A 260732-nucleotide genomic window follows, 5' to 3' on the forward strand; every position below is an offset into this window, starting at 1 on the left:
TTAAGGGAAAGAACACTGGATATGATACTAAAAAATTGGGTTCAAGTTCAAAGTCCCTCCATTTATTAGTGTGACCTTGCTAATATCTCTAAAACTTAGTTCCTTCATCTCAAAAGGGGAATTACACACTGTTTATGGCAAATTGGCTACTAAAGGAATCAATTTAGATCTTTGAAAACTGCAAAGGGTTCCTATATTAATTCTAATTATTTTAAAGGACAAAGGCCAAGTACTCATACTAGTTTGTCTTCAGAGCAGGGGAAAAGACACAAATCAACAGTGCCCAGCACATAACAAATGCTACTTGATAAGCTCTTTGATAGCATCATTTATATCTACCTAATTCTGCATTTTCTGAAGCTGGCCAGAATGCCTTGCAAGATGTAAAAAGTACTTAAAAGGTTCATGGAAAGTGGCAAATAACCATAGCCAATAAAACCAATTAAAAAATTGAGGAAATAGCTGGTAAATTTTTAATTTTTACAACAAAAATTAAAACTAATTATATATATTCTTACAGTAGACGACTGATTCCTTCCCCTCCCCCTTACTTTAAGTGTAAGAAATGTTAGAGTCACTTCAGTCAGTTTTCTGTTCAAAGTCCAGGACACTAATAACAGAAGGACTTCCCCCAAACTCAGCTAATAAAATGCTACACATTTTCTAATGAAAAAACAAACAAAACACAACCCTATATCACTGGCCACTTAAATAGATATCTAAATAAAAATTGGGGTTTCAAAACAAAATAAATGGGACCTTTTTTACATATCTGCTTTGTGAACAAAGCTGAATAATCATTGAACTAAAAATTCAAAACATTAGGGAAGGAAGAATTACACAGGCAAGACAGACATCCAAAATGGCTCAACATAATTTATTTTTTTATGTTAAAATGTACAGAGTTCTTTTGAAAGTACTTGCTAGAAAGGGAAAAAAAAGTGATATTACATACAAGGAGAGGAAGGGAGGCCAACTGGCCCAGGAGCGCATGACATGGAGAATTACAAAGGCATCTAGGCACCCCTTCCCCTTAGCTTACAAGTCACCATGAACAAAGTACAAAGAAGTTACAAAACAGGAAAAGCAAATATAAACAGACAGGAATAGACTTAGCTTCATTTGTACATGCGGCTTTTAGAGGCATCTGGAGCTCTATTCACACACTCTAGAGAATCTCTTTAAAGAGAATTTTATCTTTCTTAAAATAGTTTTTAATATTCTACAACAAAGATAAAAAATTTTAAAGATGGAATGAAATGAAAAAGCTCTTATTTTAAAAGGCATCAAAGTCACTAACAGTGAGTTTTTTTTAATTTCTTTTAGAAGATTACCCAAGTTATCTTGCTAAAAATACATTTTTTTTTTAAACAGAAGTGAAAAAATGACAGGTACCAATATTACTGTGTTGGATAATTTTTTATAATATAGAAAAGAACGTTTTTCTCTACAATAGTTCTACAGTCACAAAGAGGCATGTGGAAAAAGGGAGCTGCCCGATTGATTTTTTTTTTTTTTTTTAAAAGAAAGAAACCAAACCAAACACAACCGCAAACCAAAAGAAACTGAATTCACGGCCCTCATTTCAACAGCTTCTCCTTCTGCCTTGACCCACCCTCCTCCCAATATACCTTCCCCCCACCCCCCACCCCAACCCAACCAGGAAGCAATGACACAGCTGAAGATGTAGGAAGGAGGGGGCAGCACAGTGTACTTTCTACATAGATGATTGGGAATTGGAAGAGTATATACAGAGAAACTGGGTCCTACACAGCCTTGCACATGCTCAAAATTAATAGCAATAAGGTGTGGAATTCTGCCTTTTCTATCTAACACTTAATTGGGAAAGTCAATTTAAGTGCATCTGGAGAAAAACTCCCAATAATCTGTGCATTTGAAAATTTTTAATGCCTAATTAGTACTTTTAAAATTTTTATTTATATAAAATATACAAATAAAGGAGATAACATGCTTATGAATATTTCATTAAGCAATATTTTCCCCTTTTGGATATGTGACTGCATATACCAAGTAGTACAGCAGTTTCCATCTTTTCATTGATGGAAAATGTCTCTTTTTCTATCCCAGAAGAGAGTATCAGGAAAATATTAGAGAACTGATTGTACAAGGGAAAGGAGGATGGGGTTGGAATAATATACTAACGTACTGAAATCTTGCTGACTAGACTCTATGGAATTGTGCTGGTGGCCTGTCCTTCTAGTCAACCTCTCATAGGAAATGGGTAGATACACTCTGATTCACAGGGGACGAACTTAGGGGAAAAAAATCTCAAAGGACACTGGGGAACTGGAGGTATGTGCTATTTGAACAGTTATACAACTCATGTCATAAATTCCCTTAGGAAACACAGACATTTCTCATTATTCCTTTCAACATTAAATAAATAGTGACTAAGATTTTTTCACTTTTTTTTTTTTAATTCACTGAAATGTAGTTTGTCCACTGATGCTTAGTGAATAATGTAGTTTAAAAAGAGGCAAACCACTAGAGACTGCTATTTGAATTCAGTCAGATTTGCAGGCTCAAGAATCAAGACCCTTAGCATTTCAAAGTACATACTAAAAACAAGAATTTTGATGGACTATGAGATTTATGGCTGATTCACTAGGTGATTAAAAAATAAGAGGTCAATTTTGTCTTCTTGATGGCTAGGTGAACATTCTATATTCATATAAAGACTAGGATTTGGATTGCAAACATTACTCAGAGATACTGCTGTCAGATGAGACTTATAAGCATTTTTTGTGTCTCTGAGTGCTGGATGAAAATATTAGAAAATTACATTATACTTGGCTTAGGCGAAACAAACATTCCAATGAAATTCATCTACAAAGAAAAAGATTGTGGGAAAGGTTTCAAGAGGTGTGTGTATAGGGAGAGGAGGGGATTTAAAGAGGAGAAATATTTCCTGCCTCACTTTAATAATAATAATAATATTAATAATAATAATAATAAGTTTAAGGAGTTTGGGTTGTTCTCCATGTCCCCTTCCGAGCCTCCCATAAGTGCCTCCTGTTGGAATGAAGTAGGAAATGAAAGGTTGGGTTTGGAGGGAAGGGTCTGCTTAACCCTCGAGATGTATAGCTAACACTTAAAAATGACAACATTGGGAGCTGCACACAGTGAGGGGGGAACATACATTTTAAAATAAAATAAAGATAAATTCACTTTTACACAAATTCTGTCCATGTGGTATGTAAAGAAAGTAAGGCTCTTTTTAATTATGAAAAGATTTTGTGCATGGTTCCCCCCTCCCTAAATCCATTCTTAGACGAATTCTACTGTAAAATGTTTCAGGATTGTGAAGAAAAGCAAAACCCAGAACAAAATGAACCAAAAAAAAAAAAAAAAAAAAAAAAAAAATAAGACCAGGCTTTCTAAAAAATAAAATAAACCAAAGAAGAATCCCTCTAAATCTACAGCAATATTTTAACTGGAAAAAGGTCCATTTTCTCTGGTTTGTCAGTATAAAAGGTTCCTTTATTTATATATATTTAAGTTTTTAAATTGCAAGTTCATCTTGCTCATCTTCTCATGTAAGGTCCATTAAGAGACTGCTTGGGCACGCCAGCAGTATTCATGTAGCTGTGATGGGAGGGGCCAGTGTACATCATGTTCCCATGAGGGTTTGGCTGCATAGGCTGCTGGGTATAGGCCTGGCTCCCCATCATTCCCATCTGCATCTGCATAGGATACTGTGCTGTCTGGTTCATGTAGGCAGGGTTACTATGGTAACTGCTGTTCATCATGGGCTGTGTCATTCGGTAACTATTCATGGCATTCAAAGTGTTCATATTCATGGAATTGACATTATAAGGGGTCGTTGGCATTAAATTAACCCCCATGTTCATACCACGCTGAACAGCTAATGCACGAGGGCCAGCCTGCATGGCAACTGCTGGCGGGCTGCGACCATAAAGCTGCTGCTGGTGAGCAGCTGCCGAGGGCAGTGGTGCTGATTTAGAACGGATGGAAATGTGCCCCTTGACTGGCATTTGTCCTTGCAACCTCTGAGTGTGGGGAATGCCAATGTTGGTGGCAGACATGTTGCACTGGAGCAGAGGTGAGGTGAGGTTCATGGTAGTGGATGCCAAGTTTGGGGGTGGCGTCATGGTGGCTTGTGCTTGAGGGGCCCCAGCTAATGGATGGGATGGAGCTAGCTGAGCCAGTCCTGTGTTGGACAAAGAAACACTGGTTGCATAGGAAGTCACAGCAGGAGAATGGCTATAAGGCATGGCATGTGGGTCCATAATGGTGTTTGTCAGCTGCTGTAACTTAGCTAAACTGAAGGTGGCTGATGGTTGGGAATAGCTGCTGGCACCAAAATCCCCTGGAATCCTTTCATAAATACTTATGTTCCCAGTGCTTCCGGATTCTGGTATTTCCATGATCATCGGGGCTGGGGTGAAGCTGTTATTCATACTGCACTGTGACAGTGGAGGCTGCTGCTGGGGTGGCGGAGGGGGCTGAGGAGGCTGGGGCTGGGGCTGGGACTGGGGCTGGGGCTGCTGCTGGGGAGGTGGCGGTGCTGGCTGCTGCTGCTGCTGCTGCTGTTGCTGTTGCGGTGCGGGCGGCTGCTGCTGGTTACTCGGTGGTCTTTCCACCACACAACTCTGAGGTGACTTGATGTTACAGTTGGCAGCAGGTTGCACATTGTTCTGCTGCATCATGCTACAGCTACTGCCCATATTGGCCATCTGTTGAGTGACAACACAACTGTTCTGAGTGAGGCTACTGGAGGAAGACAATCCTCCATAAGAGCAACTGCTCTGTGAAGAGTTATTTCCACAAATGCTGCCGCCCATAGTGGAATCATAGCTGCTAGGGTTCTCATAATTTTCTGTGGTGCTCTCAATGCTGCCCAGGTCACTGAAGCCACTGTCCACCACCTGCTGAGAGTGGTCTGACACCGAAGGCACATCCATCATGGGGCTGGTCTCCATGTTCTGCATAGAGGGTGCGGACAGGGATCCTTGTTCAGGGCTGATCTGGGTATAACCACTCTCAAGAGCAGGCACGTTAGGACTGCTGACTGAACGGACCGATTGGCTAGGATGAGACTGAACAGAAGATATTGGGCTGTTGTGTTCTGACGCATGGCAGTCTTCGACCATTGATATCTGAGGGTCTTCATCAGCTTGGGTATAACTCTGCAAAGTTTGACAAGCTGCAAGTGTTTCTTCACAGTCCTGGTATGTTCCATCATGCTCATTGCTTTCTTCCTGGGTCAGTGATTGTACTGCTTGCACTGTTTCCAGATCCAATTCACTATGAGGAATCTCTTCTTCTTCTTTTAATTCAATTAATTCTCCTTTAGTGCTTGCTTCTTCTTCATGGTCATCCTCAGACCCTGGCATATGCTCTGATACAACTGATGTCTCATGGGAAGCCTGTTCTTCCTCAGAATCGGGGTCTGTTTCATTTTTGCTCTTTATTTCCTCTCGATTGCTCTGGGTATTTGTTTCTAAAAAAGATTCCTGACCCCCAGGCTCCTCTTTGACTCCTTCTCTAATTGTCTGTTCCTCTGATTCCTTTTTCTTTGTGGATTCTAAGTGACCATCATCTTCATCATCTGCGTCATGGTCCTCATTCTGGTTTGTTCCCAGAGCCACCTCATCCTCTTCCTCGTGTTCCTGCTCTTCCAGCTCTGCCTGCTCTTCCTCTGATTGCCTTTGCTCTTCTTCTGAAACCCGGGGTTTCTCCTCAACCTCTTCTTCTATCTCGGGTTCTTTAGATTCTGTCACTGGGCTACCACGACTGTCCACTGGGGAAGCTGCTCTCACCTCACTGCTAGTTGTATCCTCATCTTCTCCCTCTCCTGCCTCTTCTGTTTCTCCATGGATATCATTCTCCTTCCTTTCTTCAGCAAGGGGCAAGTCTTCTTTTGGTTCAGCAACCTCTTCTTTGTCTTGAATTTTAGGCTTACGTCCAGCTTTAGGAAGGGGTACCATGGGGTCAGGTCTACATTCTTGAGATACTGTTATCATTTCTCGGTTCAGCTTGAATCCTGGTTTTCGGCCAGGTCTTTTCTTCCAGTGGATTGGTTTGCGACTTTTGCCTTTGGGCCATCCCTTCTTCTTTTTCAAAGGTGTAGAAGTATCTGGCTCAAGTGGGGAATCCCTCACATCACATTTTCTCAACATGGACACTGGCTTCAGAATAGGAGTGCCTGTGGAGAAAACAAAAGAAAGTAGTCATTCTCTGAATTTTTTTTTTATCGTCTTTCTATGAGAAACTGAAAATACTTAACAGAGATGATTTTATATGTAATCACAAACTGGTTAGAAAGGAATAGTAGAGAGTAAATAAAATATTTTGACTGTATGGCTAAGAAAACTAAGTCACAGTGAAGTGTAATGATTGGGAATGAAATCCAGGTATCAAGTATGATGTCCTCTAACATTGTTTCTACCCAAAAATGTTCACTGGTTATCCTTCCTTCCTGCATTCCCCTTTTCAGATGGGTGAAAAGATTTAAGATCATTTGCAAATTACAGATCACAAAATTTTGAGATAGTCTTCTACTTTAAAAAATTGTTTTGGGCTATTGTTATTTGGGTTATTGTTATTATCATGAATGATAGAATAACTCCTTTGTGTAGCTCATTAATTCTATAACAAGTTTTAAACACAATCTTCCTAGGAATTTGGTGCACATACAAATTCCATAGCGTACCACTGGAGTAATAACTAAATGAACACAGGGTTACAAATTGAGGAAACCTGACACTCTTAGTCCTGTCACTAGCCTTAGTTTTCTCATTTGTAAAATGAGGGGGCTGGCAAGAAGATGTTTAAGGTTCTATCCAATGCCAGAATCCTATAGCTACTTCACAGAAAACAATATGAGTAATAATGAGTCATATGAAGTCATAATTATCATGTGAAGGTTCAACTAGAATGATGGAGATAAGTTTGGATTTCTGAGAAATGAGAGATGATAATTATCCTTACTACAAGTCACCCTTTTCAGTCAGTCAATAAGCATTTATTAATAAGCTCATTCTGGGTGCCAGTTAGCCAGTTTAATTTTTCTAAGCAACAGGGATACAAAAAGAAACAAGAAGCAATTCCTGTCCTCAAAGAACTCACAATCTGATGTAGGAAACAAAGGGAAGCACGAGAATTTAGGGAAATCAAGAAAAACTTCATGTAGAAAGTGGGATTTTAATTGGGACTTGAAAGAAGTCGAGAGTAGAAATGAGAAGGAAGAGCATTCCAGGAATGGAAGGAAGCCATAGAAAATGCCTAGAGTTGAAAGATGAAGTGTCATTGTCCATGGAAAAGCCAGGAGGCTAATGTCATTGAACTGAAGACTATCTGGTAAGAAGTAAGTATAAGAAGACTGGAAAAGTATGAAGGGACTAGGTCATGAAGTGTTTTAAATGCCAAATAGAAGATTTTGTAATTGATGGTAGAGGTGACAGTTAGTCACTGGAGTTTACTGAGCAAAAGAGTGACATAGCTGAATCTGTCATAAGCTTTAGAAAGACACAAAATAACCCGAGTTTTACTATTTTCAAGTTCTCTCTACCTTAAACTAAATCTGTAATTTAGGTAATGAATCAATCAAAGCTTCCCTTTTCTGTCTAAGATTTTGATTTTTTTTTTTTAACCTGCATGAATATCTTTAGCATCATAATCCTAATTACCTCATAGTTTGTTAACCTTACACCTTTCCAGAGATATCTTGGTATAAACTTTACTGAAACAAAATTGATAAAATACTCACAGTATGAAGTGTGTGTGTGTGTGTGCGCGTGCGTATGTGTGTGTGCGTGCGTACACATATACACATGTACCTTCTGTCTGCTAAATGGAGGAAGATGTGCTCAATGGACAATGAAAGATATGTTTAAAATATTACTGTTGTTAAATCATCTTTCAGTCATGCCTGACTCTCTGTGATCCTCATAAGGTGGGGGATTTTGGGCAGAAATACTGGAGTGGTTTGCTATTTCCTTCTCCAGACCACTTTACAGACAAGGAAGTTGAGGCCAACGAGGTTAAATGCTTTGCCTAGGTATCCCAAGCCAGTAAGTGTCTAAGGTCAGACTAGAATTCAGTAAGATGAGTCTTCCTGTCTCCAGGCCCAGCACTCTATACATCCTAGCTGTCCATTAAAGAAAAATGTACAAAGAGAGTACCTGTATTTTTAAGAGATTAGAGAATGTCTAAATAGAAACATCAGAGAGTCTCCAAAGTCTTACTTTTAAACTTAGTAACAAAGCCAGGATTATGGGGTTCCTTTAAAATTCTTTAAAGATGGTTATATATTCTGAATTGCAATAATGGACAATTAAAAAGTTCTATGACACATACCATCAGCATCATCTGATTCTTCCTCTATATCTTTAGACTTCCTCTTAGAAGAAGATCGATGCCTAAGGACCTCCTGGGAGGGTAAACAATTAAAGTATCCTCTGGAAAACAGTTCATTTTCATCCTCTTCTTCCTCCTCTTCATCAATTTCAAATGTAGGTTCTAATCTTGGCATTGGCCTCTCAGAGTCGGAATCCTCAAAGGGTTCATCTAACACTTCTGTGGTCTCAGAGATAGTTTCTGTGACCACACTGCTATTGTGGTGTTTTCGCTTTCGGACTCTCCTTCTCCGGTGAAGAATTGGTTTCTATTTTCAAAATAAAGAATTTTCTTTTAGTATCCTCAATAAAATGAAACTAATAGAACCAAAAGCGAGACAATTTTATAAACAGAGTATTTTCATTTTTCTACTGATTGCTGAAGTGTTTTCTCCCCCAATTTCACAGTAATCAGACATATGGGATTTAGGGGGAAGGGAGAGTAGCACATTACTACTGTCTACCACTAGATGTAGCTAATAGGTATGAAATTTTCCCTAAGTTAAACACTGTACATGTAATATTACTATGAACAGAAGTAAAAGGCAATTAAGATAGATTAAACTGGCACTTATAAATGAAATTTAAAGCAAAATTCTTTACATGTTATCTCATGTAATTTTCATAAAGATCAGATAAGATTCATTTACTTTTCTTCAGTCTATTTGAAGAAGGGAAGAATATCCTGGGAAATGGAAAAAGATCTTCAATACTAAAATAACTCTCTCTCCCTCGAAGTAATGTACAACTTTTTTCCATGTCTTAAGACAAAAAAATTTGCCTCATAGAACTTAAGAAGGTTAACAGGAAAAAGAAAAAAGAAAGAAAGAAAAAGGTTAATAGAACATCAGTATAAATCTTCTAGAGATTTTGTAACAAGAAAGCTGTGCTAAAAAAAAAAAAAGGGCAATATAGCACAGAAATACTAAATTTGAAATTTATACACTCAGTGATAATGAAGTTATTTGGAAATAAAAGCAATTTTGTTTTATTAAATGTGTCACAAAACATTAACATTAACTTAATTATCATTAAGAATGATTCTGATAGTACAGTGACAAGAAATTACTAATGTTCTAACTTATTTAATGTTGTTTTATTAAGACCCTCAAAATGCATTACACATTATTTTATTTATAAGGCCTTTTAATGAACTTCTGTAGGACAGAAACAATATAGATTATTTCTTCCAAGTTACAGAAAGTACAATAAGACATGAGAATTTAGAAATTTGTTTGTGATTATGTAGATAACCATCAAGCCAGAATCAGAACTTAATTTCTTTAATTTACATTTTAGTCCTCCTACTGGAAAACATAATTGTCAAATACTGTGAAAATTTTCATTACTAAAAAAATTAATCACATCACATGATTATGAAATGGAGAGACCTAAGATTGAATCTGGTATCCTAGTCTTGAACCAGACATCCAACTACAGACATGCCTGGCAACGTATGGTCACTAGAGGTGAAAAAACATTTTGGCTTACTCACATCAGGCTCTAGGTAATGCCTGCCTTTAACCTTTGACAATGTTGCTATCATTCAGAACTTCAAACTTCATACATCATTATTTAATAGATCTTTTTTCTGAACAAACTTGAACCAAAACATTTGAGTGAAGGGAAACAATAAAAAGAACTCTGGTGGGGGGAACGGGTCCCCCAGGAATAATGGCAGAGTCAGACTACTACCCTCTTGAGGATCCCTGGAGAAAAGCCCTATCCAAATTTCCTCTTAACTCAACACCTGGCTCCACTGTCTTATCATAAACACCTCTATACCATCTTTGCAAACTTAAGAAAACAAAAGTGTTTCAAATCTTCTGCAAACCATGGTTTAAATCTCAAACCAAAAATCTAAGCACATAATCCTTCAGCCAATTCTTGAAGGTTATGAGGAATATTTTCTTTATCCATCAGAGTGACCTACATATCAAATTTGTGTCTGAAGGATCCAGTCAATGGCTACATTAGATAAATGCATGTACTTTTAAAGACAAAAGCCACAAACATTATGTTTTAGCTCTTGCAGTATTACAGAACGAGGTAAACCCACAATTTAAGTTACAATTAGAAGACTGGAAATATAATGCACTATACCTTTCGTTTTAATGTGGGTTTAGTAAGCACAGGTGGTGAATTTGACCGAGGACTCTCGGGTTCTTCTTCCTCTTCACTACTCTCACTAAAGCCCCTCAAAATGGCTCTGTCTCCATCATTATACCGGTGAGGCAGTCGATCACTCCCTTCTGGTAATCTGCACTTGAGGGGCTCTGGGCTTTTCTTCAGTGGTCCTCGCCATATCTCTACATTTTCATTTAGTCGTCTTTTGGGGACTTCTGGTTTTTCATCTTTGCCAAACCGACCCTCTAAAGCTGTCGAATGCTCTTCACTCTCAGTGAACTGTTCCTGGGAGGCTTCAGATTTTTCCTCACATTCGCCATATCTTCCCCGAGGAACCAATGGTGTTTCTTCCAAGGGAAGTTTAGAATCTTTCTCACTAAAAGGCTCTCGGACTTTTTTGTTCTTACGTCCCCATCGGCCTCTCCGAGATGGTTGACTATTTGCTGGAAGACTATCTAGGGGAAGAACTTCCTTGTTTAGTCGTGCAGAATTAGCTGGTGCAATAATATCTGGTTTCTTTTCATTCTCAATTGAATAAGAATCTTCTTTTTTCTCCCAAGACACCGACTTTGACATCTGATTCCAAAAAAAAAAAAAAAATTTAGTTAGTGTTTTCAGTATCCTATTAGTTGTACCTATCTCTTCCAGCATTTTAGGCACTAAGACTAAGTTGTTAAGAAAAGAACACAAACTGTTAAACAAGCTGTTAAGGGAAAAAAAAAAAAAATGACAGCTATCTTTTTGAAATAGTTAAGATATTTAATACAATGTCCAGAAGTGACTAAAAATGCATCCATAATCACAGAGAACTGAAAAGATTTTCTGTATCATATATGATGTAATATTTAATGTTTAAAAATCCAGAAAATGAAACAATTTTTAACAGGAAAATATTTAAGACAATCATATGATCTACCTATTTGCGCGCGCGCACGCACACACACACACACTCATCAGTTTATTTTATAGTCACTTCAAGAGAAACTGATCCAATTTCATTATGCCTGATTTTCAGATTTATAATGTTTTCCTTTATTATCAAAGTGATCTCTATTGCTCAGAAATTAGGTGTTCACCTAAATTTTTAAATGAAATCTCTATAAGACATTATGTTCATACAGTAGCCAAGAATAACAAAATACGGATCTTAAGATCAAAGACTTAGAGCTGGAAGAAACCTTAAAAATCTTCCTTTTCAACCCTTTCTTTTTATAGATGAAGAAACAGAGACCCAGAGAGAGGAGGTGATTTGGCCAAATTCTCAGTAAGAGGCTGAGGCCAAGATTTGAAGTCAAGTTTTGCGATTTAAAATTCAGTGTTCTTTTTTTTCTTACTACACCAAACAAATCTTCCTAAATGTTCTGCTATTAAATCATTCTGATGTGCCTATCAGCTTTACTGAGAAGACAATGACAAAATAAATTATGAAATCTCATATCATACATCATCAACACTGATGACAACTCAAAACATATCACAGATTAGGAGCTGAAAGAAGCTATGGAGGCCATCTATTTTCCCTCTCTTGCATTTTACAGATGAGCAAATTGTGACAAATACAGCATTTGAACCCAGGTCCTCAAATTCCAAACGCAGTATGCTTTCCCATATAACATAATGCCTCTAAAGATGCTTTTGACCTTGAAGGGAAGAGAGGACAATGGAGGGGAAAGAAGGACCTTTACTTATACCCTTACACTGGAATCCAGTTCCTTTTCCTGGCACTGCTGCTCTTCATTTTCTCCTTCCTCTGCATCCTCTTCCTCTTCCTCTGAGACTACAGAATTGGAGACAATGACAGGAGTCCAACGCAAGCATTCAGGATCTACATCTACAGGTCTCAGATTCACTTGGAGTTTTGCCATATGATCCTGGATCAGTTTTTCCCGGCGGATAATTACAAATCTGTAATCAGAAAAAAGTCTATAGTAGTCAATGATGTGTGGGCTATACATAATGAAGACAGAGCTACAAATAATCTGACTACAAGTGTAGGTGGTGGTGATGATGATGATAATGATGAAGCTTCCATATATTCTACTGCGTAAAGAAAGGCACAGCCAGCCAAATGAGAAGTCCAAGAAGAGCCCTGGAAGAAGGTTCCTCCCCGTCCTCAAAAAGCCTTGCAAGTCTTGTTCACATTCTCTCAGCTTCCCTGTTTTACCTATCTACAACCTCCTCATCCTTCAAGACTCAGCCTCAAGTACTCTTGCTTCTACTTCTCAGAATACCCCAAGCAGAGTGATATCTCTATACTCAGTTCCTATAGCACTTAATGTTTTCACATTCACCATGATCTTTTCACATGACCTTGTGATTCATGTTACCTCCATTTGTAATGCTAACTTTTTATGTTTCTATTTTCTCTCCCCAAATTTCCAAAGAATGTAAGCACTTTGAGATACAAACCACATCTTACACTTCTCTTCATTTTCAGGAGAACTTAAAAGAGGTATCTTTCATAAAGCAGACAATCAATGTTGCCAGCTGAATAGAGATTATCATACTAAGTTTTTATTATAACAATTTAACCAAGACAAATAAAACAGTCTCTGTCCATGAAAAACTTGTAATCACATAAGTGATAAGACAGTACCTAAAGCAGAAAACTATAAACTGGTATGAGGGGTATAAAGATATGTTATAATAAAATTATAATGAGGTTTAATAAAATTTCCTATAACTGAGTAAACATTGATAAATTGACTACTACTACCTTAAATGATGGGAAGGCAGTTAGGACTCAGTTCATATACAAAAACCAGTCAATTCAAATCCTAACAAAGGTTTTAAGGTACAATAATTGCAATTCATCTCTTGTCAAAAATATTGAGGTTTGTATTTAGATGTGTTGGATTACTTCTATTGTCTATCTTCCCTACTACTACTAAGAATGTCCAACAAAGCCAAAGGAAGTCTTGCAATCATGCTAACTGGATACATTATAAATCCCAAGTTTTCCAACTTCACCCTCAATTCAGCATGATATTCTTATTACTGCTCCCTAATCGATTCCCTCTCTTACTTCAGACAGAAACTACCAAACCTGCCCTTCCCATCTCGTTTCCTACATCTCCTTTCCTTTCTCTAATTAAGATCATCTGATTTTGATATGAGTTTTCAAGAATACTCAAAAAGTCTTTCCCTCATTCTTCTGTCATCCCTTTAAGCTAAAATCCTATAGCTTCTCCCTTTCTCAGACAATTTTTCCCCCTATTGTTGTCTTCTAAGGAATGGCTTTTTTTTTTTAATGTAATTGTAAATGAGGAGCTCTTTAATCATGTATTGTTTTCAAAAAAGCAATAATATTAAGGCACTAATCAAAGGTTGGATCCTAAAGTTCTCCTTAGCTCTAACAAAAATCCTTGCAATTTAGATAGCAAAATTAAAGGAAGCTAATCTGTTCTTAAAACTTGCATTATTCTGCATCCATCTTTTTTTTAAATAATAATTTATTTTTCAAAATTCATGCAAAGATAGTTTTCAACATCTACTTTTGCAAAACCTTGTGTTCTATATTTTTCTCCCTCCCTCCCTACTTCCCCTCTCACCAAGACAAGTAATCCAATATAGATAGGTTAAACATATGCAATTCTTCTAACCATATTTCCACATTTATCATGCTGCACAAGAAAAATCAGATCAAAAGGGGAAAAAACGGGAAAGAAAAAACAAGCAAACAACAACAACAACAACAACAACAACAACAACAAATTGCTGAAAATACTATGTATGATTCACATTCAGTTCCCACCATTCTCCTTCTGGATGAAGATGGCTCTCTCCCCATCATAAGTCTATTGGAACTGGCCTGATTAACCTCACTGTTGAAAAGAGCTACGTCCATCGTAATTGATCATCATATAATCTAGTTGCTAGATACAATGTTCTTTTGGTTCTACTCACTTCGTCTAGCATCAGTTCCTGTAAGTCTCTCCAGGCCTCTCTGAAATCATCCTGCTGATCATTTCTTATAAAACAATAATATTCCATAACATTCATATATCAAAACTTATTCAGCCCTTCTCCAATTAACGGGTATCCAATAAGTTTCCAGTTCTTTGCTACTTCAAAAAGGGCCGCCACAAACATTTGTGCAGATGTATGTCCTTTTCCCTTTTTTATGATCTCTTTAGGATACAGGCCCAGTAGAGTCACTGCTGGATCAAAGAGTTTGCACAGTTTAATAGCCCTTTGGGCATAGTTCCAAATTGCTCTCCAGAATAGTTGGATCAGTTCATAACTCCACAATGTATTAGTGTCCCAAGTCTCTCACATCCCCTCCAACACTTTGCATTAATTATCCTTTCTTGTCATCTTAGTCAATCTAAGAGGTGTGAAGTTGGTACCTCAGAGTTCTCAGGCAATTTTAAAAACTTCTCTCTCTACTCTTTGTTCCCATTTTTTCTTCTTTCTCTTACTCAACTCTTAGCAATCTAGTTTTCCATCACATCATTTAAATGAAATTACTCTCTCTAAAGTTACCAATAATGTCTTAAATCACCAAATCTTCCAGTCTTTTTCAGTTCTCATCCTTCTCACTCTATCTGTTCTGTCAGAGGACAGTTAGAGGACACAGTGGATAGAATACCGGACCTCCAGTAAGGAAAGTCTGAGTTTTCAAACATTTACTAGCTATCTTATCTGAGGCAAGTGACATGGCCTTTATCTGCTTCAGCTTCCTCAATTTAAAAATGGGCATATTAACTGCACTTCCCATTCAGGGTGGTAGTGAAGATAAAATAAAAAATAAAAATAAAAAGTTACTTGCAAACAAGTACTATGTAGGTGTTAACTATTGTTATTTGACACTTTTGACCACCTTCTCCCTCCAACATACTCTCTATTCTATGGGATTTCATGATCTTATTTTCTCTTAGTCTTCTCTTTCTAAATCTCAAATGCTATGTGACTATTCTTTCTCAGTCTTCTTTTTCCTGGAGTCATTATAATCTTTTTTCTTTTTCTTCCTTTTTCTTCAGTCATTATAACCCTTAACTGAGAATTTCCCAAGGTTCTGTACTAAACCCTCTTCTCTTCTTTCCATTTTCTCTTGGTGACTTCATTACTTCCTAAGGATATAATCTTTATGTAGATGATTCTTACATCTCTATATCCAATCCTAGTCTCTTTCCTAAGAGTCAGTCCTGCCACCCCAATAGCTTGTTGAACATTTCACATCAGAGGTCCCAATATGTCCAAAAATTAATTATCTTTATGAATTACATGTAAAATGACTTGCAAATTTATGTTATTGCTATTCTTATTATTTTCCTCTAAAATCCTTTCCTTTCTCTTTTAAACATTCCTATTTCTGTTAAAGATGCGACTTGTCCAGGTTTGTACTCATTCTCCCTCATCATATATATAATCAGCTGCCAAATCTTGACATTTGTAGCTCTACTGACATCTCTAAAATTCAACTCTTTTTTTCTCCACTCATAAAACTACCCTATCACTTCTTACCAAGATAATGGCAAAAGCCTTTTACCTAGTTTTCCTGCCTCCAGTCTTTCCCTACTCCAGTCTATCCTAAGTAATGCTACCAAATGATTTTACTTAAACAAAGATCTGACTATATCAATCTCCTACTCAAATCCAGCTTCTCTCTACTGCCTCTAGGATAGTGGTTCTCAAAGTGTGGTCTGAGCAGCCCACTCAGGGAGTCCATGAAGTCAAAACTATTTTTATAATATAATTTAATTCATATAATTTTATAATATTAAAACATTATTTGCATCCTAATGCCCTCCCTCAGACATGTGTCTGAGGTCAGATTTTCTTCGTATGCTTCAACCAAAACAACATACCACCTGAATATAGAAGCAAATATGAAAATTCAACTATTAGGCTAAATTTCATTATGAAAATTTCAGCTATTAAAGAGATCAGCAAAAAATAAGAAAACCTTCCAATTTTTTTTTGAAAAATAAAAAAAAAAAGGGGGACACCTAGATGGCACAGTGGATAGAGTGCCAGCCCTGAAGTCAGGAGGACTTGAGTTCAAATTTGACCTCAGATATTTAACACTTCTTAGCTGTGTGACCCTGGGCAAGTCACTTAATCCCAATTGCCTTGCCGGGGGGGGGGGGTGCGGAAATTTTGTGTTAGTAAGTAATGGGCTATTTGTTCTTCAATGGATTAATATTTAAAAATCTATTCAGTTTTAAAATCTAATATAGCAAACACAAAAACAAAAGTCCTTTGGAATCCTCAATTATTTTTTAAGAGTATAAAAGGGTTCTCAATAATTTTTAAGATTATAAGAGGACTCTGAGACTAAAAAGTTTGAGAACTGCTGTTCTAACATATAATATAAACTTCTCGGATTCATTTTTAAGGCTCTTCACAAACTAGCCTCAACCTTTCTTTCCAGATGCATTTAGTCACTGCATCTTCTCCTTTACTCTGCAATCAAGTTAACTGGCCTACTCTAATTCTCATCTATTACACTACATATGTCCCATTTCTTTGTCTTTGCACTGGAATCATCTCTAGTCATTAGAATGCTTCTGCTCATCTACAACTCTGAGAACTCCTAATTTCTTTTAAGACATAACTAAAGTACTGTCTTATACATGAAGCCTTTCCTGAAGCCCCCAACTGCTAGCACTCTCCCTACCAAAATATGTTCTCTTTAACTACTTTTTATTTATTTGGGGGTGGGGGTGAGTTTTGTATTTGTCTTCCCTATTAAGAAATAAACTCCTTTTGAATGGGGATTATTTTAATCTTTGATCTAGTGCCCTCATCACCTAGTATGGTCTCTGCCAAATGGCAGACACTTAATAAATGTATGTGGATTGGCCGAACAAATATGGAAGACTCCTACTGAAGAAAAAATAAAATATTTAAAATACCAACATGAACCACCCTGGGCCTGAAAGAAGAAAAACAAGATGCATAGCTTTTATGAAACAAAATTATAGTTTTTATATATTTAATGGCAAAAACTGCCATGATTCAAGGGCACAAAAAAAGACATAATTATTAATAGGATATTTTTTTTAAAAAGACAACAGGGTAATAAGAAGTGCAGCAAAGCTATTCTACTCTTGAAGGGGGGGGGGGGGGGGAACGGCACTAGAAAATGTACTATATAGACTTCTGATAGATTGTGGGAAAAAAAGTCACTGTGAAAATCATTTTTTTCAGCCCAGGTCAACAAGGTCAGTTGGTAAATAAACATGTATTTAAATGCCTATTATGAGGATACAGATATAAAAAAAAGACAGTCCCTACCCTTATAATCTGATGGGGGAAAACAACACATAAAAGGAAGCTAAGAAGAGGTTTGAGAATAGGGACTTGATGGAAAAATACAAAAATACATAGTTGGATGGAAACTGTAGAGATAGATAGCCTTTAACAAGCCATATTAAATGGAGGGTTCTGGGGGAAAAGTGCTATACATACATTCCAATCACAGAGTTACCAAGTCAGAGGACCAGAATGAGATATAAGTCCCAGGGGCTATGTGATCTTGCAGGATAATGGGATTCTGGGGCATATTATGGGCAAGTCCAAAGGTATACAGTTGGGTGGGAAGTGAAGACCATAAGAAGACAGACTGAAAGGTCTGCAGATTGAGGGAAAAAGGACTGGCCAAAAGTCCCAGAGTATGCAGGGAGTACTCCAATACAAAAGGAGAAGCTGTATAGGGGCAAAAGGAGTTTCCAGACTTATACTGGAGTACTATATGTAGAATACAGTAACAGTTATCAACAGATAGTTTTGGCACCCACTACCCAGTTTTCAAGTCACAGATCTGGGATAAACTGAGAAGGGGATGTGTTCCCAAAAGATAGCATTCCTGAGTAAAAAAATTTGGGGTAATATACCAATAAATGAGTAAGTTCAGAAACTAGCAGTTGTGGTGTGGCTTAGACTTCAAAAGAAGAGAGGATTTCTGATCTAGAATCTTGTTCATTTTGAAGCCTACAGAATAATAATCAGGACAGGAATCCCAGAACAAAGGAAAGCTTGAAGTTTTGTCACTCAAGAACAACAACAAAAAAGCTGTCCTGTCAGCAGGAGTCTAATGAAACTCCAAATGAAGTATAAACTCATAGAACTGTTGCTCAGCTTTAAATCCAGGTAAGAAACTAGCAAAGTTCAGAACAGGGGGACAATGATCAGCTCCTTTTGGGTAAGAATCCTAAAAGCTTGTAGGTTCCAGCCCATACCTAGGATCATGGAATAATGCAACACTCATTACCCAAAACAAGATCTTCCCTCTAAAAATATGCAGAACCCAGTACTAAGTTGAAGTTCAAAGTGAGATAGCAGGCTGGAAGAATGAGCAAACAAACAAAAAGAATCCTACTCTAAAGAGTTATTATTATGGTGGCAGAGATACTCAAAACACAAACATGGAAGAAAAGAGTGACTCTAAAACATCTGGAACCAACATCTCAAAAGAAAAAAAATTGGGGAACAAGTTGAACAAGAATTCTTAGAAAAGTTGAAACAAAAATTTATAATTTTTTTTTTATAAATTAAACAAGAGTATTTGAGGGGAAAATGGAAAAGAAATAAGAGCTATGGAAGAAAGAACTGCAAAGGGAATTAACAGTTTGGCATAACATGTATAAAATCCTGCCCAGGCCAAGAAACTTTCTAAAAATTAGAATAAATCGACAGAAGTCAAATGCTCTTTAAAAAAAAAAAAAATGCAAGAAATATTAAAGCAAAGTCAAAAGATCAGGTAAAAATATAGAAGAAAATATAAGGAATTTCATAGTTTAACTCAAAGTAAAAACAATTGATCAAGAGATCATGGAGAAGAAATTAAAGAATTAATGTATTAGAAAAGATTCTGGCAAGATAGTGAAGTAGGTCAGAAAACTTCCAGCTCTCCAAATTTTCTCCACAAAAAAAGACAGAGCATTTCCTCAGAGAGAACATAGAACCGCAGAAATACACAAAAATTAGGGATAAGCAGTTGTTCTAAAACAACTTGAAAAGACTGCAGGAAAGACCCCACCTCCAGGGACAGAGGTTCAGCCTGACTGAAGTGCAAACATCTCCAGGGCTGGCCCTGCACAATCAACAAGCTCTGGAAAACAACTGGGTTTGGAAGTAACCACAGCTTTAGAAACTTTCATCTCACAGTGTGGGGTTTTTTATGGCTGAGTAGGGGAAAATTAAAAGATCTTTCACTGTCTAGGGACACCAAGCACAATTATGTTGGCTGTAGTAGCAGGGATGAGGGGGAGCTAGCACACTTTCAGTGAATGCAACAGCAGTAGCTGTTGGCTGTAGGCACTTACAGGAGGGCAGAGTCCCTGGGTTCTAGTCCCAGGGCAGAGAAGACAGCTGTAGTTTGCAGCCACCTGAGATACAGCAAGGAGTGTGATTATTTGCAAAAGCATGTGGCTGGGGGCCTTTGCCTTAGCTTAGGAGTATAAAAGAGAGTTCAAGGTTGAATTCCAAGACAGACCTCAGAAAATAACAGTAAGAAGAACCTGAAATTTAGAGCATCATTCCACATAACTCAGATCTAGAACTAGATTACATGAATAGCTGCTAAAAACAAAATTTTAAAAAATAAATAAAAATGAGTAAGCAAAGCAGAAAGAATACAACCATAGATAACATCTCATCAGAAAAAACAGCTGATCTGCAGAACAAGAGAGAAACAATATAAGCAGTCACATTAAAAAATTACAATTAGAAAAATAATTTTTATACAATATTAAAAGAAAGTATCAAGAAAAATTATCCTGGAGTTCTAGACAAGAAGGCAAAGCAGAAATAGAAAAAATTCACCGATCACCACCTGAAAGAGATCCCAGGTACAAGTTTTCAAATAAAATTTCAAAGCTCCTAGGTTAAGAAAAAACTTTTGGAAGCAACAACAACAACAACAACAAAAAAAAAACACAACATCATCTAATCAAATATAATGGAGCTATAATAAGGATTATACAAGACTTAGCAGCTACTATGTTGAAAGACCATAGGTCTTGGAACATTATATTTCATAGAGCAAAACAGCTGGGGTTACCACCAAGGGAAACTTAAACAATAAAGCTAACTATAATCCAAAATAAGAAAAAAGAACATTTAATGAAGTAAAAGTCTCTTTAACAAAAATAGTAAAACTTAAGGGAAAATTTGACATATAACATCCAGGAAAAATACAAACAATACAGACCAATTATAAAAGGTTCAATGAATCCAGTCATATTTCAAGAAATTTAAAAAAGAAACTGCCCAGACCTCTTAGAACCTAAGGGTAAAGTGGAAATAAAAAGAATAAACTGATCACTTCTTAAAAGAAACTCTAAAATGAGAAAAAAAAAATAACCTCTCTGAAACATCCTGGGAATTCAGAATCCAGGGTTTCCAAGTCAAAGAAAAATATTATAAGCAATCAGAAATATAAGAATTCAAATACCGAGGAATCATGATTTAGTATCTATCACTAAGAACTTGGTGATATTCTAAGGAGGCAAAGGATATGAGGCTTACAACCAAGAATAACTTCCCTAGTAAAACTGAGAATAGCTAGCTCTAGGGTGGAAAAGTTTTTAAAAAACAGAGGACTTCCAGGTATTCTTAATGAAAAGATCAGAGTTCTATAGAAACAAATTCAAACACAGGAATTGAAAGAAACATAAAAAGGTGAACCTAAATTAAGTCAAAAGAAACAAAACAATATAAACTGTTTACATTCAAATATGGAGAGATTACATGTATCCCCTTTTAAACCCTATATTCATCTGGATTCACATAGGGAGTCTAATTAGACAAGACTTGTGAGTAGTTCTTTTATGTTTTAAGGAGCTTAAGAGAAGAATGGAAAGAAGTCAAGAGGAACACTTAAGAAGGAAAAGAAAAAGAAAAGGTTAGGGGAAGTTGCTCAGGATAAGCAAACAGACATCTAACTAAATAAGGAAAAAGGGAAGAGCAACTGACACTTAAAATTCACTCTTATCTGAACTAATCAGAGAAGAGAATACATATATACAACACACAAGAGTTAAATACAAAAATACATTTGACTCAGAAGGAAATGGGAGAAAAAAGGGAGAAGATAGAAGGTATAATGTATTAGGAAAGTATATTAAAAGAGTAAAACAAATTCTAAAAATGTGCAAAAATACTTATAGCTCTTCTTGAGGAGGCCAAGAAGCTGCCCAAAAAGCTGGGGAAAGGCTGAACAAAGCCTTTTATTATTATTATGCTATAAAAAATAATGAAAGGGACAACTTCAGAGAAACCTAAAAGACTGGCATGAATTAATATAGAGCAAAGTGAACAGAATCAGAAGAACAACTAACACAATGACAGCAATATCATAAAGATAAATTAACTTTGAAAAACTTAGTAACTGATTATTGTAATGAGCAACCACAAGCTACCCCACATCCTAATAAAGCAATTAAGGATTCCAAGTGAAGATAATATACATTTTTTTAACATGGTCAGTGCAGAAATGTTTTTTGCTTGACTATACACATTTTTAATGTAGGCTTTATTTTTCTTTTGTTTTCTGGGGGATTTGAGGGGGAGAGTTGTAAAGAAGGCAAGTTTTTGCAAACTGGGGGAAAAAAAACATCAAAATATAATTTAAAAGAAAAAAAAGAAAAAGAGTGAAAAGGGTGGGAGTGGGAAGGGAAACAACTACTCAACTCAAACAATTTACATGGCACAAGGACTTTTCCCTAAGGTAGCCATTTCTGTATAATGTAAAAGTGTATGTATACTTTGCATTTTGTCACAAGGATAGTAAAAAAAAGATATTTTAAGAGTTGAGAGTTAAAAATCCAGAGCATTTATAATGTGATAGCAGAAAAGTTCTCATTTATATATTTAATATGAAAATAAAAGCCTATTGTAGCCGATCTTAACATTATTTGAGTGTTATCAATCCAACTAGTAACTGCTGTATTCCCATTAGATGTTAAGTGCTATAGAATGTATAAAGAATTAGAAACAATTTTTGCCCTCAAGAAATCATTATGGGAAATAAAGTAACATGGATTAAATGCCAAAATTAGTAGTAGAGATAATAACCTAAATTTGAGTAAGCAAGATAAACTAGAATAGAATTTTATCAAGAAAGTGAAATTTGAGCTGGGCCCTTCAAAATGGTTAACATTTATATACTGATAGAGAAGGGGATAGCCTTCTAAACAATATGAAATAATATGAAAATAGGTTGGGAGAAACAATATGAAACACCATGAACAAAGGTTGGAAAAATGAATTGAAAATGATATTTTGTGCAAGAGTGAAAAAACAGGTATTTGAAGAAAAAAGTTTATGCTGGGGATTAGTGGAAAATAAGTTTGGACAGGGCAGGGTTGGGATCATAACTGTAGAGCCCTGAATGCCAAACGAGATTTCTAAACTTTACCCTATTGGCCAGGAATTGGCAAACTACCACAAGCAACCCAAATCCTTATAATCTATTTTTATAAGGCTACATATTTTTACATTTTTTGTTTTATTTTATTTTAAAATGTAAAAACCATTTTTAACTCAGAGATACATAATAAAAGTTGCCACTGCAGTTTGCTCATGCTACAAGTAGTGCGAAATTACTGAAGGCTTCTGAGCAAGTGAGCCCTGCTTAATGACATAATGATAATAACATTTTGGATCACTAATCTGGTGTCATAGTGAAGGATAGAAGAGAAAGCAAAGAGAATGAAGGCAGAAAGATGACCAGGTATACTTTAATAACCTATGAGAGAAGTATTGGAAACTCACATAAAGATAAATGAAGATGAAAGAATGAAAGAAACATTTAAATGGAAGAAAAGACAGAACTTGATAACTAAACAAACACAAGAAATTTTTATGAAAGGAAAATTCAAGAATGTCACTGAATGTCATCCTTGAATGAGTAAAATATTGTTTCATTTGACAGAAATAGGGTACTAGAAGAAGAGCCAATTTGCCAAGGTTAGGGTGTGAGTTGTGATACGGGACTGTCGAACTGAATTTTCAGTATACTGAATCTAAATTAATAGCAACACATGAGTGGAAATGTCAATATGAATTTGGAGGAATAGGTTACATAAAATTAGAGCTAATAAATTCATATAATCATCCATATAGAAGTAATAATTGAAGTGTTTTAAATGGTTCTGTTGTCTGAAAATGTAAAGAGAAATGTAAAGAGAGAAGGGAACAACAACAACAAAGTTATACTTTGGGGAAAAAGCAAAGACCTAGCAATTTAGAGAAATATAAAATCTTAGTTTTAGAACTAGAAGGGACTCTACATGTTACCACCTCCCCTTACTCATTTTTACAGATGAAGAAACTGAGGGCCAAAGAGGTAAAGCAAATTATCCAAGGTTACAAAAGGAACAGATAGCAAAAACAAGATTCAACTCTAGGTCTTCTCTCTTCCAGACTTCTTTCCAATACTAAGAGCAAAACAAAGAAAACCCAGGGTTCAGAAGCCCAGAAAGACTTTTAAGGAAAACAAGGGCGATCAGCATCACGTTCCTTAAAAGTCAAGAACAGAGGTTGAGAAAAGCCACCAGGTTTTTGGTAAAGAGGTCATTAATGCCCTTCAAGAGCAAATTTTGGTAAAGTAGTTGAATGAATTTAGTAAGAGCACTGAACATATCATTAATGATGACCATAGCCCTAACTGAAGGAAAATAGTATACTCACTGGTCACTACGGAAGTCCAGCATTCGTAGGTGATGGAGTGTGGAAGTAATGTCTTGAGGGCAGATTCCAGTCAATTTGCTTAATTTTTTAATGCTAATTTGCTTGTCATTTTGGTGATAAAGGCACTCCAATATTACACTTTTCCAATAAGCCATATAGGAAAGACGCCCTAAATCAGATAATGGTTTCTCTGGAGATCCAGCTTGACCTTCACGCTTTGACAACAAATAACCTTTAAAAAAAAAAAAAATCAAATTTATGAGAATTAGTCCATCAGTTATTGAACCTATATTAATCACCAGGCACTATATTCAATAGTGTCCTAAAAGTGAGTCATTTTTTAATGTAAAGTAACTTGCTGTGAGCATTGTTTAAAATATTCTGTATTATTCTTAAGTAATCGTTTTTAGAAAATGGGACATTTTATTAAAAGACTGAATTAACAAGCTTTTTGGTATGTTTTTGAAGTTATACTAGAACCAAATGATTGTCAAGCTTCTATCCTGCTTTCAAATGCTATGAGGATGGCAAATAAGCCATTTAAATTTGCCTGTGTCATTGGGCAAAGTATACACTAGGACCACTAGATGGCAATAGTTGCTAGTTTTAAATTACAAAAGAAGAAAAAAATACTTTAAAAACTTTGCAATCTCTTTATCAAGATTACATTGTTCCTATGAATTAAGGAGATGATAAGTGTTATCTCCACTTTACACAGAGGGAAAGTGAAACAATTAATGACTCATCATCTTATATCCCTGCTAGCCAGGAAAGGACAGTACAACAGATTTTACCAGTGTGAACAGAGAGTGGAAGAGAAGTATTTAGAAGATTCAGAATCAGAGGATGATCATTTAGAACTAAAAAATCATCTGGTTCAATTACACTTGGGCTACTAACCACTTGAGTCTCCAAAGATAGTAAGAGAAGGTTTTTTGGGGGGGACAGTAAATCAGTGATTTCTGAGTTGTCTGGGGTTTGCTGATTTTGTTTTAATATAGTTTATCCAGTTTTCTCATCTACAAAATATAAGAATTAGACCAGATTATTGGCCAAGTCTAACATGAACTGAACAACTTCCAAAGAGATTTCTAAACTGCGTATCTTTTACTGTCAACCTCCTACATCTTAAAGCCCTGTTTACATTTACAGGTTATTTTTTATACCACTAAAGCTATATCACCTTAAGTCACTAAGTTTTTTACTAGTACATTTTCTTCATTGCTTTTTCCTATTTGCTTCTAGTCTTTACAAATTACATTTATTCACTACCTAATTATACTAGTTGTATCTTTTCATCATCATATGATTATACTACTATTATAACAAAAGGTTCGCATAAATGTATGAAGTGGTCTTTCAATTCAATAAATATTTATTGAATATATTCCATGTATGGGACACTGCCAACTTAGCCCATGAAGATAAATCACTCAGCTCTGGTTACTTTATTATTCTGACATAATCACTCAGGCCATATAAGTCAGAATACTACCAGTCTAGAATGACATTTTCTGAATATTTCTCCAAACTTAACATGCTTTCTTTTAAAATAAATATAAACCTCAAAGCAAACCTCTGTATACTTTTTAACTATTACAACAATTTCATGAAATTTTATTACTATATTTGAGCTAACATTATATCTTTATAAATAACATGGCTTCATAGCATTAATCTGCAGTTTTAGTTTCTTTGAATTAAAATTTAAAATTTCACAAATGATTAAGTTAGTATGTATTTTCCCCATGTGGCAGAACATTTTAACAACAATAACAACAATCCTAATAGGCATGCAACATTTCCCAAAGTACCATGGAACTTTGGTAAATGTAAAATCAGCAAGTCTTTGAGCCCTATAGTTCTGTTACTGGCACTACTTTTGGCACTCATGTGATGTAGTTTAAATATTTATTTTAGAAAGAAAAACTATGTGAAATTAAGTTCCATATGAACTCCATAATTCCTCATCCAAGTCATTTTTATAGGAGATACAATTGACATATGACATTATTATTTTAAAATACTTAATTTCTAACCAAAAAGAAAAATATTAGTGGTTCTGTGCAAAGGATTCAGAGCAGTAAAGTTCCACACGTGAATATGTCAAAAGGCATCGACAACAAATACAATTTTATGTTTCATAATTAACTTTAAAATAATAACCCCTCTGTAAAGAAATGATGGACATTTTGATATGTTCCTTACTGAAGTCAATGAGGAACCTGCCATAACCCTTGCGCTGGTACTGTGGAAGAATCATTATGCAGGAAACATTGTACTTCTGTTGGCAGTGCTTTTCCTGGTGGTCAAAAAAAAAGAGAGAGAGAGAAACAAAATTTAAAAACAACAGACTAGTAATACTGAACAGCAGGTTTAATTATCATGAAACAAAAGCTAACAGTAAAAGTCACAGCCTTCTGTGAATAGCAAAGAGAAATACCTCACGTGGAAAAACAGGACAATAACCATAAAGCATTAACTCTAAGAAAAAAAAAAATGGCAACACCTAAAACTTTCAACAACTCAGAAACTCTGTCACTGGCAAAGTTCAGTGTAGGAATTTTACCAATTTCATGGAAACACAATTGCTAAAAGACTATAAGCCTTTTTGGAAATGAAAGAATAAGCATGTAAAGTTCATAGGTCTGAGACTTCTCTTCTAATCCTACTCTAATGCTGTGTAGCTTAAAAGAAAAGGCAGACAAACCCATCTTCGTGTGTACCTAAGAAGCTGCAAATAGTCAAATTATATTTTAAATCATATTTGTATTAAGAATCTTTACAATTTATAAGAATCTTATGGTAAATTGTTCTGTAAAACTGATCATAACACCCTAAACAATCTGTCTTGTAAATCAGGATTTTCAATAAGGTCTGCTTCAAATAAAATTAAACAATGCTGCAGTTAGAATAGAAAGGCGAGGTAAAGTGAAAACTTTTGTGTAAATCTGGCTTCTTTACTGAAATAATCATGGTAAGCTAAGGTTCCATGAAGTACTTGCTAGATTAAAAGAACCAAAAATGCCTATCAGGAAGAGATGACGAAAACTAGAAATAAATTCACAGAACATGGTGGGTAATGATTGTGTTTACTTCACAAGAAGTTCTATCCATCACCACCCAAGAGAATAAAAAGTCGTTTAAAAACCTTTCCCCTTGAGTGGTAACTGTAGTTTAGGTCCCTAAGAGAATACATTCTGTTCAATGTTACTAAGCAGCTTCATGCTCTGAGTTTCTGAATTCTTTTTACATAAAATCTAGATTCTAAAACTCAGATGGTAGCCAGAGAATACCATAACCCTGATTTTCTACTGGAAAAAACTGGAAGTAAGTACACCTCCATGTCTCCCATGTGAATTTATATATTTTCAGTGCCCATAATACTTTCATTCTGAAGTACTTACCTTAGAGAAGTAGCCAACAAGATGGCAACCTTTGACATCATTCTGTGTTAACACATAGAAAAGAAATGGTTCCACATCATAATAGAGTGTCTTGTGGTCAAGAAACAGCTTTGCCAATAGGCACAAGTTTTGACAGTAAATTGTACTGACATTTCCATCAACCTAGAGAGAAAAACAAACAAACAAACAAACAAAAAAAGACAAATTAGGTTAACATGGTTCCTTAGAAACTTTTCCTACAGAAGTCACAGAATTAGGTATAAGTATTTTACAATTCAGCTACTGTTTAAGATTATAATAATGAAGATATTTCTAGAACCTAGAGTGATCCCCAAAATGCAAAAAAATTGAACTTAACAAAATAAAAGTTTGCTTCACAAATCAGCCAAACTTACAAAAGTATTCTTTGTATACAAAAGTATACAAAAGGGTATACCCACCATGTTCTTTGATTCACTGAATAAACTTCCTTAGTGCATTAAAAAGACTGACAAAAATTTAATTTATACATTTTTTTACACCTATCACAATACTTTTTAGAATGATGTATCCTAATAGCCAGGGATACTAAAATGCCCTCCATTGTTGATGGTTCCAATAACACTGTTACAGTTTTAAAAGGAGGAACGCTGAAGTCCCTGTTGCTGGGCTAAAGCACCCGAGAGAGCAATCAGCCAAGCAAGATCTCTCTTCGAACTAGAGTGATTAAGAGTAGAAGCAGAGGGTATCTTGTTGGTTTTCACATTTCCTTTTTCCTAATAGCTACTAAGATTTGATTTCTCTCAATACCTTGGCATATAGATATGAGAAATATTGGCTGTTACTCTTCAAAAGATAGGTATAAGCTGAGCTATGGGATCATTTAAAGAAAAGGATGGGTTGGCAAAATTTAAAACCAAAGTTATATGAATCTGTTTTTTCCCTTTAAAAGAGGGATTTCCATGTTTCTTCTAATGGACTTATTATGTGCAATCTCATTCATTTATTCAACATTTCTCACCTTGTAAAAGTGAGAAGCAATTACTTCTGAAAATTGATGAATAGGTAATTCTTTACAAGCAAATTCAATTTTCTATTAGTTGTCCAGCAAAAATGGACTGACTGGTTTAATCCTAATAAAAATATATTAGTAGAATTGTGTTTCTGCAATAGCACTTTCCTTTTAAAAAGAAAGCTATTCCTATTTCTTAATCAACATGCATATTAATACAAACTTCTTGTTGACATGGCTATATCTATTAGAGAAATTCTGTCCATTGCCTGAATTCATAAATCCCTATCTGTTTCATCAAAATATATTGTCCCGAGTAGTATTAGGGGGTATAAGAGATTAAGGAGTAATGAAAGGTGGATTTGTGTGTATTCCTCCAATGCACATTAACCTATCTATGAGTAATAATCTTAAAAGAGCTCCCTGGGAATACTGAGAAATTAAGTGATTTGCCCATGGTCATACATTCAGTATTAGAGGTAGGAATTAAACTAAGATGTTCCCAACTCAAAGATCAGCCTCCAAAGTATTAGGCCATGCTGCCTCACTTAACCACCTTTAAAAAAGGGGGGGAGGGAGGGAAACATTGTAAATAATTGATATTGAGATGTTGATGAGTTTTTAGAATTTAGTACTGTTCTGATATTTAATAAAGAGTAAGATCTAAGCTATAAGGGCCTCATCTTTGTGGAAAGCCATGTCAAAAGTTTGATACAATAAAATGAAATATTAATTAGTGGTTTTAGAGTTTTTAATCAGCTTTTGAATCAAATAAGATTAAAAGATAAATCTAGTCTTGAGAATAACTGCAAAATGCCCTTGATATTCAGAAAATAAACATGGATTTATAAAGAAGAAAGACCTAGTTTCAAGTCTACTTTCTAGCTATGCAAGTCTACTTATGTTACATTATTAAAAAATTCTGGGATCATCATTTGTGACAGCACTTTATAGTTGTTTCTAATTTCAAGGACTAATTTAAATTACTTTTTGCTTCACCATAATTAACCATCCAAAATCATTAGATACTAAGTTAATGTTTCCCTTAAGGAATTTATAATTTAATGCGAAGAGGTAGAAGGATAGATATGCAAATATTTAGGGGGTATGAATGAATGCAAAGGAATGGCCCAGGCAGTGGGAATGGTATGAAAAATCTGAAGGAGAGATGACTTTCATGAACAGGGTAGAGGGATAGGTTGAAGGGAGAGATCAGAGTTGTTGGGAAATTCTACTTATCTCTGCCTCAATTTCCTCATCAGTAAAATGGGATTAATAATATCTACCTACTACAGTTGTGATGACAAAATGAAATAATATCTGTAAAATGCTTTGTAAACCTTAAAAGGGTTATAGAAATGCTAATTATAATGATAATAACGAACAGTAATCTAAAACTAGAGAGGTTAAAATAAAAAGTATCTGATTACAAAGAGCCCTGAAATGCAGGATCATTTTAATATTTTACTCAGATTTTAATGATTTTAGTCATCTAGTTGTATTTTAATTGTAGTATCCAAGAATGAGTCACTAAAGCTTTTAGGGTAGAAGAGTGATTATCATAAATATACTATAAGCAGACTAGCAAGAGTACACAGGCAAATACTATAAAGAGTAGATTAGACTGAAAAGGAATTACCAGAAACCACACAAGGAGTTAAGAAGCTATTACAACAGTGCAGATTAAAAAAAAAAAAAAAAAAAAAAAAAGCCTGAATAAGGGTGTTATAGTGGAGTTGCTTGTAAGGAAAAATCTGAGATATTATATAGGTGGAATTAACAAAATTAAGCAATTGGATATTGAGATTACCAAAATAACTGCTAGACTACATGCCTAAATGACTAAGATGATGGTCAGATGTCATCAGACAGAAAGTTAGAGAGAGGAATAAGTTCTCTTTTGTATTCTTTACTTTTTGGGGGGAGGGGGAGGGGAGATGGGGTATAGCATAAGGAAATGATTCAGTTCTAGTTTTGATTAGTTTGAGATGTCATTAAAACAAATGTACAATGAGTACTTGAAGATATGAAACAGGAGATCTAGAAAGAGGCTGGGGAGTACAAATATAAAACTTAAGAGAATAGTCTGCACAGAGGTAATTACTAAAAGCATGAAAATGGCTAAGATCACTGAAGGAAAAAATATAGAAAGAGGAAAGTATGAAGGTTAGACTTCTGGGAAATATCCATGTTTAAGGAATGAAATGTTGGTGAGTTATCAGAAACAAAAGAGGAATAGTCAGAGAAGTAGGAAAACCAAGAAAAGACAGTACTTCAAAAGCCCAAAGAAGAGATAGTGAAACAGTGTTAAATGATGCAAAGGGAGGTAAGAAGAGAAGAGATCATTAGGGGCCTTAATAAAGACATTTTAATATAGTACTAAGGATGGAAGCCAGATCATAAGATGATAAGTGAAGTAGTAGTAAGGAAGTAAAGGTGGTATATGTAGTTTATTCTTCCTAAAAATCTGATAGTGAAGAAGAAAAAGAAGAAAGATAGTTTGAGGGTGTAGCAGAGCCAAGGAAAGGTTTTCTTAAGGACAGAAAGTTTAAATTAAGAGGCAGGATAAAATAATGTTGAGTCAACTTCAAAGCAGAGAAAATTTTGGTTCAAGACCTGCCTCTGACATACCTGCTGTGTGACATGGGAGCATTTAAACTCTTAGTACATTAGTGAAAGCTGAAGAGAAGTTGTCACCCTTTATTAGCAGAATTTCCTCATCCAGGAGTTCCCAATACTAAGAAAAGCATAGTTCTAGGCCCTTTTCTACAGACTAAACTAGGGTAGGTATATTTGTAAGCTGAAGGAAGAAGCAGACAGTAGAGAAACCGGAGGGAGACAAAGCCAGAGGAGAGGCAGGAAAAGAAAGCAGAAAGGAAGGTGAAGGGAAAGAGGGAAGAAGAAAGGGGAAAAGGGAGAGAGGGACAGAAAGAAAGAGAGGAAAAGGGAGGGAAAAAGGGAGAGAGAAGAGGGAAAATGAAAGGGAGATTATTTGATGAAATAAGGTCACAAAGGAAATCATGACAGTATATTTAGGGTATATCTTCAGCAAAAAGAAGAATCACCATTTCCTCCGAAACTATATTAGAGCACTGAGTAGTTAGGATGAATATACAAAAACTCAGATTTCAAGTCCAATGATGTCAATATTCTCAATAAAGTCAGAGGGACTGTAATGTCATTTGCTGAGAGTAAAGAAGAGAGTATATATTTGGGACTTAAGGAAAGGGATGGAGAAGTCAATGTTGCATATAATTAATAGAAGAGTATAAATTAAAATGAGTTAAAGGATTGCAGCAGCAAGGGCTAAGCTGATAATAGCATAACTTGTGGTAAACATCATTTTGGTGATATTCTTAGCAGCTTACAGCAGGTCAAAAATATGAGAAGGAAAGGTATATGGAAGAAACTACTGACTGGGATGGCAGAGTATCAGAAGATTCTGAAAGACAATGGTAGAGAAAGTATTAGGAGAGGATGAAAAGGAATAAGCATTTATATATAGCATGTGTAAAATACTGTGCTAATAAGCACTTTACAAATGTTATCTCATTAGATTACTAAATTGGCTGACTAGAAGGATCAAAACCAGTAGGAATGAAAGGCAGAATAGGGTTGATAGACTAGAAGATATAGGAAATTCAAAGACCAAAGGTCATAATGGAGGTCAAGAATAAGTGCAACAATAATAAAGAGAAAAGGGATGCTTAGAAAGACAAAGGACTATGGTCAAATAGAATCCCAAATTTTAGGACATAGAAGCTGAGTACTTTCAATTGACATTGGGATTGAAGGTATGCCCACTCAAGTTAGTGGTTGATATAAAGCTGAAGAAGAAATTAAGGAAGTTAAAAATTTCAAGAAAGTGTGAAAATAACATAGTCAATATGCAGTCTCAGGATGATGACAGGGAAGATGAGGTGATGGCATGAGCATAAAACTGGTCAATGAAAATGACAGAAAGGGAAGTAATAGTAAGATGGAATAAACTTCAAAAGAGATATGTTAAAATACAACAGTAAAGCAAAAGTACGAACAGGTAATGAGGGAGTAAAAGGTAACTTCTCCTAAGTCCTCTGAAATAAGAAGGGAAACAGCCAGCATTAAAGAAGCCAGCCAAAAAACGTGGCTCAGGGGAAAACCAGATTTCAGGCAGTGAAAGGAGAGAAGTTGGGAAATATGCTGACAACTTAAGAGTGGGGGAAAAAAAAGAAAGTATAAGGATGTAGCATAGCCAGAAACCAGCACCACACCAAGTACCTTGCCTAATCCTTATCAGAATTTTAACAGAGGGAAACAAGAGGAGAGAGACAAAAGAAGAAATGAATGGCATTTACTAAGCTTTCAGTGACTATGTCAAGTTTTACAGTCAATAGTTGGTCACTATTAGCTTTCTGGGGACTCCTGCTCAAAAAATTACAGAGTAAAGAATTGTCTTTTAACCCAGCAGTGATTCATGTACTGATGACATAGGATTCACTCGTGCAACAAAAATTTATTGTGCCTATTGCATACACAACAGTAAAAGATACTACACTGTTTTACTCCAGCTCAAATTAGCATTATTTCTTCTGACTTTAAATTTCTCTGGCACTTAAATGCACTGCTCAGTTGGGCTCTTAATATCTTACATTGTTAACTAGTTGTTTTATGTGTTTATTTATCTATATGGCTTATTTAAGGAGAGAGAACCTGTCTTCTATAGTACTTCATTTTTAGGCACAAGATAGAGACAGATGGACAATAGTATATCTTAAATTGAATAGAAAAGGGGCATACAGAAAGAAATATAATCATAATGTCATAGACACAATGCCTATCATAATAACAGCATGCACTCAGAAAAATCACAAGGCTAGTTAATTAAAAGCAATGAATGATGTCTCATTTTAAATAATACTATAGCCTAAGTCTATTCAGGATTGGTAGAATTATGTTCACTCTTCACACTACTGTCCTCTTTGATGTATGTATGTCACAATAAGATTAATCAAGTTTCTAAAGATCTAAAGAATGACCAGAATACAGAGTTGAATACTACAAAAAAAAAAAAAAAATCACTACAATTTAAAAATTAAACAGAGAACAACCACTAAAAATGTATACCTTACCTCAAAGACAGAGATATTATTCTTTCTGTAAATCTCATTAGCAGGAGGGTGGAACCAACCACATTTCTTCATGTGCTGTTGTAGAATAGTTCTACTTTTCATATACTTTAGACAAAATTCACAAAGGTACAACTTAGGCAGCCTGTAAATAAAGATGAAAAAATGGGGCTTTTGATTGATCTGGGCCACACTAAATAATAATAACAAGTACTACCACCTTATTTTTACAGGGTCTTTTAAAGCTTTCAAAAGCTTACCCCCACCCCCACATTGATTATCTCATCTGAGCCTCATAACTACCCTCATAAAGCAAGGACCAGTTTGTATCATCATCCCCATTTGAAAGATAAGGAAACTAAAGCCAAGAAAAATTAAATGGCTTGGCTACAATCACATACAGCTAATTAATTAGTGGCAGAAGCAGGATTAGAACCCAAGTTTCTTAGTTCTGTGCTCTTTCTACCAGACCATGCTGAATATACAACCTATTATCTAACAATAGAAAGGAATAGGTTAGAACCAGCATGGCACATTGGAAAACGGACTAGACTTGGGAGTCAGAAGACCTGGGTTTGAGTCCAAGGTCTGACAGTAAGCAGTTCTTTAACCTTAGGCAAGTCACTTAACCTTTCTGAAGCTCAGTTCCCTCCTCTTGAAAACATGGGAGTTGAATTAAATGATTCTTCAACTGTGTTTTAGTTTGGTTCTATGATGAAAGGATCAAAATATTTCATTGACATACTCCTAGCTATCATAAGATATATACAACTTTTTCTGGTAAAAATGTTCCTAACCATGTTTTACAAATCAAAGGATCCCAGAATTTATGTATCTGAGAGGGACTTTAAAAGAATCATTTAGTCTACTCCTCTAATTTTAAAGATGAGTAAACTGAGGCACAAAGAATGACTTGCCTAAGGCCACACTACTAGTTATCAATAAAGCCAGGACCAGAACCCAGTTTTTCTGACTAAGCCAAGGCCAAAAAAATATATCACCTGGTAGCCAACATTCTGGTAATAAGGCTCTCCAAACTTAGTCTGGTCTTCTGATGACAGATGTGCCATCCATTGTCAGACCCATAATCAAAGTCCTTTCAGGCATTGAACTCCAGTGGCATGGCTTTTGAGAACTTGGTGTGTCACCTTCATACAAGATGAAACACTGGAATAAGGCTTTAATGGAGTATAAAAAAAGAATAGACTCCACATATTTTGAATACAGAGTTAGTTTTTATTCTATCCTGGACTCTAAAACTCAGGGTTCATCATTTCTCTTCAAAAAAAGAAAATATAATCAATTATTCATTCTAAATTAAATTTATGAAATCATAATATAACAAGCTGATACATAATATAATCAAGATAAAATAGCATACAGCAAATTTTTTGGTTTTTAATTGCTAGCTCAAAAAACATTTTCACCATCTAAGAAAAAAAGGACCTGGTTACATACATTAGTAGTATGAAAATAATAATAAAAGGAATAGGGACAGGACTGGGCTTCTGATTTCACTAGCATAGGAAAATGCTGAATGAGGAAATCTATTGACATAGGTTAACACTTTCTCTGCAATTTTATACACTAAAAGAGTAAGTGGCCTACAGCATAAGAGGTAAGTGACTTTTCCAGGGTCAGAAAGCCAGGACTTGAACCCAGATCTTCCTAGTAGTAAACATGATGTAAAAATGTTAAGCATACACAATAAAAACTATAAATAAACTTCAAGTAGCACATTAGAAAAAGTTTTTGATTTAAAGAATGTGCTCATGTAGAAGACATCTGTTTTTTAATGTTAGGTTTTTTCTAAGGTTTTAATACTTTCTTTGTCCCCAATATTAATGAATGTTCTTTAAAATAATAAAATCATATCTTGTTACAAATACATTATTTGTAGTGATCTTTTAGATATTCATTTAAAAAAAAAAAAGATTCTTGGTCCAATCTAGACTCTTACTATCTTAAGTGATTGCTCCTGTTATCATTCTGCCTTATTATTATTTTCATTAATTACTGTTGAATGCCTTTTACACCTTTAAATAATTTCTATCTTTCTTCATTAAATTTACATCCAATTGTCTAAGATGTTCAACATTAAAATCTCTAAACTGGCATTATTATTATTTTACATTTCTTTTTCTGTGATGTTTGAGCTGTAGTCTTAATTTTTTTTTTAAACCAGGCATTCATTTTAAGTTTGAAAAGTTGCTATCATTTGGCATTTCTGAGTACAACATATGTTTTCTAAGTATTCCTCGTTTTAGACAAGTTAATATAGTTTCTAATATTTGCACAAATCTTATCAAAATAAAGCTTTAAAATAACCTTTTAATTAACATTGGTAAAACTATGTAGCAGACACCAAGTTTTTTCTAAGCTACTTTGTTCTATTTCCCTTGTATGCTACCTCAAAATTCACTGCTTGCTTTCTAAATAAGAACATAGAAAGATAAATAACTTATCTCTTCCTCACTACAAACTTTCCTAACCTAGCTGCTTAAAGAAATCATCCATAAATCTAGGCATTTAAAGTGGTCCAGTAGTTCCATTAATTGACTGATAAATATCTTATAACTGCCAATGAGCCTTGCTGGAGTTAGAAATAAGTTTTTCTCACTAGGAAAGGTGAAACCTACAAAGGGAATAATATCCTCATGATGACTATCAAAATGGATAAAACATACCTTTTATTTTTGTACTCTAGCTCAATTCACTATCAGTAAAACCTCAATGTACAATTTTAACTCATCTAACCGTGTTGAAGGCTCAGAAGTAATTCTCAAGAGATGATTTCACTTCTTCAGTATAAAATGTTGCAACTCGTAATAAGCAAATGTTTCACTTCAAAAAAATTTTTTTTCTTTTTACTGCATTGTGTTTGTGAAGGGAATAAAAATAATAAGTGAGTCAAATAAGTTGTCTAAATTTTAATAGCAACTAATTATTTTATTCTAACTACAAAGTTACAAAGTAATAATAATAATAATACTGACTTCCTAAGATATGTAATAGATTTTCTTTCTTTTAAAAGCTTCAGTGACAACGCAATCCAAAAATCAATTTGTTACTAACTGGTCCACAAAATTTTTACTATCAAAAGTATTTGGTTCTTAAAATTTATAAACTTAAAACAAAACAAAAAACCAAAACCTATAAAACACTTTCTCTCTTTTTCCTTTTACTCCTTTCTTTCTCAATGGTAGCTCCCATGAGCTGCCACAACAAAGCTTCAAAAAGCAACACAGTCCATGGTAAAAAATTTTGATACATTATTGGTCTACAGTATAATTTGCATTGGAAAATGCAGCATTTAAATTCAGGACCTCTTTCCAGTTCCTGGCTCACATATATGCTTATTATAACAAGTACTTTTTGATGGCTGTAAATTATTATTAAGTTACTGAACTAATCTGTATAAATTAAAAACACATAATCTTACAGATCCAAATGATGCAAAATTCCTAACACCAACTGAAAGAAAAGCAGAAAGATAAAAGACAGAAGAAGGGAAAGAGGAAGGAAGACTAAAAATATTATAAAATTTTTTTCTTCTCCTTTGAAAGATTACTAGCCCCTGGTCTAACCAAACTAAAAGATTTGCTATTATGTATAAAAAGTAGAGATAGTACTGTCACCTTATTTAATTCTATCCTGTTAGGTCCCATATTAAATACTCATTTTTTTTATAACCAATTCCAGGAATGGAAGCTGTTGATATAAAGAGAAATGTCTTATAAGGTTTAAATAAAAAGATTTCTTCTTCCAGTTGTAAAAACTCCAGTTTCTCCAGTAGTAGTAGTAGTTGTTCATAGAAATACTACCATACAAAAACATTAGGTAACATGTAGTACTAAAACTTCTGTTTCTGAAAAATCATTTCCCAACAGCTGCTATAAGTTGTGCAATAAGAGTTGTTTGAATATTTCCTGTCATTCTTAAAGATAAATGGATTACTAGAGCATTTTGCTGAACTCTTGGGATATGGTAGTCCCGAGGAGTCCTATGTGATACAGCCTTAGTTCAACCACTATGATGAATCCCTCCTATCCTAGGAAACAAGTATGAGCTTTCAGCTTTTAAGGACTGGAAGCAATGCTTCTCTTGATTCTAAAGTAGCTAATGAAATGCTTCTCAGGAAGGGTTCTCATCCTAGTACACAAAACAAGTATGTAGAATAGTAGTAATCTCTGCTCCAATATCACCTGAACTCCTATCCAGGAAAACTAATGGATTAATAGACATTTCCACTTGGATTTTACCTAAGCATCTCAAACTTACCAAGTCCAAAATGAAGCTTTTTGTCTTTGTTTCAAAACTTCTCCCTTATTTCTCCTGAGGACACTAAGTTGTACACCTCAACCTTTCCTTCCCTTCATTTCCCATATCCAAATAGTTGCCCAACTCTTATCAATTTCATCTCTGTAACATTCTTTACACACTCACCCCTTTTGTACATTGCCAAAGCTACCATTCTAATTCACAGCATAATCATTTCTCAATTAGTACTATTGCAATAGCCTCCTAACTGGACTCCAGGCTTTCAAGAGTCTTCTCCAAAGTATTCTTCCAATATGTAACTGCCAAATTGATATTCCTAAAGTACAAGACTAATCATGTCACTTCTTTGTTCAAGAATTTTCAGTAGCTGCCTTGGCCTTTAGAATAAAATGCACACTCCTGAGCTTAGCTAGTAAAGCCCTTTAATCTGGCAAGTGCAAACCCACTTTTCTAGACTTATTGCATATTATTCCCCTCATATAATTGCTGTTCCAGTCAAAATTATCCTAAACTTGAAACTCCATTGTCAGCTATCTATTTTCCCTTGGATGTACCCTCACTTCCATCTCTCAGAATCCTTAACAGCCTTCAAGATATATAGCTCATGTATCTCCTTCTATAGGAAGTCTTTCTAGATTCCCCTAATTGCTAGCACTCTTTCCTTTTTAAAATTATTTACTTATCTTTTTACCTGTTTGTACACTCTCTTAGAATATTAGCTCACAAAGCTTAATGGTAATGTAAATATAAAATAATAATGAATATAAAAAAATGTTAAGAGAATCACAGAACTTACTGGAAGAGGAGTTAGGAATTATCTAGTATAATCCAATCATTTTATAGATGTAGAAACTAAGGCTCATAGCTCAAAAACATTGTGATTTGGAGTCAAATAACTACGGGCAGATTTGAGACCCAAATCCAGGTCATTGGTCTAAGTTTAGTGTTCTTTCTTTTATACCAAGCTGTCTTTAACCTATTCATTTCTCCTACTAGAGATTAGATTGTATAAGCAACGTGACATGGCAGAAAAGAGCTGAAGGCTAACAAAGACACATTCTAATCGTGGCTATTCACTAATTATTTTAGTTGTTCCAGAGTAGAGGAAAAAATAACATATTCCTTTGAGAGTGAGACAGAGGGTTGCTTGTTGAAACACATTGATTTAATCTAATATGGATTCCCTGAAATGTAACCATCCTTTCCAACAGTAATTACTCTATGATTTTTTTTTTTTTTGGCTGAGGCAATTGGGATTAAATGACTTGTCCAGGGTCGCACAGCTAGGAAGTGTTAAGTCTCCGAGGCATGATTTGAACTCGGGTCCTCCTGACTTCAGGACTGATGCTCTATCCACTGCGTCACCCAGCTGCCCCCACTCTATGAATTTTTTAAAGAGTCCAATTCCTTTAATTTTTTACACATTATTGGGACTAGATTTTGTTTTAAAAGGCAAATAAATTTTAAAAAATTAACATCAAGGCCTTAACATTTGGTCAATAACTTGGAAAGAATTTAACTTAGAACAAGCAGAAAGATGATTGAGGCCTACTGAAATATGGGAGGCACTTTTATGCCATGAAAAGATTACTGGCCTGGGAGTCAAAGGGCCTGAATTCAAATCCTGACTCTTCTATTTACTATATAGTATGAACTTGGGCAAGTCATTCACCACTCTGCATCTACATCTCTCCCTAGACTAGGTGCTTCTGAAAGCACCTTCTAGCTCTGGATCTAATGAATGGAAAAGAATCACTAAACCCAGAGACTTTTTCTCAATCCTCATTGTCTTATTTCTTTGAAGCCTTTGACACTGCTGGTCACTCTCCTTCTTGAGACTCCCTTTTCTCCTGGTTTCCCTATCTCACCACTCCTCTTCTGTGACCTCTTTCACATCACATCCAGAGGTTCTGTCCTGAGATTTCTTCCCTTCTTCTTCTATACTACTTCATTTCGTGAACTCATCACCTCCTATGGATTTAATTACCTATATTTTCAAACTTCCCTATCCTACCTAAATTCTCTATTGACTCACATCTCTGACTGCATTTCAAATACCTCAAAATGGATGTCAGGTCGACATCTTAGTTTAAGATGTCCAAAACAGAATTCATTATCTTTTCCCCTAACCTTCCCCTGCTCATCTTCTCTATTATAGCAGAAGGCAGCATCGCACCTTCCAGTGTCTCCCCACTCCACAACCTAGAAGTCATCCTCCACTCCTCACTCTCTCTTTCCCTCCATAACCAATTTGTTACTACGATCTGTCCATTTAAGCTTTGTAAGATCTCTCAATTATGTCCCCTATTCTTTTCTGATACTGTCCCTATCCTGGTTTCAGACCCTTATCAACTCCTGCCTGGACACTCTGATAGCCCGCTGGTGGGTCTTTTCTCTGCCTCAAGTCTCTCCCCACTCCAATCCATCCTCTAGTCAGTCACCAAAGTGATTTTCTTCAAATGTAAATCCTACCCCATTACTCCCCTATTCAATAAACTTTAGTGGTTCTTTATCATCTCCTGGATAAAACATAAAATTCTTTGTCCAAAGACCTTAATAACCTGACCCCATCCTAGCTTTCCAGTCTTCTTATATCTTACTAACATATATACTCTTTGATCTAGTGACAGGGGTCTTCTGATCCATCAACCAGACATTCCATCTCTCAACTTAGCATGTTTTCACAGGCTGTTCTCCTCATGCCTGGAATGATCTTCCTCCTCACCCCTATCCACTGGCTTCCTTTAAGTCCCAGCTAACAACTCTTCTTCTAGAAAGGAAAGCCTTCCTGAACCTCTCATGACTCCAATGTCTTCCTTCTCTTAATTATTACCTATTTATCCTGTATACAGCTTGTTTGTACTTATTTGTTTACCTGATGTCTCCCTCGTTTGACTATGTTACTTGAAGGACAGGAAATGCCTTTGGTCTTTTTGTATCACCAGCACTTAGCACAATGTCCAACACATAGTAGCTTCTGGATAAATGTTTACTGGCTGACATGATTACTGGTTGATCATGAATGCTTTCTAAATTTTAGATGAGAGGTAAGTAAATTTGGCCCAAAGGTCAAATATGGTTTAGTCCATAGATCACTTTTAAACAAAATAAAAATGTAAAAAAACATTCACAGCTTAAGAGCTGTAGAAAAACAGATAGGAGGGCAAATATTTAGCCTGATGGCCACAGTTTACTAACCTGTTTTAATATAAAGAAGTCAGAGAGAGAGAAATTCTAAAATCTTAATTAAATAGGCATTACTAGAATTAGTAGGATGAATGAATGTAGATAAGTTGTTGCATTGTAAGTTATTTTATTCTGAGGTCTGTAGGTTTCACATAACAGAGAAAAGGATAAGAATTGCTGTCTGAAGGAGAATAAGACTGAGGTTTAAGCTAGAAAGGTAGGATAGAACTATATTACAGAAGAGCTTGAAAACCAGGCTTAGATGATTAAACTTTATCGGTAGACAACTGAGATATATTAAAGGACTGAACAGAGTAATGAAATGATTAGATCCATACAGAAAAATAATTAATCTGGCATGAGTACAAAAATATTAATATTGGCCGAGAATAGAAGTACAAAGACAAGTTATAAGTCTATTACAATAATCCAGGTGGGTAGTAATTAGGGTTTATATTAGTTCTAATAGAAACAGAAAAAAGACTGGTACCAGAGATATAGCTTCAGATTAAAAAGAACATGAAAGGGGAAAGAAAGAAAAGGGCCAAAGATCATATCCACAATTAAACATAGGAAATTTAACAAATAGTGGTCTACTAAGAGAAAGAATGAATTCAGAAGGAATAAGTTTTGAAGTAAAGATAAAGGGCTGGTTTTTAATAAGCTGAGTTTGTGACACCAGTGGAACTTAAGTAGGTTTTTTTTTTTTCCTATATTTAAGCACTTATCAAGAACCTGCTATGCGCCAGATACTACACTAGACACTGTAGAAAATGAAAGCCATAGTTTGGAAGTTTTCTATTCAATAGTAACCAGGTATGCAATGGATAGGTGAAGTTGAAATTAGAAGACTTGAGATCAAATTCTGCTTAAGAAACTTATTAGTTTAGTGACATTAGGAAGCTACTTAACCTTTCTCAGCCTCAATTTTCTCATCTGCAAAATGAGGATAATAATAGAATCTACCTCTCAGGGTTACTACAAGGATCAAAACAGCTAATTTGTGTACAATGCTCTGAAAACTTAAAAGCCCAATATAAATGCTAATTCTTAAGAAACAAGGTACCAGAAAGGCAGAATCCGTTTTGTTTTTGTCTTTGTATCCCTACTGCCTAGCACAATGTTTGCCACAAATTAATTCAGAATAAACATTTACTGAACAAACAAATGGATAAATGAATGAGATAGAAATCTGGGAGTCACCTCAATTAAGACAATAATTAAAATCATGAGAGAAAATGTGATTGCCAAGGGAGAAACCTAAGGAGAGAATATTAGAGAATATCCACTATAATTTTGAAAGAAAAAAAAAAAAAAGGAGGGGAAGATATAGGAGGATTGGGGGAAAGAGGAGAGGCAGATGGCTCAGAGAAGAATCATCAAAGAAGCAAAGAAAAGAAAAAATTAGGGAAGAAATACAAGGAGAGCACAGCGTGTCAAAAGCTAAAAGAAGAGACACTATCTAAAAACCAAGGGTGGGTTAATAACATCAAATAATGTGCTGTGACCATCACTCCCCTCTATCCCTTAATTTTTTTCCAGGCCATTATTTGGCACTGGCCTCCTTTCCCTACCTTGACCCCCATGATAAACCAGTTCAATTCTACACTATCCTCTCTAGTTGAGTCCTTTGCCTTCTTTTCCTAATGATGATCTTGCATCTTGGCAGACCAAGTTCAAGTCTTGAATTACTCCTACCCATGCTGTCTTGGCTCTTAAATCACATGCTGACGAATAAAGCTAGGAAAATAAAATTTAAAAAAAAAAAAAAATACAACTCTGCTGAACGCATTCATTACACATTTATACTACATAAATTCAACTAGGTACTCACTGCAGCAAGGCAATCCTTTCACAATTCACTAATCTATTCACTACAGTTGTTTTTCCAAACCTTCCATAACTTCCTCTGCCCCTAGCTTCTCAATTAAGAAACCTCTCATATCTTGCTAAAAAAACAAAACAAAACAAAACATTAAAGCCATTCATTAAAAAGTCCCTCTTGTCCCCTGCTTTTCATTTTGTATCATTCAGAGATGGCTTCTGTCACTATTCTCTCCTTCACTTGTCTCACATTAAGACATAGCCCCTCTCTCCTTGCACAAATGATCCTATTCCATCTTGTCTTCACTAGCAAATTACTTTCTCTATCATCTCTACACTTAATAATTTTCAAATTCTCCCTGTCTGCTGGTTCCTTGCTGCCTACAGATATACTCATGTTTTCCATCCTCAAAAACCTCTCATTTGATCTACCTACCTCTTAGTTATCACCCCATTTCTTTCAGCCATTTCACGGTTAAATTCCTTGAAAAGTCTCTATAATGGGTGTCTCAAAACTCTTTCCTCTCATTTTCATCTTAATTTTCTACAGCAATAGTCCTCAAAGTGTAGTCCAAAGAATTGTTGGGATCTCTGAAACCCTTTCAGAGGGTCTACAAATTCAAAATTATTTTTTATTTCTAATATAGTAAATAGCTATAAATATAACCCATGTGAACAAAAACTTTGAACAGCTCCTCGAAGTTTTTTTTTTTAACAACATGAAGATACTGAGAACAAAAGTTTGAGAACTGCTGTAATCTACAGTCTGGCTTTCAACAGTATCATTCCACTGAAACTGATCTCTCCAGAGTCACAATTGATCTCTTAATTCCTAATCTAATGGCTTTTTTTCAATCCCTATCTTTCTTGAGTTAACATATGTAAAATGTTTCAAAAATCTTAAGATGCTATTATTATTTTCAACGTTTTTGTATTCTTTGACTCTGTAGATTAGTCTCTTTTTTGAAACTCCCTGGGTTTTCAATGCACTGTTCTCTCCCTGCCCCACCCTTGCTCTTCTTTGCACAAAACATATCTTTCACTTCTTTATCCTGTGCATTTCCACCAGCTGCATTCCCACTTCTAGCATCTTCTTCATCCTCATCTATGCCTTTCATCTTCCCTGGTTTTCAAGTCTCAGCCAAGATTCCAACTTCTGAAAGAAGCCTTTTCTGGACCTCTTTTAACACTAGTTCCTTCCTTCTGAGTTTATTCTATACAAATCTTACTTATACAATTATTTGTATATGATCTCTGCTATTTAACTGTGAACCCCTTAAAAGCAGGGTTCCCCCCCACCTTGAGATTTTTGCCCTTTTTGTATTGCAGTGATTAGCACAGTTGTCCACAGTGTTATTTGTCCTTTGTCTTGAAGAGGACTAATGACATTAGGAAGATAATGTCTTGACTTGCAATTGAACTGGGTTTAAGTGAGACAGTTGTATGCGAAGTCATGGCAAGACATAGAGCAAGATGACTGGGGATGGCCCAGATGAGTCACTTCATAAACCTATGTTCACTTCATAAGGACTGAGAAAAAGCTATTGGGATTTTGTGATACAGGGAAATAGTTAATCTTTGAGAGGGTACTTTCAGCATAGTGGTGGGAGGAGAAGGAAAAAATACAAGAAGAAACAATGAAAAAGTAGAGTCATAATTATAGATGACTTTTTAAGAAGTCAAGGAGAGATAAAGGATGGTTTGGTAACCGATTTGGGCTGAAGGGTGAAAACTATTCTAGAATTAGAAAGACCAAACGACATGTGTAAATAGGTAAGAAAAAGTCAACAAAAGGGGTACGATAGAAGAGGTTTAAAATAGAAAGATGATTGCAGGAACAAGGTCCAATTTGTTGTAGAACAGAAATAAAGTGAACTAAAGTTCCTTTATTTTTTATATAACTAAAGTAAGTATTAGAGAGCTGAGCTCAGGTTAGGTGAAGGCTTCCAAAAAAAATTCTTTTTTCAAATTATATTTTATCTAGGAAATCAAAGCACTTTCCAAATAATTTATTAAGCTTCACAACAGCTTACTGAAAGGTGGTTAACAAAGCAAAGAAACTGAACCATTAACGGCTTATATAGTGTAATAAAAAGTCAGTAATTCTTCTACTTCAGATTTATTCCCTAAACTAGCTCCATTTTACACTGCCCCGAATGTCTACTCTAAAGTTTAATATAGGTCTAATAACTGTACAAATTAATTTTCAGTAAATGGAAAATGGGGATGGAACAAGAAAGAAGCTAGAAATCCCAAACAGCTATCTGGAAATCCAATTTATTCAAGTATAAGGTACAGTTTCTAAACTAATATTTTTCCTGTTTCAAAAGTGACTATTAATTTCTGAGAAACAAATTCAATTACAAAATGTAAGCTAGTCAAAATTTCATATTTTAACATAAAGTCACATCTGATTCAATCTTTCCATTTCTCTATAGCTAATTACAAATTAATACATTTCTATATTACTTAGCTTTAATGATGAAGAAAGGAGCTATTATATAAAGTTTTCTCAATTTGTTTTATTTGTGAAGTTTCAAATATTAAAAAAGTTTTTATATTGTGCATATAAAATTACTTAAAATCAAACATAATTAAGATTTTTTAAATAGTAACTGTGAATATCAATGTTACCACAAAGACCCTCTGAGCTCTGTTTCCTGAACCGTAGACTCCAACAATTTCAAGTATATTACTGTATGGAAAGTACTATACTACACAATGAGAAAGAAACAAAATTTTTATCATGCAGTCCCCTGCCCTCTTGGAAGTTTTATTAGTTCCAGGCAGGGGAAAGGGAGTGGGAGAAAAAGACATGATACCAAGTTAATTATAACACAAATTATATAATAAATATATGAGAGAGTTCTAAAACAAAGTATCATGAAGTCTGAGAAAGTCTCACCAATAGGGATATTAAGAAAGACCTCTTAGAGGAGTTAGCATATGAGCTGGGATTAAGAGAATAGGTAGGAATTTAACAGAAGAGGAAAATTTTCCATGCAGAGGAATAGGTATGAAATTTTAATGAGTGAGAAAAGGCACTGGAGGGGATGAGAAAATAGTATGTGTTTCAGGGGAAGAGAATGTCCAATTTGGCTACAGTATAGAATGTATTGGGGAAAATACTATAGGAGATAAAACTAGAATAGTGCCCGATTATGATAGGTTTGAATGCTTGGCAAAGAAGTCTGAACTCTATAGAAACTAGGATCTACTAAAGATTTCTGAAGAATGATATAGCTAATAGCTACATCACAACTATGTATAAGAAAATTTATTTTGGTAGCAATATGTAGAATAGTTTTTGGGGGGAAGGGGAAGAGGGAGATGACATGATATACAAGGAGTCTAACCGTAATAATTCAAGTAAAGAATAATAAAGGTCTAACACAAGACCTATAAAGAATAGAGGATTGATACAAGAGAATGTGAGGATGTGGAGTCTACTTCCAAATTTTATATTCTATCACTATAAAAATAAGACTTAATAGAGTCTCACAACATACCTTGAGTATTCTTGTGGATATGGGGAGGAGTACCAGGTATGAATTTCATATTTTCCAAACTCAATGACAGAGGGACAGCGGACTTGTGGATCAGGGGGACCAGTCACTCCAACTTTCTGTGCAATAAAGAAACACATTACAGAAATTAGCCAAATTAAGAACACTGAGATCAGTGTGAAAGAAAGATATGAGTTAAGTTATTACTTTGTTAGAATTCCAGCAATTGGTAAAAATAGTTTGTCAGGTTTTAGTAACTATATTACTCTTTACAATAGGTCTCTGGGATAAAATTCCTTAAAAACAATATGCTCTTGATATTATTTTCACTTTCTATTAAAAAAACCCATATATTTAAATACTTGGCCAAAATTTTCATCAAAGTATTGTGTTTACTTACTTTCTAGATGTACAAGAGATTAGATATTACAAAAGAAATGATTGATGTAGAAGATATTAATAAATACAATAAAAAGGCAAACAGACTTGCCAAGGCTGCATGTACATATGCATATTCAACACATAAAATGTAAAAGATTCTACACAGACAAAAAGATAACTAAGAGAAAGAAGAATGACTTTCTTTTTTTAGAGATGCCTGATATTTAAGAATATCATAAAACACAAATATAAAATCCAAATTCTTAGTCATTAGTTTTCTTAAATTTACACCTAAAGAAACTTCTCAACAGACTTGATCATTTTGTTCAATATTTGCTGTCCTATGACATACTTTTTATCCATTTTTCTTCCAAGGGATATGCCAAGTGACTTTTTTTATAATTATATGGCCTAATTAATCCACCCTTGGAGTATCCTATAAAGTTAGTTGTTCAAGGAAAAGCAATAAATTTAGCAATTTGTGTTAACTTTTTACTACAGTCTTCAATGGCTTAAAGGGGATATTGCATAGTCTACACAATTCAAACATAAGCCAATTTTTTAATACATGAAGACTAGATTGTAAATTTCTGAATACAAATTCTGTCTAGAATAGCACCTGCTACAGAAATATTGAAGAACTACTGAGGGAGGCAGACTCTGAACTTTTTCATACACAGAAATCTGAAATTCAACCCCTTCCCTAGAAGAGTTGCTGTGAAAACTTTACATTGTACAGATTAGGGTCATACTGAAAGTTCTTTGTTCTATGCTTCATCGCCAAAAAGTTTAAAAAAAAAAAAAAGTAATTACTATAAAAGAGTTAAGATTGTTTATTCAGTGATTTTATATTAATAAGTTCATCTGGAAGAAAAATGCCTCTTCACAACAGCTTATTTACCAAGGGATTTGTCTCAGGTTTCACGATTGGAAAACAGCCAAATTTTAAAAAAAGGTTTTTTTAAAGTAATTCTATCTTAGACACCTCTAAACAAAAGAACCTAACATTAACTGGGTTAAATTATTTAGCTATATAATTCAGTTTATGATATCTACACTAAGATCAAAAGTCATAATATATAAGACAATATTATAATATATAGGACAGTTTAAATGCATAAAAATTGTTAAATGCATAAATCATTTGACAAAAAGCTTTTTAAATAAAACAAATAATGCATTTTCCATACTGCAAAGTATTCTAATTCACAATGAATGTAATATCTTATACTGTATCCTCAAAACTTTAAATAACAAAAAATCGCTAGTTACACACACACACACACACACACACACACATCAGTACAACTGAAACCAGATATGACTTCCTAAAACAAGGTTCACTAAGTAATTCAAGAAGTGAAGATAGACCTGCGGTGATACTGCTTGTTCAATGAATGTTTTCCCATCAACTCCGCGTCTCTCTTCCAGGTGAATGCCTGCTGCAGATGTGGAGAGCCAACTCCAGTACAACTGTTTGCACATCACAACCACCACAAGTCTACACCAAAGACACACTTGCCAAGACTTCTACACTGTCTGCAGCTGCCCTGATTCTTCCTCATCTAGAAATGCTTTTTGCACATGCGTTTCTTTCCTCTCCTCCCAAGAGCTATTCTCCTGTTCTTCTACACCACCTACTTATAAATCCCCAATGCACTCCTCATAGCTTGCCTCACTCTATGTATTTCCTTTTATTCAGGAGGTTAACCAAGTTCCATCTGTTAACTCAGCAACAACTATATCTAAACTAAGTGTTAACTCAATCCTTGCCAAGAATATTAACCCATTATTTCAAAATGTTGGTCAGGTTATCTTTCCACTAAATATATTTTGTTATATTTTTCAAATTTCTAGCTCTAGTTGCCCTGCTTTAATATCAACATTAATTTTTACAGGCAGATTTTTTTTTAAATGTTAACGCTATCAATTATTTAGCTGATATTAATGACCTATTTCTAAATTAGAATGAAATAAATCAAGAGAGATTAAAAACTATATTAAATGCTCTATTTCTGGAACTAAAGTAAAAAAGCAAAATTTTTATATCTGCCAGATTCTGTAAATTTAGAATGCATTATTCTAAACCAGAATGCATTATTAATCTTGTGGGAAAATATAGTCCCCTAACAACTGGCAACTTACACAATGCCATTTTTCCTCTAGAGAGTTTCCTTTATTTGTGAAGATGTAAAACAAGGAACACTGCTACCTCTCTCGTTATTTTCTGATACTCTAGTTTCAAAATTTCCTTTAATGTTTAGCTACTACAAATTAGGGTATGAGTCTGATGGAATGCTATAAAAATAACAAATGAGGCATTCAAAGAAAATAAGGACTCACACATGATTTGAGAATGAAGCAAGCAGAATCAAAAGAACAATACATATAATGACTACATCATACTATTAAAAATAACACAAAATTGCAACTGAATTCAGGATACAAATCCAAGGACCAAAATTGAATGCAGCTGCCAAATGCTTTAGAAAGTCAAATGGACATCCCTGGACAGAAGCAACTGCTGAACCGGGAAGTTTTGCTTAACTATTTTTCTTCAGTTATAAGGGAGAAGAAAATGTAGGAAAACTATTGTAAGATAAAAATATAAACATCATTTAAAAAAATATATATCTAAAAACAGAAATTCCCAAAATATTAAACAAGGGCAGCTGGGTGGCACAGTGGATAGAGCACCAGGCCTGGAATCAGGAAAACTTTACCTCAGTTTCCTCATAAGATGGAGAAAGAAATGGCAAGCCACTCCACTATCTTTTCCCAAAAAAACAAACAAACCCAACCCATACATCTGATATACACAACAAATGATCAAACACAAACTTCACATGCCACATTAATTATTCTCTTGCTTTGCATTCCTTGGCATATGAAGCTACCAACTTAATTTGTAAATCAGTAATTGGAGTTATAAACATAGGTTTTCCACTGAAATCATATTATACATAGCAGTTAGGGAGTTTACTTATCCCATAAAATTCTAATCATCTATAAACTCCTAATATTCCTGAAAGACAAGTACTATAATAAACCTAATTCATCCTATATAATAATATTTCTTTAGGAAAATATATTCAGAGTTCTAAAACATTCATTCAACATTTACTAAGTAGAACAAGGTGACACAGCACATAGAATACTGTTCCAATCTCAGAAACTTACTAGCTGGATGGCCTCAAGCAAGTCACTTCATTTGTCTATGTCAGTTTCTTCACCTGTAAAATGGTGATAATAATACTACCTAGCTCCCAAGATTATTATCAGGATGAAATGAAATAATTTTTATTTATAGTATGCTTAGCACTACATAGTTAGTGCTATATAATTGGAGGCTATTTTCTTTTTTAATCAAGTGGTCCATTTCAGTTCTCATGCCAAGTAACACATGAAAAAAGATTTTTTAGCCCCCAGTATTAGTGACAGCTCTTATAGCTTTGGGAAGTGGGAAAGGAAATAGGGATGTATAAAGGGAATGGACAGGACTGGGTCTTCTTGATGGTATATTCAAATTATGTATTATATCTGCATCACATCTCTATCATGCAATTTAGCATTGTCTTTTCAAATGAACTATAAAACAGAAACTCTTATCTTTTACTATTTCTGTATCCCCTACATGAACAAGAATATTGCTAAGCAGATACTAACAACTGATTAATTTGAGGATAGCTAAAGTCACTTCTCGTAGAGTGAAACAAAATTTAAATGGCTAATAAATACTTGTTGAATGAACAACTAAGCTTCTCTGTCATATTTTATATGTTAATTTATAGCCTAGATTTAGTTTGCCTCATTTGTAGATATATTGTGTAAAAAAAAAAAAAATCTTTATATAAAATAAATCTTGTTTCACATCATTAAAATTTCAAAAACACTTCACAACTTTCTAGTGTCTCAACAAAATGCCATCATTCTGGATTGAGATTTATGAAAATTAATAAGTAAACAATTACAAACAAGGTAATAACATCCTATTTTGAAACCTGACTAGACCTTATTTAAAAGACATATACATCCATAGTAAAAACTCTGAATCCAACTATTCTTCTATGCACAATCAAGAAGCTTCATATGTATACAGTCCTTTTAAAATCACCATAACATCAGATGGCTAATGAAGTTCCAAAACATACACTTAGTTAAATGTTTCATATGTATTTTTATTTCCTTAGGACTAAATATATCCTATAGGAATAGGTGCACATAAAAAATAATAAAAATTCTTATAAATTGCTATTCCACTGGACCATACACAATGTCACTAACCATACATAATGATCCCGACAAGACAGATATATTGAATGTTAAAATGTTATGTTATCTATATTGTATTATATTTTTAATAACTTTGTTAAACAGTTGACAACTTCATTTTAACCTGGTTCAGACCCACTTGGGAATGTCACAAGCCACATATTTGACAATTCTGCTCCAGATAATATAAATTGGTCAATCATCACAGAACCCAGTATTTTCTTTATTTACAACATATAACACTAATTCCTACTATAGACAATAATATATCTATCATATTACATTTCTGGAGAATTACTAATTTTGAAAAAAATGAAAACGTCTGCAAACTACAAGTCAACCCTCACCAAGACTTTTTGTCCATTCCTTTTTGATACATTCTAAAGTTGCTAAATAGTTTCCCATTTTAGTAAACAGGAAGTAATAAGCATAATTTAATAATAACTAAGAATCACATTATGATTAATTACTATATTAAGATATAGCTAAAAATATGTGACACTAGCTTAAATATGCAATGTGGCCCCTATATTAATTTTGGAACTTGCTTTATTAAATCCTTGCTATTACTTCGACTAACTCTTGCCTTCTTATAAAATCAGTGTCCAAATATGCAAAACAATGGAAAGTCGCTGCTTTACTATAAGATACCAAAGTATATGCTGAAGAAATCTTTGTCCAAGTGGTCTTCAAACCATTAATAGTCAATTATAAAAATAAACAAAATTAATATTACCAAAGTCTATCACTTGTAGCAACATTCAAAACACTCTTATTTGAATATCAGTAACTGCTTTGATCTCCTAAAGCTTAATCCCACTTTAATTTTAGGTAACATTTTACAATTTGCAAAGTACTTTACACAAATTATTATCTTTTATGATCCTTCTACCATTGTGAAGTAGGTAGTATAGCTACTATTATTAATTCCTTTTTTTTTTTAAACTAATAAGGAAACTGAGGCTTAGAGAGATTTTCTTCTGATCACATAAGAAGATAGATGATGGGGAGAGTGGGGAATATGCAGCAGAGGAGCTTGGAAGTCATCCCTCCAAATACAGTATCTCTTTCCATTAAACCATACTGTCTCATTTTCACCATTTATACTAACTTCATGGAGAAACACTGCCATCTTGTGGATTTTAGGATCTAAACATTACTGACACTCAACATCAATGAAACTAATTGTGTTTCTACAACTTTAACTGGCTGTTTAATTTAATTAAAGAAATATTTACAGATAAGCATTGTTCAAGACAATGTAGACAGGTTAATTATGTATGAAGAACTATGCTGAATATTAATTCCAACTTTTACAATTGTCAGTGTTGAATATTTGAGTGCTGCAATTAAGGTTTTTATTTTTACACACACACACACACACACACACACACACACACACTCCTATAAGAAGTTATATGTGAAGACTGTGTATTGTTTTTGATTTTTTACCTCAAATCACAAATATAACATGGCCATTAGTGTAAAGAATCCTACCTGCTAATCAATGAAAAACCTTTTTTCTATCCCTGCAGCCTTACTACAGAAGAAAGGACTTAGGTCTTACTATAATCAACTTATAGAAAGGGGTTGAAGAAAAAACACCAGGGGAAAAAAAAGGTACAAAAATCAAATGATGAAAGATGTCATTGTCAGACCCTATCCCTAAACATCAAGTCTATGTGCTTTCTAAGATGCATATAATATAAGAAAAAAAGAGTTCTTCCATTACTGGAACATACACACAGACACAATACACACGCATACACACCCTGAAGTAGTTATCATGGAAATCTCTCAATAAAAACTAACGACATATATATAAGCAAATTGAAAATGATAGTTAAATAAATTGACTGTGATCCACGGTTCTAATTCCAATAAAATCATCTCTCTCTACCTCTCATGAAAAATTATATAATTTGTTAGCCTTAATGTTTAATTTTACCTGCAGTGCTTGTTCCTGGATATCTCGAAATAATTCCATATCTTTTTCAGTCATGTCTTCCTGACTTCCAAAAAGTCGCTCCTCATTTTCCTGTTTTCCATCCCAGCCATCCTGATTGTCTATAAATGAAAGGAAGAAGTTAAAGATTACAAAAATAACATGGAAGTTCTATACCTATCTCAATACTTTTAAGACAGTTGGCCTTAAAGTTAGAAATATATATATCTAAACATAATGTTTATATTGACTTAATGTTTCTTAATAAACATCACACATCTCATTTTAAATTTCATTATATTATGCTATGTACAGAGTAAAAAGGGACTTGAGAACACAAATTACTCGTATAAATTAACTTGATATAGTATAAAAATGATAGTTTTCTATCTCTACATTTGTCACACTGTCCAAAGCTTACATTTCTTATCCCCCATGTACTAGAGAATAGGAGCATGTGTTAATGCCCAATGCATTAGCCTCATTGGCAAGAAAAATGAAATAAAAAACTTGGATACTGGGTTCTTTTAATATTTTATTTATTGAGAACTTCACAAGAATACTATATTTTTATCCCAGCAGAGAGGTAGACTTCATAGAGGATATCTCAACCAGTTAAGATCTAATAAAGTACCTGACAGAGATATAATCAACAATTTCCATGTAAACCACATACTCTTAACGAAACATAAAAATCAACAAATTTGAGAATTGTATATCTGAATGCTCTAGATAGTACGAGAAAATAACAATAATAATAATAATGATAATCCACCAAGTGATATTTCTTTAATTGTGCAAAGAAACCTATAAATAGAGCACCTGAGATTTATGTAGATCATTAATCTTTTTTATCTGGAGTTGACATTGTTAATATTATCACTTCCTCTCTGGATGAATGTGACTGAAAAGAGCAATTTGTGAGAGACAACTCTTTTTACATGAATTCTATGTATAGGTATTCTGTTAGTCATTTAAAGCATAAAGAAAGGTACATTCTTGACAACAGCCCTAAAATGAAAGAAATAATTAAAATCTGAAGCTATTTCATGAATTTAATACCCCCCCCGCTGCATAATGCAGCTCTATGCAAGAACATTTTAATACCACAATAAAGAGAAGCAGACAAAAAAAAAAAACCTCATAGATCTTCTCAATCTCTACAACTCATGAGAAAATTATGAAGCTTATTAAATAAAATTTTCACACCTATTATTGGACTTCAATTATGAATCCATTCTATATCTTATATAAAAAAATTGTTTAAAAATACTCTTCATTATGATCTACTTCACACATTCTAGAGTTCTAACCCATACTAAGAATTATGGATGAGATCCATATGATCCAATGGAAAAATTGTAGAAAGAGAAGACAATAGAACTGAAACCTGAAGAATATCTTAAAGAACAAGTCTCTGGGAATCCAAGAATGAAGTCACTTATGCAGAAAGTAAAGTAGGCAGTAACAATATCATGAAAGTCTACAATGGAAAGATAACTTACTCAGTGTTAGGGACATCAAGGAAGGATAAGGACTAAAAAAAAAAAAAAAAAATTTAAAGAAAAAAAAAGCTATCAGATTTGGCAAGCAGAAGGTAAACTAGTGATCTCAGAGAGGTCCATTTCAGTAGCCCTGGCAGGGACAAAAGGCTATATGGACAAAACACATGGAGGGTCCTGAATAGGAGTTTGAGGAAGGAAAGTATATACAGTAAAAAATCCTGCTATGTATGACCTGTCCCCATAAAACCACACTTGTATTCAATTCTAATTGCCAAATATGAGGAAAGGCCATAGATAAGCTGTCACACTTTGAGAGGAGGGTAGTAACAAGGATGGTGAAGAATTAGAGAACCACTCCTGGAGAAATGATTGATTAGCCTGGAGAAGAGAAGACTTGGGAGAACTTGACAATTGTTTTTAAGTCTTTCAAGGCCCATGTGAAAACAGGATTAGACTCAAAGAGCTGAATTAGGAGTAACATATTTCAGAGAATCTAATATTGACTTCATGAAAAGAAAAATTCTGAACAAGGGCTATCACAAAGTAGAAATGATGTCTCAGGAATTTGTGGAGACTCTTCCCCCCACTGGATGTTTTCATGCAAAAGATGGGTGAGAAACAATTTGTGGAAGATAGTATGGAATTTCTGTCAGGTACAGATTGAACTAGTTAACTTCTAAAGTTTCTTTCAACTCATGATATTTAAGATTCTGCAACTGATCCCAATGAAGACTATATTCTAGCCGGGAAGAAAGTAAAGACACCACCAGAACTGTGTGTGTTCTTGAATGAATTTGATCTCTCACTCCCCTAAAAAGCTCACTAACAAGGTATAACCCACCTCATTTTATAAATGAAGATATCAAAAATTACAACAGTTGGGTCAGCTAGGTGGCTCAGTGGATAGAGCACCAGCCCTGAAGTCAGGAGGACCTGAGTTCAAATTTGGCTTCAAGAAACTTAACACTTCTGAGCTGTATGACCCTGGGCAGGTTACTTAACCCCAATTTCCTTGGGGTGGGGGTGAGGAAGAAGAGGAAGAGACTTACAAAGGTTAACAGATTATCCAAGATTATAATTAGTTAGGAAATTAGTTTGCTCAAATGGCAAAATCATAAAATAATCTAAGACACTTTTCTGTGATTTAAAGTAATCTACTTAGGGATAAAATAATATGACTGATATTTTCAACAAAAGATAAAATACTAAGAATTCCCTTCTGCACTTCAAAAAAATCAACTGTGGGATCAAAAAGGAATGAAGAGGCAGCCATTGCCCAATTTATATTTAATTAAGAGTGAGAAGACAAAGAAAAGAAATTTCCTAAGCTGTACATAAGAACATGCCTCTGTCATTCAACTTCCAAAGCATTTCAAGTCCTCTATTCTTTATCTTTTTCTCTATGCAACTTGTTCATATAGTGTAGGTCTCTAGAATTAAGGCAAAATGTAAACTGAAGGTGATTCTTAGGTTTATCTGAACAATTCATTTTTTAAAAAAATCTTTTCTTGCCTGACCTATCTGTTATATTGGTGTTTTCCCAGCCATAAGTTTATAGCATTACTAGTTTTCTGCTTTGAAAAGTGGAAGCTTAATTTGATAAACAATGCTTTTCATACTGTGGTCTTGCACCACTGAAAAGAAACAATGAAATTTTTTTAAAATTACAAGTAAATTTGTGAAGATGAACATCTACAACAGTATTCCATAAATGCAAAGCCTAATTTCACCTTTAATAGTCAACAGCATTTTAACCAACTCCATACTTTCAGGAACAATCCCACCATATGCTTTTTTCTCACAACAAAGATGAGTGATAACAATATTTATGTTCAAAATAATCAACAAGCAAACTTTCCATGAAAAACCATTCTTTCTCCAGCTTCCAGTCTTTTAGCCAACCTATTCCTAAAATTTATCTCTGGCTTTTTTCTGTATTTAAATCTGCATCTTTAACAATTTTTTTTCTTGTTGTCAAAAATGTTTCCTCTATGCATAGAAAAATAAAATATGAATAATTAATGATTCCAAATTACAGATTTTTAAGAACACTTTTGCTGACAAGTGAGCAAACCCTTACCTGTGGGCCACTCTGAAGTACTTGATTTCCTGTTGCCCTTTTTCCTGATCCTGTATTGCTCAGAGTAGTCCACCACTTCCCCACGAGCTTTCCGCCCATCAGGGGAAGGGGTGAAGAATTTGGTAAGGCCGTCAATGAGCCCTTTGGTTTTCTTATTGAATTTCAGGGGTGTACTACCATCTCTGCAGAAATCTAAGTCCATTTGCTCCAAATAGCCTTCTTCAGATGAAGATGCTGATTGGCTGGAGAGAGTGATTTTACGTTTCCGACCCCGACCAGGTCCAGTTCGAACTTTGCTGAAAGGGCCTTTTGATCTAAAAAATTGGTCAAGAGAAAAGAAAAATATCAAAATGCTGTCCTGGATGGTAAAAAGTTTTTCTGAGGTCTCTTCTTTGTCATCTGATTAGTTGATGCTTCTAAAAAATTTCCAGTTATCAATAAATAAGCATTTATTTAGTATCTTTAATATGTCCCAGGCATTGTGGGAACTTGTACAACTACAAAGAAGGAAACAAATTACATTGAAGTTTCTCCTATTTCATGGTAGGTTGTTAGATCAGATCAGGGCTTCTTAACTTTTTGGTATTATGGATCCCTTTAAGCAGTGTGGTGATGCCTATGGACTCTTCCTCAGAATAATGGTTTATTACCTACAATCATAATGTAAGAAGTGATAAAAAAAAAAAAAAAAATATGTCATCTTTTTCCCATGCAAGTACACAGGCTCCCTGAAATTTATTCATGGACTTCTAAGTCTATGGACCCTAGGTTAAGAACCCTTGTAACTAGATGATCCTTCTAAAATCCCAGACTCAATTCTAGCTTTATGGCAAAACATAGAAAGGAATCATAGGTACACACACTCTGCCCTAGAGAAATCTTGACTGCTATATTCATTCAGTGCTACATGGTGACTTTCAATGGCAAACAATTAAAATATGCTAGCCCAGAGATCCAAAGTTCAAAAATCTGTATTAGGGAAAGAAATGTTTTCCTATCAAAATACAAACTACAGTATTTGATGTATATATTCTTAGACCGCTAATGCTCACTCTATCTTTATGTAGTATTAAATTGTTTAAAAATGGCTGAAGTAAAAAGCCCTGCAGACCTAAAGATATTTAATCACATTTTCAAGACTAAAGCACAAGCCAAACTAAACAATTTCGTGTTCCCTGTTCTTGCCTTGCTAACGAATACTATCTCTTTGCCCTGGCTCACAATGGAATGCATACTAAAATGGACTCTTTCTTCATCTCCTGAAGCAAGCTTCATGAAAGAAAGAGGGAATCACAATGGTTTGCAGTCAAGAGGAAACCTGTGGTTCAAATCTTGGTTCTGCCATTTACTACCTGCAGGACTTTGGATAAGTCTTTCCCCTGACTAGGCCTTGTTTCTTAACCTATAAAATGAGGGAACTGGATTACTTGATCTCTAAGGTACTTTCTAAGGATATCATAGAATTCTATGATCTATATTAATAAATAATAATTGATAATATATAACAATATAATACAATAAAAAATAAAAAGCAAAAAGTAGAGATCAGTGGGCTACATTATAGATATGTTTATCAGATTTACCAAAAAAATTGGCAAAACCTCTCATGCTATTGCTGTGAAGAGATGCATACTAATGCTTGTACTGTTAAGTAGATGATCTCTTATAAAATAAATCTGAAGATGATTTTTGTTTATCTTTTTACTCTTCTCAAAGTGATTTTCTATCTCATTCACTACAGCTATTCCAAGCTTTTTATGCTATACCCCACACCCTACCCCCAAACCTCAGAACCTCATTTTTAACTGAGAAAATACAATTCACTTGCTGTGAACTACTTATTTTTCTCTTGTTTTCAATTCCTTTGACTAAAACTATTTCTTCCTTTCTTTCAATGTCTGATGAAGATGTGGCCCCTCTACTCCAGGGCCAATCTTTGCTCTACATGTTTTGATCCAGCCCTCTCTTGTCCTCCAGCAGATTACTTCCATTATTATCCCATCTCTCTAATCTTTCATGATTCCCTTTCCTGATGCCTGCAAAAAACTCAGGGCTCCTCTTTAATTAAAAAACAAACAAACCATCAAAAACTCCTTTACTAGAGATCCTGCCATCTTTGCTTGCTATCAATCTATAGCTTTCTTCTCTTTTTGAAGCAATTCCTTAAGTTGTCTATACTTATTGTTTTCTATTTCTTCCCTCTCTTCTAAAAATGTCTGCAAATCTGGCTTCCAATCTCATCATTCAACAGAAACAGATCTATCTAAAATTACCAATGATATAGGTGCAAAATCTAACGGTCCTTTCTCATTCTTCATCCTTTTGATCTTTCTACAGCATTTTACATAGTTCACCAACCTCACCTTATAAGAAATAACACTCTTCTTTGGGTTTTTGGTACACTACTCTCTTCTTATTTCTTCTATCTATCCAACTATTCCTTTTGCTATAAGTGAGACAATTGTGTCTCCTTCCACTGAATCTTTTCTGGTGGAGCAGCAGACATAGATGATCTCTAAATGTGGATGAAACTAAGGCTTAATCCCGAGTCCTTTTTTCAACTATTGTCTTTGTATTGTATTTACAATACAATGTTGTATTGACAACATCGTCAACTAATGTCATACATTATCTCCCCCTTCCTTTTTTCTTCCCTTCTTCTGTCTCTTCCTCTCTCTCTCTCTCTCTCTCTCACCCACCTCATCAATTTATATGAATTTAATTATGCTCACTACTCAGAATATTCCCAATGCTATGTAATCAGCCCCAGTCTCTCCTAAGTTCTAGTTTAATATTAAGAACTACCTAATAGACAATACAACAAATGCAACATTAGAAAAGAAAACATTATCTTTCTCCTAAAACCAACCTTTTCCCAAACATTCCTATTTCATCTTCAAGGACACTGTCATACTTTCAGCCACCCAGGTTTATAACTTTAGAGTCATTCACAACTACTCTTATTCATATCTCATATCCAGTCATTAAATTATCATTTTTACCTTTCACATCATTTCTCACATTTATCTCCTTTCCTCCACTCATATAACCACCATTCTAGTTCAGGCCCCTATCATCTCTCACCTGCATTATTGAAATAGTCTACTGAAAGCTATCTCTGCCTTTTATCTCTTCCCATTCCAATCCGACCTCCATATAGCTGCCAAGGTAATGTTTCTAAAAAACAAGTCCTACAATATCACCCTCTTAATAAATTCCAGTGGCTCTCTATATATCAATAGATAAAATATATATGTTTGTTAATTCCAGTGGTTCTCTATCTCGGTTAATGTAGATTAAATATTAAGTTTGTTTGGAATTTAAATTCCTTCACAATCTGGCCCTGAACTAATCTTATGACACATTACTTTTCTTCAACATATCGTATAGTTCAATCACACTGAATTTCTGTTCCTCAGAAGCAACAGTTTTAACTTCTTTTTGCCATACCATTACACTGGCCATTCTCCATGACTGGAACACTGACCCTCCTCAACACCACTTCTTAGAATCTCTGGGTTCTTTAAAAAACTCAATTTGGGAATCATTTTCTATATAAAGTCTTTCCTGAGGCCCATAGCTAGTACTTTCCCCTCCAAATTAGTAACTATCTAGTGTATGTTTTGTGTATACATTTATGTGCACTTTTTTTCTCCTCAGACTTAGATAAATATTAAGGTCCTTAAATATTAAGGTTCCCTTAAGGGACTTTTTTTTCTGTGTAATCCCCAATGCCACCACAGTACCTAGCAAAGAGATAGCTCATTAACATTTAACATAAAGATAGTAATGAAAGCCTTATCAAATTTACAAAGGTCATAAATCTAGAAGGATAAGTAACACAATAACTGAAAGCTCACAAGAAAATCTTAACTGATTAGACTACATCATTAAATTAAACAAGATGAATTTTAATATGGATAAGTTCTTACCCCTAAAGTCAATAAATCAACTTCACAGGCACAAAATGAGGGTATGGGGGAAAAAGAAGAGGGGAAAGAGGGAAAGAGGTGTGACAGGGGCATACCAACAGAAATCATTTTTCTTTCTTTCTCTCTTTTTTTTTTAATTTAATAGCCTTTTATTTACAGGTTATATGCATGGGTAATTTTACAGCATTAACAATTGCCAAACCTCTTGTTCCAATTTTTCACCTCTTACTCCCCACCCTCTCCCCCAGATGGCAGGATGACCAGTAGATGTTAAATATATTAAAATATAAATTAGATACACAATAAGTATACATGACCAAAACATTATTTTGCTGTACAAAAAGAATCAGACTCTGAAATATTGTACAATTAGCTTGTGAAGGAAATCAAAAATGCAGGTGGGCATAAATATAGGGATTGGGAATTCAATGTAATGGTTTTTAGTCATCTCCCAGAGTTCTTTCTCTGGGCGTAGCTGGTTCAGTTCATTACTGCTCCCTTGGAAATGATTTGGTTGATCTCGTTGCTGAGGATGGCCAGGTCCATCAGAACTGGTCATCATATAGTATTGTTGCTGAAGTATATAATGATCTCCTGGTCCTGCTCAAGAAATCATTTTTCTTGAAAAGATCTGGGAGTTTGGTGAACTGCAATGTCCAAGTAAGTCAACAGTGTGATATGGCAGTCCCAAAAGGCTACATTAAGAGAATATAATATGTGTATGTTGGGGGGAAGAAGAGGGAAAATATGATAACTGGAAGCATGTCATGGCATCATGGCCCAGATTCATCTGGAAGCTGGAAAAATTGGAGATTTTTATTTCAAAGAAGAAAAGACTAATGTAGTAGGGATATGGGACATGACAGCTGCCTTCAAATATCTGATAAGTAGTCATATGAAAGAAGGATTAAACTTATTCTGCTTGGCCTCGGAAGGGAAAACTTGCAGAGATGAAAATTTAGACTTGATGTAAGAAAAAACTTCCAAACAATTAAAAGTTAACTAAAAAGTAGAATGGGCTGTTGTAGGAGACAGTAGTTTCTCTTTTACTGACATTATCCAAATAAAGATACTCTTGGAATAAACAAGAAGTTCTCTGAAGCCTATTTGAAGTCTAAAATTTAGAGATGAATAACTCTTTCTACAACATCCCTGACAGATGGCCATCTAGACTTTGCTTTAAAAGTTTCATATTCACATTATATACTTCAACAACAATACCATATGATGATCAATTCTAATGGACCTGGCCATCTTCAGCAATGAGATGAACCAAATCAGTTTTCTAATGGAACAGTAATGAACTGAACCAGTCATACCCAGCGAAAGAACTCTGGGAGATGACTAAGAACCATTACATCAAATTCCCAATCCCTATATTTTTGCCTGCCTTCATTTTTTCTTTCCTTCACAGGCTCACTATACAATATTTCGGAGTCTGATTCTTTTTCTACAGCAAAATAATGGTTTGGACATGTATACTTATTTTGTATTTAATTTATACTCTAATATATTTAACATATATTGGTCATCCCGCCATCTAGGGGAGGGGGTTGGGGGGGAAGGAGGGGAAAAATTGGAACAAAAGGTTTGGCAATTGTCAATGCTGTAAAATTACCCATGCATATAACTTGTAAATAAAAAGCTATTAAAATCTAAAAAAAAAAAAAGTTTCATATTCGCTATGTATTATTGTCTTTGAAGGAAATATCAATGTGATCATTAAAATTTTACATAAGTGAGCAATGACATTTCTTATAAAAGTACAAATTAGTACTATGGAAATCAGTCATAAAATATAGACATTATCTTCTTAGAATGGGTCCTTTCTTCCCTTTTCCTTCTATCTGATTCTCCTATAAAAAGTACTTACACTGTATTTTGCTTCTTTAACCTGTTTTTGGGGCGTCCTATTGGATTGGCATAGCGCCGTTTTATCTGTGCTGCTTTTTTATGTAGAAGTTTTCTTCCTTTTTTCCGAGGTCGACAAATCTGACATATCCACATGCCTACAAAAAATTAAAATCTCATGTCAAGTAAGTACCGGTATAAATAGTCTCAATGACTTCAGAAACACTAAGCTGATGGAAAATTTTCATTTCAGACTTTCCTAAATTATGTAAAATGTGAGAGTCCTAAGAAGATCTAACTTCTACAGGACTGTTAGGATTTTTCAAAATCATTCATTATACAAGCAATATAAGCTTTCTGTTCCAACAAACAAACAAAACTTGGTAAAGATGGCAAGGAAGGGCAAGGATATTTTCCCTTCTATTATTATTCATTAAACTTCTCTGTCTCTCTCTCTCTCCCTCCATCTCTCTGTCTGTCTCTCCCTCCCTCCCTCCCATCCTTTCTCCTTCCCTCTCTCTCTGTCTCTCTCTCACCTTTTCTCCACAAGTATTTGCATAATGGGGAAGCATATAAGCCACTCCCACCTTTAAAACCAGAGGAACTCAGTATTTGACCTATGATAGGCTTTCTTTCACAATAAGCTAACAGCCTTGGATTAAATGCTACACATCACAGGAAGAGAGTTGAAGAAGGTTAAAAATAGAACCAAAAATTATCAAATTTTGACAATGAATCATCATAGCTTCCATAAACATCACTTGTGAAAATTATAGTCAAACAGTATTAAATTCATGCTACAGGAATTCTCACATGTATAAATAGAAAAACTACCTCAACTTCAGAGAAACAAATATCTTTCTACTTATAATATCAGTATTTTCAAACAAAGTTGTAGAGAATTCTCTTCTTTTTAAGAAATGAAGAAAGGTATCTTTAACCCACTTCCACAGTATTCCTTTTTTTTTTCCTAGTTAGATTTCAGAATGCATTACCTTTCGGCATCCTGGTGAGTGGCGGATCACAGCATTCCATGTGAAAACCTCGGTCACACGAATCACAGAAGAGCATGTTATCCTACAAAAAATGACAAGAAAAGGTAGTTTTACTTAATTTTTAACAAAACATACCTAACAAAATATACCTGACCCAAGTCTGTAAGAACTCTCAATAGAGTTGGGTTACATTCTTGAATAAACTAGATCAAATGAATGAAGAAACAAAAGCTCCTTAATTGGACTAAAAGAATGAGAGACTAATATGAATTAATGCAAAGGTATTTTATAGGATTTTTAAAAAAAACTATAATTTCATTACTTTCATCAAATATGAGATATATGAAACTAAGCTTTCAAAAAACAGGACAATATAAGTCCCTACAAAGATCTGCTTTAGATCACAACTAAGAATGATCTATAATTAGCATGCCAGTTAATGTAGTGGAAATAGATGCTTCTAACTTACCCAAGAGCCTCAAGAATATAGCATTTTTTTTTAAAAAAAGTGGTTTAGATATTCTCTCTAAATGCCAAATACCTCTTTATAAACAGAATATCTAATCAGGAAAGCAAAAGTACTCACTGCATTTTTGCCCTGGTCTCGACAAGAGCTGCACGTTTTACACTCAATACACTGCCACCGTAAGGCCTTTACTCGAACTGTTAACTCTGGAGAGAACTTTAAACAGGATGGATGACCTATCAAAAGAGGATATGACTGACACTGAAATAATCATCATGAATTCTATTAGTGTAATGAAATGGTAATATACAAAAAAAGAGAATTAATCATGGATACATTTTTTAAAATAGACATAAAAGTATACTTAAATATATATGGAACTTAATAATTGCATCCTATTCATCTTAATATTACAAGTGATTTCCATTGTATTTAGATTTCAAGATCAATGCTTTAAGCAATTTAGAAATTAAACAAACAACTTAAAAAAAATTACACTGGATTAAGCTTGGTAAAATCCAAAATTTTATATATCCCATCTCAGCATGTAAATTCTGAGTTCATAACATAAAATGGCCGAGTGAAATGAGCAGGACCAGAAGATCATTATATACTTCAACAAAAATATGATGATCAATTCTGATGGACGTGGCCCTTTTCAACAATGAGATGAACCAAATCAGTTCCAATAGAGCAGTAATGAACTGAACCAGCTACACCCAGAGAAAGAACTCTGGGAGATGACTATGAACCATTACATAGACTTCCCAATCCCTCTATTTTTGTCTGCCTGCATTTTTTATTTTCTTCACAGGTTAATTGTACACTATTTCAAAGTCCGATTCTTTTTGTACAGCAAAATAATTGTTTGGACATGTATACTTATATTGTATTTAATTTATACTTTAACATATTTAACATGTATTAGTCAACCTGCCATCTGGGGGAAGGGTTGGGGAGAAGGAGGGGAAAAGTTGGAACAAAAGGTTTTGCAATTGTCAATGCTGAAAAATTACCCATGCATATGTCTTGTAAATAAAAAGCTATAATAAAAAAAGAAAAAAAGATACTATAAAATGGCCTTCCCATTATTGCTAATTTACTTTGCATATTATAATGAAAAAATAACATTCAAAAAACACAACAGCGGCCGTATGTGTAAGTGCAAAACTGCCAACAACCAAACTTAAATAACTGAATTAAACTATAGTATATCAACAACAGAATGCAATTATCATTTAAAAATAAATAAATGAGGAATGCCAGGAAATTTTTAAAAGATTATTTGAAATAATGCCAAGGTAAAGACCACAATACACACTAATTACAATTACATAAGAAGTGGCAGTAAGATAAAGTGGACAATAAATGCTAATCTTGAAGGTAGGAAGATCATTCAAATCTTGACATGATATGTGAAAGAGGCAGTAATGCCTGGAGCATATACATCACAAAGTTTTAATTTTCCATGAAACAGTGAAAATGTCTTATAAATAGAAAAATACTATATAAACTTCAAGTATTTATTCGTTTTGTGATTTCATTGGTATAGGTATAGGAACTCTATCTAAAGACATAAATCAACAACTTATCTTTAATTTACAACTTATCTTTAATTTACACAATCAGAGTTGCCTGGGGCACTGAAGGTTTAAGTAATTTGTCCACAGTCACAAAGTCTATTTATATCCAACACAATACTTTAACCCAAGTCTTCCCATCTCCAAGGCCAGGCTCAAGCCATTATACATATATATCAATAAACTTCAAAGTTAGCAGGCAGGTCATCAAGAAAGGCCACAGCCTGACTCGAAGGGGGTGTGGATAAGATCAGTCAATCACAGGGCAAAAAAACAGGTCTCCTCCCATCTTCCCAAGACAGCTGATTGTGAGGCCTGATTTCAATACAACTATATGTAACATTCCTCTGGACATATATATTCATACCCCATCCTCCACTGAGCAAGTTCCAAATGAACTTTCTTCTGAGCTGAGTATGAGCCCACCCTGGTCTGATGGGAAAACTCATTCCTTTTCATTAAATATTCTCTCTTTTCCCTTTCCCCTCTCTCTCTCCCCCTCTCGCCTCTTCTGTCTCTCTGTATCTCTGTCTCTCTCTCTCTCCCCCCTTCCTTTTGTCTCTCTGTATCTGTCTCTAATGTTAACATTCATCACTTTATTTAGATTTGTTTGTTTCAAGTTAAATGCACAAAATTTTTTAAAGAAAACATTTTAAGGTGATTACAAACAAAATCTTTAGGAAAAAATATAATGTACTCATTTCTAAAATGGAACTTTCTCCTCTAAAATTGGATAATATACTCTTATTTGTTTGTTGTAGTAAAGGAGAGAAAATAGGGTCTTCCACCCACATTGTCTTCTTTTTTTTTTGTATAACATTAAAGACTATTCAAATTTATAAAGTCTAAAAAAAGTTGTATATCTCCAAAGTAAGCAGTTATATTATAAATCTCAAAAGGAATTAGAGAGACAATACAACATAATGGATAGAAAAGCTGGTCTAAAATCAGGAAGATCTTGGTTCAAGTCATACATTGAATACAAACTAGCTTTGAGACCCTGGCCATCTTACTTTAATTGCTATAAATACAGAGAAGTTACTGATTTGCAATATTACAGTTAAATAGAGTTGAATTGAGTTTTAGCAATTTTTCATTATCATACCTTTAATTTGTAAAGTACTTGGCACAAGCATAGTGCCTGGTATGTAATAGGTTCTTAATAAATACTCATGTATTATTCTCCTTTTATTTTATTTGGCATCCATTCATTTAAGTTTTCTCACATCACTCAATTCCTTTCTGTACACTATTCCTTATAACAAAATTATATCAATATGTAATAATTTATCCAGTCACTTCCAAATCAATGGTCATTCAAGTTTATTTTTAAATGCTCTAACTGCAAAAGGTACTATGAACATTTTGGTACATATGAGCCTTTTGCATTATTAAAGAGCTTTAATACTAATAATGCTGGGATCAAAGGTTATATTAAAAGTTTAGTGATTTTTTTTGTATAATTCCAAACTTTTCCAGAATTATCAGACTTATTCACATTTTTATCAATGTGATACTACTCTTCCCTTCCTACAACCACTCCAACACTGATTATTTCTGAATTCTATCACCTTTACCAGTATGGTGGATATAGAATCCTAAGTGAATAGATTTAAAATTGCAAAGTATCTCTAAGGTAATCGTATCCAAAACCCTCATTTTATATTCAGACTCAAGCTTAATAACTCCAAATTCAGTGTTCTTTTCAAAGATCCACACTGCAAGTTGCCTTCATTTACATTTTTCTTATAATTAGTGACAAAGTAATCTTTTAGACTAATGTTGATTATCTTCCAATTCTGCTACTGAAACTGTTCATAAGCTTTAACTAATTTACTGAGGAATATCCCTAGGTTGTATATATTTGTGTCAACTACCTAAGTATCTTGGGTATCATGTTTGTATAAGAGATATTTGATACAAAGTGGTTTTCCCCCTTCAATATTCCAGTTGCATTGATTATATTAATACAAAAAGCCTTTTAATTTTATGTAGTTGAAATTCTCTATTTCTAACCTTTGTTAAAAATTTTCCATAAGCTGTGTTTATAAGGGATATCATTTAATTCAAACATTATTTTAAGTGCCTACTGAGTACAATGCATAAATGCTCACAGGGAAACAAAAAGACATAGTTCCTTTTCTCAGTAAAGCTTATAATCAAATAGAGAGCATGAGACATGTACAAAGTACTATAAATGATTATATAATTAAATGGGACAAAGGAGGTAAGACCTATATAGCAACATAAGACAAATTATAAGATCTACAGTTAAGATTCTATAGAATTACCACAGAAAAGAGATGATATGGATGTTAAGTATAAAGTTCTGACAAACAATCTGAATGAAAAAAGTAGGAGCATCTAAGAGATTGATGTGGCTATATGGGAAACTCACAAGCAAACTTTTTATTAGTAATAATCACATATAATTTTGTGATAAATGCAAGTAAATCTCAATCAGAACATTCAAAACCTACAGGAAAAATTAGGTTTGGTTCAAGAGAAATGAACATGCAACTGGAACCTTATGGATAACATAATCTGAGTATCCCCAAAATGGCATAGTCCTGTTAAGAATATAGTCTATAACTATAAAGCCCAGAAATGAGCGAAGATTTATGAATTTTTTTAATTTTTTATGACAAGAAGGAAATTTTTAAATTAGTACATGGACAAGAGGGCAAAGGAAAAATACAAAGAACAGATAGGACCACTGTCTAAGTTAAAATGGATAAACACAACTACTCACACTCCTAATTCAGTTCTGTTTCCAAAACTGACATTTATTATTATGAAGTATAAAACAAAGAATGTTTGACAATCTTATATTATGTAATAGCTCCTTCTCTACTAACTACAAACATGCCCAGGTGTCCGTTATCCTTAAACTAAACCTTTACTCCTTCACCAAATACTAGATTTCTTCTATAGCTCTCTTCTATTTTCAGCCAAATTCCTTAAAAAGCTGTACAAATCTAGCACCTCCAATTCCTCTGCACTTAACTCATTTACAAACTCTCTGCCTGTAATTTGGCTTCCTACTTCTTCACTAAAATGAAACTGCTCGCTCCAAAGTCAGTCAGTAAATAAGAATTTATTAAGCAACTACCATGAGCCAGATACTAATTAAAACTAAATAGTTAAGGGTACAAAAAGAATAGAAAAGATAGTCCCTGTTCTCAAAGAACTCAAGGTCTAAGGGGAAAAATAACATGCAAATAGACATATACAAGATAAATTAGATGATCTCAGAAGGAAATCCCAGCATTAAGGAAGATAGGGAAAGGCCTCTTACAGAAGGTGGAATTTCAGCTGAGATGTGAAGAAAGCCAGTGAAGCTAGGAAGTAGAGATTCAGAGAGAGAATTTCAGGCCTGGAGGATAGCAAATGAAAAAGCCTAGCGTCAAGGTGATGGAATATTTAGTGCAAGGAATAACAAGGAATAACATATTCAGACTACAGAGTATTCAATGACCAAATCTATTATCTTCTCAATCATCATCACTCTCAATCTCTCTGAAGCATTTAGCATTGGTGACTACCCTCTCCTAACCTCTCCTTCTAACACTCTTATCCTCTCTGGGTTAGGTAGTAGCACAGTAAAAAGGAGAAAGTGCTGAAACATTCTGTATATTACTAACAAAACCCAAACAAGAAGAGATAGGGGGGAAAATTCCTTTCAAAATTACTGAAAATATCTGATTTTCCTTACTAAGATTACTAAAATACCACAAACTTTATAGAAATAAAGACATAAATGTAATTAGAATGATAGTCAAAAAAGACTTAATATAACTAATAATAGTTAGTAGATATAGATAATAGATAAAATAGATAATAAAAAGACTTCAATATAATACCATTCAGAGAGAGAAAATGTTCTTTTTTGTGTCATGAACTCCTTTTGGCAATCTGGTTGAGACCCAGGAACTCTTTAAAAATGTTTTTAAATGCATAAAATAAAATACATAGAAAAACAATTACATTGAAATCTAGTTATCAAAATATTTTTTAAAGACGTTCATGTAACCCAAATTTAAAATTCTAATTTAAAGGAAGGAAAGATTATGAGTTTCAAGGGAAATAATGAAAAAAAAAAAAGCAGGAAAGGGAATCTAACTGTTCCAGATCTTAAACTACACTATAAATCAATCATCATCATCAAGAGTGCTTGCTGATGGTTAAAAAAGAGATAGGCTGATCACTTAAAATATATTAAGCATAAAAATTCTCAGAAGAAAATGAACACAGAATCATAATATTCAATAAATTCAAGGTACCAACTAGGTAAATTCACTTTTGGGTTTATTTTTGTTCTTGTTGCTATATTTGAGGGGGAAAGGGAAAAGGGAGGAAAGAATATTGCTGGGAAAACTGGAAAGCAATTTGCCAGAAATGTGTTTGAACCCAGCACCTCACACCGTGTATCAAACAGCAAGTTTTAAATGAATACATGGATTAGATCAATTTTATATCTTTTTTTATGTCATAGACTCCTTTTGGTAGTCTGGTGAAACCTCTGAACCACCTCAGAATAGCATTTTCAAATGCATGAAATATACAGGATTACAAAGGAAATCCAATTATACTGAAATAGTTATCAAAGTATTTTTAAAACAAGTTTACTTACTCCAGGTCAAGAACTTCTGAGCTGGACTTAAGGTCACATCATAAACAAATTAGAGGAACTGAGAAAGAAAATACTTTCATAATTATTGATAAGGAAAGAGATCCTGACTAAATATGGATAAAAAGGATCAAAGGACATAAAATGAAGAACTTTCATCATATAAACCTCAAAACTTTTTGTACAAAAGCAGTAAAGTTAAAATGAAAACAGTTAACTAGGAGAAAAAAAAAACCCTTTACAACAAATTTTCCTGATAAAGGTCTAATATACAAGATACAAATATATAAGCATAAAAACCATGTCCCCTATAGACAGATGGATAAAGTATATAAAAATGCAGTTCTCAGAAAATAAAATTATTAACAACTGTATTTTTCAAAAGGTTCCATATGGCTAATAAGATAACTACAAATTACAACTGAGATTCAATCAACCAACCAATAAAAATTTATTAACTGCCAGGCAACAGTGGCTAAGCAATGGAGATTTTAAAAAGAGGCAAAAGAAAAATCCTGCTCTTGAGAAGCTTACAAGTGACAATGTAACAAACAAATCTATCACAATGGATAAAATAAGAAATAATGAGGGAAGTCCCTGGAATTTAAAGGGTTCAGGAAAGGCTTCCTGTAGAAGATTTTAGGTGAGTCTTCAAGGAAGCCACCAAGGTCAACAGTCAGAATACTGTTGGGCTTTTCAAAGGTTTTCAGACCTAAGGGACAACTAGAGAAAATGCCCAGACCCACGAGATAGATTATCTTGTTGGTAGAACAGCACAAAAGGCCAGTGCCACTGGTTTGAAGAGAATGTGTCAGAGAGTAAAATGTAAGACTGGAAAGGAAGGAAGAAGCAAGGATATGAAGATCTTTGGATGCCAAACAGGGAATTTTGCGTTTGATCCTGGAGGGCATAGAAAACCAATAGAATGGAGGAGAGGTGGTGTCCCGCCTTTTAGAAAAATCAATTTAGTGGATGAAGAGAGAGTAGGAGGATGTGGGGAAGTGGGGAGAGACCAGAGGCAGACAAACCCACCAACAATAACAAGGAAGAGAGTGTATTCAAAAGCTGTCACAAGGCAGAGATCAATCAAGAGGATCAATGATTTCAGGAAGGTGGTGTCTTGACTGGCAAGTAAATTTGACTGAAGTGGGACAAGGCTATGCAAAGTCACCTCCTCTCTCTTCTGAAACCACCTAGGTTCAAGTGGTAAAATATAGGTTAGGATAACTAGAGGCAGCCCTGGATACAAAGTGAGATCGTGGCTTTTTCAAGTTTGTCTTTCACAGGTCTTAGGTTTGCCTACATTCAATGATCAAACCTAGGTAAGATATTAGACCAAAAAGTGTTCTCTTTTACTTAGTTTTAAAAAAAAAAAATGTGGGAGGGGAAGACCCTCAGGATTTCTGCCCAAAACAGAAAAATTACTATTTACATTCTTTCAGGGCCATCAGTGCCCAATGAGCAAGTAATTGAGATTTGGGATTCAGGCATGTTGAGGGAAGGAAGGAGAGAAGGGAAGGACAGATGGAGAGAGAAAAGGAAGGAAAAAGGGATAGAAGGAAGGAAGGGAAGGAGGAAAGAAGGGAGGAAGGGAAAGAGAAAGCTGGAATTGCCCTCAACACTAAAAAGGAAGGTAAGGGGAAAGGGAAAAGGGTTAAAGTGAAAGATCACAAGTTCCACTTTGGATATATTGAGTTTCTGATATATACTGAACATACAATTCAAGATGTCTGAAAGGCAATTGGAGATGTGAGACTGAAGGTCAGTAAAGAAACTCAGGGTAGGAAGAATGATTCTAATGTTGAGGGAAGGGAAGGAGAGGAGGGAGGGAAGGACAGATGGAGGGAAGGAAGGAAAATGGAAGGGAGAGGAGGGAGGGAATGACAGATGGAGAGAGAAAAGGAAGGATTAACACAGATCTTACCACATGCTCATTAGATTGACAAAGATTGCAAAAAAAAAAAAAAATACAATTATTGGAGGAACTGCAGAAAGAAAGGAAGTATACTAAAACAACACCTGTTAGTGGAGCTATGAATAACTGAACCAACCATTTTGTAAAGTATTTTAGAACTGTATCCCAAAGATCAAAAAAATCGTACATATGCTTCAACCCATACATACAACTCGGTTCATATCCCAAAGAGATCAAAGAATGAGGGCCAAGATCCATTCATATATTTATAGCAACACTTTTTTAAGTAGCAAGGAATTGGAAACAAAGTGTTTTCCCATCAACTGAGAAATGGCTGAACAAATGATTGTATATGAAACAATTAAAATGCTACTCTAGTATAAGAAATGACAACAGGGAAAAAAAATTGGAAAGAACTGTACAAACTGATCCAGAATAAACTAATATATTTCAAGAGTCATCTTTGCTCTATACTATTTCACTTGGCGATCTTATCAGCTCTACAGTTTTAACTACTGTATCTATGCTGATGATTCTCAGATCTACTGTACTGACCCTAATCTTTCTCTGACCTCCAATCTCTCATCTCTACTTGTCTGAGACATCATAGACTTCTCAAACTCAATATATCCAAAACAGAATTTATTATTTTTCCCTCTAAACTTTCTCCTTCCCACTTTTCTTATTATTACAGAGGGCAATATCATCCTTCCAGTCCCAGAGGTGACCAATCTAGGAGTTATGCTGGATTCCTCGCTCGCTCCCACCACTCCACTCCCAATATCCAATCTGGTACCAATGCCTGGTGATTTCATTTTTTTCATTATCTCTTGAATATGTCCCTTCCTCTTCTCTGATACTACCACCAGGTTGTAGGCCCTTCTCACCTCATGCCCAAACCCTTGTAATAACCTATTGGTAGGCATCTCACAGAGGCCTGACCACACCAACACTTTTCCAACATACCCCTATCCTTCCACATTCAATAAACTCCAATGGATTCCTGTTTTCTCCAGGATAAAGCACAAAATACCCTGTTTGGCAAAGATCCCCTTCTTACACTTTACTCCCTAACAGTTAGTCTTCTATCATTGGATTGATGTCCTGGGCTGTTCTCCCAAAGAGATGCTTTATATCTTAGCTCTAGGCATTTTCTCTGGCTGTCTCCCATGTCTGTAACTCACTCTTTTGCTCTGACTGTTGGTCTCCAATGGTTTCCTTTAAGTCCCAATTAAAATCCTGCCTTCTACAGAAAGGCTCTCCCAACTTTTATTTAATTCTAGTACTTTCCTTCTATTATTCCCTATTTATCTTATACATATAGCTTGCTTTGTATATTAATTTACACAAAGTCTCCTCATTAGACTGTAACCACTTTTCTGGCAATTGCTTTTTGCCTGTTTTTCTATCCCCAGCACTTAGTACAGTACCTAGCACACAATATGCACTTATTAAATATATATTGATCGAGCAGGAATATAAGAAAGGAACATCTGTATAATGGCTACAATAATGTAAAGGAAATCAACTATGAAAGATTACATACTATATATGATTAATGCAATGATCAACCATTACTCAAGAAGTCTGATGAATTACTCTTTCCATTTTAGCAAAGAGGTAAAGAATTGAAGGTGCACATAATGTGTGGGTTTATTTTTCTTGAATCATTTGTACAAGTTACCAAAGAGGGCTTTGATTTTGGTGGGATAGGGGAGTTGAGAGGGAGCAGTAGAAAAGGTAATGATAGTAAAACAAACAAAAAAATGAAAAATGCTAATAAAACATTAAAAAAATACTTAAGAGAAGAAGGAAGTTCAGAAAAAGATTCAGATAAACAGAGCAATAGTAGAATCACTATTAAATTTCACATATTCTTTTAAAAAAACTACAAAGATTTACAAATCATATGCCATCCTCTTTATGACTTTTTTTGTACTAGGAAATATTCATGTTTGTTGATTTTTGTCAAGTTTATTATAACAAAAAAAAAAAAAAAGAGGACATTTTTAAAAAGTTAAGAGTGCTGCCCTGACATTAAGCAAGTTGCTACAGTTCCCAGACCCTTCATTTCCATATCAGCAAAAAGAGAGACTTGGAATCAGTGAGTTCTGGGGTCCTTTCCAATTCTCAATGCTATTTTTTAAAATAACTTGTAAAGCCATCAACAAACACAATCATTCCCATAGAGAAAAGAGAGAATTGTGAATGAAATCATGAATTTCAATAGCTTATTTTTATGCATGTGTTCATATATGTATATAACAAATTTAACACTGCAATTCCAAAACTGTCTTAATTTCCTTCTTTTCTGTGTGTTTTATGAATTTTTTTTTTAATCAATACTCCTTTCTTTTCTTTTTTGGAAAATCCCCTTTCCTTAGAACTCTCCCCCTACTTCAAACAAAACAGAATAAATTACCCAAAATTCCCTCCTGCATAGACTTGTTATTGTTATCAATAAACACCTCTTAAGGGACAGCTAGTTGGTATAGCAAGCAGATAGAGCACTGAGCCTGACTGGAGTCAGAAAAACTATTGTGTGACATTGAGCAAGTTTCTTAACCCTGTTAACCTCAGTTTCCTCATCTATGAGATAAGGAAATGGCAAATCATTCCAGTATTTTTGACAAGAAAAGCCCAATTGGGATTAACAAGAATCATTCACAAAAGAAAAATAACAACAAGCACCCATTGAGGGCCAGGCACAATGTGTTAAGTGTTGGGAAAATACATACTAAAAAGGTCGATCCCTCCCTCAAGAAGTTTTCAATCTAAAGGGAATGGGATAATACAGAAAAAGAAGATGAAAAGGGTTGCACTCCAAAAGAATGCAGCTGTCAGGAAAAAAAGAAGAGATGGCTGGCGGAAGCCCTGTAGATATAGAAGCTTTTAGAGGACTTCTTTACTTGGCCTTTCCATCAGAAGTGGGCCTAAGGATACCAAGGATCCAGGTGAGGTATAAGCATTATAGCTAATGAAATCTTCCTATAATGAATTTCTTTTATGAAGATGTTTCTGGAGACATTACGGAAACCAGTGGCAGGCAGTGCAGCCAAGTCAGGGAATATGCATAACATATAATGTCAAACCATGTATCCACCAGATCAGAAAATACAAACTGCATTCTGCACTTCTAATCCATCCTTGAACAAAGAGGTCAATCTCATCACTCTAATCTACAAAGGCGTGACAAAAGAATCAGCACTAAGAAAAAAGGGGTGAAGCAGAATGGGAATTGAAAACACGTAGCATTCCCAAGAAGAGCTAAGAGGCCAGGAAAGAGGTCTTCAAAGAGTGGTTCTTTCAGCACTACCAAGGGTGCCTTTCTCTGAAACCCCTTCTCTGTCTTCACAGCAGCCTCTAATCACTGTCCCTCCCTCTGCTTTCCTACATGATTCCTATTTGAGCCTCATTCTCCTTCCTTCAAATTGTTCACCTTTTCAGGTAAGCAGTTCAAAAACCAAACAATCTTTTACCTCACTGCCCTATCACAGCTCATTCACTACCTTTCCAAACTCCAATTCTGTATTACCACCTACTCCATTCTTGCTCAAGAATTACTGAACGCCATTTAAGTCACAAAACCGTACTATTTCCAAAAGAAAAGTAGACGTCTAATCTCACTCTATGCCAATCCTTTTATTTATCTTTGTTTATCTCTCTGTTGCACATCCTACTTCCCACTTCTCAATGACTTGCCATTTAGATTTTATGAAACTCTAAGATCAATAATCAAATTCCCAAATCCAAAATTTGACTCATCCTTTGACATCTCTCTTCTGTCGGTTTTTCAATCATGTGCAACTCTTTGTGACTTGGGTTTTCTTGGTGAAGACACTAGCTTCTCCAGCTCATTTTTTACAGAGGAAAAAACTAAGGTAAACAAGGTTAAGTGACTTGCCCAGGATTCATACAGGCAAAAAGTATGCGAGGTCAGATTTGAGCTCACAAAGATAAAAACCTCCCCTACACCAGATAGTTGTCCCTCTGGACCTCTTTTAGCAATTGATAATGCTGACCACCCCCTGCCTTGAGATGCCTGTTTAGATGAGTTTTCATGACACTGAGCTGTCTGTATGTTTTTTTATTGCTATATATCTGAACAATCCTCAATGTCTTATGAAGGATTATTATTCTTGTTTAGTGATGCATATGTTAACTGTGTAACCCTGTTTATGCTTGCTTGATCAATGTCATACAATTACCTTGTCAGTTATACATTGTGCTGTTTATTTACACATATGGTACTGCTAAATCACATTATTTATAGGTCCACTGGTAATGTCTTCCTAATTTGTATCATTTTGCTATGCTTAAATATTTGCTGATTGATTATACTCCTATGTTTTTGATCTATGAATATGTATATGTGCTGCTATGACATGAATATAACTAACATGTCCTGCATGCAATTTAGAAACGTAGTTACTAATGTAGCCTGTTTGTCCTCTATGGTCTAGTGCTGATACTACTAAGATCTATTTATTGTAAACAGAACCCTGAGATGATTACTTGAGATACTGAGATAATCATCACAATTCTTTAAAGTGCTAATGTTTGAGTATTTGAACTATGTATTGACAAGTGCTAAGTCTACCACAACTGATTTTGCAAGGGGCTGTAAAATGTTGTATCCCTGGGGAGGATGGCAATCTACCTTTTGGAGTTGCGCCAAAGGAATTGGGGGCAGGGTTGTCTGATGATACATTATTCTATCTCTGACATTCTTTAAATTTCAAGAAGATTTCAGGCTTTACCTGACATAAACTCAGAAACTCTCAGATCCTGAACTTTAAAAAGGAGCTTTGTGGATATGGGGGACACAAGTTAAGTCAAAGAAGTGCAATACTGGGAATACAAAAGACTTTGACATAATTAGACAGTGAATATTGGCAAAGGTTGAAACAAAAACAGAATCAACTGAAACCTATTATGCTAAATTTTTCCAAAGAGTTGAATGAGCATCATTAGGCATGCTTTTATTTTTCATTTATGTATTTGTTTGTTTTTAAGAGTAAGCAGTATTTCTTTTTTTCCAGTTACATGCAAATATATATATATATTAAGATTTTTGAGTTCCAATTTTTTCTCCCTGTCTCCTAAGATAGCAAGCAATGTGATATAGATTATACAATGAAATTAAACATATTTCCACATTAGTCATAATAAAAGAAGAGAAAGGGAAAAAACAAAAAGAAAAAATAAAACAAAATAGTATGATCCAATCTGCATTCAGATTTCATAGTAATCTCTCTAGCTGTATATGGCATTCTCTAACATGAGTCTTTTAGAACTGTTCTGGATCACTGTATTGCTGAGAAAAGCTGTCATAAATAATCGGTGTACAATGTTACTATTATTACTGTAATTGTGTACAATGTTCTTCCTGGTCTGTTTACTATACTCGGCATGAGTTCATATAAGTCTTTCCTGGTTTTTCTGAAACCCCAAGCATTGCTTTTGCCAAATGAGAGGGTCAAACTCAAGAGTCAGGGAAAGAAAGAATTCTAAAGCTAACAAGTGATCAATGGAGATTTAAGAAAAAGGGTACTGATGAGACTTTTTTAATGCCTCTCCTCACCACTAGTTTCTTACAGAAAACTAAGATCTGCTCCTGTCATCTACCCTATTTACTACCTTGCTTTATCAGTTCCCTTTTGGAAAATTGGTCAAAGGCCAAGTCAGCCATGCTTGTTCCTGTGTCCTTTCTCCCCACCAACAGCTGCAAATGTGACTGTCACTTCTAAAATTAGTGTTTAAGTACATGTTATTGTTTTAAGTGTTTTGTGATATGTGTATCATCACAACATATTAAAATTTGAAGCCAATTTGAAATTGTACCTATTCTGTTTACTTGAATGTTGGGAATTGAGACTGGAAGTAGAAAGGGGACAAAATATAAAAGGCAACAGATTGGATGCACTGAGCATTTAGATTTTGTCAGAGGTACCTGTGTGGGTGTTCTATGCAGTACATTTAATTAAGCAATCAAAAAATACATTCATGGGTAGATTCTTTGTGAACCACAAGACAACAAGAGGTCCTAGACAAACAAAGCAAGAACAACTTTTACTTTCAAATTTACTCCTGGACAGTACCCAATCTGGACTGGGGTTTGAAAAGGAGAGCAACTGGGCTGAGGGAAGAAGCAAGCCAAAGAAAAGCCAGTAGACTCAAGTAGGGAAAGGAAGCAAGCTGGCATTAAAACGCTAAGATTAGAAGGCTCCTTAGGAATAGATGGTTGTGGGCCCCTGTGAGCAGTCTTTGAGAATCCAAGGCCATCTCTATGATATGATGAGAAACTAGAAGAAATAATATTTCAACATCTACCAACTGGAGAAAAATGCAGTAACTTACATGGGGGAAATTCTCTAGTAAACGGACCAAAATGGAAGAAGTTAAAATGAAATACATTCTATATACATATATACATATTATTGATCTCTCTTAAAAGTTCACTTGTGACAGAGAAAAGGCTATCTTTTGTGAGAAAAAGTATTTGCTAGTGCTGGTGATTTTTTTTTTAAATGAGCTTTGTCCTTATATACATATATCGTGTTTAACATATACTTTAACATATTTAACATGTATTGGTCTACCTGCCATCTGGGGGAGAGGGTGGAGGAAAGGAGGGGAAAAATTGGAACAACAGGTTTTGAAATTATCAATGCTGAAAAATTACCCATGCATTTATCTTGTAAATTAAAAAGCTATAATAAAACAAATAAATAAACGAGCTCTGTCCTTTTACTCTAGCCCCATGTCCACTTTTTTGTTTTTCCATGAAACTATAACTACTAAAGAGCAAGACCAATAATTATCTTTGATTTTTCCCCTCTTTTGCTCAAACTACATATTCAACCAATTACCAAGTTATATCAATTCTACTTCAGTAACATCTTTTAAAACTTCTTTCTACTACCTTCATAAATCAAGTCTTCACCAAAAGGCGGCTACTGAAATAGCTTCCTAATTGCTCTCTTGTACCCAGGCTCTTCCCTCTCCAATCCTTTCCTCACACAGTTGCCAACTTTATATTTTTAAAGCACAGGTCTGACTATGTCACTTCCTTACGCAAGAAGCTCTACTGGTTCTTACATGCCTCAAGGGTAAAACATAAACAACTCTGATATTTAAAATCTTTCAAATAGGTCTCTAACCTTTGTTTTCTATTTTATTACACTTTATTTTCTTTCAACTTACTTGCTCTTCCCTACATGTATTCTACCTTCAATCTTGTATTTTTACAAAGACTAGCACCATTCCTGGATTCCTCTCCCCACACCTCCACTTCTTAAAATCTTAATTAGCTTAAGCACCATTTCCAATACAAACCTTATCTTGATCCTCCCAGTTGCTAGTACTCCCTTTTCTATCTCATTTCTGGAAATTATTCTGTAATTACTTTGCATGTATTTATCTGTGTTCCTGTTGTTTCTTCCCAATAGAAGGCAAGCTCCTTGGGGATAGGCATTATGTCATTTTTGTCTCTGTATTCCCCCAGTATCTAGCACAGAATAATAAAATGCTTATTGAATAAATGATTCAATGATTGATTGAATGAATGGATGGTGATGAGGCTCAATACTGCAAAGCAACCAACTGAAGAAACTGGGGATATTTAGCCTGAAGGAGGAAAACCTGGGAGGGAGGAAGCAGGTTATAAGGAACAGGGCATATATGATAGTTATCTTGAAGTTTAGATGGCTGTCATATAAAATCAAAGTCAGAATTTTTTTTTTTTGACCAATGTCTCAAAATTATTGAGGCATATTTCAGCCAATAAAAAGAACATCCTCCTAACAATTTGAGTCCACTAAAAATTAAACTGGCTAGCCCTGGGAAATACTGAGTTTACTACTATTAGAGGTAAGTATACCTTAGCGAAGCAAATTACAACTTGCTGAAGATTAGAGACAGCAAGGTAAAATGGATAAAGTGCTGGATAGAATCAAGAGACCTGGGTAAAAATCCAATCTCTCCACATTAGCTTATGTGATCATGGACAAATTAAAACCTCTAAAAGTTGTTTCTTCATCTGTAAAATAGAAATAATATTCATATTACTTTATAAGGGCATTAATGAGGAAAGCACTTAAAAAATTAGGAAGTGAAGAGCAGACAAACTAAACCAGTGATTTGACTAGTTTATGCTAATTCTGGATAAAAAAAAAAAAAAACTCCCTTAATACAGGTCAACACCTGTGCTGCAATTCAGTCTTAGATAGTTGTCTACAGTTCTAACAGGTTTTGCCCAGAGTTAAAGTCATTATAGGATGTAGGACATGAACCTAAGTCCTCCTGGCATTGAGACTACTGCTCTATTCACTATATCTCATTGTCTCAAAAACTTTAAGGCAATATATAAACAAATTATTATGTTGTTGTAGAAGAGGTCATAACTGAAATAAGGGTTAGATTTCATGACCTATGACATTGAGTCAAATTCTGAAATTCTGTTATTCAATTAGGAACCTACTAGATACCAAAATCTTGATGTATATGAAAAAAGGCTGGGGAACAAGGGGGGGGGGGGGATTTAGGAAGGATTTGAAAAAAGAGATCTTGACAAGCAGAGTTGGAGGTAAGGAGAATGATCATTCTAGAAATGGAAGAAGGGTGAGTAAAGTCAGAAAGACAGAAGTAGGTAGGTTGGTAAGAGAGGAAGCTACTATTCTAGTTTGGCTGTAACATATTTAAAAGGAAGTAGCATAACAGAACGCTAGAAAGTCAATGATTGGAGTCAGATTGCTACTAGACCAAAAATACTATAATTAAGAATTTATACTTTCAGAGTAACAGAAAGTTTTGTTTTTTGTTTTTTTTTTTAGCAGCAACTAAACATAATGAGTGGTAAATTAGGAAGATTATATTAGCAGCATTATTAAAAGATGAGTTAAAGAAGGGAAAAACTTGAAATAGTGAAACCAGTTAGGAGTTGACAACAATAAACAATAAACAAAAGAAACAGTATGGCCCTGAACTAGACTAGAAAGGGGAAGACACAACAGAAATAATGTTCAAACAGAATTGCCAGGATTTGAAAACAAAGATCTCATGGGAATAAGGAAAAGTGTGATCAAGTATGTTAAATCCTGCAGAAAGAGCAAAGAAGATAATAACAATGAATGGATTTCAATCAGGTCAATGCTTGTATCTTAAAGAAGTCATAAGTGCTCTTGGATAGAGCACTTTCAGTAGGGTGATGGGAATGGAACTCAAACTACAAGATGATGAGGCATGAATAAGTAGTTGGAAAAGTAGAGGCAGTATATGTAAATTCTAAGTCTGGCAATAAAAGGGAAAGAAGAGTACTTCATATAGCTTCAATATAAATTAAAGACATCAAGGAAAATAGTTATCAGCAAGAGATTAATTTAATTTGTAGCCATCCTGCAATATTAAAAAGCAGTTCTTAGAGTGCAAAGTGATAGTGTTTCTGGGAGCTGGGGGTGACAAGTTGGTGGGAAGCCCCTCTGCAAAATTCTGCTGGGAGGCATAGAATTTAAATTGACACCACTGTTCATTAAACTGCTGTGTCAGGCATCTATTTTCAATGTGATAAATTCAGGTTCACATTAGGGAAAACAAATTTGGAATCATCCCAGTCCCATTCATCTTGGCAAAACTGAGCAAAACAAATAGTGATTATTAAAGAAACCAGCAATAACTACAAAATGATTTGCAGTTCCTCCTAACAGATGTTTCATGAGCAACTATGAGGATAAACAGAAGGAAAATTAAGTCTACAGAAAGTTGTGTTTTGTGTGTGTGTGTGTGTGTGTGTGTGTGTGTGTGTGTGTGTGTGTTTCTTAATCACTAAGGATTAAGTAAAACTAACAATGTATTCATCAAGCTAAACAAAATTTGGGTCACATTCCCAGATCACCCAGTCTAGGTCAGGCAAAGAGCTGCTTGGCTAGACTCTTCTCAGAACCCTAAAAGTAAAATCATACAAATATAACTTAGCTCATTCAGAGAAAGCTTATGAACTCTGTTAACTATATTTTACTATGTCTCTTGTAACATATTTTATAAGGAACATAGAGGATCACATACCACTGTTGCCACAATCAGCACAAGAGATGAGCTCTTCTGGTTTCTTCTCTCGGTTTTGTTCCTTTGTACCAAGACAAAAACTACAGATTGGAATTGGTTCAGCAACTGGCTGTAAAGAAACAAACATAATTCATTCATATAGATTATATTTTTTCAGTAAGCTGGCTAGTAAAAGAACAAATTTATAAAGGTAATCAAATTGCACTTCACGGCTCCTTGCAGACAGAGGTTTATCTATATGTAAATGTATGTGTATGACTGTGTTTACATCTGCTCAACACTAAAGTGGCTTCATTCCACATGGGCTGAACTCATAACTCTGAAGATACAACATACTGATCATAATGAGCCTGGAAGAAAAAATGTGGATGCCTCATTCTGAATCAACTACCAATGGATCCTACTCAGAAAATAACTCAAATCAAAAGAGAACCAACATGGCACAGAAGGTAAAAATGGATTTGAAGTTAGGTAATCAGGGAAATAATCTCATCTATGATACTTACTAGCTATGAGATTAGTCAAGTTACAATCTCTCTAAGCCTCAGTTTCTTCATCTGTAAGATAGAGTCTGAGGCCCCTTCCAGTTCTAAATGTAAGATCTTGTGAGCTTTTGACTGTATGACCTATGATACTGAAAGTTGGTTCATTGTGACATCAGCATTCTAGTTGACAAAAGGAAACTGAAATCAACCAGAAAATTAAAGAACCAAATGTTGGCCAGATGGATCAGGCATCAAACAGTTGTTGGGGGAGGGCGGGAGGGGAGAGAACAAGATAAAGGAAGGGAACTACAGAAATAGTATAGAAAATTATGTAAGCTAAAGCTGTTACTACAGTTTAACTAACATTTATTAAGCCTGACAATATACCAAGTGAATCTGTTTCTGTTTCTCAATGCTCAAAAGAAGAAGATTAAAAGAGGAAATAAAAGAGAAAATGGGATGAAAACATACAACTATTCCACTACCAATTAAATGGGAAACTATCCTAGGACAGGAAAAAGAGCAACTGGAGCCTGGAATAACCTAGGTTTGAATTACAGCCATGTCAATTACTTTCTATGTAATCCTGAACAAACTACTTTACCCTTCTGGGTCTTACTTTCCTCACACAAAAATGAAAAGTTAGACTAGTTAACTTTTAAATTCTAAATCAACAATCCTATTATCTTAGAAGTTAAAGTATAGCATTATAGTGATGACTACTTTACATCCCATTTGTTAGTAACATGAAATAATTGATGTGTTAAAGTATGACCAAGGCTGAAATAAGAAGAATCCTGACCTTTATGTTGGTAGGGACCTGTGATTTCAGTAATGTAGGCAACTCAAGTCAAGAAAACCATCTTCTTCAATGCAGATCAATGACTAAACAATCAGCCTTAAAAATCTGATTATGGCACAGAGATTAAGAGAATTGCTCAAGTTCATACAACCAGTCTGAGTCAGAGAGGTGAGGTTTCCAGACAGATGATTCTGACTCCAAGGTCAGTTGCTCTATTCATTACCACCATTTTTCAAAAGAATACTGAATTTATAGCCTGAAAGTATATTTCTCAAGTTTAAAAAAAAGTCATATAGGCCTAAATTAATATTCCCAATAAACTGGAAAGAATAAAATGTTTAATTTTTTTTTTAATATGTGAGGTTACATTCACAGTTATCTAAATATTGCTGACTGCTGTTCATTCTTAAACTCATCACATGGATAAAACGTAGATTAGTATGATGCACTTTACATCTATCCAAATAAGATTGAACCTAAATGATTATACAAAAGCAACTTTAATGACATATGATGATAATGATAGTTGAAATAGTTTGTAACTGTGTTTCCTCCGCACCTCCTACTCATTTTAGTAGGAAATATTGGCAATTTGAAACTAGTCATTTGGCTTTTGAACTGCAAGTTAAAATAATTTCAATAAATCATCTTGGTCATAAGTAAGGCTTTCTTCCTGAAAATGATTGATGATATAGCATTACTAGGTTATGGCAAATCTTCTATATCAACCTATTTGTGAACCTGCTTGACTCTTGAATGTATTCAGTTAAGACTATTTGAGCTACAAAGCTATTTAAACAATTTCACTTTCTAAGTTTTTAATGAAGTACAAAACAGAAGAGGAATTCTCCTATGTCTTCCCACACTTTTTCATAACTTTAATCTTAAATATATGTTTGTCTTTATAACCTATCTAAATAAACATATTGATAGTTAATACTAGATTTTGAGGAAATTTTATGGCAAATAGGTAGACATATAATTAAAGTAGCTAGGAGATTCAGCAATTTTTTGAAATTTTATGTATGTCTATATTGTTTTTTTAAAACATGCTGATATTTCTCAATCAACTGCAGAGAGACAAGTGAGTAGCATGCAGGAGTCTAAACAGCTAGATACTAGCCACTTTGCAGCATAAAATTACCAAGTGCATATAAACCACAGGAAAATGACACTTTCTAAATTGTTTCATCTGCTGCCCTCAAATACCAAATAAATATTTCCCAGATACCCACCAGATGGCAGCATTAAGGAAATACCTATTCTAGAAGCTTTCAGAATTATTATATACAAATTCTGATTTGATGCACTGGGAAAGATTTTTAAAAGAAATTGAAGCTGATAAGAATATCTATTCCCTTGAACTGTTATTATTTGAAGCTAGCATAGCTTTTTCTACTTAAGCTACTTCTCTGATTGATTTGGTATGGGCACATTTCTTTGTCTCCAAAGATTTCTGATCTTTAATTTTTACACCACTGACAATGATATTAATTTAATAAAACCTCAGGGTTAGAAGGTAATTAAAGAGACCAAACTATACCTGAATAGAAACCCCTTCTAGCAAGTACTGAACAAGTGGTAACCTAGCCTCTGTACTTCCCAAGGAAGACCATTCCTCTTTTGAATAGTTCTCATTATTAGAAGCTTTTACTTATATCCAACCTAAATATGCCTCCTGCCTTTTTCCAATTCTATCTTGGCACTGAGTGAACAAATTCGAAAGCTGCAAAGCACAAGTTTTGGCAAGTTCTACCAATCTTATAATAAAGCCCAATACTATTCTCCAAGGACCATGGAGAGCGCATTTACCAAAAAGCTGACAATTAAATGATAAAATGTTCTGGTCTGACAACCTATGAAAAAAGAGAAAATACAAAATGGTCCTGAATCCTATGTAATCTAGCTCTTTGGCAGTGGTTGAGTAGACAAAAAGGGGAAGGACATAGTATTTCATATAAGGGAATTGGACAATGTCAACATTAACATTCTCAGTATAAATATCACACACAAAAAAAGTTTCAGCTAAAAGATTCACAAAGAAGCAAATAAAGAAATTGAGAGTTGGTTTTACTATGTATCCAAAGAAAAGAAAAAAAAAATCATCTAACCTTGCAGTGGTCATAATGAGAATAAGCAAAAAGATCAACACAAAGAAAGGTTACAATTTATATCTGATGCAGAGAATAAAGTGGAAATGGTTCTATGAAAAATTAAAAATAAGATTTTCCAAACCAAGTCAAAATATACAACATTTTTGATGACTTTGATCCTAAGGTAACATAGAATAGAAACAGGAAGGGGGGGGGGGGGGGGAAGATCCAAGATTTAAGATTAAGAAAAGCTCATAGAATGAATGAGAAAGGAATGAATGTGACCAATTGCTTGGAGAATATGCAAAAATTTCAAATCAATAGTCATAAATATTTTCATCAAAAGCTATAGGATGTGAAAATCATCACACACACACACACACACACACACACACACACACACACACAAATGAAATGTTATATCATTGGGTTTTGTTTTGCTTTCCAACCCATCTGTGATTTCATTGATATGAGACTAAATCCAGAAACTTTTAGGTGTAACTTATTAATCTGTTCCTTCATGCCTACTGCAAGTTCTATACCTTGTATGATCATTTCAGCCCTGCATTCACTAATTCAAACTTCAGAAATACTCCTCTGCTCCTGGGACTCTTGCTGCTGACTGGCTGGCTCTTTCTAGAAGTTCCATTTAAGGAAGGCACTCAACCCAACCATCTTTTCATTTCTTATTAAGCTGTGCTCCTCCAGATTTCTCCTCCATGTCCCGGCATCAAGCATCTTCACCCTCTCTCCCACTTTCAGCTTCCTTTAATACATTAGAATTTAAGCTTTTTAAGGACAGGGACTATATCTGCTTTTGCTCATATTTGTATTCTTAGCACTTTACTACAGTGCCTGACATACAGTAAACACTTAATAAATGCTCTTTTTAGACTATGTGCTTAGAGTTGTCTAGGGTCCTGAGAGATTGACTTGCCCAGGATGACACCATCAATATGGGTCAGAGACAACATTTGAATACAAGTTTCTCTGACTCCTGGATTGAGTCTCTAGCTGTGCCATGTGACATTAGGTTACAATAGCTCCAATATAACCTGTTTAAACAACTTTGTCTAACTGAGCAATCTTTTCACTTTCTGTTAAAATCACAGAAGCACACAGATCTCCTACGTAAGTTTCAGCTAATATCTGAAAAGATACATACATAAGCAAATGATTAAGATAACCAAAGAGAAATAGAAACCAGTTGCTCCATTCAATGCAAAACTGCACAAAAGGATGACAAAGAAAGCCATAGTAGAGGGAAGCCTAACTTTCGTTAGGAGAGGGTCATGCCAAGAAAAGGATTTTCAAACTCCATCAAATAGTCCTGAAGCCAGCTGGTAATCTGGAATGGAGAGTTGCAAACTAAGGAAAGCTACAACTGGGGAGTCTCAAGCCAGAAATCAGGTCTGGACTGCTTCGAACAGAAATCAAAGGGCTCACAAGTCATTGTGAAAGGAGACATGGCTCAGCTATAGAGCTCTGACAACCACAGCAGGAGAAAAGACTAACTTGGTGCATGTACATGTGTGGAAGGGGGAATAGAGTAGTAGTATAAAAAGAACTAAGGCCAAACTGAGCTACAACATCCATACAGAGCCTATCAGAGGCACGACAAAGAGTAGAACCAACTCAGAAATTAAGAGATTAAGCACAGGAAAGAAGTGAACCTCATTGAGACCAAAATTCAAATTGAACTGCCAAGAGATTGAAGCAGAGAATGAGATTTAGTACTAATCAGGTCATCAAAGCTGATTGTATCAAAGACATCCAAGACTACACAGGAGAAAATGAAACAAGCATATACATACTATCCAAGAGTACTGGAAAGCACTTGCCCAGGCACAAAATCCCAAACTAAGAAGAGGAGTTAAACATATGAGTAAAGAGAAGAAAACACTAAATTCAACAAAGAAATACTAAAAATTAAGAGAAGCTTACAAGGTAAATCCAGGGGGGGGAAAGAGTAAAAGGAAGAAAAATGGGTCTTACCACAAGATGCAGAAATAAAAAAACTGAAACTAAGAGTGTTTGAAGTGAAAGAAAAAGAAAAAAAGAAAGAGAGAGAGAGAGAGAGAGAGAGAGAGAGAGAGAGAGAGAGAGAGAGAGAGAAAGACAAGAGAGACAAGGAGGGGGAGAGAGACAGAGAGTGAGAGAGACAAGAAGAGAGAAACAAGGGGAGAGAGAGAGAGAGAGAGAGAAGGACAGACAGAGAGAGGACAGAGAGAGAGAAGGACAGACAGAGAGAGGACAGAGAAAAGGAGACAAAGAGAGAGAGACACACACAAAGAGAGACAGAGACAGACAGAGACAGACAGACAGACAGAAAGAAAGAAAGAAAGAAAGAAAGAAAGAAAGAAAGAAAGAAAGAAAGAAAGAAAGAAAGAAAATAAGCCAAATGGAATTCAATGGCTCCATAAAACAATAAGGATTAGAATAAAGTCAAATGACTGTAAATAGAAGAAAATGTAAGATTATCCACTATTAAAAAAACAACAAAAAAGCCCTGAAAAACAAATTGAACATATTTAACATGTATTGGACTACTTGCCATCTAGGGCAGGAGGTGGGGGGAAGGAGGGGAGAAGGTGGAACAGAAGGTTTTGCCTATGCATACGTTTTGTTAAATAAAAAGCTATAATAAAAAGAAATAAAAATAAAAATAAAACAGGTTTAAGAATGAGAATTTAATAGACTGAACTAAAGCATAATCAAATTTAAAAACTGTTAATTAATGAATTAACTATGGACTTTAAGTGGATAGAGTAACTATAACAGAAAGAAAATTTTGGAATAAAATATTCCAAAATGCTTAAGAGACTTATAAACAAAAACGGAATCACCCTCCAAAATTGTTTATTACTTTAGAGAAGAAAATGGTCTTTCACAGAATAGGACTTTCATGCATTCCTAATGAAAAGGACTAAACTGAGTAGAAATTCTAAAATGCAAATTCAGGAGTCAAAAGAAATCTCTAAAAGTTAAAAAAAATGAGGAAGTGGAAGGGACTAAATGATAATAAAATCACAATCTAATAGAAGGAAAAGAAACATGTCCCCTAAAAATTCTGTCTTCAAAGGCTACACAGAGAATTCAGTCAGAAAAACAGCATCCAATATAGAGCTGTTCTCTTTTGTTAGTATTAAAAGTGTAAAGAAAGGAGGGAGGGGGGAGAGAATACATTGGAAAAGAAATGAGGAATATCTACTTATGTAAGGGTATTTGAGAATTAGAGGAAGAGAAAGAACAGACATTTCATAAACTTGACTTATTATCCAAGCCAAAAGAAGGAAGGTTGAATTCTCTCATTCTCTTTGTCTCTCTCTCTTTTTTTCACCTCAAGTTTAGTGAAAAAACTGACAGGAATAGATACAGGAAAGAGGGATCTATAAGAAGGAGAGTAGAGACAGAAAAGGTATAATCAGATACTTTGGAGGGTGAGTCAGATTAAAAAGGGAAAAAAAGTATAAAAAAAACAGACTGGAATCTGACTTAACAAACAAAAAAGGAAAAACATAAAAGTGAAAACAGATCACTTCAATCATAAATTATCAGTATTAATCATTGATTTCTTTTCTTTCTCAAAGCCCCCACTCCACCCACCTACTTGTACAGAAAAAAAGATGGCCAGGGGAAGAGGAAGAAAAATGAAAAAGGTTATGATGGGAGCAGGTAAGTGGCACAATGATAAGAGTACCAGCCCTGAAGTCAGAAGGACCTGAGTTCAAATCTGGCTTCAGATATTTAACATTTCCTAGCTGTGTGACCCTGGGCAAGTCACGTAACCCCAATTGTCTCAGAAAAAAAAAAAAGTTATGATGGAAAGAAACAAAAAACTAACCATCATAAATGCATCATAAATGAGATTTCACTCATACATGGATTTACTTTATCAAAGATAAAAAACAATTAGTTCTCCTCAAGGACTGAACAATTAGCTCCCCTCAAGGAGCTTGCAATAACCAAATAAATATTTGCAAATTCTCTCTCTCTCTCCCCCCTTCTCCCTCCCCCCCCCTTTGTCTCTGTCTCTCTCTCACTCACTCACCACACACACACACACACACATAGAGCATATATACAAAGTGAATTAGAACAAGAAGGCATAAGAATTAAGAGGGGTTGAGAAAAGCTCCTTATAGAAGATGAGATTTTAGTTAAGGCTCAAACAGAGCAGGAAAGCCAAAAGACAAAGATAAGGAGGAAGAACATTATGGGAGCCACCTGCCAGTGGCTGCTGGAGGTCTAACACAGACTTGTAGAATAGATCTCTTCATGTGAGAGGATGATTATGATACAAGGAGACTGAGTTGCTGCTGTTCTCTGATCTCTCCCTTCTTCCTTCTGCCTCCAACTTATTTCATTCCCAGTCCACAAGCAACACCTGTGTCAGTAAAGGCTGCTTTGCAACTCCTTCAGATGTTATGATTCACAATTGTGAAAGCTCTGGGAGAATTGATCTGCCCCTTCACCTAGGCATGGTCCTTAATACAGTATGAGAAAATAGGCAGAGAAAATGCCCAAAGACAAGAGATCATGTTCATGGAACAGCAAAGAGGTCATTGTCACTAAATTGAAAACATAGTAGGTAATAATATGCAAGAAGACTTCAAGGCTATGTTATGAAGGAGCTTTGAATGCCAAACAGAATTTTGTGTCTAATCCTGGAGCCATGAAGGAGCCACTGAAATTTATTGATTAGGTTGTTACATGGTCAGATTGGTGGCCAAAGAGAGGATGGATTATAGGAGAGAGAGACATACAGCAGGTAGACCAATAAGTAAGCTATTGTATTTGTACATGCATGAGGCAATAAAAGACCTGTACCAGAGCATAGTATGAGAGGAAAAATAAGGGGATATATTCAAAAGATGATATAAAGGTGAACCAATATGCCTTGGTAAAAGTTTAAATATAAGGTGAGAGACAATGAGGAATTGAGGATAACACCTATGATGTGAGCCTACTGAATTGGAAGGATGGTAGCAACTTCAGTAGTAAAAGAAAAGAGAAGGGTAAAGTTTAGAGAGAAAAGATATTTCAGTTTTGGATATGTTGAGTTTAAGGTGTCTACTGGACATCTAGAGGTGTGAAATTGGAGATCAGAAAAAAAGATTAAGCTAGCATAGAGCAAAGTTTCTTAAACTATGGGTGTGACTAGAAATTGGGACTTATTATCAGTAAATATTTGATTTGTATATTTATTTTATAAATCTATATCCCCAGGGTTGAATGAAAACATTTCAGGTGAAGAGGAGTTGCAGAGGGAACAAGTTTAAGAACCCTGGCATAGAATGATCAGCAAAGAGATGGTCATTAAATTCACAGAAGTTGATGAGATCACCAACATCAGTAAGTTAATTTGTATAGAACGAGAAGAAAATAATAAGATCCATGCTTCTTAAATTAATAGATTCAGTGTTATGTTACTATAACTACTCACAGGTTATTTTATGGAACTAGAAAAATACTAACTTTTATCTGGAAGAATAAAAAGATCAAGAATTTTAAGGAAATCAATGAAAAAAAAGTGAAGGAAGGCCTAGTAGTACTAGATTTCAAATTATACTATAAAGGGTAACCATCAAAACAATCTGGTATTTGGATAAGAAATAGTGATCAATGGAAGAGATTAAGTAGACAATGACTCCAGTAATCTAATATTTGATAAAAACCAAAGCATAAGCTTTAGGTATAAGAATTCACCATTCAACAAAAACTTCTGAGAAAAAATGGAAAGTAGACTGGCAGAAAAAAGACATATACCAATAATTCACACCATATACTAATTAGAAAACATTCTGGAGAATATTTTGAAACCATGCCCAAAGTGCTATAAAACTGTGCATTCTCTTTAACACAAGATCATTGCTAGGCCTGTCTCTCAAAAAAAATCAAAGAAAAAAGAGAAAGATCCATATATTAAAAAATATTTATAGCAGCTCGTTTTAGTGGGAAAGAATTGAAAACTAAGGAAATACCAACAATTACACAATGTTGTACTGATAAACAATTGTGAATCAATACAATGACCCCAAGAATTCTAAAAGATTCCTGATGAAAAATAAAAATACTATGCTCCTCCAGAGAAAGAATTGATAAAAGTCTGAATGCAGTATTTCCTACCCCCCCTTTTATTTTTCTTGCTTTTTTTTAACAATATGGTATTAATATGGAAATGTTTTGCATTAATTCCACACTTGTGTAACAGGAAACATATAGCTGGTCTTCTTAATGGGTGGGGGAGGACCTGGAGGGAGGAAGAGAATTTAATCTCAAAATTTTACAACTGAATGTTTAAAAAAAAAATTTATTAAAGTGCTGTATTCAAAAGGGGAAAAAAAAAAAAGACTTATATAGACTGATGAGTGATAAGTAAAGTGAACAAAATCAGAACAAATTATACCATGACTGTAATATAAAGGAAAACAATTGTGAAAGACTATAAAACCAACTAGTCATTGCACCAGTCATAGTTTTTAAGTCCAAAAGACTGATGGGCAGAATTGGTAATGAATCATCGTGAGAAAGAAGAGGAGGAGGAGGAGGAGGAGGAGGAGGAGGAGGAGGAGGAAGACGATGACGACAAAGAGAGAGCATTGTATTATGTGTTTGACAAATATTTCATTTGATCTTCCCAACAATCCTGGAAGATAGGTGCCATTCGGTACCCTATTTCACACTTGATGAAACTGAGGCAAACAGACATTAAGTGATTTGCCCCGGTCACACAGCTAATAATAGGTTAAGACTAGATTTAAAGTCAGGTATTCCATTCTCAAATAAGGTCAATGTGTGGATTTATTTTTCTTAACTAGACTTATTTGTAATAAGAAAAGCTTTACTTATTTGGAGAGAGGAAAGTAGGAATGGTAGTATTAGTGACACTTTTTTTTAAAGGAAGAAAAAGAATCATTAAAAATATATACACAGAAGAGAACAAAATGAAATACAGAATGAAAGTGAGATAAAGTGGACAATGTAGGAACTACCATGTCAAATGATAGATAGATAGATAGATAGATAGACAGACAGACAGATAGTCCTCTTTTTCTATTCTAAATAGTTAGGTGACACAGTGAACTTAATTCAGAAAAACTTAAATTCAAATCCTGCCTTAGATACTTACTAGCTGTATGACCCTGGGCAAGTCACTTAAACTCTATCTGCCTCAGGTTCCTCATCTGTAAAATAAGGATAATGATAACATTTATCTCCCAAGGTTATTGTGAGGATCAAATGAGATAATATTTATAAAGCACTTTGCAAACTTTAAAACACTATACTAATACACATATATATATACATATGCATATTATATATATTCACACACACATATATAAATACATACTATTATTTTTATCAAGTTCACAATAACAAAAAGGGAAATTTTAAAATAACCCATCCTTTATCAGTATCTACATATGACATAAAACAAAAAGGCATATGTTCAAGAATCATCTCCTACTGTTAGGATGCAGAACCCAAACAGGAGAGGAATTCCCAAGAGAAGGTAAGGTCTTCCAAACATTCCTGATGAGCAAGACACTATTCTAGTACTAACTGCATCAAAATCCCAAATACTGCAGGCCTCCTGACCTCAATACACACTCACTCAAACTAACAAAGGATAAAAGAAAAATCAAACTTATAAAGAATAAATATACACCATGTTATAAAATTGGAATTATATAGTCAACCCACTGAACAACTCTACCAGTAAACGGAAGGATAACAAATTGATCCCAGGATTAAACAGAAAGAAGGGAGCATACTTAATTGTACTAGACAAATTATGCAGTACTTTCAATTATTCCTAATGTCCCCTGACAACAAAATCCTATCTTCTTAATACCAGTACCCTTCTAGTGATGCTATATATACCTATGAATAAGGAACCATAATCTGTACAAACAAAATTATGAACTTAGAAATGATGTAAAATGGGACACTGAAAATAGGCTACACAAGGTGGTCAAAAATGACTTGGATGAAAGAATTGGTAAAAAGAAATTAACCACAAAATAGTGATTAAAAAAAAAAAAAAGGAGTGGATTAATCACAAATCAAAAATAAGCCTGAGTAATGTAATATATATATATATATGCTTTGTCAGATTTAGTCACTAGACTGGATATTTTAACCTAACTTTTTTTTGGTCATAATGGATGGTTCAATGAGGGGCGGGGGTAGAGAAAAATTAAAGTATAGTGATATAAAGACAAATGAGTAAATATGTGTGTGCATGTATGTATTTATGTTTTGTGTGCACACACCCACAAGCAGACACATACTCATAGAAGCCTGAGTGTTCAAATGATAACACTGAAATGTTACAAAAGACCTTAAACAAATCTTCAATTAAAAGAGCAAACTTTTTAAGGAAAAATTATAAGGAAATACCGTAAAAAGGTTATCATCTGCACTGGTAATGCACATAACTGAAACAACAAATTTATGAAAGAAATACAAAAAATAAAGAAATGAAGTTACACCCGAATTTCTTTTAGATCTAAGAAAACAATACTACTAAATTAAGCATCTATTAAATTCCAGGTATTTTGTTAGGCAGTAGGGATACAAGACAAAATATCCCTCAACAAGGTCACATTCTATATGTATGAAATTCACAGCAAATTAATAATAAAAAGTATATAAAACATTGTTTAACTATAATAGTTTTCCCTTGATTTATTCTTATTAGACTCCATTTCCAAAATATGTTTATAAATCAGAAAGATAATCTAATAACTAGAATAAAATTTGCTACTCTTCCATCCTTTAAAACCTGAAGATTTACTGTGGGATAGACTTGGTGAACTAATCTGGTTTGTAATAGCTGTGATTCCAAATAGTACTTAAACAATACAAAAACCACCTACAATTTAATTTTAGCAATGGGCTTACATAATATATAAAGTGAACATCCTTTAACCCCACCACAGAAAGAGAATAACTAATCAATGTATATCTCAATTATAATTTTAAAGTCAGGACAAATCCTAGAACAGATTCTAGAACTCCTAAGAAAGGGAGATAGAGTGTGGAAGTCAGCAGAGAATTTCGGTTTTATCATTTACCATCAATTTGCTCTTTGGAAAGTCTTTACATCCCTGGGATACAATTCTCTCTCTCTTCTGTAAAATGAAGGTATTAGTCTAAATTTAACTCTAAATTCATGACCTATGATCTGTAAAATAAAATAGTGATGATCGTAATATCATATGACATTTCTTTCACAAGGTTGTTCTAAAAACAGAAATGAGATCATATATGTAAAATACCTTGTAAACCTCCAAACATTATATATATATATGTCAATTATTATGTCATATTATCACAGAATTAGATGGGGAAAAACCTGAGAAGCCATATAATGCAAATCACACCTTTAAAAAATCACTTACTACATGGTATTAAACAAGTGGTTGTGAAAATCCCTGTCTTGTCTCAAGATATCCAGTAAACTGGAATCTACAACTTCCACCACAACCCATTTCACTTTTGGATAAATCAAATTCTTATGAATGTTTCTTTAAATCTAATGTAAATTTCCCTTTTTGGGACCTGTATGTGCACGAATGTTTGTGGCAGCCCTTTTTGTAGTGGCTAGAAACTGGAAACTGAATGGATGTCCATCAGTTGGAGAATGGCTGAATAAATTGTGGTATATGAAAATTATGGAATATTACTGTTCTGTAAGAAATGACCAACAGGATGATTTCAGAAAGGCCTGGAGAGACTTACATGAACTGATGCTAAGTGAAATGAGCAGGACCAGGAGATCATTATATACTTCAACAACAATACTAGATGATGACCAGTCCTGATGGATCAGGCCATCCTCAGCAACGAGATCAACCAAATCATTTCTAATGGAGCAGTAATGAACTGAACTAGCTATACCCAGAAAAAGAACTCTGGGAGATGACTAAAAACCATTACATTGAATTCCCAATCCCTATATTTATGCACACCTGCATCTTTGATTTCCTTCACAAGCTAATTGTACAATAATTCAGAGTCTGATTCTTTTTGTACAGCAAAATAATGTTTTGGTCATGTATACTTATTGTGTATCTAAGTTATATTTTAATATATTTAACATCTACTGGTCATCCTGCCATTTGGGGGAGGGGGTGGGGGGGGGTAAGAGGTGAAGGATTGGAACAAGGGGTTTGGCAATTGTTGATGCTGTGGGGTTACCCATGTATATATCCTGTAAATTAAGGGCTATTGAATAAAAAAAAAATAAAAAAAAAAGTAAATTTCCCTTTTTACAATAGGTCTACATTTTTAATGTAATCCTGGCTCTACAAAATCAATAATAATAATTATTATTAACAGTAATAAACCCCATTAATCATACCTTTTTAGAATTTTATACAATGGCTGATGGAATGTTCTCCAGTAACCAACAGTCTATACTTTGTGCATAATTAATTATAATTTCCTTTCCAAACTACACAGTTAGTGCCTCTTTCTCTACTTTTAAACTTTCTCCAAACTACAAATTAAATAATCTACCATGTGGCTAAGTGACACCCAAGAAAATCTCAAAATCAGTATAAATTTATTAAACTTCAAATCACTAACATATGATTCAATCCCACCTGCCTCTTAAAAGGATTTTTCACCATACAATAGAATTTCAAACTTAGAAATCTAGTCAAAAAAGGATGAGGAGGTGAGGGACAGTTCATTTTCCAGAACTTCAAACTTAAGGAATTTTCTATAACAATAGCTCCTAATGGAGTTAAGACAGAGAATATAAATTCTTGAACAAAGAGTTGAATTAAATTCAAGAATTTCAAGTATTAGTTTAGAAGATTCTTAGTCACTTAAAAAATTCAAAAAGTATGAAGGCAGACAGCCCAGAAGGATATTCAATAGCAGAGGAAAATCCTTGAATCAAAAAAATATTGTAAAATTCTCAAAATGTTACAGGACTCAAAGTATTGTAATCTTCATCCTGCAGTTATTTGCCAACCACAATCAACCTGTCATGCTTCTACTGAGTACCAACTAAACAAAAAATGATACATTGCAATGGATGCTATGTTTACATAATCCAAAAGGCCTGGATTTGAATCCCAGCTTTGCCACTTAAAAGTCAAAAAATATTTAAATTTTTACCACTTGGCAGACACTGGCTATCTACTTGACCCAAGGCAAGTTCAACCAAATAGGTTCATCCTCTTATCTGTACCATAAAGGAGTTGGACTATATTACCTCTAAGGTTTTGCCCAAGAAGACTGTGGGACTTTGTTAAAAGGGAAGCTGCTGGTAAATGACAACTAATATTCATGTTCAGGTTTCTCCTAACTTCTGCCCTCTATCTCTCTTTCTTAAGGAAATTCTACACTCTATTTTGAGTGTCTAAATTTATGATATATATATATATATATCAGTACCATTCAAGGGATTGTAAGGGAAACAAGCAAGTTAAAAATGTATTCTTTGTCTTTTAGGACATTACAAATAAAAGGAACATGTAGTGGAAAGAATGCTGGATTCATGGTTCAAATCTCAGGTCTGCTGCTGGATCCCTGTGTGACATTGGGCAAAACACAACCTTCTTGGCTCTCAGTTTCCTTGTAAGTAAAATAAGCCACATCCAAAATCAGCTGTTAAGTCTTGTGGATTGAATTCCCCATTATCTCTCATTCCCTAAATCCAATCAGTAGCCAAGGTCAGTTGATTTTCCTCCTTCCTTAATATCTCTCAAATATAACTCCTTTTCTCTTCCAACAAATGGCCTTACCTTGGTAAAGGGCATTATTTCCTCATACCTAGACTACTGAAATGGCCTGCAGTTGGGTGTGGCCGCCTCAAGTCTCTCCTAGCTACAATCCATCTTCCAAGTTTCCCAAGTAACTTTTCTAAAGAGCAGGTATACAGTTCCAATGATCTTGTGATGAAGATCTTGCCATATACATACAGAGAGGACTGTGGAAACTAAGTGTGATTCACAACATAGAATTTTCACTCTTTCTGCTGTTGTTTGTTTGCATTTTTTTTCTTTCTCATTTTTTCCAGTTTGATTTGATTTTTCTTGTGCAGCAAGATAATTGTATAAATATGCATGTATATATTAGATTTAACATATATTTCTACCATGTTTAATATATATTGGACTACTTGACATCTAGGGGAGGGGGTGGAGGAAGGAAGGGAAAATTAGAACACAAGGTTTTGCAAGGGTTAATTGTCGAAGAATTATCCATGCATATATGTTCTGAAAAATAAAAAGCTTAAAAAAAAAAAAAAGAGCAGTTATAAATAGATTGTACTCTCTTCCACTCCTCACCTATTCAATAAAGTCTAGTGGCTCTCTATTACCTCCAGGATAACATTAAAAAAATTCTGCTTGATATTCAAAGCCCTTCATAATCTAGATTCCCCCATCCCTCTCCAGTCTTGTACTTTATACCTTTCCATATTATCTTTTATTCTGTAGCATAAGCATTTCCTTGCTATTCTTGACACTCCTGACTCTGAGCACTTTCACAAACTGTCTGCCATGACTGGGATGCTCTCCATGACATACATGAGGATATGCCTCAACTCTATCTTTCTGGCTTTCCAGGCTTCCTTCAAATTCCAGCTAAAATTCTACTTTTTACAAGAACCCTTTCCTGATCCCATTTAATTAGTGCTTTCTCTATGTTGATTATTTCCCATTTACCCTATAGATAGCTTATTTGTACACAGTTATCTTCATGTTGTCTCACTTATGAGCTCCTTATAGAGTACTTATCTTTTGCCTTTTTTTATATCCCCAGTGCCTGGCACATAATAGATGCTTGGTGTTTTGGAGCTGTTATTTTTTTTTTTTTTTTTTTTTTTTTTTTTTTACTATCTCTTCAACTCAAGTCCTCATCACCTTTTGCCTGAATTATTAGAGGAAGAGTCTCCTAATTGATACCTGTTTTCAAGTCTCTTCTCTCTCCAATTAGGTGAAAAGGGTACTTCCAAAGCAAAGGTTTGAACCATGTCATTTCCCTACTTAAGAAACTACCATAATTTCTTTTTGTCTCTATGATCAAACTCAAATACATGTTTGGTATTAAAAAATCTCCAAACCTATCTTTCCAAACATTTCTTATCATGCCTCTTCATGTACTCTACGGTCAAGTCAAATTATCCTACTTGCAATCAATCACACAACATTCCACCTCTGCCTTTGTATCATGCATCCTTCCATTACCAGAAAGCACTCCTTCCTAAATCTCTGCTTCTTCAAAACCTTAGATTCTTCAAAAGCCCAGCTCAAATACCACCTTTTACACAAAGCCTTTATTGTTCCTTCCATTTGCTAATGCCTTCTCCACCACCTCTGCAATACTCCTGGGTTATGGGTTGTCCCAAAAGTCTTAGTGCAGTTTTTAAACTATTAAAAACTTTAAAACTACACTAAGCTTTTGAGGAAGTCCTTCTATTACTTCAAAATTATTTTGTATCTCCTTATATGAAAACTTCTAGATGGTAGGAACTCTTTATTTTTTGTCCCTGTATCCCCTTCACTTTATCATAGTGACTGACACAAGACAATGACTTAATAAATGCTTATTTATTTGTTTTACCTCTAAAGTTCTTTGTTCATGTATTCTTAGTCTTATGACTCTAACCACTAAATGCACTGAAATAACTACAGGATAATGATCATGAATTAATAAGCATACCTTCTTTTTCACCAAAAGCTTCCTAATAATGGGCAAACCCTACATAGTCACCCTATAATTAAATCATGTCATAAAGTTATGAACTCCAACTATAATGTCAGGGCATTCAATGCCCATTTATAACTTTGTTCCTATGGAATTAATTGCTCCATGTAACACTGTTAAACATAACACTTTTTTCTGCTGAAACTAATTAAAGACTTTAGATGAATTATATCTGCTTTGGAAAACTTTTTCCCCTCAGAAAAATGGAAGTCAATAGGGAAACAGGGCTTTCTATTTCTAAAACTTAACTGGAATACACTACAGGTATATTCCCACATAAGACTGTTCCGATCAATATTGCTTCCCCCCAACAATAACACCATCCCTACTGCACTAAAACCAAACCCCACCATAAGTCTCAAACCCTTGCTCAAAGTGACATTCCAATAACTCATTTACAACATCTATACATTGTTCCTATGAAATTGGTTGCTGCCTATAATGTAATTTCTCCTAACTTTGTGTTTTCTGGAAAAAAATTCACAGTAAAGAAAACCATACCTTTTTCCAGCTGACAAATTCTGATTCATTGTATGTCTTTTTTTAAGTCTTTAATTGAAACCAACCCCTCCCCCCATACAAGGGCCACTCTACCCTATTCCCAGCTAAATCATATTCTTCTGAAATTTTTTTGATCATTCTCAACATTCTTTCTTCCATTTCTTACATAGGAAGCCTTCCTTAACTAAGGATTCAGTCATATATTTTTTTAAAGACATGGATAAATTTGCAGGCAACCACTGGTTAAGAATTATCGTTGGAAATGGAATCGAAATAAACCTCTAAAAGAAGCAACAAAAGAAACCGATAGTTCAAAGAGAACAAGATTTGTAAAATTTAAAATGTGTATTGTCATTACATAAGGATCTAAAAATTTTTAAACCATCCATTATTACTTACATAATATCAATAGTTTTCTTTTTTCAAATTTGAAGCATTTCAGGTTGTTTTTCTACATCTAGGAACAACTGTAAAAATAATTTTGTTTCTGACTCAAAAGTAGTTCTTAAATTAAATTAGGTGATATGTCATTCAAGGATATGCAAACATGTATCAGAGATATCAAAAACATTATCTTCTGACTGCATATAATTTAAAGGATGAATACCTAAAAGATCTTACTTCATGTTATTCTTATGCTCAAAAATCTGCATATTGTTTTCTAGTACCAACAAGAAACAAATGAAAATATCTCAGTCTGACAAAGACTATCTATTCCAGGTAGACTAGTTTCCTTATACCATGATTATATATTTCCACCTCAATGCTTTTCATTCAATTTAAATCAATTAATATTTATTAATAATTTACTTTGTGTACAGCACTGTTTGAAGAGCTATAAATGTTCAAAAAGACACAATCCTTGACTATTTGGATTCCGTAGTACAGTTGACAGATATGACACGAATATAAACATAATACAAACGAATGTGATATGTGTATAAGAGAAGTCTAAGTAAAGTGCAATTTGCTAAACTGAAGCCATTCACTGAGAACAGCCTCTTTTCCTTTCCTTCCTTCCTTCTCCCCTCTTCATCTAATATCACACTGATGCTTTCTGCTTTGTTTCACATGAAGAGGTGGCCCTTCTACTTGCCAACACAAACCCCAGTACATGTGATCTTACTCCATCCTGTCACATCCACCAGATGGCCCCCTGTATCATCCCTATTCTTATTTATTTTCATTTTCTTCCTATCTATTAGCCTCTTTCCCCACAGCCTATAAACATGCCCATATATTGCCTCCAGCCTCAAAAAAATCCTCACTTGATCCATCCTTGCTAACTATAATCTCATCTCTCCTCTATTTCATATCTAAATTCCATGAGAAGGCTTTCTACAAAAGGTACCTTCAGTTTCTTTTCCTCTCACTCTCTTAATTCTGTAGTCTTGCTTTTGACCTCATCATTCAACTGAAACTGCTCTACCCAAAGTTATAAGATTTTCTTAATTGCCACATCTAATGACCTTTTCTCAATTATCATCCTTCTTTACTTCTCTGCAACCTCTCACACTATCAATCACCATTTTCTCTTTGATACTTCTTTTTCTTGAGGTTTTTCAGAGCACCTCTCTCTTCTGGTTCTTCTATCTATCAGATCATTCCTTTTTAAGCCTCCTTTGCTAAATTTTTGTTTAAATCATTTGTTTAAATCATTCCTGCTAACAGCTGATATCCCACAAGGCTCTCTTTCTGGGCCCTCTTGTTTTCTCCCTCTGCACTATTTTCCTTGGTGATCTCATCAACTTCCATAGACTCAATTATTTTATCTATCTGGCTTATTTTCAAATCTACTTATGTTGGGGGCAGCTAGATGGTGCAATGGATAGAGTGTTGGGCCTTATAAATTAGGAAATTCAAATCCAGACTCAGATACTTAACACTAGCTGTGTAACTCTAGGCAAGTCACTTAACCCCAATTGCCTCAGCCAAAAAAACAAAACAAAACAAAACATAACAAATCTACTCATGTAGCCCAAACTTCTCTGATCTTCAGTCTTCTGCTACCTCTAACTTCCTCTTGGATATATTGAAAAGAATATCCCATGGGCATCTTAAATTCAGCATGTCCAAAACTGAACCCATTATCTTCCTTCCTCCCCATTCCTAACTTTGTTATTTCTATTGAGTCACTCAGTCAAGCACCCAGGCTGTTATCCTTCATGCCTCAATTTTTCATCCCCTCCTGTCCAATCTGTTGTCAAGGCCTGGAAAACTTCTCTTCCTTAACATCTCTTACATTATTTCCTTCTCTCTTCTGACTCTGCTATAACTCCAGTATAAGTCTTCATCATTTCACACCTGAACTATATTACATTGCCCCTTCTGCTTGGTATTCCTGATTCATACTATCCCTTGCCAAGTTCATCTTCCATTCAGTTGTCAAAGTGATTGTGTTAAGTACAAGAATAACCATGTCACTTCCTGCTCAATAAATTCCACTGGTCGCCTAAAATATAAAATCCTCTGTTGGCTTTTAAAACCTCTTCATAACCTAGAACCCTTTATATCTTTTTCCACTCTTCTTATACCTTACTCCCCTCATGAACTCTATGATACAATGCCTGTGGACTCCTTGCCATTTCTTGTATAAAGAAACTATCTCTACAATCCATGCATATTTTTTTTTACTGTCTCTCGTGCCTACTATTCCCTCCCCTCCTTGCCTCTACCTCTTATTTCTTTAGCCTCCTTCAAGTTCCAACTAAAATCATATTTCAGCAAAAAGCCAACCCTACTCTTCCTTAATGTTAATATCTTCTCTCTGAGACAGCTCCAATTTATAATCTCCTGTATATATCTTGTTGGTACATAGTGGTTTACATATTGTCTCCTCCAAATAGTGAGTTACTCAAGGGCAATCACTTTTGCCTTTCTCTGTATCCCTAGAACTTAATACAATATCTAATACATATCTGATAATAAATACTTAATTTGTTGACTTAACCTGGTAGTCAATTTGTGGGTGCTTTAGCTTCTTTTCCCATTCCTTTGGTTTCACAACCCCATTGCCCCTTAGCACAATAGTGTGATCCATTTAGGGGGCAGCTAGGCGGCATAATGGATAGATCACTGGCCCTGAAGTCAAAAGGACCTGAGTTCAAATTTGGCCTCAGACACTTAACACTTCCTAGCTGTGTGACCCTGGGCAAGTCACTTAATCCCAATTGTCTCATCAAAAAAAAAAAGTGTCATCTATTTAATACTGTTTCACAGAGTTTTAAAGTTCAAGAAATCCACTAGCTTCAGCTTCCTCAGTAATAGGAACTAGAGAGATTCCCCAGAATGCTTGTTTAGTCAAATATTTTTCAGATATACAAGTCTAGTAGCCTTACTAAACTTTTGAAAGGAAAAGTTTTTCGAGTAACATAAAATCATCAATTCATTGTACATACTTTGTCTAATGAACTCTTAAATTCATTCTTAGCATGTAAAATAAGCAAAACTTTCTAACTCTCATATTCTTCCTTTTTCCCTTCATTCATTCCAAAATAGATTTCAGCTTAGGAAAGAAAAAAGGAATAAATAAAATCAATTTTCTGTACCCAAAGCCCTGAATAAGTGTTTTTGATGCTGATCTACACATATTTAAAAAAAAAAAAAAAAATTCCACCAAGTTACCTTGGAAAGGACAACGAGTTTCCTAAGACATTAGGAAGGTACTTTTCTTGACAAGGAGAATTCATAGCACACTAACAGTCAGTATTTGCCAATGTACACTATTTTATCTGCATCAGACTCCCTAATCCACTACCATTACTGATAAAATAAAAATAAAAAACCTCCATACACATATATATCCCCAAACTATCAAATTAAATTAACATACTTTTATTCAATAATTTAAATTTTTCTTTTTGAGGTTTATAGTAAAAATGTATAGCTTCAATTTCACCTTTACAACAATATAAGGACAACTTTAAAGTATTTAATGGGTCTTAGGGGAGAGGATATGGAGCATTATATCAGAGAAAGCAATGCAATAAGGGTGGAGAATATATTGACGTAATGCTCAACAAGGAAAGCCCTGGCAAGTGCAGACTGCATACACACAATGAGAGATCAGGAAAACGAGGCTGAAAGCAGCCAGCTCAGTTTCATGCTGCAAATTTTTGGCAGACATTCAACTCCTTCTGCTGTTTTCTAGCAAGCACATTTATCTATGTAATGTCACCATATCCAGGGATTGGGGGTATGTGGGGGGAGGAAGGGGAGTGGAGGGAGAATGTTTTACAGGCTGCCAGTCCCTCAGCACATGCTGTTACTATACAAAGGATGTCTAGAAAGCCAACGCGCTACACAGATTCAAAGACTGCACACACATACCCCACCCAAAGACAACTGCAGAGAAGAGAACAGCCTATGGAAAGAAGAAAGCCTTTAATTAAAGATTTGATTCACAGCCAATGACTCAGTTTTAAAAACTCTGAATTCAGCAAAGAAAAAAATTTTCTCTACCCTGCAGAAAAAAACAACAACTACCCTGCAAAATGCCAGTGTGAGGTTGTGATTTGTTGACCCTTAGCCAGCCACAAATATGCTACTCAATGAACAAAACAAAATGATACTCTAAAAATTAAAGTGATCAATTCCATCAACAAGAATTCACTAAGCATCTACCATGCATCTGATACTATATTAAGCACTGGAAGGAACAAATATCCTTATGTTCCCTATCCCCCAAAAGGTTGTGTTCCATTTTTGTGTGTGTGTGTGTGTGTGTGTGTGTATATGTGGAGAGGGAGATGGGGAGTGAAAAGGTATAAGGTATACTACCACTTTTGAGGGAAAAAAAGATGCAAATCTCAGTTACACAAACTGGAAAAGGAAAATAATAATATCCCTTCTCTAACTTCTATTATCTAACTACAAAGCTAAAATTAAAAATATAATAATAAAATTAAAGCATGTATCAACTATTCAGATATGTGGATTACTATCCAACAATTATAATTTTTAAAAAAATTCATAGAAGCACAGCCCACCCTGGATAGTAAGTTAACCAAGTAAACTACCAGTCTTTCTATTCCTGTCATGCTCAAGGTCATACTCCTACATATTGTGCTGCTGAAAATGACATCCAATCTGCTTCAAATGAATCTCACCGCATAAGAAAAAAGAAATACACATATAATATGAAGGAATTCAAAAACAAAAAGGTTTGATCCAGAGTTTGTGCATTTACAGCACTTTGATACTGCTTTGTTTTAATCAAGCAATCAACTAGAATGCAGTCAAGTATGATAGGAAAGGAGAAGGAAAAGGGAGTATGGTCACTTGAGATACATAGTCCCTGATCTGCTAATTAGCTACCAGTCACTTTTCACACCATCAATAAAGAGAAAAGCTTGAGTGAGATAAAGTCTATGCCTTCCAACTCTTCTACTTCCAACCTTCTACTTACTAAGAAGTAAATACCATGGAAGAGAAGCGCATTTGCAATCACTAGGCTTGGCCTGTACTATGTGCTTTTCCATTTATTGTCAGATCTTTTCAATTTATTTCCATTATCAATAATATGTAAAATGGTGATGATAATACTGGTAAAAAAAATATTGGTAAAGGGCTATTATGAAGATCAACTATCAAATTCTACATAAACATGAACGGTTATTATTACTCATTCAGCACTAGGACATAGTCTTTGCCTTCAAAAAGCTTACAATCCATATGGGGAACACCATGATAATATAAGATAATCAGGAAAAATTATAGGAAATTATGAAATATAGTAGTGTAAGTTATAATAGCCATAGGAAATTAGGAAGGAGTGGAGTGGAATAATGGACTTAAGCTGAGCCTGGAGATTAGGTAGACTCCCCTTCATTATCATTACCTTATTTAATAGAGATAAAAAAAAATCCTGAGGCCCTATCGGTCAAATTTTTCCAATTCTAAAACATTTATTAAGCATCTACTATTTACAGTGTGCTAGACACTGACATAATATAAAGCCAAAAAAATTAAACATTCCCTTCTCACAAATTACTTGATATAATATTTACATGTATAAATGAACATAAGATATTTTGAGATGACTAACTGGGGGAATCAGGAAGAAGTTCACATGAAGGGGGTGTCACCTGAACTGAGTCAAAAATCAAGAGAAGAGTTTTTAGAGGTAGAGATAAAGAAGCAGTGAATTATTACCTTAGGAAGGAAATTGTCCAAAAACACAGAAGTAATAGAATAACTACTTCAGGGAATAATTCTAATAGGTCATTTTGGCTGGAAAAAACATATAGGAAAGAGGAAATAAATGAAATAATTCTGGAAAAGCAGATGGGAGCTAGATTGTACATAGCTTTAAATATCAGAATGATGATTTTTTTATTTTATTCTGGAAGCAACAGGAAACTACTGAAATTCTTAAACAGTGAAGTTATGTACAAAAGATTGGCAAAAGGAGAGAGAGGAAAGCAAGAGGAAAAATAGAATACTACAGTAGTAGTTCAGTCAAAACATGATAAATGACCTAAACCAGGTGAGTGTTTGAATGAAAAAAAGGATGGATGAAAAAGATGGTGAGGTACTAGAATTGATAAGAGTAATCAGATACTGATGGGGATACTGAAAAAGGATGGTTCAAGAATGAATCCAAAGGCATAAACAACTGGAAGAACAGCAGCACCCTAACATAAATATTGAAATTTAAACTGTACTATACTGTTTAATTTATATTTCCCTCTTACTCTTTTATCTCTCTACAAAAATTCAGGTAAGGTCTGAAATATATGGAAGGAGTAGAAGGCTCCAAAGAGCTGAAATGGGTTCAATTATTGATCTTGACATTAGCTAACTATATAACCTTCATGTAATCATTTTTCCCATTCATGTCTCTATTTTGTTCCCTTTAAAATAACGAGCTTGGACTCAATGATAATTTTATTTCATGTTGCCTCATCTTGGCTTTGAAGGGACAGTCCTAGCTTCTTGAAGACTGTTCTGACAAAACCTATTTTGCTTTCCTGATATCTAGCTAACTAAGTATGAAGAGTCTCATTAACAAAGTAGCCATTTGGTGACAGATTTTTTTAACCATGTTAAATCAGGAAACAAAGGGAAAAAATGCTAAAAATATTAAAGTAGAACTGAAGTCCTATTCAGCCTCCTTTCTGGTTTTCCAAAGACAGTGAAAGAGTAAAGGAAAAGGGAGCAATAGGTACCTTGAGAATCACCCAAATTGTTAGATCATCTGTAAACACTGACTTTTAAATGTGAGATCTTTATTTAATGACCAATAAACAGATATCATATTAACCTTGACGTTCTCACTATAAATGAAATTAGAAGGTTAAGTTGCAGCATAAGGGAAAGATGGTTCAAAAGTTCTCCCCAGAGAGACACATAAAGGAGTTGGCAGAGTTGATTTGTATTATTCATCCAGAAGCAACCAGAAACATCACTTCATGGGATAACTTGATCATCTCATATTACATTTGCAAAAATCACCATGAAAATAATAATAGCTTTAGAACCAACATCTGTTGAAGAACTGAGCATATCTTTATAGTCACACAACTGAATGAAAATCTAAAGAATATGACATCTTACTGTGTTTATTTTTTGTGGACCTCAGAAAAAGCATTTGATTTAGTGAAGCAAAATCTATCTTTAAAGGCTCTCCTCCACCATGGCATCTTTCTGTGGATATGTCAAAATTACATAAAACTTTCTGAAATGTTTAACAGAGACAGCTTGTTTGATGATCCTCTGATTATTAAAACTGAGTGAAGCATAAATCAGGGAAGTATATGTTTGACAAAAAATATTTATCATCGTAATAGTCTAAGTTGAAGAGGAATTTCCTATATGCCAAAGTCCTCAAGATGCTCATTTGAGGAGTAAATTGTGCCAATTATGCATCAACTCATGATCTGCAGAGCCTCTTAAACATAATCTCTCTCTCTCTCTCTCTCTCTCTCTCTTTCTCTCTCTCTCTCTCTCTCTCTGTGTGTGTGTGTGTGTGTCTCTCTCTGTCTCTGTTTCTGTCTCTCTCTCTCCCTTCCCTCTCCTTTAAAAAAACTTTTATTTTTTCCTCAACATTATATACAAAGAAAAAAGCCAGCATATTATGCAAAAATAGCCAATCGTGAAGTTATAATATAATGAATAGGAAGGATCTTGGATTTGGAGACAGAGGACCTCGATTTAAATCCAGACTCTGTTAATTATTATGAAACTTGGACAAGTAAGTCATTTAGAGCCTCACTTTTCAGATCTATAAAATGAAAGGGATAGAGGAACTACACAGAGAAGGTAACAAGGGTTCAGTCTTTGCTTCTGAGGCTTCCTACCACTGACACCAGAAAGACCATCTAGCCTCCTAAGAAACTCCCTTGGGTTTTCTTAGTCTAGTCGATCTCATTTTGCTTCCAGTTTTAGAATTATAATCCTAAAAGAAGATGATCTATAACATCCATCATCTCTCAATTCCCATAATCCCAATAGGATGAACTAGTCTAAAATTTAAGATTCTATCCAAGAATTTCTATCCATTCTTAAAAATCTCAACTCAAATGCAATTTCCTCCATGAAGGCTTTAACAGTCAAGATGGTCATACAGCATTCTGTTCTGCACTTTCCAATGCATGTTTCATTAATGAAGTATATTAATTTAAAGTCCATATCTTATCTAAATTGTGTATTTCCTCCAGAGACTAATACAATACTCAGTGAATAGCAGACACTTAATGTTTTAGAATTAATTTGTTGAATAAGATTTCCTTAAATCCTATATCTCCAAAGCAACTTCCAGCTATACTCAATATTATACAGAATCAAATTGAAGCTACCTGAAAGTAAGAAATGTTTCCATTGTTTGCTCTTGTGTATACATCTAGCAATGCCAGGGAACACAGTAGAAGCTTAAATACTGGCTGACAACAACAACAACAACAACAAAAACACTTTCATTTACCCAAAAGAATTTAAGAATAATTATATTTTTCCTCAACATTATATACACACACACACACACACACACACACACACACACACACACACATTTATTGGCTTAATATATGCATGTTGTGTTAAACCCTGAGAGAAATCTGAGTTCAGATAAGACAAGTTCCATCTCTTTGGTCTTAAGAGTCTAGTAGAGAGATAATATAAACATGAATTGAATTACTACATTAAAAAGCTACAATTTGTGTATCACTTTTACAATTTGCAAGCCACATTGAAAGGTATTATCTTTGATCATAAGTTCCTATTTTCCCCAATCAGTTCAAAAGCCAATGTCAGCCACCTTCACTCTTTAACACCTCTCCATTTTCCCAGGGCCATTGACCCTATCTGCTCTCATTGAGCTCCACCATACCTAATCTTGACCCAACGATCAATAATTTCAATGAATCTCTTCCTGTTCATCCCATGGCAAAACTGTCGGAGCAAATAATGAAATTTGTCCGATTGAATTTCTATATATTTCTATTACCTAATTTCAATTGAGCCCTCACAGCTACATAGTATTTTCTAATTATCTACCACACCTCTGCTCAAACTTCCTTCATCTAAATCCCTACAGGCCCCTTTCTCGGTACATAACTAGCTATTTTGGTGAGAAAATTCCCTAATGCTCAAAAATTCTTTTAAATCCATATTTTCAAGTCCTGCCTTCTCCCATACTTAGAATGATTTTTCTCCCTATTCCCTATGCCTCCTGGATAAACTATTTTTCTTCAACATATTCCATGAAATTTTCTATGATGCTCCCAGCTGAAATCATTCTTTGCTACTCAAATCTCCTATAGTACATTATTTAGACTATACCTTTATCCTAATCACATTCTGCCTAGCATTATATAGTTACTTAATCACCTGTCAAATTCCTTTCTAATATTAGATCTGAAGAGCCTTGTGGTCAAGAGACTGAAACATTTCAGTTCTATATTCCCAGAGATTAGCACAATGCCTGATAGATGGTAAGCAATTAATAAATCTACTTAATTTCATTTTTAAAGGAACCCTATGAGAGAAGGTAGTTTTAACTCTATTTTAACCCTACAGACAGAGAAATTAAAACTCTGAAAGTTCAAGAAATTTGCCTAAGATTACAGAGTTACTAAGTGACGGGTACTTACTAAAACACAGATCTCACTAGTGCAGTACAACTACAAGAAGGGATCTCTGCAGCACCTCACTGAATTGGAAATCATAGAATCATAAAATACTTATAAACTAGAAAGGAACTTAAGTTAGGTCACACTCATTTTACAGATGAGAAATTGGGGTCCAAAGAGATTAAATAACAAGACTTAATCCCAATAATTCATCATCCACTTCCTCTATTCCTACTTACCAAAATGTCAAATAATTCTAGAAATCACATTATCATGCTATCTAGGTCTACTATAAATATATGCTTTCTATCTTCTGATCAACTTTGACCACTGTATGTACCACAATCTTTTTATTTATTTTTTATTAGCCATTACAGTGCCACTATTTGAAAACTCATGTTCATTCAAACTCCAAATTCATTTATCCCTTCTTCCTCCTTCAGCTGACTTTGCCTTCTGCTTTCCCCAAAACACTAAGGTTACTGTGAACTATCTCAAATAGTCTCCATTTATATGTCTCTCAATATCATCACCAAGCCTGTCTCCTCTCCTACTCTCAGAAAGAAATAGCAGTCCTTGCTAAAATTAAAGAGATGTTCCATTCGTACTTCTATTTAATCCTAAGTAGTATATGAAACTTCCTGGTCTCTAATGTCTTCAACCTACTTGTCTAGTTTCATTTTGCTACTCCTTTTCGTGATCTGTATTTCAAGAAATTGTACTACTTTGTCCCCTATTCTCTTCCTGTTGCCTCCATCTCTGGGCCTCTGTTCCCACTAGAGCTCATGTCTTCAGGGCCCTTTTTAAGTGTCAACTCCGAGAAAAATAAATGAGTCAGAGAAAACTATTTAGAATCAGAGAACCTGGATTCAAACATTGGTTCTACCATTTACTACCTATAATTACTTCAACTATCTGACCCTGTTTCTCATCCATAAAATTAAGTAATTGAACTAAGTAACCTCTAAGGTCCTTCCAGATCCTTCTTCGCCAGCAAAGTCATTTCCCATCCCAAATTTCCTCATGATCTTAATTTTACAGATAAGAAAAACTGAGGCACAGAGTGAGGAATGAATTTGCCCAGTAGATCACAAAACCACTACATGTCTGAAATGGGATTTGAACACTTGCCTTCTTGACTACTTACTTTGGCTTCCTGAATGCCCCACAACTGCTCAGCCCTTTCCTCTGCACTTCTCTCCCTAATCCTTTGCATCATCTCCCCACACATTTTTATATTGCAAACAGAGATTTATACTAAAAATAGGGCCAGGATTTCAGAAAAACCTGAAAAGACTTATATGAACTGACACTGAGTGAAGTGAGCAGAACCAGGAGAACATTGTACATGGCAACAACAAGATTATGTGATGATCAACTCTGAAAGACCTTGCTCTTCTCAATGCAGTGATCCAAGAATTTCAATAGGCTTGAAATGGAATATGCCATCTGCATCCAGAGAGAGAACTATGGAGACCAACTGCAGATCAAAGTATACTATATTCACTTTTTGTTTTTTGTACTTTCTTTCTTATGGTTTTTCCCTTTAGTTCTAATTTTTCTTATACAACATGACTAATATGGAAATACGTTTAAAATGACTGTACATATATAACATATATCAGATTACTTGCTGTCTTGGGAGGAAGAGAGAAAAGAAGGGAAAAAAATCGAACTCAAAATCTTACAAAAATGAATGTTGAAAACTGTCTTTGCACTGTAATTAGAGAAAATAAAATACTATTAAATGGGGGGATTAAAAAATAAAGTTAAAATAAGGCCTGAAATCTATCTATATTTGCACATCCAAAATTTAGTAAAGTACTTTAAGACTGGCAAGTACTTGAAGATGGTTTATTAGTGTAATGTTTTTTGAACTGCCAAAGATCCCACAGCTAGATGGCAAAGCTGGGACCTGAAACAAAGCCTCCTGAGGCAGTGAGATAATGCAATGGATGGAGCACTAGATGCTAGTCAGGAAAACCTGAATTCAAATCCTGCCCCAGACACTATGTGACCCTGGACAAATCATTTAACCTGTCTGTCTCAGTTTCCTCAACTATAAAATGAGAATGTTATCTTGTCTCCCAAGGTGATTATGAAGATTAAATGAGATAATATTTGCAAAGTGTCTTACAGCAGCACATAGCAGGTACTATATAAATGCTTATTTCTTTCCCCCTTTCCTCCTTCTCTCTTCAATACAATGATTTTTACATACCACTATAATGTAGTTGATTTTTTTTTCAACTAGAAAATGATCATTTCAACTAGAAATTGAGCACTTCTGTATATCCTAGACCACTACCCAATGTTATTACATTAACTGTGCACAACTTTTAGTATCATATCATTTAAGATATGTTCGTAGACTCACAGACTTAGAGCTGAAGGGACCTAAATGATAGTTAATCCAACCCTCTCATTTACAGAGAGGTAACTAAGGCTCACAGAAAGTGACTTTGCTAAAATGACAAAACTTAGTTGTGCACTTAATCACAATATTGAAAATGAAATATGTAACTCAAGAAAAGATTTAGTGTATATCATTAACTAGTTATTGACCACTGGCAAGTCATTTCACCTGTTTTCGTTTTATTATCTATAAAAAATAGGGATAAGCATGCTTGTAAATGTCCTGTAACCATTTCAAACTCAATATGCTGAAAACAGAATGATCTTTCCCCAAAACACATCCCTTTCCAAATTTCCTATTTCTATTGACTGTACCCACACAGACTGACAACCACAGTCATTTGTGACTCCTCTCTCACACCATATATCCTATCAGTTGCCAAGTCTGTATCTCTCTCCACTTATACAACCACTGCCCCAATACACTATTATATCTATGACTAAGACTATTTCAATACTCTCTTAATTAGCCTCCCTGCTTCAACTGCAATACACATAGCTGCCAAAATTATATTCCTACAGCAGAGGTCTGACTATCTCTGCATTACCCTGATTGTTAAGTCCTAATGGCTCTCTATCCCCCTAAGATCAAATATAAATTCCTCTGGCATTTATATCACTTCCCAATCTAACTCTAATTTACCATATTAGACTTATTACACAGTATTCCCCATCACATACTTTATAGTGCAGTAAAACTATATTTTTTGCTATTCTTCAAATAGGACATTCCATCTCTATGTTTTTACTCAGGCTGCTCCCATATCTAGAATTCCTTCCTTATTCATTCTTAGGTTCCTGCAAAGTTCAGCACAAATGACACCTCCTACAAAAGGCTTTTCCTAATGTCCCAGAAACTAATGCTTTTACCTCCCCCCAAAAAATTAACTTAACACTTTATTTTGAATATATTTTATATTTACTTTTATGTGCACACATCTCCATCCAATTTTTGGAAAGGAAAAACTTTCATTCCTGTCTTTGTATCTCACTGCCTAATGCTGCCTGGCACACTTCAAGTGTTTATCAAATGCTAATTGACTGATACTTTCCCTACTTCCCCCATAGGATTTTGGTTAGGATCAATTAGGAGAAAATGTTAAAAACCCAAGTGACAAGACATAGGAATCCTAAGACTAAAAAGATTTTCTTTCTTTTATGCCCTGATGCCCTTAGAAAATGTCAAAATTCTAAATATTCTCACAAAATTGAGCTACTTAACTTGTCTTTCCATCACCAGCATGTAGTACATTATAGAGCACACAAAAGATACTTAATAATTACTTATTAATTGTCTCATTGACTGACTGAAACCTATACAGTCCTCCTCTGGTAGTATTTCTTACTGGAATTTCCATTTTTACTTCCAAACCATTTTCAAATTATTTTAGGAAACTGATTTAAAGTTGTACTCATTAACCACAAGTTTTTCAGCATGATAATGAAAATGCTAGTACATGAGAATAATGTTCTATTAAAATAAAACCATGTATTTATTGGACAAAACACAAATCAATCCAATAGGGAAGTGACAGGCTTATCCTCGGAGAACATCTCTACTTGCTAAGCACTATCAAAGCAATTAATCTCAATTACATTGTTTCTATTAACAGTTTTCAGATTAGAAAATCAGGAACAGGGTATTTTCTATGCTGGGTCCTTGTCTTAAATGCCTTCCTTTCTAATTGTAAAGAGCTCTAGTTTAATAACATCTGAGTCCCCAATCTAAGGCTCAAATCAGTTGTTTTGTTTCTCTCAACAGTGTTTTATTTTTTCAATTACAGGTAAAAGTATTTTTCAACTCTCATTTTTGTAAGATTATGAGTTCCAAAATTTTTTCTCCCTCCCTTTCCTTCCTCAGACAGCAATTACAATCATTTTAAACATATTTTCATATCAAATCAGTTTTAAGACCCTATTTCTACCCCAAACTAACCAAAGCAGTCATTTAAAAAAAAAAAAAAAAAGATAGCTTTCTTATGTGTTCTCTGCCACTTAATAGCTATGGCTATTACATATTATAGAACATATTAGTTGGCCCATCTGAGCTTCAGGTTCAGTTCTATAGAACAGTTGCTCTCTAATATAACTGTTGCAGTGTGCAAACCCTTAGTTTGTATTGTAGTTCAAGCTGCCACATGATATAGGAATAGCAGATTCAATTCAATTCTATCTAACACATATATGCATGCACTATATTGTTCTTGTGTACAGTTCATCATAAGTGGCATGCTGAAGTCTATTCATATCTATCATATGCCTCTCTGTTGCCATTTGTGCCCTCAATTTTGATTGCTCAGAGATTATCGTATTCCATGATTTAGAGATAGTATCCCCAGAATACTGGTGTTAAAAAGACAGAAACTTCACAACTGGTTCACAATTTCCCAAATATAATCTAATCTGATCTCTTCCCCTACGCAATCCCAGGCCAAGTTTACTGGCCAGCTTCAGGATTTGTCCAAGACAAAATTGATGGAGTATTTCTCATCAAAAAGATGTATGACTAGAAAAGACAAACTAATCATGTAAAATGAGAAAAGATTACAAAGCTAGAGTATAACACTGATGCCTATGCAATGTCAAAATTACTAAAAGGCAGCCATCAGCTAATGGACAGTCACTCTAAGAAGATTTTGTTGGAAAATGTAGACAAGTTACACAGAATGAGATGATTTGGTAGGTTATGACCAGCACTGTTCAAAGGAATATATCTAAATCAATGATATCATAGATACATTTAAGTAGTGAAGAAGTACTATATATTGAATAGGTACTGGATTAAATAAAATTTCCAGCTTAAGACATAATCCTGCCCTCTTGGTACTTAATATTCTACCAGAAGGGTAAAGTAAACAAAAGACCCAAGGGGGCCTGGTGAACAGTATGCTGGACTTGTGGGCAGGAAGACCTGGGTTCAAATCCCATCTCCAACATTTACCAGCAATCTATAATAAAGAAAAAGTCACTTAAAATCCATGGGCTTCAGTTTCTTCATTTGTAAAGATGAGGACAATAATAATGTTATTGTTCTCATCTCAGAGTTGTTGTGAGGTTCAAGTAAGATAAAGTACTACAAAGATGTAAGTTATTATAAGACATACACAGAATTGAGATACCACTACACACCTCTCAGATTGGCTAAGATGACAGGAAAAGATAATGATGAAATGTTGGAGGGGATGCGGGAAAACTGGGACACTGATGCATTGTTAGTGGAGTTGTGAACAAATCCAACCATTCTGGAGAACAATCTGGAATTATGCCCAAAAAGTTATCAATCTGTGCATACCCTTTGATCCAGCAGTTTTAAGTTTCGGCTTATATCCCAAACAGATACTAAAGAAGGGAAAGAGACCCACATGTGCCAAAATGTTTGTGGCAGCTCTGTTTGTAGTGGACAGAAACTGGAAAATGAGTGGATGCCCATCAATTGGAGAATGGCTGAATAAATTGTGGTCTATGAATGTTATGGAATATTATTGTTCTGTAAGAAATGACCAGCAGGATGATTTCAGAAAGGCCTGGAGAGACTTACATGAACTGATGTTGAGTGACATGAACAGAACCAGGAGATCATTATACACAGCAACAACAATACTATATGAGGATCAATTCTGATAGCAGTGGCTCTCTTTAACAATGAGATGAACCAAATCAGTTTTAATTGTTCAGTAATGAAGAGAATCAGCTACATCTAGTGAAAGAACTATGGTAAATGAGTATGGACCACAACATAGCATTTCCACTCCTTCTGTTTTTGTCCACTTGCATTTTTGTTTTTCTTCCCAAGTTATTTTTACCTTCTTTCTAAATCCGATTTTCTTGTGCAGCAAGATAACTATAAATATATGTACATATATTGTACTTAACATATAATTTAACATGTTTAACATGCATTGGTCTACCTGCCATCTAGGAAAGGGAATGACAGGAACAAGTAGAAAAGTTGCAACAGAAGGTTTTGCAAGGGTCAATGCTGAAAAATTATCCATGCTTATGTCTTGTAAATAAAAAGCTATAAGAAAAAAAAAGAAAAAAAATAAGACATATACAGAGTTAACTGTTACAGATAATAATACATAAGACTATTAGGATAAAACAAAGTGCTAGAAAAGGTCCAAAGGAATTATTAAGCAGGGTTAAGGGAGAGCTTTAGGAAAGAGATGATAGTTGAGTTGCTCTTTTAAAAAAAATGAGTAAGAATTTAACAAGGAAAGAAGAGAGAAGATTTTATAAGGATAAAAAACAGCAGGAGCAGACACAGAGGGGGAAAAACAGAGTATGTTAGGTATAGGAATTAAGGAAAGGAGGGCAGACAATTGATGAGATAGATCAGAAAATCAGGGTGGGAAGAGAGAGACTGTAGAAGGCCTTGAAAGCCACACAAATTAATATGATTTCATATTAGTATACCTTACAGAACTGCCAGATGAAAAATACTAGCAGATTTAGCACTTATTTTTACATCAAAAAAAAAAAACCTACATATTTGAACCACCTATGACTCAGCTCTTCTCTATCTTCTGGAGTTATTTCCCACATTATCATAAGAATTTCTATATTTTGAATGCATTATAAAATTTTCATGTGTGAATAAAGTATAATTTGTATAAATCAAGCAAAACGTAATCTGGAAAAATCACTGCACTTGTACTACATAAAAGTGTCATTATAAGGATTAAATGAGACAACAAGAGTGGTTTGTAACTCTCAAGGACTACATAAATGTGAGATGTGATCTGATAAAATTATCCTGCTAGTCATAAGAGGGACTGGTAAGAAAATTATGAATGGATCAAAAAACTCCATCAATACTACTTATAACACAGCTCTAGGAATAAAGGTCAATGGCATATAATAAAAAAAAACATAATTATTCCCTGAGACTAGAGTGTGAAAATATAATATTAGATATTTTGATTAACCCAAGAAAGATTAAAGGAGGACATAATTCTTAAGGCAGCATTTTTTCATACAAGAAATTTAAAGCTAATGATTAGAATCACAATATCACAAAATTTGAAAAAGACCTTCCGATCATCTAATTCAGGGGTTTTTAAACTTTTCTGCATCACAGACCCCTGTGGATCTGGTGGAGCCTATGTACCCCTTTTCAAAACAAAAAGCAAAAAATAAAATACATAGTATTTCAAAGGAAGCTAATGGGATTGAAATACAATTACTAAAATGCTTTAAAACTTTTTTTGCAGATTGCAGAATAGAATTCTTAGTCTAACTCTCTTATTTTAGAGACCAATGTCTAAAAAATAGAATGATCTATTATTGCAAGTCACAAAGTGATACAGCTAAGTAAATGCTATTCCCACTGTGCCACATTATACTCAACAATTAATAGTCCATATTCAGTTCACAAATATTTTTAGAGTGGTTCTAGGTTCACCTGATCGTCAGGATTAGTCTCATGATCACCTTCTACTAAATATGCTTGGACAAATCTCCTTAGTCACTTACCCTGTTCTGCAAAGATGAGCATACATGCCACATCCTCCTGACTGAATAATCACTTCCAACCACACTAAATACATTAATATGCCAAGATCTATGACTCTGATTCAATTCTGTCTCTAGTTTAGGATAGCTTATCCAATGGCAAAGAGTTAGACCAGAAGGAAAAATATCAGTTTCTTTTTTGAAAAGAAGGATACCATAAGAGTCTGAACAAAGTACATAAAAAACTATCTTTGAGATAATGTTTCAGAATGGCCCACTAGAAAACAAAAGCCTCCCAGCCCACTAAAGGAACTACACAATTCTCAAGTCCAACATGCCAATTCAAAGAGTTTTTTGCCTTACACTTTTTATAATGAAAATCTTTATTTGCTGCTATTGTTGCTAATGATTTATTAAATTTTAAACCTGTGCTCAGAAATCTCCAAGAAATGGATGTTTTGATTTACTCATTCACAAATATTTATTAAACACCAAATATATGTATGGAGAAGGATAAAAACTAACAAAATTTATCAAACTTGTCCTCTTGTTCTTGTCCTCAAGAAAATTACAATCTGATGGGGGCAGATTAGAGAGGAAGGAGGGAGTTTAACAACTGGCAAAACTGTAATTAGATAGACTGATTCTATTCTTTCCACCCCATCACTTCTTCCACCCCAAACCTATATTGTAAGGAAAATCCCAGCAGCAATGAGAAAAAAAAAAAAAAAAAAATCACCAATGAAGAACAGCAACTCAATTATAATGTTTAATCTTAAAAGAATTGCCTGAGGCACCAAGAGGTTAAGTGACATGCCTAGGTCACACACACACACACACACACATCAGAATCTATTAAGGACTCAGGAGGTGTAATATGAATATGAAAAATGTTAAAAGAAAAAAATGTAATGATAAGTTACATCTAATTGAGAATTGGAAGAAGATTAGGAAAGATTTCATGAAAGAAATAGCACTTGAGTCCTTAAAGACTATTGAAGTCTGTACAAGGTCATTTCAGATGGAAGAATGAGCCTAAAGGGTCTCTGAAGAAAAGTAAGGAGATAAAGTTCATTCTGGCTAGACTGCAAAAAAGCTAGAAAGTTACTTTTTTAAAGCCTGAGCATCAAGACCCTTGAATTTCATGCTAAGGAGTTTGGATTTTAGCTGATCTTCACTTAAAGATTTTTGAGCATGGAAATAACAAGGTCAGAAAGCTCTACTTGAGAACAATTAGTGTGATGATAGCAGTATGCAGAAGGAAGGAAAACTTGAGTAGTGTCTTATATTTCTATGGCATTTTGGGATTTTCAAAGCACTTTCTGTGATTTCTCCATCGGGTCCTTCCCAGGTACATCCCCTCTCGCTTTCCCACTTTCAATTTCTTTTTGTGTGTAGTCTTTTCCTATTAGATTGTAAGCTCCTTGAGGGGAGAGATTCTTTTGTTTTTCTTTGTACTCTTCTAGAATACAGAAAGTAAGTACTTCATAAATGTTTATTGGTTGATTCACTGTGGACAGGTAGGACTAAGTATTAAAAGAAAAAAACTAAAGCTCTAAGAGGATAAATGACTTATTCAAGGTCACATGGCTACTGACTAGTAGAACCATGATTAGAAAGCAGGCCCTTACAGACTCCAAATCAGTGCTTTTAACACAAGATGGGTTAGAAGACCCTAATGAATTCTGAGAAAAAATAATGAGAGCATGAATTAGAAGTGAACAAAAGGATGCAATGGCAAGTATAGATTCAGGAGATAGCATGGATGGGGGAAAGGGGAGAGAAGTGAAGAGAGATACTAGACAAATATGAATTTGCAGGCTTAGTAAATAACAAAATGTTGATACCAGCAACAGAGATAAGAGAAGACAGGAGAACAAATTAGCCTGGGGAGGTAGAGAAGTTTGGTTTGAGTTTGAACTTGAGGTACAGAGGAACACTGTGGTTCTGGCTTAATTTTTCTCATTTCCAAATCTGGCCCTTTATATTGTTCACTTTTATATTGTATTCTTCACTAAAATTTGTTGTTCTTTGACTTACCATTGTTTCTGGCCTTCCAGGTCCTAATCATGGATTGTTTTCAACACCAATATTCTCATTTTTCTTCTGATGCTGCTGGTACAGTGATAAAGTCAAGATCTAAGTTCACTACAAATTTTTATTATCCAATCTCAATTGGGTCCTCATTGCCACAAATCAATTACTTTCACTTCTCTGAAACTGACTATCACATAGTCCTCCTACAGAATCTGTTCCAAACCTTTTTTCTGGTCAAGCTTCCCAAAGACCAAATGCCATGAACTCCCTTCTTTTCTCTCACGTTAACATCAACTTTTCCAGAATCACTAGAGTAGCAGTCTGAGGGTAGTGACATAGCCATTATTTTTGTGTTATTTATAATTATTAATAGTTTAATGCATTTATAAAAGTGATACCATTTTTATTAGGTTCCTATCTTTTTTTGTGTGTCTCTGACAAGGTTTAGGTGTTGTGGCCTTGATTCCATTTTTCCCTTAAAACTTAAAACATCAATTCCTTTTGTGGTTTCTATTCACAAGGAACTGATTTATAAGAATGCATTATAACAAAAATGACTTTACTTAGCTACAATTAGGTTTAGGAAAGGCTTCACATACAAAGTGAATAAAGTTCACCCTAAAGAAAGAGAAGGGTTCTATGAGGAACAAATGAGCAGAGAATGCATTCTTCCAGGACCAGGAAACCCAAAGTATAAGAACTGTCATGTGTGAGGAAACAGAGGCCAGTTTGGATAAAGAGAAAAATATAAGAGAAAGTATAATGAGATTTGAAATAAATCAGGTTTTGCCTTTCTTTATACCCCCAACATTTAACACAATATCTCTCACAGTTAAATGCTTAATACAAGTCTGATGACTAACAAAGAGTGTTGAGTTTGAGGTGCCTAGAGGATTTTTTGAGAGTTGATAATGTTTATTAAGGAATTAGGTGATGTGGGATTAGAACTCAAGAAAGCAACTAGGAATGAATCACAGATGAAGGAATCATTTGCACAGAGATGAAAGCATAACAGGGTGGTAGAGGAATAAAGATGACAGAGAATCCTTTCTTAATTTCTACTTCTTTAAAAAGAATAGGGGACCTTCTAGTCACTCTTATTTATAATCAATCAGTCATCCATCCTAAATTTTTCATTCTCCTTCATTCTTTATACCTTATCACTTGCTAAGTCTACTCAATTCTACCTCCACATATCACTTTAATCCAAATCTTTCTTTCCATTCACAGTCACAAGAGATAAGAATCACACCATCTGATCCTTATCTTTTCACCTGAACCACTACAATAGCCTCCCCATGATCTTTCTGACTCTAATATCTTCCCTCTCCAAAACATCCTCTCCACAGTTAGCAAAATCATCTTCCTAAAGCAAAGAGGTCTGGCCCATGTTACTTGCCAACCCAAGAAACTTAAGGGCTTCCCATTGCCTTTGGGATAAAATATATAAAAATGAAATTCTTTCATTTGGCATTTCAAACTCTTTGCAAGCTGGCTCCAGTCTGCAATTCCAAATCTATAGGCTTATTTAGTCTACCTTTATTCCCTCTCCTACACATACATACACATGCATATACACACATACATGTGCACATTTCTAAACACTCTCTATTCAGCCAGACTAGACTATCTGGTGTCATATATATGGCACTCCATCTGTAATCTCCATGCCTTTGCACAGGTTATCCTCCATGCTTAAAAATTCTCCCTTCTCTTAGAAGCTTTAGTTTCCACCAAGTTCAATTAAAGCACCAAATCATAAGACATCTTCCCCTCCCTTTTAATTTCTTTATTTTTACTCACTTGTACACAACTAGGGATCTTAACCTGGGATCTATGAATTCATTTTATAAATATTTTGGCAGTTATATTTCAATATTATTAATTTCCTTTGTAATATTCTGTACTTTATGCCTTTAAAAACATTCAGAGGAATCCCCAATCTTTGCCAGATTGCAAAGGAGTCCAAAACAAAACAAAACAAACAAACAAACAAAAAAAGGTAAAGAACTTCAGATGAACTTGTCTCTCCCAAGAGAAGAAAAACTCCTTGAGGGTGAAGGATACTTTCTTTTTGTATTAGTGTGCCAAAATGCCAGACATAGAACCTGACATTAAGTTAAGTGCTTAATAAATGCTAGATGAACTAGAAATATACTGGAGGTCAGCAGGGAAACCAGGATCAGAGAAAGAGATGTGGGAATCATCCACCAAGATGTTACTTCAATTAGGAAGTCAAAGGCAAAGATCTGTGAAGCATAAAGAAGAAGCTGTTGGCAACAGTATCAACAAAGATACCAGCTTTTTACTATTCTGAGGTGGCCTGTAGATGAAAAGCCAGAATCTCTGGACTGAAGTTTTCTATATATAGAATTGCCTACTTTACTAAATCTGTCCCATAAAATACAAGCCAGGTTAGACTAGTACAAGGAAACACTGTATATAGTTCTGCAGATCTGACTTTCCTGAATGGCTTTCCCTGTGTTCCTGTATTCCACTATGTACTATGGAGTCAGTGGAAGGTCCTTCTTTTCCTTCAGGAAGCTGTGTATTAATTGTCCCAAGTGGCAGTCACAAAAAATACTGAACTACAGCTTCATCTACTACATTATCTTCTGAGCTTTTTCCTAGTCTCTTAGCAATGACCTGTATCAGAGACTAAGGGACTATTGAGATCACTATGAGAGAAACTTTTAAAAAGAGGCAGAAAAGTAGGGAAGGCACTAAGGGAAGCAGAAGTTAGAATAAGGGGGAAAATCAAAAACGGGCAGTAATATGAAAGATGGGAGCCCCAAGAATTAAAAAGTGATTAACATTAACAAGAGATATCTATGGTTAAGAAGAGGCCACTAAATTTGGTGCTTAGGCTGTCTTCAAAAGACTTGGGCACCAGGCATACTACTACTATTAATAATAAGTACTATTATTATAGCTAACATAATGCATTAGCATATATTAAATACTAAGAACTTTACGATTATAACCTCATTTGATCTTCACAACAATAATCTGAGAAGTAGGTGCTATTATGATTATGATTATTCTCATTTTACAAATATGGAAACTGAGGCAGAAAGGTTTAAGTGACTTGTTCAGGGTCACATAGCTAGTAAATGTCTGAGGCCATATTTGAACTTAGAAGATAAATCTTCCTGGCTCCAGGTTCTATCCATTATACCACCTAGCAGCACCCTCTATCACAGCAGTAAATAATAAATATCCAGTGCCTCTGATCTACAATATTCACAAGCAGACTAGCCAAAGCCTTCTCCATTCACTTACTTATCAGACAAATATTGATTGTGTCTACTATGTCCAAGATATTGCCAGACATACAAAGTTAGTTTTGAGAGAGAGTTGGGACCTTGCACTACCTCTCTTACTAAATTATTGTTTGGAAAACACTTTTTAAACTTGAAAGTCCTATGTACATATAAGACATGGTCCTTGCCCACAAAACTGACAATTCAATAATAAAGTCTTAACTCTCAATTTACCATTATTCATCCCCCACACTGTTTAGGAACTGAGTACATTACTGGAATACCCAATAATCTGATGGTCCAACATTACACTCCCATATGAAGAATCAAACACAAGTCTGATGTCAGTAACTTCACAGTTCCTCAACTTACTTATGACCCACCTCACAGCCCCATATAAAACACTCACAATTTTGATACCCAAAAATGCATCATTCCAAGTTCATGAACTTTGAAATCCCTTATCTGATCATAATATCTATTGTCATACCACCTCTCCCTCTGCCTCACAACCCCTATACCTACTTTTCTTCTTGCTCTGACCTCTAGTTCCTCCAAAATCCAGTTCTTTCCCTTTCCCAAGGCAGGTAGGTGGATAAAACATTAAGTCTAGTGTCCATTAGACCCAAGTTCAAATTCTGCCTCAAACACTTAACTAGCTATGTGATCTCTATTTGCTTCAGTTTTTACAACTGTAAAATGGGGATAACAATAGCACCTACTTCAAAGGGTTGATCAAAAGAGATATTCCTAAGTGCTTAGTTCTGTGCCTGGCACACAATGATAACTAAATAAATGTTTGTTCCCGTCCTCCCTCTTTCAGAGGCTATTTCCCTTTGAACCAAGGTACATTCTCATCTCTTTCCTATCTTAACCTCTTGATAAACCAGTCCAACTCTAAACTGTTGAGCATCCTTGACTTTTTATTCTATCTTTGATCTTGCTCTACTAAACCTCAGCTTTCAGTCACTCCTATCACACTTCAATGTTAAATCTTACAAACATGGGCTGAAAGAAGCTAAAGACAATAACTAAATGACGCTGACTGGATTTAATGCAAATATATGTTATAAAAACTCACCTGAGCCCTCAATTGCAATAAGACGATCAATTTGTACCTCTTTAGTCAATTTACCAATTCACTCAACACAAGAACACTTCCAAATTTTTTCACCCCACCTCACATCTCTTTATGGTTTCCCCACACTACATCCTCTCAACTCACTCTGCCTCATATTTTGCCGATAAGGTCATTCAGCAAGATCTCTTATCTTCCCTCCTCATTTCATCACTTGGATATCTATTGCCTCTTCAACTAGGTGGTGCAGAGGAAAGAACTCTGAGCTTGGAGTCAGGAAGACCCAAATTCAAATCTGATCTCAGACACTAAGTTGTGTGACTCTTGGCAAGTCACTTAACTACTCCCTGCCTCAGTTTCTTTAAACCAGGATCATAATAGCTTCTAACCTCACAAGGTTCTGAGTTTTAAATGACAATTTGTAAAGTGCTTAACACAGAGTCTTGACATATGTAGTTACTTAATAAATGCTTATTTCCTTCCTTCATCTCTTCCTTCACCCGTTTCATATGAAGAGGTAGCCCTTCTACTTGCCAAGGCAAACCCCAGTACATGTGATCTTACTCCATCCTGTCACATCCACCAGATAGCCCTCTGTATCATCCCCACTCTTATTTATCTTCATTTTCTTCCTATCAGCCTCTTCTCTACAGCCTATAAACATGTCCATATAGCTCTTCCAACCTCAAAAAATCCTCACTTGATCCATCCCTGCTAGCTATCATCTCATCTCTCCTCTATTTCATATCTAAATTCCATGAGAAGGCTTTCTACAAAAGGTGTCTCCAGTTTCTTTTTCTCTCACTCTCTTAATTCTATACAGTCTTGCTTTTGACCTCATCATTCAACTGAAACTGCTCTACCCAAAATTATAAGACTCTTAATTGCCACATTTAATGACCTTTTCTCAATTCTCATCCTTCTTTACCTCTCTGCAACCTCTCACACTGTCAATCACCATTTTTCCCCTGATATTCCCTTTCCTTGAGGTTTTTCAGGACACCTCTCTCTCTCTCCTGATTCTTCTCCTATCTATCAGATCATTGCTTTTAAATTCTCTCTTGCTGAATCTTTATCCCTTCTGCTAACAACTGACGTCCCACAAGACTCTCTTTCTGGGCCCCCTTGTCTTCTCCTGTACTATTTTCCTTGGTGATCTCATCAACTTCTATGGATTCAATTATCATCTCTATCTGGCTCATTCTCAAATCTACTTATGCAGCCCAAACTTCTTTGCTGAGCTGTCTCGTACCTCCAACTTCCTCTTGGATATGTTGAAATGGACATTTCACAGACATCTTAAACTCACCATTCCCAAAACTGAACTCATTATCTTCCTCCCTTCTCCCCACCCTCCATTGTAATGTTCAGGCTAGCTTTCTGGAGGTCCTCCGGCAAGGGCTTGATCTTAGTGTAGGAGGCTAGAGGTAGGACAGCCACCAAGAGGCTGGTCAAAGATAGAATGTCTCATTTCTAATCCTTCTCAGCCCTTATACACCTTAGTACAATTATATCATCACAGCATATTAAATATATGTGCACTAGAGAACCATGATATCATCAATTTCACTGAGGTAACACCTTGTTTCAAGTATACTTCTCCAGAGTTCTGGTCCTCTATACTCCAAGTCTTCCCCTGTTCTTAACTTTGTTATTTCTGTTGACTCATCAAGGTTCAAACATTCAGGTTGTTATCCTTGATTCTTCATTTTCTCATCCCCTCATATCCAATCTATGGCCAAAACCTGGAGAGTTTACCTTATATATACCTCCTCTCTTCTGACAATGCCACCATCCTGGCACAGATTTTCATCACCTACACACAAACACAATTGCTTATTGTTCTACCTGCTAGAAGTCTCTTTCCATCCTAGACTCTGCTGTCACACAGGTTTGAGCGTGTCACCAACACCACAATGCTACATCTGCACCCACGCACGTCAGTGGCTCCCTATCACCTCCAGGATCAAATATAAAACACTCAAATATTCAAAGTCCTCTCACCTCCTACCTTTCCAGTCTTTTTACGCCTTATTTATACTTCCCTTCTCACCAGTGTTCTTCAATCCAGCTACACTAGCTTCCTGGCTATCTCCATATCCAGAATGCTCTCCCTCCACCTCTCCACCATCTGGATTCTCTGGATTCCCTCAAATTCCAGGTAAAACACCACCTTCTATAAGATTTTCCCAAGTCTCTTTAAAGCAAATCCCAATCCTAAACCGGTGACCTGAGCCAGTCACTTCATTTTGCTGAGCTTTGGGGGAGGGGGAGAGAGGTAGAGTTCTAGGCTCAGTCAGGAAGAGCTGAATTCAAAGGGGGAGTTTGTTCTGAAGCTTTACTCATCTAAATATACCAAACATAATTTATGAACAAATCAAGTTAAATAATTTATTGTATTCCTAAATTCCTTTACCAAAATTATTTTAGATTTATTAATGGGTATTTAAAAATCATATATATTTCAATTTTTCTAACCACCCTCACCCCCAAAGAAGTCTGTATGAATAAGGGAGCAGGCATATTAGGATTCTCCATGACTGCACAAAAACATTCTATTAAGTACCTGATCAATTCTTGACCAAACAAAGATGTTCTTGCATGTTTTGCACTATACTATCTGTTTTCATTCATATCTTGTGTTGTAATAATGATGGGTTTTTACTGTTACTGTCTGGGGGGCAAGGAGGACAACATCTGATTTCATTCATGTAGGAAACTCCCATCAAGAAGAAACTTCTACCAATAAGATCAACAACTGTTCTGAAATTTATAATATAAGAGAGTTACCTGGGGAACTGTGAGATTAAGTGCTTGGTTCAGGGAACAACCACACAATCTAGGTAACTTCAAAGCCAAAGTATCCCTACCTGGTCCCTGTTTCCTTGTATATAATATCTCTCCTTTTTTAGAAAGTAAGCTCATTGAGCTAAGGAACTATCTTTGTTTTTGTCACAGCAATTAGTATTCTGTTTGGCACACAATAAGCCCATCATAAATTATTTTCATTCATTCATCTGTCAGTGGCAAAGCATTGAACACAGATTTCAACATTCAAACTCAGTAGTGACTTTGAGGTTAACACTTTATACATTACTCCATGCGTCCTCTTCTATGTTGTAACACGATATGTAAATGTCAACATCTTTTGATTTCTATTTCTCTTATACCTACCCATTTTATTTAACAAATTATTCAGAATACATTGCACACTCAAGAAAGGCTCTGAACTTAACAGAAATAAATTTGACCATTTGCAATTTCCTCTAGAACTAAAATTGTCTCAAGCTGACCAGAATACTAGATAGTCTACTAATATGAAAATTTGCAAAGCTATTCTGAGGTTTTCTAAATCCTTCATTTTCCACTTATTATCACAGCTATGTTTTTTGGAGTCTAAGATTTTTGTCCTGACTTCCAGTTCTATCAAACAATGATTTGGCTGGCCTTCCAAAGCCCCTTTATCATTTTAAAAAATAGCAATTTAAAGAAAAATGGAGGTCTTATATTTTAGAGTCAACTAAAAACTTGCCTTTTGTGAACCCCTTTTTTCTTCCTAATGACCTTCGAGGATATTACTTAGCAAAGTAATAATTATTTACTAACACCATAAATTATAGAGCTAGATAGGATTTTAGAAATTACAAAACCAAGTCCCTCATTGTACAAATGAAGAAACTGAGAACCAAAATCTGCCTGAAATTACATGAACAATAAAATCTACAGTTATTCTACTTAGCAGAAGCAGAATTTGATTACAGATCCCTTGGCTCTAGATCCAGTGCTCCTTTCCACTGGGTTTTAGAAAGACTTGTTCTTTTTGACTGCTGAGATGAACCTAGATTAGCTCTCCAGGAATTTCCTCTGAACCACTGTGTTTCTGGGTATGAGTGTATGTGGAGAGGAGGAATTGGGGAGAGGGGAGACCTCCAAGGGTAGGAAATAGGAGAGAACTTTAGTGCCTCTCATAGAAAGGAAAGGTTTTACTACATAGAATTCCCAATCCCTCTATTTTTATCTGGCTGCATTTTTTATTTCATTCACAGGTTAATTGTACACTATTTCAAAGTCCGATTCTTTTTGTACAGCAAAATAACTGTATGGACATGTATACATATATTGTATTTAATTTATACTTTAACATGTTACATGTACTGGTCAACCTGCCATCGGGGGGATGGGGGGAGGGGAAGGAGGGGAAAAATTGTAACAAAAGGTTTTACAATTATCAATGCTGAAAAATTACCCATGCATATATCTTATAATAAAAAACTATAATAAAAAAATGATGAAAGCCAAAAAAAAAAAAAAAAAAGGAAAGGAAAAAGAAAAGAAAGGTAAGGTTTTGAAAGTCAAGTTTATAATCATGATGTTTCTTTATTGAGTAGAAGAAAGGTACTAGGAAATGGCTGTTGTTTAAAAAAAATTTTTTTTATTTAAAAATTAAGTTTAACTAACAAAGGAAAATATCATTTTGGACCTGGATGTAGCTCCATGCCATAAAAATAATGGCAAGGCAGGGAATTTAGGCAGGAACTTTTAGCAAGTCAATATAAATTATAATGTTTGTGGCAACCATACAAACTTCAGGAGACAGAGGGCCTGGCTTGTGATGGTCCAGGGGTGACACAACAAGTTAGGCATGACTGAACAACAACCATTTGAAGGGTTTAAATTGTTGATGGGATTTTCTGACTTGTCCATAAAAAGTACACATACATACATACAAACATATTCTCCCTCTCCCCCTCCCCCTCCTCCTTCCCCTCTTCTTCTCCTCTTTTTCTTCTTCTCCCACCCCCACATAAGTTCTTATACCCAGCCAGAGTTCTCATACTTCTTTATCAGTATTCACCCTACTCCTTTTGCCCAAAATACCCTCCCCTCCTATTCTGCTCATTTTCTGCTTATCTTTTAAAATCCAATTCAAATGCCACCTTCTCCAGGAAGCTTCTCATTATCTCCCAGGATTGGTAGGGACCTTCCCCCTGACACCTCACATTTTGTTTTTGAAGGAGGTGAGCTATAGTACTCAGAAAAAATCTAGGTTCTACTATTATCGGACAACAGCCATATGACCCTCAAAAACTCAGTTTATTTATGTATAAAGATATTAATATGTGCAATGCACACCTCATAAGGTTTTTATGTGTTAAATAAGAATATATGTAAAACATTTGTAAAACCACATTATGGCTCCAAACTCCATTTCTTCTTTGCAATGATCTCCTTCTGGACTAAGAAAAGGACTAAGTCCTTCTGGCCTTCCAATCTTGTCCTCTTTAAGTCATATTTTGAACCTAAATACTACCAGGAGGCCCTATATATCCTGTTAAAAATCCTCTTTTTCCTTCAAGACCCAAATGAGAGCTAATTATTCTATCATTCCTTCCCTGAGCTCTTTCTCTTCAAATTTTGGATTACTTTGTCTGGATCTCTTTTTGTCCTATCACATTGTAATTTGTATTATCTTTATTTATGTAATGTCCTTAAGGGTAGGGTTTCTATCAATGGTTTCCCATCTTTGAATCCCCAGTGCTTAGGATGGTTCTACACACAGAGTAGGCTTAAGAAATAGCTATATAAGCAGAACCAGGACATTATACACTATAACAACAAGAATGCTATTGACCAACTATGAAAAACTTGGTGGGATCCAAAACAATCCCAATAGACTTTGCACAGAAAATGCCATCTGCATCTAGAAAAAGAACTATGGAGATTGATAGTAAAGCAACACATGGCATGTTCACTTCTTTTTTAAGTTTTTTTCTTTCCCATAGTTTTCCCCTTTTGTTCTGACTTTTCTCCCCCAAATGATTCATAAAGCAATATGTATTAAAAATAAATAAATTTAAATGTAAAAAAGAAATGACTGTATAACTGAATTATTTCAGAAAATCATTAAGCACAAAGTGGTTAAGCAATCACAAGACAACCTGTTGACAGAAATGAATATAAAGTTGAAGATATATCATTAAACTAGGCTTGAATGTAATGGGATAGAGAAACAAAGAACAATTGATAAAAAGAAAAGAGAAGAAAATCTAGCCAATAATTATTTTGAAAATTCTTAACATTTCCTAAAGCTATCTCCTTTTTGTTTTCATGATGCTAAAGTTAGAAAAATGTGACTTTTTAAACTGAAAAAAGAAAAGCTAATTCACCATGTAAGCTTAAAAACAAGCTCTTTCCCACCTTACCTATCTAATAAACCTGATTAACATTTTCAAAACGTTTCATTGTTTTTCAGAATTACCTCTAGCCTATTACATTTTAAATCAAACTTTTTTTTAAACAAGAATTTCCAAATATGCTCAACTTTCTGCTTTGTTATGGCAGTCAATTTAATATAACAAAATGAAAGCTACACTAAAAGTCAGAATGAGAAGATGGTCCCTATCCCTAATTCTGTTACTAACTAGCTATAAAATCTTCAGCAAATCACTTTTCCACACTCCATATCCTTGGTTCACAATCTCCCCTTTTCTGAGACAGTCATTAGTCTCATAAGACAGATATACCCTAGAGCTATTACCATACACCATTAGAGATGTGCAAGTGTCACTGGAAAAAATTTCCTGTGTTCTTCAGCAGCAAATCCCCAATCCCAGTTAGCCTCTCAAGAGAACAGCAGGCATTCTAGGTAGTGACCAGTAAATACAATTCCCATTTAACCTATTTTTGTTTAGGGTGGTACAGAATGAGTCACACAAGATGAACAAGCAAGTATAGCTGGTTTTATGTGCTACACTTTCAGATCTCATTACATCGTTTCTTTTCCAGTTACTGTCAAGGGCACCACCTTCCTTTCAGTCACCCAGGTTTGCAAACTTTATGTCATCTTCACTGTCACAGATTCTCACTCTCCATACCAATCACACCACATATCCATTCAACTGCCAAATCTTGTAGTTTTTTGTTGTTGTTGTTGTTGTTGTTGTTGTTTTAACATATAAATGATTGATTAAACTACTTATCCTACTACCAGAGTTCAGGAACTCATCACCTCTGGTCTGGAGTAATTACAATAATCTCCTAATTGGTCTCCCTGCCTCAAATTTCTCCCCTAAGCCATCCTCCACAGTTGCCAAAGTGATTTTCCTAGTGCATAGGTCTATCTATGTCACTACTATACTCAAACTCCAGGTAAAGATATTCCTTTACTCAAATCTTCTATCATTTAGTACAAACATTCTTATTCCCTGTATCAATTGGACCCTTTAGTATCATGGACCTCTTTGGCTGTCTGATGAAACCTATAGAACCCTTCTCAGGATAATGTTTTAAATGCATTAAATAAAATATATAAGATGATAAAGGAAACCCATTATATTGAAATTCTTATATAGTATAGAACAATAAAAATAACAGTCACAAACAAAAGCTCTTTGGGATCCTCAATAATTTAAGAATGCAAATGACAAAAAGTTTGAGAAACACTGCTCTCTCCATACATCTCTTATCAGTTTCCATGGATTCAATTATTCTCTCTATGCTGGTGATTCTCAAATCTACTTATCCATCCCCTAACTTCTCTTCTGACCTCCAATTTCACATTTCCAAACGCCTCCTGGACATCTTGAACTAGATATCTCAGAAATACCCTAAACTTGATATGTACAAAGCTAAACTCATCTTTCCCCAAAAACTGCCCTCTTCAGAACTTCTTCGGAAGTTCCCTATTTGTATCAAGGAACCACCAACCTACAACAAAGCCTCAAAAACTCAAAAACTTAAAACAAAAAACAAACCAAAAAAAAAAAAAAAAAAAAAAAAAACGCTTCATCCTCAAGTTCTGTCTTTCACTGCACATATCCAATCAGTTGTCAAATCATGTCCATTCTTACTCCAAAATATTTCCTATAAAATCAAGTCCCCTCCTCTCAATTCATACAGCTACCACACAGCTACCACCCTAGTACAGATCCTTTTCAACTTAAACCTGAACTACTGCCACAGCCTGCTAATTGGTCCAGAAAATTCAAAATAGACTCAAGTCTCTTCCCAGTCTGGTCCATCCTCTACTCAGCTGCCAAAAACAACCTTTCTAACAAACAAATATGATTGTGTTACTTCCCTTTACACCACAGTCAGTGAACTCCAGTGGCTCCTTATGATCCTTCAAGATCAAATATAAAATCACCTGTTTGGCTTTTAAAGTTCTTCACAATGTGGCCTCTTATCTTCTTATGTTTTTATTTCCTTCTTCTACAATTCAATACTGGTCTCCTAGTTTTACACATAAAATACTACTCCCAACTCTAATCTTTTTTACTGGAGATCCCCCATGAATGGAAATTTTCTTCCTCCTGGCTTCCCTGGAACTCTTAAATTCTCTAGCAAAAGCCTTACCTTCTGAAAGAAATCCTTCCCAGAACACAAAACTTAAAAAAAAAAAAAATGCTAAAAAATATCTTTTACATGTATTTGGAATAATAAAATACTATTGTGAATAAAGAGTATAAAAAGAAAAATTAATGATGTTCATATGGAAAAACAAAACATCAGGAGCTTCAAAGAAACCAGAAAAAATAGATGTAAAAGAAGCAGATTCAGCAGCAACAGGCTTTAAACTGTATTACAAGGTGAAAGCTCTGTTGAAGTATAGAAAGGATAATTTCAATTCTTTTAAATTAAAATTTTCTTATATAAACAAAATCTATGTAGCCAAGAATAGAAGGAATGAAGAAAATAGGGGGAAAAATTTTTCATAGACAAACTCTCAGGTTGTGATTGAGTTGGAATACTGCTATGGCATGGGAAATGTTGAATTTTCATTTAAAAAAAATATGAAAAGACTCGATGTTTGAGGGAAGATGCTATTCACCTTAAGAGAAACAGATGACAGGAGAAAATAAGCATAGTACAGCCTTACACATATGTATGTTTATAGATATCTATGTATATGAATGTGTGTATGTGTGTGTGTGTGTGTGTGTGTGTGTGTGTGTGTGTGTGTGTGTATCCAGGCTTAATAGTAGCCTTTGGGAGAGGGGAGAGAAAGAGGGGTACGGAAGAGAAGGGAAAAATAAAGTTTAAAAGTAAACAGTGAAAAATAAAAGAAAACCTACAAGGAAGCAAAGAAAAGCTGGACAGCTTTGAAAAAAATGTATAGTATTTATTATTTAGGTTTTATTGAATGCTCTCTTATGTTTACTATATATGTACTTTTTTTTTCTTTTCTCATTTTGTATTTAAAAAAGAACCCTCCCCAGTTCCCCTCAGGGTCTTGCCTTAGAGATTACATCCTATTTATCCAGTATAAAGCTTATATGTACATAGCTGTATTGTATCACTCCCATTGGATTGTTATCTATTCGAAAGACAGAAACTCTTTTTCCTTTCTCTTTATCCACAGTGCCTGGCACACAGTAGAGGCTTAAAAAATACTTGTTTGTTGTTGAATAGTTTTCTGAAATAAATTTCAAGAATCTTAGGTCATCACCACAATATGGCCAAATAGCAGGAGCCATCAAGTCCAAAATCTTCATTTTTACAGAAGAAATTAATTTATGTGATTTGAGGAAGGTCACAGAAGTAGTAAGAACCACAGTAAATTTCAAACCCCGATCCCTTAACTTCAAATCCAGAGATTCTTTTTGTTATACTACAGGAAAGTTACCTGCAACCTCATACCACAGCTGAAAAAAAATGACCTGGTCATGAGCCCCAAAGCAACATAGACCACAATTCTGGATGCAATCTGGTTAGAAGGGCTTTGAAATTGGAGTATAATCATTATGCAAACAACTGATAATGCAATTGGTTTAATGATGAATAATGATTCTTCCTGAAGACAGGTTTCCTTCATTTTACATGGCTGAATATTACTACTTTAAAAAAAAAAAAATTCCCTTATTTCAAGTTTTGAGAGTGCCACTAGTAAAGAAATACCATTAACTGGGCCATAAGAAAAAAGTTCAGTTTGAAAGCAACAAAAAATTGACCAAAAACTTTCTCTGCTTGAGGAAGCGAAGTAATGAGTATAAAAGTAAAAGACAGTCTGAAACTAAATCAGGTGCCTAATAGCAGAAACAATTGGGAACCACAATAACAGTACACTAAATTTGCAAAAGACTTCATAGGTACTAGGAAACTCATAAGGCATTAAGTACCTCCTTGCAGCCAATGACTGAGAAAAAAGAAAACATATACTCTACTAAGCAGAATGGATTAAAAACTAACACTTATAGCTGTTCTCTGGGTCAAATACAGTTCACGATCCCCTGGAGATGCAAAAGCCTATAGTACATGCAATGATAACACCGCCACACACTGAATCCACTTCTGCACAGAGGGTAAAGGTCAAAGGAATCAGCTGTCTCCTTTCACACATACAGATTTTTAGCTGCCAGATAGTCTAGTGCCTAGACATCAGTTATTTTCTCTTTAACAATAGAGTCTCACTACTGACCTTAAAATCAGCCAATTATTTCACCATAAAATTCCCCCAACTTTAACTCTGTTGTGAAATCTTTTAACTCCCAAAATTCAAATTTAATACTAAAAAATGAAAGTGATAAAAAATATCAACTATTTAGAATCATGAGAACCAAAAAAGTCAGAAAACCTGCTATTATCCTGGCATTCTCTTTGATTTTTGTTCATTTATAATACAATTTCTCTTAACACACTCAACAGTCAAAATGCTATGTACACAATAATGAAGTCTAGCCTTCCACCTCCTAGTTTACTCATATTGTTAATGAATAACTTCATTAAATAATTAAAAGAAAATTTGGGATATTCCTGTTATCCAAGTTTCAAGAATATAAGGTTCTAAGAAATATACTTTGCAATTAAAAGTCAATTCTATCCTACAGAACAAATGAAGTCTCACCTCTAACACTAACAAGGATTCAACTAGTACAGTTTATTTAAACATGCAAATTCTTTAGTAGTTTATTTTATACTTTCCTTCTAATTTTTAATCAAAAAACTTTCTAATCCTTTTAACTTTCCATATTAAAGCAGACTTCCTCCTAATTTTTTTCAGCTATTATTGCACCACAGTTGTAGTCAAACAATGAAATAAGTTAATTTATATATTTATGGTTCACAAATATTCTCTAGATTATAGTTTACCCTATGACTTTTGTTAGAAGTCTTATTGACATTATTATTATCTTATAAAATGCTAGCATGTATGTGGCATCATGACATACTGGAAACGTGCAATGAACTGCAAACTGGGACACCAAGATGATTGTAGGCTTGCCTCCAACACTAACTAGCTATATGACTTTGGCCAAGTCACATAATCTCTCTGAGCTTTAGTTATTTCAGATGTAAAATGATAGAGTTGAACTGCATAATCTCTAAAATTCTATGATTTTAGGAAATTTAGAAGATGAGGTTTTTTTCCTGAAAATTAATGTAAAATGTATATGGAGGACACAAATCAGATGCAATATATATATACATACATACATACATATATATATACACATACATACACACACACACACACACACACACACACAGTCACATTCTTCCAGGCATGCTGAAGAAAATGTGGGTTTATTCCACTCATTTGAAAAGCATTTAATATTATTTCACCCCAAAATCATATCTCTTGCATGGCATATCATCCTTCAATATGTTCAGAAAATCAGCATGTAATAGCATGACTGACTCACCAGTATTGTATTATGAACTGATTCACCTGTTCTCTAATGTAAAGTTGAAAATAATTCTTTGGATTTGAATTTCCAAAATTATGTACAGTGGTGATGAAAACCATATGTTGGAAGCTATGACTTTTCTGTCAAAGGAGAAAGCCAGAAGGAACAGCCTTAATTTTCCTGGGAACCAGCTGCAACAGAATGAATCCTAATCCTGCTCCAGCTGGGACAACGACGGCAGAAGGGTGAAGTCGCTCTTAGTCTAATTATGATACTTCATCTGCTACAAATCCTTTGTGCAATGACTCCACCCAAGAGTAGCCAACATATAAACAACTTTATCAGAACGGAACTCCTAGTCTTTATATTTACCATGTGTTCATTCCTAAAATATTTCAAAATACAGCATAAAAAATGTTATTGTCATATTTTACAATGACTTGCAAAATCATCTACTTGATCAGAAATTTTTTTAAAATGTCAATTTCTGATCAAGGCTAGTAAATGGAACTTGGTTTGAGTTCTATCAGCCTGACAAGAACTAAGTCAGTTTATGGTTTCTAAAAATTTTACAGAAAAAAAAAAAAGGGGGAGGGGGGGGCGGATTCAAAGGATATCAAGAGTATTCTCACAAATTCAAGTAGTATAAATATTGAAAGAATAATATTTTCCTGATTTATAGATCTGTACCTATGATTTATTTATTCCCCTGAAATCATGAAAAGCTGGATGGGCCAAATGAAAATCAAATGGCAAACCTGGTGAAAAATTCATTATCTGGTATTTTAGTTTTCTATTCATTTTTTCATGAGAATTTGTCATGAAAAATAAAAAATATATTAAGACAGACATTTATAGTCCTTCAATCAATATGTCGAGAAAGCTTGCTCTCTATAATCTGTTATTGTTTTAACGAGAAAGAATAGAAGATAGTGCAAGCTAGAATGGATGGCTAAAATGACTGGTATGAAAAGTTCCAAAATGGCATTACATTAGCACATGGTACTTGTGAAGCAGTACAAAGGCAAGAAATGCCAAGGTAATGAATTTAAATCCTCACCTGGAGCAGCTGATGAGAGGCAGCATAGCATAGTAGATTGGGGACTAGCCCTGGAGTCAGGAAGACATGGGTTCAAATCCTGCCTCAAACATTTACTATGACCCCGGATAAGTCACTTTACCTCTCTGTGCCTCAGTTTCCTCATCTGTAAAAAAAGGGAATTGTATCTAATGATCTCTAAGGTCCCTTCCAAGTCTAAATCCATACTCTTACGATTCTATGAAATAGTCACCAGTGGAAAAAAGACGGATGATAGTGTATGTGTATACATACTGGAGACATAAATATCTATAGACAGTCTTTTAAGTAGATGACTGGAATGGTCGAAATATCATGATATACGATTGACTCTGTCACAACTTCCCTGCCGTTATGAATCACAGAAGATCAATGATAAATGGTTAAGGAAAGTTTCACTCCATGGAATTTATGTGCATACTGACACAGCCTTCTTCATTTTCAGCATAACAATTTAGTGATCCCCAAATCATAAGAATAAAAATCTGTAATTTTAAAAGGTAGCATTCCAATTTATTTCTACTATACAGCATATTTGCTCTCCTAACCAATTTTAAAACTGTGTAAAAACATGTCTCTTCACTTGTAACTACTGTGTCATTTCATATAATTTGTTGACTATTCTGAACATATTTGATAAAACAAGAATTCAACATAACACCAAACAATCATTTTGCCAAGCTGCCAACCAGAGAAAAACACACATCTCTCAATCCAAAAACAGCTACTACTTAGCCTCTTCACTAATCACAGTGATAAAATATCAGAAAAAAAGTAATTTAGGTAGACTTGTGTATATTTTTCTTACCTAAGATATGATTTTATTATGGATCATGAGAAATAAATTTACTATAAAGTCTGTAATAAAACATTCTGCTTTTAAAAACAACAAAAAACCTTATCAATTTCTTCAGGATTAACAATCTTTGATTATCATTCTTAATTGTTAATATGCTAGAGGTCAAATCTCATTGTGACAAACAACTATTAGAATCTGAGGCTTAAACCCAGTCAATGGCCAACTTATTTCAGGTAACAGTCAATACAACAAAATGACACCACTTGGACAGCCTACAGAAGTCATTGCACAGGTGTATGAATTGCACTTGATTATCTTTTTCCTAAAAATCAAATAGAAAACTAATCTAATACTTTATTCAAAGACATCTCTGTCCCCATTCTTTTTTCAAGCTGAAAAATTAAGAAAACTAAAATTTTATTCCAAAGAATTCACTAACTTTACAATATTCCACAGTGGAAATACTATTGGTCTTAATAGTCAGAAGATAAGAGGTCAAGTTCAGACTCTGATTGATACAAAATAACTTCTGGCACATCAAATGATCTCTTCTGTCTATTTCAGTTTCTATATCTGTAAAGTAGAAATAACTATACTTGGAGTAGGCACATGTTTATTATAAACAAAATTCTTTGTGTATGCGCTATAGAAATGTAAGCAATGTATTATTCCATTATCTGGTCCAGAGTCAAAGATTTCAGGAGTAAATAAAATGCAGAAACATTTATCTCAATGTTTTTAGTTTATTGCATTTTAAAAGTCACTACAGTTTGATGATGGAGAAAAATAGGTATGTGCCATTTAATCATCTCTTACCACATTTTCTGTGTGGAAGATAGGAGAGTGGAACAAAGGAAAATAAATTTTAAATCAAATCCATTCAGGATGGGTGTGGTAACTTTTGCCTGTAATCCCTACTACTAAGGGAAACTGAGATTGGTAAATCACTTGAATTCTACCCCTCCTTTACATTGGGTGTCTTCATCAAATCAAAATTAGTCAATACTGAACAGACTGTCTAAGGTAAGGAAAACCAAACCAGCTCAGAAAAGCCAAGTAGATTAAAGTTCCCCAATATATCAGCATCAGAATGCCTATTCCTATAATTCCCAACCCTCCTCCCAAAAAAGAAGTCCATTAAGTATCCCATAATATTAAAGACAACTAATAAAATTATGATCAAATTTCATGATCAAAAGGAATAAGGTAGGAATTCATTTTTCAGCAGTACAGAGTCCTAATTTTTTTTTATCCTTCTATCTAATTAATTTTTTGTTCCTCATAACAGAGGGGAAAAAACATTCTATTTGATATTGTGCTTAAGTTATACTGTGGAAAGACTTTATTTCACAACTAAAGTCACAAAAATCTGTAAATCTTTTAATTTTCTCATCTTTGAACTAAAGCAAAGATGTATTTTTACTGCTGCACTATAGACACTACCATGCAGATATACCTGGAATTTTTTTAATATTTTTTTAATATTTTAAAATTTCAGGTAAATTCATATTTCTAGAAAATTCTTAAAACCAACTCTAAATAGACAGTAAAAGATTAGGCCCCTCTCTAAAGATTTTGGTGGTTTAGGTGGAGAACAATGAAAAATACTAACACACAAGGTAACCAACTGCCTGTAAGAAAATCAAGTCAAGTAAATGTGTGGTATTTGCAGTTTTATGTCCCTTTCAATGTCCATTTTTAAATTTCTAAGATGATGGTTATTTTTCTTAATAAGGCCAAGAAGCATCTGGCTTCACAGGATTTAAGCAATGGAAAGACTTGGAGATGATTCCAGTCCAACTCATTTTAAAGATAAGTTAACGAAAGCTCATAAGTGTTAAGTATAAAGACAGCAAAAATAACTCATATGAAAATACATAAAAAAAAAAAGAATTTACATGGATAACAAACGTACATATGTATATATACAAAGTACTATGAAAAAAATTAAAAATAAAAAATAAAGGCAACATAATGAAGAAAATCAAGCACTGGATATACAAGGAGACTTGAATTTCCCACATTAAAAATAACTTTGTGGTCATGGATAGGCAAGTTATTTAGCTTTTCTAAGCCTCATCTTCCTCATCAAGATGATAAAACTTATATACCATCTACCTCTCAGAAAGGGAAAGAATTGTAAAACTTGAAGTACTATTAAAAGTATATACATAAATTGAAATGCCAAAAGTAACTCAGGTGAGTGACTGAGCCAGGAGCAGAAATCAAGTTTGCTAACTTCAAATGTATTAATACTCTTTCTAGTACACCATACACTTGGACAAAATTTCACTCCTAGCCTCCTCCATTCATATTAGTAATTTTAGTTATAAAGTGAGTATTCTATAAATACAGAAGAAAAAAAGAAATTTGATTGTTTTTTAAGTATACATTATTTAGGAAAATGTGCCTTTTTAATAATAGAAGATGAATTTGTGCAAGAAAAGGAGAACCAGGGGGCAGCTAGGCAGCACAGTGGATAGAACACCAGCCCTTAAGTCAGAAGGACCTGAGTTCAAATTTGACCTCAGACACCTAACACTTCCTAGCTGTGTGACCCTGGGCAAGTCACTTAACCCCAATTGCTTCAACAACAAAAAAAAGAAAGAAAGAAAAAAAGAAAGAAAAACAACCTAAAGGTCAAACAATCTAAGTTCTCCACAATAAGAAAAAAAAAGGATGGGTATCAAATAAAGATCCTTTACTAAAATCATGTTTTCCAAATCCCCCAAATTTAACACTGTAAAAAACAACCCCCCCCCCAAAAAAAACCTATTGTGCAAAAATGATCTTCAAAGGAAATGTTCAAATATAAAATTTCTTGAAGATTAAACACAATCCTAATTTTGCAACTTAATACAGAAAAAGAAAGGAAAAGAAAATACAAATGGCTTATCAATGCCAAAGGTAAGTTATCAGTTAATATTATTCTGTAGTAAGTAGTACACAGAATAACTATGAACTTATCATGTATTATCCATCTCAAAAACTGGTTCAGAAAATTTTGTCCTAAAATACATACATCATTTTTTAATTGTCAGACAAGTTCTTACTATTTATCAACATGATATTAAAACCCTGAATCCTGAAAATTACTTAAAATATGAAATTTTTCTCAACAGTGACCTTTCAGGGGAAAAAAAATTATTCTGCTGCCCAAAAATTACATATTCAGTTTATATACCCTGTTAAACCAAACAGCTTAATGTATTTCAAATTATTAACAGAATTTTTAGATATTACTCTTATATGGAATAGAAAAAAAAAGAAAAGTATCTCCTCAGGTTATTCTGCATAACTATCAGGAAGACTTGAAAGATTCTTGTGTTTAACTTTATTATCTCATACTTTTATCTAGTTGATATAATGTAGTACTATTCCAAAGAAGGCAATACCTTGTTTTTAACTCCAACCATTGACCATTTATGCTTTTTTTTTTTTCCATACCATAAAATAATTTTTCAGAGTTCACTGTTTGGCTCTTAAGAGAGCCCCAAACAGTTTTGTAAAACAGTACTTCAAAAAGGAGAAAAACAGATACAATATGCTGAGGGGAAGAAGGGAAGTCTCTACAGTACTTTGCATTGTTTTAGAATGAAACTTTAAGAAAATTTTATTCAAGAAATTCACTATCAAAAATATGAGGATGATTCCCAAATACACCTTATGTCAAAGATATTTTTAAACCAAATTTCTTAGATGGTCATCCCATGATTACTTTTTTCAGTGACCTGCATGCATATACAAAAACCTACTTGACTTGGAACATTTTTTTCATGTTCAAACTCTTTATCAACTCAGAATTTAATGATGTGTTAATGTTATATAAAAAAGTGTAAACACATCTTGCTCAATCATATGAATATGAATCTTACATACCAAGTTAACAGAGCCATATCTCATATTTCTATAGCACTTTAAGATTTACAAAACAATTGCTTAGCAACAACCTTATGCCGTAGGTATTAGTACAAGAATTATCATTTCCATTTTACAATTGAAGAAAGTCTGGCTCAGAAAACTTAAGTGACTTGATTAAGGTTCTTCAGCCAAAAAAGATAAGAGCCATAAGTCCTGTGAGATTTTAAATGCTCTCTCAGCAATACAATGATTTAAGAGAAAGGCACTCAAATCATATAAACTTAAGTTGATGGAACATTTCCCTTGAGAAGAGCACTCCAGATAATTCAATTCAATAGACAATTATTAAGAGCTTCCCACCACATAGAAGGAAGTATGTGAGGATCTGGGAATACAAGGATGAAAAAATGACAGTTCCTGCCCTCAAGAATCATACAGTCTTCAATAATGAACTTTTAAGGTTTTTTATTTTGCATGTTGGTAATCCTGCTGGTTCCTAGAATTTGAGACTAAATCAGGACTTTGGAGGCTTTGTCCTTAGCGTGCATTCCCTTGAGCAAGTTACAAAAATAAATCTTTAAGAACTTTGATCCTATCAATATCTTGGTGTTGCAGTTTCTTCATCTGTGAAATACCTGGAGCAGAATATAGTGAAATGAGTAAAATAACAAAACAAAACTGGTGTCTGGTCCCAATTTTGTTCCTAGTTAGCTAAGGACCCTTAGGTAAGGGACAGTTCCTCAACTAAAAAATAAGAAAGTTGAATTAGATATATAAATATATCTATAAATTATAAATCTATAAATTAGATAATCCGTAAAGTCTCTTCTAGCTTTATAACCTTTGGGTTACAAATCTTCACTCATAGGATAAACACCACTTTTATTTAATCTACATTAACTAGTTGCTTATGTTAACAATAATAACCCATATATTTAAACATAGAATGAAAAATTAACATGGACAAACTACAGATTACTTTCACATATCAATTACTTCACTCAGCAAAAATAGTAGTATTCAAAATTTCCTTCATCTAAATTTCGCCTTCAATTCTCAAGTCTGACCATGCTTCTTACAGATAAAAAGTTCTTGAAATATGGAATCAAATATTTCAATTCTTTGTTCACCATAAAGTTTTACTACATGTTCAACATGTGTTCAAATGACTAGGATACTTAGCATTTTTATATGGCTCAACTAGATTAATTTTTGAGGCTAAAATCAGTAAAAATAAATAAATAAATAAATAAATAAAACAAAATAATGAGATAAAAACAATGGTGCCACTTCTATATAGGATTAAATTGAAATTTTTAAAATGGCTTTCAATGGCTTTTTAAAAGTCTGCACATGGTGGGTCATAACACCTGGCATGAATTTAGGTCAAATTTAGATATTTTTCTACTTTTTTAGTTTTTAACTTAATGATCTTAGAAGTAGTATCCAAGGTTTTTTAAGTAAAAGAGAAACTTACAATACTAATATACTAATTTTATACTAATCTTTGTTATATGTCGGAATTCTAAAAGCAGATTTCAGTTTGTGAAGCTAACAATCAATAAAATAAATGAAACACAGAGTTGAGGAAACAAATTCAAATCACTCCTACATTGTTATCCTTGAAATTTTCACAAATATAATTTACCCAAAGAAGATATATTTTCAGTAACATCAGTTACTCTGATGTGAAATGCAAAAAGCCTATGGTAAAAAAAAAAAAAAAAACACATTTCCACTGCAACTCAAAATGACTAAAATATTTAACTATTTCATATGCTAAAAATCCACTAAATCAGGATTTGAAAACACACTAAAACAGCAAGAGCCCATGATAAAAGGGAGCAGAACACTTACAAAGACTTGACACTGAAAACTGTCATGTGACTAAAAAACAGGTATTCGTTAGAAGTACTACTCTTTGCCATAAAGTCAATCACAATTTCAGTATAAGCATAACACTCAATATGGGTTTCAGATTTAGAATTCCTTTACTCTCTGGTATCCAATGATCAGCAGGTCATCTTCCATATCGAAATAGATCCAAAGAACTACTTGTCAGAAGTTTTAAAGTTTTGCTCCTTTTTAATGACACTCTAAATATCCTGAAAAATATGCATTTTTAGGCAGAATCATATTATCATCATTATTCCCCAACTGAAGCATAAAATGAAGTATTGCCAAATATGAGAAAATAAATTATTATCTATTAATGATCCCATACAGAACTTACCCAAGAGAAATAAAACAAAGCATTAATAACTGTAAAAAAAGATCCCAAATCCCAATGTTGCACATAAAAAACACATTAGGCCAGTTATGGTGTAATTTGTATCTTCATATTTTACCCTCTATAAAAGAATGCTAAGGCACATGACACTTACCTTATCCTTTTCATGAGGAAGGAGAGACACAGGAGGTAGACAGGAAAGAGACTCACAACTCTCTTTCCCATCCACATTGGCCGCTTTAGTGTTGAGCCGATAAAGAGGTCCATCTTTAAGTAGTCTGCCGTGGCCAACGGCACGTTTGACAGCCAATCGTAACTGCTGGTGAAAGACAGAGGCAGCACTGCCCCCAAACAATGCAGACACATCTTTCTGACCTTTCAAAAAACGTTCAATGTTCTTCAAGGTTGAACCGCTGGATTCCGCCAAGCCTTCAACTGCCCGTTTGATAAGTTTATTCCAATCCACATTTTGTTTGCCATCCAACTTTCCAAGGTTCCGAGGTTTAGGAAGTGCTATTCGCCCAGGATTATCAGGATCTTTGTAGGAATTGAGTCCTTTATTTGAGACTTTTAAAATTGTTCCATCTTTAACACTCAACTCCAATTGCTCCAAAACAGTTTTCCGGTCCAAGCCATGGGACGAAGACACGGCATTGCATATCCTCTCTTCTGAAGGACGCTGTTTTTGCTTCTTTACTTTTTTGATCGCCTCCAATATCCACTCCGTATACAGCGGGTTAGCGAGTTTTACCATGGTGAAGAATTCTGTATATCCATAGAGTCGTTATCCCTTATCCTGATGCTGAATATGTTTCACACCATGGAAAAAAAGATTCTCGGAGGTTGGGAACCAGTTAACCATAGCATACAGTTTTCTGGCCTGAATCCTTCCTCCTTTCAGAAACAAGAACACTTTTCCACTTCTAATTTAAAAACCAAACCAATATAATGTTTGAAATGTCTGCATATTTCCCAATAGATTCCTAAAGAGCACTGGAGAGACAGGGTTTTCCTCAAAAGGTGCACAGAAATCAGATCATCTCACAGCTCCTTTTGATGTCCAGGCTCACATGAGAAAAATGTGTACCTTACACCTGAAAGAAAATCAAAATGTCAGTTTCATGTCAATCTGCCCTAAAATATACAAATCTATCTAAACAAAGAGAGATAATTTAATAAGCACTTATGTGCCTAGCCCAGTGTTTGATACCTTATGAGGAAGATGTTTCCAGTAAAAATGTTCCAAATCAGTCCTAAACACCAACAAAAAGGTAGTAACAGTTTGAAAACAATCAATGAATTCAAATTCCGTGAAGGGTGCCAGCTAAGCTATCTTCTACAACCCTTGCTCACCAGTCTGTGAATTTCAACTGAGCTGCTCCTTGATATCTTCCCCCAAGAAAACATTCGATACTTCAGCAAATGGACAGATTTAGTGGAAAGAATCCTGAAATGAAATCAACAGTGAATCTACCATCTCCAAAAGAATTCCAGAATTTTTAGACTATCACTCAATCAATACAAAATCAAACTTTAAAAACTTTACTACTTTATACATTAGAAAAAACAGGAAACACAATTTACATATAAATTCAAATCTTGTTTCAAGTACAATACTATTATGAGTCCTAAATGGAAGCAACAAAAAACACTAGACAACTCAGATAAAGTAATAAAAGCCAAAACAAAAAAGTTTTTTTGTTGTTGTTGTTGTTTTATTTTACTATTTCTGGGTGCTTAAAATACTTTGCAAGCAATAATTTAATTTATGTTGAACTTCTATAAAAATTCAAACACTATGAACTATCAGCTAAACAACTATCAAAAGGAAAATATTAGCATCTAGTCTGCAGATAAAATTCAGAGGTTTTAAAGGACTTGTTCAGGATCAAAGAAATATCAGTGATAAGACTAACAAATCACCTCCGTGTCAACTGTAGAGCACAGAAAAAAATTTAATGACTGGTTTTAACATATAATAAGGGAGGGAAAAGTCACACAAATATGACCTCAAGACTCTCAGGCTGCTGTCCAGACAGAAAGCCCTTAACTAATAGATTAAAAACATACCAAAACTGCCTCTAGTGAGTCAAATTTGTTATTCTTTTCTTGCTAACATTTCGAAAATTGCAAATAATAATACATTTTAAATCTAAGTCGACATCACCTAAAAAGTGTTTCACTTAAAGCTGAGACAAACTAGTATTATTTTAATATCTCATCAAGCATTTATAAATTACACTGTAAATATAAATACACAAAAAAAGGATCTTCAGCAACTATTCTTAGTTAAGACTTTGTTAAAGTTAAAAGGAGACAAATGATTACCTCCAAAATACAGAGTACTGACATACAAGTAAATAGAAAAAGTACTTAGTTCTCCTGAACCTACCAAGATTTTTTTTTTCTCAAAGATAGATGCTCTTCATTTCGGTAATGCAAAAAAAAAAAAAAAAAAAAAATTGTTTTTTACTGCATCAGTTCAGTAAATTTGATTATGTATATGTTAGAACTAACATAAAGATGCTTCGGACTGATTTTAAGAAACCGGGATTTGCCAGCTAATGAATCACGCAGGTAAGCCAATGAGTGACAACTCCCCAATCTTCCAACATGGGTTTTCTTTCGCTCCCATGCCTTCTGGATGCAGCGTCTCAAAACTTGATGCCCATACATCTGAAAGTGCAGCACTTTACCTGGAAGAGCATCATCACTCGCAGTCCCTCCCCGTAATCCCCACTTTTTAAAGAAAGAGGGAAGGACAACTTTACAAACTTTAAAAGGCAAGCCCCGCTTCTAGCTAACGAGTCATTCCGCCCTTCCCATCAGGTCAAAACAGAAACAGAGGAGTAAGTTAACAATGAAATCACGTGGAGCAGCATCTCCCGTGCCCAGCACCTCCGGGGCTCCCGATCCCCGCGCACGCCGGAGCCCGGCTGCGCCGTTCGGGGCAGGGGATGCCCGAGCTTCAGGGAGGGTCTGACAGGTCGGACAGTTCCTCTCCGAGCCCGAGCTCGGCGCTGACAGGCAGCCCCTGCCCGTCGCCCCCGCCGCCCGCCCGCCCGGACCCGGACTGACAGCCCGACAGACACCACAACACACGTGCTGCCTCCTCCGCACCACAACACCCGCCCGCCTGTCACCCGCCCCCCGCTACCGGGGCCCCGTCCCCGGACAATCCCGGCCGTGCCGGGTACCGGGCGTCGGGCCGCGGACAGGGGACTCCGGAGCTCCGTCGGCTGGCGGGAGGCGAGAGAAGGCGGAGGCAGGGCCGGAGGAGCGGGATCCCCGGGGTAGCCCAGCCCAGCCTGCGACTCCAAGGCCTGCGCCGCCCGCCCGCTCGCTCCTTCTCTTCCTTCCCCCGGGCCTGGGACCGGGACCCGGGCCCCGCCGGCGGGTGGCAGGGCGGAGGGCCCGGGGAGCGCGGGGCCGGGGCCGGGGCCTGGACCAGGCGCGGGCAGCCCGGCGCGCGGAGAAGCGGCAGGGGAAGCCGGGCGCCGGCTCGGCGCGAGGGGGCGGCCGCGGCGCCCCGGCCCGAGGCCTGGCGCAGAGCAGCGGGAGGCGGCGCAGGCCGCGACGGGGCCTGCAGCCGCCCGCGGACCTCGAGGGGCGGCCAGGTGGCTCCCGAGGCAGCTCAGCCGTGGACTCGGCGGCGGAAGGCGGCACCGGGTGCCTCCACAGCTACTTACCGAGGCGGTGAAGAGCCTGGATCCCGGGGCCCCAGGCCGGACGGCGGAGATGCCCCAAACTGACACGGCCGCCATCTTGGAGACAGTGAGCTTGGGGCGGGGGGAGGGGAGGCGGGGCGGCGGAACAGCCGCGGGGGGAGGGGGGCGGTCGCGAGGGAACGGCGGTCGTGGAGGGGACGGGGGGCGGGGGTAGAGAGTGGGAAGAGCCGGAAAGGCAGCGGAGAGGGAGGAGGGAGGTAGGGTGAGCGCCAGAGGGGGGGGAGAGGCCCAGGAGCCGGAAGAGCCAGGAGGGCGAAGGCGCCTAGCAGGGGGAAGGGCCAGAGGGCGGGGCGTGGCGGGGAGTGGGGGGAAAAGAGTATGGGGGGGGGGGGAGAAACAGCCGCCTAGAGGGTCACGTGAGGCCGGTACAAAAGGCCAAAGCCAAAGTGGGAGGAGGACTTCGTGAGGAGGGAGACCCACAATTAGAAGCTCTTTCTACTTCCCGGAGCTCCTTTAGGTGGTGCAGGGGCTAAGAAAAAGAAAGAGCTTATTTTTCTCTTATTTAACAGATGGGGAAACTGAGGCATTTCGGGTCGGATTTGCCTCAGGGTCCCTGGAGGCAGCCACGTAGCTAGTCAGCCGCAAACTCATTTGCAAAATGCTTTCCTCGCTACTCTTTGAAAATGAAGATGCAAATGTTAGCATCCCCATTTTACAGGTGAGGAAACTGAGGCCCCGTATCCTGTGCCTTCCTTAAAGTGTCAGCTACCCAGGACCAGAGTGCAATCCCTGTGCTTCAAAACCCGTGTTTTTTTTTTTCATTCAAGCCTTATGCCCTCCACCCTGGGTCTCTCTACTCAGTTTTCCACCGCTGGCTAAAATGTTTTTCTTTGTCAGGACTCTGGGAATGGATCTTCCTCACGGTTCCTTCAAGGTCCCATCCCAATGCCTTCACCTCTCCTCCCCAGGACTTGGTCACCCCCTGCTCTGAGCCCCTTTCCCCCAAGCACTTTACCCCTACTGCTCGAGCTCAAATGGGTCTGTGAGGTACAGCACCTTATATATCCCACTTTCTACTGCAACGGCTTCTGTGTATATCTCAGCCTTGCCATTGTCGGCAATTTCCTTAAACAACCTAACACGGTTAAGTGAAAATTGCACTTGGACTTGAATGTCTTAAAGCTAGGGCTTACCTACCTTTTCCTGGTGGGTTAGTTACATGACCTTGAGCAAGTCTCTTACAAATGGGGAAGCCCGCGTTTGAGAAGGGAGTCTCTTCATCTGGAAAGAAAGGATAGTGTAACTTGCGGCTCCACAGCTCACAAGAATGTATCAAATGAGGTGTCAGTAAAGCCACTTGCAATTATAAAGCGGTCTGTAACAGCCAGCTGCTGTTACAGTTGTAACCAGAAATTCTGGGATTTCAGCTGGGAGAGAGAAGCCTGGCAAGAGTGTTTGTGTGCCTCTGTGTGTCAGTGCATGTATGTGTTTGTGTCTCTGTGTATGTCTCCATCTGTGTGCGTCTGTGCCTGTGTATCTGTCTGTGGGTCTGTGGTGTGTGTCTGTCTGTGTCAGTGTATCCCTGTGGGTGTCTGTGTGTCTGTATCTATGTATGTGTGTCGATCCCTGTGTGTATCTGTGTCTGTGTGTGTGTCTATGTCTGTGTCTGTGTGTCTGTGCAAGTATGTGTTTGTATCTCATACTGTATATGTCTGTGTCTATGTGTGTGTGTCTATGTGTGTCTTTGTATTTGTGTCTCTGTGTCTGTGTGTGTTTCTGTGTCTCTGTATCTGTGTCTGTGTATTGTGTGTCTCTGTGTGTCTTTGTATGTATTTGTGTCTCTGTCTGTGTGTGTCTATGTCTGTGTCTGTGTCTCTGTATCTATGTCTGTGTATTGTGTGTCTCTGTGTGTCTTTGTATGTATTTGTGTCTCTGTGTCTGTGTGTATCTATGTCTGTGTCTGTGTGTCTCTATGTATCTGTGTGTCTGTATATCTGTGTATGTGTGTATATATGTGTGTGTCTGTGTGTGTGTGTGTGTGTGTCTGAGAGAGAGAAATGTTCTAAGGTAGGTTAATTTACATCAAGTAGTAAAACAGGTGCAGAGGTAGTGAATGGGTTTCAGGAGACTGGAGAATTGGGAGGTAAGGATTATGTAATGGACCCACCCATGAGCTAGAGATTGAATTTATTGGGAAAGAGGAAGAGTGACTTGGAAATCCATAGACTGCAACAATCAAGGTCTATGCAGATTGGAATTAATTGTGAAGTTTGAAAGATGCTTGCTGAGTGCTAGTGGAAGAAAAAGGATCTGAAAGACTGTAGGATGGCAGTGGGTCAGGGAAAGGGGGGGGGGCATCCACTGACTGCTGGAGGACCTAAGTGTCAGGGAATGTGATAGAATAAGCCCATCGTGAAAGTGCCAAGAGTCTTTAGGAAAAAGCTAAATTGCAGAAAGAAGTTAGATGCTACATTTTTACCAGCCTGGCATCATTGATTTAAAGCTGAAAGGAACTCTGAGGCCTTCTTCTCTACCTCTCCCACTTTAAAGATGAGGGCACCAAGGCGCAGAGAGCTGAAGCATGTCAGTAGTTCAAAGCCAGGGAGTGGCAAAGGCCCAGAGAGCTGAAGCATATCAGTAGCTCAAAACCAGGGAGTGGCAAAGTCAGAATTCAAATTCAGATCCTCCTACAAAACCCAAGATCTTTCCACTGCCCCAAAAGAGAAGTTCATTCTCTCCTTCACCATCAAGCACTCTGCCACTCTAGGTTCTCACCAAGCTGGACTGCTTGCCAGTCCCAGGACACCTGCTCTTTTGCAAAGACTATATATGTTTCATAATTATAAAACACTCCATACTCACTACAGCTCCAAAGGATCAATCTCTCAATTCCCTCAAAAATCAACACAAGTATTACTTCCTAAAGAAAGCCTTCCAGAACCCACAGTGACTAAAGCCCTCCCCTCCCATTAACTTTTGATGTTTTTTACATTTAATTCTCTCTCTCTCTCTCTCTCTCTCTCTCTCTCTCTCTCTCTCTCTCTCTCTCTCTCTTTGTATATATATATATATATATATATATATATATATATATATGTTTCCTCCCCACTGCTGCCCTAAAATGTGAGCACCTCAGGGACCCCTAATTAATTATAGCCTCTTGTTTTCCTGATGCTTACTACATAGTAGTTGCTTGTTGAATGAATGAAGAGTAGAAAATAGTTATTAGGAAGAACCAGAATTGAGTTTACTCAGGTTTCAGAGGTTCAGTGAGGTCAAAAACAAACCACTTTCCACACTGATTTCACACTAACCTGTGAGTCTGGCTTGACCAGGCTAGGCAGCTCAACCTGGATAAGGCATCAGTTCCAGATAGAGTTGGAAGAGCACAACCAGTTCTACCTTGAAGGAAAGGGTTAAGAGAAAGTACTTCCTGTATCGCAGGAGATACAAGCATCTGGAACCCAAGCCCAGTTTACCCTGTACTAGTTTCATCTCTGGCTGTTATATATACATCACTATTGGGGGTACCATCATCTTCCCAGTCACTCAGGCTTAAAAGATGTCTTCTTCAACTCCTCATCTCCCTCATCATCCCATGTCAAACCTGTTGCCAAATCTTGTTAATTATTTGAAATGTCTCTCATATTATGTGACAACTGCACTAGCACCCAGGATACCTCAGAATCAGCTGGAGCCAAGATAAGCAAAAGTCCTTAGTCTTTATTCTTGGTCTTTAGAGGCAGGATTGAACAGGATGAAGCAGAATCTCCGCCACGGCCTTCTCCCTCCTCTACCACCAAAGAGTGACTCTGGCTAGTCTTACTCCACCCCCTAGTCCCTCCTACAATCCTCTGTATACACCAATCATTGAGTCAGCACAGGACAGTGGGAAGGACCATTTTCCAAGCATATGTCCATATTGTCCAATCAGTAATTAGCCCTAAGTGCTTGAACCGACCTCAGTGCTATGACTCAAGAGTTTCAGTCCTCTACAATATTATGCCTCTTGTTTCCTCTGACACTGTCACCACTGTCATGTAGACCCTCCTCCCCTTGGTCTCCCTGCCCCAGTTTCTCCCTACTCCAGTCCATCATCTACTCAACTGTCAAAATTAGCTTCCTTAAAACATATATGTGACCATGTTATCCCTCCTCTACTTCATAAATTCCAGTGGTGCTCTCTCACCTCCAGAATCAAATAGAAAACTGTCTAGCATTACACAACCTGGCCCTCTCATATCCTTTCTAGTATTCTTAAACTCACAGATGTTGTAAGTCTCAAATGAGAGAATGGATGTAAAGATTTTAAAACCTTAAATCACTATATAAATGTCAGTTATTATTATTAGCCTACAGTCCCCAGGCCTCTAGTGATTTCTTGAACCTTCTACCATATTCCTTCTGAGCTCAAGCACTGTTTAAAGAACCATACCACTATGTTGGGATAAATGTTTAACAACCCATCTTTCTGGAGGGGGGGGGGAATGTATGCATATACACTTTTATGTTTAATCTACATTATTAAAACTTTCTTAAGTCTATGAAATCAAAAAACAATAAATCAAACCTTAGTTTAATTGATAATCTCTGAAATGTAAATGCTGGTGCTAAAAATGGAACAGTTGGCTCTCTCATTAAAGCTGTCTCTAGGATAGCCTTTCTTATATACCTTAGTTCCCTAGTCTAGCCCAGAAACTCTTCAATCCAGTGCCATTGAGTTCATTGTTGTTCCTCATATACCATCTCATAACTATATGTATTTTTTCAACCAGTTCCCCATGCCTGGAATTCTCTTCTTCCTAATCTCTGTATCCTGGTTTCTCTTGCTTCCTTCACATCCCAGCTAAAATTCTATCTCCTACAAGAAGCCTCTTCTGATTTACCTTAATATTCACATCTTCCTTCTACTGATGATCTCACATCAACCTTTGTGTATCTTATCTGTACATAATTATTTACATGTTACCTCTTGCATTAAATTAGGAGCTTCTTGAGAGCAAGAACTATTTTTCCCCTTTTTTTGTTTTCTGGGTGCATTTCACAGTATTTGAGAGAATGTCTTATACTTTTGTTGCATCTCTAAAATTATTAATGATGATAACTGACATTTATATATACTTTAAGGTTGCAAAATAGTAAACATATATTACCTCATTTGACCCTAGTAATATTCCTGTGATTTAGGTGCTATTATTATGCCCACTTTACATATTGGGAAAGTAAAGCTGAGAAAATAAGACTGTACATAATAGCTGTGTGATCCTCAATGAGGATTCAAACTCATATCTTCCAGACTCCAGAACCAGTTTTCAATCTAAAACATCATTAATTCCTTCCAAACTAACATGGAGCTAAGAGCTCAATAGGTACTCACTAAATCCTAGTAGTACATTTAGACTTCTAGGCTACAACCATTTCTTTTACTGTCACCATACCTTTCTTAGTTCTATCCATCCTTCAAGGCTCAAATCACAGCAGCTTTTCTTTGGAGATTTTTTTGACTGCCCCAAGCATGATTTATCATTCCTTCCATTGAATTCCACAAGCATTTATTGTCTGTACCACTTACCTTGCATTTAATACATACTACCATATATTGTAGACGTTGTCTCTCATCCCAAGTACATTTTGTTATTCCCTCAACAGGAACTGTGTGCTATAAATATGCTTTTTTAAATCCCCAAGGCCTAAGTGACTTCTACATAGCCTCAAGAAATGTTCACTGTTGATTTTAAGGGTAATGACTAGGATAGTTAATTATGGTATAAATTGGAATGTACAAGTCCTCTAAGACAATGGTTCTCAAACTTTTGTTCTCAGTATCTTTTACTATTAAAAATTATTGAGAATCTGTCCAAAGAGATTTTTAATGTGAGTTATATTTATAGATATTTATCATATTAGAAATAAAAACTAATTTTGAATTTGTTAGACCCTCTGAAATGGTTTCAGAAACCCTCCCCTGCCAATATTCTATAGATCACACTTTGAGAACCCCTGCTCTAAGAAAAAACTGGAGATTCTGCTCTTCCTACTTCTACATTCTATATATTATGAGCTTACATTGTAGTAGAGTTACAATACATATAAGAAAATAGGAGCTGGCCAAGAAAATTTTGGCATAAGAAGCATGGCACAAGTCATTTGGTAAAATGCCAGTAAGGAGCCAGTAGATAGGGAAAGATTGAAGATTAGAGAGAGGGTAAAAATGTTAGTGGGGACAATCTCATGTCTTCTCCATGAGGGAAAGGAATCTAGGATACATGGAGAGTGGTTTATCTTAGAAAGAAGAAGGGACACTTTTAATCCAAGATAAGAATGAAGTAGAAGATACTAAGGGATGAAATCTAAGTAACATGTGATGAGCAGGAGGAAAGAGGGAGATCTTAGCAAATGGCCTCAATTTTTTTCAATATACTTCAATGAAGTATATACTGAAGTCTTGCTGAAAGAGTAGGGAAGAGAATGCCATGGGAAGACTCAGGAAAGATAAAAATATTTATAATAGACCAAATGGAAAGTGGAATAGTGATTTGATTTTAGATTTCCGTACTTCAATGAGGAGTTACTTAAGATTAAATAGCATAAATTTTAGTAGACCCAATCAATATGACTTTGTGAGCATGGAGTAGAAGAATAGTTCATGGCAACTAAATGGATTGATGAACTGGGAAGCTGTGATATTTTAGGAATCATTAATACATGTCTTAAAGTCCCCTAATATGAGGGCAAGAGAATCTTCTGGGTATAGATAGATAAAGGACATCAAGTTCTTGATTGGGTGATAAGTTTGAATAGCATGAACCTCAAAAAAGGAAAGGTTAATGAGTGATGGTGATAGAGAGTATGAAAATAGCAATTAGGAGCAAAAAATTGAAGTTGATGAACTGGAAGACTAAGATATTTTGTTTACACATATTGGATTTAACATATATTTTAACCTGTATAACATATATTGGATTGCCTGCCATCTTGGGGAGAGGATGGGGAGAAGGAGGAGAAAATCTGAAACACAAGGCTATGAAAGGATCAATGTTGAAAAATTATCCATTCATAGGTTTTGAAAATAAATAAACTTTTAAAAAAAAGATTAAGTTATTTAAAGAGACATCACATTTACTCAAAAACCAAAGAGTATGGGTTATGGTAGAGAGGAAGATTGTGAACCAGATACTGAACTCCCTGAAAAGGAACCAAATAACCTGGAGGCTAACAGAAGACTATAACAAGAATCTGGACTGGGCATTACAGACAGGCAGAATGAACCTATAAAAGGGAGTAATTGCTGAGTGATTCTGACAAAGGGACAGATTAGAACTGATAGTAAGGGACAAGGAGTAAGCCTGCTTCTCCATTTGGGAAGTTAGAGAAACATGAGGGAAGGAGCACCTCAGCATCTACCATATTGTACTTCCGATTATTTATAGCTGCTATCTCTCTTTTCTCCACTCTGGCAGACAATTCTAGCTGAAGCAGCAAGGGAGAGACAGGAGGAAGCAGATGCCAGTCAAGATAAACCACCACCATGACTTTGACCATTATTTCCCCTCAGATCTTGATTGAGAAAGCCCAGGACCTTGAACTTGAGGACCTTGGTAATAGCAATGCTTCCAGTCCAGTATTTTCAGCCATTATCTTGGGAAGCAACAAACCTCTGTTGCAATCAACTAGTAACTCCTGAAGGTGCTATAAACCACATCTACTGAGAACCCAGAATAATAATAAGTTCTTCCTCTACCAAATTCCTTAGAATTAGAGTCAAATGGCTTTGATCTCGGCATCATACAAGAATTTTGTTCTGAATCCTTGAAATATTAGTAGAAGATAACCATACAGGACATAGGAACATCTAAAAATGTATCATTTTCTTTATTTCATGAATTTCCATGGCCAAAAATGTCATCACCTAGCAGCCAACCTACTGATGATGTTTCACTGGCACTCAAATAGTAGATTCAGTCTGACCAGATCTTACTCTCCATTGTCTAGCTTGGTAAAACCTTCCAGAACTCATGCACCACAGCCTTTAAGGACCCAAGATTATATACTCTATCTCAGTTAGATGTAGATGTAGAAATAGGAAACCACATCATTTTTATAAGGCCTTATGTTTAATTTACAGAACATTTTCTTCACAACAGCCCTATGAGGTAGGTAATATATTATCCCTCATTTTTAACAGATGAGAAAAGTGATTAAGGAGTCGTCCAATCTGTAAATGGTGAAGCTGGGACTCAAAACTGAGTCTTCTGAAGACCATGTCAGATACAGTAAAACAGTAAAAATGATTGGTTCCTCAAAATGGTGCTTTTCTTACCATAGTTATTAGCTGTGGGAATGAATTTAGGTTGGGACACTCCCATGTGGGCTCTGATATTTACAAAGGGATCCTAAATGACCCTCTGAGACCAACAACAGGCCTGTCCTTAGATACTGTGAAATGTGAAATAACCATTTCTTTCTGTTAGCCTGTAGTATATCTAGTATATATTGATTCCATGAGGTTTTAATGCAAGACAATAAAAATACTAAGGTAAAGGAGAATTAAGTAACCCTTTTACTGAAAAATGCTGAGGCCATTTGCTGAGAGCTCCCTCCTCCTCATCTCATAATCTCACATCACTTGGATGTCTTCCCCTGCTACTTCCTCCTTCACTCCTGTCTTAGATGAAGAGGCAACCTTTTTTCCTTGCCAAGTACATGCATCCTTGACTCCATCCTCTCAGATCTTTGGAAAATACCTCCACTACCGTCCCATCTCTTTCCCTCTCCCCACTTTCTCTCATTAGGATGCTCTTTCAGTACATTTCCCATTCTCGGTGGCCCAGACCGCTTGCTGGAGCCCCACCTTCTCCTTGACTCTCTCTTCCTAGCCACCTTAGCAAATAGCCAATCATGCCCATCCAAGCCTTAGCCTTGAATCACTCTCACCATTCACTATCTTCACATCTGCACACGCTGCATAAAAATGGAGAAAAACATGTGGTTGTTCTGGCAGTGTCCACTACAAATATGTTACACAACCTCAACTGGACCCACACAATCAGCTTCTGACCTTTTCATTCTATCAAAACTCCTCCTGTCTGACCACTGCTTCTAGGTTTCCTTTGCTGGATCCTTTTCCAGATCATGCTCTAACTGCAAGTGTCCATCAGGGTTCTGTTCTGAGCCCTTTTTTCTTCTCTGTTACCTCATCAGCTCCCAAGGATTTAATTCCCAACTCTATGCTGATGACTCTCCGATGTACCTATCCTGCCCCAAACTCTCATCTCCAACTGGCAGACACCTGACAGTCTAGTAAACACACAAGTCTTTCCCCCCTAGACTGCACTATAAAGGGCAACATCATCTTCTCAAGCCCCTTGGGATCCCACCCCTAAAATGATCTTGGATTCCTCACTGTCTCTCACCCCTCCCACCCCTGCCATTCATGCTGCTGGCAAGGCCTGCCAGTTTCACCTTTGAAACATCTTTTGAAGTTATTCCCTTCTCTCCTTTGACACTGTCGCCATTCCAGTGCCAGCCCTCATCACCTCATGCCTGGCTTACTTAATAACCTTCTGGTGGGTCTGCCTGCTTCAAGTCTCTCCCCACTTTAATCCATCATCCACTTCAATGATTTTCTTAAAGCACAGGTTTAACCATGTTACCCACCCAACCCTACCCCTTCAATAAACTCCAGTACCTATTGTCCCCAGGATAGAATACAAAATCAATACAAAGTCCTTTCCTATCTTCCCAGTCTTTTCATACTTTACTCCCCAATATATACTTTTTGATCAAGTGACACTGACCTCCTGGCTGTTCCATGAATAAGGTACTCAGTCTCTTGGCTCCAGGCATTTTCCCTGTCTGTTGTCCAAACCTGGAATATTCTTCCTCCTTCCTCCCTACTTCCTTCAAATCCCAACTAAAACATAACCTTCTATAGGAAGCCTTTCCAACCCTTCTTAATTATATATACATATATATATATGTATATATAATTTTTATGTTATCTCCACCATTCTATTGTAAGGTCCTTGAGAGTAAGGATTGTCCTTTGCCTCTTTTTTTATCCCTAAAGCTTAACACAGTGCCTAGCACACAGTAGGTTCTTTTTTTTTTTTTTTTTTTTTTTTGCTGAAACAGATTTGAACTCAGGTCCTCCTGACTTCAGGGCTGGTGCTCTATCCACTGTGCCACCTATCTGCCCCTACACAGTAGGTTCTTAATAAATGTTTTTTGGTTGATAAAATCTTTGCCACAAACATGAAGAGTGAAGCAAAACAAGCTTTTGTATTGGCTGTATCCAAAAAAATTATGTCTCACTCTGCACTCAGAATGCCTGTCAGAAGGATAGCGTACCTCATTATAAATCCTCTAGAATTGTAGTTGGTCATTACACTGATCATAATTCCTATGTCTTTCAAGGTTATTTGTCTTTATCATAATGTTATCATTGTATAGATTGTTCTTTTGGTTTTGTTCACTTTCTGTCTATATCAATTTATATGTCTTCCTAGATTTCTCTGAAACCATCTCCTTCATCATTTCTTATACCACAATAATATTCCATCTGTTCTTTAACTTGTTCAGTCATTCCCCAATAGATGGCTGCCCATCAGTTTCCCATTTTTGCCACCTCAAAAATTGCCATCAATCTTTTTATAAACACTTAAATATGTTTATTTTGCTTAGGATTAATCTATTCCTTCCCTCTCCTTTCCCCCTTTTCCCTCCTATTTTTCTGTTGAATGAAATATCTTCCTATAACCAACTATAGGTTTATGTGTATGTTCTTCCCTCCCATCCAGATGAAGGTGAAGTTCAAATGTAAGTTGTTCCTCTTCCCACAACTCCCTCCTCCTTGTTTGTATAGATATCTATTTGTACACCCTGATAATGTGAGGTGGATTTTCCCTAATCTTTCTTTCCCTACCCTACTAGTGTTTTCTCTCGCCTCTTTTTCTGTTCTCCTCATAAAATCATCATGACATAACAGAACCACTCCTAGGCCTTGTCTAATTAGATTCTCTCTGTGGCCCCCTGATGATTATAGAGTTCTAAAGGAGAGTATCTATCATCTCCCTTACGAGAGTATAAGCAGTTTATCTTTGTTAAATACTTTATGATTGCTTGTTCATATTTATCTTTTTTGTGTTTCTCTTGACTCCTATATTTAATTTCAAAGTCTCTACGCAGTTCTGGTCCTTTCATCAGGAATTCTTGTAAGTCCTCTGTTTCATTAATGATTCACTTTTTCTCCTGTAAAATTATATTATTACTTGCTCAGTAAGTTTTTGGCTATAACTCTATATGAGTTGCCTTCTGAAATATTATATCATATGCTTCACTTTATAATAGCAAATGTTAAATTATGTATAATCTTAATTGTGGCTCCTCAGTACTTGAATCTTTTTCTTTCTAACTGTTTGCAGTATTTTTCTTTGACTTGGAAGTTCTAGATTTTGACTGTCATATAACTGGAAGTTTTCATTTTGGAGTTTCTTTCAGAAAGCATTGGGTTCTTTCTATTTCCACTTCATCTCATTCTAAGAGATCTGGGGAGTTGTCATTCTTGATTTCTTGGAATTTGGCATCTATGTTCTCTTTTGTTGGTGATGGTGTTCAAGTAGTCTTAAGATACTTAAACTTTTTCTCCTTGTTCTATTTTCCAAGTCATTTGTTTTTGTTATGAGATAACTTACATTTTATTCTATTTTTTCAGTCTTTTGACTTTGTTTTCGTATTTCTTGTTGCCTCATAGAATCATTGATTTCTATTTGATTCATTCTAATTTTCAGGGAGCAAAGTTTTGAATCTCATGAGCCAAGCTGTTAATTATCTTAAATCTTAATCAGCATGTCCATAACTAAGCTAATTATATTTCCCTTCTCAAACCCTCCTCTCTTCCTAATTTCTCTATTACCACTGAGGGAATCACTCTACTATCAGTTATCAAGTTTCAAAATCTAGATATTATCCTCAGCTTCTCACTTTCTCTCATCCCATATATCCAATCTGTCTCCTAGCATTGTCATTTTTTGTAACATCTCAAAAATTCCTCTTCCTCTCCTCTGACATTGCCATCATTTTATTCAGGCTCTCATCACCTCATACCTAGAATAAAGCAAAAAGCCTCCTGGTTAGTCTGTCTGCCTTAAGTCTCTCTCCACTCCATTCCATCCTCCACTCAGCTCTCAAAAAGCAATCTTCCTAAAGCAATGGTCTGACCATGTCACCTTCTCCACCTCTATACAGTAAACTTCAATGGCTCCCAATTACCTCCAGGATTAAACACAAATCCTCTGTTTGGCTTTTAAACCCTTCATAATTGGGCCTTCTCTCACCTTGCCAGTCTTCTCTCAATGAACACTTCTTTACAGCAAGACTGGCCTCTTGCCGTTCCTAGAACATGACACTCCATCCCTCTGGCTCCTGACTTCCCTGGCTTCCTTCAAGAGTTAGCTCAAATTCCACCTTCTTTAAGAAGCCAAGTATTTTCCACCTCTTTTCCCACTATTAGTGCCTTCCATTTGAAATTACTTCCAGTTTACCCTGTATTTTAATTCAAATATAATAAGCATTTAAGTGCCTACTATATGCCAGACACTGTATTAATAGTGGGAATACAAAGAAAGCCAAAAACAATCCCTGCCTTCAAGGAGCACTCAGTCTAATGGAATGGTATCATGTAAGCCATTGTGTACAAATGAGATATATACAGGATAAATCATAGATAATAACAATAGATAATAGATAATAAGTTAGGAAGATATTTGCAATGGAGGGAACCAGGAGCTTAGAAGGATCAGCGCCCAGGAGCTTAGGAAGTTCATGGCCATGGATTATATTCATAAGTAGTTTAAAAGGTGATGCCTTTGACTTAGTTAGGACTTAACATCCTAAAATTATGACAGTCCTTTCCAAGGGCTTGGTCAGGGTAGAGGGAGGTATGCATTTGGAATGAATTAATTTCAGTAGTGAATGTCCTTATAACCAAACAACCTTACAATCATGAATTCATAGAATTGCAAAGTAGGATGAGACTTGGGAATCACTTAAGTCTAAATCCTATCTAAAGCCTGAATTCAGTCCACAATGTCTATAACAAGTGGTTAGCCTATTCTATTTAAAAACTTCCAGTAGCACAGTTCTTTACTTCACTTCTCACCCCAACCCCAGTCATTCTTGTTAAGAACTTGTTTCCCTTATGATGAGAGAGAAATATTATATGGTAGATATAGCACTAGATTTATGATTAAGAAGCCTAAATTTAAATATAGCCTCATGGAACCATAGGCAAATCATTTATACCTCAATTTCCTCATCTATGAAATGGGGATAATAATATTTACTATACCTGTCTTAGAAGGTTGCTCTCAAGAGATTGCTTTGCAAATCTTAAAATGATATATAAATGAAGCACTTTAGGTTATTGGTAAGTTATGAGTAATATTGAACAAAAACCTTTCTCCCTCTAACATCCATCCTTTAGTCCTATTTCTTCCTATTTCTGCAAAGCATAACTGATCTCATCTCCCTTCAGTGTGAACTCAGTGATTGTGGGTCAGAGCCAAGATAAGCATTTGTGAATCCCAAACAAGATTAGAAAATTACACCTGTGTAGGTTACTGTTCCCCAGAGGTTTTAAGCCTTCAGTATAACACAAGTGACTTGACTTATCACAAAATACTTATCTATGTACCAAGGAGGCAGGATATTTTGACATTAAAAAGATGTGCATTTATTAAGGGTAATATTAAAGGATATTCTTCATTGTGTCCTCTCATTTACCTAGTGTTGTGTCCTAGGCAACTGCTTTGCTATGGGTTATAGCTAAAGCTTGAAAAAAGTTATGATGAATTTTTATTGCATTTTAACTATATTACTTGTAATAAAATTTGTCTTGTATGATTTCTTTCTTGAGTCACCACCTAAATTAAGCACATGACTAGATAAAAGTAGCTGATACCTGTTTGTCACCAGTGAAGTGTAGAATACTATAGAGGAGGGATAAAAAAGAAAAAAATTTACATTGTCTGGTCCTACAACTACACCCCAGGTAATAATTTTCCTCTTGGTGGGTTGCTGCAGCTCTTTTATTCAGAGAAGGACTGCAGCTGTAGAGATTTTAAAGACCAAAAATAGTGGAAGGTTTGTAAACAATTGATAGTTAGATGTGATGAGAGCAGTCTGAACACACATCCATGTGAACAGAACATATGATAGAACTAGTTTACTAATTCAGAATCTGCTGGAATTCTAAACTCCCTGATACTTCCTCTTTCTTTCTGTCCTTCCTCCATTTAACTTTACAATGTCTATTTATCTGTATCCAGGCAATTTAAATCACCACCTTGGCTACCATCTTTCATGGAAGACTGAAACCAAGTTGTTGGAAATTACCAGTGCTCCCCAAAGCTACCGGTAATCCAGCTACTACAGGTATCCATGATGGGAAAAACCACTGTGGAGAAAGGTTCCTTGTTCCTTAACATCACCAACAATTGCTGACCAGCTGTCACCAAGAGACAGAGAAGCTCTGGGAGTATTCAGTCCAGCCCTTACAACCATTACCTGGGCAAGCAACTCCTGAGGAGATGGGGTCAGCCTTCTTCAGCAACAGCCAAACAACTGTCTCACATGGGTCAGCTGGGTGGGCTTAGCTGGATCAGCAAGCAAGGGGCAGGAGGCAGAATGTGCCAGCTGCCACCTTGGACCGCCACTTACCTCAGACCCTGATGGGGTCAATCAAGGACAAGCAAGAGTCCTGGGAATAGAGACATTAAAGCATAGTATGATTAATCCCTGTGGACCTTAGGGTCTTTCCATGTGGCTTGCCACTGAAACCTTCCATTTGTGCTTTCTGCCCCATTAGAAGGTGATTTCCATGAAAGCAAAAAACTGCTTTTTTTGGTTTGTATCTTAGCACTTAGCACAGTGTTTCGTATCCAGTAAGCACTCAATAAATACTTTCTCTGTTAATTCACCTTTCCCAATTTTTTTTCTACCTGTCGGTCTTTCTTCCTCCCATCTGACTTCCTTTTTTCTTCTTTGCTGACTTTCAAACCTTTAGTGGAACATAATATGGAATTAAAAATCATTTTAAAATGTGATTTATGTTTATTGTATCCACTTTAACATTTCCCATTCTTGATTTGAAAGTCAAAAATTTTTATAGAACAAAATTAGTTTAAATTGTATTCAAACTTCATGTCACCTTCACTTTACTTTTTTCCTGTGAGTTAAGAAGAAAAATGATAGAATAGTTATTCTGGGATGCATTCATGGGCTTGCTAACTTTTTTAAACTATAGTATTTAAAGAAAAAAGTTTAATTGAATGTTGAATTGCAAGTCAAACTACTACTTTCATAATATAACAGAGGCAGTAGAGGATAATGCAGCAATCCTCAAACTTTTTGATCTCGGGCCTCTTTATAGTCTTTTTTTTTTTTTTTTGCTGAGGCAATTGGGGTTAAGTGACTTGCCCAGGGTCACACAGCCAGGACATTTTAAATGTCTGAGAACAGATTTGAACCCAGGTCCTCCTGATTTCAGGGCTGGTGCTCTGGTCATGTGCCACCTAGCTGCCTCCCCTTTATACTCTTAAAGATCATTGAAGATACACACACACACATACACACAGAACATGGTTATATGGATTATTTCTATAAATTTCTATAAATATTTAGGATCTAAAAGACTTCCAATAATTCCCAGACCACACTTTGAAAAATTCTGTGTAGTGGATAGGGAGTGGATCTTGAAGTTCTGGAGACGTAGGTCTAAGTCTTGCCTCTGACATATCCTGGAAAAGTTAATGTCTCAGAGTCTGAGAAACTTTCTAAACACTGGTAGAGATTTTTTAAAAAGTCATCCCAAAATGCTTTAGATACCATGATTCTGATCCACATGAATGCTTATTTACTAAACATTTGATAATAAAAGATAGCACTACTACTTTGGGGAAAGTGCTCTAACTATGGAACTGGCATCTTTTGGCATATTTTGGCAGTTAGCATCTCTATATTTCAGGGTTTTCACTTATAAAATGTTGGGGATACAAGTAGAAAAGCAAGACAGTCCCTGCTCTTGTGGAATTCATATCCTAATTCTCCCCTATCTATAATGTGATGAAAAAAGCACTGGATGGGGCATCAGAAGGCCTGCTTTCAGTACTTTATGATGGGTGACTGGGCAAATCATTTTACTTCTCTAATCTTCAGTTTTCTCTCTGCAAAATGGGGATAACACTGTGATATACCACATACCTCACAGGATTCTCATAGGGAAATTGCTTTGTAAATCATAAAACACTGTAGAAATAGGAGCTAAGAATTATGTGAACATTAATGAGAATATCTCTAAGGTACTTTCTGCTTCATGGAAAAATAAAATATAAAGATACTGTTATTCAGTTCTATAAATTAAGCTGAATATTATATACTAGGGAATATAGTAAAATTTCTTGATTCTCATCTTAAAATTGATAGATCTATAGATTTTGTCTGGATTGCAGTTCCAGACTAGAAGAGTTTTGCCTGTTACTATTTGATCATAGACAAATTCCTTGCCTTCCCTGGACCTCAATTTCCTAAACTGTAAAATGAGGAGCATGAACTAATTGATGTTTAAGCTCCCATTCAGCACTAATATTCTGTTTTTCATTGGAGTCCATCACTCTTTCACTAGCACACATCTAAATCTCTCTAGGTCTTTCCATTCTGGGTAACTCTTGCCAGTCTTCACAAAAGATGATGCTTATTGAAGTGACTGTTTCAAATCATCTCTCTCTTCAAGCCCTTAGTGACATCTTTATCCTTCTCTCTCAGCAGAAAACTTTGATTTCTACTTAACTCAAAAGATTTAAGCTATCATTGTGAATGTCTTCATATTTCTTACTCTGCAATTTAAAACCCTTTTACAATCACCATCTATATCCTCCTCATTTATTTTAATCTCATAGGAGGTGTTCCTTCTCCTTATCAAGTTAACACCCTCTCTATCCCTAATTTTGATCTAATCCCCTCCTATTTGCAGGAATTCGATCCATTAATCATACTCTCACTATCTTCTCTTCAATGTCTAGCTATTTGTTCCATCTGCAGTGACTGAAAACATGTTTAGGTCTCCTCAAGTGCTTAAAAAACCATCCTTACCATTACCATTTCCCCAAACTATTTTTCTATACCTTCTTCCCAAATGCTTAGAAGGACTAGTCTGTATTCCTTGAATGAATGAATGAATTAACAGATAAATGAAAAAGTTCTTGATAGTGCTTCTATACCCTGGAAATACGAATAGAAAAAAAAAAAAAGTGGAGAGAGTTCTTGCTGTCAAAGAACTTACACTCTAATTGGAAGAGATGACATAAATGACAGTTCAACTCCCAGTTTCTACTTATTTACCATCCATTCACTCCTCAACCCTTTGTTATTTGTCTTCTGATACCACTCATTTGGAACTGTTCTCTTAAAAATCAACAGTAACCTGATGGCTAAATCCATTGGCCTTTTCTCAGCCCTCACCATCCTTGACATTTTTTGTAGAATGGTTCCTCCTGAATACTCTCTCCTCACAAGGCTTCTTGAGCAAGTGTTTCTCCTAATTCTCCCATCTATTGAATAATATTCCTTCTTAGTATCCTTCACTGGTTCATCTTTCTACCATCCCTTAACTATGGTGTCCTCCAAGTTTTATTATTGTCTATCTCTAAATAGATGATTTCTTAATTTATAATCCAGTCATAATATTTCTCCTGACCTACAACATCTCATCTTCAATTGCTTGTTAGTGTAAACCATGAACCAGGGAGCCATGATCTATTTTCAGAGTCTGGGTTCCAGTCTGGGAATCTACCCTCCAAAAAAGATCACTTACACTTTGGTTTAGTATTCTCCAACTCAGAGCTTCTGCTGTGGAATCCTGCATTTTGTGTTTAGGTCTTCATAGATAGGAATAATAAGGGTTCCCCCCCGCCCAATCCTCAGCACTCAAGGCAAAACTACAACTATCAGATGCAATAGAACCTTTATTCTACTCACAGAAAAGGCCAAAGATTAACAGAAGCCCATAAGCAATAAATATAATTACTTTCCCTCTCCTTTTTTTCCAACTCTTAAACTTTTCCATAATAACAGTGGTGTTATGAAGTTTAAAGAAAAGTGAACTTGACAATGTTGGAACTTCCCTTTGATCTGTAAGTCTCTCATTAACTCCACAGAGACCCATAAAGATGGAAATTTAGAAAGTTTGTTCCTAATCAATTGAATTCCCAAGCTTAGTTGACAAAATCACCAGAGAGACATGTAACAGAGAGATTGGGTATTGCAGTATTAATACATTAAAATGAAATACAGAGATGGCATCAGAAGGACCTAATTCCTTCCAGCTAAATCCAACCAGCTAGCCATTGGTTGGATAATCGAGATGTTCAAAAAAAAAGAAAGAAAGAAAGAAAGAAAGAAAGAAAGAAAGAAAGAAAGAAACCTTTCAGCCCTGGAAAAAATTGAGTTGGAGTCAAGGCAAGATTAGCTTTATATAATATGATCCTTGCATCCATATCAGAAAACAGGGTAGTAGTAAAGGAAGACCATAGTATTTTGCAGTAAAACTACTTGACCAGTACAAGACATATACTTAGAAGTAGGAGAGAAAGGCACAAACATAGAAGAGTCAGGTCAGGAAGCAGCTTCAAGGATCATTACCTCTTGGAGCAGAAAAGAGAGAATTCAGTAGAGAACTAGTCCTAGGAATAAAGAATATCTTTGTGGAGTAAGGCAGACCCAGGGAATCTAGCTAACATCTTCCTGGTAAAATCTTTGCATTATAAGGGAATAGTATGAAGATAATATAAGAAAAAAGTTGTCAGGTCCCTCAGCAACAGAGATATATGTTGTCTTCACCATAAGTATATTCTGTTTGTTTATTTGCCTACTCTTCCCACTGTTACTGTGTGCATTTGTGGGAGAATGTGCCCCAGGTTTGGGAGGGTAACATTTTATCTTGTAGTTACTACTCTTGCTATCTCATTTTAGTAAATGTCTTTGTTTTGACTTAATTGTATCTATTTACTGACTATTAACAGTAAACTCATGGGGGCTTAGGAGTCTTTAGACCTCTTGAACCTAACCGTAAAACCTGAAAATTCCAAATTAGAGAAGTACCCCAAAGGAAGGATTACACAGACATTCAGCCTTATGCTACTATCTTGAGGGCTTGGACTTTCCCAGAAGAAAACGACATTTGGTGACTGGTTTGTCATTAGATCCTTACTGTCTAACTCAATGTAATAGAGGAATGCAAAATTCAAATTCCTTGTTCTTCCATGTTGTGACTTCAGCTCCTTGCTCTTATCCTTCCCGGTATGTTCTCAGTTCTCTCTTCTCACCAAGTGAAGCACTCTTCAAGAAATGTTTTATTAAGGCCAAATTCCCAAACTCTTGAACTTGGGGTTATTTCATAAGCATTTTCCTTTTCTCCAGCTAAAAGTCTAGTTTCCAGAGTCACACTAGCTAGGACCTGCCCCCATCTCTTTCTAAAAGACTCTTAAACTCAGGCCTACTAAAGAGAAGACTCTCAGGAAATTTCATTCTTTAATCATCAGCTCCTCAAGTATAGCTGCCAGGTGTCTGGGAGATCATACCTCTGCAAAGGTAGGTACACTGACTTGGAATTCACAGCTTAGGCCACTCAATTAGGTATCTGCCTCTGCCATGAACCTCTCTAGGAATTCTTGATATTCAACCCTAATCTGGTTGCTTTTGTCCCCTGGACTGAGAAAGTCCACTTTTAGGTCTTTAATCTCTTATATATGTTCAGAAAAGGGGGAAAGGAAGATTAAAAGTAGCCAAGGATTTGAGGTACAGAAGCTTTTATTTCAGGTTATATAAGCATAAGCAGCTCTCCATATTAGCCCTTTGCCTTCTAGACAGACCTCCCAAAGATAACTCCTTCCTACTAAATTAAAAACTCTTCATAATAAAAGGTGGACAGAGTCTTGAGGCTCCCTCTTATAAGCCAGTGCAAAAAGGTGGTTCGTCTCAAAAAAGTTATCCCATAACAATGAGAATCGATCAATCTTGGGGGCAGTTTTGATCACTGAAATAATCAGAAGGTACCATTAGTCCTCTGAACAACCTGTTAAAGAGCATGTCCATACATTTCACAAGATACATTTAAAATTCTCAAAGGTTTACTACTGTACAAGTTCGAGTTGATTGAAGAACCCTTTGGTCAATCTTGAATCTTGGCTATCTCCTCCTGGACCTCCGTCAGATACCTCAAACTCAAAGCATTTAAAACTAAATTTATCTTCTCTCCCTACTAATCTTCCTATTTTTGCCAATAGAATCCCAACTCTCTCAGGGATTCAGAATCAAAATAGTCAGCTTTGAGGCTCCCCACTCGATTACTTCCATTTCCAATTAATACTACATTTATCTTTGTAAAAACAAACAAACAGAACCAATACCCTTTCTTCACAGGCTCTGCTATCAACCTTGTTTAGGCTACTATTACCTCTCACTATCAAGCTTGTTTAGGCTACTATTACCTCTCACCTATACCATTTTAGTTCTCACATGGCTGATATCCCTGCTTCTAGTGTCTCCAATGATTTTTTTCCCACAACTGTCAAAATAATCTTCCTAATACATAGGACTGATCATTTTACTCTGCTACTCAAACTCAGTAGTTTGTTAATGTCATTGTTTAAGATAGAACACAAACCTTTAGCCTGGCATTTTTAAAAAAATTATTTTATTGAGGCATTTTTTTCTTTACATCACAATCATTTCAACAGCTCCACCTACCCTGTTCTAGACTGATTCTCTTGTAACAACAACAACAATAAAAACAATTAAAACCGAATCTGATAATATATACAACATTCTATCCTAGTAACCCTCAGCTTTCCTGACTTTGAAGAGGATGTATGTTTCATTATCTGATTTTTAAGACCTTCAATGGTTTTTCAATTACGCAGAGTTCAACTTCCTTTTAGTGATCTTTTCGCTTATGTGGTTTCAGTAATTCTGCATAAACCTGACATTTTAGTCCTTCTGCCAGCTGGTTCCATTCTACTTTTTAGCCTTCTTTCATGCTATTCCCTTTCACACATGTTCTCTTCCACACCCACTACCCTGCTTATGACTTCCAGAATTTGACATGTCTCCTGCTCCACACATTTCCTCAGGCTGTGTTTCATCCCTTCCTCATCCCTCTCTTTCAGAATCCTTTTCCTCCAAAGAGAAATCTCTTTTTCAAGCACCACTTCTACTGTGACTCCATCTCCAATCCTCCCTGTCCCACTACCTCCCTGTCCCTCACTTCTATGAAACTTCAAGTTATTTTTTCCTACTATATTTTCCCCTGGGCACTTTGGGCCTTTTGTTTTCTCCATCACACTCTTATCTTTTGTTATACTTATTAATGTACATTTTGTTTCTTCCTTAATAAAACGTTAAGTCCTCCGAGATGACTGCAGTTATTTTTTTTTTTTTTTTTTTTTTGGTTCTCTGGCCCATGGCACACTGCACCACAGATAGGGTGTACAATGGTAATGCATCTGAAAACAAAAGTTGACCTAAGAAAGCATCCTATTAGGGACTTGGTGCATTAGAAGAAATGGTGAATTTGGGGTCAGACAGTTTGACTTTAACTCTCAGGCCCTTTTTGTAGAGCTCTGGCCACATAGCTCAACCTATCTAGACTTGTTTTCTCTTTTGTAGAATCAGAGGAGTGGACTAGACAACTTTTGAGCTCCTTTCTAACTTCAAAACTAATAGTGCTATATGATTCATTATTTTTTTCACTTAAGCCAATAACTTTTAATAGTTCATTACAACTTTTTAAAATTTTTAATAATAGCCTTTTATTTTCAAAATACATGCAAAATAGTTTTCCACATTCACTCTTGCAAAACTTTGTGTTCCAAATTTTTCTCCCTCCTTTCCTCCAGCCCCATTCCCTAGACAGCAAGCAATCCAATATAGGTAAATATGTGCAATTCTTCTAACCATATTTCCACATTTATCATGCTGGACAAGAAAAATCAGATCAAAAGTGGGAAAAACAAGAAAGAAAAAACAAGCAAGTGAACAAAAGGTGAAAATACTTTGTTGTAATCCATATTCAGTCCCCACAGTCCTCTCTTTGGATACAGATGGCTTTCTCCATCACAAGTCTATTGGAATTGACTTGAGTCATCTCATTGTTGAAGAGCCACGTCCATCAGAATTGATCCTCATATAATATTGTTGTTGCCATATACAATGATCTCCTAGTTCTGCTTATTTCACTCAGCATCAGTTCGTGTAAGTCTCTCCAGGGCTCTCTGAAATCATCCTGCTGGTGGTTTCTTACAGAACAATAACATTCCATTACCTTTTTATGATTCATTACTGAAACTCTTAGCCTCTCACAAGCCGACTTATTTTATACCAAAGCTAAGCGTCTTTATATCTTTCATTCGTAAGCACAGGGAACAGGCATGAGTTTGGGCCTTGGACAATAGGGGCAAGAAATTTCCAAATTAGCATCTAATGGAAGTTAAATGAGTAACATTGGTGTACTTAGTATAACTAGTCTCCAATCTCCTCCCTTCTCCAACCAAACCCCTCCCCCACATACATCATATTTTTCAGATTAATTATTAATAAAAATTTATTTATTTATTTTATAGAAAATTGAGACCCAAAGAGCTCAATTGGTTTATCCTAGGTTTCATAGGTGGCAAGGTGGCAGGACACCTTGATGGTTGGGTAGAGCATTGGGCCTGGTGTCAGGAAAAGTCCTCTTCCTGAATTCAAACACTTACTAGCCGTATGACCCCAGGTAAGTCACTTAATCCTATTTGCCTCGGTTTCTTTATCTGTAAAGTGAATTGAAGAAGGAAATGACAAACCACTCCAGTCTCTTTGCCAGAAAAATTCGGTCACAAAAAGTTGGAACTGCCTGAACAAGTGGCAAAATAGAGATTAAACCCAGGTCCCTTCACTTCAAATATTCCCCCAGCAGAACATAAAGTTCTCTGAGGGCAGCAGACATTCTGTTTTATGTCTATCTTTGCCAAAGCACTAATAGGCATTTAATAAATATTTATTGAATTTAATTGAATTCATCCTTGTTGATAAAAATCAAGTCATGATCATTTCCCTTACTATTCCTTCCAAGTTTTGAGGAATAAAATTATGATGAAGGCTAGCCAAGAATTTGAAAGCTGCTCTGCTTTTGGCAGAGAGAAAATTCTCATATAGTGGCTCTAGCACCACCATTCAGAATATCCCCAAAGTCTTAGTGCAATGTTGAGCTTTAGTTCCCAAGTTTTAAACTTTAATAGCCTACTTAATACTGCACTTAGTCTTTTGGGACACTCTGCATAACAATTCACATTTATTTATATAGCATTTAAAGACTAGGAAAGGACTTTTTTAATAAACATCTTCGAAGTGGGTATGATAAGTATTTCTTTCCTCATTTTACCGATTAGGAAGTTTGGAGAGTTTAAGGACTTTCCTGATATTTTTACTTCTCCTCCATTTGTAATTGCTCTCAAGGTTTCTGCTTATCTGGGACATCCAGAAATATAGATGTGTGTGTATGTTAGTATAAGTGCTGAGTAGTAAAGATATGCCCAGGGAGGAGCGCAGCACAGCAGTTAGCCAGGCAACCCTAGGCTGAAGCCACAGGGGAGCTATCTGTCCACCTGTCTTTTACCTGCCCTCCTGATTGGCCCCGGTTTCCTTGCTCTGGGCTTGTCTGTCTTCTCAGTAGGAGAATTCGACTCCCTAGTGCTTCAATTCTACCCCCAGATTCCTGAGGAATCATTTTCTTTTTGGTTTTAGTCTAAAGGGTCTTCCCCAGCATGGGAGAGAGAGGCAGTTAAAAAAAAAGTAACCAGAGTATACAAAGGAATCAAGAACAGGCAGTTGTAATCCGGCACAGAAAGAGGGATGAGACTCAGAATGAGTCCTGTTAGTTGAGAGGCTAGCTTTGATGGGATCCTCTCACCCGTGAGGGCTCTTTGGCATTTCCCCCCATGCGTACTTCCTCATCAGTGCCAGGTGAGCTCTGCCAGGTGATTTCTTCTTCTGGAGGCAACTCTCCTTCTTGGCCATTACGTCACTGTCTCTGTCTCTTGTCCCTGGGCAGACAATACCTAGGAAGAGGGGAGATACCAGCTGAGATGCCACAGACCCTCTACCAGAAGGAATACAATCCCACCCATGCCCCAGATGGAGATCTGCCAAGAGATCAAATGGCTCCAGGTTGACCTGGGAGGGGGGAGTAGGTAACCCCCACCCTTTTGCTCAACAAATTATAGCTCTTGGCCAGAAGGAAGAAGAGGCTGGAAAGACAAGGATCGTCCCTTTTGTAAATCTATGAAATTTTAGAAATCTCATCATTGAGATTTGGGTTCAAGTCCCAGCTCTGAACATACTAGCTGTATGACCCTAGGCAAATCACTTTTATATCTCAAGCTCTTTCAGACTAAAAATCATGGAACAATTGCTGATTTGCATTGGTAAGTTCCGTACATGTTGTGAGTCCTTTACACCTACAAAATTATAGGTCTGGACCAAAAAACAAAAAAATCCAGAAAAAAAAAATCCCAAACTCTGGAAATCCAGAGGCCTCTATAAATACAAAGCAATCTGTATTGCTTTTGTCTGACTAGAGTGGTAACTAAAGTTTAAAACAAACACATTTTTTAAAGTATGCTAGAGAACTGGCTAACTGATTAGACCCCTACTATTCTTAAATTGCTGTATTCTATCAGAAACCATCAGAGTTTTTAGGATTGGGAGGAGAGAAAATCAGGAGTATTGTTTATCAGCATAGCAAGCCCACCTTTGTCAAACCTTAACTATCACCTGGACCACTACCTCCTCCACTAACCCTGAGGAGAATAATTCAGAATTCTGAATCAAAAGCTTTGGGAAAAGCAGTGTGCCCCTTCTGCCAGACATTGGCTTTCCTCCCAGCCCAGGATTTTTAGTTATCATTAAGGGGAGAAGGGTCTCAACTTTTTGGATATACAAAAACAGTTGCTGGCCCCAACTACCATTCATGTACAGGTACCCCTGAGACCACCAGTCCTGCTTGCAGCAGGAGCCAGCCCTATGGAACAGACAGCAGTTTCTGTAGGTGATTCAGCCCCTGCCTCTGAGTAGCCACAGCCACTGATGCCCCAGGAAAACAAGGTCTCAAAGCCAAAGTCTTTAGCACTGTCTAATGGTTCAACATCAGAAACAGGGTCTTTTGAGTAGACATATTAAAGATGTTTATACCATTTGCTTTGCCACTGCTTTGTAAAGACCATGTGATTTTTTTCCATTAGACTTGCAATTGAAACTTCTATGTATTGTTTCTTCCTTTAGAATAGGATACAGAGTTTTGTTTTTCAGTTGTTTTCTGTTGCCATCTCAGAAGGCAAGGGACTAGTCAATGTTTTTTAATTCATTGATTCATCAGAAGCTCTGAGACTGGATGCTAACATTTTGATTAGCGCTGTAACCTTGGACAAATCAATTGGTATCTCTGAATTTCAGTTTTCTATATAATAATGGGGTTGACCCACTATCTAAGGTCCCGGACTCCCAGCTCTCAATTGATGAATCCCTGAAGATTATAACACCCTCAGAGAAGGCCTGTTCCAGAAGGATAACAGTTAGGTGATAGAAGACTAGAACATAGAAGGGGATCATTCATAGTACATTTTTTTTTGTTCCCCAAAGTATGGAAAAAAGAACCTATTTGGTTAATCAAATATAGAAAGGAAGACACCATGAACCTGTATTTCAAAACTTGTTAGTCAAGGATCTACAATTTTATCCTTGTAGGTCCCCTCCCACTTCAACGTAGATCCCAAATCTAATATGATTTCAAGATGAGGTAATCTTCAAGAATTACTTTGAGCAAAAAAATCGGTTAAAGCCTGTGATGAGCTATTTACCTGAATGTAGCTAAATTCAGTCATGGAATCATCAAGTTAGAACCCAAAGCCACCTAGTGCACCATTTTACAGCTCTTGGATAACTGACACATCAAGCAAATATTTGAAGTATTTGCCATTTGGGAGAGCCCTCTAGAGCCTATGTTCTGTTGGCCTAGCCTTGATGACCTCAGGGTCATAGATTCTGATCTGTTATTCCCCAAACTAGAAGGCTTTAGAGGAGAATATCATCAGAAAGAGTTTTTAAAATAAGGTTTTAAAGGATTTGATTCCTAGTGGAGAGAACCAAAGCTGGCTGGATCCACATCTTGCCTTCTCCTGCATACTGGGTGTGTAAGCCTGGAGTCACTTAACTCCTCAGTGTTTCAGGAAGCCGTTTCAAAACAATCATTTGACTGCATTTGGTACATGGAGTTTGCGCGACAGGAGTTCCCTAAACTCAATGAAATCACAGCTCTGGACAAAAATAAACAGAATGAGTAAAATAAATTGAAGGGGACCATTAGAATCCCATAAAGAATAACTATAGCATTTCCTTGAATTAAACAAAATTCCTGTGGACACAAAAAATGAAACTCACACGTGCTAAAAATAACAGTAGGAACATGAGCTTCAAGATAAATTTCTTCCTGTCTTTCCTTGTAGTTTTATTTTTCCCACCTCTTCTTATTTGCTGTGGTACATGACTAACATTCAATATGGACACATTCCCAAACATTCAAATCTCCAGAGACTAAACAGTTATACTATATGCAAATGTTAACCAAGGACATTGAAGTACATTGTACTTGATGGTAATAATGCCAGTAAGCAAAACTTCAGGGAAATGCCCTTAAACTTCATAATAAGGATAATGATAGTCAAATTACTGAGATAACAGTTCTTGATTTTGGGGTAGAGGATTTTCTATTTGTTTTTTAATGAAAATTTTCTCATCTATGTGTTAATGAAAGGAAGATTTACATCTTATATTCTTCTCTTCAGCTTAATTCAGTAAAGTTTTATTAAATACCTCTTTTATGTAAGGCACTGTGCTGGGGTGAGAAATACAAAGATAAACATGCCCTTCCTCAAGAAGTTTACATTCTATGAAGGGAGATACAAAATGTGCTGGGATAAAGATAACTCAGGGTAGGGTGTGAACAGGAAAAAGAGACCTAGACAAAGGGTACTAAGAAAATTAGAGAAAAAACTAGAACAACCTAGAGCAACTAGAACAACCTCAAGATCCAGTTTTATCTTAGACTTTGCTAACTAGAGTCCTCAGCCATATGGGAAAATTCCTCCATTGGACACCATTTCCAAGTTAGCCACAAAGTGAGAAAGGATGGTTTGATTAAAAGAAAAGGGGGGGGGGAATCAGTCTTTACAATATATAGGCTATAGAATTAAAAGAAACCTTAAAGATCAAGTCAAAATTCCTTATCTTTACAGATGACAACAGTCCCAGATTGAATAGTCATGGTAGGGATTTAAACACAAGTCTTCCAAATCCTTCACATTATACCACACAAATTCTATTATTAAGCAGCAACTAACTTATCCTGAGACTAATCCTGGGACATCTTTGTCTTGAGAAAAAATAAAGGCAACAAGTGACAATGGGAAGGTGATTCCTTTTGGGAACTTCTACAGTTAATACTTTGTGTTTTGTTCTGTGAAGAAGGGAGACAGGGGACGAGGTATCATAGACTCTGATCTATCAAGTAGGGTAACTGATATTTCACTCTAACCTGTATCTTTCCAATTCTTTTGGAAAAAGGTAAAGTACCATTGCCCAGAGAACCACTCCTCATCTCTCAAGGGAAACACCAAACCACCTTAGCTGGTCCCCAGTTCACTTGCCTAGGTGCTAAGGAACATAATGCACATCAACTACATGTTTTTAAAAAACCCACAAACAATTGTCATTACCCAAGTGTGTACATTTAAAGATCTTCAAAAGTAAAATTTACTGGTTTGGGAGATAGTCTGCCTCTACAAGAGGTCTTCAGCTAGATAGCCTTTTGTTAAGGATGTGGTCTAAGATTTCCTGTTTAGGTATAGATTGGCCTATATGTTTTCTGAGGACGTTTTCAACCCTTAAGATTCTGTGCAGATTTTTAAAGATTCATTTCTTCATAACATTGTTGACAGTAAATTAAACTGTAGCACTCTCCCTCTTACACTTATAGTTTTTGTTCCCTAGGGAATAGCTACCACAGATTAATTTTATCCCATGACTCTGTACTTCTAAAATTTTAGGTCATAAGCCCCCATCAGTGTACTTGCCTTTAATTGTGAGTCAAATAACACAATTAGCTCAAAGCAAAGGCATTTAATATAATGTCACAAAGTAGCTACAAAGCATTTTCCCTATAAATATGGAGCACATTCTCCTATATGTGTATATATATATATATATATATATATATATGTATTTCTCTCTCTCTCTCTCTCTCTCTATATATATATATATATATTCACACCCACACCATTAATGGGAAGAATGGGTATTACACATAGAGCAAATCACTCCATCAGTATCCCTGATCCTGCTCATATCTGCTGTTCAACTCCCAGTTACCAGACCCAGCTCTTCCACTATGCAGCCAGGGTTTCTGGGCCTGCTCTCTGCTGAGTGAGTCATTTCCTTCTAGCCATTGTTGATGGGTGGGGGAGGAGGTGTATGTGTGTGGAATCCTTTCCCTAGCAAGTAGAAAGCAATTCCCTTTCAAGAAGTGTATTCTTCTTTCATAACTGCTATCAGAGGTCACACTTCTTAGACTGGTCTCCTGCCTCCTTAGGAATGAGAAAGGATGGGAAATGAAAGAAGGAGGAAAAAGAAAAGAGAGAGGAGAGAAAGGGAAGGAAAAAAAAGGGGGGAGGAGAAAAGAGGAAGAAAGATGAAAAGAGGGGAGAGGATAAGGGGAAAAAAGGATAGAGGAGAGAAAGAGAAGAAAGAGGAAGAATGGAAGGAGGGGAGAGGAAGGGAAGGAGAAAGAGGAGGGGGGAAGAGGAGAAAAAAAGAGGGAGGATGAGAGAGAGAAAAGGGATACTTTAAGACCTTAATATGTTATTTCCTTACCTTCTGTAATTTCATCAACTTGGCTAAAAAGAAATCAATTGACCAGGGGAGTCCTGATCAACTTATCTCTTTTCCCATCACATAAAGAAAATAGTCTTAAATTCGATTAAAATAATTTTAAATACTTGGGTGTTTTTTTAAACTTCCAATAAAGCTCTTATTTATACAAGAATTTTTTATACTTCACATGTAATGATAGGACAATTGATATGCCAACAGAACAGTTCCTGAAAATAGACTTTAATGTATCTACTTCAATATACACACACAAGTCATTTTTCCTTCTGCATACATTATCTCACTGGATTCTCAGAACTATTTTATGAAATAGGGACTACAAATAGTATATACTCATTTTACAAATAAGGAAAGGTTAAGGCAAGGTAAGCAAGTTGCCTAGTCACATGGCCAGTAAAATTCAGAAGAAAGATTTAAACCCAAGACCCTTTCCACTACCTCATGCTATCATGTCACTCTTAAGGATTTCTTTGTAATGCATACAAGTGTCATGAGACATTGATTGCAAAGTCACCTTTCTAATATTTTCCCAAGTGAAAAAATGTGATCCACTTTTTTTTTTTAAAGTAAAGCATGAGAGTTAGCTTTGAATCCCTTCAAATCTTCAGGAAACAAATTCGATAACAAGAAAAAGGGTCCTTCTATAGTTAGCCATTCTGTGTCATAGACCACTGTGACAAATAAATAGTCTGGTGAAGTCTGTGGAATCTCTTCTCAGAATCACATTTTTAAATACATAAAATACAAAATTACAATGGAAAACAATTATATTTTAAAAGGATTTTCAAAATATTTTTAAAAACAGGTTTACACATTGTGCACAATAACAGTAGCATTGTACAATGATCATCTATGATTGACTTAGTTCTTCTCAGCAATTCGAAGATCCAAGACAATTCCAAAAGACTCATGAGGGTAAATGCTATCCACATCTAGAGAAAGAACTGATGAAGTCTGAATGTAGATCTAAGCATACAATTTTCAAGGACTTTTTTTGGTTTGTTTTTTTCATTTTGTTCTATTCTTTCACAACATGACTAATATGTTTTACATGATTGCACATGTATAACTTTGATCAGATTGCTTGCTGTCTTTGGGAAGGAAGAAGGGAGAGAGGATGGAACATTTTAGAAGCCATCTTTCCCAAAAATGAATATTTTAGATTGTCTTTACATGTACCTGGAAAAAATAAACTACTGTTAAATAATAATAATAAAAAACCCCAGGGTCACAGGCCCATAAATTAAGAATTGCTTTGAATATAATATTGTATGTTTTGATTATTTGTGTTTTTATCTTATCTCCCTACTAGGTTGTAAGCTTCATAATCAAGAAAAGAGTCAATAGTAAAACTCCAATGTTTATACACAAATGTCCAAAGTTTTAAGTAATAAGAAAGATGAACCAGAGGTAAATCCCCACATAAGGCTATAAATTTCAGCTAACAGTATTACTGAGGCATGCCCAATACCACAATCTTATTCTAGAAGGGCATAGCTTATTCAAAAGAAAAACATTAAGTAAAAAAGAGGTAGCATTATAATTTAAGAAAGCATACTTATTTAAAGACTTTCAGAAACCAGAGAAAAGAAGCATGGAACTTTCTGCTAAAAGCAAAGCAACTAATAGCTTTTTGATGTGACTAGATAGTAATTTCATTGTACAAAAGATGGAGAAACAACAAAGGGAAATTTTATTCAAAATCAGATTTTCATTAACAGAGAGAAACTACTTACAGGAGTGAAAATTAGGAGAAGACTGGGGGAAATGACCACTCCCTTCTAAAGTTTATGATAGAGAAGAGGAGAGCTGGGTATAGTCTGCCATGCATCCTAGATTTAAGAGCAGACTTCAAAGGGTCCACAGGAAATTCCATGAAATAAAATTCTATTTGGAAAGACCAACATGCATAGGGAAACACTCGGGAAGGAAATTATGAAGACACAAAAGGGTTTTAGGATTATAGAGTTAAAACTTGTAGGGACTTTGAAGATACTGATGTGGACATAAAAGAACTCACCAACTAACTTAGACTTTATGTACAGGGGCCAGCTAAGTGGTGCAGTGAATAAAGTACCTCCCATGGAGTTCAAATCCAACCTCAGATATTTACTTTTTTTCAGATATTTACTAACTATATGACTCTGGACAAGTTACTCAATCCCAATTGCCTCTTTGGAAAAAAAAAAAAAAAAGTATGTACAGAAACTCTTGGTTTACTAACCAGAAAAATGCTTTGGAATCAGAAGGACCAGAGTTCAAGTGCAGCCTTTGACACCTAGTGGCTATTGAGCAAGCCACTTAAGCCCTAGCCAATTCTCTAAAACCATAAAATAAATAACAGTGGCCAGTCATCCCTGATAGAGGGAATTTCATCACTAAGAATTATGTAATACAATGAAATCATTTTCCTAATCGCTCCCCTCCCTCAAGTAGAAGCAAGGGTGGTAGATAGTTTTTTTCTAGAAGTATGACTGAGAAAGGAAGGGGGAAAGAGAGGAAAAGGGTTTATTTCTCACCTGGTTGCACTGCACTACTTTGAGACACCCCTGACTTTTTCAAAATGCTCCTCTCTCTCATTTCCAGCTTTCCAACTTCCTTTTGGGGGTCTCTTCCCCCATTAGTTTATAAGTTTATTGAAGTCAAGGACTGTATTTTTTGGTATTTGTATCCCCAGAGCTTAGCACAGTGCCTGGCCCATAGTAGGTGATTAATAAACATTATTGATTGATTATGAAGGGTTCTAAGTATAGAAGAGACTGAAGGCAGCAGAATAGATGGAGTTGAGCAGCCCTGAAAAGGGCTCAGCAAACCCTCACATCAGAGGTGCTAGTCCTCCCTGAATATTCTATACAGCCTTGGATTGCCTGAATGCAGAGAGGGGATAACTGAGGTGAGATAACATATATTTATAGTAAATCCAGTCAGCTTGTTTTTCATGACTTCCTCCAACTCTATTCAGGAACAAGAGTGAAAGAAGCAGCTTTTGCTATAATATGATACCTGGGATGAGATGGAGGAATAGAAAAATCCCTTCTACTCTTTAGAAGAAAGTGCAAGGAAATAGGGGAATTTGGGCTGAGAGGTCCAGAGAATACAACCAGCTTATGTATGGATCATGAAGAAGGATAGTTCATTTCTTTAATTCTATAGCCCAAGCTCTTTGATTAGAGAATTCTTCAATTTGATAAGGGCCTAACTATAGGGCATCTAGGTAGCACAGTGAATAGAGTGCTGGACTTGAACTCGGAAAGATGAAAGTTCAAATCTGATCTTGGACACTTACTAGCTGTGTGACCATTGGTAGATCACTTATCCTTATCGCTGTTTGCCTTAGTTTTCTCACCTGTAAAATGAGCTGGAGAAAGAAATGGCAAAGTATTCCAGAATCTTTGTCAAGTCAGACAAGACTGAACTACCATCCACATTTCATCACAATGACTGAGGAACTTCTCCAATGGGTTTACTTCTCTTGTGGTCCAGCCCTTTCCCCTTTATATAAATGCATATATATTCACAGAGTTGAGACAAAATTTACATCAGGAGGATACGCACTTGATAAGTATATCAGGAAAGGACTCAAGTAGATAATGGTGCTTGGTTGAGAATTGAAGAGAACTAAGGAAACTACTACATGATAGATGAGGGGGATGAAAAGAAAATTCCCTTACCCCACCTTCTATGCAGCAGTTCATTCTTACATTCCCTCCAGTTTTTTGGTTCCTAGCTGTTTAAAGCTCTGAAATGGTGTCTAAAATGGTGTCTAGTTTTTATTGTACTATAAAGTCACTCCCTTTAATTTCATCAGAGAAAGGTGTTCACATCTCATAAAGGAATCATGACATAATTGTAGCTTTTATCTTCTTTTTTAGATAAGTTTTTATTGATTTTTTATATTCTCATAGTTTTCCCATGTCCCTTCTCAGAGAGCAACGCTTACAAAAACAGCATTTTTTAAAAAGAAAAAAGAAAGGAAAAAAACCTCTGAGGTCCCTTTCAACTCTAAATCTACCATCGTATGATCTCTTCTAGCTCTAAATCTATGATACTATGATTTACTCATTCAAACAGTGGCTTTATAGGTATTATCTTGCTTTTCCCTCATCATATCCCTGTGTAGTAAAGATAAGGCAAGTTTTATTGTTTTCATTTTACAAATGGGGAAACTAAGATGTGCAGGGTGGAAAGAACACTGAAATTATATCCCAGTTATAAGCAGACTATCCCATTTCCTTGTTCAGAGCTCCCTAAGCCATGATGCCTCCAAAAATAATTTAATCAAGACTAGCCTACAATGCAGTTTAAGAAGAATGGCCTTTGTTTTAGTCATAAAGACCCAGATTTGAATCTGCCTCTGATGCTAGCTTACTGAGCCGCAATTTTTCTCATCCATAAAATGGTAATAATCATGTTTGCATTGCCTGTTTCACTAAGTTGTCATGAAGACTGCACTTTCCTATAAACTTTAAAGAGCTTGTTAAATGTACTTTTTTTTCCTCTTAGATCCGGTGATTTCCTTGGTTTAATGAATATGAGCAAGCATAGTGCCTGGCACTTAAGTAAGCTTAATAAATGCTTGTTTCTTTCCTTCCGTTAATGAGGATCAGCAATTGTTCCATAAGTATAGTCTTAGAAGAGAAGAGAGAAAGCATCAAGTATGTAAGGGGAAGGAGGGGAGGAAGAATGGGCAATCGTCAGAGTCAAGTCACTTATCCAAGCTCTTGTAGCTAGTAAGTACCTGAGGCCAAATTTGAATTCAGTTCTTCCCAACTCCAAAGCCCCATACTCTTATCTACACCACATAGCTGCTCCTGGAATAAGTATTTATTAAGCACTTACTGTGTACTGATTGCCTGGGGGGACAGAGATATTAAGTTATTTGCCCAAGATCATAACAACTTTTGTGCAAAAGTCTTGATCCTAGGTTTTTCGAACCTTTAGATACTTTGCTTCTCTAAATGAGAATTATTACTGTTACTTTAGGAAAAAATACATCAATACAACGTATACAACAGGCACTTAATAGACATTTGTTGAATTGAATTGTTAATGCCTCACCTAACTTTAATAATAAAAATTCAGAAGGTCTCTGACACTGGCATCCCAAGTGAATACTTCAGGGTTGGATAACGGAGAGTCTTTTAGATTGACGAGTCATGCCCACAATTGCCATGAACATGAATAAGAACTCTCTGGCTAACTTCCCAGGCAGCATTTCCCAAGTGTTAGCTGAGAGGGAAGATTCTGCTCTGCTGCAACTCTTTTCTATTGCCCACGATACACACACACACACACACACACACACACACACACACACCCCTTCCAGATGTAGAAGAAATGGAAAGGAAAAAAAAAAAAGCTGACTTCAGGTTTAGAAAGTGAGATTTTCTTTTTAAGGGTAAAGAAATTGAATTTTAGAAAACAAAAGTCAGAAAAAAGAAACCTCCGCCCTACTGAAGCACATAAAGGATTATTTATAAAGAGAATGATTTACTAGTCTTCTCCTAGAGAACAGACCAGGATTCCTTCAGGAGTAGGTTTAAGTTAAGCTTGAAAGAGCCATCTTGTTAAATACTGGCATGGGTGACAAAATGAAGTGAAATCAGTTTCCTTCCAAACATTTGAAAAGGTAAAAGACAAAGCTACAACATTGGTTCCTTTCTTATCTAGAAGCACCAAGAAAAAAATTAAATTATTTCACAGATAATTTCACAAACTTCATGTTTTCTGGCTCCGTGTCCAAAACTTAGAGAAGGCTAGAACACTAGAATACACTGGCCCTGCCTGAGATCTGACCAAATGCTACCTGGCCAGGTAGGTGACTGGTACGAGTCAGAGGTGACTCCAGTCAATTCACTCTACCTCTGGAGTGTAGTAAGTGCTATGTAAATGTTAGACATCATTATCATCATCACCACCACCATCATCATCATCATTATTCAAAGCCACCCTATTATTTTGAGGAGGTATTTTACTTTTTATTTTGTAATGTTAATTGATATTTTTTTGTTTTCACCACTCCTTAATTTCCAAATATATTCTTCCTCTTCTCTTAATCAGTCATCTCTCTTTTTTATTTTATTAAAGACTTTTATTTTCAAAACATATACAAGGATAATTTTTCTACATTGACCCTTACAAAAACCTTGTGTTCCAAAAATTTTCTCCCTTTCCCCCAACATCTTTCTTAGATGGCAAGTAATCCAATATATGTTAAACATGTGCAATTCTTCTATACATATTTCTACACTTATTGTGCTGCCAATATCTACAATTATCAAATCAGAAAGGAAAAAAATAAGAAAACAAAATGCAAGCAAAAAACAGCAAAAAGAGTGAAAATGCTATGTTGTGATCCACATTCAGTCCCCACAGTCTCTCTCTGGATGTAGATGGCTCTTTTCATCACAAAACTATTGGAAATGGCATCAGTCATCTCCTTGTTGAAAAGAGCCAAAATTGATCTTGTTGTTGCCATGTATAATGATATCCTGGTTCTGCTCACTTCATTCAGCATCAGTTCATGTAAATCTCACCAGAGCTCTCTGAAATCATCCTGTTGATCATTTCTCATAGAACAATAATATTCCATAACTCATTCAACAATTCTCCAGCTGATGAACATCCACCACTCAGTTTCAGAGAGCCATCTCTCTTTTTATTATTATTATTATTATAGCTTTTTATTGACAAAACATATGCATGGGTAATTTTTCAATATTGACCTTTGCAAACACTTCTGTTCCAACTTTTCCCCTCCTTCCCTCCAACCCCTCCCCTAGATGGCAGGCAGTCTCATACATGTTAAACATGTTAAGGTATATTTTAAATACAATATATATACATATATTTATACAGTTATCTTGTTGCACAAGAAAAATCAGATTTAGAAAGAAGGTAAAAATAACCTGGGAAGAAAAACAAAAATGCAAGCAAACAACAACAGAAAGAGTGTAAATGCTATGTTGTGGTCCACACTCATTTCCCAGTGTTCTTTTGCTGGGTGTAGCTGGTTCTGTTCATCATTGATCAATTGGAACTGATTTGGATCCTCTCATTGTTGAGGATGGCCACTTCCATCAGAATTGCTCCTCATATTGTATTGTTACTGAAGTGTATAATGATCTCCTGGTTCTGCTCATTTCACTTAGCATCACTTCATGTAAGGCCTCTCTGAAATCATCCTGGTCATTTCTTTTTTATTTATTTATTTAATAGCTTTTTATTTACAGGTTATATGTATGGGTAACTTTACAGCATTAACAATTGCCAAACCTCTTGTTCCAATTTTTCACCTTTTACCCCCCACCGCCTCCCCCAGATGGCAGGATAACCAGTAGATGTTAAATATATTAAAATATAAATTAGATACACAATAAGTATACATGACCCTGTTGGTCATTTCTTACAGAACAATAATATTCCATAACATTTATATACCACAATTTATTCAGACATTCTCCAATTGATGGGCATCCACTCAGGTTCCAGTTTCTTGCCACAAACATTCTTTCACATACAGGTCCCTTTCCCTCCTTTAAGATCTCTTTGGGATATAAGCTCAGTACTAACACTGCTGGATCAAAGGATATGCACAGTCTGATAACTTTTTGAGCATAGTTCCAAATTGCTCTCCAGAATGGCTGGATTCGTTCACAACTCCACCAACAATGTATCAGTGTCCCAGTTTTCCTGCATCCCCTCCAACATTCATCATTATTTTTTCCTGTAATCTTAGCCAATCTGACAGGTGTGTAGTGGTATTGGAGTTTCTTAATTTGCATTTCTCTGATCAATAATGATTTGGAGCATGTTTTCATATGAGTCGAAATAATTTCAATTTCATCATCCAAAAACTATCTGTATATATCCTTTGACCATTTATCAGTTGGAGAATGGCTTGATTTCTTATAAATTAGAGTCAACTCTCAGACAGCCATCTCTTAAAACAAATAATGAAGAAAAACAAGGGTGGGAGAAGGCAGTTCAGCAAAACCCACACAGAAACCATATCTGAATGTATGTGCAATAGTCTATACCCATAGTCTGTCATCTGTCCAAAAAAGGGAAGGATTTCCTGATCTCACTCTTGGGCCAGGCTTGGTCCTTATAATGAAATAGTATTCATCTGTTTTTATTTCTGTTTACATTGTCTTAGTCACTATTGTGGTCATCGGGGACACTGTTTCCTGGTCCTGTAGTTTGTCACATTCATTTGCCCTTTTGGTCCTTCTCCTGTTTCTACTTCCATCTTTCTATATCTTTTTCTCTCCATACCTTTTGCACCAAGATGGAGCTGGCTCTACTGTACTAAACTGCTCTCCTTACCAAGACCCCCGGAGCTCATTAAATCTATGAATTTCAATTGAGGAATAATGGTGCTCACTTCAGCAAGGCCGGGGATCACAGTCATAAGATCATAGCTCTATAGCTGGAATTAACCTCTGAATCCATTTTGCACTTGAGGAAACTGAGGTTGTAAGAAGTGTAAAAGACTTGTCAAGATCACAAAGGACACAAGTAGTGAGAGGCTCAAACCTAGATTTTCTCTCTTACTCCAAGGCTCCTTGCACTCTTAGCTTTAGAACAAAACACACCTCTCTTTGTCTGGTAAATTAATCCCCAAATGTTTCTGCTTGAAATTATTTGAAAATAGAGACATAAAATATATGATAGATAAGCCAGGTACTGTCTCTATCACCTGAGTTTAAACTGTTATTGCCAAAACAAACCCGTTATTTTCTTCTTAAATCCTTTTACATGACTCCCCTTTACCTTCCATGTGGTTTGATTTTTTTTCCTTTCCCAATTAACATATTTGGTTATATCAGTTTTATGTCATACTATTATTATTTCCCTTGTCCCTTTGCTTAGTTCTTTGTGAAATGGAACATAGGCTTTACTGGGCAATGAGAGCATATTATGTTCTGTCTGCAAACATTCACACAGAGGTTTAATAAGCTTACGTATAGAAATGTTAATGGAGGGATGTCTTCCCTTTATGATTCAGAACAAGCACAGGTATCCCCACCATTACTGCATGTTGAGCAAAAGTCAATCAGCTACTGAATTGGGCTGCTGTGATTGAACGCATACAACAGGCTTGAATTGACTTTCACTGTTCTCATTGGTGAGAGTGAGATAGGAACTATTGGAAATCTCCAGGTAGAGAGACAAAGATAGCTGATATGGCTGTAGCTTGTTTGGCCACTATATGGCTGTGCATGCATCTGGATATCTCTGTTGGGTATATTCTTTCTTGATCTTTAATATTCATTCATTAAAGATAACCTTGTATGGATCAAGTTATGATCTTTTTTTTACATTTTAAAGTCATCATTTTTTTCCTTTTTTTTAAATTATAGCTTTTTATTTACACAATATATGCATGGGTAATTTTTTTGGCATTGTTAATTGCAAAACCTTTTGTTACAATTTTCCCCTCCTTCCCCCCACCCCCTCCCCCAAATGGCAGGTTGACCAATACATGTTAAATATGTTAACGTATAAGTTAAATACAATATACGTATACATGTTTATACAGTTATTTTGCTGTACAAAAAGAATCGGACTTTGAAATAGTGTACAATTAACCTGTGAAGGAAACAAAAAATGCAGGTGTACAAAAATAGAGAGACTGGGAATTCTCTGTAGTGGTTCATACTTATTTCCCAGAGTTCTTTCCCTGGGTGTAGCTGGTTCAATTCATTACTGCTTAAAGTCATCATTTTAATGATGAATCAATCCAATCAGTACCAACAAACATTTATGATGTGTCTGCTGTTTTCTTTTTTTTTTTCCCTTATTAGAGCTTTTTGTTTTCAAAACATATGGATGGATAATTTTTCAACATTGACCTTTGCATAGCCTCGTGTTCCAAATTTTCCCCTCTTTCTCCCCAATCCTCCCTCCCCAAATGACAAGCAATCCAATATATGTTATACATGTTAAAATATGTTAAATCCAATATATGAAAATATATTTATACTATCTATTTATACTATCTTGCTGCATAAGAAGGAAAGAAAATGAGTAAGAAAACAAAATACAAGCGAACAACTAGGATCTTGTTAAGCTTTGAAAGGTGGGAAGAACTATCAGAGATCCAGCAACTGGAATGTATTACTGAGTCTGCTAGTGTAGCGAAAGCCAACCCTAATGAGAAGCCGCTCTTGAGGAGCCACCTTCTTAACCCATCCTAGTATTGTCCTGACATAACAGTTAAGACGCAGTGTCAATCAAGGGAACAAGTCATCCTTCACCCTCCCACGCCCTAAAAGTGAACTTGATGGAGAAAATTTTTCTTTATTAAAACTTTTTCTTTCTTTCTTTCTTTCTTTTTTTTTTTTTTTTTTTGCTGAAGGTTGAGGTTAAGTGACTATCCAAAGTTACACAGATAGGAAGTGCTAAGTGTCTGAGAACCAGATTTGAACTCAGGTCCTCCTGACTTCAGGGCTAGTGCTCTATCCACTGCACCAACCAGCTTTCCCAAAGTGCTTTATTTTCAAAATATATGTATGGTTAATTTTTCAACATTGCAAAATCCTGTGTTCCAAATTTCCTCCCCTTTTCCCTATCCCCTCTCCTAAAAGTCTATGTTAAACATGTTAAAAATATGTTAAATCCAATATATGTAAACATATTTATACAATTATCTTGCTGCACAAGAAAAATTAGATCAGAAAGGAAAAAAAGAGAAAGAAAACAAAAATGCAAGCAAAGAACAACAGAAAGCATGAAAATGCTATATTGTGTTTCACACTCGGTTCCCACAAGCCTCTCTCTGGGTGGAGATGGCTCTCTTCATCACTGAACAAGTGGAACTGGTCTGAATCATCTCATTGTTGAGAAAAGCCACGTCCATCAGAATTGACCATTATATAGTCTTGCTGTGCCATAACAAAATGATCTCCTAGTTCTCATTTCACTTAGCATCAGTTCAGGTAAGTCTCTTCAGACCTCTCTGAAATCATCCTGTCAGGATTCCTAATGATGATATCTGTTTGTCTCTCAGCTCTCAAATTTCCTGAAGACAGTAGGTGAAAGAAGAGAAACCCAAGTGATTATGTGATATGGTCATTTTACTGTAGATACAAGGATGATTGCCTACACAGAAAGGGTGGCAAATAAAGCCAGGGGAAACCTTTTCTTTGAAGAATGGCATGGATTAAGTGGGTCTGTGGTTACTCAGAGGTTTTACCTTGTATGTATGTCTGTGTTTTCTTGTGTTGCTGTGTGTTCCTGGGAAAGTTTTAAGCTATTTCCTAAGTTCTAAGGTCTTATGGACAGCAACTATTAGAGGGTTTTAGAAATGATGAGTCTGGGTCATAAAACAGCTATGTGACGCCTTTTCAATCCTTTCCTATTTTGGGAGGTTATGCTTGGTCAGAAGTCAAACGGCCCTCTCATAGAACCTTAACACCAAACTCACATATTCATTTTTCTAATCTTTTTCCTTGAAAGCGGCTTTTTCCCACAGACTGATGATGGCATTATAGAAAATCTGTCCTTCCTCATCTTATACAAATGTTTATTACCTTTCTGGGCCTCTATTTCTTTACCTGTAAAAAGAGAGCAATTATACCTGTGTCTTTACTACTTATATATTACCACATAATACGAAAAGTAATTAACTAATGACTATATATTTTAAGTTCTTTAAGGATTTCAAAAGTAAAATCAGGATAACTTTTACCACTAATATTTTTTAAAATTTTAATAGCATATTATTTTTTCAACTACATATAAAGATGGGTTTCAACATTCATTTTTGTAAGATTAATGGCTAGTTATAGTTTCTAATTGTTATGAAATACTATTGACGTTCATTATTTTTTTCTCTTTGCTGAGGCAATTGGTGTTAAGTGACTTGCCTGGGGTCACACAACTGAGAGGTATTAAGTGTCTGAGGTCAAATTTGAATTCAGGTCCTCCTGACTTCAGAGCTAGTGCTTTAACTACTATACCACCTGGCTACCCCTATACATTCATTTTTTTAAAATAGCTTTTTATTTTTTAAATATATGCAAAGATAGTTTTCAACATCCAGCTTTGGAAAACCTTGTGTTCCAAATTTTTTTCTCCCTTCCTTCTCCCCATCCCTCTCTTAGACAGCAAGTAATCCAATATATATTAAACATGTGCAATTCTTCTATACATATTTCTACAATTATAATGCTGCTCTACATTCATTTTTAATATAACTACCAATATTTTCTACATCAACTATCTCTTTTTAGGAATTTTTGTGATTGAAGTTTGTATCTGATCTGATATAAAACTATATCTTCCTATGTCATATTTAGATCATTTAAAGTCCAAATGAAGAAAACAAAGAAAATTCAGATGTATCTCCATTAAAGTCTTCTTCTAATACTTCTCCATATTGTGAAAATGATCTAGTATTCTTGAATTCTATGCTGGCTAGCATAGCAAAAGGTCTAATGATTTCTATTGAGCAGAAAGACTTTGAGAATGGACTCAAAATGGACCCTGCCTTTAATTTTCTTGTTCCAGGAATCAACTAGTTACGTTCTTTACCACAAAATTAGATACCAAGCAGTGGATGACAATGATAATTGTTTTGGCTACCATAAATAACAAAACAAGATGTGGAGAGAGTGTCCACAAAAATGAAATTCCAGAAGTCTTGTGTTTTGAAGTCAGTTCCAATGCTCAATAAAGACTTTTGGTTCATCAGAACATTTAAAAGTGAAAATTTCCTAACATCAATTCCTAAAACATTAATCTGCCTTGCCTACTCTAAAAACGTATTTTATCAGATCATTGCTCAATTCCTCCCTGATCTAAAGTACATTCCAAACTTGTGCTACCAGTTGTACTTAGTACTTTGACTGAGGGAGGGAAAGTTCTAAGCCTGGAACTCTAAGGATTGCTTTCCTTGAGTTCTTTCTCCCTTTCAAGTTTCCTGTGGTCCCTCCAGTATTCTAGAGCAGAACACTCGCTTAGTTTTAAAATGAAATATGACCTTGATGCTGACAACTCAGAAGCAGCTAGCCAGCATTTCTCAAGAAGTAAGCAGTTGTGTAATTTTTCAAATTGCCATCCACACAGACACTAGCAAGAGTTAGACATAATTTTTCCCAAAAGGAAGGAAGAACTAGGATCTCCTGGAAAATGACAAAATTGATTCTGGAGCTCACCAAGTCAGTGTCAGTTTGAAAAAAGAAGAGGGGAGGGAGGGAAAAGAACTGTTAAACAAACTGAGCAGGGGAAAAATTCATTTTTCCTTGTAATTTCTTGTAACCCTTTGGGAGAAAAAAAGAAATTTGTTTTTCTTCTGTGCTTTTGTCTCCAAACCATTTTATTCATGGAAAAAACACTGATTTGTGACTGTAGCATTTATCACAAGCAAACACATGGAACAATCTGAGAAGTGGCCCAATACAAAAAACAAAAGAGTTCTTACCTTTTATTTTTTTAAACCCTTTTGATTATTGGTGAAGCCTTTAGGTTCCTCTTCAGTATAATCTAATTAAACCCATTAAGTAAAACACATACAATTGAAATGATTTTTTTTCAGAAATTTATAAACCCCCAACTAGCACAAGTTAACATATAGCAACAATATAGACCAGAACATGCGATAATATTCTAGTGCTGGAAGGACCAGCCCACTGCCTTTCCCTTCCCCCTCAAAAGTGATAGACCTCATTGCAGAAATGTTCCCAGAGACAATATATTTTAAACCTATTTGTGAAAGAGTCAAGATGAAAGTTAGCATAGGGGCACCATTCCAGGCAAGAGAAAACCTGGTAGGAGCTGGGAAATTCTGAATAGGAACTCAGAGATGGGCTAAGTATAATATTTGGTCTTCTGAGCAGAAACACAAGAGATGCCAAAAAATAAAAGATGAAATAGGTTGTATCTGGATGATGGAAAGAACTCAGAAGCTAGACTCTAGATTCCATCAGTCCTTGACATTGTTCATCAATACTTTCATTCTCTTCATTGATTTCTTGGCATTGTCTCAGAAGAATTTTTCGATATCTTTTACTCTCTCAGATCACTCTCAACAAATGATTACCTCACTTTGTACTTTACAGAGCAGTTGGAGACCATCCAAGCTCCTTAGATATCTCCATTTTCACTCAATATATAAGATCCTGACCATGGACATCCCTGAGTTATTCCTCTGAATTCAGGTTAATTTAACAAGCATTTATTGAATGCCAGGCAAAGAAATGAAACAGTTAAAAAAAAAAGACAGTATAACACAATGAATAGAGATCTGCTCTTGAAGAAAAAAAAAATCTAAAAAAGCAAAAAAAAACTTGGGTTCAAGTTGCCTTTCTGATGTGTCTTAACTGAATGACCTTGGACAATAATGAGTTTAAGATTTAAAAGCTTTGGTCTGGGGTCCAGAAAACTCATTTCTGTGAGTTCAAATGTGGCCTCAGACACTGATTGTGTGATCCTGAGCAAATCACTTAATCCTGCTTGCCTCAGTTTCCTCATCTGTAAGATGAGCTGGAGAAGGAAATGGCAAATTACTCCAGTATCCCTGACAAGAAAACCCCAGATGGGGTCACAAAGAGTTGGACACAAGTGAAATAACTGAACAACAGCTAACAATAAGTATTAGGGGCTTTTTTCACTGATAGTTTAATGAAAATACATATCCAGTCCCTATCCTGACTACAGTATAAATAAAAATGAAATTTAGATTGAAGAGAGTACTTGTAAGGGGAGAGGGGACTGTCAGAAAATGCTTCCTACAAGGAGTATTGTTGAGTTGTACTCTAATCTAGGGGATTCTATGAGCAGGGACAAAGAAAGAAAACATTCTGAGGATGGAGGAGAGGGACTGTCAAGCCCCTGACACTGGACAAGAAGCTAGAGACGCGGAGACCAAGAACAAGGTATCATAGTCCAGGTGAACTCTCCTCCTTTCCTCCACTCTCCTTGCCTTTCCCCTCTTTTCTTCTCTTCTCTCCTTTCTCTTCCTCTTCCTCTTCCTTTTCCCTCTCCCTCTCCCTCTCCCCCTCCCTCCCTTCCTCCTTCTCTCTCTCTCTCTCTCTCTCTCTCTCTCTCTCTCTCTCTTCCTGTACATGCTTCCTCTACTTCCTATACCTCTATTTCTATTTCATCCTTAACTTCTGCTCTTTGACCCCCACCACTTTACTGATATTTCTCTTTGACCTTCTAATGACAACGTCCTTCTTGCCAAATCTAATGACTTTCTCTCAATCCTTATCTTCTTTGACCTTGCTCTGTCTTTGATACTGATGACCGCTCACGCTTTCTTAGAACTCTCTCCTCCTTGGCCATGTGTGACCCGGCCTATTTAGTTGTCCTTCTGATCTGTGTCATTACATTTTCTTTCCTTTATTGGCCCCTTTTTCCTTCTACCTCTTTGCCTATCCCCCAAGGCTTGTGGAATAGATATGAGGGAGCTATTGTACATTCTTGAGGGAGTAACATGAACAAGGCACTTTAGTAAGATTAGTGTGGCAACTTCTGCCATTCTCTTTTATGCTCCCTTGGAATTAAGGCATAATAAGGTAGATGTGTTGGTTCAATTAGGATCTTCAATGCATAAATAAAAATTTTAAGTACTTACTATGAACAAGACCCTTGACTAGGTCCTGGGGAAATGAAGACAAGATGAAACAGTTCCTATCTTTGAGAAACTTACATTCTGCTGGAATCTTATTATGCTCTATAAAATTTTTCTCCTTATTTATCAGCTGCAACAGATGTTGGTGCAGAAGCCATACTTTCATGATATCCATTTGTTTGTGCCCATAGTCAACACTGAAAGACAAAATGACCAAATGTCTCTTGAAAATGTTTATGAACTCACTGAATTAAATTCAATCAAATTTAAGTCCCTATGTACAAAGGACTGTGGATGTGTTAGAAATACAAAGACAAAAAAACCTAACAGGCCCTGCCCTGAAGGAGTTTATAATCTAACATTTAGTCTCTGGCTGCAAGCTTCTTGAAATCACAGTCTAGATTAAACTTGTCTGGTTTTAACTAAACTTTGTATTTCCCCCAGGGCTTAGCATAGTGCTCTGCACATAATAAATCTTTAATAAATGCTGTTGTTTCATGTAATTATATCCTATTTCTCTTTTAGAGAACTATGATTTCTATTTCTTTATGTAACCTACAATACCTGTCATGTCACATAGTAGATACTCAATTGGGAGGGCCAATCAATACTTGTATACTAATTAAGGAGAGATCATTAATAAGTTTTCATTTTGCAATAATGCATAATAAATAAAAAAAGTCATTTCCCTTGTATTTGCTGGTTATAGAGGCACGCAGAAGGAATTCTGAATTTTTTTGTCCTTTAGTTTAAAAAAAATTAATGTTTTTTTTTTTAGAGTTCCCTAATTCATGAGTGAAACACTAAAAATTCCCAGAGGAAGAAATTATCTCAATTTCTTTACTCAAAAGTTATTGGTTCTAAATTAGTGGGGATTGAATTAATACAGTTTTACTGATCATAGGATCATTGCCAATATAGTATATGGATTATTACAAAGCCACAACGAGGGTGGAGTGACAAGATTTATTCCCAGAGCCCTTTAAAGGGACAATGCATGCCTTCCCTTTCTTGTGACTGTCATTGCTTCTTTGCTCACTCTCCAGGGTCTCATTGTGCCCCCTTTCTCAGAGATTGCTTCCTCCCCCCAGCCTTGCCTATTTTCCCTTATTCTTAGGGCCATAGGGAGTTAGGGACTATCCGCTATATCTAGCAAAGTCTGACCCCTTTGGGGGGGAGGGGGGCGGAAAGCTGGCCCTTCTCTTTTCATGACTACACTCAATTTGAGTGGACTTTCCTCTGAATCACCTCACTCCCCTCAGTGGATTTGCTCTGGGTTCAAGAATTTCTAGTTGCAATTTTAGATTTTTATGGAGCTGACTCAAAGGGGAAAAAAAAAACCATAAAAGAGATCAACTGGTTGGGGAATCAGACTTGTGAATATAGGGTTATAAAGTTATTAGGTTTATTCATCTTGGAGTGGGAAAAAAAAAACATAACTTAATAATAGTCTTCATCCTCTCCTTTTCCATCTATAAAAAAGTCCTGGCTTGGGAGTCAAGAGGGTTAGGGTTTTGGCCCAGCCACTATTCAGTTATATGACTACTTACTTTCTAAAATAAGAAGGCTGAAATAGCAAATATCTAAATTCCCTTCTAAATCTAAAGTTCAGGGGTTGGAAAGGATAGACACTATTTGTATTTGAACATACAACAATGAAAAAATAAAGAGAATGAACTTGAGAACTATTTTCATCAAGTGAGGTAGCAAATTTTCACTAGGTCTATTTCAATTCTTCACTCTGGTTTGGAGGTGATTATAGTCACCAAGGTCACCACAGTGGAGTACAAGTTTGGACAGGTCCATCCAAGCTGGAAAGATTGAATATGGCCTCAAGGGTGTAGTCTGTAAACTAACCTGGCTAAATTAGGTGAGGTTCCATACTATGTTAATCACAGAGTTGGAGGCCCTAGCACCTCTCAAAGATCAGAGACCTCAGAGGGATTGAGCATTATATCCTTAGAATAAGTGCCCACATTTGATTTTTTTTGAGAAAATTTTTAAGTTAAAATGCTTTGAAACACATTACTAAGGGAAGTTGTGGGCTTTATGTGTCTTTTTTTTCTAGGTTATTTTATATGAGGCCCTAATTCATGGCAAAGGGATGGACTAAATGACTTCTCCAAGTGTCCTCAAACCTTAACATACTACTATAATAATAATAATAATAATATGCTTTAAGATTTGCATGGCACTTTACATATTGCATCTCACTGATATTCACAATAATTCTATGAAGTAGAATTTATTATCCCCATTTTACAAATGAGGAAACTGAGATTGAGAGCAAGATCTTTTTTTTTAAATTTTCTTTGAATTTCCTAATGCTTAGTACAATGTCTGGCATATAGTAGGTGCTTAATAAATTCTTGTCAATTAACTTGTTCAAGGTCCCATAACTTAGTAAATCTGAGGTGAAATTTCAAACTCAACATTTTAGTCACTAATTCCCAGTTTCTTGTTCAATTTAAAAGTCAGAGCTTCTTTATTAAAGATGTGGGAAAGATTCCTATCTTTGATTCCCAACCCCCCTTTCCCCCCAGTTAATGTAATTACCCTTTTAACTCACAAATCCTGGTCCCTTTGAATTCCAATAGAAGATCCCAACCTGTCTCAGCCCCACCCAGATCTGAGCCAACTTTGGGGCTACACTCAAAAAGCCCCTCAAGCTAAATCTCCCATTATAAAAGGGAGCCACTGGGATCCTCTCTTTGCAGAGATTCCAAACATGCTAGCCATGTGAGGACCCTCTGTCCACTGGATCCTCTGTCTGGTGCCCTTCTTATCTCTACCTTCACCTCTCTCCTTACTTCCAAACCCAATAATAAACCTCTTTTATCAATCTAGCTTTCGGGCCAATAAATGCCTTTATTGGGGACTCATGCACTACTAGACCTTATTTACTGTCATATCCTTGCTCGGAATCCAAAAGGGTTGCAGAGGAGTTCTGTTTGACTCCTTGTACCCCAAACCTGCCTCTAGACCTCAATTAAACCCTAATTTCATTTAGGTACCCCAAATCTAGACCTCAACATTAAGACCTTCATATGTCTTTTTGAAAGAAAATTAAATTGTTTTATTAAATTTAGTAATTTTTTTTCTTAAGATGGTTATTACCTACATCCACTCTCCCCAGATTGCTGTTTTACTCTTATTGGCTGATATAAAGAGGTTCCTTTATGAAGAAGAAATTTAAAAGGCTTATAGTGAAGTATAAGAAGTGATTTTTCTTTCATCTAAAGATATATGCCTTTATAAGAAATATCTACCTTCTGTCATGTTCAGATATTAATATGGCGGGGTGGGGGTTTCATAGCACATAACAATGAACTAAGAAAAGCTATTAAGACTAATTAGCTGAATATGCAATGTATATTTGTCAAATTGCACTTATTTTAATTTATTTGCATGTTTAAAAAGAAAGGCTGGGTGGAAAGTTAATAGGTAGTCTGGGAGCAGCAGAAAGAAATTGGTGTATGTATATTAAGGGAATCAGAGAAAAAGTGACAGGAGACTGACAAAGTCATTAAGAGTGCTTAGTGCAATTTTCAGAATTATAAGTTAAGTGAGATCAAGACATAATTAAGCATAGGAAATGAAATATAGTATTGAAACACACAGAATGACACAAATATATAATTAATATTATGTTTATCAAAAATATTAATATTGATGCCAGTTATAGATGACCAATAACTGGGGGTGGGGGAAGGGGAATGACAAAACCTAAGCTCAGAATTGTTCACTTGGAATAGCCCAGATGATTTCTTCTATCGTGTTCTCAAAATTTCCGAAAGTAGTTATGGAAGTTGTTACAACTTGTTAACCTAGATGGATCTGTAGCTTTTTTCTCTTTCAGGTGTAGTTTACTCAATTGCGAATGATTTCCACAAGAGCAATTCTATCAATGTCTCAAACATCAGTTTTGTTTCCTTCCATGAAAGAGAAAGGAGTAATGGGAACAATCCATATTGGAGAAGGACCATGGGAAGACAGACATTATTATTGGGAGAGCTGTGAAAAGTTTCACCTATTCTTGATTTTAGTTTGGAATTATGAAATAAAAGTAACTATTCTTTTTGACAAAGCCATCCAATTACTGGACACACAAATCTCCAAGATAGTCAGGGATGGAAACAAAAGTCTAACATATGCAAGAATTTGATAGCAGCACTTTTTGTAGTACCAAAGAACCGGAAACAAAATGGATGTCCATCAATTAAGACTTAGAAGACCTGCGTATAACTTGTCTCTTCTGATATGTACCAGCTATGGGAACTTGAGCTATTTTACTTAAGATCTCAGTGTTTAGACAACTCTCTAAGACTATATATAAGTTGCAGAAAAGATATAGACCTTCATTGATAGAGTTTCTCACTTGGCTGTTCTCCTACCAATAATATCATAAGTCTGACCCCTATCCCTCCATGAGTGAAATAGAATTTTGTTCTGCAATACAAAATGATAAATACAAAGACTCAGAGAAATTAATACTTAAGTTTTTTTTTTTTAAAGGCCATTTACTAAGAGCTTACTATTTGCACTGGTGATATAAATAGAAAAGGCAGTTTTGTTCCCAAAAGTTCACTTTCTAATATGGGAAGATAATACATCCAGGAGGTTTCAGCTCCAAGTTCAATGAAAAGGTCAGCGGTCCTTAGGGTGCAAAAGCAGTTTATTATGAATGTTAAACTATCTTTTACAGATCTTCAGCAGCTCTGAACACTAAGAAGGCACTTCCAGGCTGCTTGTACAGGAGGGTCTTTCCCTAGGGGCTGGCTGTGCCTGAGTAGAAGCTGCCCAGAAGGCTGCCCTTATTCTCCAGGGCTCTCGGGCTTACCTGCCCCTAGGTAGCAGATGGCCAGAATCTTGTGAGAAAATCTACACGAACTCACAGAGTGAAGTAAAGAAAGACAATGACAGCGTGATAACTGCAACAGGGGAGACGAAACAATTGCTAAAACTGAGTAATGGCAAAACCAATGAAAGACTTCGGGAAGAGACGATGGAATATAGAGAAATAGGGAGTGACAAGGCGAGAGTACAGCACACATTTCTGGGCGGAGACTCCATGATGGATGTTTTGTTTAATTGTTCTTCGTCGTCACCAGGAAAAGTTCAGTGGCAGTGGGGAGAATGAGTGTGGTATGGGGGAAGAAATGGCTGATAGAAAGTTGAGAGGAATCCACATGAATCTAAAAAGTTTTAATACGGAGGCTCCCAAACAACAGCTTTTGCTGCTCTGCATCAGTAAGGTGCACCCAGATAAGGTGTCAAAACAGAAGATTGGGAGGGAGGGATGGGAAGTATCTGGTGACCCATTCAATGCTCCCTTCCCAAGAGCTCTGTACTGAAGCCAGATTCATCGGTGCATTAGACAAGCCAACACAGGTCAGCTGTTAGCTGGGTGGAGTTGCATCTGGAGACCTGTGTTCCCAGAGCATGGAAGCAAAATTTCAGAGTGAGCTGGCTCTCTTCCCAAGGACACCCACAACCTTTGGCTCACAGAAGCAGAGGGTGTCTGTGGGCACAACCTAGAATTTTTTCATTGTGCAATAGCACAACAAGCGTGGAGCAGCTGGCACCCTTCTGAGGAGGTGAGGGAACAGTGCAGAAAAGGGTTTCTGGGAGTCCCCTATCCATGAAGAATGGCTGCCGTCCCCGCCAGACCCTCCCCTGCCTTCTAGAAGAACCATTTAGAGCTAGAAGGAACCTTAGAGGCAATCTAGAACAACCTCCTCCTTAGTCCTGGAAGTGACCCCTATGGAGAAACAACCTGGCAACTGTTCCTGCAGATATTACAGGCACATTGAATGAAAACCCAGAAAAATCCTTGATGCCATCATATGGTGAAACATTAGAAATAGAGATCATTTTATCTTTGTTCTGCCCTATAAGAACCATGGAGACTTTCCATCTAAATTGCAGCTGAAAATTGCTCTATGTATGGTCTTCCCCATTGGAATGGGAACTCCTGGGAAACAGGGACTGTCCTACTTCTTTATTTGTGCCCCAGGACCTAGATGAAATAGTGCTCTGCACAGAGTAAACACTTAATAAATGCTTTATTATTCATGCAATTAACAAATCAGAAAACTAGTGATTTATCACCCCTTGATCTCACAGGTAATAAGCATCAGAGCCAGAATTTGATATCAGGGGTCTGATTCCATAGCTAAGGCACTTTTTACTATATCAAATTTGCCAGATTTTTTTTGGGGGTAAAAACATTCATGTCAGTCTTTAAAATGAAATGTCCCATTATATCCTTGAAATGATTCAGGAAAATGATAGTAACCCTCATAACAAAAGTTATTATGGTGATCTTCAATTACTCTGGATGGTACAATGGATAAAGTGTTGGACTTGGAGTCAGGAAGACCTCAAATTCTGCCTGAGCTACTTATTTACTAATTCATTTCCCCTCAAGTCTACCTCAGTTTCTTCATCTCTAAAATGGGAATGAAAATAGCATCTACCTCCCAGGGTTTCTGTGAGAATTATATGAATTAATATTTACAAAAGCATTTTACAAATCTTAAAACACTACATAAATGCTATTATTGTTGCTGCAACATTATTACTATTATTATTATTATATTTCTCCTTTGGTATTATAATCTCTCAAAGCCATGCTAAGAGTCCAGAAACTGCAATGTCAAATTTCTCTTCCATCTTGGCAACATTACTGGGCATTGCAGGTGACCCAAAAAGCAATGGAGAAACATATGGTGGGTATCCGCAGGGCACAGTATGATATTACCAATAATGGTTTGTGGGCGAGAAGAGCATAAAACATTTCATCAGGGACATGGATGACTAGAAAAGGAAGTCATAAGTGGGGCCTATGGCAAGAGAGAGAGATAGCAGATGGGTCAGCCAGGTGCTGCATTTGTAGGTATCCCAGAGTTATTCAGGGAACCAAAGGGAAGGCCTGTAGCATATTGGGTGGATCCTCTGTGGAGGATTTATGAAAAGATATGGACAAGAACCTCATAGGATAGAGCAGATCCAGAACAAAAGGTATAAGGTCATTCACCTTTCTGTTTTTCTTTAAAGAACCACATTTAAGTAAAGGACTTCACAAATGAATATAGACTAGTTACCACTGACATAAAATTTGGAGCTGGAAAGGACCTTGGAGAGCATCTAATCTAACCCTTTCATTTTAGAAAAGGAAGGAGCCTTTTTCAAGACCTCTTGGCTATTCAGTTTAGTTCATTTCATTTATTTTTGTTATTGTTGTTTTGTTTTGGGGGGGGTTGGCAAAGCAATCAGGGTTAAGTGATTTGCTCAGAGTCACAAAGCTAGCAACTATCAAGTGTCTGAGACTGGATTTGAACTCAGATTTTCCTGACTCCAGGCCTGATGCTGTATCCATTGTATCACCTAACTGCCTACTTATGCACTTATTATGTACCAAGAACTATGGTGGAAGCTGGGTATATGAAGACAAAAAACCTGCAGTCCTTCTGCTTACATTCTATTTGTGAGGCACAATATGGTCACAGATAAATAAATGTAGAATCTGAACAAGATATATAAGAAGTGACTTTGAGAGTGGGGCAGCACTAGTAATTCAGGAGCTTGGGAAAGGCCTATTGTTGGTTAACTGAGCCTAGAAAGAAGTTAGGGAACTAACTTGATGGCTTTCTCTCCTGGCTCCATTAATCTGATAAGGCCTCAGGGTGTGGCCTTAGCTATGGGCACCTCGTATGGAAATGGACTTTGTTCAGTGACATTTTACTAACTGAACTCAGAGACTGGACTTGCTTTCTGATTGGGGAGCTTCTGGTAAATTTAATAAATTCCTCTCATTAACCCCCTTACATAGGTAGGGAGGGTAGAATGTCTACAAATATGGTAGTTTGACTAGAGAAGAGGATGTGAAAGAAGTGATATATGATAAATCTGTGGAGAGAAATTGAGCTATGATTGAAAGTTTTTTTTTTTTTTTTTCTGAGGCATTTGGGTTTAAGTGACTCGCTTAGGGTCACACAGGTGGGAAGTGTTAAGTATCTGAGGTCAAATTTGAACTCAGGTCCTCCTGACTAAAGGGCTGGTGTTCTATCCGCTGTATCACCTAGCTGCCCTGAAAGATTTTAAATAGCATCTTCTCCTTATCCTAGATATAATAGAAAACCATTGGAACTTCCTGAGCAAAAGTTTGATGTGGTCATACCGATGCCTTAAGAAAATGATCATGGGGCAGAATATGATTATGAGTTCAATTCCTGCCTCAGGCATATATTAGTTGTTTTTTTTTTTATTTAATAGCCTTTTATTTACAGGTTATATGTATGGGTAATTTTACAGCATTAACAATAGGCGTATATTAGTTGTATCATACTTAACAAGTCATTTAATCCCATTGCATCAAAATAATAATAATATGGCAGCTGTGTGAAAGCTTGATTAGAGAGGGGAGAGATTGGGAGAAGTGAGACCATTTGACTTTCTTACAATAATCCCAGTGAGAGGTGATGATTGACTAAATTAGGGCAATATCTAAGTGAGCAGAAAGATAGATGGAAAGATTGTTGCAGAAATAGAATTGACAAGACTTGGCAACTGATTATATTGTAGAGCAGAGCAAAGCAAAGCAGTCTAGCATTGATCAAATATCTGTTTTGCCAGGCACTATGTTCGATGCTAGCTGAACCAGTTCCTGACTTCAAGAAACTTATAACCCATTAAGGAATATAACATGTACATATCTAAGTGTATAAAGAATACATCCAAAGTAAACAGTAAAACAGAAAGTTGTAGACAGCTTGGGAAATTAGGAAAGACTTCAAATAGCATAAAGGATTCTAAAAGGTAGAGGAATATATTTCAGGGGTGGGAGGACAATTTGTACAAGGGCAGAAAAATGGTGAGATGTGAGGTGTGTGTGAGAAGCAAAAAGGTGATGGACACAAGATGCAGAGACACACATTTTTTAGTATGTCCATCATGTGGATTTGCTGGACAATTTATACATATTTGTCACAAAGGTATTTTTTCCTTCTTTCTTTCAGTTTATTGGGGAAATGGATCAGAGAAGATAAAGGGTAGCAATAATCATGCCTCCTGCAAAAAAATTAGAGCCACTTTTAAAAGACATTAAAAAAAGAATAGAAAAATAATTCCGAAGGAAGCACAGACAAGCAAGGATAGTTTTGAAAGTAATGTGTGGGATTTATGATATACTTTTAAAGAAAATCAAGCAATGTAAAATGGAGATTCATGGTTTCATAAAGAATCCTTTTGTGTTTTGCTGTGTATATGGAAAAATATTTTTGATGTTTAAGTTCAAAATAAAAGAATAACATTTCATTTAAAAAATGGATATTGGTGACAATTTGTGATAGACATTAACTGCCAAAACAGAGCAAGTTATATAACATAAAGCTCTGCATATCATTAATTCAATTCCAACTGACACTGGTGAGTCAGGCTCCTCCCGAGCTCCCACCCTCCCTCAACACACAAGCCATCATGTGAGAAACTAAACCAATATGGACCTAAGAACCTGGGGCACTTTACTCTCACCTTTTTCTTCTATATTCTTGACTTGCAGAATTGTGTTTAATCATGATGTTACTTAAAAAAAAAAAAGGAAACCAATCCTTATTGGAATAAATATTTTGTCCTTCAGGGGTCTTGTGTGAATCCCATAATAATTCTTGAAATTAACTAGAAGTTACTTCATCATCCTCAGGTGAGACAACAATCTCAATGATAGTGCTCCCAATGATTCCTTTAGAGCCAAGCTTCTTAGACTGTGGATCATGATCTTTCATGGGGTCTTATAACTGTATGTGGGGGTTGTAAAATTATGAGTTATTAACAGTAAATGTTTGATTTGTATACCTATTTTACAAACCTAGATATTTCTGGTCTTCTAAAAATTTCTGGGGTAAAAAGGAGTTGTGAGTAGAAAAAGTTTAAGAAGTCCTGCATTAGAGCATAAAATCATCCTAACAAATCTGTGCAAATCTTTAAATATCCCTTTCTACACAGGCACACCAAAATTTCCCCAGGAGTCCCATTGGGAATCCTTGCAGAGGTCCAAGCAAATCTCCTCTGGATTCCCATATCAAAAGACACCTGGACTGTCCTTTAATGGATACTTGCCACTAAAAGGGCATTTCTGCTAACATTCCAAGCTTATCCAATAATAGGACAAGGAGGTTAAATGAGAAACTGAAGAAAATAAGATCAAATAAGAAAGTGGAAGGACAGTTCTATAAGCATTCTCTTCCCATACTCCTTGTTACAAAAAATCAGAATGGAAGGTAGGAGATGGCTCACAAGAAAAGGAATGAAAGTTATTGGATTGAGTATTTGGTGTTTCTATGTCAATAGGCAAACTTTATTCTATGGATCTGCAATCTTTAATAATGTTGAAATAAAGCAAATATAAGTCTAGGTCCAAGAAAAATATAAACATTTATCAACTAGGCATCAGTATTTTAGTGATACAAAAACATGATTCTCATAGTAATTTCAATATCAATACTTGAACAGAATTCAGTCACCTGGTGACATTTAAACATTCAATAAATACAAAAGTCTGCAAAAATGATTTCAAAAAAGAACTTTAGTCTGACATAAAGGGAACACTCTAGGAAACTGACTGTACAATTTTAGCCTAAAATAACAGGGAAGGGAAATGGCTGATTTTTCTTTAGTGGATTTCAAAAAAACAAGGGCATCCAATAACTGAAGTGCCAGAGAATCTCAAATTCTTGATGAATATATAAGGCCTACCTTTGTAGTTAGAGAGTGTATGTATTTAATAAGTTCTTACTATGCTCCAAGCAAACAGTAAGTCTACAGTCATAAAAGACAATCTCTTGTCTCCAAGGACTTTACATTTGAAGGGAGGAAGGTAACACAATAAAGGGGAGTTAGGAGGTAAGGATAGTTTTGAAAGTAATGTGTGGGATTTATGATATACTTTTAAAGAAAATCAAGCAATGTAAAATGGAGATTCATGGTTTCATAAAGAAGTTAGGAGGTAAGCCAAAGTATTCAATGAAGAGACAAGGTAGAAAAGTAGACTGGGGAATCATGGGCTAAGAAAAGTTTGAAGTGAGCATAGCTGGTGTGAGTTTTCTCAAATGGAAGATGTTGAGAGGAACTGTGGCTGATGTAAGATGAAATGACTGAAGAAACAAAAGTTCAATCTTCTGAGCATAATAATTTTTTAAGCATTATATACCAACTGCCTAACAAATTGGGACCAGTCTTCTTTCTCAACTTAGGACTAGATCCTAATACAAGAGGAGACAGACTTTTATACATTAAAGACAATTAATCAAATAGGGTCAATTAATTAAAGGGAAACAATACAACATTAGGTAAACTGATTTCTAATTACTTGAAAAATTAAAAACTTCCCAAGTTGGGAAGGGAAGAGTAAACAGATGAAATTTCTTGAAATCAGAAAAGAAAATGTCCCCTTACCCCCAAGTGTCTGTGATCAATCAAAGGAATATGGAAACAATAACAAATTGATCAGTAAGGGACCAGGTTTCAGATAAGATATATAGGTTATTTGTAATGTACAATTTTGAAAAAAAAATTCCTTGCATTTATCTTTGGATCTGACTGAGTTTCTGGTCAGCACAGCCAAGGTCTTTAAGTTCTCTAAGCAGCAGGGAGAAGTGGTCCAATTTCCTGACCACAAAGGGCTAGGTTCAAATAATGCAATAGTTTTCTCCCAATTCCTGCAAATGAATAAACTTCTCTCATAAGCTAGAATTTGGATGAGACCCATAATTGAATCAAAAGGGAACTGAACTAACCTCAGAATTGTGTTACAAGATAAGAGTCAGTATGATTCACTCAATTCCTACAATTAACCACTTGCTGTCCTAATCATCTCAATTCCCCCAGAATTCCCCAATCAGAGGAGGAGGGAATTTTCTTCTAAATTCCCCAATCATAGCAGTGGAGTGATTGTCAGTGTGAGTAGACTGTTCTCAGATGAGCCCCTACATAGAGTTTTTATCAAGTTCTGGATGTCTCTATCTCAATTCACCACTCATAATGATGAAATCAGATGCCCCAGAACAAGGCTACATATCCCTTTTAGAGTTCTAGGGATATCCTTGAAGGTTTGAGGGATTCTTTATAGTATTATTTTTCAAGGCCCCATGTGTTCTCCCAATGTTAACCACCAGTAGTTAGTACCCAGTATCATTTAACCAATTCACAAGTTTTTAGAAAAATATATTTAGCAGAAAGAACAGCAAAAACAGAATTACAAACATTTTCCCCAATACCTGAGGGAATACTCTCCTGTATACCACCTTGGTCTCTCAGGAGAATGAACTCAAACTTAGAGTGGTTGCCCAAGGCACCTAGCCCACCAAGTTCAAGTTCACTTTAGCATGAAGAATAGCCAATGGATGAATGACTATTGTTTCTCTTTGATCTATTCTAGTCAAACTGGTTATTCGGGACTTTGCTCCTCACAGTCTCAGCTGGTCACAAAATCTGGCACAGAATCTGGCTCCTGGATCTCTGGTGGCTCACCATTCTGACCTTTTGAAGTCCATAGCTCTCTCTAATACGTCACCAAAAATACAAAAAAGAACAAATACAAAGAGCTAGGGGACTGGGATACATATTCATAGGTTACAAGTCAGCCCCAGGTTACAGCATGTTTGTCTTCTTGGGATCAGAAGACAGAACAAATTAGAAGATTTTGACTAGTTAGTGTCTTTTGAATGCAACACACTTCTAGTTCAACAATCAATCAAAAGTCTGTCTCTTCATCATGGTTAGAAGACTGGAACCAGTTACAGAATGTTTATGCATGCTCAATGTAGGGATTGCATAAACAGAGCATGACACAAATGCTTGAAATAACTGAGTTCATTATTCAGACCCTTGTAACGTTTATATTTTCTTTAGGGACAATGATGGGGGGAAGGAGGTGCAAGGATCAATATAGTGTGATGAGTTAGGGAAGTGATATAGTCAGAATGTACTTAAGGAAAATCACTTTGGCAATTGTGTGGAGGATAGATTACAGTGGGGAGAAACTTAAAACATGGAGACAATTAGACAGCTATTGCAAAAGTACTAGTGAGAGGTGATAAAGGTATGAACTAAGGTAGTGTCTGTGTGAATAGTGAGATGCCAGATGGGAAAAATGTTGTATAAATGACAATATTTGTTTATTTTTTTATTATAGCTTTTTATTTACAAAACATATGCATGGATAATTTTTCAACATTGACCCTTGCAAAACCTTCTGTTCTGAATTTTCCCCTCCTTCCCCTACCCCTTCTCCTAGATAGCAGATATTCCAATACATGTTAAAATATATGTTAAATATATTTAACATGTATTGGTCAATCTGCCATCTCGGGGAGGAGGTGGAGGGAAGGAGGGGAAAAATGGGAACAAAAGGTTTAGCAATTGTCAATGCTGTAAAATCATCTATGCATATAACTTCTAAATAAAAAGCTATAATAAAAAATGTTAAATCCAATATATGTGTACATATTCATACAGTTATCTTGCGGCACAAGAAAAATAGAATCTAGAAAGAAAAAAAAACCCAAGAAGGAAAACAAAAATGCAAGCAAACAACAACAGAAAGAATGGAAATGAGATATTGTGGTCCACACTCATTTCCCATAGTCCTCTCCCTGGGTGTAGATGGCTCTCTTCATTACTGAACAATTGGAACTGGTCTGAATCAATTCATTGCTGGAGAGAGCCACGTAAATGACAATATTTAGCAACTGACTGGTTATACTAGGTAAGGAGTGTGAGAAGTCCAGGATAACTCCGAAGTTTTGAAACTTAAAGCTTATGGTGATGGTGATGACTTTGCAGATAATAAAGAGATTTAGAAAAGGGATGGTTTGGAGTGGGAGGAGGAGAGTTTCATTTTGAACATTCTGAGCTGATTTTGGAATAACCAATTTACAATGTCGAATAGTCAGTTGGCAATGCATGGCCCAGGAGAAAGACTAGAGCTGAAAATAAAGATCTGGAAATTGTCTGCAGAGAGATGCTAATTAAACAGATTGGAGTTGAGGAGGGAACCAATGGTAACTTCAAAGAGTGTTAACTTGGATGAATAGAAGAATGGTATTACCTTTGACAAAAACAGAAAAATTAGTAAAGAGAGGGATTTTGGAGAAAAAAATCACATGTTGTTCTGCTTTGGAAATGCTGAGTTTGAGATACTATGTGAGAGGGGAGGTAGGCAGGATGGTGATTTAGTTATAGCAGCTCAACAGAGTCCACCAATTCACTGGATAAAATTGCAGGGTGTCAGATTTGAGTAGCCCACTTGTAGTTTATAAAGGCATAGGATAAGAATATCATTTAGGCCCTACTTTCAAGATGTAGGTAACAGACCTAAAAAGTAGGTAACAGAACTAATGAGATGTAAGAACATGTTCATTTCAGACTTAGAGTGGCCACACTTTCATAGGAAAAGCACAGGAAACTCCACCAAGTACTGACCAAGACAATAGACTTCCTCTGGACCAAGATTGCCCTGGTGACTTTTCCTCACATATTCACTAATGATTCAATAAATAATCAAGTGTTTATTAAGGGCTTTCCATATTAAACACTGAGAATCCACAAGTGAAATAGCACTTGCCCTTAAGGAGCTTACATTTAATGGGGGAGATAATAAATAGAGCATATATACAAAATGAATATAAGCTTGTTTGGGGAAGGAGTTGAGAAAGAAACTGAGAATTTCAAAATAGGCTCAGTTCCCTATTCTGAGCCTGGTAGAGCCAGTCTAGTCAAGACAGCCAGTCAGCTCTTAGAAGTACTTCCCCTCCTTCTTTCATCTTGGAAAGATCTGTTCCAAACTTTGCTCTCATATTTTCTCACCTCCCCCTCCTGCTGCCCTTTCAAGTAAGGATCTCTACTCATACTTTTCTGATGTAACACACCCTCTGGGCTCACTTGTCCAACTGGCACTTTTTACTGGTGAGTTGAGACCTCAGAGAATGGTTGACTACTATTGCCTCAGGGTAACCAGAACTTATGCTTACCCTTTAGCCACTATGTTCTCCAAATCTGAGTCCACCTCCCCAAGGATAAAGAGAAAGTAAGCCCCTAGTTTGGGAGGAGAGGGTAAGAGGGAGAAGAATATTGGGGGTTTTTATTGTTCTTATTCTATTTGTTTAGCAGCTCCATTTCTAAAAGATAATTAATGCTTGCTTCAATGGGGAATTCGATGTTGGAAGTAAATGAATGAGAGTACTAGAAACCTTAGTGGCTCTTCTTTGCATACTGTTGCTTCAATGGATATTGTTACTGAATTCAAAGTCTTCCAATCTTTAAAGTTAATAAAGTTGTTACTTGGTTGAGGAAAGTGGTGAGAGATCTTTTCCCCATCCTCCCCACAAGGACACAAGTCTTTTAACACTGGATTTAACCATCGGTGAACTTATTACTGCTGGAATGTAAGATTTGGAACTGCTTTTCTGTATCATATATAGACCTGGAGTTTTGTCCGATTCTTTCAGCCAATCACAAGATATTTCCTGTTTGGCCCCATCTACTTTTATCCAATGATCCAAAGTTCATAAAAAACCTTTTAAATTGATCAAGAGCCCTGGGATGACAATGGATAGAGAACTGGGCATGGAGTCAAGAAGACTCCCTTTCCTGAGTTCAAATCTGACTTTAGACTCTTTTTACTTAGTGACTCTGGGAAAGTCATTTAATCCTATTTACTTCAGATCTTCATCTATAAAATGAACTGGAAAAGGAAATGGCACAACACTCCAACAACTCTGCCAAGAAAACCCTAAGTGAAGTCATGGAATGTTAGATATGACTAAAGTGACTCAACAACAAAATTCACTTCTAGTTTACTTTTGATTGATTGATTTGAGATGTCTGGACCTTTAAGGATGAACTGGGGTCAGGTTAGACCTTCCCAGTCCTTTAGATGGAATAAAGATCAAACTCTGTTTTTCTCACCCCATAATCTCATAAGCCTTAGATACCGTGCTTCCCCTCTCCTTCCCACAAAAATATACTATTTCCTTCTTAAATCCAGGCTCTGATTAAGAGGTGACCATGATTGCCAAAGCCAAACTCACTACATATATAGTTGATCCCATCCTCTTCCATCTCCTCCATCAGATTGACTCCGTTATTCTTCCCTTTATCAGCTAGCTCCTTCCTGAAAGCCTTTCTATATACCTTAGGAGTGGAGGGATAGTCAAAAGATATGACTATATATTTGCCTTTGTCTAAGGCGTTTTTGGTGGGGGAATGAGATAGGGGAAATTTTCTTTTTAAAAACATCACAGCTAATGATAAGTGATATTAATATATCACTGGAGTTTTCAAAGTGTTTTACACTTTCTCATTTGACCCTCACACTAGACCTGCCAGGGTACATACTATAGATATTATCCACATTTCAAAGAAGAGAATACTGAGTCTTGGTGGGGATGCGGTGGTTTTGAGGGGGAGAAGAGAATTAGTGACTTAGGACGGCTAGTAATTGTCAGAAGTGGAATTTGAGCCCCGGTCCTCCTGAGTGCCAGCCCAATACTCCAACCGCTCCCGACGCCACCACCCAAGACTTTCATTGTAGAAAACCCATGAACAGCCTCGACGCTCAACACCTTTCATTTCCTTAATTACATGCTGCTTTATAATAGGGACGATTCCTCCCGATTTCATATAATGTTTGTTTTATTTGGGGGCCTGCGATATATTTGAGGCAATAAATAAACAGATGGATTCTATAGCATGACTCCCCGGGTGACAGCTGGCTCCTGGGTAGTCTTTTTTCCGGGAGAAAGGTGATGAAGGAGGTGTGTTGCTGCCTATGTTCTTTGAGCAAGGCTGTGAAAACCTTCAAGCACTCGCGGACGTGTGAGTGCACGTTTGCACATGTACACATACTTAAAAGCCCTGTAATACTCAGAGAGCACTTTTACTCCGAGGAACTCCCAGCCCTGCGCAAACACTGTCCTCCTCTCCGGGACATAAAGTAGGCTGCTGCACGTGCTGTCCGGCTTTATTTTCAACCCTGTGAAGACTTCTGCCTCAACCATGACACAAGTTGGAGGAAGGCCGGGGAGGAAAGCGCGCTGGGGTGGGTCGGGGGCATCGGGGCTGGAATCCCAACGGCCTCCTACAAAAACGAAATTCACTTCTAGTTTACTTTTGATTGATTGATTTGGGGTGTCTGGGCCTAGGAGGATTAACTGGGGTCAGGTGGAAAGTGTTTTTATTTCTCTGGGCCTCGGTTACCTCCTGGGTGAAATAAAGGGACTAACCAGTTGACCTCTAAAATCCTTTTTAGCTGGGGGGGGTCTCCTCACCCTATTTCCCAAGCATCCCTCCCATTATCACCACACCCAGACCCCCCCCCCCCCCAGGTCCAAGCTGCTTGCTTAGCGATATCCCTAAGCCCCGCGCCCCTTTACCTCCGTGTGCTACCGTGTGTGTGTGTGTGTGTGTGTGTGTGTGTGTGTGTGTGAATGCATTGCGAATCCCATGTGTCCCACAGCGCTGCTGGGGGCAGGCGTGCGTGGGAGTTTGCCTTTCGGAGAACAAGCGCCTGGACGTGCCTTTGGCGGACCGGCCTCGTGTGAAATGCCTAATGGCATTCTCTCAGAGGAAGGTCCCCTAGCCCTTCCCTTAAAGAATGGAGGTGTTTAAAGGTATCTCTTAGAGACAGGCACAGCCAGGGCAGCCTAACCCCAGAACAATGGGTCCTTTCAGCAATCCCCTTTAGATGGATGGCTTGTCGCCATGACAACCACCCCATTATTGAAAGTCAGAACCAGTTCCTGCTTCAGACACTCTCTTTCTCCCCTCTCCCTCCATCCCCCCTTCACCCCCCTAGTGCCGTATGGTGTGTGTGGCACTGGCAGCTGCTGTCCAAAGAGGCACTTCTTTGTCTAAAGAGGATGAAAGACATTTGGGTTTCTCCTCGCCACTGTTTGTCTCTGCCCCGCAACTTTTCCCCCGACCAGCACCCCATCTTGTGAAGAGGGGAACAAATGCTGAGGACAAGCCATGCAGCATGTCACTGCCTAAGTCCCTCTGTTATCTACATTCTCCCCAACCCCCATCCCCATCCCCTGCCGGGGACACATAAATCCTCCATTCTTAAAGTCTGCACTTAGACAAACCTCTTGGACGTACCTTGGGCTCTCCCCACGAAGTCTAATTTCCAGGCCTAACAACGTACTTTTTTAGCCACAGATCTCTTTTTCTGCTCCGTTCGTTGATTCATCTGCAAAGTCTTTCCTTCCCCCAGATTCATGTGTCACCTGATTTAGGGTGACTCCTAAGAGAAGGGTTTATAAATGCTGCTGGTGCAATGTCATGTGTCCCTATGTCTGAAAGTTAATGGCCTTGGTTAGGACCCACTGATCACAGATTCTGGAAATAACAAGGGACCCAGAAGTCTTCTACAGTAATCAGTACTTGAACAGGAAGGCCCTTGTTAATATTCCTCAACAAGAGTTCTCCTTGAAGACGCCTGTGTCCCCTAATGTTGTTGTTCGGTTGTGTCCAACTCTTCATGACCTCATTTTGGGAGGTTTCTTGGCAAATATACTGGAGTGGTTGGCCATTTCCTTCTCCAGTTCATTTTACAGATGAGGAAAATGAGGCAAATAAAGTGACTTGCCCAGAGTCATAGAACTAGGAAGTCTCTGAGGCTGGATTTGAACTCAGAAAGTTGAGTCTTTCTCACCCTGGACCTGGCCCTCTATCCACTGTACTGTGTTCCCTAATAAAATGAATCTTTTCAATCAGTGAGTTCTTAAGGTCAATCCTGACTAGTTCTCCAAACTGTAATTTGCAAAGAGAAGGGTGAAGAAGCAATCTATAGTGGTGGGTAGCACAAAGACTGAAGGAGTTGGGCATGAGAGAAAAGTCTTTATGGGAGGGGAAAAAAGAAAAAGTCAAAAGCAGGAGGGAAGCAATGAAATGCTGCAAGACATGAGTGGAGAGGAAAGATTTGGAAAATCAGCAGAATGGGGCAGGTAAGCGACCCAGCCCCAGACACTTACTGGGTGTGTAACCTGACAATCACCTCCCTAAAAGAAAACAATTAGAAGAGTCACAAAATTTTATCTGATTCTGAAATTGATGGTTGCCAGGGAAAATGACACAGCACAGGATTTAGAGCTAAAAGAATCTAGCTCAAGAAGTTTGTTTGAGAGAATCACTGTTGCAGATTGGTAAGACTTTTCCCCTTCCTACATTAAAATATGAGATTTTTAAATTACCAATAATTTTAAATTATTTTTCAACCAAGTAAGCCAAAATTTTTAACTTTGAGTCAATAAATGTAAAAGTTGAGGCCAATGTTAAGCTATAACAAATACTCAGGAAATTCTTCTACCGAGAAAGTCCAGTTCCTGCCATCCCAGCTTTCCCATTCTGTCTCCACCCCACCCCAACCTATCTCTAGTTTCACTTTTGGTCACGACTCATCTAGTGATGGGAAGTCCAGAGGGTGAAGGAGCTCAAGGTTTGTTTGTTTTTTTCTTTTTCTTTTTTTTTTTTTTTTTCCTGTTGTTAAGTACTCCCATTGGTAAACAGGAAATTGACAAGTCTGGCAGAGGAAAAATTTTTATGACTAAATTCTCTTCTACACACAAAATAGTAAACACCTTATTTTGAAAAAATTTTTTGGTCTTTTCTTTCTTATGCTTCCAAAGATAAATTCTGGAGAGCATACATACTGAGAAACTAACCAGCTGATCTGATTTAGTTAAAATGGATTTTTTTACCCCAATGATTATAAATGAGAAGTTTAATTCAGTAGTCTTATCTTAGACCTTATCTAACTTTGATAGAGTTTTAAAGTGACTAAGATGCAAAACTTTCAAAATACTTCATATTCTGATTGAAATAATTACCCTTAGCTCTATTTGCAATTTCACATTATTTTCTCTTTAGCCTTTGCTTTGCTTATTGAGTTTAGGTTTGTTGAATATATATAACTCACATATATTTAATAATTTTTTTTAATTAAGTGGGGAAAAACTTGAAATTGGCTATTTGTAGAAGTGATTCCTCTTTTAAGCAGGAGTCTGAGCTAGCAGATGTCTACAATGACTTCTACCTTAGGGTTCAGGCATGTGTCAGTCCAAATCCTCTTACATAGACCTTTATCTGTTCTACGCAGCCTGTTTCAGTAAAGGTCTTAACTTAGTTAGGCTCTTTACTTACTTAACTTCAAAGAGCCTCCAATATTTGAGAGTAGAAGGTAGCTCATTCAGTTCAGCCCCTTCATTCTAGGAATGCAAGTCATCCTTTCTGTAATGCCACTACAAAGAAGCTAACACTGATGATTACACTACTTACTGATCCTCCTTCTTAATCCTTTCCCAAAATGGGACAATTCTCTAAAAATTAGTTATTGATGCCTTGGTTTTGTTTTTACATCAATGACAATTTCCTGTTTACCCTTCCTCCTTCCCTAACCCAAAGAGTCAAATCTGCCACATTTTTAAAAAGGGAAAAAATTAGTTTAACAAAATAAAATTACATATTGAAAAGTATTATATTATAACAAAGGTCCCACATCCATAGTATCCCACATATGCTAAAAAGGGAAAGAAGAATCTTCTCACATCTCTTCTTTGGGCCAAAAGTGGTAAGACAATCAGTTCTAAAAGGATATAGATGACTACATGTCCTGATGTATGTTTATGTATCATGTTCTTTATTACAGGTATCAAATTATGATGGTAGGGATTCTGTTGTCTTGATAGAAAAACATTCTGATAATAATCATAACAACAAAAATAAATATTGACATTTAAATAGCATCTTATGATTTTTCTAAAAAGTAATTTATACATATTATATCTCATTTGTTCCATATAATCTCATGAGGTGAGCACTATGGTTATTAATATTCTCATTTTTATAGATGAGGAAACCAAATCTGAAAAAGCATAGGACCATAGATTAAAAAAAAAAAGACTTCAGAAATCATCTAATTCTACCTTCTCATTTTATAGATGAGGAAATTGAGTGCCAAAAAGGTTAAATCATTTGCCCAGGGTCACACATTTTAATAAATGGCAGAAATGGGATTTGAATCCATGCCCACTGACTCCAAAACTAGTGTTTTTTCTATTGATTAATTGACTTTTCCTAGGAACTATTAGACCCTTGAATAAGTTTATAGATGAAGGATTTTGAATGTTTTCCCAGAAATCTTTACATGTGTATCAGACACATAAGCACTGAATAATTGGAGCCAGCAAATATTCTATAAACTTACTTGCCAATGGATCAAATCAGTCTGTTTATTGGGCAAAGAATGCATGCAGAAATGGGAATAACCAAACTCTACTCTAAGACTTCTCAACTGTGAGAACGGTAGCAACCCATATATTATCAGAGGTCTCACCAACCAAAAGCTGAAGTGACTGGAAGTGTCTTTCTTCACTCCAAACCAATTAATCCATGCACAGTATTTAGAAATGGCCAATAACAATCAAACATTGTCAAAAAGATACACCTTCAGGTGTGACCAATCACAACAGGGAAATCCAGAACTATTACACCTGTGTTGTGTAAACACAGAGAAAGTTATTCCACCATTACAAAATAGGCCAAGATATAAAACAATCCAAAGTCAGGAAACAAAGAGTTTCCGAAGCAAATAGTTTGAATGGATTTTCTCTGTTTGTGTCAGGCCCTCTGGATTCCTGCAGCATATAAATTGGACTTTCAGTTGTTTCCACAAGTTTATACTTATAAAAACCCACAAAAGTTGTCACTCTTCTTCAAAGAAGCTGGCCAAAATGTTATTGAAGCAATCAATACTCCAGGTCTCACTATTTCCTTAGGCTTGTGCTAACGGCTGAAACCACTGCTATCCAGACTATCACTTCATTAATTTATTCAATCAATCAACATTAATTAAATACCTTTTATGCACAAAGCATTGTGCTTAACGAGAGGCGGTTGTATAAGGAGAGAGAAATCTACTCTGAGGAGAAATATAACCAAGATACAAGATGTATATTTTGGGGAGGTAGGGATTACCTAAAGAGTCATGGTTCTTAGGTGACATGAGTTGATATGATAGGAATTCTGGCCCTTTTTGGGGGGAGATTAGAAGAAGCTTCTTGCTTCACCGACTATAAGCAACCAATGGGCAGAGGAAGGCAAGGTCCAAGATAGTCAACATTAGACAGTTTCTTCTCCAGTCTTCAAGACAGGTATTGGGCTAAAATGATATTTATTTACCCTCTGCTCTATGGGCTACAATGTTAATTCTGACAGACAGCTTTCCTTTGATCAGTCTTAAGAAAGATAGCCTTTAGCTTACACTTGTCAACCCTTCTCCACTAAATGCTATTTGTATAAAAAACAGTCCCAAATAGTGAATTGTAAGTAATTCTAGTTATGCAAATAAATAGCTGACATTTAGAGAAGTTCTACAGAAAATATACAGAAGTAAAATACATTCTTCTGTTGGAATGAAATAGATATAAGATCTGAACCCAAAACAGGAGAAAGAAAATTATCTCATCCAGGGGAAGTGCTCCAGCCGTCTCCATAATTTCAGGGCTTGGAAGTCAGGAGTATGATGGGAATCACTCCCATAGGTGTCATTGGCTCAGAGGTCTCCAGGCTGCTATTTTCCATTGCCTTCCAAAAGGTCTTTTCTACTCAAGTCTCCTCAAACAGTCTCTGTAAAACAACTGTAGGCTTGAGTGGAATTCAGGTTAAATAAGAATAAATAAGATTTGGTCTATGTCCTTAAGAGTTTACAACTCAGTTGGCATTAAAGAGAGATATCAAAAAAATTACATTGTATATAGAATTTCATATTTCTTTAACTCTCTCAGTAAGTACCTACTCTGGGGAGAGTTAGCTTTTTTTTCCTTCTAAAGATCTTTCCACCAGCAAGCCTGAGGTAATTTGAATATCCCAGCCAGTTGCCTCAAGGAAGATGGGATTGAAAGTGAAGTGAAAAGAAGAGCAGGCTTCCATTCAAATTTCAAGATTTAGTGGATGATACTGAGGCAAATTTGAGGCATACTCACCTGGTTCCGGGGAAGATGGGAGAAAAATAGAAGTGATTCTTTCTGTTATAGAATTGAAAATAGAGACCTTCTGAACAATGTAAGAAAGGAATATTCCTATAAGCCTCAGAAAGCTCAGTAGTGTGAAAGGACAGAGATGGTGAGATCCAAGTGTACAAAAATAAAGAGAGAGAGAAATGTCAAAAGTAACAGAATCATCCTGGTCCAGAAATATGTTTTTGAATTGTAAATTGTAAATTATATACAAGTTTGAGAAGTCTCTTCATATAGACTAGCATCCTGAGATCAGATTCTCTACTCATGCTACTATAGAATTTACGATAGATAAAGAGAGGAAAGCTGAGAACAATATGATATGCATTCTAGATTTGGAAAGAAGAGGTTTCAGAGTGTTCAGGGGAAAAATAGCAAGTTCTCATGCCGCAAAACAGGGAAAGTCCTAGAGAGGTATGACAAATTCTCAAGAATGAAATACTGAAGATACAATGAAAAACAATTTCAGAGAAGAGGAAGAGATAATTTGTCTAAAGATAAATCCATGTTGATGCATAGGGATCTTACCAATGCATTTAGATTTTTAAAAATACATGTACTGAAAATACAAGCAAGTACTGATTAGAGAAAATGAATTCAAAAGTATGACATTGTCTTATAAGGCATCTTAAAGTTCAGATTGAGTAATGACAAAATAAAAGAAAAGGTTAACCCCAAAAAATGTTTTTAAAATTATTTTTTGGGGAAAAGAGAATTTTAGGAAGATCGGAATTGCAGAAAATGACAAATGTTGGAGAAGATGTAGGGAAATTAGGACATTCATACACTTTTTGGTGGAATTGTGAACTGACTCAACCATTTTGGAAAGTAATATAGAATTATGCCCAAAGAGTAATAAACCTGCATAACTCTTTGACTCAGCAATACTATTAGATTTGTTTCCTAAAATGATCAGGGAAGAAGGAAAAAAACTTATATATATTCTAAAATATTTATAGCACCTCTCTTTGTTGTGGCAAAAAACTGGAAATTGAGAAGATGTCCATCAATTGGAGAATGGCTAAATTTATTGTGTTATATGATCGTGATGGAATACAATGCAATAAGAAATGATGAACAGGTTAATTTTCAGGAAAAAATGGAAACACATGAAATAATGAAAAGCAAAACTAGAAGAACTCAGAGAATGTTGTATACAGTATTAGTAATATTGTTGGAAGAGTAACTGTGAATGACTTAATTACTCTGAGTAATATGAATAGACAAATCAACTGCAAAGGACCTATGAAAGTAGATGCTATCTACCTCCAAAGAAAGAACTGATATATGAAGGTATGTATTGTATGGTTCCACACACACACACACACACATATATATCTGTGTCAAATGTTGGTTTTCTCTAGTGTGAGGTTGGGAGGAAAGGAAGAAGAGATATAGAAACTCAAAAATGTAACAAAATAAATTAAAAGAAAAATTAAAAGATAAAAAAAAGGATAGGATTAATGCTTGGAGTGCACGAGAGCATTATAACTGTTGATGGAGATAAGACATTGCTTCTTGATTCATTTTACTTCTGTTTTTTTTTTTTCAATTCTCTTTTAGGAGAACTATCTCTGGACTGTCAAAGTCAGCTTTTGACAAAAACAGCTAATTGGGTGTTGATAAGCAAAGTAAGTAAGGAAATAGTAAGAGAGTATTTAGTTGCCCTTGAATTCAGTTCAACTGTCCTAGATGATGAACTTCATCCTTGGAGACTGAAAGAACTAGCAGGTGTGATTGCTGAATCACTCTCAGTGATCTGTGAAGGATCATGGAAAATGGGAAATGTGCTAAAAGACTGTCCTAATTTAAGAGAGAGATAGACCAATAGGCAGAGACAGAAATAGAGAGAAGCAGAAAAATAGAGACAGAGGGAGAGAGATACACAGAGATTCAGAGACACAAAGAGAGACAGAGACAGAGAGAAAGAGAGAATGAGAAAAAAAGAGAGACAGAGAGAGAGCCTGAAAACTATAGATCAATGAGCTTGACATCAACTCCTAGAAAAATTCTAGAGGGTTTTCTTGAGGCAATAATAATCTCCATTGGAATGCCTAGGGATTAGTGCTTGGTGCTCTGCTTTTTACAATCTTCATCAATGACTTTTTAAGGGGCTAAGATTCATCGGTGGAGTTTCCCAATTAACATGATAAGCTTATATTGGTGGTAAGATTTTGTCTGAAAATTTTAAAAGCATCTGACAGTTTAAAGGATAAAGACAACTTCTGATTAAGTTTCAGAAGTGAAAAACAAAACAATATGAAATGACTGATATGTGTCAAGGCAACCCCATTGTACCTCAGGCACAGTATTGCATCTAGGGCCATCTCCAGTCATCCAGATGGCTCTGGAGGAGGAAGTGAGGCTGGTTACTTTGCACAGCTCTTTCTTACTTAAATTCAATCTACTAGCACTTGGTAGCATCATCTCCCTGATGTCATGGCCCACTTCAAGAACGAAGAACAAGCAACAACAGTGACTTGAAATTATAGCCAAGATGATTTGATTGGTCAGACCTTAAGGGATGAACTTATTGGGGGTGACATCTCTCCTTATCCCCTTTTTTTCTTTTTCATTTGTGCCTGTCTTTAGGAATGTAGCATGGATTGGGTAAGGGAAAGGGGAAGAAGGTTTTATCTTCTCCCTAAACAGGAGTCCAAAATGACTGACTTTTGCAGAAGCACACAGTAGACTACATGTGCTCACTCAGCTGTCCAGAGAAGGGAGTTTATACACCTCAGGTTTATAGCTGCTTTCTGCCCTTGTTTCCTTTTCTGAATATAGATCAGAGACCAGAAAACTGTTCCTATGAACTAAGAATGAATTTCTCAACCCTAAAGATGGTGACAACAGCTGGACAATAGCAGAGCATCAAGAGTTCTTGCAAAAGCAAGTCAACGTGCTTGTCACAAGGGCCAAGAGTGGTAATTCATAGAAAATGTTTCTAAATATCCTCTATAAAAGAAAGGGAACCTAAAAGTTTCACAGGCGGCATGATCCCTGAATCTAGCATTCTTGCTTAGAAGGGAAATAGCTTGGGCAATCAATGCCAGCCTTGAGAGACCTTAAAACCTTAAAAGAAAACCTGTGTTTTACAATTTTACAGTTATGACTTAAAGGAAAGAAGGAAAAATCATCAGCAGTATGCTTTAGAGCTAGAACAGAATCACTCATGTGGCTTCCACAGCTAGAGTAATAAAAAACTAAAGCCATGAGAAGAGGGAGTACAAGACACATACTTTGCCCTTCTACTATTGCCACAAATTATTTAGATAGTGCAGGTGCAATGGGAAGGGGATTCCCTGTGCAGCAGCCCCAAAGAGTGTTTGCTTTCCAGGGGGAACCAAACATGAGGGTGGTACTATGAGTCTGGTAGGCACCATGTTCCTGTGGGAGACCTAGAAAACCCGAGTGTGACCTACTAGTAGCCCTAAGTTAATTTCCCTTTTAAGGAGAGCTAACAGGTTATTTTAATGTAATTTTTTGTATCTGTTTATGGGCTCCTGGAAGATATAGAAATCTGCATTTTCTGTGAGGTAAAATTTTTTTCCATATTTTACCAAATATACATTTGTTACCTTCAATGAATATAAATAAATTGGGGACACTACTACTCATATTTGTGGAAAACTAGATATCATCATATTTAAAGATTTCCCAAAGTAAATGTTGGGTGAAGTCATAATGAACAAAAAAGAAACAGATTTTTTAGTTCTTTCCCTAAGATCAAACTTTGTCTAATGGTAGCCCAGAACTTTAAGGCCCCCAAACATTGGACATGGGTTATACTTTAATAAAAGCATATTGAATAAAGGAATAAATGGTGCGCTTGTTAGATTTGTATATACACAAACCTGGGAAATAGTGATAATCCCAAACTGGATTTAGGATTCAAAAAAATCTTGATAGAATAGAACATTGAATTTAATTTAATAAAAATAATTTTAAAAAATAATAATAATATCAAATATTTAAAGGCCCAGTACATTTAATAAATATTTTGCCCATCTATAAATCTAATAGATTATATTAATAATAAAATAACAAATTATTTATTAATAATAAAATAACAAACATATTTGAAGACTACTATCATACCCCTTCCTCCCCCCAAGTCTTCTCTTTTTCAAGCTAAATATCTCCAATTCCTTTAGTTGACCTACATAAGGCTCCAATTACCTCACTATTCTGGTTACCCTAACCTTGAAGCACTCCAAGTTCCCAGCCTTCTTCATAAACTGTGGCACTCCAAATTGAACACAATACTTCAGATGTTATCTGACCAAGGGAAAGTACAGTAGGATTTGATCTGAACATTGCCCCTCTCTTAATACGTCTGCTATAACATTAGATTTTTTTTTTTTTTTTTTTGGCTTTCATGTTATACTGTTGACTCATTTGGACCTTGCAATCCATTAGACATCTTGGCTCTGTCATTACCCCAAGGCTTTCCCTTGGACCAGATTGGGTTGTCAACCTACTAGCTTCTATCTTCAACCCAGGTGCTTCTCTATTATAATTATTATTGTTATTAAGGTCATTAGTTTCCTATCAAAGATCAGGCTCAATCACTGGTTTCAGCAGTCTTCCTCCTTTGCCTTATTCTCCTTATTCCTCTTTTTCCTCCTACTTTGTTACAGGCCTCCCAGGACACAATATGGCCACTAGCCACAATATGGAGGAAGGACCTTAAATTAGTCTAATCATTTCATCCTGATGACTCTGAAGCCCTCACTACCTACTCCAATTCCCCAACAACTTCTTTACTTCTCAACCCAAACCCCACAAGATCCTACTCTATATCTGCCTACCCCTTCCACCATACTTTCCTAAATGCCTGAAACATAAATTGTCTTTCATCTTAGACCTTTTCTGGTCTTGTTTCCAGTTTCTGGAAATGACTGAGACCTAACCTCCTCTTGCATCCCTGCTCACATTTTCTAGTACTAATTAGATTGTCACTCATAACCCACATCCCCCAATATCCAATGATCATGGTGGAGGAGTTGGAAAACTTTTTGCTCCCTATTGCCATTTCTAGAGATTCTCTGCCACCAACACTCAACAAAACCTCCTTTGAGGTTCCCATTATACAAATGTATCATCCAATGGATCGTTATCTATTGTACCCCATACAGTGCCCTTCCTTCCTCAATGAGTTCAGTCCCTAGCTCACAATCTTTTGAAATTTTCTCCACAATTTCTACTCTCTAATTAAAGGACTTCAGCATGCATGGAGATACTCCTTCAAATAGCCCAACTTCCCAGCTCCTCAATTTATTCTATTCCCATGATGTACATCATTTTCTCTTAGCTATACAAAGAAATGGACATAAGCTTGATCTTGCTTTATCTACCATTGTTCTGCTTCAATATTCATGATCTCCAAAATGCCTTTATTTGATTATAATCTCTCATCATTTCATTTTTTCCCTATTCCCTATGACTCCTAACTCTATGTTTTTTTCCTCATTGTGATCTCCATTTCCTCCACCCCTCAGTTCTCCTCCTTTCCTAATTCCAACACCTTGGTAAATCAACTTAACTCTTCACTATTCTCTGTTTGTTGTGATTCCCTAAGCCACTCACAAAAGCTATTCCAAATCTTTTAATACCTTCTCCAGTCACCCATTGAATCCCTTCTTCATTCCACTCCTATCCCTGACCTTTTTATTGAAAACCTTGCATTATACTTTAGTAAAAAAAATTTGAGAGCTTTTACTGAGAACTCCTTTTCCCTCTTCTTCCTCATTTCATATCACGTAGACATCTTCCCCTACTACTTCCTCCTTCACTCATATTTATAATAAAAAGATAGCTTTTCTCTTTGCCAAGGCAAATCCATCTACATGCATGTTGTTTTTAAATTCTGAATTTTTCCCCTTCCTCCTTCCTCTCTAAGACAATAAATAATTTTATATGGGTTATTCTATATGCATCCTTGATTCCATCCCATTATGTCTTCTCCAGGAGATTGTACTCAGTGACATCCCTACTCTCTTTCTAATTTTCAATTTCTCCCTATCGGCTGACTCTTTCCATGGTGCCTACAAACAATCCAATGTCTCCTGTAACCTTAAAAAGTCCTCACTTTATGTGATCATCCTTGCAAACTGTCATCCTTCTTGTCTTTTCTGCTAAATTCCTTGAGAAAGCCAACACACACACACACACACACACACACACACACACACACACACACACACTGTATCTACTTCATCTCCTCTCCCTTACCTTTAAATTCTCTGAAGTCTAATTTATCTTTTCACTGAAAGTATCCTCTTCCAAATTACCAGTGATCTCTTTTTTGCCAAATCCATTGGCCTTTTCCCAATCTTCATCCTTCTTGATCACTTTTTTATAGAGCTTTTGATACCATTGATCACCACTTCCTCCTGAATACTCTTTTTTTCTCTAAGTTTTCAGTACATTGTTCCCTCCTGGTCCTCTCCCCCCTTTCCTAAATGATCATTTTTCAGTTCTCCTTGCTGACTCTTCAGCTGTGTCAAGCCCACCAATTGTGGATGTACCCCACCGCTCTGAATCAGAGCCTCTTCTCTTCTCCATCTACATTATTTTGGTGATCTTATCAGCTCCCAAGCATTTAACTGTCATCATCATACTGAAGATTTCCAGATCTACTTATTCAATCTTTGTCTCTCCTGAGATACAATCCTGCACCGCCAAGCGCTTAGGGAATAGTTCAAGTTAGATGTCTGTGAGCATCACAAATTCAACATGTCCAAAACCCAATTTCTTCCCAACTCCCTTATTACTATCAAGGATACCTCTTCTTCCTGATCATCTGGACTTACAACCTCAGTGCCATCCTTAACTCCTCACTTTATCAACAACTTATATCTAATTTGTTGCCAAATCTTATTTCTACTTTCACAATACCTCTTGAAAACAATCTCATGCAGACATGAATCTAGTATTAGCCATCAGCCATTTTCACTTGGACTATTGAAATTGTCTTCTTCTTCCACAGAAGTCCTTTATTAGTAAATTTTCATCTTCAGCAAACAATTTGTAAAAGCATTCATCTGCTTCCAGTCTAGTTTACACAATGATTGGGTTCACTTAACATGTATATACTATGTATGAAGTTGTTCATGTCAAAAATCACAAGCTCCCAATAAAAAGAAACAAGATAGCTCATTTCTTTAGTAAAAATAGCATGTGAGTCAACAGGTTACTCTTCTGACTGGGTCAACTGAGAGAGGTCACATTTATGTAGCATTGAAAGCTTCCAAATCACATCATGAATTACTTTATTTGACTCACACAACTACCCTATGGGAAAAGCACCACTGTGATCTTTACTTTGTTTTGTTTGTTGCTAGATGATTTTCAGTCATGTCCAATTCTTACTCCATTTGAGGTTTTCTTGGCAGAGATACTAGAGTGGTGAACCGTTTCCTTCACCAGTTTATTTTACAGATGTGGAAACTAAGGCAACAGGGTTAGTGACTTGCCCAGGGTCACAATCTCTGGAGCAAATTTGAACTCAGTAAGATGAGCTTTTCTGACTTTCCGGATGCCCTTTACACTGTGAAATGAGTTGTTTAGGGTTCAAAACTAGGGTTTGGGGCAGAATTTGAACTCAAGTCTTAACTCCCAGCCGAGCACTTTATTCACTATAGACACTGCCACATACAGGGCAACCTTCAATATACACTTATTAAATAAGCGTGGATGCAGAGGTCAGCAGTTTAAAATATCACAACATATTTATTTATTGAACCAAAAAGGTTAGCAGCAGTCTACACAATAAGTTCCTTTATTGCCAACTGTCTTGGCAGCAGCTTCCAAAACAGGAGAGTCATGGCATTTTCTTTTTATCAGGGATGGGGATATGGTGAGGTGTTTGGACTGGGTACAAAACAAATATGAACATCGTAGTGTTGGCAGCTCTTTAGGAGTCTTAGCTCTGTCCTTCTCCAGAGTCTTCTTGGAGCCAAACTACATCTATGGCCTGTCGAAAAAGGAGACAATTTTGCTTTGACTTCTTTGCAAAAACTCTCTTGATGTCAGACCTCTGATGGGAAGACAGAATGAAGTGGTTGCTGCTAGGTTTCTACAACTGCCTTCTGACAGGTGTCATTGCCTCGGATGGCACTCTAGGCCATATTCCATCTAACCATCAAAGTGATTTTTTAAAAGACCACTTCTCCCTTACTACATAAGCTCCAATATATTCCTATCACCTACAGAATCACAGGTAAAATCATCTTTACCCCCTGACCCTTTGCTTCCTTTCCAATCTTTCCAAGCTTCTTACACTTTCCATTCCTCCATGTGCCATGATCCAGCTACACAGACCTACTTTATAGTCCTAGAACACAACATTCTATTTACTATCCCTGGGCTTTTGCAAAGACTGTTTTTTTGCAAACTCAAGTGCTCTCCTTTTTTTTGTTTATAACTTGCATCTTAGTTTCCCTGGTTTCCTCTCAAATTCAGCTCAAATCCTACCTCCTAGAAGCCTTTCCCAAGACCCTACTGCTAGAACTTTCCCTCTCTGAAATTACCTATCCAATACTCCATATGCATCTTATAGATGCTTAATTATTTATAAGCTATTCCCTCCTACTTAAGTTTGTGAGCTTCTTGGGTGGTGGATGGAGTACGGGGCCAAAAGGACGTTCAGAACCAACATCAGCACCGTATGCTCACTGAATCACTGAAATTTCTGTTTGTCTCAGTTTGCTCAACTACAAAATGGAGATAATATTAGTACTTTTCCTTTTAAGGATGTTGTGATGAGATAATATTTGTAAAGCATTTAGAACAGTGCCTGGCACACAGTAGGTACTATATAAATGCTAGCTATTGTTATTATTGGATTTTTGGCTTTCTTTGTATCCCTTGGTAGGTGCTATAGAAATGCTAGCTATTGTTATCATTATCATTGTTTTGGTTGTTTTTTTTTAATCCCCAGTGCCTAGAATAGTGCCTAGCACATAGTAGATGCTTAATAAATATTTATTAGTAATCAATTGCTAAACCTCCTAAATCTTTTTCACCTAGCCATGGCTTTTCATCAAGTACTTATAAAGATGATTTTTGAAACCCTCAGATATATAATTGTATATTACCATTCAATTTCATTTTATTAGATCTGACTTCCATTAAAGCCATACTCCAATATATAGTGTGGTATGGAGGTGATTCTGGCTTCTTGAAAATTGTGCTAGGGGAGTAAACATAAGTCTTACTGAGATTGGAGTGATAGACTGATAGGGGAAGGGATAGGAGTAAGAGAGAATTTGGAACTTAAATCTAAAAAGTGAGTATCAAAAAAATAACTTTAGCTACTGGTTGGCTATCAAGCAGTACATTTTGGGTTTACAATATCTAAAAGACTATCTACTAATTTACACAAGATCCGCATCATAGAGGGAATATCAATATCATTGAAATTACAAATTCTTGCAGTATAGAAGAAAAAGTATCGTTTAGATCTTTCTGGATTCTGATTCTCATCCAATGTATTTGTTATTTCTCTCTGCTTAAAGCATTGGTAAGTTTGATAAAAAAACGATACCTATGGCTTCAAGTCATTGACTTAAAAAAAAAAATGTTGAGCGTCATAAGGTCAAGATCTCTGGGCTTCTTCCTCTCTCTCCATAAAGACTTTAATTTTGGCTTTTTCCTCCCCGGCGCATGGTACCTCCTGCTCTGGAGCGTTTATCAAACAGAATTGCCATCATCCAGAGAGATCATGTCCAACAGCATCCCTTGATTTACCAGTCTAGTTATCTTGTCACAAAAGGAAACGAGGTTATTCGGGCGCGACCGACCTGTGCTTGAGGGTCCGTTTGTTTTTTTCTCACAAACCATCTCTTTAATAACACATTAGGAGACTGAGGGTCAGGAAGGGAAACACTTCGCTCAGCCAGTTATGGACAGAGCTGGTGGGGCACTCGGCTTTCCTAACTGCCGAGTCCAGAGCTCTTTGTAGCATCCCTGAATTATCTGGCTCACTCTTTTTTTTTAAGCACCGTCTCAGCATGGTTTATAATGGAACTTGTGGAAAGAAAGGCTTGGGAATCGGAAGATACGGAATTTCTTAGTTAGAAACGTGCATAGAAGGATTTAGCGTGGAAAGGGACCTCAGGGATCATCTGTAGCCAGGGCGCTATGGCATCATATTACAGCATCCCCAGCATCATATTACAGCATCCCCAGCATCATATTACAGCATCCCCAGTATCATATTACAGCATCCCCAGCATCATATTACAGCATCCCCAGTATCATATTACAGCATCCCCATTTCCCAGAGAGGAAAACTGAGGCTCTCGTAGAAGGAACTCGCCCAAGGTCATAATACGCAGGGCACCTGTGACTGTAAATCCATCTGCTTTTCCGCCGAACCACGCGGATCGAAGAGACTGTTTTCCTCCCCGTGTTGCGCATTTGACAAACTTGTTTCATCACGGATAGCTTGTACGGTTCCCGTTTCGGCGACAGAAGCTGCGACACTCAGCTGCCAGAGATCCTGAAAATAGGACATCCACCCGCAGACCGGCCCCAGCCCACAGTCCCTCCGCCCACACGCCCTTTCTGCTCGACCAATCAGAGGCCCGAGCGACTAGGCAGCCCCAATCAGAGGCCGCACCAGGACAACCAATCAGTAAGCTCAGAGCCTGGAGGCCTTGGAGGAGCCTCGGGGAGGGGCCACCCCAAGGACGGAGGAGGAGAAGAACAACAAGGCCAATCAGAGACTCCCTCTTCTTCTTCTCCTGGGGGCGGGGAGCAGTCTCGCCGCGGCGACCAATGGAAGCAGCTGAGGGCGGGGCGCTGGCTCCGGTGTGGGCGGGGCGCTGGCTCCGGTGTGGGCGGGGCGCTGGCTCCGTGTGGGCGGGGCGCTGGCTCCGTGTGGGCGGGGCAGGAGGGGCAGAGGCGGGGCTCGTCCAGCGCGGCGTAGCGGGTCGGCCAGAAGCCGGGTGAGGGGCCGTTTTTTTCCGGGCCAGGTCGGGGTGGGGGCTGCGCGAATGCCCTGTCTCTGGGGCCTGGGGGGCCTGGGAGGTTCGTAAGGGCCGGAGGGAGCAGCACGGAGAGACCCTCTGAGCGGCGCATTCTCGGGTGCGATGGATAGTGGCAGGTCGCGCCAGACTCAGCCGCCGAAGCTCTGGATTGCGACAGATTGAGAGAGGCTGGGGAGGGGTCTCCCCCGACCCTGGGGAGGTTCTGGATCCTGCCCGGATGCTGCCGGGGACCGGGGGAGGATGGGGGCGGGGGGATGGAAGGAGAGGCTAGAAAGCTTCGTTGCCATGGCAGCGGATGTATGGATCCTAGCAAGGCCGCATCAGCCCATCCTCCTTCGTTCCGTCCCCTCCCCATCCATCCCTCCGTCATGTCACCCGGACCCACCGGCCCTCGGGAAGCCAGGCTGGGGCCAGCTCTGGAGGGACCGGATTAGACATCTGCCATCGCATGCAGCCCGCCATCCCTTCCTCCATCCCTTCCTCTTCGCCTCCATCACTCCTCCCTCCTCTGGCTCCATCTCCCCCTTTTATCAACTGAGGCGCCCACTCTCCTGCGTAAGTTCGGGGGGCAGAGTGACTAGAAGCTTTGCACGGGTGTTTTTGATGGAACTCACCTCTGCCCCTGCTCGGCCATGTTGGAAGCTTACTCTCATTCCCCCCCCCCCATTCCCTCCCTCCCTCTCTCTCTTCCTTTTGCTCTTCCTCCTCTCCCTTCCTCCTTTCTTCCCTTTCTCCCCTCTTCTTCCTTTCCTCCTCTTCTCCTCCCTCTTCACCTCCTTCCTTTTCTCTTTCTCTCACTCTTCCCTCTCTTCTCCCCCTCTCCCCTTTCCTTCTTCCCTTTCTCCTTTCCTTCTCCCTCCCTTTCTTCTCCTCTCTCTAACTCTCTCCTCCCTCTCCTCTTTCCTTCTCTCTTTCATTCTTCCTTCTCTACTCTCCCTCCTTTTATCACCCCTCTTCCACTCTCCTTCCTTTTCCTCCTTCCCTTCTTCTTCCCTTTCTCTCTTCCCCTCCTCCCTTCCTCCTCCTCTTCTCCTCTCTCTTTTTCTCACTCTTCTTCCCTGTTTCCCCCCTTTCTCCCCTTCTTTTTCCATTTCCTTCTCCTCCCTCCTTTCCTCTCTTCCTCTTCCCTCTCTCTCTTTCTTTCTCCAATTTCCCACCGCTTTTGTTTTCTCTTTTCCCTCCCAACTCTCTCTCTCTCTCTCTCTCTCTCTCTCTCTCTCTCTCTCTCTCTCTCCCTCTCTCTCTCTCTTTCTGTCTCTCTCTGTCTCTGTCTCTCTCTCTTCCCCTCTCTCTCACTTCTTCTTCTCTCTCTCTCTCTCTTTCCCTCTCCCTCTCTCTTTCTGTCTCTCTCTGTCTCTCTCTCTGTCTCTCTCTCTCTGTGTCTCTCTTCCTCTTCTCTCTCTCTCTCTCTCTCTCTCTCTCTGTCTTAGAGAGACAGAGATATTGCTACAACAGGAAAGGTATGAACTGTACCTCAGAGAGTTGATTTTTATATAGAGTGTAAGATGTGGCCAAATTGGTGAAATAAACAACTTATCTAAGGCAGCTAGACAGGGTGTCAATGCAGTGTTGAGCTTTAATGGCTTAAAACTGCATTTTGAGATAGCCTAGGCTACTGTGGCACAGTGGAAATAACAGGACTTGGTATCAGAACTAGGTTTCTAATGATGACTGCTACTTACTGTTTAAACTGGAGCATGTGGTTATCCTTAGGAATCAGTTAACTCAGTTATAAAATGAAGAGATTAGGTCATCTCTGCATCCTTAAATTTTACAATCCCTGATATCTGGTATCTTGTGAATCGGAGTAAGAGAAGAAAATTTTTTTCTAGTATAAATTACTACTTGTTCTCTCTAAATTTTGTAGCCACCCCATACCTAGCACAATTTTCTTTATACAGTAGGCTTCTAATACAAGGTGTTCCAAAAGTTTTGAAGTGTGTTAAGTTATCAATGCTTGAAACATTTCACTAAAACCCCTGTATTTGTTAAATGAAGAGTACAAGCAAATATAAAGCAGGGACTTTCCCCATAGTAATTTATACTTTTGGGGAGTCAAGACATAAATATGTTAAAAATAAAATAAGAAAAGATTAAAATGATAATTCATTGTAAAGAAGAGGTGTTGCAAGATGTTTTATAACTAATTGCTAACAAAACCACACAAAAATGAAAGTTCAGAAGAGGGAAATATTTGGATTATAACTATTAATATTTTTGAGGTGTTGAAACATTACTTGCTTTTTGATGGATAGGTATAATTTGGAAAGTGAAAAAAGGAAAAGGTGGGCATTCCAGACAGGTAGAGCATCACCCTCTTAATTAACTCATTTTGTTTTCCAGGATTGAATTTCTATCAAGTCTCTGAGTCATTTATACTGAAAAAGGCTTTCTTCTCTCACCATGATTCACAGCCTGTTCTTGATCAACTCCTCTGGGGACATTTTTCTAGAGAAGCACTGGAAAAGTGTGGTTAGTCGTTCTGTTTGTGATTATTTTTTTGAGGCTCAAGAGAGAGCTACTGAGGCAGAAAATGTGCCTCCTGTGATTCCTACTCCTCATCACTATCTCCTAAGTGTTTATCGCCACAAGATTTTTTTTGTAGCTGTGATCCAGACAGAGGTGCCACCTCTTTTTGTCATTGAATTCCTTCATCGTGTGGTAGACACATTTCAGGTGGGTGAATCTAGAAAAGGCTTACTTATAATATCTTTTAAAATTTTACATTTGACTAATTCTGCACCTCAAATTAATGATGGGGAAGGTATTTTCCCAAAAGCGTCTTGCTATTGTTCAGTTCAACAGAAAAGCAATCTCATAGGTGATGAAAATTATTCTTTGGTCACTTTTACTTCTAGAATGAGGAACTGATTGCCTTTTAGATGTGAAGGACTATCATAGTCTCTCAAAGTTGGATACTACATCAAACATCATATAATACTACCTGTCCTTGACCGGATGTAGTCAGATGATATTAAAGTTGCTAGTTCACAACTGTTTCAAATCTGGTGACTAGTTTTAATTCTGTTTTCCTTCATAATCTAGATGATTAGAAATATCATTTTATAATATGGTTCTTTCTAGATACTAGCCACAGGAATAAATTGCTTTGAATTACATCAAAATAAAATAACCATGAAGAATTTTTAAAGAGAAAAGGACCACACTAAGTTAATGTTTTTTATTTACAAATTTTGTTTCACACAGCAGACAAATAATTTCTCTGACAAATCACCAAAAAAGTGTATTTACAGAAAAAGTAAGGAAAGCAACTTATATAAACAACCTATACTAAAAGAGTATATGTGACTAATACTACATGTAGTTTTATGCCTTTGTAATTTTTCACTTAAAAGAAAGGAAAGGCATGTGCTTTAATAAGTTAGTACCATAAGTTAATTATTATTGTAGCAAAATCCTAGTTTCAGGGGTGAATGGTTTGTACAAAAACAGCCTTTAATTTGCAGTGTTTGTCTATAGCTTATGGTGAGTTCATAATGAGGCAGCTAGGTGGCACAGTGAATAGATTCTGGATCTGGGTTTTAAATCTGGCTTCAGACACTTACTGTTTGACTCTGAGGAAATCACTTAATTCTGTCTACCTCAGTTTCCTTATTTCTAAAATGAGCTAGAGAAGGAAATGGCAAAGGACTACAGTATCTTTGTCAAGAAAATCCCAAATGGGATCATGAAGAGTCAGTCAGGATTGAACAACAACATAGAGTATATAATGTTGGTGTTAAACCTTTATTCAGATAGAAACCTAAGAAGATTTCATTATTAAAATAGTTTATTTAGCTTTCAAATTTCACAAAGTAGTAGTTCTCTTTTTTTGTCTTCAAACATCAGCAGGCTTCAAATCTTCAAGGAGAAAAGTTAAGTTATGCAAGACCATTAATACAATGTAGAATATAATTTTCTTAGTTATTTTGGACAATTTAGCTAAGGTCTGACTCTAGACAGTAAAATCTACTACTTAACTATGATTACTTCTAAATCAAATTTTCTTCTCAGTTCCCATGATCTCCATTTGCATAGTGCAAAGTAAAGACTTTTTGACTGAACTTCTGCATCATGTGAGCTTTGGAATTAGCTGCATGAATACAAAAATTGGAGGATTGGCAGAGAACACAAACACTGAAACATTTAGCTAATACAAATAAAAAAAGCATTGTCAGAGCCCAGCTATATCACATGTTTAAAGCTTATTTTATGCCAAGGAAAGCCAAAGCATGTTTTATAATCTTAATTTAATATGTTCATATATATGTATAATACATAGATATATATATGTGTGTATATCTATATCTATATATAGATATAGATATAGATATACACACATACACTTCTGAAGATTGGTAATACAAAAAAGTAAACAATTGTGAGATCAAAATTGATATGGAACACTACTTCTTCCATAGTTTAGAGAGGTATAATTTCATGATTGTGAGTACTTGCACTACCGATGCAGATTGCAGTCAATCAGTAAGTCACTTTATAAACATATATATTTACTCTTACTTCATGCCATGCATCATGCTAAGTTTTGGGAATACAAAAAGAGGCAAAAGACATTCTTTATCCTCAAGGAGCTTACAATCCATTTGGGGAGACAGCATGCTGACACATATACAAAGCAAACTATATATGGGAGATTTAGGAAATAATACTGGAAAGGCATTGGATTTATGAGGGGTTGGGAAAGGCTTCTTTTAGAAGATGGGAGTTGGGACTTAAAATGAAGCCTGGGAAGGCAGTGGTCAGAGCAGAGGAGGGAAAACATTCCAGACAAAAGGTATAAGCCAGAGAAATTTCCTGAGATGAAAGATGGAGTGTCTTGGTGGAACAGCTAGGAAATCTGTATCAGTAGATTTAAGAGTACACACTGGGGTGTTAAGTATAAGATTATTAGAAAGATGGTAGGGTCAAACCTGTATTTTAAGAAAATCACTTTAGTGTCTGAATGGAAGATGAACAGGAATAGGGAGAGATTTGAGGCAGACAGATTCACCAGCAGGTTATTGTTGTAGTCCAGGTCTGAGATGAGGGGAGAAATCTGAATTAGCAGCCTCAGAGGAGATAATGAGGTGTATTCAGGAGATGTTACAAAAGTGAAATGGACAGGCCTTGGTAACAGCTTAGATTTATGGAGAGCAAAAGATAGTGAGAAATTCGGAATGGCTTGTAGATTGTGAGCCTGAGATACTGGGAGATGGTATTGTCTTCTGTAGTAATAGGGAAGATAGAACAGTCCTTCCAAGTTTTTCTTGATAAAAAAAAATCCTGTTGGCCAACCTTTTGAAGGTAAGTCTTTCCTCTTTTGTCTGGGAAGTTCCTCAAATGACAGGTGTGCAGTCCATTGCTGAGACCTTCCAGAACTTCTGTTCTGCTGGCAGAGTTTTGGCAGTTTAACATCTATACCATGGTAAGGCATTGAAGGTAGACTTTAGTGGACTAGCTACTTCATAAAGTGAAAATTATAGAGGTGAATGATAATTATAGATGAAATGAAAACAAAATTATAGAAGCAAATGATCTCAGCAAGTAAGAGATGGAGTAGAATAAGTTCATTTCAAGAATACAGTTAAGTCCATATTATGTGCAAGGCATTAAGGATCCAAAGACAAGACTGAAAAAGGCTTTATGTTGAAAGAACTCCATTGTTTTAGGAAGATACACTAACATAAACAAACATATACAAAACATTTTCAAGAGGGAAAGAGAACTATAGTGAGAATCAGGAAGGGTCTCATATAGATGATAGCAGGTGAGCTGTCCTTTGAAGAAAGCTAGGGATGCTAAGAGATGAATAAGGAATATTTTATAGATGTGGAAGTCATATGTCGAGACACAAATATGTGAGAATGGAATTTATGGGAAACAAGAAAACCAGTGTATTTGAAATGGAGAATATAAAAGGGAATAATATGAAATAAGACTGGAGAAGTAGGTTGGAGCCAAATTGTGCCAGGCTAATGAATTTGTGTTTTATACCATAGTGAGTTTGTAGTCACTGAAGGAGGTTAGTTGTGAATGGGAGAAAATATAACGATTTAGGGGAATCACAGGGTCAAGTAGAAGCTACTGTTGTTGTTTTTTTAAAAATAATTATAGGTTTTTATTGACAGAGCCCATGCCTGGGTAATTTTTTACAACATTATCCCTTGCACTCACTTCTGTTCTGACTTTTCCCCGCCCTCCCTCCACCCTCCCTCCCACCCCCCTGATAGCAAGCAGTCCTATACATGTTAAATATGTCACAGTATATCCTAGATACAATGTATGTATGCAGAACTGAACAGTTCTCTTGTTGCACAGGAAGAATTGGCTTCAGAAGGTAAAAATAACCCGGGAAGAAAAACCAAAATGCAAACAGTTTACATTCATTTCCCAGGGTTCTTTCTTTGGGTGTAGCTGCTTCTGTCCATCGTTGATCAATTGAAACTGAGTTGGATCTTCTCTTTGTCAAAGAAATTCACTTCTATCAGAATACATCCTCATACAGTATCATTGTTAAAGTATATAATGATCTCCTGGTTCTGCTCATTTCACTTAGCATCACTTTATGTAAGTCTCTCCAAGCCTCTCTGTATTCATCCTGCTGGTTATTTCTTACAGAATAATAATATTCCATAACATTCATATACCACAATTTACCCAACCGTTTTCTCAATTGATGGGCATCCATTCATTTTCCAGTTTCTAGCCACTACAAATAGGGCTGCTACAAACATGCTTGCACATACAGGTCCCTTTCCCTTCTTTAGTATCTCTTTGGGGTATAAGCGCAGTAGTAGCACTGCTGGATCAAAGAGTATGTACAGTTTGATAACTTTTGGGGCATAATTCCAGATTGCTCTCCAGATTGGTTGGGTTCGTTCACAACTCCACCAACAATGCATCAATGTCCCAGTTTTTCCGCATCCCCTCCAACATTCATCATTATTTTTTCCTGTCATCTTAGCCAATCTGACAGATGTGTAGTGGTATCTCAGTCTTAATTTGCATTTCTCTGATTAATAATGACTTGGAGCATCTTTTCATATGGCTAGAAATAGTTTCAATTTCATCATTTGAAAATTGTCTGTTCATATCCTTTGACCATTTGTCATTTGGAGAATGGCTTGATTTCTTATAAATTAGAGTCAATTCTCTATATATTTTGGAAATGAGGCCTTTATCAGAACCTTTAACTGAAAATGTTTTCCCAGTTTGTTGCTTCCATTCTAATCTTGTTTGCATTAGTTTTGTTTGTTCAAAGGCTTTTTAATTTGATGTAATCAAAATTTTCTATTTTGTGATCAATAATGATCTCTACTTCATCTTTGGTCACAAATTTCTTCCTCTTCCACAAGTCTGAGAGATAAACTATCCTATGTTCCTCTAATTTATTTATAATCTTGTTCTTTATGCCTTAATCATGGACCCATTTTGATCTTATCTTGGTATATGGTGTTAAGTGTGGGTCCGAAGCTGTTTTTGAAGATGAGACAGGGGAGGGAAAAATTTGGAACACAAGGTTTTGCAAGGGTTGATTCTGAAAAATCCATGCATATGTTTTGTAAATAAAAAGCTTAAATAAAAAAAGTAAAGATGAGGCAGACCTGAGTGTGTTTGTTGGTCTGAGGACAGGAGCCAGTAGAACAGGAGAGATTAAGGGTAAGAGAGGGGATGATTTATTTTTTTTTTCTTTTATTTATTTATTTATTTTTTATTTAATAGCCTTTTATTTACAGGATATATACATGGGTAACTTTACAGGATTAACAATTGCCAAACCTCTTGTTCCAATTTTTCACCTCTTACCCCCCCCCCCCCCGATGGCAGGATGACCAGTAGATGTTAAATATATTAAAATATAACTTAGATACACAATAAGTATACATGACCAAAACATTATTTTGCTGTACAAAAAGAATCAGACTCTGAATTATTGTACAATTAGCTTGTGAAGGAAATCAAAAATGCAGGTGTGCATAAATATAGGGATTGGGAATTCAATGTAATGGTTTTTAGTCATCTCCCAGAGTTCTTTTTCTGGGTATAGCTAGTTCAGTTCATTACTGCTCCATTAGAAATGATTTGGTTGATCTCGTTGCTGAGGATGGCCTGATCCATCAGAACTGGTCATCATCTAGTATTGTTGTTGAAGTATATAATGATCTCCTGGTCCTGCTCATTTCACTCAGCATCAGTTCGTGTAAGTCTCTCCAGGCCTTTCTGAAATCATCCTGTTGGTCATTTCTTACAGAACAGTAATATTCCATAATTTTCATATACCACAAATTATTCAGCCATTCTCCAACTGAAGGACATCCATTCAGTTTCCAGTTTCTAGCCACTACAAAAAGGGCTCCCACAAACATTCGTGCAATACAGGTACCTTTCCCTTCTTTATAATCTCTTTGGGATATAATCCCAGTAGTAACACTGCTGGATCAAAGGGTATGCACAGTTTGATAACTTTTTGAGCATAGTTTCAAACTACTCTCCAAAATGGTTGGATTCGTTCACAACTCCACCAACCATGCATCAATGTCCCAGTTTTCCCACATGAGGGGATGATTTAAGGGATAAACTCCTATAGAAGATCCCAGGGGTAAAGTGATTGGGTTAAAGGTTATGTTAGCCTCAACAAAGAGAAAGATGCCTTTTCATCAGATTGAAGCAAAAGAGAAGATAAAAGTTTGAAGAAATGGAGTAGGGAAGGAAATGGATGTCTACTATTTGCTCAGAAGGCAGAGTTGTAGGAGAAGGGAAGATATGAGCTATATAAATTTAAGAAAGGGAAGAGAATGGTGGTCAGTTGATGGTTGTAACAAAGATTTGGACCCAGTGATAAAAATGGATAATAATAATAGCTAGCATTTATATAGAGCTTTAAAGGTTTACAGAATACTTTTATATATGTTATCTCATTTGATCCTCACAGCTTTGTCAGGTAGATTTTATTATTATCCCCATTTTACAGATGAGGGGTATTAAGTTATGTTCTAGGTCTCATATCTAGTAAATGTGGCGAGACAGTCTTTGAATTCATGTCTTTTCTGACCTGATGTACAGCAGTCTGCTCACTATGCTTCTTAGTTACCTTCTAGGATGAAGTGAAGTAGATAGAGTGAATCCCAATGGAGGACAGGTTGCTGAGTGATGGTGGGCTAATGAGTAGTTTGCCTACTCCTCCTGACCCAATTCTTAGGAATGCATGAGAGAAGGAGCATCTAGTACTAAAGATGACCAAGATATGCTGTCTTCCCTCATGCAAGATGTAAATAATGTGAAGTCTAGAAATCCAGGATTAAGAAGAATTAACAACAGAATGCAGATTTTGGAGGATACAGTAGAATGATGGAGTAGAGAAGGTGAGGACTTTTAAAGGCTAAGACCAGGGTCCTCAAACTTTTTAAATAGGGGGCCAGTTCACTGTCCCTCAGACTGTTGGAGGGCTATAGTAAAATACTGGAGTACTACAGTGGGAGACTATAGTAAAAACAAAAACTTTGTTTTGTGGGCCTTTAAATAAAGAAACTTCATAGCCACGGGTGAGGGGGATAATCATCCTCAGCTGCCGCATTTGGATCGCGGGCCATAGTTTGAGGACCCCTGGACTGAGATAATTAAGGATGCACATACAGAGAGACATAAAATAGGAAGAGGAATTTCATCTCAAAAGTCATTGACTCTACCTGGGATAAAGCAGACCTGAGAATTTGTCGATCACAGCTTAAGGAAAATCTTCACCGGTTGATCAGAGCCCCCATGCATAAATAAGCAACCCTGTGGTACCTGAGTACAGAATCTTTAAAGAAAGAGTTCTGTTATTACTTCTGACTCTTAAGACTAGGATGTCTATAATTTTGAGTCCCTAAAGGTGAAGAAAGAATAACATGCTGATGGACAGCTGACAACTGGACCAAACCCAGGGTTCAAGGCCATCTTCCCTACCATTTTGGAAGATATCCTACATTTGGAACAAGCATTAAGCAAGTTCCCAGGCCCCGAATTTTGGAAACCAAAGCCCTCTTATTTACCTTTGAAATGCTTAGGCTTAGGATATATGATGGCTTTGATGATGTTTTAGAACAAGCCCTTTCGTGCCCTAGCTCCTCAAGGTTTAAGCAAAGAGATACAAGATCAAGGGGGGATTTGTTAATGACAGCGGGAATTCTGGTGTATGAGCAAGGGAAGATTTTGAACTTCGAAGGAATGAGGCCTGGGGAAATACCTGGGGAGGAGTGTGAGGTAGGAAGGACAGATTTGTGTATGCTGGTACTCCATCTATGTTAGCTGGTGTCTGATCTCTTGAACTGTACATTCTTTGCTTAGATACTTACATTATGAAACTTGATCTTATCTAACGGTTTCTGTGGTGAAACATGTGATAGCTAGTTAACATCCGCATAGCAGCAATACATGACTGATTATAATACAGGAAGTAGGAAAAGATGTTTAATCTAGTTAAACCATAAAGGAGTTTAGGACGTAAAAAATTTGGTTGTGTTTTGAGTTTGACTTTCAAATTTAATAGTTTTGAGGGTAATCAGACAAATCTAAATATTATGTCTTATTTGAAAAGTAATAGCTATACTTTGCTTTTAAGAGTAGTCTGGTACATGGTACAAAAGGGTGCTTGCTTTATAATTATTAGAATTTTGTATGTTAAAAGCCTCTTTTCCAAGATCTGGAGTGATATCAAGTCTGGCTTATAAAATCTTGTAATTTAAAAAAAATAGATTTGGGATGAAAACTTGATAACCAAAAGCAAAACTTCTATTGACCTTAACTCTCCATTTTAGTATGAAAGAAATGTTTAGGTAAGACAGAACTTATCTAAGTTTATGGAACTCACCAGAACCCAGAATTTCAGTGTCACAGAATTAGAATTTCATTTACAGAATTGAGTCCTCAATTATCACCCTATCTATCCATGCTATCATAGATTTTAGAATGATTTCCTTAACTTAGCTAATCAAGCAATTATTTGGTCAACAGGTATTGAGTTAGCTTCTACAATGGGTCAAGCACTGTTAAGACTTGAGGAGGTAAAAATAAAAAATAGTGTCTTCCCTAAAAATGCTTACATTCCAGCAAAGGAGATATCATGTTCAGATAAAAATTCTATGAAAAATATGTGCAAACTAAGCATAAGATAATCTTGAAAAGGAGATATACTAGTAGCTGGATCAGGGGAATCAGAAAAAGCTTCAAGTTAGAGGTAATGTTTGAACAAAAATTTGAAGGAAACTTAGGAATTCTAAGAGACAAAGGTGAGGAATATATTCCAAGGATGAGAGACAGATTATACAAAGGTATGGAGATGAGAAATGGAATTTTGTGTGTGAGCAGCCAGAAGAAAGACAATCTGGCTGGATAAGGAGTATCTGAAGATAAGTAATTTATAATGAGGCTAGAAAGTTAGGTTGGAGTCCGTTGTAGAGGCTTTCAGTGTCAGAGTAGTTTTTATTTGATCCCTAGAGCCAGTGAAGTGTTTTATTAAGCAGGGGAGTGATATGATCTGACCTGTGTTTTAGGAATATCACTTTCACAACTCTGGAGAATGAATTGAAGAGGTAAGAGACCAGTGGTCTATAGTTTTCTCTGGAGACATGTAGCTCCTCTGAGGCATTTTTTGAGATTGTTTGGAGGGTAATTTGGAAAGGCTTCAGAAAGTTCATTTCTCATTCTGCCATCTTGGCACCAGAAATATTTCCTTTCTTTAACAAAATGCTCTTTGCCATACTTAACTCTGCTGATTTCCAGATTTCTACATATGACTATGTCTTCTTAATTTGCAGTGTTGTTCTTGTCACCCAGACTAACCTCCATTTTAACCAATTCCATTTCTTTGGTAAGATACATGCCTTTCCAGAATTATATTCCAATCTTAGATCCAATCAGGCATACCTATGAGATTCATGTTAGAATCTCTAGATTAGCTTGTACATTGAAGAAACTAAAGATTTCATGGAATGCACATAATAAAGTTAACAAGCCAGATGAAGTAGAGATCATAGGCGTTGTTTTGAGCCTCATATGTGAAGTGATTTGCAAACCCTAAAGAACTATATAAATTTCAGTATTATTATTATTCTCAATTTATATTCAATAATATTTACATAGACAGGATGATAATCTATTATCCTTTTATGTTTGATATTCTTTGAACTATTGTGCAGATGGATAAGATGATTGTGCATTTTATAATTGTATAAACCTTTTGTGTTATAAGCAATTTTTCCTTCTTTAGATTTAAGTAGCTCTTTGAACTGAACTCGTTAATATTATAATAAATAAGATAGCTGGTTGACCCAATGGATAGAGCTCCAGGCTTCAAAGACTTCAAAGTCAAAAAGATCCAAATTCAAATCCAGTCTCAAAAACTTATGATCCATGTGATCCTGAACAAATCACTTAATCCTATTTCCCTCAGTTTCATCATTTATAAAATAAGCCAGAGATAGAAATGCCAAACTTCTCCAGTGTGTTTGCCAAGGAAACCCTAGCAAGGGTCACAAGGAGTTGGACAGAGCTGAAAACAATGACTGAACATAACAGAATAAAGCTATTCCTTAGTTGCTCAACATTGATCTCCAATACATCATTGAATAACTTGGAGATGAAGATATCATTGACAGAAAGCAGTATGAAATGTGTTAGGAGCAGTATTTTATTTTCCCTTACAGGTACAGGAAAACTGCTCTTTATTGATCTAGGAGATTGATGATCTTGATAGGCTTTCCTGATTACTGAGGACTTAAAAGACTTAGCCTTATGAGAAAGTAATTCACAGTCTTTGACAGAAACCACATTTCAATGTAAGATAGCACATTTCTTTTTTCTTCTTTTTTTAGGGCAACTTTATTCCCATTTTCCTCACCTTAACTAAATTCTCTGCCCCACCCCACTGCCATTGAAAACAAGAGAAAAGAAAAATAAAACCTTTATAAAAATTTCCAGCTAAGTAAAATGAATTCCTACATTGGCTGTGCCTGAAAATACATTCCTTTTTTATCATCTTGAAGAGATCACTTCTAGTAGCTAATCTGATTTTTAAAAAGAAAAAGGATAACCAAATTGCTCCTATCAAAAATGAAGACGAATGAATAAAAATGGAAGAGGACATATATATGGAGAGAGAAAGAAAGAGAAACCCTTTTGCCCAATTATATATCAACGAAACTGATAAAGGAAATGAATGATACTTACAAAATATAAAATAATTACATTAACAAAAGAAGAAATAGATTAAATAATTCAGGATCAGAAATAAACATCAAATAAGCCATAAATAAACTCCCAAATTTAAAAAAAAACAATTCAGATGGGTTTGTAAGTCAGTTCTATTAAGCATTTAAAGAACAATGAATTTAAATACCACATAGACTATTTGTAATAATGAGAAAGACATCCATTTAATCTCCTTCTATGATATAAATATGGTATTTCTATACTATAATTATGATCTCCCTGGTCTAAATCAGGGAGATAAAAAAAATTATAGATCCCAATATCCTCAATGAATATTGATGTAAATTTTTAAAATTTTCAAAATCTCCCTTTTATCCCCTCCCCTAATTATTGAGAAGGCATAAAATATGTTACCCATTATACATGTGAAATCATGCAAAACATTTCCACATTAACCATGTTACAAAACAAAAACAAAAATCAAGAAAGATAAAATGAAAAAAATGTACTACAATCTGTACTGAGAGTTCTAAAAAGAATTCCTTTAAAAATAACTAAAGAAGCTATAAAACACTTGGGAATGTATCTTCCAAGATTCAGTCCTGAACCCTATGAACAGTGCTATTGAAAACTCTTTGTAGAAATAACATCCTTAAATAAAGAAGCAATAATTGCTCATGGGCCAATTTAGCCAATATAATAAAAATTCAATACTACCTAAATTAATTTATTCATTGTAGTGCCAAACTCCCAAAAATATTTTCTAGAGCTAGAAAAAAATAATAAAATAGGGAAGGGGCAAATTCCCTTCAGTATTCTGAAAGGAAAAATGGGGGAAAAAGTGAGAAAGAAGAAGAATAGATCAGAAATGCATCAGATAGAAGAAAACAGTAGCATGTTTGATAAGTTCACAGATCCCAATTATTTGAGAAAGGATTCAACATTTGTTAAAAAATTTCTGGGAAACCTGGGCTGCAATCTGACAAAAATTAGAATTAGTTCAACAGTTCTTATTATATACATTTCAGGATTTCTGCAAGATCTTCATACCTACTATACCAGTCTCAGGGCACACAGAATTTCTATTATACATCATCCTTGATGACATTTCCCCATTTTGCCATTTTCACTCCCCTCCTCCCATGAGGATGGTTTAGGCAATGAGAGGTTCTTGTTTAATAGTAGTAATAAAATGATAACAAAAAGCTCATTCTTCTTGTTTGATAGATTTCAGATAAAAATGGTCTTGAAATTGCTATCCTGATTTTTTAATATTTAATATTCTATTCATTATTGAACAAGTCAACAAAATTATTGAACTGCTTTTTGTAATTTCATAAAAGTATTAGGATGTGTGCTTATCTTCTGTAGGCTTATTGAAAGTATTCTTGGTACAAGTCCCATAGGAAACAGGAGACAAGGATTATACACACACACACACACACACACACACACACACACACACACTCTTTTCTCATATAATGGTGATGATGATGGGATGATGATGATGTAACCCCTGTATATAGAACATTTGTGCACATAGCAGGTGCTGCATAAATGCTTATTTCCTTGCTTTCCCTTATGTCCCAGGCACTGTACTGTGTTGAATACTGAGAATACAAAAAAAGTCAAAAAACAGTCTCTGCTCCCAAGGGGAAAGTCTAATGAGGAAATCTCAATACCACCAGAGAGAAGCATTGTTAGGTTTAAATGAACATCAGAAAAAACAGAAACAGGCTATATAGCCATCAGAATATACTACAGACACCTGGAGATAAATGAGAGGAGTAAAGGAAACATCATAGTCTGGCAGAATTATATGGGAGTACTGGGAGATTTCATTTATCTGAATGTGTGCTGGAGTTCTCTCACTAATGATCATTTCATCCTTCAAAAAGTGGAGGAATCAAGATGGAGGTATTCTACTGGGTGAATCTGATTCTCACCAGTGATAAGGCACTGTTACAGAGGTGGAACTAATAGAAATCTTAAACGATCTGAGTGGCCATTCCACCTTAGAGTTTGTGATAGAAAAGAGAAAGCTGAACAGATCTTGAAATGCATTCAAAATTTGAGGAGCACAGATTTCAAATGATTCAGATTTAGAAGTAGGATTCTTATGAAATTGCAAAGAGGGAAGTTAACCCAGAAGAGATGGGAAATTTTTGAGAATGATATTCTGATGATGCAGAAGTGGTTTTGGTGAGGAGGAAAAGGGAAAGTCATCTAAAGAAACAGATGTTGGTGCATAGAGAACTTAGTGACCAACTTGGACTATTAAAAAGAAGTACCGGAAGTGGAAGCAAAGATAGTTAATAGTTGGTAACTATAAAAACCTGGAATAGTGGGGGCTTGGCTAACGTTCAGATTGAGCAAAGGCTGGGCAGAGAACTGAGAACAACCAAGAAGTGGCTAGAATCCAAGAAGTCTCTAATCCAAGGCCAGATGACCAGTGTATTAGAGTGTTGTAAGATGGATGGTGTGCTGAGGTGTTTGGCCAGGTCACCTCTGAAGTCCTTTCCAGCTCTGAGAGTCTGTAATCTCGGGCAGAGACTAGGGAAGACTCACCAGAGGCATCTTTGTATTCAAATATTTGTTAGATCTTCATTAGGAGTAAGGAGTAGATTTGATCTGTGTTACTCCAGAAGGTAGAACTAGGACCAGTGCATACAAGTTTCAAGGAGATAGATTTTGGCTCAGCATAAGAAAACCTTTTTAACAATTAGAACTGTCCAATAATGGAACAGACTGACTCTTAAGGAAATAAGTTCCTCATCACTGGAGATGTTCTAGAAAAGATTCACTATTTGCCAAAAGATTATTCTTAGAATCCTAGACTTGGAAGGAACATCATCTAGTCTAAACTTGACCTGAAGCAAAAATATCTCTGCAGTGGTTATCCATTATGAGAAATTAAGCACCATCTGCCAGGGACTGTGCTAAGTTCTGCAAATACAAAAAGAGGATAAAAGACAGTCCCTACCCTCAAGGAGCTTACAATCTACTGGAGGAGACAACACACCAATAGACACATCAAATTACATACAAAATAAATAGCAAATAGTTAAAAGAGGGAAAGAACTGAAATTAAAAGGGGTTGGGAAAGGCTTCCTCTCCAGGGGAAATTTTAGCCAATACTTAAAGAAAGCCAAAGAGATCAGCAGTGGGAGCAGAGGAGGTAGGGCATGGGGAATATCCAGAGAAAATGCCAGGAAGCAAGAGATGGGACAACCAGAAGGCCAGAGTCAGTGGACCCAAGAATATACATTGGGAATACAAGAATACCTGTTTGAAAAAGATATGAGGAGATAGATTATGGAAGGTTTTGAAGGCCAAGCTGATCATTTTTGCATTTCCTTCTAGAGGTAATGGGAAGCCACTGAAGTTTATTTTTAGCTTATTTTTTATTTATAATAACTTTTTTATTTTTCAAAATACATGCAAAGATAGTTTTCAGCATTTATCCTTGCAAACTCTTGTGTTCCAAATTTTTCTCCCTTTCTCTCCCCTCCCCTAGAACATCAAGTAATCCAATATAGGTCACACATGTACAGTTCTTCTAACATATTTCTATATTTATCAAAGCTACTGAAGTTTAACTGAGTAGGGAATGGGTATTTTAGGAAAATCACTTTAGTGGCCTACTGAAGAATGCATGGAATGAGAGACACTTACAGTGGCAGTATTAGGAGACTGGAAAGGTGGGAAGGAGGGAGGTTCAGCCAAAAAAGGAGAGCATTTGGTACTTGATCCTAGAAACAATAAGAAGCCAAGGGAGTTTATTGAGCAGAGGAGACATAATCATAACTGTGCTTTAGGAGAATCACTTTGGTGGCTGAATGGAGGATAGATTGAAATGGGGAGAGAAATGAGGCAAGCTCTGCTAAAAGTCCAGCGGGCTAAAAGTCCAGGCATGTGATGATGAGGTCCTCTGCCAGAGTGTTGCTGTGTTTGTGGGAGAGGGGAACATATATAGGAAAGATGTTGCAGAGATGAAATGGGTAGAGATAAGATATAAGGGATGAGAGATAGTGAGAAGCTGAGGATGACTTCTAGATTATGAGCTGGAAGAACTGGAAGGAAGGATAATACCGTCATTCTCTACATGGGTAGAGAAGATAAGAGGTGGGGAAACTTAGTGGAGAAAGACTGTGAGTTCTGTTTCGGACATGGTTAGTTTGAGGTGTCTACTGGACATCCAGTTAGCTGGAGATGGGAGAGGAGAGGTTAGCAAAGAAACTAGGACAAGAGAGATAGATTTGAGAACCATCAGCATAAATATAGTAATTATGGAATTATGTTTCCACACATGAAGTGAAGTAATACAGAAGAAGAAAAGAGGGCACAGAGTAAGATCCTCAGGGACACCTATGATTAGAATGTATGATCTAGAGGAAGATCTAGCATAAGATTATCAAATTTTCCAGGAACTCAGAGCTTGATGGGATAGCTAATACTTCAGCCTTAGGATCTGAAAAGATTATCATGGGCTATAATAATATATTGAATATATCAATATGATACTTTTAGGCAAGTGTTAAGATACTTGTGTTAAGAAACTTAATTATATAGATATAGGATGGCAGAGGTATGACTAGACAACAGTTTGAAAAATACCTGCAAATTTTAATAGATTATAGGCTGAATATGAGATACTAGTCCATGCTGTCAGTCCATAAAACTAATGAGATCTTGGCCTGAGGGCTATCATGACTTGATGAGTAGATGTTAAACTTGGAGTCAGGAAAATTAATCTCAAATCAATCCTTGAGCTCTAGCTCTGGACAAGGCACTTAACATTTCTGTGTCCATGTTCTCTCATCTATAAAATGTACCTGGTATTATATATACTATATACCTCCCTGAGTTGTGATGAACTCAAAAGAGATGAATCATCTAAAAAGCTTAAGACACTATTTAAATGTCAACCAATATTTGACTGCATAAAAAGGCACAATGGGTAGCTTAGTGTAATCAATGCAAAGTTGGCCTCCAGGAAGATCTAGATTTAAATCTAATAGCTTTGTGATCCTGGGCAAGTCACAGCCTCTCAGTACCCTCCTCCACCCCCCCACCCCCCCCACCCCCACACACACAGTCTTAAGGCTATATAAGAGGCAGAGCAATTATTGGTCTGTATTGGTAAAGGGAGTTTCCTCTCTGGACATTTTCCACACTAATATAATCACAGATCCAGACCAAAAAAAGAGGCACAGAATTAATAATTAGTACTTGCCTGATCAGACTACATCTGGAATTATGTTCATTTCTATGCTACAGTTTAAGTCGGACATTGACAGATTAGAGTTCATGCAAAAGGAAAATAAGAATAGTAAGAAACTCGAGACCATGCTATAGATGTCTGATTAAAGGAACTAGGAATGTTTTACCTAGAAAGAATAAAGATGTGGTAAAAAGATATGTGATAGCTGAATTCAAATATTTGAAGGGCTCTAATATGGAAAAATGATTAAATTTGTGTTTTTTACTTAGCATAAAACTTGGAGCAACAGGTAGAAAGAAGTTCATAGATACAGATTTAAGCTTAGTATTACCTAAAAGTGGAATGGACTGTCTCAGGAGGTAGTAGATTCCTCTAAAGACTACTTTTCAGGAATGTTACATGAGATTATTGTTCATTTATTGAATTTTGTTAATTGTTATTGGACTATAATGACATATGAAATACCTTCCAACTCTATGATTCTGTATATTCCAACAAGTAGTCATCTAGCCTCTGCTTAAAGACTTTTAGTGATAAGGTACTTGCTAACTATCAAAATAGTCCGTTCAGTTTTGAAACAAGTAATCATTCAGTGATATCTGTCTATAGAAAAAGATTATTAAAATCAATTACAAAATATTCAACGAATATAAAAATCATGTTATTCACAAATCTGCATATGCCCTCTTTTATTTTATTATTTCCAGACAATAGAATGTATTCTAAAGAAATTAAAACAAGATTTTTATTGCTTTCTTTTCAGTAGACAGTACTTCAATCACACTATTATTATAGAAATAATTCTTACAGTAGATTGAAGTTGTTTTGAATAGCCTTTAAAAGTCACTTGTAACTTCTAAGATTCTATAATAAACTTTGCTAATATAAATAGAATTTTAGTTCTTGTGTGCTGTTTTATTATAGGCACATATAAAAAATATTTAAAATGAATAAGAAAAAAATTATCTTTAAAAAAGTGCCTTGAAAACCTCAGCAAAAGTGCTCAAAAATGGAAAATACTTACAACAAAGTCCAGCAAGAAGAAATAGAAATAGAAGATACAATAAAATACTTGGAAGTCTACTTGCCAGGAAAAACCCAGAAACTATATGAAAAAACATTATATAACACTTTTTACACAAGTCAAATCTAAACATTTGGAGAAGTATTAATTGCTCATAGGTAGATTAAGCCAATATAATAAAAACAATTTTACCTAAATTAATTTACTTAGTACCATGCTTTTCAAGCTACCAAAAATAATTTCATAGAGCTAGAAAAAACAAAATATTTTTTTTTGTAGAACAAAAGGTCAAGAATATCAAGGGAATCAATATTAAAAAAAATGTGAAGGAAGGTGGTCTAACAGTACCAGATATCAAACTATTTTACAAAGTGGTAATCATCAAAACAATTTGGTACTAAAAAATAGAGTGGTGGATCAGTGGAATAGATCAAGTTTATAATACACAGTTGCAAATGACCATAGTAATTCAGTATCTGATAAGCACAGAGAAATAAGCTTTGAGGAAAAGAATTTATGATTTGACAAAAATTATTGGGGAAAGTAGAAATCAGTTTGGCAGAAACTGAGTACAAACCAACAGCTCATACCGCATACCAAGATCAAGTCAAAATGAGTACATGATTTAGAAATAAAGGGTGATATAAACAGATTAGGGGAACATAGAATACTTACCTGTCAGGATAAAGGAAGAATTTATGACCAGTCAACTAGAGAACATTTATGGGTAAAAAAAAAATGTATAATTCGGATTACATTAAATTAAAAAGATTTTGCACAAAATGAGTATAACCAAGATTAAAAGGAAAGCAGGAAATGGGGCAGTTTCTATAGCAAGTTTTCTCTAATAAAGGTCTCAGTACATAAATATATAGAAATAGAATCAGATTTATAAGAATATAAGTTATTCCTCAACTGATAAATGGTCAAAGTCTCTGAACAGTCAGTTTTTAGAAAAAGCAAACAAAGCTATTTATAGTTGTATGAAAAATTCTCTGAATCATTATTAATGAAAAAATACAAATAAAACAATTCTGAGGTACAACCTATCAGATTGGCTGATATAACAGAAGAGGCAGATAGGTAGTGCAGTGAATAAAGTGGTAGGTAGGCTTGAAGTCACGAAGATTCCTCTTCTTGAGTTCAAATCTGACCTCAGATACTTAATATCAGTGTGACCCTGGGCAAGTCACAATTCACTCTGTTCACCTCAGTGTTCTTATCTGTAAAATGAGCTGGAAAAGGAAATGGCAAATCATGCCAGCATCTACCAAGATAAACCCAAGTGGAGTCACGCAGAATTGGATACAATCAAAACAACAACAACAATATGACAGAAAAGGAGAATAAAAAATTGGAGGGGATGTGGAAAAATTGGGTTACTAATGCTCTTTTGAAGTTGTGAATTGATCCAACCCATTTTGAAGAGCAATTTGGAACGATTTTCTAAAGGGCTATAAAACTGTGTGTACACTTTGACTCAGCAATACAATTACTACATCTTTGTTCAAAGAGATGAAAAAAAAAGGAAAAAGTTCTCTATTTATAGGAGCTCTTTTGTGGTGGCAAAGATTTGTAAATTGAAGGAATACTCCTCAATTGGGGAATGGCTGAGTAAGTTGTGCTGAGTATACGATTGTAATGGAATACTGTTGTGCTGTAAGAAATGATGAACCAGATGCATTCAGAAAAATCCCGTAAAGTTAACATGATCTGATGCTAAGTGAAGTGAGCGGAGCAAGATCATCATCACACACAGCAACAGCCATGTTTTACAATGATCAGCTGTGAAAGAGTTAGTTACTCTGATCAATACTGTAATTCAAAGCAATTCTGAAGGATGAAAAATGCTGTTCATCTCCAGAGATAGAACTGATAGAGTCAGAATGAAGATTGAAATGTACTTTTATAAAATAATAAAACCTTTTTATTTTTCAAAATACCCATGAAGATAGTTTTCAACATACACCCTTGCAAAACCATGTATTCAAATTTTTCTCCCTCTCTTTCCCCCTGCCCCCTCCTCTGGACACCAAGTAAGCCAGTATAGTTTAAACATGTGGAACAAACTTTTTAATTGTGTTTTTCATGTTTCTCTTTTTTGTTTTGTTTTTTTGCAACATGGCTTATATTGAAATATGTTTTGCATGGTTTGCACATTTGCAATCTATATCAAAGTGCCTTCTTAAAGAAGCAGGAAGGAAGGAAGGGAGGGAATTTGGAACTCAAAAATTATTTTTAAAAATGTTAAAAATTGAATTACATGTAATTGAGAAAAAATAAAAAACTTTTAAAAATGTTTAAAAAGTAATGTAGACAAGACTAGATCTTCATTTATGGGAAAAGTTATTATACTTCTTGCTCTCTGTGTGATTCACCTGTTTTATTTTTTTCCAGGATTATTTTGGAGTTTGTTCAGAGCTAGTTATCAAAGACAATGTGGTTGTGGTTTATGAAGTACTAGAAGAGATGCTAGACAATGGGTTCCCATTGGCTACTGAGTCAAATATCTTGAAGGAATTGATAAAACCTCCTACTATCCTTCGAACTGTTGTTAACACTATCACAGGTATGGAGAAGGGTACAAAACTAATTTTAGTCTTTGACTACTGAAGTCATCATGTTGCTTGTTTTAAAATTTCGTATTGACTGAGTGTTAGTCTCAGGAGAAAAATGATTTCTGTTTTTTAGTTGCTTTAATTTTCATGTTTGCTTTGATTCTGAATTATTTGAATGTTGAGCATGGACTGACATGATGTTTTTTTAAGCAGAAAATTTCTTCGGGTCTATGGAATTAATATTACCCCTTTGCAAAGAAAAAAAATTTCCCCCATTTTTGAGCATTCTGACAAGGAAGAGAAATGGACTACTGAAGTTTAGAACTGAGCTTTACAGCTTTGTTCCAAATATTTTTCATGAAGTGTAGGTCATTTATAAAAACACTGTAAAGTCATAAATATCCTTTAACTTATTCAATTCCAGGAAACTAATGTCTTAAGAACTTCCACAATACCTGACTCTGAAGATGCTACTAAGGGCATGACAAAATTTGTTATCTCTGCTTTCAGTTTGAGAAAGTGCAAGAAATAGTGGGAAAAGAACAGAGTTTAGAAGAGGGTTAGTTTTACCGGATTTTAGTACTTGTGCTTTTTAAATCTCTTTACTTTTTTATGATGAACATAAAATGGCTTGAACATCTATAGTGCATATAATGGGAAAGAATTACAGTAGTCTTTTATACCATTAAACCTCTGACCTTAATATTGTTCTAAGAGAGATTGTATTGATAGATTTACTCTGATACCAGAGCCCTGATGTACCCAAGAACTCAGCAAGAACGAGATGATTTTACTCATGAAAATTGTACACCACTGTATATACTGATATCCCTGGTGGAAGCCATTACATTATTTAAACTGCAGGGTATTGTGGAATTTGAGAAAGTTAGTTCAGGTTACTTTCAAAACCATAAATAATGGAGTCTGTTCTTCAGGAAGCTTTATTTTTTTTTCTCCAGGAGGGGGAAGGGAAAAGGTAACTAAGGGAGATGTGTTCATTTAAAGAGTGCCAGCCCAGATAGCAGCAAGGAATTTTTAAAATAGATCAGACCATTCCTGTATAAGGTGGAAAAAAGCCATGGGGTAAAAGTATATGTTTAGTTTGAGAAACCTCAATTAATTGTATAGAAGTTTGCTTAAGAGGAGTGAGAAATTGGAATCAAATATGGATAAAATTGTATTACTATTTTAGGAAGCACAAATGTAGGTGATCAGCTTCCCACTGGGCAGTTATCAGTGGTGCCGTGGCGACGGACTGGGGTGAAATATACTAATAACGAAGCATATTTTGATGTGATTGAGGAGATTGATGCCATCATTGATAAATCAGGTATCTTCAACTGTGATCTAAAGCACTTGAGCACTAAGAAAATTAAGACCAATGATTTTTTTCATGTGGTATTAATTTGTATGGGAAGTATGCTCCCTTTATATGACTTAACTGACCATTGTTATTTATACAATGATATGTATTTTTATATTTGTCCCATATCTTAATAATTAATTAGATTTGTCTTGATGCTTTATGATTTTAGTGTGGAACTTTAATGATCTTGTATACGGATTAAACTTTGTTCTGACAATTCTCTTTGCTATCTTGTTCCTATTAAGAACTATAAGCACCAAAAAGAAAAAGAATTTTTTCTTACTAGATAATTCATTTTCTAAAATGTTGCTTTTCTAAGATATTTTGCCCCTTATTCCTAGGACAGGTCTGGTAAAGGTTATCACTAACAGAATCTAAATGAGGCTTCTTCCCCACTTATTTAATTTGATGATATTGAGTTAAATATAACATCTTAGAACTTAGGGAAAATTACATTTTATTATGGTCTTTTTGCTTATGTGAAATATCTTGGAGTTTTAGTTAGAATAATGATGTTTGTCTGGTTCAAGGACATTTTATTTTCTGTTTTGTTTAATTTTTTTTGTATCAGGTTCTACAATCACTGCTGAGATCCAGGGTGTCATTGATGCTTGTGTCAAGCTGACTGGGATGCCAGACCTCACACTTTCTTTCATGGTAAAACACTAAACTAGAGATACAGTACTTGAAAAAAGAGATGTTGGCATACTTAGTGTAAAGAAAGAGAAAGAATCAAATGAGCAATTAAAAGATGTGGTCAAAAACTTGTATTTGGTTAACTAAATTCATTTTATATCACTAGAGAGGTTTTATTTATTTTTATGGAAAACATCTAAACAATTTCCCTGGAAGAGGTATGAGTGTTTATTTTCTGTTCCTTACTCTTCCTTATATGGTAACTTTAGAACCCTAGGTTGTTGGATGATGTCAGCTTTCATCCGTGTGTTCGTTTCAAGCGCTGGGAATCTGAGCGTATCCTTTCCTTCATCCCCCCTGATGGAAACTTCCGCCTGCTCTCCTATCACGTCAGTGCTCAGAAGTAAGCAGCAATTCTTAGTGTGAATGAAAAATATCTTATATGTGCCTGGCTTTCAACTTAGAATGTAAACATACCTGTTTGATTTGTGTTCTTATATTCAACAAACATTTTTAACTATAGAAAACAATAATTGTTAAGATATCAGTTGTCTCTTTAATCTGAGGATTTAAATTCCTTTAGAGAAAGTGCAAGTTAATGAAAAGATCATAAAGTATAGAAGAAAGTACAGAGAACCAGGTTCTGGTCCCAACTTTGCCAGTAGATCATTAAGTAATTCACTTCACTTTTTTTTATTCACCCATTTATCAAATGGAAAAAATAATGCCCCAACTATTTTGTTGATTTATTAGATCACATTATCTCATGAATGCAAAGAGCCTTTTAAAAAGTTTAAATGCACTATATAAATAGAAAGTGATAGTATTACACTCTCAAGAAAAGAAGTAGTAATCGCACTTCATAAATCTAGAAGTGAAAATACAGGAGTAAAGTGACTTCTTAATGACATGCATGATGCCTGGTTTTAATATTTGTGGACTTTATTGATTTTACTTTTAGAGCTAGAAGGGACATCAGATTTCATTTGGTTTAGCTCCTTCATTTAATAGACAAGGAACCTGAGGTACAGAGAGCTGATTTGTCCAAAGCTACATTGTTCATGAGTGGCAAAATCAGAATTCAAATTCTAGTTTTCTGAAGCTGAGGTGAGTGTTTTAGAAGTTTACTGTCTCAGCCAGGTTGGAAATTTAGAGTCAAGACTTCTTGCTATCTATTTAGTATCAAAATATCCTTGAAAAAAGAAAAAAAGTGGTTTTGTTGTTTTGTCTTTATATACTGATTGAGGTAAGGGATGAAGACATAATTACAATAATAATTAACTCCTATATAGTGCTTTAAGGTATGCTAAGTATTTTATAAGTTAATTCATGTGAAAAATAAAATATGATGCTAGGAGAAAAAGGACAAGTGAAGAGATGTGGCATGTTTCATTGCAATAATAAAATGAATTTCCTATTCTTTTTTTTCTCTCAGCTTGGTTGCAATTCCAGTGTATGTTAAACATAACATCAGTTTCCGAGATAGTAGCTCACTAGGACGCTTTGAGATTACAGTGGGACCCAAGCAGACTATGGGAAAAACCATAGAAGGAGTGATTGTCACCAGCCAAATGCCCAAAGGGGTCCTGAATATGAGCCTTACTCCATCTCAGGGCACCCATACTTTTGACCCAGTTACCAAGGTAAGTAATTGTGGATTAGGAAATTTTGAACTAGAAATGTCTGATACAACACTAACTATTTAGGTGTTCCCAAAAAGTGGCTGTCATTTGCTGAAAAGGAGGTTGGCATAGAACTTGCTTTCATTGGAATGATATGACAAGGAAAAATATGGTCTTTACCTATAGATAGTAAAAAATGCCACAAGGGCAGCTTTATGTTACATCCTTGGGACCATAAGAGCAAGTTCCTCCAAATGTTCATCCCAGTGCAATGGATGTTTTTTGTTTAAAAAACTTTTTTTCCTGTGAGATCATACCTAAAATACATTCAAGAAGAGTATTGTGGGATGTTTTTTGTGTAGAAAGAGGAGAGAAAAAGGATTAATGAAAATATTTTCCAAGCACATTTAACTCATCAGTTATGTTATCTTTTTTTCCTCTTCTTCCTGAAGTTGCTCTCTTGGGATGTAGGAAAAATAAATCCCCAAAAGCTGCCAAGTTTGAAGGGGACTATGAGTCTTCAAGCTGGGGCTTCCAAACCTGATGAAAACCCTACTATCAACCTGCAATTTAAAATCCAGCAACTGGCCATCTCTGGTAAGTAAACAACATCTGGATGTCTGTATAAATGATTTTCTGATTGGAAGTTTTGTTTCTTTATTTGAAATGCAAGCATTAGACTAGGAAAGTGTGGCTCTTTTCCAACATATTTCACAGAAATTTTTATAATCCTTGATTGTAAAATCACTAATATCATCTAACTGAGAGGAACTAGCTATAAATAAGAATGAATAAATACTGACAAGAGGTTGTACTTAAATCCTTTCTGGTTTGAGAAGGAAGGTTCTTACCCTTAGGTCCCAAGGCCTAAGATATGAAGATATATCTGTATTTTTAGATGGTTATTTGGAGCAGAATTGTTTTTTCCAACCTATATTTGATAATCATTCCAGGCCCATTGAACCCACCCAGATCATCATACCCTTACCTGGAGTTACTCTGATAAGTCTCTGTCTTCAGAACTCTATAAAATGAATCTTTTTCCCTCTTACTTTTAGGCTATTGACTGAGCTGTATGATTAGAATTAACTTAAAACATGAGATCCTTTAAGATTGCATTTGCATCATTCTAGGCCTATTCACTTGCAACATTGCTAATAATAATTAGCTTGATCACAAATTACTTATAATTTGATTTATTCATCATGCTCTTTATGTAGCTTTTTCCTATAACCTTCAAATAAATTGCTTTCAAGTCACAGACACTCAAAGAACAGAAAAGTGAATTTTCTAACTGATACTTCAATGGATATGTGATTTTATTGATATGGATTACATCCCCTCTTATCCTGTGGGATTCTTATCCCTGTCTTTCCATAAATTTTCTATGGAGGATCTGCCATCATCATAAAGGATTTCCTCTAGGTCTTTTAACATTCCATGGGTGCTGACACAGCATATGCCACTAGAACTACCACATCTTTATGCCTTCCCTGCATTTCTCCATTGCCTTTTAAGGCACCCACAATTTTAATATTCTTTTTAAGATGGACATCTCCTAGTTTTTTCTACCCAGATAATATTACTGAAAGAATATTGGTGTTAAAAAAGATGGGGTTTGGGGATAGCTAGTTGGTGCAATGGATAGAGCACCTGAAGTCAGGTGGATCTGAGTTCAAATGTGGCCTCAGACACTTAACACTTTCTGACTGTGTGATCCTGTCATTTAACCCCAATTGCCTCAGCAAAAAAAAAAAAAAAAAAAAAAAAAAAAAAAAAAAAAAAAAAGAGATGGGGTTTTGTGTTGCTAAGCAATTTGGAATAATTAAAGTGCTACATAATTTCACAAATGCTGTCTAGCCTACTTATATCTGGGCCTAATTGACGATTCACCTCTGATGTTTATCCAGGTAGTTTTTTGATGAATAACTTGGTGGACTTTCCATGTGATTGCATGTCATGATCTGAACAGTAGTCCATTGATTTTTTTTCTCTGTGAATTGTTAGAGGGATGTCTTTCAAGGAGTTTCAGAACTCATTAAGGAGATTAATATTCTTGGGTATCAAGCAGTCAACACAATGTCATCTGTAAATAGGAGCATCTGAAGGTTCTTCCCATATGTTTATTAATAATCCTTCTTCCATTTCTGTCATCTTCCATGATAGTAATAAACCATGTTGGGAATTGCAGGTCTCCCTATTTTATACCCAACTTGATAATGATAACCAGATGATCCTTAAACATGGCTGTCTCTATCAAGGAATCTTGTGTGATCTTAACATATGCATGGATAATACCTTAGAGGAGAGTCTTTGAGGCTGCCTTTTTTTGTTGTTTATTTGTTTGAATTTATTTAGTTAAAAATTAAAAAAATAAAAAGCAAAATAGAAAATGAAAAATGCAGAAAAAGGAAAAACAAAACATTGTCATTGTTATCAGCAGATCAATGAAGAGTAAAAATATGTAATAATAAATTTCCATTTTAAGAAAGCATATTAATAATAGCAGACATCATATTCATGATTGTCTATATGCCTTTTTTTATACTGAATAAAATGTTTCCATTATAATAATTAAAAGAGCTTTCATAGTATCCTGATAAAAATGCTTGGAGACTTATTGTTAGAAAAGATCTGGGTTTAAATTCTGCCTCTGGTATTTACCAGCTCTTTGACTGCAGAATAAATATCTAAGTTCCCAGAAAAATATTTTTGGAAGTCTACTTGTTTCCTTCTCATATTTTTATCAAGTATATTCTTGACATAAGTATAGATAGACTATTCTCTTGAAGATTTTCTAGAGATAACAAAGTAGGATACAGAGCAGTAATTATCAATGTCCTTTTTTTAAAGAAAAAAAAAAGATAGCATTTTTTCCAGTTTCTTCTCTGAGTTATTTTTTTAAAATCACTCTCAGATCTTCAGATTTGTCACTTTTGTCTCCTAATACTTCTGTTTGTACTAGGTGTGATCCAGCTATTATTTAATTTTCTTTAGTGTAATTTCCATCATATCCCATTTTGAGACTGAGTGTTGTTTCTACTGTTGTTGTTGACAAAAATAGTATATTATAAAATGATGACATATATGTTCTATTTTTCTTTTATTGTTGATCTTAGTTTTATCTATAAACTCTTTTGGATGATCTGTCTTCATTGGGTCTTATGCCAGGCCTTTTTGAGGTTCATTCTCTTTTCATCATTCTTCATTCTTTTTGTAAGGCTCTTCTTATTATTACCTATCCATTTCTAACACATTTCATAGTATATTCTAAATTATCATTGCCATACCTCTCACCTTGGCAAGATCAAATGTTTGCTAGTTAAGGTTGACTTTGCTCTTCTTTGGTCTTTTGGTTCTTTTGATTGCATTACGTTTGCTAAATTTCTGTAGGAAAGATGGTAATCATCTATGTCTATTAATATCTCTTCCTTGATTTCCATTTCCCATTTATTATTATCAATAGCTGATTTGTAAAGATCACATCAAAAGTAAGCCTTTCTTCCAAGTAGATATTGATTTTGACCTGTATTCTGACTAGTTTATATTCTATTTGACTACACACAAACAACCTATTTAAAAAATGACATCTACACAGGTAATCTGTCAATTCTTATCAGTTGACATAGTTCTATTTTTGTTGTTTACCATGTCCAAAGTCTTTTCATATTTTACAGTTTTTCTTAACAGATTTAGCTTTTGCCATACCTTTATTTCCCACCACATTCATTACTTTATATCCCCTCTTAGGGAGCCATCATTTATAACAAAAAATAAAATGGAGGGGAAAAAAACATTCAGTAAAATAACTCATCAACAAGTGTAATATTTACATTGTTCTTCACCCATAATCTTCTGTCTCTACAAAAAAGGGACATAAAGTTCATTTGCATATATCTCTTCTTTGATTAACACTATTTTTTTTAAAGAACATTAATATTATTAAGACATTAGGCCTTACATAGTCTACAATCTTACTTTCAGTTCTTAATTCTGAATTTGTCTTTTGAACATTTTTTACTATTTCCCCATTACACTCATTAAGTAAAGAGGTATATCTTGACTTGGTTTGGAAAGTTTTGTTAAATTCTTCATAGAATTCCCCACCTCTTCATTCTCTTTAACAGCTTTTGGTTCATCAGCTGTAGTTATCTTCATTAAAGGTCTTTTTGCTTATGTTCATCATGGGCGCTGTAAGGTGGAGAGACCAATAAGTAATCTCGATCACACACAAATACAGTCAATGCCTTCTTTTCGTCTTCAAAGAGATCTAGTGAGTTGCAACATCCTTACACTTTTTGAGTTAATTTATAGTGTGTCGGTGTAATTGAATTTCTCTAGTAAGAGCTCCTTTAGTAGGAATTCAATTATATTGACAAATTCTTATTACATCAGAATCTCACATTTTGAATACTAATAGTTCAACTCATGAACAGATGTGATCTAAAATCAGTGTCATTTGTAGGACCTTATTCTCTCTTTTCTGCTAACTCTGTTATTATGGATGAAGCTAAAAACCTGCCATGGCCAAAGAATTCATCCTTCAGTGACCATTTTGCTCACGATAAGCCTTCCAGTATTTCTCTAGGCTGATCATTGGGCAATTGGAAATGTCCTCGTAGCCTTTCCAGCTTGATAGAGCCTACAGAGACCTTTTTGTGACCTTAGAAAATTGAAGGTCACCTTCATAGTGATGACATAAAAGTAGAACTTTTGTGGAGATTTTTCTAACACTGTACAAACCTTTATTTCCCCATTTTCTTGCCGCCTCCAAGACAGACCAGTTTTGTTATATGGGAAGGCAGGGTATCAACTCTTGTTGTATGTAATAATCAGTCAAAACAAACAAAAAAACAAATTTTTGAGATGTACCTGCTATATGCCAAGCACTGTGCTAGGTACTGAGGGTACACATACAAGGAGCAAAAGAACCCCAGCTCATGAGAGTTTTTATTCTAGTGGGGAAAACAATCGAACAGAATAAATGTGTACAGTCTAGATAGAAAGACAATAAATTCAAATAAATTCCAACCAATTAAGGCAATTAGAAGACACTTGCAATTGAAAGATCAGCAAAGATTCATGTAGGAAAATCAAACTCAAGACTTTGTGGAAAAAGAGAAGTGTTCTTTGAAGTGGAGCTGAAGAAGGAGTATATTCCAGGCATCATCAACCTTCTCTTCCTCCTCCTCCTCCTCAAACATTTATTAAGGACTTGTTATGTACCCAGGTACTGGACTAAATGTCAAGGGTACAAAGAAAGATCCTACATTCTAATAAGGGAGCTGACATGAAAACAACTATTTACATACAAGATAAATACAATATAAATTGGAGGGAATCGCATAAAGAGGCCCCTAGAAGTGGTAGGTGGAGAAATGAGGAAGAGGAGAGAGAAGATTAGACAGGACCAAAATGACTTCTTGCAGATTATGATATTTAAGCTAAGTTTTAAAGTCAGGAGGAGGAGGTGAAAAGGAAAAATATTCCAGGTATGGGGCAGCCAGTAAAAAAAAAGAGCAAAACATAGCTTCAGAAATTCTGGTATTAATACATGAAGGCCAGTTAGACTAAACTGCTGAGAGCAGAGAGAACTGAGGCTGGAAAGGTAGGCTGGTGTCAAGTTGTGAAAGGCTTTAAAAATAAAACAGAAAAGTTATATTGTGTTCTATAGAGGCTATAGGGAGATAACAGGAGTTAATTAAGAAACTGACATGATCAGATCTATGCTTAAGGAAAATCACTTTAGCAGCAGTTAGTTAAAGAAACTGGAGAAAAACTTGAAATAGGGAGACCAGACAGAAGGCTTTTATGACAGTCTAAGCAAAAGGTGAATAAGAATCTGAAGTAAGATGGTAGCTGTGTGAGAAAGAACTGGATGCAGAACATGTTGTGGAGGTCAAAATGGCAAGATTTGACAACCATTTAGTTTTCTGATATGAGAGAAAATATGGAATACAGGATTACAGTCTTGGGAGATTGATAAGACTGTGATATCTTCAACAAAAATAGGGGGAAATGAAAGAGAGGAGGACTTGGAGGAAAGAGATAATGAATTCTATTTTGAATATATTGAATTTGACATGTCTTTTGGATATCCAATTTGAGTGTCTTAATAAGCAATTGGTGATGTGATAATAAAGCTCAGAAGAGATACTGTAGTTTCATATATCGATTTGTAAGTTGTCTCCATAAAAATGATAACTAAACTCATAGGAATGATGAGGTTACTAAGAAAGAGTATACTAGTAGCCTTCTGAACTGGCAGCCATGAAATTGGTTGTTTTTTTAATTTTTTAATAATTGTACATCAAAATAATTGGTTTTCTCTGTAATCTACTCCATGCACTTAAAATATGATGATGAAAATGGGTCTATAACCTTTATTAGGCTGCCACAGGGGTCTATGATACAAAAATGGTTAAGAACCCCTTTAGGGAGCAAAGAGATGAGGGGACCTGGGACAAGATTACCAAGGAAACACACAGAGTTAAGAGGCTTCATATAAATAATCTTCCAGCAAAAGAGATAAGAAGAGCAAGATAGGTAAGGGGAGACCCAGGGGGAGGAAAGAGTCCAGGAGAAGGGTGATCAGTTGTGTCAAATGAAGCAGTACATATTATTTATCATTCTCTTCATGCAATGTTGTTTTCTCTTTCCTCAAAAAAAAAAACACCTATGTTATATTCCTTTATTTATTCTAGGATTGAAAGTGAATCGTCTAGATATGTATGGAGAAAAGTATAAACCATTCAAAGGCATAAAATACATGACCAAAGCTGGGAAGTTTCAAGTCCGAACATGAAGAGAATGCCAGAATGAGGGAAGAGCCACAAATACTTTTTCCATTTTGTCTTACCCAGAAGTAAAGACTCAGCCTGTCTTCTGCACGTCAATATCTTCTTGGGCCAACATTCTCCCTTTTTTCTACTGAATCTACTGGATCTACTGAGCCTTTAATCTTCCAGCAAATCACAGGAGAAGGAGATTCACCAGGGAGAACTGAATCTAAAAGTTGAATGAGGGATAATTTCATTCTCAAAGAGGGGAGGAGACATGGCAGATTTGTTTGACTATATATTTAATTCTTTTTATCCTGTTTCCTGAAGAAGGCTGACGAATGTTGTTTGCCTGATTTTTCTTTCTAAATCTAGGAAAATAGTCCTTTCTAAAAGATGGTAATTAAAAAGTTCAATCATTTGAGTAATAGTGAATATTAGCTAAGGAAGAATCACCTGTGGATGTGACATATATAAGAGAGGCTGAATAAGAATCCCTGGAGGACATTTTTGTGTGAAGGAGGTTATGTGTAGAAGGATGAATGATATAGGAAGTAATTAAGAATCCCATTCAGAGGAAGGTAGAAAGAAATTCGTGTTGAGTTGGTTGAGTTCTTATATGTAGATTCCTCTACTTGTCATACATTCACTAAACTTGTACAATTCTCAGAATTGTTTTGAAGCCATCACTAAAATGCTAAAAAAAACCAGTAGAAAAAAATTGTCCTTGCAGATGTACAGTCACGTACAAATTACTCTAATGAGGTCTTGGCCAGAGGAGGGAGGATCTTCTATCATTGGTAGAAAGGGAAAAGAAAATGTCTGAGCCCCTCTCATCAGATAGTGGCTGGATAAGCTAAACAATTCTCATTTCTCCTTGCCTAACTCCAAGTAATTTTGCTCACTATACCTTCACTAAAGTACTTCCTTTCTGATATTCTCCCCTAGTCTTTACAAGGTGAAGAGGGCTGGGGAAGGTTGACCCCACATCCTGGCCTAGCTTGTTCAAGGATGTTCTCAGTATTGGGAAATGAAGGGTCTCTTTGGAGCATATGGTGCATATAAGGCTGGATTTCCATGGGGAAAATATTTGAGTTCCATTCTTAAGGAGGTCAGAATTGGCCATCTGGATCATGAAGAATATACTAGTTATCTAATCTTTGTTCTCAGTCAGCAGGTGACTAATTGGCTTGCAATTTTCATAATTTTTCAGAGTATATATGATATTGATTTAGATATTAAAAAGCCATGACCATTTATTTTTAGCTTAAATGAAGGTGCTATTATTCCCTGTTTCTTGGAAGGAATGGGTAGAAAGAAATGAAAGAAATCTATTTCCTGATCCTATTTTTGCTGATACTTATGTGAATTTTTAGTTTTGTTAACTCTTTACTTTTCTGGACTTGTTTTTTGCTAATGAATGGTATGTAACTTTGTATTACACTGTATTTTTTCCTTTTGGGATAGATAAATCATGCTGTGAATAGTGAAGTGTATTTCTTCCCCATCTTGCCTAGGCATTCCAGTTTGTGTTTTAGGTACTGTGCAAATAGCAGCTGAGTCTCACTTCAGAATCTGACTTGGGCTCAAAACCTGCAAAGGAATCATGTAAGCTTTGGAGTCCCCCTTTTTAGGAATCCCATAGCATTTAGAATCACCTCTTCCCAGGTCCCTGAGTGACTTCTGGGCCTCCTGGGATGGCCGGGTAACCAGTGCATCGATGGTTTTTCAGAGTGTGACATATTCCTGTTGTTACTTCATATGTGAGTTTATAAGTCTAAAATTTACAAGAGGCAATTGTTCTCTTCCTTCTTGAGCAACTCATGCTAATTGCAGGCAAAACACCTAAGAGGAAGGGGAGCATCCTGCTGAGCGTGAGGCTAACCGTGTAAAGCGCTGGCCGTCTTCTCGTCTGTGATGGAGCTCTGGGGGCTGTCACCGTCCACACAGCTCTGTTCACCATGGGCACAAGTGCTGCAGTGACGTCTCCGAAATGGTGTTGCCTTGGGCTCCCGTGTTTAGCACACATCCAAGGAGACACTCACCTACCCCTCAATAAAGGTCCGTTTCACCAGAACTCTGTGTCCCAGTGTTGTGTTGGCAGGGCCTGCCGTAATGCTGCTACAAACACAGGGTGGCCAAAGCGCTCAACTTAAATCACTTGATGGTGTAAGAAATATTAACTTCATTTTATAGTTATGAGGTCTAAATTACATATTTATATAGTGCTAAGGGTCTTGGAATTAATGACAAGTCCAGGTCTAAGAATTTAGGTCTAGCTCCTAATCTAGTACCTTCTATTTGCACTTTTAATTAGAATAACTGGAGATTTCCTGCCCTCTTAGAAGATGCTGTCTTTGAGATAGCTAGTTGTATTAGCCCAGTCTGTTGAAA

At 36.0% G+C, this 260732-nt stretch overlaps 3 protein-coding genes and 1 long non-coding RNA gene across 11 annotated transcripts; 3 read left to right on the top strand and 1 right to left on the bottom strand.

Annotated features, from left to right (window-relative positions):
* Window positions 1–856: 856 nt before the first annotated feature.
* On the bottom strand, window positions 857–147356 carry KAT6A (lysine acetyltransferase 6A). Of its 6 annotated transcripts, XM_031950766.1 has the most exons (19): window positions 147283–147345; window positions 144947–145040; window positions 144804–144846; window positions 143748–144687; window positions 82067–82175; window positions 64000–64115; window positions 63414–63495; window positions 62441–62576; window positions 56636–56949; window positions 53054–53172; window positions 46456–46571; window positions 33659–33800; window positions 27557–27718; window positions 26358–26451; window positions 24150–24381; window positions 12200–12431; window positions 10485–11084; window positions 8344–8650; window positions 857–6190 (listed from the first exon to the last, which is right to left on the bottom strand). In XM_031950766.1, exons 4-19 carry the CDS (start codon window positions 144345–144347, stop codon window positions 3546–3548), a joined length of 6006 nt encoding a protein of 2001 aa, XP_031806626.1. In that variant the 5' UTR covers window positions 144348–144687; window positions 144804–144846; window positions 144947–145040; window positions 147283–147345; the 3' UTR covers window positions 857–3545. The 6 variants fall into 6 exon arrangements, with proteins under 6 accessions (XP_031806626.1, XP_031806625.1, XP_031806627.1 ...); XM_031950765.1 differs by lacking the exon at window positions 144804–144846; XM_031950767.1 differs by having other exon boundaries at window positions 12206–12431; window positions 144804–145040.
* On the top strand, window positions 82611–97099 carry LOC116421412. Its single transcript, XR_004231761.1, has 5 exons — window positions 82611–83555; window positions 86559–87393; window positions 89037–89121; window positions 90676–90801; window positions 96922–97099. It is a non-coding gene; the product is annotated as an uncharacterized LOC116421412 (long non-coding RNA).
* Window positions 146227–162228, top strand: LOC116420968 (translation initiation factor IF-2-like). The gene is made up of 5 exons (XM_031949255.1): window positions 146227–146322; window positions 146621–146842; window positions 146891–147367; window positions 154722–154859; window positions 161589–162228. The coding sequence occupies exons 1-4, from the start codon at window positions 146227–146229 to the stop codon at window positions 154791–154793; spliced, it is 867 nt and encodes a 288-aa protein (XP_031805115.1). The 3' UTR covers window positions 154794–154859; window positions 161589–162228.
* Window positions 162229–225825: 63597 nt separating this feature from the next.
* On the top strand, window positions 225826–260415 carry AP3M2 (adaptor related protein complex 3 subunit mu 2). 3 transcript variants are annotated; one of them, XM_031950770.1, is made up of 9 exons: window positions 225826–225899; window positions 228285–228617; window positions 247775–247946; window positions 249128–249265; window positions 249873–249958; window positions 250207–250340; window positions 251373–251580; window positions 252012–252156; window positions 258264–260415. In XM_031950770.1, exons 2-9 carry the CDS (start codon window positions 228345–228347, stop codon window positions 258362–258364), a joined length of 1257 nt encoding a protein of 418 aa, XP_031806630.1. In that variant the 5' UTR covers window positions 225826–225899; window positions 228285–228344; the 3' UTR covers window positions 258365–260415. The 3 variants fall into 3 exon arrangements, with proteins under 3 accessions (XP_031806630.1, XP_031806632.1, XP_031806631.1); XM_031950772.1 differs by lacking the exon at window positions 225826–225899 and adding an exon at window positions 225916–226038; XM_031950771.1 differs by lacking the exon at window positions 225826–225899 and adding an exon at window positions 226189–226496.
* Window positions 260416–260732: the final 317 nt, after the last annotated feature.

This window comes from Sarcophilus harrisii, chromosome 2, assembly GCF_902635505.1.
Source record: "Sarcophilus harrisii chromosome 2, mSarHar1.11, whole genome shotgun sequence".
In the NCBI taxonomy this organism is placed as follows: Eukaryota; Metazoa; Chordata; class Mammalia; order Dasyuromorphia; family Dasyuridae; genus Sarcophilus; species Sarcophilus harrisii.

Coding starts and splice junctions, on each gene's coding strand:
- AP3M2 (XM_031950770.1), top strand. CDS start 228,345: ATGATTCACAGCCTGTTCTTGATCAACTCCTCTGGGGACATTTTTCTA. Junction 228,618..247,774: donor GTGTGGTAGACACATTTCAG/GTGGGTGAATCT, acceptor ATTTTTTTCCAG/GATTATTTTGGAGTTTGTTC. Junction 247,947..249,127: donor TGTTGTTAACACTATCACAG/GTATGGAGAAGG, acceptor TTACTATTTTAG/GAAGCACAAATGTAGGTGAT.
- KAT6A (XM_031950763.1), bottom strand. CDS start 144,347: ATGGTAAAACTCGCTAACCCGCTGTATACGGAGTGGATATTGGAGGCG. Junction 56,950..62,440: donor TTAAAGAAGCAAAATACAGT/GTAAGTACTTTT, acceptor CCAATTTTTTAG/ATCAAAAGGCCCTTTCAGCA. Junction 11,085..12,199: donor AACTGGATTCCAGTGTAAGG/GTATAAGTAAAG, acceptor TTTTGGAATCAG/ATGTCAAAGTCGGTGTCTTG.
- LOC116420968 (XM_031949255.1), top strand. CDS start 146,227: ATGCCTTCTGGATGCAGCGTCTCAAAACTTGATGCCCATACATCTGAA. Junction 146,843..146,890: donor GCTCCGTCGGCTGGCGGGAG/GCGAGAGAAGGC, acceptor TCCCCGGGGTAG/CCCAGCCCAGCCTGCGACTC. Junction 147,368..154,721: donor CGGCCGCCATCTTGGAGACA/GTGAGCTTGGGG, acceptor CCACTCTGGCAG/ACAATTCTAGCTGAAGCAGC.